Source organism: Leucoraja erinacea, chromosome 17 (genome assembly GCF_028641065.1).
Source record: "Leucoraja erinacea ecotype New England chromosome 17, Leri_hhj_1, whole genome shotgun sequence".
Taxonomy (NCBI): Eukaryota; Metazoa; Chordata; class Chondrichthyes; order Rajiformes; family Rajidae; genus Leucoraja; species Leucoraja erinaceus.
In genome coordinates this window covers 31,190,208-31,445,153 of record NC_073393.1, presented here as the reverse complement: position 1 = coordinate 31,445,153, position 254,946 = coordinate 31,190,208, and the positions used below count along the sequence as shown (strand labels likewise).

The 254,946-nt window shown below is 42.7% G+C and overlaps 2 protein-coding genes and 1 long non-coding RNA gene across 5 annotated transcripts; 2 read left to right on the top strand and 1 right to left on the bottom strand.

Moving 5' to 3' along the window:
* Positions 1-20,633: 20,633 nt before the first annotated feature.
* Positions 20,634-91,675, top strand: LOC129705506 (calcium-transporting ATPase type 2C member 2-like). The gene is given in 28 exon segments (XM_055649093.1): positions 20,634-21,750; positions 41,316-41,429; positions 45,437-45,553; positions 47,475-47,564; positions 50,897-50,932; positions 51,020-51,081; positions 52,448-52,556; positions 53,604-53,753; positions 55,820-55,888; positions 57,659-57,734; positions 58,669-58,735; positions 62,682-62,806; positions 63,523-63,620; positions 66,914-67,015; positions 68,255-68,344; positions 69,578-69,679; positions 69,771-69,919; positions 70,820-71,004; positions 74,227-74,324; positions 74,898-74,948; positions 75,232-75,398; positions 76,766-76,834; positions 76,939-77,055; positions 79,123-79,270; positions 81,121-81,216; positions 84,557-84,698; positions 88,439-88,571; positions 91,645-91,675. Coding segments are annotated over 28 exon segments (2,880 nt in total). The 5' UTR covers positions 20,634-21,663.
* Positions 90,648-136,885, bottom strand: meak7 (MTOR associated protein, eak-7 homolog). 3 transcript variants are annotated; one of them, XM_055648920.1, is made up of 9 exons: positions 135,199-136,885; positions 122,897-123,051; positions 121,706-121,902; positions 115,160-115,390; positions 112,837-112,981; positions 109,120-109,560; positions 105,538-105,656; positions 103,886-104,065; positions 90,648-92,282 (listed from the first exon to the last, which is right to left on the bottom strand). In XM_055648920.1, exons 3-9 carry the CDS (start codon positions 121,874-121,876, stop codon positions 92,163-92,165), a joined length of 1,407 nt encoding a protein of 468 aa, XP_055504895.1. In that variant the 5' UTR covers positions 121,877-121,902; positions 122,897-123,051; positions 135,199-136,885; the 3' UTR covers positions 90,648-92,162. The 3 variants fall into 3 exon arrangements, with proteins under 3 accessions (XP_055504895.1, XP_055504897.1, XP_055504896.1); XM_055648922.1 differs by having other exon boundaries at positions 136,142-136,885; XM_055648921.1 differs by lacking the exon at positions 135,199-136,885 and adding an exon at positions 126,145-126,232.
* Positions 136,886-236,401: 99,516 nt separating this feature from the next.
* LOC129705488 (uncharacterized) lies at positions 236,402-244,444 on the top strand. Its single transcript, XR_008724912.1, has 3 exons — positions 236,402-236,438; positions 242,903-243,088; positions 243,952-244,444. It is a non-coding gene; the product is annotated as an uncharacterized LOC129705488 (long non-coding RNA).
* The last annotated feature ends 10,502 nt before the right edge of the window (positions 244,445-254,946 follow it).

Below are 254,946 nucleotides of genomic sequence, written 5' to 3'. Positions count from 1 at the left end.
CAAGCCTGCACCGCCATTCAATACGATCATGGCTGATCATCCAACTCAGTATCCCGTACCTGCCTTCTCTCCATACCCCCTGATCCCCTTAGCCACAAGGGCCACATCTAACTCCCTCTTAAATATAGCCAATGAACTGGCCTCAACTACCCTCTGTGGCAGAGAGTTCCAGAGATTCACCACTCTCTGTGTGAAAAAAGTTCTTCTCATCTCGGTTTTAAAGGATTTCCCCCTTATCCTTAAGCTGTGACCCCCTTGTCCTGGACTTCCCTAACATCGGGAACAATCTTCCTGCATCTGGCCTGTCCAACCCCTTAAGAATTTTGTAAGTTTCTATAAGATCCCCTCTCAATCTCCTAAATTCTAGAGAGTATAAACCAAGTCTATCCAGTCTTTCTTCATAAGACAGTCCTGATATCCCAGGAATCAGTCTGGTGAACCGTCTCTGCACTCCCTCTATGGCAATAATGTCCTTCCTCAGATTTGGAGACCAAAACTGAACGCAATATTCCAGGTGTGGTCTCACCAAGACCCTGTACTACTGCAGTAGAACCTTCCTGCTCCTATACTCAAATCCTTTTGCAATGAAAGCTAACATACCATTCGCTTTCTTTACTGCCTGCTGCACCTGCATGCCTACCTTCAATGACTGGTGTACCATGACACCCAGGTCTCGCTGCATCTCCCCCTTTCCCAATCGGCCACCGTATTCGATAACAAGGATCAATGTACTTACAGGTTGTGCATTCTAACCAAAGAATGTGACCCAACTAAAGGTTGTCTATCTTTATCCTTTTGTCAATCCGTTTGTCCTCAGTGGGACTACTGCCAATCTTTTTTTCTCTACTTAATATCAAACGTGAAGTGACCTTTACTCCCATAATGCAGCAGGAAATAAATAGATTTCATTTATGTCACGTTTCATCTTTTATCCCTGGGCACTTTGTGTTGAATTGCATTGAAGTGCATTGACTGTTGAGTAACATGAGCATATGGGCTATGAACCAGGCAGTAAAATTGTAACACTTTGCGTAGTATACGTATCAATGTTCGTGAATATACCTTCATACTCAATAAATGAGCAAAGGTAAAGAGAGAACAATAGTAAGCTGGCTGCAAGAATGTTACTGTTCGAATCATTCACTACACTGCTCACTGAGAAGTTCCCACGTTGCTTGACAAATGACGCCTTTAAATTAATGTCAACATGTTCCCTAAATATGAGCAAATGGTGGAAGGTCTGCTGCCCAGAAATTATATTGTGCTGTACCTCCAAAATTCATTCTAATGGACCAAGGGGAATTGGTCGCTACTTAGTGCCACATTTTGTCCATTAAAAACTTCTTAATGGTGAACTTTTTTTTAAAATTTGCACCGTTCTATGTACCTATCTTTGTTGTGTCCAATACTAACTGTAATCTACGGTGTCTTTGGGAGCTGCAGAGGTAACAGCATTGCCACATACTGTACATTATCTTACACCGCCCTCCAACCAGCTCCCATCCCATCCATCCCAATCCTAAAAGCATATAAACAAGCTCCCAGAACTTACAGAGAGTGCTGGCGTTATCCTGAAATGTCCAACTTCCCTAAATTAGTTTAGTTTAGGTTAGAGACACAGTGCGGAAACAGGCCCACCGAGTCTGCACTGACCTACAATCCCCCACATTAACACTATCCTGCACACAATAGGGATATATGTTTAAATTTATACCTAGCCAATTAACCTACAAACCTGTGCATCTTTGGAGTGTGGGAGGAAACCAAAGATCTCGGAGAAAACCCATGCGGTCACAGGGAGAGTGTACAAACTCCATACAGACAGCATCCGTAGTCAGGATCGAACCCGACATACCAAACTTACAGTAAGTGACCAAATATTTAATCCATTATTTTTGAATACTACAATTATTCCAATTTTACTTATTCTAAATAAGATATCCTTCTAATCACTTTAAATTTATTGTGATTTAAAGACACGTAGAATAATCAATTTGACAGAAGAATCAATTTGCATTCGCTAATTGCTGGGGGAGGGATTAGAATCAAAATGTGATTAAGTTTAGTTTAGTTTTAGTATAGAGATACAGTGCGGAAATAGGTCCTTTGGCCTACAGAGTCTGCACTGACTAGCGATCCCCGCACATTAACACCATCCTACACACACTAGGGAAAATTTACATTTACTACTATGCCAATTAACATTCCCACCTGTACGTCTTTGGAGTGTGGGAGGAAACTGAAGATCTCAGAGAAAACCCACACGGTCACGGGGAGAACATACAAACTCCGTTCAGACAGCACCCGTAGTCAGGATCGAACCCGGGCCTCTGGCGCTGTAAGGCAGCAACTCTGTCGCTGCGCCACCATGGCTGTTCTCAATGGTTTTACCTCAAATGCACATGGATATACAGTATATTTGCAGGAAGTCAGTGGAATACTCCCGAACACACTCAGTACTAGTGACCAAAGATAAGTTTCTTCCCCATGGTAGCTACCTTGATATCCAGTATGTTTCAGTGGGAAACCGCCATTTCCTATGCGTATAAAGCATTACTAAAAAATAGTAGCCTGCAAACAATCCACAAATTGCTCTGACAATGAGCAATTCATTAGATAATTTGCTATTATGCTGTTCCATAATTATGCCTTTTGATTTCATATGTATAATCATTATGATATATTTTATTATTTTCTTAGCTTCTATGTTTATGATTATAATTACAGTAAAGATAATTTTGAAACCGCATCATGCAGGATTAAATTTTGTAAATTGAATTGTTTGATATTTATATTCACATGTAAGACTTGATTTCGTAACACATGACAGATGTGGTCACATTTATTGTGCAATTACCTGATTGTTCATCTCTTCCTGTTTTCATATTATTAATTTAAAAGACAAGACATCCTCAAATGAACAAAGCTACATCATTACTTGCCTGACAGCCAGCATTTCGGGCATTTTACAAGGTGCTAAATACACAGTGTCAATGATTCCAAAACTTTTTGTAAATGTACAAATGTGTTTTAATTTGTTGTCATTGGTACAAAGTGAAATATTACGATTCTCAATAAAAAAAAACATCGTCTGAAATAATGCAAATTGATTTAATTTCTGCTTTTACAAAAATGTGGTCTCAATTTTTTGTCAACAATGCATTGACTGGTTTGCTCATGACAAGGTTGGAATGTGCAGAGAATATTCACTCCATGATGGTCATAAGTGTTGGGGGGGGGGGGGGGGCGTGTTGGAGTTACTTTGATCCTCACCTTTGAGGGGTGAGGAGGGAGTTTGCATTTATTCTCAGTGAGACCCCATCCAGTCCAATCTACTTCTGCTTTAGTTGGGATAGGTTTAGGGATTCTGAATATTACATATATAATACTTAAATAAAGTCTGCTCTGTATATTTTAATGACCATCTAAATTTGGCATTTGTGAGCCGGTTTTTCCAGTAGTGGGCTGAAGGATGCCTGAAGCACTGAGTTCCTCGAGCACTTTATGTTTTGCTCAAGATTCCAGCATCAACAATTTCTTGTGTTGCCAAGTCTGAGGATGCCAGCAGCTAAAGGGAGGTGACTGGCCAGTTTGAGCATGCAAGTTGAAACAGGAATGATTCCCTTGGGAAAGTCAAATATTCTGCTGAGATCAGCCTTCTTCTCTACATCTATGCAATCATCTTCCTCCGTCACCTTCACACCTCTCATCTCCTTTCCTTCACTTCTGCTCTCTCATCTCTCCTCGCAATCATACTTCAGCCCCCCTTTGTGGCTGTTGCCTCCTCTTAAGGACTTCACTGCTGGCTTTACTTTCCAGCAGCCAAGGCTTGACTTAATTCCTGGTTAACAAACCAAACAAAAGAATATAAATTAAGAGCCATATTGGGTCTGGTGGTGTTTCTCCAGTGGAACGATAATTACATCGCCGAGGTTGATACTACAGAAAGGAATATGATTATGGCATCAATGCTCGAGTGAACAATTCATATCAGTCCGAGCCTACATTGCTGGGGCAGTACCTTGCTGTGTCAGGATAATAGGTTGATACAGTGTAGAAACAAGCCCTTTGGCCCAACTTGGCCATACTTGCCTCTGCTACACTAGTCCCACCTGTCTGCATTTGGTCCATATCCCTCCAAATCTGTCCTATCCATTTACCTGCCTAACTGTTTCTTAAATGTTGGGATAGTCCCTACCTCAACTACCTCCTCTGGCAGCTTGTTCCATACACCCACCACACTCAGATTCCTATTAAATGTTTTCACCTTAAACCTATGATTCTCGATTCGCCTATTCTGGGAAAGAGACTCTGTGCATCTACCCAATCTATTCCTTGAGATTTTATACACCTCAATTTGATCACACTCCGCATCTCACGCTCCAAGGAATAGAATCCCAGCCAGCCCAACCTCGCCCTACAGCCCAGGCAACATCCTTGTAAACCTTCTCTGTACCCTTTCCAACTTAACCACATATGTTCTATAACATAGTGCCCAGAACTGAACACTATACTCTAAATGCAGCCTCACCAACATCTTATGTAACTGCAACATGACCTCCTAACTTCTATACTCAATACTCTGACTGATGAAGGCCAATGTGCCAAATGCCTTTTTGACCACCCTATCTACCTTGTGATTCCACCTTCAAGGAACTATGCACCTGCACTCCTAAATCCCCTGCTCTACAACAATCCCCAGAGCCCTACTATTCTCTGTGTATATGGTAAATATAATTTTGCAACTTAATATTTAAGTTAGTGTTTACAGTTTAAATCTGGAACTGACAGTTAACAATAGACAAGTGCTTAAATCATTTGGTTGGCAATAAGGTGCCATGGTGTAAGGATCATTTTTGTTACATGTAATGAAAAATCAATATGTTCCCTCCCTGAACAAAGCAGCAGGATCACCTATTTGTTATTGATTTTATATTGCAATGAAAATGGTAGGAATTTTGCAATGTTTCTGCAAGGTAGAGATGGCATACTTAAATGAATTGATTTAACATGACTATGAGCTTTTAGAGATATAGAACAAATGAATGAACGATAAGCAAAAAAAGTAACAATGATCAAAGGAAGGTGGAGCCCACAATGGGCCATTGTTGGCTATGGGCTAGGTGATAATGAGTTATACAAACAATGAAACTCAACAGGCCGACAGTGAAACTAGTACAATGACTAGGGTATGGGAAGAACGGAGAGAGAGGGGATAGTGTGGATAGATGTTTGACAGTTAGCAGATTCATAGGTCTGAAATAGAGTCCCAGGCTGAAACATTGCCTATCCATGTTCCATGTTCTCCCCACACAAGTCACAGGGAGAATGTACAAACTCCGTACAGCCAACGCCCGTAGTCAGGATTGAACCCAGATCAATGGCGCTGTAAGGCAGCAACTCTACTGCTGCAGCACCGTGCCACCCTAAGTATACTGAATAATCTTTTCAGAACTACTTGTATTCACTGGAGTTTAGAAGGAAGAGGGGGGAGTTTGTAGAAACATATAAAATTATAAAAGAACTGGACAAGCTAGATGCAGGAAAAATGTTCCCAATGTTGGGTGAGTCCAGTACAAGGGGCTACAGTTTTAGAATAAAGGTGGTGACCATTTAAGACTGAGGTGAGAAAAAACGTTTTCACCCAGAGAGTTGTGAATTTGTGGAATTTCCTGCCACAGAGGGCAGTGGAGGCCAAATCGCCGGATGGATTTTAGAGAGAGTTATAGCCCTGTCCCACGGTACGAGTTCATTCCAAGAGCTCTCCCGAGTTTGCCTTGATTTGAACTCGGAGATTTACGGTAATGGCCACTCGTCGTCGGGGCTCTCGTGAACATTTTTCAACATATTGAAAAAATCTTCACGAGTCTTCCCTTGCTTACCTGCCGTTAGCGAATCTTCCCAAGTACTTGCCATTAGCGTTACGAGCTGCCAAGTGACGTCCCCGAGCTCCGACGTACCCACTGCGTTCATTCTCCGTGCTTACCACGAGTTTGATTTTTTTTAAACTCGGGAGAGCTCTTGGAATGAACTCGTACCATGGGACAGGGCTTTTAGATAGAGCTCTTGGAGCAAGTGGAATCAAGGGATATGAGGAGAGGGCAGGCACGGGTTATTGATTGGGGACGATCAGCCATAATCACAATAAATGGCTCGAAGGGCCGAATGGCCTCCTCCTGCACCTTGTTTCGATGTTACTAAATACTCTTTTATTTATTTGTAACCCAGCATCTGCGGTTCCTTTCTCCTTTTTCAGCAGAATCAGAGGTCATGTAATTCTATGATACAAGAGCTTTATAAAATAAATGGTATATAATATCTTGCAGGACCACAGGAGGACACACCAAGCTTTCCAGCTAATGAAAGAGGGGGCTGCGATGAGGTTATTTTATCACCAGCAAGCCACAAGCAGCTCGAGATAACCTAAATAAAAGACACAAATTGCACAAAGAGCAATTCAGCGGGTCAGACATCATCTCTGGAGAACATGGAAAAGTTTGAACACTTCTTCAGAGTTACTCCAGCAGTTTGTGTCTTTTTTTGTAAACCGGCACCTGCAGTTCCTTGTCTTTACATGTTACTGCTCAGGATAACCTGCAAACAAAGATCTTCTCACTCAGTCTTCCCACCAATCCTCCATCTCAACTTTGCTGAAGGTCGACTCACCTTTTATTATCAAACATCTGAGGAAGATGCATAAGAGTGTTTTAACCAGAGTAGGGAAAACAAGAGCTAGAGCACATGGGTTTAACGTGAGAGGGAAAAGCTTGAATAGGAACCTGAGGGGCAACTTTACACTCTTGGAGGATAATATGGAATGAACTGCCAAAGGAAATAGTTGAGGCAGGTACTATAACAACATTTAAAATACACTCTGCCCTGTCGATGCCAATAAAATGTGTGTACATGATCTAAAGTGCCCACAAAAGAAATGATCTTATCAGAATCATTAAATACACGATACACAAGTTATACCACTTACTGTAGGACACATGACTCACTACAGAGTCATACAGCTTGGTAGCAGAACCTTTGGGCCAACTTTCCCACACTGACCAAAATACCCCACCTATAGTAGTCCCACCTTGACACATTACCCTCTAAACCTATCCTATCTATGTACCTGTCCAAAAGTGTCTTCAAGGTATTAATAGTACCTGCCTCGACTACCTCCTCTGGCATCTTGTTCCATACACCCACCATGCTTTGTGTAAAAAAGTTACCCCTCAGCTTCCTATTAAATCTCTCCCCCCCTCACCTTAAACCTATGTCCTCTGGTTCTCGATTCCCCTTCTCTAGGCAAAAGACTACATTTATCCTATCCAATCCTCTTATGATCTTATACCTCTAAAATAGGCTTGGTGACCACTTCGCCCAACACCTCCGCTCAGTCCGTACTAACCAACCTGATCTCCTGGTTGCCCAGGGATTTATGACGTCTTTTGCATTGTTTCTGGTTGTTTGGATTATCTTTTACACTGCAATTCACTTTGACTGAAGATCAAAAACTCCCCCTCCCATTCTGCATCTGGCCTTTCTGACCTGGACCTCCTCCATTGCCAGTGTGGCTCAGCACAAATTGGAGGAACAACACCTCATATTTCGCTTGGGTAGTTTACACCCCAGCGGTATGAACATTGACTTCTAATTTCAGGCAGTCCTTGCTTTTTCCCTCCTTCCCTTCCCTTCCCTGCTCTTCCACATAGCCTACTGTCTCCGCCTCTTCCTTTCATTTACCCCCCCCCCCCCGCACCGCCCCCGACATCAGTCCAAAGAAGGGTCTTGACCAGAAACGGCACCTACTCCTTTTCGCCATTGATGCTGCCTCACCCGTTGAGTTTCTCCAGCATGGTTTGTATACTTATCTATATTACTAAAAGTCTGATCTTGACCACTTTTGGCCCACTGTGGTGCGATTTCCGAGAGAACGCCGCCACCTACGGCCGTCATTTTTGGACGCCTCACTCAGAGACACCATCCATCTCCCTGGACCAGAGGATTTTTCCCATCGATGAAAAATCAGAGAGATATTAATGTTTTAAAAAAAATCCCCATTCTCTCTGCTGCTCCTGCTAGCGGCAGGGGGAGGGACTATGAAACCCGGAAGTGTCGTGCCTCACTCAGTCTCTGCCAGACCCAGGAAGCAAGAGGGTCTCGGCTGTCTGAGCTGCGAATAACACTGAATGCATATCTACTCCACGGTGAGTCCCCTCGATGCGGCTGTAAATTGGCTGCAGCCCAATTGTTTGCCTCGCCTTTTTAAAAAAGTTTGTGTTTGCAAATCCATTGCAACAGTTAGCTGCCAGCCCAAGAATCCATTCGGCAGACAATGTTTATACTAGCCCTCTGGAAACTAGTACCTTCAGCCCGCAACACCCCCCCCCCCCCCCCCCCCCGGCAATCAATATTGGAATTGGTGGAGAGGCGGAATATTGCGTTGGTGACCAGCCCTCCCGTGTAATGCTGGGACCCAACGAGTCCCATTTAATTTAGTACCTGTATAAGATCATCCTCAGTCCCTTGCGCTTCATGGAATAAAGCCCTAGCCTGCTCATCCTCGCAGCAGGGCCTGGTATCATCCTCGTTAATCTTTTCTGTACCCTTTCCAGCTTAATAAAATCTTTCCTATAACAAGGTGACCAAAATTGAACACAACCTGGTCAGTGGGGGCGCTGCAAGCCGGCGCCCTGTCAGCAGCGTGTCCGCGTTTTCCTACTTTTTTTGTTTTTTTAGGATGTTTTAATGTATGTTTTTAATGTTCCTCTGTGCGTTTTGTGTGGGGGGGGGTGGTGTGGGGGGTGGGGTGGTGGGGGGGGGGGGGTGGGGGGTGTGTGTGGGGGGTGGTGTGGGGGGGGTGGGGGGGGGTGGGGGGGGGGTGGGGGTGTGGGGGGTGTGGGTGGGGGGGGGGGTTGTGGGGGGGGGTGGTGTGGGGGGTGGGGTGTGTGTGGGGGGGGGGGGTGGGGGGGGGGTTGTGTGGTCGCATCTTCTAAGGAGAGGCGTGTTTTTCCAGGGTGCCTCCCCCGTGGCCTAACAACAAGGATCGGCGCGGCCTTTCCCGGGGACGCGCCTGGGGCTTGAGCGGCGGGCGCAGCGCGCACTCTCGGCGTGGAGCGGGTGAGCCCTCGCTGGGGCTCGCCGGAGGGCCTCTGCTTCCTTCCATGAAGCCAATATTCTATCCATTCTGCTATCTCACCTTCAATCCTATGCGATCTAACCTTCCAGAACAGTCAACTTGAATGCCTTGCTGAAATCCATATATACAACGTCTGCAGTTCTGCCCTGATCAACCTTTTTGGTCACATCTTAAAAAACAGTAAGTTTTGAGTGATATGATCTCCCACGCACAAAATCATGCTGACTATCCCTAATCACTCCCTGTCCATCTAAATGCATTTATATCTTATGTTTGAGGTAGGAGACCCTTTATCATCAAGTTTCAGAGAACATGCTACAGTACAGTGAGTATTCCGTAATGAGAAAGGAATAATTAAAAATCTTATAGATGAACCCTGAGGGAACAACTGCCATGAAATGACAGAATTCTTCACTGAACCAGAAACAAGTGTAATTGTGAAAGTTGCAGAACAACTTACCTCGTATTTCCAATAAATCAGGATGACTCATGAACAGAGACAGTGCATTTATTTGCTTGCAATCTTTAATCAAACTCTTTAATCAAACTGCTCCTTGAATCATCTCATTTTCTTATTCCACACCGATCATTAAATTCAAAATAACTTCTCCACATTCTGATGGTCTCCTGGTTAATAGTTACATCTCCATTTACTTCGTATTTTGGCAGAGCACAATGTGGTTCTTTTTGTAAATACCATGCAGTAAACTGCTTGTAATGTCTTGCACAATCTTCCACTCAGAATTACTGCTGAGCACACAAAAAGACCCATTGAACTTCCCAGCCTTTTTTTCAAAACGGACTTTTTATGGCCATTATCTTGAGGTGTGCTTTTCCCTTTTAGTTTTTATTCCTGTTGTTTAATCACCAGAAGACACAATCACCTTGATCTGTTTATAGACACTTATTCAGGGATGCCTTTTTATACTTTACATCTTTTTCTTTTAAATTTATAATGTGTTTTTGCAAAACTGGATAAAGTAGTTACTCTCCCTTGCTATGTTTCGTATCTCAAGATTAGATTTTTGGTTGCGTATTGAACTATTTATTATTTCACTTATGCCAATATTGTTCATTTGCACAGAGAGGACAGTGATGGTCTTTGAGTGCATAGACAGTCAGGTGGCATAGGTGGATTTGCAGTTGATATATTTTCTGCAATGAAGTATTAATGTATAACATTACCATTACCGAGTCTCTCACCATCAACCGACTAGAGGTACCATTGATCCCAAACTCAACTAGATCAGCCACATAAATACCATGGCTACAAGAGCAAATGAGAGACTAGGTATCCAACTGTGACTCACTTACCTCCCAGCATCACAAAGCCTTTCCACCATATTTAAGACACAAGGCAGGTACGTCATGGAAAACTCTTCAATTACCTGGCTGTGCAAATCTAACAACCTCAACAATATCAAGGATAAAACAGCCATTTTCCTCGACAACCAATCCACCAACGTAAATACTGATTTTCCACACCACTGGTGCAAAGTGGATGTACTATATATCATCTAGAAAATGCTCTACAGTTACCCGCCTAGTCTGCTCTGACCTCCCAAACTCATGACTGCCATCAAGAAGGATAAAACAACAATGGCCCTCCTGGACCCTTATCTCTATATTACTAAAAGTCTGATCTTGACCGCTTTTGGCTCGTTATGATGTGATTTCCGAGAGAACATCGCCACCTACGGCTATAATATTTGGCCACCACGCTCAGAGCCCCCATCCGCCTTCCGAGACTGGAGTATTTTTCCCATCGATGAAAAATCAGAGATATATTGATGTTTTAAAAAAATCCCCATTCTCTCTGCTGGCGGCAGGGGGGATGGACTATAAAACCCGGAAATGTAGTCCCTCACTCAGTCTCTGCCAGACCCAGGAAGCGAGAGGGTCACGGCTCTCTGAGCTGCGAATAACACTGAACGCACGTTTACTCCACGGTGAGTCCCCTCGATTCGGCAGTAAGGTGGCTGCTGCCCAATTGTTTGCCTTGCATTTTTAACAGGTTTGTGTTCACAAATGAATTTTAGTTGTCAGGTGGCTGCTGCCCAATTGTTTGCCTCGCCATTTTAACGAGTTTGTGTTCACAAAATGAATTTTGGTTGGAGGGTGGCAGCTACCCAATTGTTTCCCTCTCCTTTTAAACAAGTTTGTGTTCACACAATGAATTTTGGTTGTCGGGTGGTTGCTGCCCAATTATTTGCCTCGCCTTTTTAATGGGTTTGTGTTCACAAAATGAATTTTGGTTGTCGGGTGGCTGTGCCCAATTGTTTGCCTTGGCTTGGCTTTTAAAATCGTTACAACAGTTGGCTGCCAGCTCAAGAGTCCAATCGGCCCACAATGTCTATACTAGCCCTCTGGAAACCAGTACCTTTGGCCCGCAACGCCCGTACTAGCGCAACAGAAAGCCCCCCCCCCCCACTGGCGAGCAATATTGGAATTGATGGAGAGGTGGAATATTGCGTTGGTGACAAGCCCTCCCATGCGATGCTGGGACCCACTTAGTCTAGTATCTTTTATATTTTCCCTTATATATTTGGAAATATATTGTTGTTCATTAATTGTAGCTGGTTTCAAATGCTGGAGCTCCCTCTCCATGTTAGCAGGGTTGGTCAAGAAATCAGTTAAGTAAGCTAATAGGATTCCAATCATTTTGATTAGAGGCATCGGTGCTTTTACATAGAAACTGACAGGTGTTTGGACACACTGCCAGGGGAGGTGGTAGAAGTAGACATGATACAGGTGCACAACCTTTTATCCGAAGATCCAAATAACGAAAACCTCCGAATAGCGACATTTTTTCAGTCCTTGAAAAAAGGTCCTTGAAAACGTTCACGGAGGGCGGCCCGCAGAGGTGACAGGGGAACCTCCGGTCGGTCCTCGAAGAAAGGGGAACTAAATCCCCATCCATAAAAGAGAAGGTGAGGGTATATTGCGCGGGAGGGTTAATAATTGACAATATGCTGCTGTCTGCCCGCTGAGTTAAAAAAATTCCCACGGTAGACTCACGATACACAGTGTATCGTGAGTCTTGCGTGGGAACTTTTTTAACTCAGCGGGCAGGCAGCAGCAAATTGTCGCTCCCTTCAGTGTCACCCCACCTACACCCCTCTGCTTCCCGGCCATGTGTGTGACCCCTTCCCTCCCCTCTCCAGCTCCCCGCCCATTGCACCAGCGTGGGGGCTTTGCACTGTCTTCACGTCGGCAATGCCAGTCACCGGAGACGTCAGGACCAACGGGACACCGACCCCCAGGCCCACTGCAAGCACGGAGATCCCAGAGACCCACAGCCAGCAGCAGCCCAGCCCCGTTCCAACTCCAGAGGAAAACTGCGAACTAGCGGGAGACATCGAGACCACCAGGAGCCGCTCCCCGATGCGCCGCTACGGCGACAAGTGGCAGTTCGCCCACAGCCCGAGCTGTGCCCCCTCATTGGGACACCGACCCCCAGGCCCACTGCAAGCACGGAGATCCCAGATCAGCAACTCCAGCGCAGGCCTGCTCCAACTACAGAGGGGCAGAAACTGATGGTACGCAAGGTGCGTCTTGTTCTTGAGGTCGCGCAGCTCGGGCTGTGGGCGAACTGCCACTTGTCGCCGTAGCGGCCCATCGGGGGGTGGGGGGGAGGGGGGGGGGGGGGGTATTGTGCTGTTTGATCGCCCCCTGCTATCCCAGGGACAGGGAAACAGGACGTTCACCGAGGGCGGCCCGCAGAGGTGACAGCGGAACCTCCGGTCGGTCCTCGACGAAAGGGGAACTAAATCCCCATTCATAAAAGAGAAGGTGAGGGTACATTGACCGGGAGAGTACGAATCCCAAGACAAAGTTGAGTGAGCGTTCACCGAGGGTGGCCCGCAGAGGTGACAGTGGAACCTCAGGTCGGTCCTGGAAGAAAGGGGAACTAAATCCCCCTCCATAAAAGAGAAGGTGAGGGTATATTGCGCGGGAGGGTTAATAATTGACAATATGCTGCTGTCTGCCCGCTGAGTTAAAAAAATTCCCACGGTAGACTCACGATACACGGTGTATCGTGAGTCTTGCGTGGGAACTTTTTTATCTCAGCGGGCAGGGAGCTGCAGATTGTCGCTCCCTTCAGTTTCACCCCACGTACACCCCTCTGCTTCCCGGCCATGTGTGTGACCCCTTCCCTCCCCTCTCCAGCTCCCCGCCCATTGCACCGGCGTGGGGGCTTTGCACTGTCTTCACGTCGGCAATGCCAGTCACCGGAGACGTCAGGACCAACGGGACACCGGCCCCCAGGCCCACTGCAAGCACGGAGATCCCAGAGACCCACAGCCAGCAGCATCCCAGCCCCGTTCCAACTCCAGAGGAAAACTGCAAACTAGCGGGAGACATCGGGACCACCAGAAGCCGTTCCCCGATGGGCCGCTACGGCGACAAGTGGCAGTTCGCCCACAGCCCGAGCTGTGCCCCCTCATCGGGACACCGACCCCCAGGCCCACTGCAAGCACGGAGATCCCAGATCAGCAACTCCAGTCCAGCCCCGCTCCAACTCCAGAGGGGCAGCTGCTGCTGGTGCGCAAGGTGCGTCTTGTTCTCGGGCTGTGGGCGAACTGCCACTTGTCGCCGTAGCGGCCCATCGGGGAGCGGATTCCTCTGGAGTTGGGGGTGGGGGGGAGGGGGAGGGGGGTATTGTGCTGTTTGATCGCCCCCTGCTATCCCAGGGACAGGGAGACAGGACGTTCACCGAGGGCGGCCCGCAGAGGTGACAGCGGAACCTCCGGTCGGTCCTCGACGAAAGGGGAACTAAATCCCCATTCATAAAAGAGAAGGTGAGGGTACATTGACCGGGAGAGTAGGAATCCCAAGACAAAGTTGAGTGAGCGTTCACCGAGGGTGGCCCGCAGAGGTGACAGCGGAACCTCGGATCGGTCCTGGAAGAAAGGGGAACTAAAAAGAGAAGTGGAGGGTATATTGCGCGGGAGGGTATATCGCCTACCTGGAAGAAACCAGACATTTTTTCCAGGATGTCGTCTGCACACCAAAGCTCACGTTTGGCGTCTCTGCTGCACACGGATATAAGAGTGTGAAAATGTCGCCTTAGGCCGCCTTAGGGCATGAAGCCCCGCTAGGGTGACATGAGTGCGGGAGGTGATTCAATGCTGCGGTCACATTTACAAATTCAGGAATTCATTCAACACACTGCATTTCATACAGACATTTATTCTGCAAGAAAAAAACTACACTGAAGACTCAAACTCGCGACCGAGGAACTGCCGGGATCAAGGCGCAAACTCGCGACCTTGCGGATATGAGCCAGGCACTCTACCACTGAGCCAGCCATTAAAATCTACGCAAAAAAATTTCCATTCCGAAGACCGACAAATTCCAAATTACGAAAAGTGTCTGGTCCCAAGGCTGTCGGATAAAAGGTTGTGCACCTGTATTAAGATTTAAGTGGCATTCAGAGAGACACACAAACAGATAGGGAATAGAAGGATATGGACCATGTGCAGGTAGATGGGATTAAATTGGCATCATGGTCAGAGAAGAAGACAAGATGGCTTGGTGGTTGTGTTCCTGTGTCAAACTGTTCCACATTCTATGTTTTAAATTGCTGGTCAGACCATTACTGCAATATTTTGTTCATTTCTGGCCACCACATTACAGATGGAAGTAAAGCTCTTAGAAAGTGGAAAGCAAAGAAAACTCAGGGATTGAAGAATTTTGGTTATGTAGATCGATCAGAAAAGGATGAAATTAAATTCTTCAACACCACAAAGAGCTGCTGAGAAACCAAATAAAGTGAAACTGTTCCCACTGGCAGAATAGTTGGTTCCAATTATTACAGATTTAAGGTAGTTGGATAAAGAGCCAAAGGTAACTTGTGGAAAATGTTCTAAGCCTGGAAAGGATTGTCTGAAAGAGTAAATGAAACATAGAAAAGTTCAGCACAGACCCTTCAATCCATGATGCTTACTAAAACGACACATTTGGCTGTCCACAATCTATGTCTAAATGCCTCCTAAAGATTGCTATTGTACTTTCTTCCTACACATCCCGTGACAGTGCATATCAGGCATTTATCACTCCCTGTGTAAAAATAACTTGCCTTTACACTATGCCATCACCTTAAAGATATGCCTTATAATATTTGACATTTCCACTGATGGATGAAAATTTTGACCATCTATCCTTTCCATGCCTCTCATAGTTTTACATGCTTCTGTTAGGGCACCTCTCAGCCTCTGATGTTCCAGATTAAACAATCCAAAATTCTGGAGTAAACAGATTCAATGTGGCCTTTGAAAAGCAATTGGATTAAAAATTTGAATTAAATAAAATTGTGAACAATGGGAATGGAACTAGGTGATGGGCGGGATTTCTCTTATGAACTTTGGTCATTGCAGTCTTCGGGGAGGAAGCGGCCACTTCAGTCCAAGCCGCTGAAGAATGTTCACCGACGCCGATGATCCAGTTTCGCAGCAAGAGGACCTGAAAACACCGGGTTGGCTGAGGAGGCCAGATATAGGCCCCGACCTCGGGTGGACTATGAGGGGGAGAACTGGATATTTTTAGTGCCTTCCCTCACAGTGAATTCTGCTGTGGGGGGACGTTTCATGTTGATTTCTATAGTGTACTGTTCTGTGTCTTTTTTCTTTTTCTCTTTTTTGTTTTGTATGGATTTATTGCAAATGAACTGTTCAATTAATTTAATCAATCCCTGTAAAGCACTTTGGTTCAAATACTGGTTTTGTTGAAAAGTGCTATATAAATAAACATTATTATTATTATTATTATTATTATTATTATAACAGTTGAAAACGACTTGATGAGCTAAATAGCCTCCTTCTGTGCTATTAGAATACCATTAACCATCAGGAACCATAATTTTTATTGTGTATCACTCACTAACTAAATGTAAGATCATGGGAATGCCCTGTACATGCGTTGCAGTTAATCACAGCTGATGAGGAAATTCACATCTCTAATATTGAGAGGAACTTCTATTCTCTATCCCCATTTACCTGCTGCTACAAAGTCAACATTTTAATTGATGCACTTCTCTACTGCAGTAAAAGTCTCTCAAAGGTCTTCAGAGGAGAATTATCAAACAAAGAAATGCGATGAGAGCAGCTGGCCAAATATTGTAGTCAAAGCAATCCATCGTACATAATATTGAATTACTTGAAAAATAGATAGAGGCAGATTGGTTACGGGAAGGAACTCCAGAGCTAAGGACCTTGGCAGTAGATGGTACATTCACCATCGATTGAGCAATGAGATGTGGAGATAAGCAAGAAGCTAGAATTACAGAAGCAGCTGGAGATGATTAAGAGCTAGGGAGAGATAAGGTTATTGATTTATTATTATTATTATTGTGTGGCGAGATATGTTAAAAACCTTAGGTACACAAACAAGCTGGAGAAACTCAGCGGGTGCAGCAGCATCTATGGAGCGAAGGAAATAGGCAACGTTTCGGGCCGAAACCCTTCTTCAGACTGATCGGGGGCGGGGGTGGGCGGGGACAAGAAAGGACAAAGGAGGAGGAGCCCGAAGGCTGGGGGATGGGAGGAGACAGCAGGGGGACTGAGGAAGGGGAGGAGAAGGAGACAGCAAGGACTAACAAAATTGGGAGAATTCGATGTTCATGCCCCCAGGATGCAGACTCCCCAAACGGAATATGAGGTGCTGTTCCTCCAATTTCCGGTGCTGCTCGCTGTGGCCATGGAGGAGACCCAGGACAGAGAGGTCGGAGACGGAGTGGGAGGGGGAGTTGAAGTGCTGAGCCACCGGGAGGTCAGCTTGGTTATTGCGGACCGAGCGGAGGTGTTCGGCGAAACGATCGCCCAACCTCCGCTTGGTCTCACCGATATAGATCTGCTGACATCTAGAGCAGCGGACGCAATAGATGAGGTTGGAAGAGATGCAGGTAAACCTCTGTCGCACCTGGAACGATTGCTTGGGTCCTTGAACGGAGTCGAGGGGAGAGGTAAAGGGACAAGTGTTGCATCTCCATCCCCTACTCCCAATTCCTCCGTCTACGCCGCATCTGCTCCATGGATGAGGCGTTCCACACCAGGACATCTGAAATGTCCTCATTATTCAGGGAACGGGGGTTCCCCTCCTCCACCATAAATGAAGCTCGCACCAGGGTCTCTTCCATACCCCGCGACACTGCTCTCTCTCCCCATCGCCCCACTTGCAACAAGGGCCGAGTCCCCCTAGTCCTCACCTTTCACCCCACCAGCCATCACATACAAAAAGTAATCCTTCGTCAGTTTCGCCACCTGCAACGTGACCCCACCACTCGCCACATCTTCCCATCCCCCCCATATCTGCCTTCCGCAAAGACCGCTCCCTCCATAACTCCCTTGTCAATTCTTCCCTTCCCTCTCGTACCACCCCCTCCTCGGGCACTTTCCCTTGCAACCGCAAGAGATGCAGTTTCTCCAGCTTTTTTGTGTACCTTCGATTCTCCAGCATCTGCAGTTCCTTCTTAAATATATGTTAAAAACCTTGTTTTGCATGCTCTCCAGACAAATCATACCATGCATCAGGTAGCACAAAAGAGAAAACAGAATGTAGTGTAACTGCTGCAAATTAAACAACAGCCCAAGTGTCAGAACAAGGATGATTGGAAGGTATGGAATTCATAATTAGCATAGGAGACATCCATTCAAGATTTAGGAACAAGAAACTGCAGGTGCTGGTGGATACCAAAGATAGATATGAAGTGTTGGAGTAATTCAGCAGGTCAGGCAGCATCTCTGGGGGGAAAGGACAGGTGACGTTTTGGTCCGGGACCCTTCATCAGATTGAAAGTAGGGAGTGAAGAGCTGGAGGCCAGAAAAGACCGTGACAAATCAAGGCAGGCCACAAATGACCTCAGGCAGGGCAATACCTAGTAAGCACATAGTTGGCAAAGGAAGGGGTGATCTCAAGAGGGAATAGCATGTAAATCTGAAGGCAACCAAACCAAACGCCTTCTTTTCCACTCTATGCATCTGTGTCACTACTTTGAGCGAACTAAAGATTTGCACCAACAGTCTCTCTGTACATTAAGGCTCCTAATCTCCCTGCCAATTATCCTACATGCCCTACCAGAATTTGACTTCAACAATAAAAACTGGAAAAACCTCTCCCTAGATGTCAAGTCTGCTTCAGTACTGTATCCTTAATTGGGGTCTAACTGGACCAGGAGCAAGGGGTGACTCAGCAGGCCAGGTGGCATTTCAGAAGAACATGGACAGCTGATGTTTCAGGTTGGGACTCTTCAGCAAGCTATGAATTTGCATCCACTCTGCACATCAAAGCCCCTAAGCTCCCTGCCATCTATCTATCTATCTTATCTATATTACTAAAAGTCTGTTCTTGACCGGTTTTGGCCATCTGTGCTGCGATTTCCAAGAGAACGCCGCCACCTATGGCTGTCATTTTGGCCACCTTGCTCAGAGCCCCCCTCCGCTGTATGTGTGCCGAGGATTTTTCCTGTCGATGAAAAATGACATAGATATTAATGTTTTTACAAAATTCCCCATTCTCCCCGCTGCCCCCGCTGGAGGCAGGGGAAGGGACTATAAAACCAGGAAGTGGTGTGCCTCAATTAGTCTCTGCAAGCTGGAGCTCTGTCAGTTAGTCTCTGTTACTCTGAATGACACTGAACAAATGGCTACAGCAATGTGAGTACCCTTCATTTAGTTTGAAAATGAAAATATAGTTAGTTTGAAGTAAAAAAGCACTGCCTGCAAATGGTTGTTTGGGTTGAATTAAAAAGGCTCCCTCTCTCCCTCTCTCCCTCTCTCCCTCTCTCCTTCTCTCCTTCTCTCCTTCTCTCCTTTTCTCTCTCCCTCCCTCTCCTCCCCCTTGAAGTTGAAAGGCACTGCACATGGTGGCTTGGGTGCTTTGGCTTGAAGTTGAAAGGCATTACTTACTGCAAATTGTGGTGTGGGTGCATTGGCTTGAGGTTGAAAGGCACTACTTACTGCAAATGGTGGCATGAAGTTGAAAGGCACTACTTACTGCAAATGGTGTCTTGGGTGCTTTGGCTTGAAGTTGAAAGGCACTACTTACTGCAAATGGTGTCTTGTGTGCTTTGGCTTGAAGTTGAAAGGCATTACTTACTGCAAATTGTGGTGTGGGTGCATTGGCTTGAGGTTGAAAGGCACTACTTACTGCAAATGGTGGCATGAAGTTGAAAGGCACTACTTACTGCAAATGGTGGCTTGGTTGCTTTGGCTTGAAGTTGAATGGCACTATTTACTGCAAATGGTGGCTTGGGAGCTTTGACAAAGTTGAAAGGCACTACTTACTGCAAATGGTGGCTTGGGTTCTTTGGCTTGAAGTTGAAAGGCACTACCTACTGCAAATTGTGGCGTGGGTGCATTGGCTTGAAGTTGAAAGGTACTACTTACTGCAAATGGTGGCATGAAGTTGAAAGGCACTACTTACTGCAAATGGTGGCTTGGGTGCTTTGGCTTGAAGTTGAAAGTCACTACTTACTGCAAATGGTGGCTTGGTTGCTTTGGCTTGAAGTTGAATGGCACTATTTACTGCAAATGGTGGCTTGGGTGCTTTGGCTTGAAGTTGAAAGGCACCACTTACTGCAAATGGTGGCTTGGGTGCTTTGGCTTGTAGTTGAAAGGCACTGCAAATTGTGGCTTGGGTGCTTTGGCTTGAAGTTGAAAGGCACTACCTACTGCAAATGGCGGCTTGGGTGCGTTGGCTTGAAGTTAAAAGGCACTACTGCAAATGCACTTACATCCTGTTTGCACTGTATATTGATTTTAGATAAAACACTACCACTTACGGCTGTCATTTTTGGCCATCTTACTCAGTCCCCCTCCGCTGAGCAGGTGCAGATAATTCTTCCCATCAATGAAAAATAAAAGTGTTATTAGTGTTTAAAAAATGTTGAGAATCTGTCTCCTGTCAATCACGCCATGAATGCCACCTTTTCCGGTGGGAGGGGGAGGGGTTATAAAACCCGAAAGTATGGGTGTGGCTCAGTCTCTGCATGATGGGTGAGGGAGAGGTCACAACTCTGTCTGAGCTGTGAATCATCTGAACACACTGAATGTCTACTGAACTGTGAGTTTGGTGTTTTGTGTGGTTTTATGGTGGTTTCACCCTGCATGAACTGGTATGAAGCTGCATTTGAATTTGGTGGCCTTGCACCATGCGTGAAGTGGAATGAAACTGCACTTGAATTTGTCGGCCTTGGATCCTGCTTGAAATGGTATGGAACTGCACTTGAATTCGGTGGCCTTGCACCCTGCTTGAAGTGGTTGGAAACTGCACTTGAATTCGGTGGCCTTGCACCCTGCTTGAAAAGTAATTTCAAGGAATAGTCATGAGTCAACTGCCAGCCCACCAGCCATGAGTGAGCTGCCAGCAGATCAGGCTTGAGGTACTGAGCTGCCACCCCAAGAACCCATACAAACATTCTAGAAAGCCCCCCCCCCCCCCCCCCCCCCCCCCCATCCCCCATCCCCCACCACTGGCCACCAATATTGGAATTGGTGGAGTGGTGGAACATTGCGTCGGGGGACCAGCCCTCCCGTGTGAACATGGGACCCACTTAGTCTAGTTCATTCTATATCTTCTACTAGAATTTAACCCATCTGGTCCAGAGCCGAAATGTCACCTATCCATTTTCTCCAGAGATGCTCCCTGAACCGCTGAGTTACTCTGGCACCTGGTGCCTCTTTTTTAAACCCAGCTTCTTGTTTGTAATGAAAAAATGCTTTAGAACTTCCTGCTGTCTATTTAGACTTGCAGAACCACTTTTACCGGTTGGTGAAAGAAGATTGAACTTAATTTGCATCAATTAAAGTTACGCTCAATGCTTCTTTCTCTATTAAAAGGCTGAAAACGTTTGTTCGATATTTGCAGGTGATAAAAAATATCTCCCATGAAAGGAGAAAGTATAGGTTAGGCTCAGCAGGTTAGGCACAGTCCTAAAAGACAAAATTTCCTGGGTCAATGATTGGAAAGGGTTAGACGTAAACCGGTTTCAAGGTGCAGAGAACGGGAGGGGTGGAGAGAAAGCAAACCGATCGAAGAGGCCGAATGACAGATAGATACATCCACCCTTTCTCAACATGTAATCCCTCCTGCCATCCCATGCCTTCTGTCCGTTCGCCCCTTCCTCATTACCCTGCACCTTATATCACTAACCTTCCCATGGACGTAACATTAACTACAGTTTTATTTCCACCGAAGCCGGCAGTCTCGTTGAGTATCTCATCCATCTATTAACTTAGGTTTCTACTTGCTATACACATTTCACGTGAGATAATCCTAAACCACAACTTTATTGAAGAGAAACACTTCGCCGAATATGCGCTTGGCAGTGATTTAGTTACCTGAACCCCAGGGGAGGGTGGAGCTGAGAAACTTACAGCAGGAAGCTCCCTCAATTATTTAAAAGCAGGACTTTCCCTTCCCGGTGCAAGTCACCCCAACCTTCCAGCGGTTGAACTTGCGACGTTATCTCCCGGTCAGTACTCTCCTCCTCCCTTGGTTAAATTAATGTTGATCAAGAGAGAAATGTCACGATGGCACGAAGAGCATTTCTCAGCCTCTTCCAGAAAGTTTCTCTCGTCTTCGCCCGGAGGAAATACCAGCAAGTCTTGGAGGGCGAGGTGAGGCTTTGTACTTTATGTCTTTGGGACTGAGCGAAGCAACTGGGTAATTGTCCCCACAGACTCTCCTGTCAATGTAATCTCTCTGTCCTGTCAATGTCCCTCTGCGCGTTTCACTCTTCCAACCAGTGCAAACACCCTTTCATCAAGTTTAAGTTCGTATTTATTGTGGATGCGACGCTGTAATTTATGAGCAGGTTGAATCCTTGCACTTTACCTACATCCTGAAGATGGGTCTCGACACTCAACGTCACCTATTCCTTCTATTGAGAGATGCTGCCTGTCCCGCTGAGTTACTACAGCATTTTGTGTCTAACTTCGGTGTAAACCGGCATCTGCAATTCCTTCCTACACCTGAAGTCCGAAGTTATACTCTTTTAATTTGAATTTACAACAAAAAGTTTGAGAAAGTTTTGAATGGTGAATAATAAGTTTACAAGGTCATAAGACATAAGGTGGAATTAGATCATTCGGCCCATTCAATCATGGCTGACCTATCTTTCTTTCTCAACCTGCCTTCTCCCCGTAATCTTCGACTCTCTTACCAATCAAGTGCCTGTCAATCTCTGTCTTAAAGGTACCCAATGATTTGTCCTCCACAGCAGTCTGTGGCAGCCAATTCCACAGATTCACCACCCTCTGTCTCAAGAAATTCCTCCTCATCTCCTCTCTAAAGGTACCCCCTTACTCTGAGGCTGTGGCCTCTGGTCCTAGATTTTCCCATTGGCAGAAACATCCTCTCCTCATTCACTCTATCCCGACTTTTCATGATACTGTAAGTTTCTGAGATTCCCCCCAACCCCTCCCCTCATCCTTCTAAACTGCAGTGAGTACAGGCCCAGAGGCGTCAAACACTCATCATACATTAACCCAATCATCCCTGAGATAATTTTGAGAAACCTTCCCTGGATTTTCTCCAAAGTCATCACATCCCTCCTGAGATATGGAGCCTTTAGTGGTGTTAGCTTGTTAAGACAATTGCAACCTAAGTATTGTGATAATGTGTTTAACGAAGATAACTAGTTTCTAACTTATTTTTCTGTGTTATGTTTATGGTTCTTTATGCATCTTATCATTCTTTTATTTCCAAGCTATCACAGCACCACTGGTTTATTTCCAACACTCATTAATAGGATATGTGGAACCAGAGGACGGGAAGGTGGGCAGAAGGGAACAGGGGAGGGAGAAGAATAAGTAAAATGGGGGGATAGACACAAAATACTGGAGTAACTCAGCGGGACAGGCAGCTTCTTTGAGGAGAAGGAATGTGTGACATTTCGGGTCGAGACCCTTCTTCAGACTCAGTGGCCTAAAGAGCCTACAGACCAAGCATAGACCAAACAGCCGCCACCAAGCACGGGCTCTATTTGCAAGGGGCAGCTGAAGTTGACAAATGTAGCTATTTTGACTCCCATTCCCATCCCCGATTGCAAAAATTAGACCAGGCAAGAAAGTGGAAGAACAGCACCTCGTATTCCACTTGGGGAACCTACGACTCAAAGGCATGAATACTCTCCAATTTTAGTTAACTCTTTCCACTCCCTCCCCTCCTCCCCCAAATACACTCCTCATTCCTTTCCAGTTCCCATCCCCCCCTCCTTTCTCATCACCCATCCTTATCTGTTTCCCTGTTCCCATCCACCCACCGTCTCTGTTTCTATCTTTCATTCCCCATCTTACTTTCTTATCAATAGTGGAGAACGTACAAACTCCATACAGACAGTACCCGTAATCGGGATCGACCACGGGTCTCTGGCGCTGCAAATGCTGTAAGGCTGCAACTCTACTACTGCGCCACTGTGCCGCACAAATTGGTGCAGCTCTGCATAGAATTAACTTACAAATATTAATGCATTTTCCCCTGATCAAGTCAAGTCAAGAGAGTTTATTGTCATGTGTCCCAGATATGACAATGACATTCTTGCTTACTGCAGCATAACAGAATATTGTAAGCATAAATACAGAACAGTTCAGTGTGTCTATATAGCATAGACCATATATATTCATATTAATAAACAGATAAAGTGCATTAGGTTTAGTTCAGAGTTTGTTTGATGGTGAGTTTAGTAGTCTGATGGCCGTGGGGGAAAAACTGTTCCTGAACCTGGATGTACCAGATTTCAGGCTCCTGTACCTTCTACCTGATGGCAGCGGGGAGATGAGTGTGTGGCCAGGATGGTGTGGGTCCTTGATGATGCTGCCAGCACTTTTTGAGGCAGCGACTGCGATAGATCCCTTCGATGGTTGGGAAGTCAGAGCCGATGATGGACTGGTCACAACTTTCTGCATTCTTTTCCGCTCCTGGACGCTCAAGTTGCCGAACCAAGCCACGATGCAACCAGTCAGTACGCTCTCTTACTGTGCACCTGTAGAAGTTCGAGAGAGTCCTCTTTGACATACCGACTCTCCGTATAGTCTTCTCAGGAAGTAGAGGCGCTGATGTGCTTTCTTTATAATTGCATCAGTGTTCTGGGATCAGGAAAGATTTTTGGAAATACAATGAATCCTTCACAGATACAATGAATCCTCCAAAATAAAATGCCCTTTTGATGTAGGCACTGGTCCCATATCATGTCAAATGAAGGATTGTCTCTACTTCCAATAATTACAACCTTTTACATTCTGCCTGACAATCATTCCGTTTGTACCTGTGCTTCATAACTTGTCACAATTTGTCTGAGAATATGCAATATGTTTACACGTCATATGCATTAGTCTTTAAAGTACTGAATGGTAATTTAAAGTGCATGGTAAATTTATGCGCCCGAAAGCAAAGTCATTCAGTCAGTACAAAGAGTATGCTTACAGAAAGTCTAAATTCTTATGAGAACATTAAACAATTTATACACAATCAAATTCCCTATCTTAGACAATCAGTTCTCGACTTAAGTATCGAGTCCCAGTAATCTCTAATCTGCCTAATGTACAGCAAAATGAAGTACATAGCCAGCCATAAAGTAAGCAGTAAATGCTGCAAACATTCAGCAGGTCAGGCAGAATCTATGGAAAAAGAAACAAAACAATGTTTTGAGTCCAGAAACCTTTATCAGAACTCTTTTAGAAGGGAAGACGTGAAGTGCTGGAGTAACTCAATGGGTCGGGCAGCATCTGTGGAGAACGTGGATAGGTAACATTTGGGTCAGGACTCTTCTTCTGAGCGGGAGGAGAGATTTTGCAGTGGAGCAATGAAATGCAGAAACAAGGACTAGCAGATGCAGAAAGAAGGAGAATTTCTTCAAAGTAGCACACCATGTGGAGATTGAGGAGGAAAACCTTTTCAAAGTAGGCTACCTTGAGGAGTCTAAAGAAGGGTCTTAACTGAAACATCACCTATCCATGTTCTCCAGAAATGCTGTCTGACCCATCACTTTGAGTTTTCTCTTCTAAAAGAGTTCTGATAAAGGTTCCTGGACCCAAAACATGAATAGTTTCTTTTTCCATAGATTCGTTTATCTTAACCCAGCATCTGCAGTTCCTTGTTTCTACTCTGCTCAAGAACACTTTGATGTTTTTATTTTTTTATTTGTCTCGTCAGCCAGTCTAGTTATATTTCCATGGCCTTCCTAGATGTTCAGCTAGTATGAAACACACTATATCTAGAAAAAAGAACAAATCCTATATACTTAATTGAAGGTGTAATTGAGTAATGTGTTCTCAAAATATTATGGGGAAAAATATAATAAGCTAACACATACCATGTATGCTTTATAATCTTACTTTGGAATCCTAACTCTCAAACTTCGAATCAATGTTGAGGCATAAAAAGAAGATGGCTTTAAACAATGCAGGCCTTCACCTTAGGATGAGTATATATATATTTTTTAATTTAATTTTATTTTTTTTATTAGAAGTACGGTAAATTACAATCCTACACAACACGTATATCTTAATACATTTTTTGTACCGCTTCATTTTTTTTGAGCTTTAAGAAAAAGGTAGAAGTAAGGAAAGTAAAGAAAGTGCGCGAGAGTCGTGAAGTGCAAGAGTGTTGGGAAAAGAAAGCCCCTTAGAAAAGAAGTTAGAGAAGGAAGTAAAGTGAGAAAATAGATCCTAGAAAAGAAAGAAAGAGAAAATAGGAACAATCGCTCTATTATAACATTAAACTCCGCAGAAAGGGGACTACCAACCAAGTCTGTTTTTGTTGTTTTACCTCCCGTTACCAGGTCCTGATACCACTTATTTATTTATTTGTTTATTTAAATTACTATTGCACCTCATATTTGTAATAGGTCCAGAAACATAGACTTAGGATGAATATTAATACTGCTTTTAGTTTTCAAGTACAAATTCCTTCATCTTATAACTAAGTTATTACATGTGTGAAACATTATTTGCAATGATGCATTCCTTGCCCTAAGGATTAAATGAAGTTGCTTCTGAAAACTTGGTGCTACATGAGTATTGCATCCATTACCTTGGATGAGGAAGGTGGTTTGATGTGTGAAGGTGTTGGGAAACTGGTTATGGAGTACTTTATGCGCTTTAAATAGTTAACAGTTTTATTAATGAATACGCCACATCATCAATTACTGCTTTACAATTTAACAAGAAGGAGCTTGGAGAGAGGTTTATGCAATTATGCTGACCAATTAGAAAAAGAATGTCTGGTAACAAAATAGAATAATCTCCATTCAAAAAATGTTGCCGCAACAATGGATTTTGCCTGCGATTCTCAAAGTAATTCTGTTAGACTCGGGACTCCAATATTCTCAAAGTGGTCAGTTTTGTGACCATAATCTGGCAGCCATTTCCCAGTTAATTTCCTGCAGGATTTCCCAGTGAGGTTGAGGTTAGCTCTGCTGACAGATTATGTACAAGATTGGATCTGATAATGTTAATCTTGGCCAAATTGGAGAGGCTAGGACTTTAAAATGGAGTAAAAGCTTCAGGGCTGCTGGGAGATTAGATCAATTTGGAATTGCTCTCTGCAGAGCTGGGACAAGCTGCAGAGTGGCGCCAGTGTGTCTGGAGCCTAGATACAAGTTGCAAGAAAAGAATAAGAACATCTGCAGATGCTGTCAATTAGGTGCAAAATGCATAGAATGGATTGGATGGCTGCAAACCAGACATACACCTTGTAAATAATTGTAAATAATGTTGCAGAGTTCTACTTTGCCAAGTGTTGATTGGATGAGGTATTGAGCCTTGTCTGGGTTTCTTGCAGATTAGGGCAAATGTTTCAAAGTTGGCTTCCTTGAGAAGTCTGGTGTGAATACAATGTATTGAGCTGCTGTGTTATTGGGTTAGGGAAATGTCTGCTATGTATGGGGTTAATCGATATCTGTAATCATTAAGAGACCACCCCCATGTGGTTCGGCCCCTCGTGGTCCCGGGGCATATAAAATTGAATTGAATTTCCTTTATTGTCATTCAGACCTTTCAGTCTAATATCCGCTAATATCCGCAGAAAGTCCGCTACCAGGAGGTCCGGCATTGATCTTTTGGGAGAGCGCTTGGGACTTTCTGGAGTGTCTCTGTCTGAGCGAGGCCTAGAGGGCTTGATCAGGCAGATACGAGGATCGATCCCGCGGTGGGATAGGTACAGTAGTTGAACTGTAATTGCGCTTTGTTAAAATAAAGATTAGTTCAAGTGCTTGATTCAGTGTTTTTACTGAAACTAGACAGGGGGGGGAGGGGAGCTTAGATACGAGCAATTTACAATATAAGGTCAACAAGTGTATTTATTTCAATGGCAATTGTAGGCTGCACAGAAGACAAGGGTAAGTGGCATTTGCTTTAGTTATTCCCACTTTGTTTCTTGACTTTAATTATTAAAATTAATTATTACAAATGTTCAATCTTTTCAGCTTTTTAGTTCTGCTTGAATAATTTTAAAACGTTTTCTAATGTTAGAGCAAGGTGTTTTCATTTGGCAACTGCTGCAGTAGAAAGTTCCAATCATAACAAATAGTAAGATTAAACGAGAACTTACCAGTTCGAAGTTTGATCTGTATTTTATGAGGAGTTACGATGAGGGATTACGTGAAGAGCCCACCTCAGCACGCATGCGCGGCATACTTCAAAGCAGCGGTGTGGAATCACAGATAGACACAGTTATTTGAAGTAAACATAGTAAAGACAAGGAGACATCAGTTTGCTAGTTTGATCTATATAATGAGGGTGGGAGCGGAGAGCACATAATCCCTCATCGTAACTCCTCATAAAATACAGATCAAACTTCGAACTGGTAAGTTCTCGTTTAATCTTACTATTTTACTTCGGAGTCACGTGAGTGACTACGTGAAGACTTCAAAGCTCTGTGATTTCAAACCGTGTAACAGTTCATACTTCACTCGCTGCCGAAGTCATTCGAGGGAGGAAGTATGTTATCGTAATCAACCATGAATCTGTTTGTAAAACAATAATGGTGTTATTAACAACAACAAGATCAATTGCTCCCCCGGGCTTATATTATATATTTTTTGCAGATTCTTTTTCTGCAAACGATACAGGTTCCGTCAGTGGTTTGTTAAAAAACATTTGGAACGTATACTCCCTGGACCAACCTGCAGTAGCCAGGATGAGGTCCATAGGATCTTCCATTCTCTTAGTCACTGACGTGGGAGCCGTCCTGGTGGAATAAGACTTATACACGTCAGTATTTTCTCCAGCAACTCCCAGTACCTGCTTGAGCCACTAGAGATAGTTTAGCTCATCACCCGACCAAGAGGTTTATTGTGGCTGGCCCATGAGGCTTTTTCCTCTCCCTCGGTATTCCTTATTGTGTCGATGTAGATCTCTGAGTGGGTCATGACACATAAAATGTGGTTCAGGTGGGTATGCCCGGAATTTCATGACTGGACCTGATGTTCCTGGTCTGTTCTGTTTGGCCAACCCTTGAATGGGAATGTGACACTATCTGGTGTCATAACCATGTTGTCCCATCGCAGTAGATGGGAGAACTGGCTCTTTGTGTTGATGTAAGGTCACCAGCATGTCCATCTTCAGGGTAGGCTGTTCCAGGGTGAGTGACCTGGCTGGTGATCATCCCCTAAGGTACATCAGGGTTTCACTGACATCCCAATTTGGGTGTACCTATTTCTGGGGAATGGACTGAATATACCTCTCCTGTATCTGATCACCAGTGAGCGGTACCCAAGTTGAGTAGGCTGACAGAACATTTCCTTCATTGTGGTGAAGACCTGCCAGGAGCTCCAGTACAGTTTTGTTGTAGTTGAATGTGTAATTCCTGTTTTGGAAAAACAGTGTCCCATTTCTTGATGCTCCTCAGGTATGTTCCTTAGGATATGCGACGGAATGCTGTCATCAGGTTGATAGTTCTGCTGATCCAAACACAGCAGTGGTCTTCCCAATTTTGCAATTCTTTTAATGACCATATCGAGGATCACTGGGAACCATGCCTGTGGACTTGGTCCACTGTAATTTGCGTAGTACCCGACTGATGAAGCCGTAGTACCTATTGAAGAGGTAGAAGGAAAGGAGAATTTAGAGATTAGATTTCCCCCACCCTTCAATACGTGGGAATGTCTCCATAGCCGCTGCCTTGAAATTGGTTTCATGTGACGTAAGTTAATACGTGGTGATTTGATTGGATATAAGGAATCGATATCTGGTGTCCATATTGCTTAGTAATACAGGTTTAATTGTATGTTTACAGTATTTAGCTCACCTGATAGGTGAGGTTACTGATGGTCAAATATGTTTGACGACATACGGTTACCAATTGTTAATAAATTGTCACCTAATATCGATGTTCCCTGCCCAAGTGGTTTGGTATATGCCACCACTGTGATGTTGTTAACTTATAAATGAACATGCAAATTTGGTGGGTTACTGAGCAAATGCTTCACTAGAATTAAGTGAGTTAATATATAACACGTTTAAGTCAATTTGCATAGGCACTAAGTATTACAAGCTCAGTAACACATCAGGACACATGTTACTCAAAACAGGTGGAAGAGTACAACCATAATCCTTCCTGCCGATAATTCCATGATAACACTCCAGATTAATCCATTTGCCCCCATATCACAGGTATGGATATAGTTTTGAACACTAGTATCTCAGCTCATAGGAAAGGTACAATGTTCAGTGGCTGGTAATGCTGCTACTATCCCAATACTTTGCCACGTAGTTGATTGGTGGTTAATGTTACCATAACTGATAGTCTAATGAATACCAGATGACAAAGTTGTGGATTGTCACGTAATATCTGGATATATGGCAATGCACGCTAAATAAGTAAGTAGCTAATGCAGCTAACGCTGTATCCCAGGATAGTGTGTCGTTAATATATAGACATGCCATGACGGATGTTTCTTAAGTGTCAGGGCTGGTTGATACTGGATAGCTTTGACTTAAATGCCGCAATGCTCATCATGGTTACTCCATCCAGGTAATTGCGGTATCCGAAACTTATATGAGAAGGTACTGAATAGTATGCATCTTCAAGGTTGATGTCTACCATAAAGTATCCTTGGTCCCATGGTAGTAGTTACAAATCCCATGAATGGGTATACCTGGTGAATACTCAAGTGGTTTATCAATGATGGTGCGACATTCACCATCGCGGGAGGGTAGACCCCTTGGGGTGCTTGCTAAATTGGTGGCAAGATATTGTATATAACTACCAAAGTGATAGCTTCCTAACCAGGTGTGATTCACCCACCCCTTGTTAGTACAACCCTTCACCTTTATGTGGTGGTAGGAACCATACTTATCTGTCTTTATTGCTGTTTTCTTTGGTTTCTGGTTCCTTATTCTTGTAGGGATGATGTTTGTTGGGGGTGGCACATTTTCCCTGGGGCCTGCTCTGGGCCGTGGCCTAAAATCCTACGGGTTTGGCATGCAGGCCCCGAGCTTTCACCAGTACCTTGGGGTAGACGCCGCTGGTGGACGCGGAGAGGTACTGCTGTCTGGTATTCTGTGTGGTGCTCATTCCAGACTCTGCCCTCTTGTGCCGAATAGTTTGAACACTTCGTCCAGTTTTTTAGGACTGGTTTGGTAAATGCCAGGTAGCAGGTTCTGTGCTTGTGAGGTCAGCATTCTCATAATCATGTTAATTTCTTAGATTGAGGGCAGGTTTGTGACTTCACTAGAGAAGTTATGGGGTATACCGTTGAACATTAGGGTCAGGTGTTTTGCCATACTACCCTGCCCTTCTGGAATGAGCAGGTGGACATGATAGCCGACGTCAGGTATCAAATGCATTTTTAAAAACATTTAGGTTAAATGCGCTGCTCAATGTATCCCCACAATAATGGCGGGCACTTTGAGTAAATGCAATTTAGGGGTGGCGTGATAAAACCAACGCCTCATGGCTACCTGTCTTGGAGAGGTTTTTTGGAAAAGACAGGTAGTAGGCTGGCCATCAGTTGAAACTGAAGCCATTTCGCTCGTGGTGAAACCACGTAGCGGCCACACCCAGCAGCTCTTCCTGTTCCTGTACCTCATGCGTACTCCCGTTGTTGTTCAGCCAGTGCCCCTCTTCTTGACCAGCCCAGCTCTGGTCGCCAAAGCTGTCCTTATATGAGGAAGAAGCAATGGCCAGTGCATGAGGCACTGTGGAGGGAGTGCCTGAACTCCCTCTGCGAAACTGCTCCCCATAAGCAAGTCTCGCTGGAGCTTATGCTCCACGAGCCGCTCCATGTGGCTCAGGCGGCTGTCTCTGTCCTAAGCGGGCGGTGAGACATCCCCGTCCAACGAATCGGATACCACCGGCCGGATTGTTGACATCCAGTCCGCTGCTCAGGCGCTAGTGGAACTGGGCTCGGCTCGGTGTCGGGGATGGCGGAGCGCCGGGTTGGCGGTCCTACCGCCCTCTGTCCCCCTGTGATGAGATGCCTGTCTGCTGGAGCCGAGCTGGGGACAGGTTTCTTGGAGAGTCTTGTTCTGTTCCTTCTTCTTGGCTGTTGGAACAAGCAAAGAACTCTCCTTTGCCAGTTAAACCGACCTCAGAGCAGACTTACCTGATGGTCCATTCTTTAGCGGGAGCGCCTGACTCCCGTGTTTTCTGGACTGGAACCCGGCACAGCTCCCTGTCTGTGGACCGCAGCGTGTGCCGTCCTGGTGGCATCTTTCCCCCCTTCCGCGAACGGAACACTCCTTCCCCGGAGTCCAACGGGGGCCGCTTGCGTCCGGGCTGGCATCGGTGCAGCTCCCTGTCCGTGGACCGCAGCGCGTGCGGTTCTGATGGCGCTCACCCTCTTCCGTGAAACGGAAAATACTCCTTACCCGGAGTCAATGGGGGCCGCTTGCGTCTGGACTGGTACCGGCGCAGCTCTCTGTCCGTGGACCGCAGCGTGTGCGGTCCTGGTGGCGTCTCTCCCCCTTCCGTGGAACGGAACACTCCTTCCCCGGAGTCCAACGAGGGCCGCTTCTTCTGCTGCTTTGCTCCTCCTGGAGCAACAAACAGACACGAGTCGCTGTTGACCTGAAGGTAAGACTTACCTAGCTTCCTTTCAGGGTTGTAGCGGGAGAGCCTAACTCCCGCCTGCCGCTGTTGCCTGCTGAAACGTAATGCCGCGCATGCGTGCTGAGGCGGGCTCTTCACGTAGTCACTCACGTGACTCCGAAGTAAAATTGTGAGTTCAAAGGCACATTTACATATCTCCAATCCTAAAATGAATGATGTGACATTTGCTCATTTGGTGCTTCTTTGGGTTTTTCAAGAACTTGGGACATTTGCATGAGAATAATCGGAGATGTGGCTAGGGTTTTATTGCTTTGTGCAATATTTTACAGATATTAGAATATATATTCTACAAAGTTAATATAGCAATCCCAATTAGACAGTGCAGTGGGACAGTAGTTAGTGATGATGCCTCACAGCTCCTGTGACCTGGATTCAATCCTCTGTGGATTTTCCATGTTCTCGTTGTGATAACTGATAATTAAGTGGACACATGGGACTGATGGGAATGATGGAGAGCCAGTAGATACTCAATGGATTGTGTGGCTTTCTATGTCATAAGAAAATATGAGAAAAGAGTGAGGCCCAGTGCAAATTGGAGGACCAGCACCTCATATTTCGCTTGGGCAGCCTGCACCTCAGCAGTATGAATATTGACTTCTGTAACTTCAATTAACCCTTGCTTTCCCCCTCTCTCTCCATCCCTCCCACTTCCCGGTTTTCCGACCAGTCTGACTGTCCCCGATTACATTTTATCTCTGTTTGCTTTGTTGTCACCTTCTCCTAGCTAACAATGATCTATTCTACATTTCCCTTGAACTCAAACTCTTTTGATTTCACACACTTTACCCGTCCTTATCTCTGCATCTCCCTCTCCCCTGACTCTCAGTTTGAAGAAGGGTCTCAACCCGAAATGTCACCCATTCCTTCTATCCAGAGATGCTGCCTGTCTCGCTGAGTTGTTCCACAATTTTGTTCCAGAATGGTGTAAACCTGCAGGTCCTTCCTAAACATGAGAACATGGGGTTTGTATTTGAAAAGCAAAAAACTGCAAATTCTGGAGTTCTGAAATAAAAGCAATAAATACTGAGAATACTCAAACATCAAGCAACATTTTGTACAGAGAGGAACAGTCAATTGGCCAGTTCTGATACAAAATAGATCGGGGAGGTTATTAGGAATTGTTAAATCCTTTGAGACTACCGGGCTCGATATCAACAGATGAGATGTTGTTCTTCAGGCTTGTATTGACTGCTGATACTATTCTAATGAAGTGCCACAGGCATTCAAGAGCATCTGTGTTTCCATGTCAGTATGATCAAGCCATTTGGCCTAAACATTAAATTCAGTAATTTCAGATAATCAGGCTTGTCAGTTTGTATATGAACTGCCCATCATCAAATTCTAATGTTATCTCAATTTTTCAGTCAGGATCAAAATACAGGAGCTTGAAAGCCTGGATGCTCAGACTCAAGTACAGCTTCTCCCCACTGTTATCAGACTCCTGAATCAATCAACTGCTTCACATCCAGTTTCCAGAAATGCTGCCACATATTCTTGCTCTTACCCTTACCTCAGTCGGCGAATCTGCTATTGTATTTTAATTTTTTTTTGCATACTTGTGTAGGAAGGAACTGCACATAGACACACAATGCTGGAGTAACTCAGCAGGACAGGCAGCATCTCTGGAGAGAAGGAATGGGTGACGTTTCCAGTCAAGACCCTGCTTCAGACAGGGGAGTGGGAGGCTAGAGATATGGAAGGGTAAAGTGTGAAAACGACAGATCGGAGCAGGCGATGATAAGGAAGTGTAGAATGGTACTTTCTTGTTGGCTGACTCGGAGAAAGTAGTCCATTTATTGAGGTATCTGATGTAATATAAACTTGTGATGCCTTGGATCAGTAGGATGATTGAGATCAATGCAGGTCAGGGATGAATTATCCCTAGGTTAATATCCATGAAACAAGCATGTTCAGTTGGCTTTCAGTCATCAGTGCCTTTCTCCCAGTAACTGGACCAAGAGGGGTTAATGGTTGTACATTGCTCAGCAAAGTTCACAAATAAAAAATGCAAACCTGCAGCAGACACCAGATGACACATAGGTTAGCACAATCGCATGCAAGTAACATTTAAGCTACATAAGGAGTATTGTATACAGTTTTGGTTGCTCTGCTGTAGGAAGGGTGACATAAAGCTGGACAAAGCGCAGAAAAGTTGTACAAGGTTGTTGCCACAACCCAAGTTCCTAGTGCTACAGAGAGAGATTGGGGAAGCTGGGACTTTATTATTTGGAATGCAGGAGACAAAAGGCTAATCTTATAAAGGTGGATAAAACCATGAGGAGAATTGATAGGGTGAATGCACACTTTTTCCCGGTATAGGGGAATCAAAAACCAGGGGATGTAGGTTTAAGATGAAAGGGGTATGATTTAATAGGAACCTGCGAGACAGTGTTTTCACTTCGAGGGTTGTGGATATATGGAACAAGATGCCAGAGGAGGGTCTAGCCTTGTTCTCTGTATTTACTCAGCTCAAACTACATCCACTCATTTGGGATTGTCTCAGTAAAATAATTTCATTCCATATCCTATTTCAAATATTGCCAAAGCATCATGGAACTACATTAGAGTTCATGATCTATAGTTCCTTGTGCTTAGATTAGTTTAGAGATACAGCAGGGAAACAGGCCCTTCAGCAACATAGCAACCTTTCATTGCAACATAGTGTAGCCAACACATTGGTGCTTTTCTTACCCATTGCAGGTTTGTAAATAAATGTAATTCATTCATTGATTAGGGTAAAGCAATCACTCAACCCGAATATCATATGGATAGAGATGGAGGGATAACTCTACTGGGGTAACTTTTCAGACTTATGATCAACAGCCCGAATATCAACAGAAACTGGACTTTGGATCCTGATGTAATATGTGGAATACACCACTGAATTCTATTACTTGCAAACCTTCAGAACCATTTATTTGCGCACTGTTGCATAGACCCGCCTGCTGATGGAACTCCCTTTGACATTTCCAGACCTGTTTCCCTGCTGTATCTCTAAAGTAATCTAAGCACAAGGAACTATAGATCATGAAATCTAATGTAGTTCCATGACGTTTGCCAATATTTGAAAATATGATTCACTCTAGGATATGGAATGAAATTATTTTACTGAGACAATCCCAATGGTTTACCATATAAGCAAAATGTTTAACATTGATATAGATTTCAGAATTTGGATAGGAGCACATATTTTTTTTAAAGGCTTTTTATTGTGTGGGGTGGATCCAAAGTTCAGATTTCAAAAAAGATTAGTGTCTCACAGAAAGTTAAATACATTCTGATTTATAATAGGAATACAGGCCAAATGAGTGGATGTAGATTGAGCTGAGTAAATACAGAGAACAAGGCTGGACAGCCACAGCACAGTTGAAGGTTTGATTTTGTTGTATCGCAAAGGAATATTCGTCAACATCAATAAGGGTGAGGTAAGATCTGTGGTTTGGCAAAATCACCGTGGCAAAGCTGTTAGATCCAAGGCCTCACATCGCCAGAGATACGGGTTCAATTCTGACCTCTGGTTGCTGTCTGTGTAGAGGTCGCACGTTCTCCCTGTGACCACGTCTGCATCTTCTGAGTGTTCCGGTTTCCACCCACATCCCAACGATGTGCTGGTTTGTAGGTTAATTAGCCTCTGTAAATAACCTCTGGTATGTAGGGAAAGTGGGATAACATAGAGCTAGTGTTAACCAGTGATTAATGATCAGTGTGGATTTACTGGACCGAAGGGCGTGTTTCCCTACTGCTTCTCCAATCTAAACTAAACACAGGAACTGTAGATCCTGGAATCTAATGTAGAGCGCTCAGTACTAGAGTAACTCAGCAAGTCTGGAAACATCTCTGTAGGAGGCTCCCAACCCTAAACGTCATCTACCCGTGAACACGAGGGATACTGCCTGACCCACTGAGCTACTTGTGAGCGGCTGCTAACCAGCAGCCGTCCGTTTTAACTCACTTTTTTTTCGACTTTTAGTAAGTCCTGTCCTTTGTCAGTTGGAGAATGGACTTTTTAATGTGGGGGAATGGAGGTAATTATACTTCTAGGTCCCTACCTGGTCGGTGAGGCAGCTTTTTCTCCGGGCTGCCCCGTCGACCCGTCCTTGTGGCCTACCAGAGGGCGTGGAGCGCCGTTTCCTGGCGGGGACCGCCCAGCACCTCGGCTTCGGTGGTGGCACAGCGCTGGAGCGCTATCGCGGAGCGGGCGATGCCTTGCCTGGGTTGCCGCGCTGGATCAACGCGCTGGAGCTCCGGTGAGCTGTGACCGCTGAGATCAACACCTCCGGGCTGCGGATCTGCAGAGCGGGCGGTGCCGACTCTAACATCGGGAGCCTGGGAGCTCCAAACCGGAGCGGCTTTGTCGGCTTTGGAAGCCGCGGTCCCCAGCTAGGAAGCGGCCGTTCCAGGTGGCCCAGCCGCTGAGAGGACTCTCCCGACTCCGGGGCAACACCACCCGGTGAGAACGGCCAGGAACATTCGCCTCCATAGAGGCAATTGCGGTGGCCTCAATAGGCCTGACTTTGGGTGAACTGGGGATGGGGACTGGACATTGTGCCTTCCCCCTCAGTGGTATCCATTGTGGGGGGATGATTTTTTTTGTCTGTAAGTAAACATGTTAGTCTGTGTCCAAGATGGCTGTGGGAAGAGAGAGTGAGGAAGCCATAGTCAGGACAAAGGATAGTCAGGAAGGGCGCGCTTTAGCTGCCGCTGCTCTCTCTTCACATTGTGCTTTTGATTTTTGTTATCTTTGGATTGAATTCTGTTTTTAATTTGTGTTTCTGTGATGTCTTTATTATTTATTTTATTCCGATTATATGTTTTATTATTCTTGTTAATCTCTGTAAGGTGTCCTTGAGATGTCTGAAAGCCGCCCAAAAATAAAATGTATTATTATTATTTATTTACTTCAGTACTTTGTATTCTACAAGCATTTCACATCTTTTAATTACATTGTGTTTCCTGGTTAAAAAATGTCAAATTTGTGATTCTTGTCAGCGAAAAGAAGATACTGCAAAAATTTGCAGATACCAGAAATAAAGCCACATAATGAGGAAAGTAAGAGGATTTAAAACTAAATATGGGAAGGGCTTGGTAAAGATATGCTAAAGCAGCGACTGGGATAGAGATAGAGGTATTAACATGGTGAAGGATCTGTGCCAAGAAGGGATGGAGTCAAGGTGTGCCAATAGATATGATGAGAGGTTACTAAAATAATTAGTCAATAATTGATCAGTTTAGGAATGCATGTAGACACACAAATGAAATGAGCACATTAAGAGAGATAAATAAGTAGGATTTGACAGCCATTATGAAGATGTAGCTGTAGGCGATGGATTGAGGGCATAGAAACAGCCGGAACTTGGCAAAGGTAGAGTGAATGAACTTGGTAAACTTCCTCAAAGTTATATATAAATGATGATAACAATATTCAAAAGTTCATATGGTCATGATTAAAATTGCTAACTGTACAATAATTTTTTAAACCTCGATATAGAAAAAAAGTTCTTACTTTGTACCTAGAAACAATGATTTACTATTGAAGCACAGCGTTGCATTGAGATGGCTCCTTGCAGCACAAGACCCAGCTGATGAGATGGGTTCCAGGTGGAAGACAGCACCCAGGGACAGCTGGAAGACGCAGCATTGCCAAGGGAAGGCACCTGTCAACTTCAATGTAGCAGCAGATATGTCCTAATGCCAAGTATCCTGAGATGCTTCCTCAAAGTATTTTACTTTCTTCCATGAGAAACAGCAAAATCATTGCAGCATTCCAGACTCGATATTGAATTCTCCAAATTAAGGTCTCTCAACATTTCTTTCTTTTTGTCTGTCTCAGAACTAGGTCAGGTCGGGGGGAGTTCCCCCCCGCCCCGGGTACCATGTAATCCCGATCTACCTGCTCCATGGTTGGATAGTCAGTGACTAAACCGTCTCCCCCACCTGCTTTGCCAGGTGAGGAGGGGGCTGTGGACCCCCAGCAGGACCAAAAACAAGACCTGTCAAAGGGCGGATGAGCTCTTAGCTAGCCAACAGCCATCCACACTTCAGTAGAATCAATCAATCAATCAATCAATCAGTTTTATTCGTCACATTGCACATAAATTGCAAGTGAAATGAATTTGTCAGCAGCGGTACAATGATAAAGAACACACAAAAACACAATAAAAATTGAACACAAACATCCACCACAGCATTCATCACTGTGGTGGAAGGCACAAAAATTGGCCGGTCCTTCTCCATTTTCCCCCGTGGTCGGGACCTCAACCCTCCGCAGCCGTCACTGCGGGCGTCCAGATGTGCAGACAAGGTAAAAGGTCCAGGTAAATCCTGAATCGGTGCCTCCCCGCCGGAGACCGCGGCTTCAGGTTGGTGTAGGCCGCAGGCCGGCTGTCGGATATTCAAAGTTCGCGCCGCAGCCAGAAGCACCGCAGACTGCAGGGCCGGCAGTCAAAGCTCCCCTAGAAGTTGCGATCACTGTGGTAAATAGCATTGAAAGGAATGATGATAGAGCGCACACACACCAAAATCCTAAACTTCCAGTGGCGGAAGTCCAAAGGAACTGGAGGACAGAGATGTGTGGTGCGTACGTCATCATTTCCATTGGAAACCAGCACCACTGTGTCGTTAAAGGGGCTGTCCCACTTGGGCGACTTAATCTGCGAGTTTAAAAGATTGTCTTCAACCTTCAAACTCGCAGCATGGTCGCCACGAGGTCCTAGGAGGTCCTATGAGGTCGCTGGAACTCTCCTACATGCTCGAGGGAAGTTCCCGAATACTCGTGGCATCAGCTAGGTCGCAGAAAATTTCAGCACGTTGAAAATTTTTCCGCGAGTAAAATTTGGTCGCCATGGTTCTTTTTAACTCGTAATGCAGTGGGGTGGGGTCGCTATTTAGTTTCAGGCACTCAAGGGCAGCCATAGGCAGTCTCCTTCGCAGACCGGGCATTTTGATTGGCTCATTGAAGTTTTCAGGACCAAGGAAGACCTACCGGTAGGTTAAATGCCCGCTGAACTTTATTATACTTCTGCAAAAATGTCTTCCACTCCTTCTCTCCCCCCCCCACTTCACCCCCCCCCCACACTTCTGTTCCCCCCCCCCCCCCCCACCCCCCCACCTTCTCCCCACCTTTCTCCCCTAACCTTTCCCCCACTTCTCCCCCCCATTTCTCCTTCTCCCCCCCCCTTCTCCCCCCCCTTCTCCGCCCCCCCTTTTCTCCTTCTCCCCCTTCTCCGCCCCCCCCCTTCTCCCCCCCCCCTTCTCCGCCCCCCCCTCCGCCCCTCCTCCGCCCCCCCCTTCTCCGCCCCCCCTTCTCCGCCCCCCCCTCTCGCTCCCCCCCCCCCCTTCTCCGCCGCCCCCCCTTCTCCCCCCCCCCTTCTCCGCCCCCCCTTCTCTCGCCCCCCCTTCTCCCCCCCCCTTCTCCCCCCCCTTCTCCTCCCCCCCCCCCTTCTCCCCCCCCTTCCTCTCCCCCCCCCCTTCCCCCCCCCCCCCCCCCCCCCCCCCCCCCCCCCCCCCCCCCCCCCCTTTTCCCCCCCCCCCCCCCCCCCCCCCCCCCCCCCCCCCCCCCCCCCCCCCCCCCCTGCGGCCCCCCCCCCCCCCCCCCCCTCCCCCCCCCCCCCCCCCCCCCCCCCCCCCCGTGCTCTCTAAATGACTTACCATTACTGTGCAGCCATTTACCTTCCTCTTCATCGCGGGTGTGAATTTCAGACAGTGCTCCCCCCGCTTTCCCTGGCCCCCGCCTTCGCGATGTGTGTGTGTGTGTGTATGGGCGGTCGGTCGATCCAGCTTGCGGTTTGGTCGATCCAGCTCGCGGTTTCAACGCAGATGGTCGATCCAGTTCGAGGCTTTCCAGGCGAATGCCCTCGAGCTTGAAGGTCGAAGACACTCTTCTTAACTCGCGGATTAGGTCACCCAAGTGATGATGATGAGAACTAGCCATTTTTGCATGACCTACTTTTTGCTCAATTTTTCTTCTTTGCTATTATCCTTGCTATTATCACCACACAATGGTGACAAAAGACATAATGTGCCTCCAACTGCTTCATTAACCCATTTGGTTTCACTCTATCAGAGATATCTCTTTGCTCTGCGCATTCCTCTCCAACCTTCTCTGCCCATAAAAACGTCTTCATTTTCTCTCCTTCCTCTCCTGTCAGATCTGAAATGTTACCTTTGTCTCCTTGCGTATATGTTACCTGTTTCCAGTACTTCGTGTTATCATTTCAGATTACCAGCATCTGCAGTTTTTCTTTATTTTCAGCAAAATTCCTCTTTCCTTTGATATGGGTCACATGCAAAGAAACATATACATTTCAATTCAATGCTGATTTTGACTGGTGTTGCCATTGTATTCGGGCTGCATATTTACAAAACGGTAACATGAGCCAAAGAACAGTTCATCATTTATGCTACATTTATGGGGGCATATTCTAGCAGAGTAACTAACATGCTAGTATTTTTTCTTTGAAAGTGATCTTGAATGTTAAGGATATATAACGGAATTCACAATCTATCTTGTTGTGGCCTTGAACATTTTTATCTGTACTTTCTTTGCAGTTGAAACACTATATTATGTGCTTCATGTCCTTTTTCTTTTTGCACTACCTGTTTTGCTCATGTAAGCTATGATTATACTCGTGTATGGTATGATCTGTGTGGACAGTACAGTGGTGCAGTGGTAGAGTTGCTGCCGTACAGCTTCAGAGACCTGGGTTTGATCCTGACCTTGGGTAGTGTCTGTACAGAGTTTGTACAGTTATACATTCTCCCTGTGACTGCGTGGGTTTTCTCCAGGTGCTCTGGTTTCCTCCCACATTCCACAGGCATACAGGTTTATGTTAATTGGCTTCTGTAAATTGGCCCTAGTGTGTAGGAGAGAACTAATGTACAGGTGATGACTGGTCGGTGTAGACTCAGTGGGTCAAAGAGCATTTTTCTATGGTTTATCTCTAAACTTAACCAAAGCACACAAACAAAGCAAAGCAAACCAAACAGCATATTCCACCCTATCTCAATATGTGACAATAATGAACCAATACCAATTTTCAGTTAATTATTAGAAATGGGACATAAATTGTGCAAATTGCAGATTTAATCTCAACCATTTCAGCATTCAAAGCATTGTTTTCTCTATCTGTAGACAGACACAGAGCTCCAAGAAGTAGAAGTTAACACCAAAAAAGAACCAATTCTTTCAGTGTCTTCTAAGGAAGCCAGCACAAGACAATTGGATGATTTAATAAGTGACCTTCAGGTAAGAATGAATGGTTGTCATCAATTTTCATGGGAATTATATTTGTACTTTTGAGTGAGGTGTTTGTGGACAGATATTTTCATTACATTGAAATGGATGTTTGAAATTTCTGTTTGCTTCCTGGCAAAATGTTGATCAATAATTAGCTCAAATTATTCAGCAACTCAATAATTGCAATTTGAAATTGCTGAAATGAAATGTATATTTAGATTGCTTGGATTTTATTGGTGTTAGGCATCAAATTTGATTTATGTGTACCCAGCTCAAATGGAACCTTAGCAGCCAGCTTTTGTGTTATGAAGGCAGTCCATTGGCTATATTTAAGAGGGAGTTAGATGTGGCCCTTGTGGCTAAAGGGATCAGGGGTTATGGAGAGAAAGCAGGTACAGGATACTGAGTTGGATGATCAGCCATGATCATATTGAATGGCGGTGTTTCTATGTAAGAGATAGATCAGCGATGATTAAATGGTTGAATAGACTTGATGGGCTGAATGGCCTATTTCTTTATTCTATTACCTGTGAAAATGTAGGCTATTTAGGACTAAGATGAGGAGATAGTTATGCAAATTATGGTAAATCATTGGAATTGCTTATCTTGGACTATTGAGAAGCCTTAGCCAATAAGTTCAGTCAAAAGTAAGATTGATCAATTTCTGGGTATCATGTGAATCGATTAATATGAGTAGTGCGAGGGAATTATGCTGAGATAGAAGTTGAACCATGATCTTGTTGAAATCTGCAGCAGACTTAAAATATTAGATTGCCTTCTCTTTCTTGTGTCTTATAAAGCCCATCTTTCAGTTGAGAACCTGTTCAGTTCAATGCCCTATCAACTAATTTACATATCCTGGGTAGCGTTGATAACATTTGCATTTTTGATTAGATATCCTATATTTAGAAATTCCCTGCTTGTGCAATGCCATCTAGTACATATAGTACAACTATCCCCACCTGGAAATATCAAATCCTGAACAGGTACAGCGAGTACAATCCGAGTCTATCCAGTCTTTCTTCATATGAAAGTCCTGACATCCCAGGAGTCAGTCTGGTGAACCTTCTCTGTACTCCCTCTATGGCACAAATGTCTTTCCTCAGATTTGGAGACCAAAACTGTATGCAATACTCCAGGTGTGGTCTCACCAAGACCCTGTACAATTGCAGTAGAACCTCCCTGCTCCTATACTCAAATCCTTTTGCTATGAATGCTAACATACCATTCGCTTTCTTCACTGCCTGCTGCACCTGCATGCCTACTTTCAATGACTGGTGTACCATGACCGCGAGGTCTCGTTGCATCTCCCCTTTTCCTAATCGGCCACCATTTAGATAATAGTCTACTTTCCTGTTTATGCCACCAAAGTGGATAACCTCACATTTATCCACATTATACTGCATCTGCCATGCATTTGCCCACTCCCCCAACCTATCCAAGTCACCTTGCAGCCTCCTAGCATCCTCCTCACAGCTAAAACTGCCCCCCAGCTTTGTGTCATCCGCAAACTTGGAGATGTTGCATTCAATTCCCTCGACCAAATCATTAATATATATTGTAAATAGCTGGGGTCCCAGCACTGAGCCTTCCGGTACCCCACTAGTCACTGCCCGCCATTCTGAAAAGGACCCGTTTACTTCTATTCTTTGCTACTGTTTGCCAGCCAGTTCTCTATCCACGTCAATACTGAACCCCCAAAACCGTGTGCTTTAAGTTTGTATATTAATCTCTTATGTGGGAACTTGTCGAACCCCATTCTCATGCCTTCTCCCCATAATCTATAACACCTGTACTAAATAAGCATCTATTTAACTCTGCCTTGAAAATATCCACTGACTTGGCCTCCACAGCCATCTGTGGCAGAGAACTCCACAGATTCACCACCCTCTGACTAAAGACATTTCTCCTCATCTCCTTCCTAAAAGAACGTCCTTTAATTCTGAGGCTACAACCTCAAGTCCTAGACTCTGCCACTAGTGGAAACATCCTCTCCACATCCACTCTATCCAAGCCTTTCACTATTCTGTATGTTTCAATGAGGTCCCCCCTCATTCTTCTAAACTCCAGAGAGTGCAGGCCCAGTGCCGACAAACACTCATCATCGGTTGACCTACTCATTCCTGGGATCATTCTTGTTAACCTCCTCTGGACCCTCTCAAGAGCCAGCACATCCTTCCTCAGATATGGTGCCTAAAATTGCTCACAATATTCCAAATGCGACCTTATCAGTACCTTATAGAGCCTCAGCATTGCATGTCTGTTTTTGTACACTATATCAGCGCCTTTGAAATAAATTGAGTTCTTTCTTTATATCGATTCGACGCAGATTAACTTGTTCAGCTGCACCATCCTGCACCAACACTCACAGGTCCCTTTGCTCCTCTGATTTTTGGATTCTCTCCCCATTTAGAAAATAGTCTACACCTTTATTGCTACTACCAAAATGCATAACTCCACACTTTGCTACACCATATTCCATCCGCAAATTCTCTGCCCACTCTCCCAACCTGTCCAAGTTCTTCTGCAGAGTCCCTGATTTCTCTACACTATCTGCCCTTCCATCTATTTTCATATCATCCGCAAACTTGGCCACAAAGCCTTCAATCCCCTCATCCAAATCATTAATATATGTGAAGAGTAGCGACCCCAGCACTGACTCCTGCTAATCTCCGCTAGTCACTGGCAGCCAACTATAACCCCCCCCCCTTATTGCTGATCTTTGTCTTCTGCTATCCAGCCAACCTGCTATCCTGCTATCTGCCCTTTGATACCATGGGCTCTCATCTTCATTAGCAGTCTCACGTGTGGTACCTTATCAAAGGCTTTCTGAAAATCTTAGTAAACAAAATCTATGTCTGTCCTGCTATTTACTTATTCGAAGAATTCCAGCAAATTAGTCAAACAAGACCTCCCCTTCACAAAGCAATGCTGACTTTAGCTTATTTTATCGTGAACTTCTAAGTACGCCGTATCCTCATCCTTTATAATGAGCTCTCAAATCTTACAAACCACGTCAGACCAACCAGCCTATAGTTCCCACTATTCTGCTTTGCTCCCTTCTTGTGCAGTGGGGTAATATTTTAATTCAGTGACTGTAACCATCAGGTTCTAGAGCCACAAACATTATGTTTTAAAAAAATATAGTTAAGCTGAACATGTTAATGCTGGTTAACAAATACTTTTTAACACATTAAGATGAATGTTGGTGGCCAATTCCTAGTCTGCTGGAGGATCCTGAACAGAGCCAACACTGTCACCTGGTCTATTCATTCAAAACCAAGGCAGCTATGCCTAAAGAAGGAATTAGGGTCCACAACATGCACTGTGGTGATTTGACTCGGCTACAACACCAGCTATCAAAATTGCAACCTCTACACAAAAAAGGGCAAGGTCAGTAATACTGGGGATCATCACCAGGAATAGGTTTTCCAAGTCGCCCACCATCCGGATTTGGAAATAAATGATTGCCGCCGAGTCTAATTCCTGTGGCCCTTTCCTGAAGTGCACTGTGGTTGTACCTACAATTGTACCTGGTTTGGTCTATTGAGTACAGTTTCCTCCTACTCCCCAAAGGTGGACTGGTTAATGGGTTACTTTGTTGCTGTAAATTACTCCTAGTGTAGGTCCCTGGTGGAAACACTAGGTAGAGAGATGCAAGGGTGATGCTCATGAACATATGCAAGAAAATAAGTTACAAGGAAATAAATGGGGAAATGCGATTGCGCTGAGAACTTGCAGAGATTTTATGGACCAATTAATGTCCTAAGTCAAGATCAAATAATATGAAACTACAAATTTCCAAACATTAATGCTCCGTTATTCTACACCACGCAGCAATGGAGATACCATATAAAAAGGTAAATTTAAAACATTGAAAATTGCCTCTGAGAATGTTTTGCATTGATCGAATGAACTTGGAATGATGCATTTGTGCCGCTTTTGTTAAACTTGGTCATCTTGTTTTTCGGAGGGATAGCTATCAATGATTTTTTAATATATGTGCTTGGTGCCAGGCTGATTTGGAAAATGGCCTCACGGATGGTCAGGTGCTTGAACGTCGCCAGCAGTTTGGATGGAATGATTTTGAAGTGGATAAGCCAGAACCAATTTGGAAGAAGTACCTTGGCCAGGTATTGCCTCCTGTTCATTTGACAAAACAAGCTTGAAAATAAAGATGCTGCTTGACCTTCAGTATAATTTTGATGTTGGGTTAATTATGATTTTTATTCTTCAATTTTGTGAGCGCAGGATGTGGATTTTATAAGCTGTAATTGTATCATCTCCTACAGCTTCCTCTGGCATTTCATTTCAGATACAGACTACCTTCTGAGTGGAAAAAGTTGCTCCTGAGAGCCCACTTAAATCTCTCCCCTCTCGACGTTAACCTATGCCCTATAGTTTTAGAATCCTCTACTCTGGGGGAAAAAACGACTGTGACCATTCACCTTATCCATGCATCTTTTTCAAATTTGATGACATATTTTGTTTCTCTGGCACAACTGATGTGTTGGTCATCAAAGTGTTTGCCACAAGATAAAGAAAATGACCATATTACCTTTAAACATAACCTCTTGCAGTTGCATCAATTTAATCTGAACACATGGAAACTTAAAATTCTGCAATTTGTTCCAAACTGCTTTTTTTATAAAGATTTATGAATACTCTGATTTAAAATTGTTGTACTTCTGGAGGCAATATTGCTGATCCCATTCAAGGATGAATCAAAATGGTTCCATTCTGTAAACTTTTTGCTATGCAAATTGGAAGAGCTTTTAATGTGAGTAAAATATTGGCTTTCATGACAATTTTCTGTCGATTAAAATAATCTGTGCTAAGATGTGTGAGTACTCAAGCAAGCACAGGCACAAAGGAATTGGAAATTATCAGTTACTCACATTGATTCTATGTTGTTGAATGTTTAACTAAGATCTTAATCCATTCTTGTATAACCTTGGTCCTTTATGTACCATGTATTTTCCTGTATTATGACATGTTTTGCTTCTCTGGCACAATTGATGCATTGTTCATTAAGGTGTTTGTCACGAGATAAAGCGAATGATCATATCGCTTTTCAACTTTTTATCAGGCTAATGATGTTTAAACATGAGCTCTTACATTTCATCCAAATGCATGGAAAATTAAAATGCTGGAACTTGTTCAGAACTGCCAGATGTTCAGTAATTACCCAGATGTGCACCATGATTGGAATCCAGTGGTGGAGCACAAACTTACCAATTTCTTCATGAACTGAATGTGGCATCTACCAACTAAACCTGGGCTTTGTTAGAGCTGGCACAAGGTTCTTGGAATGAATAGGATCAGCTGCCAGACAGAACACAGAGAATAAGCTATGTTGCCTTAATTATATTTGCTTCAATATTTTAAATTGTCAGTCTTTTATATAATTCATATGTCCTAATTTTTTTTTTTAAGCATTTGATAGTTTTGAGAGTTTCAAAATTATTTCAATTGAATCAAATGGAGCAGCATGGTGGCGCAGGGTAGAGTTGCTGCCTTACAGCACCAGAGACCCGGGTTTGACCTGTACGGACTTTGTACATTCTCCCTGAGACCGCATGGACCACATTCCAGATATGTACAGGATTGTAGGTTAACTGGCTTTGGTAAACACTGTAAATTGTCAATAGTTTGTACGATAGTGCTAGTGTACGGGGATCACTGGTCGGCGGAGACTCGGTTGCCGAAGGGCCTGTTTCCACGCTGTAAATCTCTCTCAGCTCTAAATTCTAAATACACACACAATGGACAATTTACAATTATACAAAGCCAATTAACCTACAAACCCTTACATATCTGGTGTGGGAGGAAACCAGAGATCCTGGGGAAAACCTACGCAGGTCACGGGCGAAAGTACAAGCTCTGTACAGACAGCACCTGTAGTCAGAATCGAACTCTGGTCTCTGGTGCTGTAAGACAGCAACGCTGTGCCACCGTGCCGCCCTGTGATAAATTGTAATAAGCTGTAATAAGTTGAAATGTTAATATGTTTATAAGTATATTTATTCCTCATTTTTTTTCTTTCAACCTCAGTTCAAGGATCCCCTGATTCTGCTGCTTTTGGCTTCTGCGGTTATTAGTGTTATCACTAACGAGTTTGAAGATGCAGTGAGCATAACAGTGGTACATAAAATTACGTGTGTCATTCAATTGTCAGTAATTAAACAGTAATTGTTAATAATTAATAATAATACTTCTATAACGTTTTATGGGGTGGGGGAATCAGCTGAAATAATTTTAATTGAATTTTTGGTCATTGGTGACACCCATTAGCAGATACTGGGAACTTGTTGATCTCATAATTGAATGTCAAGACTAATTGGTTAGATTCTCTCTTGCTGGAGATGATCATTGCCTCTGTTGCATGTATGTTATCTGGAGAATTATCAGTGCAAACCTGAATGTTATTTAGATCTTTCCACTGCAGCTGTGGATTTGTATCGTTTGCTGAAAAGTTGCAAATGATACTGGTCATTTTTTTCCACCCATTTATTTTCAAAAGGGGAAATGTATTCATTAAAGCAAACAGGAGATGCTGGATATGTTTTATTTATTTACTTGAAGCTACTTCCAAAAAGGGTAAAAGTCCTCAATATTTGCTGGAGGAACCAAGGAAATACAGATGCTGGTTTACGCAAATGACTCAAAGTGCTGGAGTAACTCAGTGGGGCAGGCAGTAACTGGAGAAAATGGATAGGTCACGTAATGGTGAAGAGATATTTTGCTTAGTTAATTTTGTTGTAAATTTTAGCCTGGTCCTGGGAGCTCAGAGTGGATTTCTCATAAAATAAGGATGAAATATGATCTCTGAATTTAAAAGCAAAATGCTGCTCAAGAAAGATCTTTCAAAATCTCTGAAAATTCAAGGGTAGGAGATTAGCTAAAGGGCATTGATTATTAAAAAATGGGCAAAGGGTGAGGGAAATGCATAGACGTGTTAATTTTTAATAAAGAGTGAGACATTCTTCAATGAATAATTGCAGGTTACAAGAAATAATTAAATGGAATGGAATGCTCTTTAAATGTGGTTGCACCAAATTACATGCCTTTATATAAAATAAAATTTCCAGGATGTGCATACTGTAAGCAAAGCCAGCATTTATTGTCCATTATTAAGTGCTCGTGAGAAGAATTTGTGTTGAATGCTGCCATGAACCATCACTATTGAAGACTCACACAGTGCTATCAGAGAAGGAGATGAGGACTTAGACCCAGGGCAATGACAGTGAAGGAATAAAGATATATTTCCAAGTTTATTTCCACACTTCCTGAGGTCATAAGTTCATAAGTTATAGGAGCAGAATTAAGCCATTCGGCCCATCAACTTTATTCCGCCATTCAATCATGGCTGATCTATCTTTCCCTCTCAACCGCATTCTCCTGCCTTTTCCCCATGACCCTAACACCTGTGATAATCAAGGATCTATCAATTTCCATCTTAAAGATATCCATTGACTTGGCCTCCACAGTTTAAGAAACATTTAGACAGGTACATGGATAGTATCGGTTTGGTGGGATATAAGCCAAACGCAGGCAGGTGGGATTAATGTAGATGGGACATGTTGGCTGGTGTGGGCAAGTTGGGCCAATGGGCCTGTTTGCACACTGTATAACTCTATGACTCTATTCCGTTTCTCCAGAGATGCTGCCTGGCCCGCTGAGTTATTCCAGCATTTTGTTTCTATTAATTACCATATCAGGATGGTCTGACACTTTGGGAAGACATTATTTGATGGTCTTCTCATGCACTTATTGCCCTTATTTGTCTTGGAGGAAAAGGCCATGGGCTTAGGTGGTGCTGTCAGAATAGACTGAGGGAGTAGCCATAGTGAGATACAGCATGGAAATTGGCCCTGTTGGATCAACACTGGCTGTCACCCACTGATTTACACTAATCCTACAATAATAACATTTTTTTATTTGCCACACATTCTCATCAACTCGCCCAAGATTGTACCACTCATGTGCGTACCAAGAGCAATTAATAGTGGACAAATGGTGGGAAGACAGCACCCATGGCTGGGCAGTGTTTGCCAATTTTTGCAATTTTCTTTGTTCCTGAGTATTCGAGTTGCTGCTCCTGGCCGTGATGCAACCAGTCAATATGTTCTCAACTGTTCACCTGTAGACCACACTGAATTTCTTGAGACAACATTGGGTCAAATGCTGTCTTGATGTCAAGGATGGTCTCTGTTACTTTGTCTCTGGAATTCAGCTCATTGCTCCATGTTTGGACCATGACGTGATGGGTTCTGGAGTAAAGTGGTTGTGGTAACTCCAAACTGGGCATTAGTGAGTTGGTACATGACAGAATTGTCAATGAACCTTCCATCACTTTGCTGATGATGGAGAGCAGACTGACTAGGCAGCAATTAGCATGTTTGGATTTGCCTTGCTTTTGGTGAACAGGATATAGCTGGACTATTTTCCGCCACATTGGGCAAGTTCCAATGTTGTATCTATATTGGAACAAATTGGCCAGAAGCACAATAGTTCTGGAGAACATGTCTTCAGTATGACAGCTGTAATGGTGTCTGGCACCACAGCCTTTACAGTCTTCAATGCTCTCAACTGTTTTATAATGAGACTCGAAGTGTGTTAAATTGATTGGAGACTGGATGTGAATTCTGAGATATCGAAATGGTTCCACAGATTCACCACCCTCCGACTATAGAAATTCCTCCTCGTCTCCTTCCTAAAGGAGCATTCTTTAATTCTGAGGCTATGACCTTTGGTTTTAGACTCTCTCACCAGTGGAAACATCCTCCCCACATCGACTGTATCCAGGCCTTTCACTATTCGGTAACTCACAATGAGGTCCTTCCCTCATCATTCTAAACTCCAGCGAGTACAGGCCCAGTGCCGTCAAACACTCAACATATGGTAAACTACACATTCTTGGGATCATTCGTGTAAACCTCTGGAACCTCTCCAGTGCCAGCTCATCATTCCTCAGATATAGGACCCAAAATTGCTTACAACACTCCAAATGCAGCCTGACCAGTGTCTTACAAATCCTCAGCATTACATCCCTGTTCTTGTATTCTAGTCCTCTTAAAATAAATGGTAGCATGGGAAGATTGAGGCACAGGTCTGTTGGTGAAACTGCAAAAGACCCATAGAACTTAAAGAGAACTTGACTGTAGACAATTCCCAATTCACATTCCATGGCCTCAAAGACAATTAAGCAGCCATTGCAAATATGTATATATATTTAAAGTAAATCACCTACAACTGGTTTACAAAAATGGCCTAATATGTGGAAGAATTTCTGGAACAGAATTTTTCTGATTCAATTTGAGCTATTTGAATGGGAATGAGTGAGGTTTAGAAAGTTCTTAGGATATCTCTTGTGCCCTGGTCAAAGCATGGTTACACATAAAGAAGTTTCCTTTGTGAAATGATGTATGTATTTAAATTTACTCCCAATAATTTTATAATTTTCATCTTTGCAGGCTATAGTAATTGTGGTCACGGTTGCCTTTGTGCAGGTAAATTATTTGTTTAGTAGCAATCTGTGCAAAATTAATGACATAGCATCCAGAAGTGTAGTCTAAAAACATATTTGTTTTTTCCAGGAGTACCATTCTGAAAAGTCTGTACAAGAGCTGGGCAAACTAATCCCTCCAGAATGTAACTGGTAAGTGCCGCCTTAAGAAATCTAGCACAAGAAACATTGCAAAGAAAAGGAATTTAGGGCATCGACCTGAAACGTCACCCATTCCTTCTCTCCAGGGATGCTGCCTGTCCCGCTGAGTTACTCCAGCTTTTTGTGTCTATCAAAGGAATTCCTTAGTTTAGTTTAGTGTAGAGATACAGTGTGGAAACAGGCCCTTTGGCCCACTGACTCCACGCTGATCACTGATCACCCGTATACTAGTTCCATGACCCACACACCAAGGGCAATTTACAGAAGACAATTAACCTACAAACCTGTCTTTATGTGGGTGGAAACAGAGCACCCGGGGAAAACCCATGCAGCCATTAGGAGAGCGCACAAACTCTGCACGGACAGCACCCGTAGTCATGATCGCACCCAGGTCTCTGGCGCTGTGAGGCAGCAGCTCTACCACCGCACCGCTGTGCCGCCCTTAGGAGGAGATGACAAACTTCTGGAGGAATCCAACTGGTCAGGCAGCAACTGTTCAAGTAGAGGAATGGTCAATGTTTCCGGTCGAGACCCTGCATCAGGCCTAAGAGTGTAGAGAGGAAGTGACCAGTAAAGTTGAGGGGAAGGGGAGGTGAAGCACAGGTTGGCAGATGATGGGTGGAACAAGGTGAGGAGAGAGATGAGCGGCAGGTGGGGGTGGGAGGAGGTGGGGTGAAGGTGTTACACAGTGATCGGTGGGTGATAGATAGAGACAGATAAGGAGAGAGAGGAAAAGAGTGAATGGAGTTAGGGGTAGAATAGAGGTAGAGTCACAAGCTGCAAGGGGATAAATGGAGACTCAAGAAACTGAGGATACTAGAAACTGATAAGTAAGGAAGGTGTTAAGGAGAAGCAGATAAAGGAAGGGCGATGTGTAGATGGAACTAGTTGGAGGAACAGATAAGAGACTCCATAGGCATGAGGCGTGGGTGATGAGCTGGAAACTGGTTGGGGGAGGGGAACAAAACAAGTGATAAGGCCCTTGGGGATGTCATGTTTGGACAAATGATCCACCTTGGTGTGAGAACCAGGATTGATCAGAAGGAAAGAGAAAGAAATACAAGGGGTGCTAGAAAATTAATTGCTCACATCATTGTAGACTGCCCTGGTGGAATGTGAAAGCTCCTCGCACTCTGTTACTGTAATTTCTAATCCACAGCAGGAAATCCATTTGTGGATGTTAACGGGATGTACTGTGCAACGATGGATTGCAGCCAGTGCAAGGGAATAAATAAATAAACAATAAATTTCCAAAATATAAGAAAGAGCAATGAAAGGAGTAAAAAATAAATGTTAACAGTGGTGTATCTGAAAAGAGTAGCCGATAACATTGGTGTGGCTGTTCTCTCATTTGTAGTATCCGTGGTGGAAAAGTGGAACACCTGCCAGCGAGGGAACTTGTGCTGGGTGACACCGTGTGCATTTCCATTGGAGATCGAGTACCTGCAGATATCAGACTGTTTGAGGTTTGTTGCATTTGGAGTTAAGAACGTAAGAAAATATGATAGGATTTGCCACCCACCGCATACTTCCACCAATTGGTTAGGTAATAGCTGATGTTTTTGTATTCAGAACAAATGTCAATTAATCATTCCCTATCTACTACGCATATTCTTACAGCAAATATCATTTCTTTTATTTGCTTTGTTTTACAGTTTTTACTTAAGACAAAGGTTAAAAAAAAGATTGATTTCCTCTTGGCTGCCAGATCAGAGTAATGGGTCTGTTGAACAGAGTTTACAATATGTAATAAAGAGGCTGTATCGCAACAAGGAGTTCTGATGGAAATTAAAAAATTAAGATTTGCCCACCTTTTAAAATTTATTATACACTCGCATGACTTTATTTCTTTGCTACTAATAAGGTGGCACAATCATGCAGCAATAGAGCTGCTGATTTACAATGCCAGAGACTCTGGTTTGATCCTGACTACGGGTGCTGTCTGTACGGAGTTTGTACATTCTCCCTGTGATTGAATTCCTCCTCCACTCTCAAGATGTGCAAGTTCGCAGGTTGTTGGGCTTCAGTTTATAAAAAATTGTAAATTGTCCCTGGTGTGCAGGATAGTGTCAGTGTATGGGGTAATCGCTGGACGGCACAGACTCAGTGGGCTGAAGGGCTTGTTTCCGCAGTGTATCTCGAAAGTTTAAAGTCTAAATATGTACTTCAGCAAATGCCATCAACTGAACATCATGGAGAATAGTCTTAATAGATATAAGTGACTATTTTAATACAAGAATTGAACAAAGCAGTGAGTCATGACACTCATTCATTTGTAGTGCTCTGGCATATATAAAATGCTTTATATTTGTTTGCCGAAGCTCAAATACATTTACAGTAAATTCACTTTGGTAAAAACCTAATTCAAAGTTACATATTTGCTCTTTGACTGATGGTTTCAAATTGCTAGATATTTATTTCAATATCGAGCAACCACCCGGCAGTTTTTGTAAGTATTGCATTTTGTTTCCAACTGTATGTTAAACCTAATTGGTTTATTGTCTGTAAACTAGGCTGTTGATTTATTGATCGATGAGTCAAGTTACACTGGTGAATCCGAGGCCAGTAATAAGAGTACTGCATGTTTGCCAGAATCTGGAGATACAACTTCTTTTCAAAACATTGCATTTATGGGAACCCTAGTGCAATATGGGAATGGAAAGGTACCTTCTTCATTTAATTACTATTTTAAAGAGCCGATAAACAGATTTACACAAGCAGCCTTAAGCTGCATCATGATATTACACTGGTGAACAATTCGTAACCTACAGGAACAGATGGAAAAAAACATTCTTCCAGTTTTTCGCTTGCAGCTTGTTCTTGTTTTTATGTTGAGGTAGTATGGAGAGTTGCTCTCTCAGCTCTCTATTGCACTCAGACGAGACACCAGAAAGGCAAAATACCAATTTGTTAATGCTATGGGCTCCTATATATCGGCGAGACCAAGCGCAGACTGGGAGATGATTTCGCTGAACACCTTGGCCTATGCGATCTCCAGGTGCGAAACATTTCAACTCCCCTTTACATTCCCACACTGACTTTTCTGTCCTGGGCCTCCTCCACTGTCAGAATAAGGCCAAACGCAAACAGGAGGAACAGCAGCTCATATTTTGCTTGTGCAGCTTACAACCCAGTGGTATGAATATTAATTTCTCTAATTTTAAGTAATCTTTGCATTCTCCCTCTCCATCAGTCCCCGACACTCGTCGTCCTGCTAGTTTCAGTTTGTATCCCTTTCTTATCACCTCTTCCACAGCCACAATGGACCATTGTGAGCTCCGCCTTTCTTGAGTCATCAGTGCTGGCTGTTTGTTCTGTACCTTTTCTAGTTTCCCTCTCCCCCCGACTCTCAGTCTGAAGAAGGGGGTCGACCCGAAACATCACCTATTCCCTTTCTCCAGAGATGCTGCCTGATCCGCTGAGTTACTCCAGAATGTTATGTCTTATCTTTGGTGTAAACCAGCATCTGCTGTCCCTTCCCAACAATTTGTTAAGGCGGAATGTTCATTCTATGCACCTTCTTTAGGCTACATGTGGAAATACACCTTTAGCACAAATAAATCTGCCACAATATTGCTGGTGTTGAATTCAGCCACGTCTTTGAACCACAGGAATGACAGGCCTATACAGTTTAGTTTTAGTATTTTCTCCCCCAATAAAGATTTCCCATAGTATGAAGTGTACGCGTTATGTGCCAACCTTGTAGATCGATAGAAAAAATAAGGTTGTTCCACTCTTATATTAGTTTCAAAACATTGACTTCTCTAATTTCAGGTAGTCCTTACTTCCTCCTCCCCTTCTCAGCTCTCCCTCAGCCCACTGGCTCCACCTCTTCCTTTCTTCTTCCTGCCCCCCCTCACAGGGGGCAGGAAGAAGGGGTTCGACCCGAAACGTTGCCTATTTCCTTCGCTCCATACTTGCTGCCTCACCCGCTGAGTTTCTCCAGCATTTTTGTCTACCTTCGATTTTCCAGCATCTGTAGTTCCTTCTTAAACATTCTGTTTTTATTGATGACGTCCTTCAAATAAAAAGCATAAAAAGACAAGCTGCAAGCAAACAATGACAGTGCTATAAATAAATAAATGACCTAGAGGCTGGGATTATATGTTGATTTTTCTAAGAAAATAAGGTTAAAATGACGTTATTGTCATTTATTTGCTTTCTCTTATCCATACTATTACAGTGACTATCATAAGCCTCTTGTTTTCTTGATCCCAAAACTCACTTGTTTTGTTGGTTATGGTTATGGTTACGCAGCAAAAAAATTACATGCTGACCTTAAAGGTCAGATATACATCTTAAGTTAATATATTCATCTGCTGTTTGTCTCCATTACATTAAATCAAAAGAAGGTAGCCTGATTGCATTGTGAGATTGTCCCATTGATTGGCATGGATGTGTTTTGAGTGTTATATTCTCCACCTTGCACTTTGCAGAGGCCAGGTAATAGTTCTGTGTTAACTGTGAATTACAAGGCAGAACCCAAAAAACAGTATATTGTGATGAAATCAATAGGCCAGAATATTTCCAGCATTCATAGCAATATATAAACACAAATTATTTCTCTGAACGTTCTCCTTGGTAGAAGCAACCCATCTCCTGTAAGATATCAAGACATAAGGAACTGCAGATGCTGGTTTACAAGATAAATGCAAAGTGCTGGAGTACTGTCACAATATATTGTGTGCGTCTACATTTATTTGTAATGTTGTACTTTCATTGTATCCAGGGCATTGTGATTGCAACTGGTGAAAACTCTGAGTTTGGAGAAGTTTTTAAAATGATGCAAACTGAGAAGGTATGATTGGCTTGTTTATTGCTCAGCATCTTTTTGTATTTAGCTATTATTTTAAAAAGAGGTAGTACATGTTGATTTTTTTAATTTACCTCTCACACTGGGGCATATTGCTGCAAGACTGTTGCCCCAGAGCCTCTGGATGTTGCTGTTTCTTCCAGCAAGAACCTGGGTATATATAATATTCTGCTGGAAGCCACATGTGGCAGAGGGTGATGCAGGAGCTCTCTCAGTGTAGACACCCTTTGCCTGTGAGCAGCCTCTTTCAGAGCTGATTCAAGAGTCAAGAGTGTTTTATTGTCATGTGTACCAAAATAGAACAATGGAATTCTTCATTCGTAATTGGTAATTCGTAACTGTCACTGTATGTCATGTTGTTACATGTGGGCGGAGCACCAAGGCAAATTCCATGTATGTGAATACTTGGCCAATAAACTTACTTACTTAATTGCTGCAGCAGCAGCAGCAGCAGCAGCACAACAGGTTTGTGAATGCAGTGCTCGATAGCGTGTGCGAATGCCGGTTTATACCGAAGATAGACACAAAATGCTGGAGTAACTCAACGGATCAGGCAGCATCTCTGGAGAGAAAGGATAGGTGACGTTTCTGGTCAGAACTCCTCTTCAGATTCAGTCTGTCTGAAGAAGGGTTCATAAGTTCATAGGTTCTTCGAGCAGAATTAGGTAATTCGTCCCATCCAGTCTACTCTGCTATTCAATCATGGCTGATCTGTATTTCCCTAACAACCCCATTCTCCTGCCTACTCCCCATTACCCTGACACCCCTATTAAACAAGATACCATCTTTGGAGCTGAAACATCACCCGTCCTTTTTTCTCCAGAGATGCTGCCTGGCCTGTTGAATGACTCCAGCACTTTGTGTCTATCTGTCTGTACTCTATAGAGTTCTTGTTATTTCTTTTGACATTTAGTGTCCTTAAATGCTAACACACGTTGAAGTCAATTTAAACATTGACTCGAACATATATGGTTAATGAAAAATTAACTACTTTACCAATAAGTAGTTAATTTCTGGAGAAGTAAAGTGGCCAGGTTACCCATCAGGAATTTAAGGTGGCCATTTCTCACTACCATCCAGCTACTTAAGCACTTTCTATTTAAACCCATCTCAGATGATACAACCAGCTGGATAGTATCACCCAATAGATTTTTGGACCTCACAGAAGGCAACAAGTTACATTTGCATTTGCATTTGAAAACTGCTTTTCACTGATGACTATGTTACAATTCTGCATTTCAAGCCTGAACCTGTTCACTGCCAAGTTTGTTTTTTTCTATTGGCCATGACCCGAGTATACTTGGGGGGTGGGGGCACTGAACAGGTTAAATGCTACATTTCTCTGCAAGTTTTTGGTTTGCCCCGCTGATGTCCCCTGATTTTGCACTTCCTGATTTCTATATGAATACTCTAATGTACCTTATGATGTAATGTAGTTGACTATTGATACTGTTGTTATATTATCCTCATCAATAAAATACATTTTGCCCTGTTTCTGGCTGTGCCAAATCTGGTTGGTATATATTTGATGGTGACATTCCTCACAACTAACTTTCTCAACAAAATGAAGGGAATGGGAAGACTACATTTTCACATTAAAGTTAAGTAGAGTTAAGGTTGTATGAAGAAAATCAATCCAATTACTATGGCTTATAGCATATTTGTTATGGAATGAAACCATGTGAAAACTTAAAAATTGTAAACAATGCCAAGTGTTTATACTTGTTAATTATTATTTCCCCCTCACTTGTCTAGGCTCCAAAGACCCCCTTACAAAAAAGCATGAATAAGTTAGGGAAGCAATTATCGCTGTTTTCATTTTCAATAATAGGTAAGTTGTATTAAAAACCTTTCTTTTCTTTTAGTCCCATAAACATAATGCATGTGTTGGCAGGTCTCCTTCCACTCAGCTTACAACGAACCATTATATATTTTCTTAACATCGTCTGCTTTGATCTGCCGTTTTCACACCTTACCCTTCCATATCTCCAGACTCCCTCCCCCCTGACTTTGTCTGAGGAAGGGTGTCGACCTGAAACCTCACGCATTCCTTCTCTCCAGAGATGCTGTCTGTCCCATTGAGTTACTCCAGCATTTTGTGTCTATCTTCAACATAATGTATGTGTTTATTTTAAATTTTAATCAGAAATAACTAATTACATTATTCAGTCAAGCAGATTTGTGGCATCTTAATTTGTCAACATTAACTCGCTATAAATGAGGAGAATGCCAGTTTCTCATCTGAGGCATTGCCTTTCATAAATAAAAATTGTGAGCCCACTGAAATTACACGTTTACCTTGTGCAAGGTCCTTCCCTATTGATTAGAGGGAGATTATGTCAGAGAGGTTATGGGGAAAAGGCAGGAGAATGGGGTTAGGTGGGAGAGATAGATCAGCCATGATTGAATGGTGGAGTAGAATTGATGGGCCAAATGGCCTAATTCTACTCCTATCACTTATGACATGATTTGACATATGTTTGGCTATTTATGAAAATATCCAAATCATAATCCGATTTGGTTGTAGAATCCTAGATGCAAAATGTGGGTGCAGATTGACTGTGCCTGCCCTGCCTAATTAACCCAATATTTGAAAGGAATAAGTGGCAGTGTTTTAAAGGTCTGTAGTATTCAAGTGTAAAACTGCTTGGGGAACAGTTGTTATTTTGGCCCTAGAATATACAGCGATGTGGAAGACGTGCCTCAAATATCTTCATTAATGATTCTTGCATTTTTCAATACAACTGTCAAATTGTCCCCTTCAGGTTTAATGATGCTGATTGGTTGGTTACAAGGGAAGAGTCTCCTTGGCATGTTTACGATAGGAGTTAGGTAAGAATATAAAGAATATAAACATTTTGCTTCTTAACGTGATGTACCAAAAAAACAGTGTCGTAGTCATACACTGCGGAAACAGGCCCTTTGGCCCAACTTTCCCACATTGACCAACATGCCACATCTACATAGTCCCACCTGCCTGCATTTGACCCATATCGCTCTAAACCTATCCTTTCCATGTACCTATTTAAATGCCTCTTAAACATTGCGGTAGTGCCAGCATCAACATTCGAGGATGTAACGAGTAGAGTGGATAAGGGAGAACCAGTGGATGTGTTATATCTGGACTTTCAGAAGGCTTTCGACAAGGTTCCACATAGATTCAATTTTAATTGTCAGAGATTAGTATACAAACTTAAAGCACACGGTATTGGGAGTTCAGTATTGATGTGGATAGAGAACTGGCTGGCAGACAGGAAGCAAAGAGTAGGAGTAAACGGGTCCTTTTCACAATGGCAGGCAGTGACTAGTGGGGTACCGCAAGGCTCAGTGCTGGGACCCCAGCTATTTACGATATATATTAATGATTTGGACGAGGGAATTGAATGCAACATCTCCAAATTTGCAGATGACACAAAGCTGGGGGGCAGCGTTAGCTGTGTGGAGGATGCTAGGAGGCTGCAAGGTGACTTGGATAGGCTGGGTGAGTGGGTAAATGCATGGCAGATGCAGTATAATGTGGATAAATGTGAGGTTATCCACTTTGGAGGTAAAAACAGGAAAATAGACTATTATCTGAATGGTGGCTGATTAGGAAAGGGGAAGATGCAACGGGACCTGGGTGTCATGGTACACCAGTCATTAAAAGTAGGCATGCAGATGCAGCAGGTAGTGAAGAAGGCGAATGGTATGTTAGCATTCATAGCAAAAGGATTTGAGTATAGGAGCAGGGAGGTTCTACTGCAGTTGTACAGGGTCTTGGTGAGACCACACCTGGAGTATTGCGTACAGTTTTGGTCTTCTAATCTGAGGAAGGACATTCTTGCCATAGAGGGAATACAGAGAGGGTTCACCAGACTGATTCCTGGGATGTCAGGACTTTCATATGAAGAAAGACTGGATAGACTCGGTTTGTACTCACTAGAATTTAGTAGATTGAGGGGAGATCTTATAGAAACTTACAAAATTCTTAAGGGGTTGGACAGGCTAGATGCAGGAAGATTGTTCCCGATATTGGGGAAGTCCAGAACAAGGGGTCACAGCTTAAGGATAAGGGGGAAATCTTTTAGGACCGAGATAAGGAAAACATTTTTCACACAGAGAGTGGTGAATCTCTGGAATTCTCTGCCACAGAAGGTAGTTGTGTCCAGTTCATTGGCTATATTTAAGAGGGAGTTAGATGTGGCCATTGTGGCTAAAGGGATCAGGGGGTATGGAGAGAAGGCAGGTACAGGATACTGAGTTGGATGATCAGCCATGATCATATTGAATGGTGGTGCAGGCTCGAAGGGCCGAATGGCCTACTCCTGCACCTATTTTCTATGTTTCTGTGTTTCTAACTACCTCCTCCGACAGCTCGTTCCATACACGCACCGCCCATTATGTTAAAAAAAAAAGTTAACCCTGAGGTCCCTATTTAATCTTTCCCCCTTCACCATAAACCTATGTACTCTGGTTCTTGATTTCCCCTACTCTTGGCAAAAGACTTTGTGCATTCACCCGATCTATTCCTCTCATGATTTTGTACAGAGTGACATTTGTGTTGGGTTTTATGACCTGGAAATTGTTATGCACGAGGGAAAGTTCATTAAACTGGTGATCAAAGTATAAACTGTGCATGGGCTCCTCACTACAATATATTTGATTACATACAAAACAAAGGCCTTGGGTGTTGAAGCATTACCTTGTCACATTAGCGAGTACAAAGAATTTTCATCCACTGACTCCCCAATGAACTCAGGCGGATAGAGGCCCAAGAGGCGACAGATGCTCTAAAATGTAGCAAAGAAAGGAGAGCTTCTGGAGGAACACAGCGGATCACACAGCTGCTGTGGAGGGAAATGTTTTTGGTCAAGATCCATCATTTAGACTGATGTTTTGGATTAAGCCCCTTCATCTGGACAGAATGATGTCTAGGCACAGAGTCTTGACCTGAACTCGGGTAGATGTTGGGTTGGGGTGGCAGCAGTGCGAGCAATGAAATGGAGGGAGGCCTAGGGTCGGGGGTTAGGAGAAGCTGAGCTTCCATGGGGAAGTAGAGGTTGGAATTAGGCCAGAACAGGGAGAGGGATGCAACTGACAATTTACAAAGCAGACTTGGCTTCAATCCGCATGGAGTCATGAGTGCACCGGGGTCCAGCTCTCAAGGAACATCCATAGCAAGGGGGAGGGGACGTGGTTGGGATCATGAGTAAGGAATAGGCAGAGAACTTCAAGGGACAAATCTGGAGCTGCATTCAAGCTTTAGATCCAGCAACCTCAGACTTGGTATTGCAGGTCTCGTTGAAAGTTAGCACTGTGGCTAAGCCTGCAACTGAATGAGTGAACCACGAGCCTCCATGCTGGCAGGCCTGGAGTTGAGACTGGAACTCAGGTGAGGTGCTGGCTCAGACCTGTTGGTTGGCGTAGAAGGGACGAGATTCGGCGGAGTCACTGGTGGAGGCCCGCGGGGGGGGGGGGGGGGGGGGGCTGGGCGGCTGGGCAGGAATAAAGTTTCACTCTCAGTCTGAAGAAGGGTCTTCACCCGAACCGTCACTTTTTTTTTCTTCAGTGACACTGCCTGATCCGTCGAGTTACTCCAGCATTTTGTGCTCAGTTGCAATTGCATCTTGCATAATAAACAATTATTAATCATCTGGCTAAGCACTTGTCTGTGGTCATTCCTAGCATGGAAACGACAGGCCACACTAATTAGTAAATGGTCATTGCAGCCTTTTCTATAAGAACACCTATTATTTCCCTCCTAGCGAAGAAGATAATTGGTCAATTGTATGGTATTTCTAAGCAATTGTGAATACCACAGGTTGAAAGAAAATGGCTTTATCAAGTTACCTGATCTTCATCCCATTGATTCCCAAAATAACATTTTTGGTAAAGTCCAAGAGAAAGAACTGCCAATGGATGTGCAATATCTTAGAAACTCTAAGTTCAATGTTTCCCAAAAGTCAATGGTCACTATTCCACATTTCTACCAGTTGAAATAACATCAGAGCTGAGAAACGCATGGCATACAGTATGGCTGTAATCATTGACAGAGCCAAAATAAGGGGAATGCAGACCCAACCATATCTATGCAAGGATCACAATGTGATTTAGTTGTTGGCTTGCACAATTATATACATTCCTTAATATAGAGAGTAAGAGTTCCAGATTATAGACATTTCTTTAAATGGTCATGTCGGAAAATGATTGATTGTTGCTCATCATTGCATACCGGATAACATCCTTTTATGCAGTGTGCTTCAATTTTGTTGATCAGCTTGTAATGTACCACCTTATCTGGAGCAAACTAACTTTGTCCATGGTTCCCACATCACATTACTGTCTAATAACCCCCAACAGCTCCCTCTGTGCCCAAGCTATGTTTAGTTTAGTTTAGTTTAGAGATACACCGTGGAAACAGGCCCTTTGGCCCACCGAGTTCGCACCGACCAGCAATCCCCACATATTAACACTATCCTACACTAGGGACAGTTTTTACATTTATACCAAGCCAATTAACTTACAAACCTGCACGTCTTTGGAGTGTTGGACAAAACCAACATTTTTTCTGAGAAAACCCACACAGGTCATGGGGAGAACATACATACTCCGTACAGACAGCACCCATAGCCAGGATCGAACCATGTCTCTGGCGCTGTAAGCGATGTAAGGCAGGACACTAATGCAGCGCCACCATGCTGCACAATCATAGATTGCAGCTGTTATCTCATAGAGATATGTATTCTGAGGCCAGATAGGATCAGTCCTGACTGTAACACAGTTCTTTGTTCTTTGATAGCCTGGCTGTTGCGGCTATTCCAGAAGGCCTACCAATCGTTGTCACGGTAACATTAGCTCTAGGTGTGATTCGAATGTCGAAAAAGAGAGTCATAGTAAAGAAACTTCCTGTGGTGGAAACGCTGGGTAAGTCAACAACTTACTTGGTAACTTTAACTTTTTGAAGTTAACATTGTGATTTATTTTATCTTTGGATAACTTGGACTTTGTTACTTGCTTCCAGAAAAAAATTGCCGAGATGTATCAGTATGTGGAAGAGTCAATTTGTTAAAAAATATATATTGTATATTTAACAAAAGCTGTCTAATTATGTCTACATTTGCTCTGCATAGAGTTATTTTTAGTCATAAAATCAGACAACGTGGAAAACAGGCCCTTCGGCACAACTTGACAATGCTGACCAACAAGCCGCAATTGCACTAGTCGCACCTGCCTGCATTTGGTCCATATCCTTCTAAACATTTCCTATACATTTATCCGTTCAAAAGTATTTTAAATGTTATGATAGTACCTGCCTCATCTACCTTCTCTGGCTGCTTGTTGCATATACCCACCCCCTTTGCGTTTTATATTAAAAAAAAACTGTCCCTCAGGTTTGTATTAAATATTCCCCCCCCCCCCCCGCCTTAAACCTATATTGTCTAATTCTCGATTACACTATTCTGGGTAAAATGACAATACTTTTACTCTATCTATTTCTTGAAAAACACTCCGAACTGCCATGGTATTTGAAGTACCCTGTCTTGAGATCTTAATTTACAAGTTAATTCTTGAGTACTTTTGGGGAGAATTAAGTACTGTTCCTAAAGCAGGTAATTATTAAGCTTGCTGTTTATTTATAGGTTGCTGTAATGTCATCTGCTCCGATAAGACTGGCACCCTTACAGCCAATCAGATGACTGTAACACGCTTACTTGCATCAGATGGCACGCAGGCAGAGGTTGGTATTAAAGTACCTTAAAAACTAACTTAAGAATTTAGCCTTGAGAGATACAGTGTGGAAACAAGCCCTTCGGCCCACAGAGCCTGCTCTGACCAAAGATCACCCACTTCACTAGCACTATCCTACACACTAGGGACAATATACAACTTTTACCGAAACCAAACCTACAAATCTGTATGCCTTTGGACGTGTGGGAGGAAACTGAAACACCAGGAGAAAACCTACACAGTGACAGGGAGAACGTATACTCTCCGTACAGACTGAACCCGAAGTCAAGATCGGACACGGGTCTCAGGCACCATAATGCTCAATTGCTGCACAACTGCGCCGCCATAACTATCAAGAAAGTTACTAAATTTACCAAGAGAAGAAAACATGCCATGGGGAAATGCTCCAGATCTCGCTCACCCAGTCCCTCATGCCTGTACTTGCATTTTTTGGAAGCAGCAAATTGAATTTCTAAATTTTTATCTGAATGGCAAAGGAACTGCTTAAACTATGCACTTTGGACACAACTGCCCACAGAGGTTTCATAGGTTTCTTATCCTGGACCTCCATTCTCCTGGCCTCTGGTTAAAGATATACCTTCTGCAAGAAATTACATGAAATAGAAGCAAGAGTGGATCATGTAATCTTTCATTCCTGCAAATGAATTCATTAATGTTCAGAGGCAGGGAACGGATGTGAGTGGGATAAAATAGAACTAGTGTGAATGGTACCCATGAACTGGTTGGGCCGAAAGGCTTGTTTCCATGCTGTCGAGGGTCAAGAGTGAAGTATTTGATTGTCATATGTCCCAAACAGAACAATTACATTCTTACTTGCAACCACACAACAGAATATGAAAATAATATAAGCAAAATTAAAGTTCTGCATATATAATAGACCCACACATGCACACACAACAAACAATAATAGTGCAAAAAGACAAAACCAATGCCCCCCAAGTCTATAGTTCAGAGCTTATTGAATGATTATTTAGAGGTTGTTATGTTTAATAGCTTGATGGCTGTAAGGAAGCAGCTGTTCCTTAACCTGGACATTACAGTTTTCAGGATCCTATATATTGGTTCACGATGGCTGGAGTGAAATGAACTAAATTAAACTAAAAAATATATCTTTTATCTCAGTGCCACTTCCTGCATTAACCCTACATTCCTTAATTCCTTGAATAGCCAAACGTTTGTCAATCTCTATACTAAATATACGTTGTGATTGAGCCTCCGCACCCCTTTTGGGTAGAACATTTCAATGATTCAGTACCCGCTGAAAGAAAATATTATTTTCATGCTTGACCCAATTGCCAACCAATTACTTTGAGAATGACCCCAGCTTTTAGCTGAAACTCCAGCCAAGGGAAAGGACATCTGTACATTTACCAAGCCCCATGAGTACATTTACCAAGCCCCATTAAAAACATAAAATGCTAAACCATTCATCAGGTCAGGCAGCAAATGTGGAAAGAGAAATGGAGTTAATGTTTAGTTTAATTTTGCGATACGGAGCGGAAGCAGGCCCTTCGGCCCACCGAGTATGTATCGACCAGCAATCCCCGCACATTAACACTATCCTACACATGCTGGAGACAATTTACACATACACCCAGCCAATTAACCTACAAACCTGTACGTCTTTGGAGTATGGGAGAAAAATGAAGATCTCGTAGAAAACCCATGTAGTCGTGGGGAGAACGTACAAACTCTGTACAGCAGCCCCCGTAGTCATGATCAAACCCGGGTCTCCAGCGCTGCCAGCACTGTAAGGCAACATCTTTACCGCTGAGTCACTGTGCCGCCTCTAAGATTCCCATAAGCATATGAAGTTTCAGTGAGATCACCTCGCACTTATCTAAACAGCCAAACGGACTGGATATACACAACCTAATAGAATCCCCCTATCCTAGGAATCAATTTGGTGAACCTTCATTTTACCTCCTCTGTAATATGTGCATCATTCTTCTGGCAGGGAGACTAAACCACAATGCAAATTTTCAGAGCTCTGTGTTATTGTTGTAGGATATCACTTCTCTTGAATCTAGGGCATAGAGTTTCATCAACCAGCCAGACGTAAGAATTCTCACAGAGGCATGCAGACTACAAAGTTGAGAGTAATACCCACGCATTGTGTCAGTACTCAGAATTTTAGGCATGGAATAAGCACGTCACTGTTATACATGGCTTGTTAAGTTCTATCAATAGTCCATGAATTTCCAGGCATGGCAATGAAAATTACATTTAATGCAACGCCTTTAATTTGAAAGATACTTTAAATCTAATGTTTTTGGCTGTTAGTTGAGGTAGAAAGTAGGTAATTTGTCTACCTTCATGTTGTAACAGATGGTTAGGCACGTTCCTTTAGCAAGGGGTGCAGGTGTCCAATCTACAGAACAGCATAGCAACACTTACACGGACTTTACCATTTTAATTTTAAATGCATACGTGTGGGGAGGACAGAAGTTATGCTTACTCGTACTCAAAAATAAATGCCCAAAGCTAACAGCCTCACTTATTTGAAGACAGAGATATACAGCTCATAGATGATAGCTTTACCCAATTAAAAAGTGAGGTACAGATGAAAATATTTAACACGCTCCAGAAGCACTATTTGGCATTAAAAATACTTTAGACTTCGGAGATACAGTGTGGAAACAGGCCCTTTGACCCACCGAGTGTGCACTGACTAGCAATCGTCCCAAATGCTGACACTATCCTACACACTAGGTAACATTTACAGAAGCCAATTAACCTACAAACCTGTACGTCTTTGAAGTGTGGGAGGAAACCAGAGCATCCCGAGAAAACGCACGTGCTCACAGGAAGAATGTACAAACTCTGTACATACAGCACCCATAGTCAGGATCAAACCTGGATCTTTGGTGCTTTAAGGCAGCAACACTGTTCCAAAGTACTTGTACTAAAAGATGTGCAAAATTAAAATGTAGCGAATATTACTTTAATTTCATATTTCTCTTACTTTGACATAAGCGATAGTAATTCTAAGACTACAAGTAAATGTTGCCCCCAAATATATGCTATTCAATATCAATAAAATTATGATAATGTGTTTCGGGAAAGATCTTGCGATTAGTAACATTCTTACAAAAATGCATGATATGCATATTATAATTTGAAATACAAACTAGCTGGAGTATTTTTAATATCGATAAATAATGCCAAAATTGACCAGCGGCTCTGAGGTTAAGTGTTTCCAAATAATGCCTGATTACTTGCATAGTTACATTATGGGTGGTGAATGTTTTTAAGCAAAATATTATCTTTGTTTTTTTATAGGTAACTGGCACAGGATACAATGGAAAGGGTGATGTTCATTTGTTACCCAGTGGAGAACTCATAAAGGCATTCTCCAATGTGTCAATAGGAAAACTGGTTGAGGTGAGTAGTTTAAAAATGCGTTATTTGGTTCTCTCTGTCACTGGCAACACTGATCTTTATAGTCCGCTTTGAGCTGTTTTTGAGAAGGCAGAGGTACCAAAAATGGCATTGAAGTGCCAAAGATTTTCCCATGTGAGGGGTGGTTATTGTAGTCTCCTTTCTAAAGTTCAGATTTAGCATCCATGTCCCACCCAGGCTGTACTGAAGCCTTGAGCCAAATCAGGACCCAGAGTTAGAAGCTGGGCTACTGGGGAATAAGTGCATTATGCCAGCAATTTCATCAATATGCATTGGGAAGACGGATGAAGTTGTAACTAGCAGGTTGAATTTTTCCTATTTCAATAGAGTACACATTTAAGAAACTTCTCATCTTATTGTGATTATATTATTGAAATATGCTCAATACAATTTTACCCATTACCCAGAAGCATGATTTCAGATGGCAGCTACCATGGCAGCTGGAAAATGTATGTGCATGAAATTAAACAAATGGGGAATAAAGAGTTACCATCAGTAATGTGGTCATGAAATATTGTCATAAATATCAATCTGGCTCAATAATATTGCCAAGTGAAAGGAATTTGCTCTCCTCTCTTGGTCTGGCATGTATGTGGCTCCAACCCTATTAATATGGTTGGTTCTGAAATGCTCTCGGTCTATGGGCAATGATGGATTGGAAGTATGCCTGCATTCTGTAAACTAAGAAAAAAAGTCTCATGAATCAGTTCTGGAGCAAACATAGTGAGCAATCTGTGGGCAGAGTACAGGGCACACAAATGTTTCTCAATGACACCTGATCTGCATTGATTTGTAGGAAGACTCGCTTAATTGTGGGGTTTCGGGATGACAGCAGAGAGGTTCATCTTCTTAGTTTTTGGGAGACATGCAGCACAGAGACAGGCCTGCTGACCTTCCAAATCCACTCTAACTATCAAGCACCTATTTACACAAATTCTGCGCCAATCCCACATTATTCTTCCCACATTTTCATCAAATCCCATCCCCCCCTCAATCCTAATTAATCTACCAACCTGAGATGTGGGAGGAAGCCAGAGCGCACAGTGGAAGCCCATTTAGTCAAAGGAAGAATGTGTAAACTCCACACAGCCAGCAAATAGATCACTGGAGCTGTGAGGCAGCAGCTCTACTAGTTGCGCCACTGTGATTGTATGTGTTTCCACATTTACAGTGAATTAAAGCATATTAACATGACTCATGTTCGATATATGTTTATCTTAGGCTGGATATTTATGCAATAATGCTACAATTAATGAAGACACCTTGATAGGACAGCCAACAGAAGGAGCCTTAATTGCACTTGCAATGAAGGTACAGTGAAGCGATTTTAATTTTCATATTCTATATGGATCAAAACAACAACTCCAGGTCAGAACATGTGGTAAATGATCAGGGTATCTTAAAAGAGCAGAACATTGGAGGAGAAAAGGGACAGACATTTGCCAAAACATAATTGTTTACAATCGCGGTGCTTTGATGAAAATTCTACTGAAGAGATGACTACTGTCTGCTCAGGTGAATGGTCACAAACCCAATTGCTTTAATCCCCATTAGAAAGATAATTAAAATGTTACAAGTTTTGGACCCTCCTCCCAAGGTTTTAGGAAAGTAAAAAGGTGGTGGAAGCCAATAACTAATCTGCTTTCGGATGCTCGCAGCTTTTAAGGGAGCAATTTGCGATCCATATTAGTAAATTGGATTCAACAATACAATACAATACAGTCATACAAACAAGAAGAAGAACCAAGACACAACACAATTTACATGAACATCCATCACAGTGAATCTCCTCCTCACTGTGATGGAAGGCAAAGACTTATCTCTCCCCTGCACTCCTTGTTCTCCTCCCGATGTCAGTCAAAGCCACCGGCGGGCGATGGTAAATAAGTCCCGCGGCAATTATAAAGCCGCGCCGGGTGATGCAAGGCCGCGCTCCGGGTCTTGGTGTTGGAGCCCCCAGCATGCGCTAACAAATCCTGCGGCCATTTAAAGCCGCGCCGGGCGATGTAAGGCCCCGCTCCAGGTCATCCTCAACTCTGCAACTCGGGCAGGAGAAATCGCCGTTGTGGAAGCCCCGAAAAGCGGTCTCCCAGCAGGGACCCGCGGGCTCCCGGTGTCACCGTCCACCGGGCCGGCGGCTGGAGCCCCCGAATCTCCTGGGTCGGGTCGCGCAGGTTTACTAATGACACAAAGCTAGTCGGACGTGTGGGTATGAAGAGGACACTGAGAAAACTTCAAGAGGATATAGGAAGGCTGGGACATGACACTTGAAATTTAATGTGGAAATATCCACTTTGGTAGGAAACGATGGTGTAATATTTCCTTAAATAGCAATAGATTGGATGATGGTCAGAGAAATGTGATTTATGGTTTGTCAGCGTACAAACAAGTAAGGCAGGAAGCGCTAAAAGATTATTGCTAACACCATGTTTTCTTGCTGATTTTTTTAATGGTGTAGTGTATCATTTTTATTCAAGTGTAGATCTTAAATGAAATCACTTTGTTAAAATCATTGAATAATGTTTGTTTTAAATTATATTAAAGATGGACCTTGATCAGGCTGAGCAGAACTATATAAGGAAGAAGGAATATCCATTTAGTTCAGAAAAGAAATGGATGGCTGTTAAATGTGTCCATAAAAGTCAGGTAGGAGCTATTTTGGTCATAAAATTGAAATATATATACGTTTTAAAGCACAATACCTGGTCAATATTAACAGTTTTAATGTGATTTTAAGGAAATTGAAGAAATTTACTTCATGAAAGGTGCATACGAGGCAGTTATTCAGTATTGTAGCAAGTATAACAACAGTGGCATGCCAGTACCGCTCACACCTCAACAGCGGGCGTTGTACGTCCAACAACAAGCAAAACTGGGAGAAGAAGGGCCTACGTGGTAAGATCCCTTATTCTGCTAAATATTTTCATCCAAAAGTGCATAATTATTTATTTCTAATTCTAGTGCATTGAGTATCAAGATATAAATTCCAGTTATTTTCTATAGTGTATTGTTCCAATTTATTAGTTCTTCATTAAAAAATCTTTTGTTCTAAGATTATAGGTTGATCTTTTAATTATGGATTGTGTCCTGCGTTCTTCATTATAAAAAATATAGTGGTTTAGAGGAAGTAAAATGCTGAGTAATATTGAATCTGATGTTTACTTTTAGGTTATATGTATCTGTGGGCTGATTTAGGATTTGGAAAATGGGCTATGGCAGATGGGTTGATAAATCTTCATTGCAAAACTGTTATGGATTGTGTCCTGTCTGAGTTTATATGGCAAAATATCTGGGACAGTAACTATATAATCCCAATCCAACACCTGGCATAAATATAGTGGTCCAGGATTCCTTACAGATTCCTTTGCTATTCTTAGAGGAAGTAAAATGCTGAGTAATGAGGGAAATAATTGAATCTGTGATATTTACTTTTAGGTTTATTATTTTCACACATACTGTGAGTGCCCTTGCAGCAGTGCTTGTGGGTTAAATAAAGCTGGAAGTTGCCCATCCACAAACCCAATTAGCTTCCCTCTATGTACAATCTATCTCCCCTGAGTCCTCGTAGAAGAACGACTCCATTTTAGATTTGACTATTAGATTTAACAATTAGCTCTTTCATTAGTGGTGCAAATCCATTCCCTGCATATGTTATTGATTGAAGTTCTGAAAAATTATTTGTCACAACTTGGATGGTTTAATTCGTATAATAGAGAAAGATTTTCTTTTTATGCCCCATGGTGTAGAATATATCAGGAAAAGGTCAGTTTTGTTATTAATTACCAGTTTGCTCTTTCCAGTGCTGACTCTAGCTGTTGGATGTGAATTGGGCGAACTTACCTTCTTAGGATTCATTGGTATAATTGACCCACCAAGGACTGAAGTCAAAGCAGCGATTCAAATGCTTCAGAATTCTGGAATTGCTATAAAGATGGTCACTGGAGACTCCATGGCAACAGCCATTTCAATAGGTATGTTGAAATTTGGCATCCCAGAATTGTTCTTGACCTACACATGTTTCAGTGGATTTTTTTTTTTTTTGCCTTTAGGTTTAATGCAGTTCTTTAGTTTAATTTAGCATGGAAGCAGTCCCTTTGTCCCACTGTGTCCGCGCTGACCATCGATCACCCATTCGCACTAGTTCTATGCTATCCCACTTTCGTATGCATTCCCTACACACGATAGGCAGTTTACGGAGGCCAATAACCAACAAACCCGCGTGTCTTTGGGATGTAGGAAGAATCTGAAGCACCTGGAAGAAACCAACGCTGTCACAGGGAGAAAGATGCAAACTCCACACAGACAGCACCCGAGGTCAGGACCGAGCATGGTTCTCTGGCGCTGTAAGGCAGCAGCTGTACCACTGTGCCACCCTATTTAAGCTTGTGCTGGTTTAACACATGGCAGAATTCAAAATGTATTTTAAAATTCCCATCATATGTCCATTATAATTTACAAAACTCTGGGTAAATTGAATTTAATGCCACAAATTGAAAATTGAATGTTTGAAGGAACGAAGAATTGAAAGGGAAGTAGTTGTGGCATCGCATGCTCTTTAGCAGGGATTTTATGTGTGACTCTCACCATTGCCCCAATGGTTGATACTGCATTTTGCTTGCTGCCGTGAATCTCTTTATATTAATTTATGTGATGTAAGTGTTGAAGACAGGATCGGCACGATACCAATCCCTAAATACCCTTTAGAGAATGATAATGAGTTGTCTCCTTGTGCCACTTGGTGGAAGTAATTTCAAATAGTCTGCTTGAATAGTGAATTCCATTATGTGGAATCGATGACTTGAATAATCAACAATATTTATTCAGGTCGGATGCTGTGTGACTTGAAAGTAACTTGTTAGAGATCTCCTTGCCTTTTCTCTGCTTGTTCTTCATGGTGGTTTTGTTGAAGAAACTTTGTTGGATTGCTGCATTGGATTTTGTAGATCATGCTGTCATAATGGACCCATGGTGTATGGAATGCATGTTTAGAGTGTAAGACAGAGCATCAATCAAGTTGCATACTTTGTCCTGGAGAATTCAAAGGACATTGAAGATGTATCAGTCCAACGTGTATTCTGCTTGCTAGATACAAAGCGCTGTAGTAACTCAACGGTTCAGAGGGCATCTCAGGAGAAAAACGATGGGTGAAACTTCGGGTCAGAACCCTACTTAGACGGTCTGAAGAAGGGTCCTGACCTGAAGCGTCACCCATCCTTTTGCTTCGGAGATACTGCCTGACGCTCTGAGTTACTACAGTCCTTTGTGTCTATCTTTGGTATGAAGCAGCATCTGCAGTTTTTTGTTTCTACTGTTATGCTTGCTTTTCATTAAGAAATGTAATTACCGAAATGAAAGGACCTTCAGTGTATGGCTGGTTTATAAAGGGAAGATTGCTTCTTTTAACACAAACACAGCTGTTACCAAATTTAAAATGCAAGGATTTGTTGTATCTCAATTTCTCTTCTTTCAGTGTGTAGTAAACCTCTGTACAATCAACAAAGTCTTATTTTCTGCTTTGCGTACCAATGCACGAAATGAACCATGCAGTTACTAAATGTTCTTGGAATGTGCTGCTTTAGGTCTGCTTTAATAATAAATGAGTAATAATATTTTTAAATTAATATCGAGTAGCATTTGGGTAATACAATTGATGCTCACAATTATTCTTCATGGGCTATTGAAACTACAACGTAACTGGGAAATTTAACATTGAGATCTGAGTTAGCAGACCTTCATTCTTTTTTTTATTCGTTTCTGTTTGCATGGTTAGAAAATTGATTGGTGCAGTTTTCAGTGAAGAAAGTTATCTAAGATTATAGAAGGATCTAGATGAACTGGCAAGAGTGCCAAGGAATGGCAGATGGAGTTTAACAAGGGCAAGTGCAATGTGCGGGGTAGAGTTACATAGCTCCCTGGTGACACAGATAGATAGGGTGGTGAAGAAGGCATTTGGCAGGCATGCCTTCTTCAGTCGGGCAATTGAATACAGGAGTTGTGACGTTATGTTGCAACTGTACAAGTCATTGGTGAGACCACATCTGGAATATTGTGCGCAGTTCTGGTTGCCCAGCTGTAGGGAGGATCTCATTAAGCATGAAATGGTGCAGTATAAATCCCCAAGGATGTTACCAAGACTGTAGAGTTTCAGTAATGAGGAGATGCTAACACATTTTGGACACATTTTGTCCCTGGTGTGTAGGAATCAGAGATATAACCTTATAGGGATAGATAAAATTATTTGGACGAGGGGTGGTGATGGGGTGGAGAGTACGTAGATAAGGTGAACGGTCATTATCGTTGTTGCAGGCACGTTCCGGCGGGTGCTGACGATGACTGCCATGGTGTACTGCTCCTTGCTGTTTTGTACGTGTTTGTTCGTTTGTGTCGTCTGTGAAATTCCACAAAGATCACTTTCATGAGAGAGGTACTCATTAACATCAGGCATACGTTACCTCCAAACCGTTCCGGATTTCTCCCACTCGCTGGAAACTATGATGTTTTGTTCTTAATGTTTGAATGTTTTGTGTTTTATTCTTAATTGTTTACTGTATGTCATGTTGTGTGCGAGCGGAGCACCAAGGCAAATTCCTTGTATGTGTGCATACTTGGCCAATAAAGTTATTCATTCATTCATTCATAGTTGGGTTCTCTCAACCTAGTGGGCATAGATTTAATGTGCAAGGGGAATTATTTTGAAGAGATTCGAGGGGCAACTTTTCCTTACAGAATGTGATGGGTATATGGAATGACCCGCAGAGGAATATTGGCCAAATGGTAATAATTCAATAGATCTTAGTCAGCATGGACATGTTGGACCAAAGAGCCTGTTTCCGTACTTTAAATTAATCCGTACTTTAATCCAATCTTCTGTGAGATAGAGTATTAGTGGACATGACTTTGAGCTTCCTATGACTTTCTGACCAAAGATTATTGACCAAGACAATTAATTTTGCTTTTCTCTCCATAGATCTTGCCTAACCTTTCACTACACCCAACATTGTTTTGTGTTTAATCTTAGATTTTATTAGTTATTTGGTAATGTTTGTATCTTTGTGGTACTATCACAAAATTAGTTTGGGATAGAAAACTGCAAAAAAAAAAGTAATTTTAACAATGATATATAAATGAAATTGTTCATGAGGTGACATATGACCCAAAGTAACAATCTTTTCCAATTGCATATGCTCTTACAGGGAGAAGTATAGGAATTTATAATGATGATATGGAGGTCATGTCTGGCGAGCAGTTGGATCAAATGAATAATGAGGACCTTTCTCATCTGGTCATGAAGGTATGATGCCAACTCAAAATGTGAACAAAATGTCATTTCTATAAAATAATTTAAAGTCACTTCCATTAAAAGAAGTATTCTTCTTTTAATAAACATCAAAAATTTGAATAAGCATAATTGGGATTTTTTCCAACATGTAAAAAACATGTAAAAAGATGTAATTTTAGTGGTTTAGCCTCCAGGAAAGTAATAGTTGCTTGGCAGTAAAGAAAGAGAAACAAAATACTGAAGTAACTCAGCGGGTCAGGCAGCATCTCTGGAGAATCTGGGTAGGTTTGTCCAGATATGCTGCAGTTACTCCAGCATTTGGTGTCTATCTTTGGTATAAACCACCATTTGCAGTTCTTTTTTAATACCATTTCTCTGGCTTGTTTTCAGTTAATGTAACCACATGGGGCTAACACTGGAACCTCATCACACCGCAGCCATATCCTTGTGGTTTTATTACAAATCTAAAAATAGAACAAAGCTGTAGAATTGTATTTTGCTGTGATTATCTACTGTATATACTAACATTTGTTGCTATTCCCCTACCTCTTGCACTTTGCGCATTGTTTTTGGTTTCCCTTTCAGGTGGCTATTTTCTTCAGGACAAGTCCAAAACACAAGCAGAACATTGTAAAGGTACAATATCTTATTAATTTACACAATAAACGCCTCATTTTTTTTGCTCTATCTATATACATTTATCAATTCTTTCAAATGACACAAACCCGTTGTAATGATAATTGAAATTCCTTCCAATAGAAACCATTTCAGATACTCAAAATTTAATCTGGGCTTTGAGTTTGGAGTTATTTGACTATTTATGTCAAATAAATCAATAGATTTAGTTTCAATTTAATACGTCCGTTGTCCATTGACTAAAATGTGCAAATATATTGCATCTTTCCTTGTTGCTGCCCAGGCTCTGCAGAGCAATAATGCAGTTGTGGGGATGATGGGGGATGGTGTGAATGATGCAGTTGCTCTCAAGTCTGCTGACATTGGAATTGCCATGAGAGGAACAGGAAGTGACGTCAGTAAAGAAGCAGCAGGCATGATCCTAGTGGATGATGACTTTTCATCCATTTTGTGAGTATCATGTGGCTCTGTTTAACAACTTTGGGGTTGCATAGAGGCACAGTGGCAGAGTTGATGCCTTACAGCTCAAGAGACCACGAGCTCAGTCCTGATTACAGGTGCTGTCTGCATGTTCTCCCTGTGACTGCGTGGGTTTTCTCCGTTTGTTCTGGTATCCTCCCACACTCCAAAGAAGTACAGGTTTGTAAGTTAATCGGCTTCTGTAAATGGCAAATTGTCCCTAGTGTGTAGGATGGTGCTTGTATACGAGGTGATCGCTGTTGGGTGAAGGGCCTGTTTTCACAATGTATCTCTAAAGTAAAGTCTCCATTTTGCTTGAAATGTTAGCAATAGCACATAAACTATCAATAAAGTTTGGACATTGTACAGTGTTGCGGATGGCACAAAGGTACAGCTGGTGGAGTTGCTGCCTTACAGTATCAGAGACCCCAACTCGATCCTGACCTCGGGTGCTGTTTGTGTGGAGTTCACACGTTTTCCCTGTGACCGCGTGGGTTTCCTCCGGGAGCTCCGGTGTTCTCCCACATCCCAAAGACACGCAAGTTTTAGATTAATTGGCCTCTGAAAATTGCCTCTTATGTGTAGGGAATGAACACGAATGTGAGATAACATAGAACTAGTGTGAATGGGTGATTGATGGTCAGCATGGACTTGGTGGGCTGAAGGGTCTGTTGCTGCATCTCTAAACTAAACCAAACTAAACTTAATCGGTATTTATTTTGTCGGTGCAGAGTAAACTTTCTCTTGAAATTAGATTCCCGTTAAATTGAACTGTAACATTCTGTCCAGGTTAAAAAATGAATGTGCTATTTTTACGATACGATACAATACAATACGATAGAACTTTATTTATCCCAGAAGGGAAATGTATCTGCCAATAGCCATAAAACATAAAATACATGACACATGAAATTAAAGTGACGAGTGGAAAAAATTGGGGATGTGCAAAGATTGGGGTGGGGGGAGGGAGTGGGGAGTCAGTCTACCCCATGACAGAAGGGAGAGGAGTTGTACAGTTTGATAGCCACAGGGAAGAAGGATCTCGTGTGGCGTTCTGTATAGCATCTTGGTGGAACCAGTCTGTTGCTGAAGATACTCCTCAGGTTGACCAGCGTGTCATGGAGGGAATGAGCTGTATTGTCCAGGATGCTCCGCAGTTTGAGGTGTTCATCTCCTCCTAAAGTCCCCTCCTAAAGTGATATAGTTGTCTGGGCTTACTACTGTCTTCGTTAAGCCTGAACCCAGCCATAAATAACTGTCTTAAAATGTGAAAGAAGGGGAGAAAACATAAGTAAATACTAAAACTTGTATAATAATTTCCATGAAATGGAGTAACCTGCCAAGCCATTATTTTACAGGTCTGCAGTGGAGGAAGGCAAAGGAATCTTTTACAACATTAAAAATTTTGTGTGGTTTCAACTGAGTACGTGAGTATCAATTGACTGTTTAATGAAAGGACATTAATTGTCACTACACATTACACACTTGTTACAGAGGTCGCTAACGTAAATACTTTGATTTAAATACGCAGGAGTATTTCAGCATTGAGTTTGATTGTTCTGTCGACGGTATTTAACATGCCAAATCCACTAAATGCAATGCAGATTTTGTGGATCAACATCATTATGGATGGCCCTCCAGCTCAAAGGTACCATTCAATGTTAATCATCCCTGTTTCATGCTGAGGGCATGATTTATTCCTCTGGGGTTTTTGAGCTAGAGTAATTTGATTATTTATGTCTGAAGGGAAAATTATATTAATGATTTTTTTCATAATTAAACCTTTAATTCTTTTCACACTTAATTTATAACTTTGGTTTAATTTCTGCATCTACATTCACACGGAATGACACATTTATGAATGCGTATATTGTGTGGTCTAATGAAATCATGTACATCAGTTGAGTTCAATGCTTTTAAATTTACTTTTGCTGGGTTTGGTTCAATAACCAAGCATTAAAAAGCATATCAATGAAGTAATCCAGTCCTATTGTGTAGTGTATCCTCTTCGCATCCCTTTCTTAATTAATCGTCGCTGTATTCCAAAACAATGCTGAATTTCCCAGCCAGGAAACATATCCTCACGGCATCTCCCCTATCAAACCCTTTCCGAATGCTATAGGTCTCATTGGGAATACCACTTGTTTGTGCTGAACTCCATACAGTGTGGGCCAAATCTGCTCAATATTTCCTCATAATATTCTATACCAACTCCAGTGGGGGGGGGAAGGAATCATGTAAATTGCTACGAGATGAACAAGCATAAGGTGAGCTTGACTCCACCAGAATAATTCCACTTAGAATTAAAAACACATATGAGATGCTGCAGGTGATGGCATACTTCAAATACCAGCATAGAGACCATGATACATAAAATGTAGACCTACCTATTTCTGTTCAACTCATCGAGTCCATGCCAGCTCTTAGAGCAATCGCACAATCCTTTCCCATTCTTATTTCCCTGTCAACTATTCTCTCTTACATGTGACTTTAGTTAAGTTTAGTAATGCAGCGTGGAAACGGGCCCTTGGTCCCACCAATTCCACGCTGACCATTGATCACCCATACACTAGTTCTATCCTACACACCAGCGAGAATTTACAGAAGCCAATTGACCTACAAGCCCGCACGTCTTCGTAATGTGGGAGGAAACCTGGAGAAAACCCACGCAGTCACAGGAAGAACGTACAAACTCTGTACCGACAGCATCTGTAGTCGGCATTGAATCCCAGTCTCTGGCACTGTAAGGCAGCAAATCTGCCTCACTGTGCCGCCCTTTACACCCATCTGATTCTCATACGATCTGCCTGCACAAAAGGGGCAATTTAGCACAGGCACATGTCTTTGGGATCTGGAAAGGAACCAAAACACTCGGGTGAAACTCATGTGATCAAAGTGAAAATCCGCAAAGACATTGTTGCAGCTGAGTGTTGAACTTAGGTCACTGAGCTATGAGGCAACGTTTTTGCCTTCAGCTCCAAAGTACTCGAATGGACTTCGCTGAATTTAGCGGCTGTGTTAAATGAAATAACGGCCAATACATCACCAGAAGACTGTGCATCTAAATGGCATGGATTACAGTGGTCTATAACGAGGTACAGCAACTGATGTAATATAAGTCTGTCAGATAGACTGCACAGCTGTGCTGCAGGGAGAATAGCAGCCTCATAGTGCTTGCAGCCTGGGTTCAATCCTGAACTCTGGCACTATCTGTGTATATATTGAAAATAATATTCATTTCCACCAATAAATTAGTAATTCTGATAGATTAGAGAGCAGATGACACAGTGGTGCAGCTGATGGTGCTGTCACCTCACAGTGCTAAGGCCCGGGTTTGATCTGTGCTGTCTGTTGTACGTTCTCCCTGTGGCAACATGGATTTTCTCTGGGTGCACAGTTCTCCTCCCACAACCCGAAGATGTGCAGGTTTGTAGGTTAATTGGCCTCTGTAAATCCCTCCTACTGTGTAGGGAGTGGATGCAAAAGGGGGATAACATAGAACTAGTATGAATGGGTGATCGATGATTGGCTTGGAATTGGTGGGCCGAATGGTCTGTTTCCATGCTGAATAATAAACAATCGGAGTCGAAATTAAATAAATAAATTTTATATTTTGTTCCAGATTCCATATCTGCAGTCTCTTGTGTCTCTCTATAGGTTAATACTGCTGGATATATATTTGGATAATAATGTATTTCTGTTTTTCTTGCAACAGCTTGGGTGTTGAACCAGTTGACAAAGATGTAATTAAACTGCCTCCAAGAAATATCAAAGATTCTATTCTGAGTAAAGGCCTACTTATTAAAATATTATTCTCAGCAGTTATAATTATGAGTGGGACCCTTTTTGTTTATTGGAAAGAGGTATGTACAATGGCAAATCCCATAACGATGACCTACTTTAATTCTCAATTACACAGTTCTTGTTCTTGCCTATCCTGTCCAATCAATGTTCTGCAAAGTGTACTCTGTTCATGATTATTTTAAGAAATGTTCACCAACATGTAAATTGAAAAATGAGTAAAACAAATAGGAAAGTCGTTCAGAATGAGATTTGTTGAAGAGTGTAATGCTACCATAAAATGTTCCCAATGATTTTGCCAAATGTGACAAGTTCTCAGCTATCGAAACATAGAATATAGGCGCAGGAGGAGGCCATTCTGCCCTTCGAGCCAGCACCGCCATTCATTGTGATCATGGCTGATCGTCCCCAATCAATAACCCGTGCCTGCCTTCTCCCCATATCCCTTTATTCCACTAGCCCCTAGAGCTCTATCTAACTCTCTCTTAAATCCATCCAGTGATTTGGCCTCCACTGCCCTCTGTGGCAGGGAATTCCACAATTTCACAACTCCCTGGGTGAAAATGTTTTTAGGATGAGGCATTTGTAGGATTTGAATCTTTTTCTCTTAATTTGATGAACAAGAAAAAGTACAAGGGTTCTTGAAACAGATGGCTCAATTATACGTTTTTTGTTCAAGGTTTGTGGGTGTATTAAAATCAAGAAGGTAGAAACAAAAAACAAATCAATAAAATTGCCAATATCATCAATGTGCTGTTGGGACTCAAAAGACATCAATGGTAATTCACTTCTGATTGACCAAACATAAAGAAAAGGGTGTGCATCTTTCTGTTTGCAGAGAATGTCACAAAAAAATGTTGTGCAGTTAGGCGGTATCCTCCTTCCTCCCAGTCCTGTTTCCCCACCGCCTCCCTCCACCTGTCCTGCTGCATGGCAAAGCTAGGGAATTGGTACATGGGAAGGTGAGTGAGGATCAGGTTGGTGGTGAGGGGTCTGTGGAAGAGACGAGCATTCACATGGTTACCAGGAGAAACATTCTACTCCATAGGCTCCTCAAAAAGTGCCTCTAAAAACAACCCCTCAAGAGGTTTTTGGAGCAGATGCAATTGTGTCTTTAAAAGTTTGCTTGCGTTTTGGCTTCTTTTAATACCTGTTTTTGATTAAACATGGCACAGTTAGTAAAGTTGCTGCATCACAGCACCAGAGACTCGGGTTCATTCTTGACCTTGATGCTGTCGATGTGGAGTTTGTGCGTTCCTCTGGGGATCACATGGGTTTCCTCCCGGGTATTCCAGTTTCCTCCCACATCTCAAAGATGTGTGGATTGGAAGGTTAATTGGCCACTGTAAATTGCAACTAACGTGTAGGTGAGTAGTAGAAACAGGGAGAGTTGATCAGAATATGAGAATTGTTTTTGATTAATGCAGGATTAGTGTAAACGGGTGATTGATACCTGGCTCAGACAAGGGAGGTTGAAGCGTCTGTTTCTGTACTGTACTGTCCATTCATAGCAGTGGCAAATGATTAAAAGTGTAGTAAAGAACTGCAGATGCTGGTTTAAATCAAAGGTAGACACAAAATGCTGGAGGAACTCAGACTGAAGAAGGGTCTCGACCCGAAACATCACCCACTCCTTCTTTCCAGAGATCCTGCCTGTCCCGCTGAGTTACTCCAGCATTTTGTGTCTACCTGCAAATCATTAAAATGTATTTTGTGCTTGTTTTAATGTTTCACTAATGTTAATATTCTGAGGGAGATCCAGACCACTGATTGCTTTTATTTCAGTCTTAAATATATTGAAATCTCTTTAAGATTTCAGAGACTGTGTAACTGAAAGATTGAGATAAGTGGTCGTTTTGAATATTTTATTTTGTTTATGGTTTTGTGACTTTTATCACTTTATTCAAAATAGCTTCCTGAAGGGAAGAGTTCTACAAGGACCACAACCATGACATTTACCTGCTTTGTCTTCTTTGATATGTTCAACGCTTTGAGTTGTCGCTCCCAGGTAATATGTGATACTAATTTATATTAGAATTGATTTGCAAACATTGTGTCTATTTTAAGTGGGAGCACTTAATTTGTATCCCATTCCCCTGTGGGAAGGCACGAGCAGCTCAGGACAGCCCCTCCTGAACTCATTGAAGCAGATTTATCCGCTAGCTTGGGTGTATGGAAGCATGAGGGAGCATGAGGGACATTTCTGCGATGCATCAGAAACGCCCAGGTGCAGGAAGGTTCTAATTTTCACCCAAGAAACAGCTAACAATGGCCTGTTTCCTTTATCATTGCTACTTGTTTGCATAATCGTTCATTCATTGTTTGTTATCTCTCTGCATCATCATCTATATCTTGTTTCCCATTCCCCTGGCTAGTCTGAAGAAGGGTCTCGACCCATTCCTTCTCTCCAGAGATGCTGCCTGTCCCGCTGAGTTACTCCAGGTTTTTGTGTCTATTAACACAGTTGGTCTGGTTGAGTTTCTGGTCAATGGAAAACGTGGCACTGGTAATGCCATTGAAATGCCATGGGTATGTGGTTAGACTCCCATATAATGGTGAAAATGGCTATTGACTGGCATTTGAGTGGCACAAATGTTACTTGGCACTTATCACCTTATATGGCCGTATGGTCGACTGTTGTCTAAGTTATGTTGTCTGAAGGTTTGAACTGCTTTCTTGGTATGGTTGTGAATGGAATTGCGTAAGTTACTCTGATCATATGATGGAAGAAAGGTCATTGATAAAGAACCATCACTTTCATCTACCTCTGTGCGAGCAATGACTCCAACCACTGGATAGTTTCTTCATTCAGCCCATTGACTTCAGTTTTAGCAGGACTCCTCGGTGCTACACCTGGGTCAATTTCTGCCTTGTTGTCAAGAAGAATCAATCTCACTTCACTTCTCAAATTCTGCTTTATTTTGCCATATTTGTACGAAGATGATAACGAGGTGGAAACAACTAGTCCATGTAAGAATCTGAAGATGGGTCCTTACCCGAATCTTCGGCTGTCCATTCCCTCCACAGATGCTGCCTGACATGCTGAGTTCCTCCAGCACTTTGTGTTTTAGTCCACGCAAAACCCACCTGGTCATTGTTGAGCAGATTATTGCTGCCAGTTGATAGCGCTGTTGATGGCACCTTTCATCACTTTTCTGATGACTGAAAATAGGGCTGCATAGTGAATTGCTGGATTAGATAGACCCTGGTTTTTATTGACAGGTCATCACTGAGCAATTTTTCATATTTTGGAGGAAATAACAGTGATACAATTGCATTGGAACCATTGACAAGTGTGTGACTCATTTTGGAGTAAAAGTCTTTAATACTGCCCTGAGATGTTGACTGGGCCTTTGGTCTTTTCTGTATTTGGAGCTGTCAGCCACATTTGGATCTCACCTGCCTTGAATCAAATTCATTTTTGACAGTCACTATTACAGAAACTAATCTAAGTGATGGATCTTCCACTTCCACAGTACTTGCTTCAGCCTTGATCTCGGCAGCATATGCTGGGTGTATTGTCTTGAACGCCCCTCTTCATGTTAGCTGCAAATCATCACCACCTTCAGAGGTGATATGGCAAGATTGCAAAGCATAGATCTGATGTGCAGGTTGTGAGCTCTGACTGTGGTTTTATCCTATAGCATACATGTAATCTTGCGATGCGGCTGTGAGCAGATTGGAATTTCATGTTAACATACTCGTGGAGCAGCTCAGGACAGGCTGTCCTGAACTCTTCATTGAAGCAGATTTATCCCTTGGTTTGAGTGTATGGGAGAATGAGAGACATTGTCTCCATAATGGCCGTGCAGTGGAGTTTTCTGTGATGCATCTGCAACAGGCAGATTGATGACAAGTTTGAGTAGCTTTATCCCTTACGTTTGATTGATCTCCACCTACTGCCGTCTTCAGGAGAAGGCTGTGATGGTGCTACCAAGCAACTTCTGCTGGTGGATATTGATGTCTCCTAAGGTTTGTCCTTTGCCTCTGCCAATTTCAGTGCTGCTTCTAAATGGAGGATCATGATCCACAACCTGAGAGTTGGTGGTAATCACTAGAAGTTGGACTGATGCCTTGAGTCTTAATGGAGTTGATGGCTGGGATTCCAGCCCTACTGCATCCTATCTGTATACTCCTGCACCATATCCCAAAATATAAAAGGCTGATTGGGGGAGTACTTCACAGTTGGAGGTGCCAACTTTCAGATGGCACATTAAACTGAGCTCCCATTTGCTTCATCAGGTGAGCATAAAGGTTCAATGGGCTGAGCCAAGCTGGCCAAGCCCAGTAGTGTTAGTGGGAATTTCTGCCATTCATCTGTTCTCGGGTATGTAACTCGCAGATTTGTAAGGGCCTACGCCACAGGTGAATGATACTTTATTGTCATAGTGCTATTCTTTGTTCTGCATGCCCAAGATATGCAGAGTTGCCACATAAAGGACACTGATAAAGTTACAAAGTATTCCATTGTAACACAAAGTATTCCTTAGTTCATGGCAGCCCCCCACCCTTGCAGGGTCCCACTTTGTTCTCTTGCGGCCCACCCGACATAGCACCCACGCGGTCCCGTCCGACCTCCGGTACTCACCGCCGACCCATCCACGACTGCCGACCCCTTCCTTGTCAGCCAGCGCCCGTGACCTACTCCACCATCGTACCCCCTCCACCACTGGCCCAACCTCTACCTGAGAGACAGAGGGCTGCTTGTCTGTCACTTTGCTCCATCACTGAACCCTAGAGTCCACCAATTGAACCAATTGAACTAGAATGCAACTGTATTACACTGTGAGAATGTGCCTCCAATTTGAATGCAACCAGAATTGGCAAATAAATGGTCAGTGTCCCCACCTATCTAATGGAGATTAGGAAGGCAAAGGTAAATTAAACGTGTCTTAATGTTTTTAATAGCTTCTTCATTGTTGATGCATTTCGCTACATATCTATTTTACTTTTAAATATTTTTTAATGAAAACTTTTAAATATGTTTTAATTATTCAAATCAATTATTTAAATGAATTTCAGAGGCTCTACCCCTAGTTTTGCCTTTCTTACCAGTCATAATCACAATGCTATTTGTGGAATCTATTAGTGTGACATTGTCTGCCACATCTCTCGGATTACAACAGCAACTGTACTGCAAAAATACTTTATTCAATGAAAAGTGCTTTGTGTCTCTCTGAAAAGGATGTGAAACATCCTGATGTAAATGCAAGTCTTTTATACCCCCCCCCCACCCCCCCAAAGTCATGACATCCTTACAAAGCCAAAGTTTAGAAGTCAATACAAAATATAACTGGCTCTAAGCCATGTGTTAACTTAATCTCTCCCTGTTTTGTTTTCCTTCCTAGACCAAATCAATATTCAAAATAGGCCTATTCCGTAACCGTGTGTTTGTTTACACTGTGCTTGGCTCACTTCTTGGACAAATGGCAGTCATCTATTTCCCGCCTCTCCAAAGAGTTTTCAAAACAGAGGGTCTCGGAGCACTTGGTATGTAACTAGGAGGTTTTTTGTGTCAACTTATTTTCACCGGCATTGAAAAAGATTCTGTTACCATAAAATTAGTTGGCAATTTTCATAGCTTATTTTAGTAGTGATGACAGCACTTCAAAGGTTCTTTCCCACAATATATAGAATACATTTTACTCCTTGCTGGAATGTTTGAATATTTTTATGAACAAAAAAATACAGCAACAGTATGATTATTGGATATGAGGATATGAATAGGGACCTCGCAGCTCCGCCCTTGCTCCACCTCCTCAAAGTTGCAACATAGACAGTCCTCCTAGTCCTTACTTTCCACCCCATCAGCCGTCGCAATACAACATATAATCCTCCAAAATTTCATCCACCTCCAACAGGATCCCACCACTAGCCATTTTCCCATCTCCACCCCTTTCCGCCTTCCGCAGAGACCACTCCCCCCGCAACTCGCTGGTAAACTCAAACCCTTCCCATCCGAACCACCCCCTTCCCAGTTACCTTCCCCTGCAACCGCCAAAGATCCAACACCTGTCGCTATACCTCCTCCGTCGACTCTGTCCAGGGACCCCCACAGTCCTTTCAGGTTAGGCAGAGGTTCACTTGCACCTCCTTCAACCTCATCTACTGTATCCACTGTTCAAGATGTGGACTCTTATACATCAGCGAGACCAAACGCAGACTGGGCGATCGTTTCGCGGAACACCTTCGCTCAGCCCGTGTGAACCAACCTGATCACCCGGTTGCTGGACACTTTAATTCTCCTTCCCATTCCTACACGGATCTTTCCTCAGAGTGAGGCCAAATGCAAATTGGAGGAACAACATCTCATATTTCGCATGGGCCGCTTGAGCCCAGCGGTATGAATATTGATTTCTCTCAATTCAGGTAGTCCCAACATTCTCTCTCTATCCCTCCCACCCAAGTCGCACTAGCTTCCTAATTTCACCCTACAAACAGCCTTTATCATCGTTACTTTTTTGCATATCTTTCATTCATTGTTCTTTCTCTCTCCATATCACCATCTATATCTCTCGTTTCTGTTATCCCTAACCAGTCTGAAGAAGGTTCTCGATCCGAAACGTCACCAATTCCTTCTCTCCAGAAATGCTGCCTGTCCCGCTGAGTTACTCCAGCTTTTTGTGTCTATCTTCGGTTTAAACCAGCATCTGTAATTCCTTCTTACACGAGGATATGAATGTTGGGTAGACATTAGACCATAGTTTTATTGAATAGTGAAGAAAGATTGAGGGGCACCTTGGTCCACTCATGGAAGAAGATGACACTGTAAATCTAATTATGTTAGTTAAAAGAAAATCTTTCTATTATATTTGAAGGTTTTCAACATCTATAATATCATATCATCATATCATATATCTATTAAAACTGTGTGTGGGTGGGTCATTTTGCATGTGAAATGTATCTCCTCAAAAACCAGATGCTGAAACGGGGACATTTTTACATATTTCAGTAAAGATTTTCATGTTGTGCAATTTGACCTTTCATTTAGTGGAGGGGGAGGGAGTAAATTTTAAAATCAAACTGCTGCATGAGTCACAGTGCCACCTCACAGATGTTCAATCACAATGGATCTCATTTACATTTGATATCACAATGGGACAGGGGTGGGAGATCTCTCCCCCTCCCTCCCTCCCTTCCATCCCTGTGCCTTTCCCCCACTCCCCCCCTTCTCTCTCTCTCTCCCTCCTTCTCTCTCTCTCCCTCCCTCTCTCTCTCCCCCTCTCTCTCTCTCCCTCTCTCTCTCCTCTCTCTCTCTCCCCTTCTCTCTCTCCCCTTCTCTCTCTCTCTCTCTCTCCCTCTCTCTCCCCCTCTCTCTCTCTCTCTCTCCTCCTCCCTCTATCTCTCTCTCTCTCCCCATCTCTCTTTCTCACTCCCTTTCTCTCTCTCCCCCTCCTCTCTCCCCCCCTCCCTGTCCTCTCCCCCCTTCCCCCCCACCCCTCTCCTCACACTTCCCCCTCTTCCCTCAATTTCCCCCACCCCCCTCTAGCCCTCTTACCCCCCCCATCCCCCCAACACCCCTCTTCCCCCTATCCCTGTCTCCTCCTTCACCTTCTCTCCCTTCCCCCTCCCCTCTCCCCATCTCCCTCTCCCCTCCTCCCCCCCCTTCCCCCCTAACTCACCCCCCACCCTCTCCTCCTCCTCCCCCTCCCTCCCTCTGTCTCTTGCCCTTCCGTCTCTGCCCCTCTCACGCGGAGATTTTTACAATTTCGGTAGGGATTTATCTTATGAGTTCAGAAATCCACTCCTCGGTCAATTATTCCCCCAGATTTTGAATAAAATTGTTCTCAAAACTCAATTTTTTAAATATAAACGCCGCTCACCAGCTGCTGATGTCACAATGCCTACATGCCCACAAATCCAGGCCCACCTGCACCGCCGCTGTGGATTAAAGGCGCAGAAAGATGGGGCAGCGACTCCTCATGCGCTGAACTTCTCATAAGTTCTGCAGATCCGTTCCGCTAATGCTGAACTTTCTCCTCACAGCCGGCGCAGCTCGCGAAGTCCTGCCTGCGCGCCCCTCCCATCCCCTGCACGCTCATTCCAGCTGTGAGTTTCCAGAGAGTCAGAAGCCAGTGCTTCTTTGCTGTCAATGCTCGTTCCTGGGCGAACGCGTCTTGCCTTAGTGGCTTAAAAGTGCTGTTGTCAGCTGGCAGTTATCAACGGCTGCGGGCATCGCGAGGCCGAGTTACGTCCCACCCCACCCCACCCCCCAACGCGCGCTGGCATTTGGCTCTCTGACTCATTCTCGAATGAGCAAGTTCTGCAGATCCGGAGGACAGGCGGGATCCTGGGGAGGTGAAGAGGGGGAGTGGGGGGTTGAGGGAGAGGAGGGAGTAGGGAGGGAGAGGGGGGAGGTGAGGAGGGAGAGTGTGGGAATAGAGGGAGAGGAGTGGGGGTGATAGGGAGTGGGGAATAGATGGACTGCCCCCACCCCTCTCCCTCCCCACCCTTCCCCATCTCTTCCCCCCTCTCTCCCCTCCCCTACCCCATCTCCCTCTTGCCCTCCCACCCCCCCTCCCCTACCCCCTTCCCTCCCCCCATCCCCTCCCCACCCTCCCTCCCTCCCCCTCCCCTCTCCCCACCTCTCCCCCACTTCCCTTCCCCTATCAGCCCCTCTCTCTCCTCCCATTTCTCTCACCCCTCCTCCAACACCCACCAACCCTCCCTCTCCTCCTCCCTCTCCCTTTGTCTGCCCCTTTCTCTTTGTCTCTCCCCATTCTCTCTCTGCTCTCACTCTCTACCCACCCCCCCCTCCCTCCCTATCTAGACGCGCCTGCGAGTTGGGGGCTATGCCTCAGTGGATAGGGCGGTTTTGGGGTAAAAGGACCAAATTAATATTAATATAATACCAAGGGAGGTAATTAAGCGTGTATGATGCCGCATGCCGCCTCCACCCCCCCAACCACGTTGGGGGAACAGACCCAACGGGTCTACACTTGGTCTAGTACCAACTAAAATTCTGATGGGACAGCATAATTATCAGTTTATTTATTCTCTCCTGTCACAATTGGTTTATGTAAACAGTATTTTAGACTAAAATTGGTTAGAAAGTAGGAATAGCAATACTTTGTCACGTGTGACTAGACACAGTGAGATTCTTTGCTTGCATACACAATGTATACAAATAGCAGCCACCCACGGCACTGACAAAGTTACAAAGCATGAATCGACTGAGCAATTCCTTTATTATTTGGAAATTAATCCAATCGCCTTCTAATCCATTACAGACTTGATGTTCCTGGTTGCCTTGGCCTCTTCGGTTTTCTTTGCATTGGAGCTATGGAAGTTAATTGAAAGAATATGGCTGTCAGCTACTGCAAGGAAAAATAGTTCAAATTTCGAGGTGCATCCATGTTAATTGCAATGTAAATATACAGTGAAGGATTGTAAACTTCCATATTGTGAAATGCAATGCTGATTGACCTGAAGGTCTTTTCTGTGATACAGTGAAATTGCACTTGGGGAAACCGCTTTAATTTCCAGAATGCACTGATGCCCAAAAACACCAATATCCCATAGTTCAATTTAACGAATCTGCAAATCTTCACTACAAAGTAGCAAGATAAAAAGATTTGGTCTCTGCATAGTCGAAGCCTCAGCTAGGTCACGGCATTTTTTTACAATGTTAAAGGCCTGTGAGTTAAAAAAGGCCGCCATGGATAAAAATTGCTACTTTTTTTACTCGTAGGTTTAGCCGTAGTAGGTCATGTTAGTCGTAGGTAATCGAGGGTAGTCGAAGATAGTCGAAGGGAGGTCGAAGAAAGTTATCTTCACTCTCCACGATTCGGTGTCCAATTTTCTCGAAGTTAGTCGTAGCTAGTCGAAGCTGGTCTTCAACATAGTCGAAGGAGGTCTTCAACATGTCATTTTTTTCAAACTCTTCTAAACTCGCCAATTAGATCGCTCAAGTGGGATAGCCCCTTTAGTTAATTCGCATTCTATTCATTTTACAAGGAGAACTAAAAGTAGAGGTATAATTTCTCCCCCCCCCCCACCACTCTCTGCCCCACCACTCCATTTACCAGTTAGAATAGAATACCTTTATCGTCATTCAAACAAAGTTTTGAACAAAATTTTGTTCCCTGCAGTCATAACTGCAAAATAAAGGTAACACACAATTGACAGAGTTCCACACAAACATCCATCACAGTGAATCTCCAAACACCTCCTCACTGTGATGGAAGGCAAAAGTCTTCTCTTCCCTGTTCTGTTCTTCTCCTACGGTCAGGCAGTCAAACTGCTGCGCCGAGGCGATCGAGGCTCTTGATGTTAAAGCCCCCGGCAGGTGATGGTAAGTCCCGCTGCCGATTAAGCCACACCGGGCGATGTTCCCGTTGCAGGAGCTCCCAAAAATCAGTCTCCTACCAGGGACCCGCGAGCTCCCGATTTTACCATCCACAGGGCCAGCGGCCGAAGTTTCCGAAGTCGGGTCGCAGCCACAGTGCCACCACAGCCTCCGAGTCAGCCAGCTCCGTGATGGTAAGTAAGTCCACAAACTCTACGACTGGAGCCCTCAGGTCGATTCCGGTTGGAGGCCGCCAGCTCCACGATGTTAGGCCCCAGCGAAACGGAGACACGACAACGAAAAGGTCGCGTCTCCGATCCAGGAAGAGATTAAAAGGTTCCACCCCCCCACGTATACACAAGTAAAAATAAACCAAAAACATACTCCTAACAAGACAAAAAAAAAAAAAAAAATACAGACGGACTGCAGGCGAGCCGCAGCCACAAGTCGCCGCCAACTGAACTTTTTTTCCCTCCGAGCTATTTGGGAAAATCGGTTTAAATTGATAGTAATCTACTAATTGAACTTGATCAGTTTTAATAAATGAAATTCAAGGAATTAGTAATGAGCCAAAAAGTAAAGATATAGAAATACATTTTCATGCAAATTTAAACAGTGAGAACTGTATTTGAAAGAATGTACGGATTGCCTTAAAATAATTGTGAATATTTTGAATATGTGGAAAATGTATCAAAGGTGTTTGAGTTTACATGTAATGGCTGTGTGAATATGCTTTGTCACAAAATACATAAAACATGAATATTAAACTCACCAATTGGTTTGTTTCTCTCTGACATTTTTGCATCCCATTTCTGTTTTCCATTTTCTTCTGCAATTCTGCATGGATGTTGCTAGGAGTTAACCCATAGTCCATGGTCATTAGTCTATCTATTCTAATTGGAGCCAGCTCAGATAATCCAGGCATAAATATGAATTGAAAGCAAGTGGAGAATTATATATCTGTGCAATTTACATGGGCTGGGCTAATTTAATGAGAAATGAAATATTCTGCAAATCTATATCTTCCACTGCTTCCCCTTAGTTTTTTTTGGTTTTTTTTTTTAATTGGTGAGATTGCTCAGTGTTGATGTGCTTGCATGCAAGTCACTGAAACACATTGTGCAGGTGCAACAAGATATTAGGACAACCAATGGTATATTTGCCTTTATTTCCAGAGGATTTCAATACAAGAATAAAGAACTCTTAATGCAATGGCTATAGCCCTGGTGAGAACATGACTGGAGGATTGTTGTACTCTTTTGGTTTCTTACATAAAAGGTAGTACAAAGATTCACTAGACTGGTTCCTGGGTTTAACGAGGAGAGATTAAATAAACAAGGTCCACATTGTCTGGAGTGTAGACTCATGAGCGGAGATCTCATTGAAACTTACAAACTCACTGCAGGACAGGGTGGAGGAAGAATAACTGTTTCCCTGGCTGAGAGTCAGAACCATGGGGTCAGAGTTTCAGAATCAGGGACAGGCTGTTTTTGACCGAGACAAGGAGAATTCTCTTTTCCAGAGGACTGTGAAGATCACAGTCAATCATTGAATTAATTCAAAGAGTTTTCTGGATGTTAATGAATATGGGAGGGAGTACTATGCAAGAAAATGGCACTTGGGTGGAAGATCAGCCATGATCTTGATAATGTTTCAAAGGGCCACATGGCTTACTCCAGCTCCTATCTTTTATATTCTTAGGTAATGCCTCACCCATGGATCGTCTGAATCGGCTCCCGAGCTTCCTCATGGTGCACATCATACTGACACCTGCAAAGCTGGGGTTCAGTAAATATTCATAAGCTACTTCAAAGAGTGGTACAAACTTTTCCATCAAAGATAGATGAAGCTTCCTAATTAAAATCACAGAATTAACCTCTACCATCTTCAAAATATCAAACCTGTGTTGCAGAAAGTGCCTTATTTTAATAGTGCAAGATGGATGCTTCATTTCTGCACACCAATATAGTCTCTTAAAACATACTGAAGTTTGCTTAGATATTTCTCATGGCAACGCCCATTAAGGCATTATAGTTTGTTTTGCATCAGTATTACATACTGTATGTTTTGCAGTTACTAATGTTTTGTGCAATATAAATCACAATACTAGGTAATTAAATGACCAAAATCCTTTTGTTGAAAATGCAGGTTAGATTTAGAAGAGAAATACAAAATCTGAAACAGAGTTCACTGAACTGTATCCTCCCATCCAAGGCAAACATTAATTTGGTACAAATTATTTTCAAACATTTGACTCCAAATGACACCAAATTCAATTCATATTTGCTCAATACTACATGATAGATACAATGGACTGAGGTAGGCATAATAAATAGTGACATTTCTTCCCCTAATTACCTACGTAATCCTTTCCTCATATGCTTTCTTCCACAAACCTGCTATGTCCATAACAGAACAATTAGTCATTTGATTGACGTTGCCTTGTGTGATAGCCAGCCCAGGAATCAATTGACAATGCTCTATTGCCCCTATACTTATGTTGCAAGATCAAGCACACCTTTGAATATGCTTTGTTTGATTATTATTTCACGTGGAAGTGCAGAAGATTCTATCTTCGTCAACCGGCTAATTTAGGATTTCTCCCGTTTTTAAGGAATAATGGTGGCATTGTGTTACATTTTGTTTTTTACTTTTTATAAATCTCTTCATTCTTCTGCTTCTTCTTCAGCGGGTTCCCGCAGTCCGTCACTCACCCTCGTTTTTCCAATCATTTCTAGCAAGGCCTGTGCTTCCGGGTCAGCGTCAAGGACACTCTTGGTCTTGGACTAGAAGCAAAAAGAAGCAATTACTCTACAATTAAACTCTTATAATTAGCCAAAAGCCATTCTAAAATTGGGTAACTTAAAAAAAACTGGCGGGAAAACATGCCAGGAATAAAAATCTACTTGCTTATGAATAACTTTTACTTTAAAACGATGTAGGGTAGTATAGGTATACTGTGTTGAATGCAGATGACAGATGGATAACAAAACACAGTTGATAGTGGATTAGTCTATTACACGGTATTCCAAAACTGAAACTTTAAAAATCACCTACGAAAGAGAAAAATAAAGTCAAGGCCTAATTTTGCATAATCAAAAAAAAAAAAAAAAAATTAATGCTTTTTTTAAATCGTTATGTTTTTTTTTCCATGTTTCAGAATTGAGAATACAGGCACCTTGCATTTTGTGTGGTGGTTACATTCTTGAAAAGCAGCTTTAATTCAAGAGTGTAAATTAAACATATACATGTCTATGGAGTCAGGTGTAAAATTGAGGGTGTTATTCAAAAATACATGCTTAAATCAAACTTTAATATTAAATGAATAAGCGCGTTATTCCAAAACACGTGTAAAATGCGAGGTTCCTGTATTTGATGCACCTGCAGCGATTTAATTGTAACAATATTAGTTCCATAACGTCAATGAAGCTTGGACACACAGGATTTCTGCACGGGTGCAGGAGGCAGCCCCAGTGCAGCCGTCGATGCAGCAGATAAAGAGCTAGGGCATGGTGCCAGGTTACGTTTGGAACAAAGAATGTTTAATGTAACCAGTGGAAAATGTTCAATGAAACGAATGTAAAAGGGAGGGATGGGTGCTCCCCATTCACCAGTCGAGCTATTCTGTTTCCCTCTGAGGCACTCAAAGCACGAACTGTAAATACACAGGTTGTAAGCAAAGAACTCAGGAAATCAATTGGTAACTATGAGGAGCTCGCAAACAATCCAAGAGTCGGGGCAGATTTAATAACAATTCCAATGGCCCAATCGGTCAGGTTCAATAACCTTTTCAAGTGAATACCATTCGTAAAATGATTAGAATTCTTTTTTTTTCCCCTCAAAATAAATTCCTGTGTCAAATCTTCAGCCTCCTGCGTACTTTGCTTCTTGTTTTTCTAAAAGTGAACGTACTCACACCTTCCATCAAGAACCAGAAATACTAGTATGCTCCATAAAAACAGTCAGACAGTGGTCATTAAGGCACGTTACCTTACCCTTCTTGGACACTCGCATATTACTGATGTCCTTTCAAAGCAGGTGGAAACGTCGAACATTAGTCATGGAAGATTTAAGATGTCCGCAACAGAATCTGTACGTCACACAACATGACATGAAGTGTGTAGGAAGGAACTGCAGATGCTGGTTTAAACCGAAGATAGACACAAAAAGCTGGAGTAACTCAGTGGGACAGGCAGCATCTCTGGAGAGAAGGAATGGGTGATGTTTCAGGTCAAGCCCTTCTTCAGACTAGAGTCGGGGGGAAAGAGAAATAGACCGGTATAGACAGTCTGTACAGGGACATACAGTGTCCTCCATAATGTTTGAGACAAAGACCCAACTTGAGATTTGTAATAGGAAAAAAAATCACATGTGGTTAAAGTGCACATTGTCAGATTTTAATAAAGGCCATTTTTATACATTTTGGTTTTGCCATGTAGAAATTACAGCAGTGTTTATACATAGTCCCCCCATTTCAGGGCACCATAATGTTTAGGACACAGCAATGTCATGTAAATGAAAGTAGTCTTGTTTAGTTTTTTTTGCATATCCTTTGCATGCAATGACTGCATGAAGTCTGCAATTCATGGACATCACCAGTTGCTGGGTGTCTTCTCTGGTGATGCTCTGTATTGCAGCCATCTTTAGCTTGTGCTTGTTTTGGGGGCTAGTCCCCTTCAGTTTTCTCATCAGCACATAAAAGGCATGCTCAATTGGGTTCAGATCAGATGATTGAATTGGCCCTCAAGAATTTACCATTTTTTAGCTTTGAAAAACTCCTTTGTTACTTTAGCAGTATGTTTGGGATCATGGTCTTGCTGTAGAATGAACCGCTGGCCAAAGAGTTTTGAGGCATTTGTTTGAACTTGAGCACATAGGATATGTCTATACACTTCAGAATTCATTATGCTACTACCATCAGCAGTTGTATCATCAATGAAGATAAGTGAGCCATACATGCCCAGGCCATAACACTCCACCACCGTGTTTCACAGATAAGGTGGTATGCTTTGGATCTTGGGCAGTCCCTTCTCTCCTCTATACTTTGCTCTTGCCATCACTCTGATATAAGTTAATCTTCGTCTCATCTGTCCACTAGACCTTTTTCCAGAACTGTGGTTGCTCTTTAAGTACTTCTTGGCAAACTGTAACCTGGTCATCCTATTTTTGCAGTTAACCAGTGGTTTGCATCTTGCAGCGTAGCCTCTATATTTCTGTTCATGAAGTCTTCTGCAGGCAGTGATCATTGACAAATCCACACCTGGCTCCTGAAGAGTATTTCTGATCCGTCGGACAGGTGTTTGGGGATTTTTCTTTATTATAGAGAGAATTCTCTTTCAACAGCTGTGGAGGTCTTCCTTGGCCTGCCGATCCCTTTGCGATTAGTTGATTTTGGTAAACCGAAGTTTTGGCTGATGTCTCTATCAGTTTTATTCTTGTTTCTCAGTCTCATAATGGCTTCTTTGACTTTAATTGGCACAACTTTGATCCTCATGTTGATAAACAGTAATAAAAGTTTCCAAAGGTGATGGAAAGACTGGAGGAAACACTAGGTGCTGAGAGCTCTCCGAAACCTGCATTAAGAAGGAATTTAAACACACCTGAGCTATTACAAATACCTGTGAAGCCATGTGTCTCAAACATTAAGGTGCCCTGAAATGGGGGGGGGGGGGGGGGGGGGGGGGAGACTATGCATTGCTGTAATTTCTACATGGTGAAACCAAAATGTATAAAAATACCTTTTAATAAAATCGGACAATGTGCACTTAAACCACATATGATTTTTTTTATATTACAAATCTCAAATTGTGGAGTACAGAGGCAAATAAACAAATGATGGGTCTTTGGCCCAAACATTATCGAGGGCACTGTAGAACAAATGAATGAAAGATATGTAAAAAAAGAAACAATGATAAAAGAAACAGGTCAAGTGTTCTGTGCAGACAGGTCAGTGGAAGGGGTTCAGCTGTTCAGCACACCTAATGCACAGTCCATGTATCACAAGTTTAGTTTACTTTTAGTTAGTTTAGTTTAGAGATACCATGTGGAAACAAGCCCCTCGCCCCATCGCGTCCACGCCAACCTACAATCACCCATACACTAGTTGTGTCCAACATACTGGAGCCAATTTACAGGAGCCAATTAACCTACAAACCTTTAGAATGTGGAATGAAACCGGGCCACCCGGGGAAAACTCACAGACACAGAGAAAAGGTACAAATTACGTACTGACAGTACTTGTAGTCAGGATCAAACCTGGCTCACTGGCACTGTAAGGCAGCAACTCTATCGCTACATCACTGTACTGCCAAGCATAGAGTAAGGTAGGTATGACAATAGCACAATACTGCTTTGTCTTTAGACTGATTCCTTTTCATTCCCACACCTCAGTTTCCAATCTCTTTTACTGTCCTGATATGAACTTCATCAATGTTGAACTGATGTTGATAGTGTTCTGCCAAGGCATGGGAACTTGTCCATGACTGAACCCCTCTGACCATTCACAAGGATGGTGGTTTTGGTAGAGGGTTTTGTGCAATCTGTGCCAATTGTGAGGCCAAACTGCAATTCTACACCAGCCTGCACCAAACACCCCACTAACAAACATCTTTGTAAATTTTAACAAATACATTCCTGGGCAAGGAGATTACAGAGAGCATTACTTTTGAAGTAACATGGGTAATGCCACTGTGGTAATGGGGGATTTCAATATGCAGGTAGACTGGGAAAATCAGGTTGGTTCAGGACCTCAAGAAAGAGAGTTTGTAGAGTGCCTCCGAGATGTATTCTTAGAGCAGCTTGTAATGGAGCCGACCAGAGAAAAGGCAATTCTGGATTTAGTGTTGTCCAATTAACCAAATTTGATAAGAGAACTCGCGGTAAAGGAACCGCTTGGAGGTAGAGATCATAATATGATTAGTTTTAATCTGCAATTTGAGAAGGAGAAGGTTAAATCGGAAGTGGCAGTGATGCAGCTGAACAAAGGGGATTATGAAGTCATGAGAGAGGAGCTGGTCAAGTTAGACTGGAAAGGGATCCTAGCAGGAATGACGGTGGAACAGCAATGGCAGGAATTTCTGGGCATAATCCGGAAGATGCAGGATCATTTCATTCCAAAAAGGAAGAAAGATTCTAAGGGGTGTAGGAGGCAACCGTGGCTGACAAGAGAAGTTAGGGATAGAATAAAACTAAAAGAAAAGATGTATAACACAGCAAAGAGTAGCCAGAAGCCAGAGGATTGGGAAACTTTCATAGGACAACAGAAGGAAACAAAACGGGCAATACGGGCTGAAAAGATGAAGTACGAAGGGAAGCTGGCCAAGAATATAAAGAAGGACAGTAAAAGCTTCTTTAGATATGTTAAGGGAAAAAGAGTAGCAAAGTCAAATGTGGGTCCCTTGAAGGCCGACCTGGGTGAAATTATTATGGGGAACAAGAAAATGGCAGAAGAGTTGAACAGGTACTTCGGGTCTGTCTTCACTAAGGAAGACACAAACAATCTCCCAGAAGTACTGGAGGAGATAGGATCTAAGGGGGGGTCGAGGAACTGAAATAAATTTTCATTAGGCGAGGAAATAGTATTGGGTAGGCTAATGGGACTGAAGGATGATAAATCCCCGAAGCCTGATGGACTGTATCCCAGGGTCCTCAGGGAAGTGGCTCTAGAAATAGTGGACGCACTGGTGATCATTTTCCAATGTTCAATAGATTCAGGATCAGTTCCTGTGGATAGGAGGATAGCTAATGTTATCCCACTTTTCAAGAAAAGGAGTGAGAGAGAAAACAGGGAATTACAGACCAGTTCACCTGACTTCGGTGGTGGGAAAGATGCTTGAGTCAATTATTAAAGAGGTAATAATGGGGCATTTGGATACCAATAAAAGGATTAGTCCAAGTCGGCATGGATTTATGAAAGGAAAATTATGCCTGACTAATCTGGAATTTTTTGAGGATGTGACAAGTAAAATGGATTGATGGGGAGCACAGGAGGCTGGTGACTAAAATTAGAGCACATGGTATTGGGGTTAGGGTGTTGACGTGGACTGAAAATTGGTTGGCAGACAGGAAGCAAAGAGTAGGAGTGAACGGGTCCTTTTCAGAATGGCAGGCAGTGGCGAGTGGAGTGCCGCAAAGCTCGGTGTTGGGGCCGCAACTGTTTACCATATATATTAATGATTTGGAAGAGGGAATTAGGAGCAACGCTAGTAAGTTTGTGGATGACACAAAGCTGGGTGGCTGTGTGTACTGTGAAGAGGATGTTAGGAGGTTACAGGGTGACCTGGACAGGTTGAGTGAGTGGGCAGATGCGTGGCAGATGCAGTATAATTTAGAGAAATATGAGGTTATCCACTTTGGCGGCAAAAACAAGGGGGCAGATTAGTATTTCAATGGAGTTAGGTTAGGTAAGGGGGAGGTACAGCGAGACCTGGGTGTCCTTGTACACCGGTCACTGAAAGTTGGCGTGCAGGTACAGCAGGCAGTGAAGAAAGCTAATGGAATGTTGGCCTTCATAACAAGAGGATTTCAGTATAGGAGTAAAGAGGTTCTTCTGCCGTTGTAGAGGGCTCTGGTAAGACCACATCTGGAGTATTGCGTACAGTTTTGGTCTCCTAATTTGAGGAAGGACATCCTTGTGATTGAGGCAGTGCAGCGTAGGTTCACGAGATTGATCCCTGGGATGGCGGGACTGTCATTTGAGGAAAGATTGAAAAGACTGGGCTTGTATTCACTGGAGTTTAGAAGGATGAGGGATGATCTTATAGAAACATATAAAATTAGAAAAGGACTAGACAAGCTAGATGCAGAAAAATGTTCCCAATGTTGGGCGAGTCCAGAACCAGGGGCCCCAGTCATAGAATAAAGGGCAGGCCATTTAAGACTGAGGTGAGAAAAAACTTTTTCACCCAGAGAGTTGTGAATTTGTGGAATTCCCTGCCACAGAGGGCAGTGGAGGCCAAATCAAATCAGATAGAGCTCTAGGGGCTAGTGCAATCAAGGGATATGGGGAGAAGGCAGGCACGGGTTATTGATTGGGGACGATCAGCCATGATCTCAATGAATGGCGGTGCTGGCTCGAAGGGCCGAATGGCCTCCTCCTGCCCCTATTTTCTATGTTTCTATGAATCGATAACGTAATTAAAATGACAATTTTCCAAACACCTATTTTTCTGCCCCCATGAGGTTTCAGTGAACAGATTTGACTAATTCCACACTCTTGCATGCAATTAAGGGTTAGTTAGCCTTGAGCTATGTGCAAAGCTCTCAGATATTTGGTCTTTAACCACTGTCAGGTATTCACCCTTGAAATCCAGATTCAAATCTTTGCGCTAATATAAAGCTCTCAAGTACATTCCATTCTTAAAATTTTAAGAGCAGAAAAGATTGTGCTTAATAATGCCGCATAACTCTTTGAGGAATGAAAAAAATCTAGGATTGGCATTGAAAATTAGGGAAGGGTCGATGATGGATAAGTGCCTAGCAATTGAGGTCACGCTCTTTTGATGCATTACACTGGTGTCACCATTAATCACAACACAAATTTCCAAATTAGCAAAAAGGCCAGTTAAAAAAAGTTGTCTTGGTTGCCCTGAATGGTGAGCAAAACAAAACTTAGCCTGCACTGTTCCTGACCGCAGCTGCCTACAGAACATGCTACTATTGCAACTGATCGCTGGCAATTGCATAAGCACACATACCTCAACAGCCACGGTACAACAGTGTGAAAGGCTGCCATGGGGAAGAAATAAAACTAAGGGGGCAATCCACAGGAGGTTGACCCCATTCTAAACATTATTTTTTTTAAAGAATTTCGGCTGACTTTTCAATTCTAATGTTAGCCATTGCAAAAATGGGGCTACAAAATAAAGTGTTGTTGGATCCCAGCGGGTAAGGTAGTATTTGGGGATGGAATGGACAGGCGACGTTTCGGGTCAGGATCTTTCTTCAGATGTTGTGTGAAGAACATTGATGTGGCAGGACAAACACTGTAATTGATAATTCATTCTCCAAATGCCACAGTTCCATTTTGTTTAAATGAGTTAATTTAAATTTCCCAAACACCTATTTTTCTGCACCCATGAGGTTTCAGTGAACAGATTTGACTAATTCCACACTCTTGCATGCAATTAAGGGTTAATTAGTCTTGTGCCATGTGCCAAGTTCTCTCAGATATTTGGTCTATAACCACCGTCAGGTATGCACTCTTGAAATCCAGATTCAAATCTTTGCGCTAATATAATATAATTACAGCACTCATAGATTTGTCCCAAAAGCTCCTGTTTCTGCTGGCTGTAGAGGAATGTGTTACCGTCACTAGGCAATGGCAACGGCACTAAAATAACCCAAATCATCACCTATCCATGTGTTCCAGCAATGCTGCCTGACCTGCTGAGTTACTCCTGCAATTTTGTACTTTTGAGTTTAATTGTAATCCATACTGGCAACAGAACAATGAACCACCAGGTGGCGCCAGCAATGGCTGCCTCACCAACTGTTTGTCTGTCCCTTCCTTCTTTGTTGTCTGTTTGTATATGTTAAATGTATGTTTTTAGTGTTCTTTGGCTTGGTTTATGTGGGGGGTGGTGGGTTTGGGGGAAACTTTTTCTAATCTATTACCTTCACGGAGATGCAATTTTTTTTGTATCGTACCTCCAACCACACTGTGGCCTAACATCGAGGAGTTGGCGGCCTTTGCTGGAGACTGACTTCGGGAGTTCCACCACGGGAGCCTGTGGACTTACCATCACAGAGCCCACGATCCCTTTGCCAGGGATCGGCCTCTGAGATCTACCACAGATGCTTGCGGACTTTAACATTGTGGAGCTCACGGTCTCTGGTCAGAGACTGACTTCGGGAGCTCCAAGCTGCAGGAGCATCAACTGCCCCGGTCACGGAAGCTTCGACCGCGCCGACTGTGGATGGTTCGACTGCCCCGACCGCAGGAGAATAAAGAGGAAGAAGATTGGACTTTATTGCCTTCCATCATAGAGAGGAATCTGCTGTGGTGGATGTTTATGTTAACTTTTATGTAGTTGTGTGTCTTGTTGCTTTTTTTTTTCGTATGGCTGTATGGTAATTCGAATTGGTACATTAATTGTTACATGACAATAAACTGACCTTAAAACCTTGAAATTCTTACCAGCTGCTGCTTAATGGGCCCGTTAATGCAATATCAAATATAAATATGTAATAATCAATATTATAAATTAATCAAGATTGCACTTGGTAACCATAATCGTGCCATTTTGAAGTCTGTAGTGCAACCAAAGACAGTCTCCAGAAGATCATAGTTGCTGAAGTAGAGGTTCGGGTTGTGCAATATTTTAGGAGTGCCAAGGGTAATTTACCAATCAACCAGGAAATAATTGTTGTTGTAATCTAACATGCACAAAATAGCTTTTATACAAATGGATGCAAATTCTAGCAAATAATGTTCTGATACAAACTCTGAAAACAATTCTGGTACAGCAAGTCAAGCTCCTGCCTCAGCGACAGAGACCCGGGTTCAGTCCTCATCTCCGGTGCTGTCTGCATAGATTTTGCACCTATACTCTGTGACTGCATGGGTTTCCTCTGGGTGCTCCGGTTTTCTCCCACATCCCAAATACATGCAGATTCATGGGTTAAATTGGCCTCTGTAAATTCCCTCCAGTGTGTAGGGAGTGGATACGAAAGTGGGATAATATAGAACTAGCGTGAACAGTCCACGTGGACTCAGTGGGCTGATGTTTTCATGCTATATCTTTCGATCAATTCAAATAGAAACTTTGACCATGAAATGTGCAAGTATGTTCTGCTTGGAAAAACATGGAACAAAGATAAACTCGGCAACAAACAAAAAAAATAAAAAGATTTCTGCAACTCTCACTGAATGGATGAGCTATGATTAATTTGAGGAGCAGATATCTTCAAAACCACCAGCTCTAGAAATTTAGATTTGAGAAACAGGTGTCCAAGTTCAAATTTTGCAGGGTCAGATTTTGCAGTCAATGAGGAGCCAACAGCGCACTCTGTTGACCTTTGAAAAAACTGCATGCTCGCCTTCAGTGATCAATCTGGCACGAATTTAGACAAAATGTTGCAAGGTTCTTCCATGGAACATGGTGAAGTGCAAGTATAAATAAAATACACACAGTGAGACTGTCAAAATCAATCCTGCCCACATAATCAGGTTAAAGGAGCCAAGGAACACAGAGTGCTGGAGTACTTCACGGGGTCAGACAGCATCTCTGGATAACATGGATGGGCGACATTTTTGATTGAGACTTCTTCAGATGGATTGGGAAGGGGATACAGAGAGAAAGCTGGATGGGGGGGGGGGGGGGGGGGGGGGGGGGGGGGGTCAGCACAAAGCCTGGAAGATAATAGGCCAACACAGGTGAGGAGGATTATTTGATAAGTAGATGTTTGGAAAGGCAGAGGTGAAAACAACAGAAGGTCTGAAACAAAAGCATTGAAGAATTGTAAATTATTAAGCTAGAGGAAGGAATGTAAATGGAAGGGGATGGGAAAGGGAGAAATAAGGAGCTGAGGTTGAACCCAAGGATCATTAAGCCTTTAAAAGCTGGGTGCCCCCAGCACTTTTTGGCTTCAGAGTTGTCTGGCAAGTTCCATTTGCAAGGACTGGGTAACTATCCCAAGACTGAACCCAGTCACCGAACTGCATTGACCTCAGAGATTAGCTGCTTGTGTTGCTAGCACCCGTTTCTGTTCCTCTGTGTTCAGACACACATCTGCAGAAACCCTGAAATAGCTGTCAAGTCGGTAGACCAATGATGGCAAACATGAATGTTTACCAATATCTCCATTGAAGAGTGTGGGCAAACTATTGGCAAACACCCAATGCACAAAAAATACCAAGCACCATCCTGCCTTCCAATAACACTTCCAATTACACCTCCACACTTGGTATTTGTCTGATGACAAGAAAACGTATTCATTCTGGAAACAGAGAAAGACTTCAACGGCAACACATCAGTAACATTCCCAAAGTACACCACTAAACCATTTAATTCATAACCTAATTTCTAGCCTGCACCTGTACATTGTGGACAACTCGATGGTAATCATGTATAATCTTTCTGCTGGCTGGATAGTAAAAAGCTTTTCACTGTACATCGGTACACGTGACAATAAACTACACTAAACTATTGGCATTCAAACAGGAAGTAAACATAGTTGACCTTTGCATGCCATAATTAAAAGAAGAAAGGTCCCGACCCAAAACATCACCTATCCATGTTCTCCAGGAATGCTGCCTGATCCGATATGCTGAGTTACTCCAGCATTTTGCCTTTTTTTCTAATTGAAAGGCATCTTCAATTCAAAATCTCACCATTTCAATACTTTGGACCCAGAAAGTAAATACTTGGGTGCTAAAACATTTGATGTTGCTGGTATCAAATCAAATACGTTATTATTGATGGTGTACCAATGACATGACTTTTTTTTTAAGATCTAAAGTGAATTATTCAAAAAATATTTTGAATCCAAAATTAGATCAATTGCAAAGCTGTGGATTACTGAATTAATACAAACTTAAGATCCTGATCAAAATATAAGAGGGAGGTGAACAGAGGATTTCTGAAGGAGAAGCAAATGCAGCTGTAATTTTCATTGTTATAATTTTGTTCTTCTTTCCCCGAAGAAGATCGGTATTTTGACTGACGATTTGTATAGTGTGCATGGTTAGGGACTATTCAGTAGTTATGGAATGAATGGTCAATGGTTATTTTTATCCGTAAGAGTATAAATCTCACGTACTTAGTTCAGGGAGATTCTGTTGAGAGGGTCTCCAAGAAAATACCTGCTTGACTTAATGAATAAAGATATTTTGTATCCATCAGCTGCTGGTCTTCAGTGACTCACTCACAGTCACAACATATACCAGGATAGTAAAGACTTTAGACTTTAGAGATACAGCACGGAAACAGGCCCTTCGGCCCACCAAGTCCACGCCGACCAGCAATCACCCCGTACATTAGCGTTATCCTGCGCACTAGGGACAATTTTCAATTTTGCCAACGCCAATCAACCTAGAAACCTTAGTCTTTGGAATGTGGGAGGAAACTGAAGCACCCAGTTAAAACCCACACGGTCACAGGGAGAACGTAAAAACTCCGTACAGATGGCACCCATAGTCAGGATCAAACCTGGGTTTCTGGCGCAGTAAAGCTGCAACTCCATCACTGCTCCACTAGGACCAAAGGGACCAAATGTTGGTTGATTCTTTGCCTCCTTGCTGCCATCTTCTAATCTTCAATCTTTTGGGTGCAGCGAAAGGCTAGTTTTAAAAATTGCTTCCGTAGAGGGCATCGACAATAGAAACCAACATGACATCCATTACCAAGGTATAAAGTTTTCTTTAAATAAAAATAAATTTGTAACCTACCAGTTCACTCTCTGTGAAATTCCCCACCAACCAAACCTCCATAGTTTCAATGGTAAAATGTTCCCGGGCAGACAACTGAGGACTATTGTAAGTTGTACATCGTGGCTTTGCTTTGCTGTGGCCTGAACCATAGTTACTGTCAATCCACAATCCGAAGTAATTGTGCTGCCCACCCATGCCCTGTAACAGCACAGATGAATGGAATTTATGATTACCTTAATTTTATACATTAAAATTGATGTCACATGTTGCAACCAGAACATTTTAAATGTACTGTTTTAAGTCACTTGTAATTTTTCATAAACAGATGCTGAGTCTAATCATGCAATGGTTCCAAGAAGGGTCTCGACCCAAAACGCCACTCTTTCCTTCTCTCCAGAGATGCTGCCTGTCCCGCTGAATTACTCCAGCATTTTGTGTCTATCAATCATTCCACTCAGTTTTGTTTAGTTTAGAGATACAGCGCGGAAACAGGCCCTTCGACCCACCTAGTCCGCACCGATCAGCGATCCTCGTACACCAGCACCATCCTACACACTAGGAGCAATTTACAACCAAACTCAATTAACCTACAAACCTGTTGGTCTTTGGAAACCTGAGCACCCAGAGAAAACTCATGTCTATATCTCTCCCTCTGGCTTTATATTTCACTTCTTATCTCTCCTTATATGACACGCTTCTAAAATCTAGAGGAAGGAATTGCACATACTGGAGTCCTGAGCAAAAACACAATGTGCTGGAGGAGCTCAGCCTGTTAGGCAGCATTTGTGGAAGGAATGGACAGGAGACATTTTGGGTTCGGACTCTTCAAAATCTAGAGATTGGTGTAGCACTAAGGGAGTCTCGGAGATGGTATTTTTCCAAATGAAGCATTTTCTGAGGTTTTGTTTACACTCTCAGATGGATATTACAGACAAAATTTTAGTTGTAATCTATTTCAAAATTAGTTGTGATTTTAAAAGCCGAGATGCTTTGAACTGGCTTAGGACAGTAAATTACTCAAGTAATTACAGAACACATTTACTCCCCCACACTAATTTAAAGAGTCCAGGACTTTAAAATCACATCTAATTGTCACAATAGATCACTGCTAAACTTGATAAAAGTTGCTTTTTGGCTTTTAGACTTTCAAAAAAACATATGCATTTTGGCTACAGGATTAAGGCAATATGCAAATACTGAGAAAAACAAGAATTATCCAAAATGTACAGATGTACTTGAAAAGGTTAGAGAGATTTTAATTGTTGACCTACGATGGACATGTTGGGAGATGACAGCAAACATATTATTATCACAATGTGTAGGAAGGAACTGCAGATGCTGGTTTAAACCGAAGATAAACTCAGCAGGATAGGCAGCATCTCTGGGGAGAAGGAATGGATGACGTTTCGGGTTGAGACCCTTTGACCCGAAACGACACCCATTCCTTCCCTCCAGAGAAGCTGCCTGTCCCACTAAGCTACCTCAGCATTTTGTGTCTATATTATCACATCCATCTAAACTGTCCCAAAAGGTCAAGGTTAACAGATCAAGATCATACATCAAGTTGATATCTGAATAGTCTTCAACAATGCATTTCAATTCAAGATGGCTTACACATTACATTTTAGTTAATTAATTCCATAGTTAAGTTAGGCGGGCACAATACTTACAAGTCCATTTGGCATGGTTTGTTGGTCCTGGTTTAGATACATGTAGTGGTCGTTGTAACCTGTATACGTGAAGACCCCCAGATTTGGACTAAGAGTAAATAAAAAGCATGTGCTATTCCCTGCAAAATATGCCAAAAATGCAAAATAAATGCTTATGTTAATGAAAAAGAACAATTTTACATTTATACAACAGCTCGTCGCAACTTCACGGTGACCCAATGTGGTTATTGTTGATGCATCACTTCTTGCATGTTGTCCTGGAGGGAAACACAACAATAATCTGCACACATCAGGAATCCAAAACCAGCTAATGATTAATTGGCTGGATAACCTGCTTGTGATAATGCAGCCATGGAGGTACGTTGGAAGGACACCAGAAGAAATGCATGCTCTTCAAATATCAGTGCAGGACTTTCTGACTACTCGCAACAGTACTGCACTGAGGCATCAACTGGGTTGCGGCCTCAAGTCATGAACTGGGCAATTAACATGTTTTTTTATTCAGCTAACATTAATAAAAAAGTTTAATTATGAGTTTAGTTTAAATTTAGTTTATTATCACGCGAATTATGAAGTACAGTGAAAAGCTTGATGTTGCGTGCTATCCAGTCTGTGGAACAATTATACATGATTACAATCGAGCCATCCACAGTGTACAGACACGGGATGGTAAGAAATGCTGCTTCGAGGTTTAAAAAAATAGCACGATTGTAATGAGTGATTGCAGATATGCTTCTGGGACCAGCGCGCAGAGTGTTGCCCGGCCTGGGCACCATCTTGATTGAAACATTCTTATCATTCAAAAAAAAACATGGATTAAAAGTCTAAATAATCAGTTTATTTTGAGGAAGATTCAAGCTATGCTTGAGATAACCCAAGGTGATTATTTTTGCATGTCTGGCAAATTGGAACTTGCTGATATTTGAACCTAGTTCCGCTTCCGGCTGGTCTTAATTTTAACTCTCAAAGATAGCAGAGACCCTAGACCTTGTGAGCTGCTCACTAAATTCAAACCTCACAGGAGATGGGCTTACTGTATAGTTAACTAAACTGAATGGGCCAACAGGTAAAATTCACCGCTCCAAAATGTCATTGCCAATGACAGCGGTACTGTGTACAGCTTGAACACAACTTACTTCTTAGCCTGCAAAGTTGTGTCTCTGATAAAGGAGGAATAATGGTGCGGGGGGGGGGGGGGGGGGAGGGGGAGGGAAGAGTTAATTTACCTCATATCAGAAATGTTTAGGAGGTCTAATATAATTTTGCATTGCTCATTTCTTTATTAGGTCTGCCAAAAGGGAAGAACATGAAGAAATGAAAAGAAAAAAAGAGGAATGAATAGGTTAAGCAATGATGAGCGTTTGTCGGCACTGGGTCTGTACTCGCTAGAGTTTAGAAGAATGAGGGGGAACCTCATTGAAACATACAAATTAGTGAAAGGCTTGGATAGAATGGATGTGGAGAGGATGTTTCCAGTAGTGGGAGAGTCTAGGACTAGTCGTTATAGCTTCCGAGTTAAAGGACTTTCGTTTAGGAAGGAGATGAGGTGAAATTTCTTTAGTCGGTGACGAATCTGTGGACCATCTGTGGAATTCTTTGCCACAGAAGGCTGTGGAGGCCGTCAGTGAATATTTAAGGCAGAAATAAATAGATTCTTGATTAGTACGGGTGTCAGAGGTTGTGGTGAGAAGGCAGGAGAATGGGGTTAGGAGGAAGAGATAGAATGGCAGAGTAGACTTGATGGGCTGAATGGTCTAATTCTACCCCTATTCCTTAGGACAAACAAATCCATGAGAGTTAACAACTCTTGAAGAATGTCCATAGACTGGAGAGAAAAACTTCGATCTTCTGATTGTGGTAAAATTATTTCCATATAATGGTCTTATCAAAATATTTTTGCTTAAAGTTACCAGGTTCAATGGCTGCACCCAGATTGCTTTCTATAACATGGTAGTGAAATGAAACTTTTAAAGGCATCCAGAAAAGAGGACTTTTAAATGCACATTTGTGTACAACTATTGTTGTACAAGCATTCATCGCAGCAGTCGTTTGACGCTCTACACTAAGTATGAAGCTGATGCTGAATGCTTGCTCTTTAGAATGATCGGAAAGTCCCTGGTGGTCTTCTACAATCAGTTTTCATCCATGCAGCCTTTTGAGAAAAATAGCCATTGAAATTTATTCCTAAAAAAAACCCTCTTTCAGTAGCCACTGAAGACCTTCCCCCCCCCCCCCCCCCACTTGCTGCTTATTAAGTAACATGAGCTAGGAATTCTTGTCTGGCATTGTAATGGGTGGTTTTCAATGTGAACCTTCAAATGATATCCTAAATTGATGCCATGGTAACAGCCATAGTTCTGATTTGGTGATTGTCTGATCGTGCAGGAATGTGGCACAAACCCCCTGGAGAAATAGAGCACTAATGCATAGATCTCATGGTATTAAATGTTGACCACACCAATGATACCCATCTCCTGGAAATAAATTAAATTTAGTTGGAGTTTAGTTTCGAGATACAGCGTGGAAACAGCCCGCCACACTAACACTATCCTACACACACTAGTGTTAGTGTGCGATCCCCGCACACTAAAACTATCCTACACACACAATGGACAATTTACACTTATACCATGCCAATTAACCTACAAACCCGTACATCTTTGGAGTGTGGGACGAAACCGAAGATCTCGGAAAAACCCACGCGGTCAGGGGGAGAACGTCCAAACGCTGTACAGACAGCACCCACTGTCGGGATCGAACCCGGGTCTGGCACTGTAAGGATAAGGTGGCAAATCTACTGCTATGCCACCGTGACACCCTAATTTGAAGTTAATGTTTAGTTTATTGTCGCATATACTGAGGTACAGTGAAAAGCTTTTGGTGCGTGCTAACCAGTCAGTGAAAAGACAATACATGATTACAATCGAGCCATTTACTGTGTACTGATACATGATGAAGGGATTTTTTTGCTGGACGGAATGATTGATTGATTGAAAGATTCAGCATGGAAATAGGCTCTTCAGCCCTACGAGTCCATGCTAGCCATCAATCACCCGTTCACACCAGTTCTATGTTATCGCACATTTGTATCCACGAGCTACATACAAGCAATTTAATAGTATCCAATTAACCTAAAATTCCACACATCTTTGGGATGTGACAGGAAACCAGAGCACCCGGAGGAAACCCATGCAGTCACAGGGAGAACGTACAAACTCCACACAGGCAGCACTCAAGGCTAGGATCAAACCCAGGTCTACCACTGTTCCGTCCTTGAAAATGAAAACGTGTTCAGGGGATTTCAACTACTGCAATGTTAAAACCTTCTCCAAGCAAACTTAAAGTAATTATTGATAGAAGGTACTGCTGTTCTGTTGACCAAACATTTAGATATAGAAGAGTTTGCACATCTAATCACACATGCCCAGGCATGAAAACTGGGAGGTCCAGTCAGCCAATGTCAGCTATTTACTGCAGGAACAGGCATCAACCCAGGAACATAATTTGCAGCATTAAATTAATATAAGAAAAAGCTAAAAGCAGCCCCCCTGATTAAACATCACATCGGCAATGATATTTTACCTTGGAACTGTGGCTTTAGCTCCCAACTGCACGAGGCAAATCCTCCAAAGACGTATCCAAATGTATCCTTTACGATCAACAACGTTGGTCCTTTCTGAAGAATCTGATGGGAAAAACGAGAGAAACTTTCTCCGTGGAATTGGGAGGAGAACACCAGCTTCCACTGGCTTTGGTTCTCTGAAGGCAAGTTGGATTTGAGATAAAGAACAGAAGGGATGTCCAAAACAGTATACATCCCAGAAAATTTTATGCCCACACACAGTGGCAGCACCAGATTTGAACTGAAGATTTCGCCTTGGCCCTCTGATTTCGCAAGATGAAGACCCATAGCGACCAGTGCATGCAGCAAACTTGGGATCTGGGGGACTCTGTACACCCAGTCCTTAAGGGCAGTCTTGTTTATTTCCACAGAATGTAAATGCTCTGCAGGCAGATCTTCACCTGTCATCAATGGAAGAGAAAAAAAACGTTAAAAATCATTGATCACCAAATCAGAGTCACCATCCAAACCATTAGTCTTCAATATAAAAATCAGGTCCACCAACCGTCTGTGCATTGGAGCCTTTCCTGATAGCCATGAATTCTGGAAAGGTCACTACAATTCTCCATTGAGGTGCCAGGACATACAGAGTCATACAGCGGGGAAACAGGTCTTTCGGCCCAACTTGCCCGCACTGACGAACATGTTCCATCTACACCAGTCCGACCTGCCTGCATTTGTCCCATATCCCTCTAAACCTGTCCTATCCATGCACTTAAATGTTGCAATAGTTCCTTAACTACTTCCTCTGGCAGCTTGCTCCATACACCCACCACTCTTTGTGTGAAAAAGTTACCCCTCAGAATCCTACTAAATCTTTTCCCCTGCACCTTAAATCTATGTCCTCTGGTTCTCGATTCACCAACTCTGGGCAAGAGACTCTGTACATCTACCTGATCTATTCCTCTCATGAGTTTTATACACTTCTATTAGATCACCCCTCATCCTCCTGCGCTCCAAGGAACAGATCTCAGCCTGCTCAACCTCTCCCTATAGCTCAGACCCTCAAGTCCTGGCAACATTCTCCTCGTAAAATGAAAAAAATCACGTTCAATTTTTCTCTGAGGCTCTTCTCATTAGAACGGAGCAGGCCGAGAAAAAAAAGTGTGAGAAAATGTTTAATGTCCTAAATGGGTTTGATTAAGTATACACAGATATAGTTTGTTTCACGATAGGAAGAATCAATAAACAAAGCAGTCAGATTTAAAGGTGATTGGCAAAGGAACGAGGGACCCAATGAGGAAATTAAAACAGAAAAATGAAAGAAATACTCTGCAAGTCAGGCGGTATATGCGGAAATGGAAAGAAAACCGATGATGTCAGGATGGGCCTCTGAACTAAGAGATTAATTTTGTTTTCTCTTTTCACTGATGCTGTCTGACTTGGGCGGGTTCTTCCAGCGTTTTCATTTTTGTTTCAAATTTTCAGCAACTCCCTTTTTTTTCAGATTATGAGGAAGCATTTGTTTTAAGTAGTGAGCTGCTACCGGATATGCAATGTCTGAAAAAAGTGGTGAGAGCAGATTTGGCCAAATCTTTCAAAAGGAAGTTAAGTAAATATTTGATGTGATATAAAAAGGGGAGGAACAAAGGAGAAAAAGTGGAAGAACCGGAATAACTCTACAAAAAATGTCAGTGCAAGAATGAAAGAATAAATGGCTTCTCCTGATCTGCATCAATGAATGATTTTATGCTACACATTCAGGGTGCAACACCAGTCTCAGGGGAGAGATAGAGACAGATAAATTAATCACAATGCATGCTTTTCATCCTGCCTGCATTTGTCCCATATCCCTCTAAACCCGTCCTATCCATGCACTTAAATGTTGCAATAGTTCCTGCCTTAACTACTTCCTCTGGCAGCTTGCTCCATACACCCACCACTCTTTGGTTAGATAATTATTTGAAAAGTCACTGTTACTACTTCTAATGGGCCTGTCCCACTTAGGCGATTTTTTGGGCGACTACATGTTGAAAATTTATCGGCGACAGTGGCGACAATTTTTGCTGTCGTAGGTTGACGTAGGTGCTGTGTAGGTTGTCGCCAGGTGTCGTAGGTGAATTCCATTCAATCTAGTCCCTGGCCGTCACCTAAAGAGTCGCCTAAGTGGGACAAGCCCATAAGGGTTTTTAAAGATCAAAATGACCTTGGAGTGATTAAGATGCCACTGTTGTTTATCAGAAAAGGTATTGTGTACCTAATCCTCCAGCATTTTATTTCACTTTACTCGTTTACTTGCACTACAACTGATGCACAAATTGCAGTGTTTTACTTGGCTTCTGTATTAAACAAATCATTGGAACCAAATAGAAGCATCACGTTTCTCTAAAGCAACAGAAATGTCACCCAGAAAATGTTAGTCTGTTCATAATCTGAAAGTAGAAGTTTCCCTTGACCCAAAACATTAGCTCTAGTTCTCTCCTCACAGGGGCTTCCAGTTCTTACTGTATATTTCCAACAGGTTTTGTGGTGAAACCTGTTGGGGGAGTCCAGAACCAGGGGCCACTGTTTAAGAATAAGGGGTAAGCCATTTAGAATGGAGATGAGGAAAACCTTTTTCACACAGAGAGTTGTGAGTCCGTGGAATTCTCTGCCTCAGAGGAGGCTGGTTCTCTGGATACTTTCAAGAGGGAGTTAGATATAGCTCTTAAAGATAGCAGAGTCAGGGGGTATGGGGAGAAGGCAGGAACGAGGTACTGATTGTGCATGATCAGCCATGATCACATTGAATGCCAGTGCTGGCTCGAAGGGCCAAATGGCCTACTGCACCTATTGCCTATTAGAGGCAATCTTAGAGGAGATATAAGTTTAAAGATCAGCTTGGGATTTCTCCAGCAGGTCAGTGGGTACATTGCCACCGAGTAGCAGGTCCTTGGTTCAATTATTAACCTGTGCTATGTAATTGTCCTCTTTAAAATAATAACATAATGATAAAATGTCCTGAGCCCTTGCTGCAACATTGCTTCAAGAAATAACAACCCTAATTTAGAAAAGATAATATTTTTCTATCAACCAATAATCTAAACATTTGCTCAAATGCTGGTATGATTGAATATTTTCTGCAATGTTTCGGTTAAAATTACCACGGACATCATTAAAATGTCCAAACATCTGTGAAGGACACTAAGATAAAGGAGTTTTTTTATAATGAACTCTACTTTATTGCAGGTCTGGGCTAGCTGTTCAAATGAAACAGTTAATACCAATCTCAACAGTTCAATTCCTTACCACTGACAAGCCAACCGAACAGCAAATTATCCTATTTCAATCACACCCCTGCCCCCATTATCTATCCCATGACCCCCTTCCTTCATAAACACATCTCCCACCAGTATCTCCTTCTTTCCCTTCAATCCTTATCCTTCCCACTCATTTTACATTTTCACTCCTCTTCTCTCATCTGACATTGTTTCATTTTCACCTCTAATCTTTGTCACTTATTCCACCCATCAACCACCCTTCTCCTCTATCCACCCATCAATTGCAGGCTTTGTTCTGCACCCACCTCTTTTTTCCAGTTTTCTCCCCTACTCCAATCAGTCTTAAGACGTGTCCAGACCTGAAATGCCACCTGTTCATTCCCTCCACAGATGCTCCCTGACCCACTGAGTTCCTCCCGGACTGTCTTTTGTTTGAGATTCCAGCATCTGCAACTTCCTGTCTCCATAGTTCAATACCTTTAATCTTCAACTCAGACATCAGATAGGCAGTCAAACGCGTTGTCCCCAAAATACAATCTGCAGTTTTCTCTACATTCCAACCCCTCAGCATCTTCTCTTGCCGTAATAAGTGGATCACTGATATGATCATATCTTCTGTGAACTGCAAGTGAGATAAGTTACATTAGTTTATTGTTATATACCAGTAGAGTACAATGAAATTCCCTGTTCACGTGAAGCTCACAGTGTAAACAGTATGTACACAGTAATGATAAATATAACAATGTGTGTAAAACAGCAGAATTATGTAAAATTGCAGTGGAATGTTCTAATGCAAAAGAAGATTCAAGTCCATTAATGGAATAGGCAAATTACATTGACTTAAGAGTTAGAGTACGTGACAGCACCTCGGGAATGGGTTATCAAAGAGGTGATTCATTCAGGAGTCCGATAGCAGTGGGGAAGAAACCGTTCTAATGTCTTGACATCTGAGCATTCAAGCTCGTGTATCTTATCCCAGAAGGTAGAAGAGAAGAGGGAACCACCAGAGTGACCGGCATTCGGATAATACTTTCAACGCACTGTGAAGATGGACTGGATGGGAGGATGTGACAAGCCTGCGATGGACTGGGCTGTGTTCACCGTTCTTTACAGATTCAGGCGGTCAAAAGCTGGGCAGTTGCCAAACCAGGCTGAGATGCATACCATCAGATCACTTTCTTTAATGCATCTGTAGAAGTTCAAGGGAATCCTTGTGGACAAGCCTGACCTTCTTAAACACCCAAGAAAGTACATGCATTGATGAGCTTTCTTGACCACTGCATCAGTGTGAAGGGACCAGGTTAGGTTGCTGATGACATGGGTGTCTAAGAACATCCAGCTCTTGACCTTCTTCATAGCAGCTCCATTGAAAGGTACATGGTTGTATTCACCCTCTCACTTCCTTAGATCAACAACCAACTCCTTATGATATCATGGGCTAAATCATTGACCTGACACCATGGAGCTGCATCTCAATATTCCACTTGGGGAGCTAACAACTTAATGGTATGAACATTGCATTCTCCAATTTTAAATAACCCCCCCCCCCCACACAAATCATCCTTTCCCCACCCCCATCTCCCATGCCCTACCTAGACTTGCAGAAATTTCTCCCCTCCCCCTCCATTCCTTTCTCTGGATTCACAATTTGCAACCCTTCAATCCTTTTGTCTCACAGTCCCCACCGCCCGCCCCCGATCTATGACCTTTGTCTAACCATCTGCCTATCCCCCACCCCCCCCCCTCCCCACCCCTCCCACCTGTGTTCTCCATTACTTGTAATGCTTTTTCCTGCCCCTCCTCTCATCTAGCTTTAATCTCCCCCACTACAACCAGTCTGAGGAAGGGTCCTGACCCAAAATGTCCTATCGATGTTCTCCAGGGATGCTGCCTGGACTGCTGAGTTACTCCAGAGCCTTTTTTTTTGTAAACCAGCACCAGTTCCTTGTTTCTACATTTCTATCTATTTGATCTGGAATCAACTCATCAAAATTACTGAAGGTTTCAAATCGAAACAGTAACTCCATCTCTCTCCACAGATGCTACCCTACCCTACCCAGTAAACCTACCATGCACAGCATTTTGCTTCAGTACTTACCCAGACACAACTATTGTATTAATTCAATGAATGTTAATTCAGTTCCTACATTTTTCTGGCCTCATTTTACCCAAGATTTCTCCAAAAATTCAATAAATTTGTTCCCCTCCCACAGATGATATTCGACCTGCTAAGTTTCTCCAGAACACGTGGCAGCACAGTGGCACAGCGGTAGAGTTGCTGCCTTACAGCACCAGAGACCCTGGTTCGATCTGTATGGAGTTTGTGCGTTCTCCCCGTGATTTGCATAGGTTTTCCCTGGGAGCTCCGGTTTCCTCCAACACTCTAAGGATGTACAGGCTTGCAGGTTAATTGGCTTGGAATAAAAGTAAAAATTGTCACTAGTGTGTGTAGGATTGTGGAAGTGTGCACGGATTGCTGGTGGGTGCAGACTCGGTGGGTCGAAGGGCCTGTTTCCACGCTGTATCTCAAAACTAATCTAAACATTGTCTGTTGCTGGGGATTTCACAGTTTAAAAGCCGATTCCAAGATCATGTTGCTTTTGGTTAGACATTGGTCATGGGAGGTTATAATCAATACAAAGTTGAAAGGGAAACTCCACATCCCAAAAATGCAACTGCACATTCTAAAAAAAGTAAACATTTTGCAGAGCCTGTGGTTCAAAGGATTTCGAGCCAAATACACTTTGTAAAAGATAAACCACATCATTGCTGAGAATCGGGCCAACGCCAGCATCTTTACCTCTTTTACTTGCCTTCCTGTCACTGGGGCATCAGGATTAGTGGAAATCATCCTTTGAATGATGCAACTTCTTTCTTCACAAGTCCCTCGCATGGCATGAAAAAGAAAGCTAAGAAACTGTTTCTTGCTTATACAGTCGGTGACAGTCGATTTTTTTATTGGATCAGTGCCCCTCATTCCATTGTACATTCGGATCGTCATTCTACCTATTACCGCTCTATGAACGTATGCCTAGGGAAGAACAAAGGAACATCAGAGCCTGGTCCATCACAAGTACTAACCTCCTCACCATTTAAGGGATCTACGGGAGGTGCTGTCTCAAAAGAGCAGCCAGCATCAAACACCCACACCACCTTGGCCAAGAGTCAAGAGTGTTTTATTGTCATATGTCCCAGATAGGACAACCAAATTCTTGCTTGATGCAGCACAACAGAATATGTAAACATAGTACATAACGGAGAAAAAGTTTGGTGTGTGTATATATATTAATATCAACTCATTATATACATTCACACACATATCTATATAATAAAGTCCCATCTTGACGACTTCCTGTCTGCACTGTATATACATTTTAGAAAAAAACGCTTCCCTATATCGCTATGATTTTTTGCAATCTTTCACAGTCCTCCTCCGCTGAGCCAGTCCCGAGGATTTTTCAGATCGATGAAAAAAAAGTTATGAGTGTTTAAAAAATCTTGAGATCAGCTGATTGGTCCTCTCGCCTGTTAATCACCACAATGAAGATAACACCCCTTCAGGGGGAGGACAGGACTATAAAACCCCGGATGCGTGGACATGAGTCAGTCAATCTGAAGGATTGCGAGGGAGAGGCTACAACTCTGATTCTGCTGTGAGTCTACTGAACTATGAACTATGAGTCCACCCTTTATGTGCTTTATGTGATTATGTGCTTTATGTGGTTATGTGCTTTATATGGTTATGTGCTTTATGTGGTTATGTGCTTTATGTACTTGTATTTGCAATAAATGATTTATTAGCCAGCAATGCGCTTGCAATGAATTATAATTTGTTAACCCTTAATGTGTTTGCAATAAATTATTTGTTAGCCCTTAATGAAATGAAATGAGTTGTTTGGCCTGCCATGTGCTTGAAATTAAAATGGAAATGGAAATGAAATGAATTGTTTGGCCTGTTCTGTACTTTTGCTTTAACTTTGCTTTGCTTGAGCTCACCTGAAATGAAAGCAAATGGATTGTATTGTTGGCTGGCCCCACCTGCCCTGTGCTTGACTTGACTTTAAATGGATTGAGTTATCATGAAATGGATTGTTGGCCCTGCACTCACTGTGCTTGACCCACAACACCCATGCTAGCGCTCCAGAACCCCCCCACCACTGGCCACCAATATTGGAATTGGTGGAGAAGTGCAATATTGTGTTGGGGGACCAGCCCTCCCATGTGAACCTGGTACACAACGGGTCCCACTTTGTCTAATACTCAATAAATAAACAAAAATAGTGCAACAATAATAATAGTCTTTTGTAGTTCCGAGCTTATTTGTTCTCGTGTTTAAGAATATCACGTTCAAGAAGAGCCTCTTCCCAAAAAAGAATCCGGCTCTTAAACAATACACAACACTAAACTCTACTATGAACTATGGACTGTTTTTGGTTGCAGCAAGCACTTCTGGATTTCTTTTTTTTGCATGACTATTGGGGTTATTTAGTGTTCATTTTGTTTAATATATATTATCTACAGGTCTGTTAGTCTGCTGCAAGTAAGGATTTCATTGTTTCGTTGTTGTTACATACGACAATTAAATAGTTTTTACTTTTTGTACAACATGGGCACGGCACAATAGTTAGCAGAGCTGCTGCCTTATAACTCCAGGAACCTACGATCAATTTTCTCATCCAATGATGACATGTTTTCCCAGTGACCGTGAGAGTTTCCTCTGGGTGTTCCTGTTTCTTCCCACATCCCAAAATGTGGCAAGTGAATTGACTACTATAAATGATTATCATGCATCTGTACCAATTGGTGAGAGTTGTTGGGGACATGCCGAACTTCCTAAGCCATCTAAGGAAGTAGAGACATTGGTGTGCTTTTTGGCTATTGTTTCGATATGGCTGGTTCAATGAAAATTACTGGTGATATTTACTCCTACGAACTTGATGCTTTCAACTATCTCTACTTTGCCTCTGTCACAGCCATGAAACTAGTATTTGATTGGGAAAGAGGCTTAAAGTGTCCCAACTTCAATAAGATGACTATAATGTATTACATCCAAGCATTAACTCACTAGTAATTTACACCAGTTGTTATAATACTCAAGGAGAAGAAATTATTCTCACAATTCTCAGCAAAAAAAAAATGATATTGACTGCATCATCTATACTCCAATTCACATGAGATTCAGATTGTACCATGGTCATTGCAAAGAAACAGCAATTCTAATTTCTCGCAAGACATAAATCACTGTTCTCATTTGTAAGTTATGGATTTTAATTTGAATCAAATCTATAGTTGTGAAATGATTTAGATCCTACTAAAGAAGAACATCTCAATTTATAATCTCATTTGGAGGATCTCATTGAAACCTATGGAATAATGAAAGCCCAAGATGAATGTGGGAGAGGATGTTTCCTTTAGTGAAAGTCAAGAACTATAGACCAAAACCTCAGAATAAAAGGAATTAGACCATTAGAATGGAGATGAGGAGGAATTTTCTTTGGTCGGAGGGTGGTAATCTGTGGAATTCATTGCCACAGACGGCAGTGGAGGCCAAATCATTGGGTATTTTTAAAGTGGAGATTAATAGGTTCTTGATTAGTAAATGCATCGAAGGTTATGGGGAGAAGGCAGGAGAATGGGACTGAGGGGGGGAAATACATCAGCCATGATTGAATGGCAGAGCAGACTCAATGAGCCTAATTGCCTCATTCTGCTCCTATGTTTTATGGTCATAACATCTGAAACAATTCCAGGTAAAATTCAGTTACAATAGTATGATAATGAGGACAACAGATGGATTGGGCAGGAGATGTTCTGAACTGTATGGTTCAATCCAATTGGAAAAATCCCAAATCAAAGCTGGGACAGAGTCTGGTTAAAGAGACATCCAGAGATGAAACTGAAATCATTTTCTGTTTTTAATACATGCTCACATGAGGTTTGTAGAACCGAACTGGCCCTAACTTATAGTAGCAGCATCACACACTTATTTAATGTTGTCAAGCTCGAAAGGGTGCGGAGAAGATTTACCAGGACTCGAGGGCAAGAGCTATATGGAGAGTTGAGCAGGCTAGGACTCTATTCCATGGAGAGCAGAAAGATGAGGGGTGAACTTATAGAGGTGTACAAAATTTTGAGAGGAATAGATCGGTTAGAGGCACAGAGTCTCTTACCCACAGTAGGGGAATGGAGAACTAGAGGACATGTTCGTCCTTTTGAGTTTTTTTATTTTGTAGTGCGTCTAAATGTATGTTTTAGTGTGGGGGATGGTGGGGGGGGAGAATTAGGTGAAACCGTTTTTCAGAACTTACCTCAACGGAGATGCAACTTTTCTCTTTGTCGCATCCCCCCACCCACCCCCATCGCGGCCTAACAACTGGTTTGATGCGGCCTTTCTCGGAGACCGGCCCCGAGCTTCAATAGCAGGCGCGGCGGACTTACCATCGCGGAGCGGGGCAATCCCTTGCCGGGGATCACCAGAAGAAGTGCTCTGACCACCGGCCTGCTGACTATAACATCGTGAAACCGCGGTCTGCGAAGCTTCTAGCCGCGGGCGTGGCGTGGACTTTCCATCGCAGAGCGGGGCGGTCCCTTGCCGGGGATTGACAGAAGAAGTGCTCCGACAGCCGGCCTGTGGTCTATGACATCATGAAATCGGCCTCCGGTAAGTGGCCGATTTGGGAACTCCAAAGTGTGTGTTCCGATCCATCCCGCCGTTGGTGTTTCAATCAACCCGACAAGAGGGCTTGTGCATCGGGCTGTCTGTAGCGGCAACTATGGAGGGTTCATGGCCCTGACCACAGGTGAACAAAGGTGGGAGATTGAGTGAACGTTATTGCCTTCCATCACAGTGAAGAATGTTAATTCCACTGTGGTGGATGTTTATGTTAAATTCTATTGTGTATTTTTGATTGTATGGCTGCATGGTAACTCAAATTTGACTGTACCTTAATTGGTGCATGTGACAATAAATGTGAACTTGAAGCTATAGAGATGTACAAAATCTTGAAAGGAATAGATCGGTTAGAGGCACAGTCTCTTTCCCACAGTAGGGGAATCGAGAACAAGAGGACATAGTTCAGTTCAATTTAGTTTATTGTCATGTGTACCGAGGTACAGTTAAAAGCTTTATGTTGCCTGCTATCCAGTCAGCAGAAAGACAATACATGATTACAATCATTCCATTTACCGTGTATACATACAGGATAAGGGAATAATGTTTAGTGCTAGGTAAAGCCAGCAAGGTCCAGTTAAGGATAGTCCGAGGGACATCAGAAGTAGATAGTAATTCAGCACTGCTCTCTGGTTGTGGTAGGATGATTCAGTTGCCTGATAACAGCTGGGAAGAAACTATCCCTGAATCTGGAGGTGTGCATTTTCACATTTCTATAACTTTTGCCCGATGGGAGAGGGGAGAAGGGGGAGTGACCAGGGTGTTACCCATCCTTGATTATGCTGCTGGCCTTGCCGAGGTAGCTTGAGGTATAAAGGCCTAGGCCTTTAGATTTAAGGTGAGGGAAAGATGCAAGAAGAACCTGAGCGGTAACTCTTTATTTTACACACAAAGTGCGGTGGGTGTATGGACGATCGGCCAACGGAGGTAGTTGAGGCAGGTACTATCGCAACATTTAAGAAACATTTAGACAGGTACATGGATGGGACAGATGTAGAGAGATATGGGCCCAACGCAGGCAGGTGGGACCAGCATAGATGGGACATTGGTCAGTGTGGGCAAGCTGGGTCAAAGAGCCTGCTGAAATATCTCTTGAAATTGGGGATGAACATTTCTGCCCCAAACAAACAGAGAAAATGGGGAAACATTTGCTTTGTTAACATCTGCATGTGCAATTGGGGCACATTGTGAACTTTTACTCCAAATGAGTTATCAGAGCTGAAACAAAGTGCGAACATGAGGATTTCACCATGCTTACATCCCACTATTACAATTACTCTTGGGCTAAAGCCAGAAAGCGTGGAAAAAAAATGATACAATTTCACAAGATTGCACGAGACAAAAGGATAATGACCATGCTCTAACATGTAGAGTATACCGTTGCTAAGCCTTGTGCTTATTTTACAAGGTCCATTCCTATTGCCCAACTCTCGCAATAACAATAGTGCATACAATCAAAAGCTGCGCAAAAAACAAATAATCTACGATACTAGTGTTACAAAAATACAGCCACAACCTTGCTCTGGTGATCTATTAATGATGAAAAGCTTGTCTGGCCACAGCTAAGAGTTCCACTGATAATTTGCAGATACGATCTGGATTCCAGGGTATCCAGCTATAAACAGGGTTTTACAAACTTGATATGTTTTTTTCTAAAGTGTTTGAGGCTGAGGGGGGACCTGGTAGAAGCATAGAAAAATTATGAAAGCCATAGATAGGATAGACAGTCTGAACCTTTTTTTTTAGCTACGAGTAGAAATGTCAAGGACTAGAAAGCGTACCTTTAAGGTGTGAGGGATAAAATTTAAAGGAGGCGTGCAACACAAGTTTTTTTTATAAACACAGAGTGGCGGCTGCCTGGAACACACTGCCTGGGATAGTAGAGGCAGATACGATTGTGAGATTTCAGAGGCCTTTATCACCAGCTTCTCTTTCTCACCTCGTAAACAGCTAACAATGGCCTGTTTCCTTTATCATCATATCTTTCATTCATTTGTTCTATATCTCTCCACATCACTGTCTATATCTCTTGTTTCCCTTTTCCCCGACTCTCAGTCTAAAGAAGGGTCTTGGCCCAAAACGTCACCTATTCCTCTCCACAGATGCTGCCTGTCCTGATGAGTTACTCCAGCACTTATCTATCTTTCTTTTGATACATATGGATATGCAGGGAAATGGAGGAATATGGATTATATGTGATCAGAGAAGATTAGTTTAGTTGGCATCATGTTCAGGGCAGAGACTGTGGGCCAAAGGGGCTGTTCCTGTGCTGTACTATTCCATGTTTGTTAAAATTTCATGCAAGGCACTTCAGCAGCATATTGAGCTTTAGGGAAAAGAACATATTCTGAGTTCTATGCTGGAATGTTGAGGAAAAGCATAGTGCTGGAGTAACTCAGCGAGTCAGGCAGCATGGAATGGCAAATAACGTTTCGTGTCGGGACCCTTCCTCATACTTTAGACTTCAAGATTAAAGAAAGGCCCGACCTGAAACACCACCAGCCCATTCCCCCCTCAGATGCTGCCTAACAGCACATTCATGTTTTGTTAACAAATACAGACTTACTCTTTAGATGGATTCTCCATTAATACCTTTGAAAGTTCAGCAGAGAATCTCAGGACTAATTTATATGAATCATAATAAATATTGCTTCCTAGGCTCTTTTACACACCTACCTTTAGCATGGCCAGGGTAACCTGCTTCTTGGCAGCTTTCCCGCCCTTTGTTTCTTCAGGGGTATCGGATCCAGAAATAGTGTCAAAAATAATGCTCAGAAAAGTCCGCTCTTCATCTGAGAATTGATTTCGCCAGGCTGCCTGAAATGAATGACTATCGGAATTCCCCATCTTCCCTCACAGGTAACCACCGGCTCCTAAAAGATCAATAAATTACATAGAGAAAAGATGAGGCAGTCCATTTTCTAAGCCAGCCTGTGTGCAGAACATGCAAGGTGAATCAATCTCCTGGAAACAAACCCTGCTCAAACGTTGTTGTCACTGTTATTTTTGTGAAACGTGAAACTATTTATCTGAAGGCACTGACTCGATCACTGCACCATTTCACCGGGCACATGATGGAAGACATACAGTGCCCTCCATAATGTTTGGGACAAAGACCCATCATTTATTTATTTGCCTCTGTACTCCACAATTTGAGATTTGTATTAGAAAAAAAAATCACATGTGGTTAAAGTACACATTGATCAGATTTTATTAAAGGCATTTTTTTACATTTTGGTTTCACCATGTAAAAATTACAGCAGTGTTTATAGAGATATAGAACAAATGAATGAAAGATATGCAAAAACAAGTAATGATGATAAAGGAAACGGGTGACTGGTGCAACTTGGGTGGGGGAGAGATGTAGAGAGAGAATGCAGGGGCCCATCCAAGTCACACCAGGATTTCGTTCTCACCTCGTAAACAGCTCTAACAATGGCCTGTTTCCTTTATTATTGTTACTTTTTTTGCATATGTCATTCATTTGTTCTATATCTCTCTACATCATTGTCTATATCACTCATTTCCCTTTCCCCCGACTAGTCTGAAGAAGGGTCTCGACCTGAAATGTCACCCATTCCTTCTCTCCGGAGTTGCTGCTTTCCCGCTGAGTTACTCCAGCATTTTGTGTCTACCTTTGGTTTAAACCAGCATCAGCAGTTCCTTCCTCCACATACCATTAACCTATGGATAACCAGTCATGAACAATTATCAGATAACTGAAATGGAGAAATCAGTTTGAATGCCAAATATTTGCTATTTTCTGATGAAACAAAACACTTTTTTTTTTTTGCTGGATACAAAAAACAAACTCTTGCAATTCTACTGCAGGCCAGGGTAGAAAACAGAAAAAAATAATGTCCTTACTTGAAATTAAAAGCTTTCAATCAACTCCCAGATTCTGATTGATGTGCTGTATGTTTCTTCAACATGTTCTGTCTGATTCAGTAGTCCGTTATCCTTTCAGGTTCCAATTGTTATTTTCAGTTAAATGGAACCATCAGTATCGGAAGGAATTACACCTGCAGAGTGGGTAGAAACAAGAACAATCACACACAAGATCTATGATGACAAAGCAGAACCATCTCTGACAAGACTCTACTTAGCCTAAACTAAACTCTACTAAAGCTTGCAGATGCTGGAATCTGGAGCCAAATAACAAACTGCTGGAGCATCTCAGTGGGTCAGGCAAATAGTTGTGAAGGGAAGGTACACAAAAAAGCTGAAGGGAAATGGGCAGTCAACAATTTGTTCCATGACACTTCCTCTAGATTGAAAGAGCACAGAGAGAGCCAGTGTAAAGAGTTGAGGAGAGTGCAGGAAGAGCTGGCGCTCGATAGGTGGTTCAAGGTGAGGAAAGATTGGTGGATGGAGTGAATTGGGAGAAGGGAGGGGTGAGTCACAGTGGGGGGGAGACTCCCAGTTTCCCTGTACAATGGGGGGGGGGGGGGGGGGGGGGGGGAGAGAATCTCTGAAAGAGCACATCTCTAATTCCCTGGAGTAGAAGGCATCATCCCAAGAAAAGATGCAGTGGAGGCGGAAAAACAGAGAGAAAGGGATAGCACCCATACAAGAGACAGGATGGGAGGAGGTGCAGTCCAGGTAGTCGGTGGGTTTGAGTTAAATGTCGCTTTGGTAATCGGTAGGTTGGAGCTAAATGTCAGTGGATAGTTTGTCTCCTGAGATGGAGACAGAAAGATCAAGAAAGGAGAGAGAGTTGTCACATACAGTCCAAGTGATTACGAGGGCAGGGTGGAGGTTAATGCCAAAGTTGATGGAATTGATGAGTTCCGCATTGGCCCTGTTCTCCAAGATGTGCAGTTTTAATGGAATGAAATGAAATCATGAGAAAATATATATTTTTTAACATTGCCAGTTTTGAACGACACTAGCATTGCCTGTACTCACCACCCTCTGTAGTCTGTGGCTCGCTGGATCGTTTCAGATTGGGGCTCTTTGAGTAGTAATACGTGGGCTAGATTAGGTAATGATAACACATTTCCTTCCCCTACAAATATTTATAAAGTGTCTTTTTATTTTAAAGTCATCCACTAGTTGTAGGAGCCATTTATGCTCGTCATTATATTATAGTCATGTCTAGATATTTCTAGTTCTTATCTGCATGTACGCTGGTAGGTGGGGTTTGATACGTAGAGGGGTGTGTTTACATCTCTAGAGGCTAGCGCAGACTCAGAGATTTAGAGTTTAGTTTGCCTCGAGGGATGTCGAGGACAACAGTTTTTACCACAAATACGTTCATGTTCACGAGACATCACACGGAAGAAACAGTGAGAACAAAAAGTTATGAATTATTTCTTTGTTTTGTATTTCTTCAATAAAAGACCAATTAATCAAGAAACAACGATTTGAAGATTTGTTTTTGCTATCGACGGGTGCGTAAACTATATCTCCACCACGTACCCGAGTAGTAATGGCTATCAAAGTTGGACATTGAGTAAGTTTTAAAAAAAAAACTGCCATTACACTAGTTTTGTGAACAATGTTACTGATAATACCAGTAATAAACTTGGAATAAAAAGTCATTAAGTTCTCCAATGCCATGATCAGTCATCTAGGTCTCTGTTCACTAGTTCATTAATTTAACCACTATGCTAATGAAGTAGTCCAATGCTTAAATAAGCTGATAATTTTCATCTTTTTGTTGTACAAAATCCAGCTGAGTTCTCAACAGAATACTGTGGAAATAATTTAAAAATGCAAAAATGTTCAAAATGTATAAACTTTTTGAAAGCCTGACAAGTCTTTAACTTGTACTTTGTAAAATGTAAGCCAAAACTGTGCATGTTTCCTTCTTGCATGCTCAGCCAGATTCATGGATCCTGGTGAACTGATACCAGATAGGAACCAACATTGGAAAATGGGCAGACTCACGCCATGGACAATGTCAGATTTATGGGTCCTTTTCATCCCAATCCATGGGACATTTTATACAGCTTGAATGGGATAACTATTGTTAAAATTGTGACACCCCAGTCAGTGAGGGGTGAACTTGTATCTCCCCATCACCCCACTCTAACCTCTTTCATTAACACAAGTAATAAGTATTTGGTCCACATTTTAATTTCCTTTCACACTAAATTAACAAAATATATTCCACGCAAAATGCTGAATAAACAGGTATTTTAAAAAAAGGGGGTATGGTAGGAATATGGAACGATTGTGGAGAGATGGTACTTAAATACATAAAACAGAATGGACAAGGGGTAATGGGGATAAAGGACAACATTGAATTGGAAGGATGGACCGAGTAACAGCAGATGGATTGTAATCCTGGTAAGAATGCATGTTGAGAGGAATAATATGGCTAGGCCACATACAATGGTTAGTAGGGCCCTAGGAAGCATTGAGAGTCCGAGAGACCTTATTAAAGTATCCCTTAAGGTGGCAGCACGGGTAGGCTAGTTGAAAAAGATGAACTTAATATTTGCATTCATTCGCAAAACCACGTTACATAGGAACAAGGATGTTATGTTACAACTATATAAAACATAGGTTACACTGGGACTGAAATACTATACACTTCAGTTTGCAATACTATCAGAAGGAAATTAATGTAAAGGAAGGGAGCGGAGATTCACCAGGATGTTGATTGGAATTAAATATTTCTGTTTTGAAGAGAGACTGGATAAGGTAAGATTGTCTTCCTTGGGGCAAAGTAGGCTGAGGGAGGGGTGGACCATACGAAGAGATACAAAGTTATGAGTAGCAGAGATAAGGAAGATAGCAAGGAATTTTCCTCCTCTCTAAATCCAGGATTAAGTTTACAGCGAGTGGTGGAAGGTTTAGAGGGGATCTGAGAAAGATTTTTTTTATTCACCCAGAGAAGGCTGGAATCTGGAATGCACTGAGGTGGAGGCAGAGACTCTCACAACATTGAAGAAATTCTAGACTATCACTTGAATCACCGTGACAGAGAGGACAATAGGCCCAATGCTGGTAAGCAGGAATAGCATAGATAGGTACTAAATGGGTGGCATACACATGCTTCTGTACTGTAGACTAAAAACTAAAAAAAACAAAAAACATTTGGCTAGTCTTAAGCCTCCAGTTCAGGAAGGGAAACGGTGCCCATCTTTAAATGCCCATGCATCTACCTTCTGATACATGACCTTCTTCCTACTCCCACAGTAAGCGACCTTTTGCGAGGTGTTCTTCAGGACGCAAATCGGCGTCCTTAAAGTGTCTTCAATCACAACCATGGTAGTTATCACTTTCAAACTGTGCCCCCTTCATTGGAAAGATCTTCACTGCTTCTCTTTAGGTCATAATCACTAGATTGTGGAACACTGTTGCCATGGGAACCAAAACCAAAAGCCTGGATGCTAACAATAGTTGTTGTGATTTTCCGGCGTTCATTGAAGTTGGCAGCGTCATTGATTATCACAAGAAAAACAAGAAACAGTATTCTGGCTGTGTGTATTGCAAAACAGTATGCCTGAAGTAATAATTAGAGGTCACCTCGAGTATAAAATTACAGCCTAATCCAAACTCAACTGGCCCATAACCAATCTAAACCTGATCTGAGCCTGGAAACTTAGTTGCTGCCCATACACAACCATGATCATAAGTTTAACAAACTCAAATGTGCTATTCAGATGCATTAATAGAAAGCAAATTATCCTGACTTGTATAAACTACTGAGCGGGGCAGATGTGACATGGCTTGACCCAAACCAAGCATACAACAGAATATACACAGACCCAATCCTGATAACCTTTTTCCCAGGATGGAAAAATCAAAACTTAAGACTAGAGCTAGCAGAGTTGCGTCATAATGCCAGAGACCTGGGTTCAATCCTGACCTCAGGTGCTGTCTGTGTGTGAAGTTTGCACATTCTTCCTGTGACCATGTGGATTTCCTCCATCTGCGCCTGTTCCCACCCACATCTCAAAGTCGGCAGATTTGTAGGTTAATTCAGATTCAGATTCAGATTCAATTTAATTGTCATTGTCAGTGTACAGTACAGAGACAACGAAATGCATTAATTGGCTGCTGTACAATTACCCCTGGAGTGTAGGGAGTGGATGAGAAAGCGGGATAACATAGAACAAATGTGAACATCGAGCTGCTTTGTTCACATTTTAAATTTAATACAAATCAGCATTCTTACCCATTAGAATTGGAACAGATTATCTTGTGTTAAAAGCTCATTCAAATGATGCATTGAAGTTCTTCAGTCTTGCTTTGAATAATTTGCCCTGGATTATCATAGTTCTTCTACTTGCTTAATAATATTGTTTATTGCTTCAATCATTTTTAATTTATTTTAAACCATAAAGCAAACAGATATTTTGTTTGTTCCAAATTATTGGAGTAACTGAACAATATACACATTTTATCTGCAACTAGCTGGTCCACGTGTTGAAGTACTAGATTTTGGTGACAGGTTAAAATACATACTCTTTTCAATAACCAGATTTATTTTCAATGAACAGATTTTCCTTAAAAAAAACATAAAATATTAATATATAAAAATATATTAATCCAGGCATCATGTTCGGCGGATATTGGCTTGTTCCTAGGCTGACTTGTTCCATGTTCTAGAGAGCATGGCTTTAAGGTGAGAGGGGTGAAATTTAAAGGGTATACGTTTTTCTTTATACAGATGATGGCGAGTGCCTGAAACATGCTGCCGGGGGTGGTAGTGGAGGCAGATATGATAGTGACATTTCAGAAACTTTGGAATAAGCACATGGATAAGCAAGGAATGGAAGGACATGGATTATGCGCGAGCAGATAAGATTTGGTCTTGCCATTACATTTGGCACAGAGATTGTGGGACAAAGGGCCTGTTCTCGTGCTGTACTGTTCTATGTTCAAACCCTCAGATACGGTGCGATCTTGTCATCGGGTTCATAAGATCATAAGTGGTGGCAGTACAATTAGGCCATTCGGCCCATCAAGTCTACTTTGTCTTTCAATTATGCCTTATCTATCTCTCCCTCCAAACCCCATTCTCCAGCTTTCTCCCCGTAACCTCTGACACCCATACTAATCAATAACATTGTAATAATGTTTTTTAGAAGGAACGGCAGATGCTGGAAAATCGAAGGTACACATAAATGCTGGAGAAACTCAGCGGGTGCAGCAGCATCGATGGAGCGAAGGAAATAGGCAACGTTTCGGGCCAAAACAATTCTTCAGACTGATGGGGGCGGGGGGGGGCGGGGAGAAGAAAGGAAAAAGGAGGAAGAGGAGCCCGAGGGCTGAGGGATGGGAGGAGACAGCAAGGGCTAACAAAATTGGGAGAATTCAATGTTCATGCCCGCAGGATGCAGACTCCCCAAGCGGACTATGAGATGCTGTTCCTCCAATTTCCCGTGTTGCTCGCTCTGGCCATGGAGGAGACCCAGGACAGAGAGGTCGGATGGGGAACGGGAGGGGGAGTTGAAGTGCTGAGCCATCGGGAGGTCAGGTTGGTTATTGCTGACCGAGCGGAGGTGTTCGGCGAAACGATCGCCAAGCCTCCGCTTGGTCTCACCGATGTAGACCAGCTGACATCTAGAGCAGCTGATGCAGTAGATGAGGTTGGAGGAGATACAAGTGAACGTCTGTCACACCTGGAACGACTGCTTGGGTCCTTGAATGGAGTCAAGGGGGAAGGTAAAGGGACAAGTGTTGCATCTCTTGGGGTTGCAACGGAAAGTGCCCGGGGAGGGGGTGGTACGGGAGGGAAGGGAAGAATTGACAAGGGAGTTGCGGAGGGAGCGGTCTTTGCGGAAGGCAGGCATGCGGGGAGATGGGAAGGTGTGGCGAGTGGTGGGGTCACGTTGGAGGTGGCGAAACTGATGGAGGATTACTTGTTGGATGTGATGGCTGGTGGGGTGAAAGATGAGGACTAGGGGGGACTCTGCCCTTGTTGCGAGTGGGAGGGATGGGGAGAGAGAGCAGTGTTGTGGGGTATGGAAGAGACCCTGGTGCGAGCCTCATCTATGGTGGAGGAGGGGAACCCCCGTTCCCTGAAGAATGAGGACATTTCAGATGTCCTGGTGTATATCAACAGAAAGTGCCCGGGGAGGGGGTGGCACGGGAGGGAAGGGAAGAATTGACAATGGAGTTACGGAGGGAGTGGTTATCAACGGAAAGTACCCGGGGAGGGTATCAACTGAAAGTGCCTGGGGATTGTAATAATATTTGGTCTAAATCAGAATTACAGATATTGTGCTCTCTCCACAGGTCCTGGTGACTTGCTGCTTGTTCCATTCCTTACTTGATTAAGCAGGTATTTATTTCACCACCTGTATTTTAAATATGTAGGAAGGAACTGTAGATGCTGGTTTACACCAAAGATAGACACAATATGCTGAAGTAACAGCAGAACAGGCAATATCTCTGGAGAGAAGGAATGGGTGATGTATCGGGTCGAGACCCATCTTCAGACTGTTTTGATATGTCTAAATATTTATTCATTTATTTATTTAGATTGATTTTTATTAGAAGCAATTGTACAAGGATAAGGCGATCGGCATAACAGTTATACAATTATTGTACAACTTCATTTTTAACCTTAACCTAACTTTAATTTAAAAAAAGAAAAAAGAAAAAAAAGGAAAACAAAGAAAGAAGAAAGAAAAGAATGAGGAAAAAATAAATAAAATACAAAAGGGCAGTAAAAGACCCCTAAGCTACCAAAGCAGTGCAGAAGAAAAGAAAAGAGATTAGACAAGAAAAGATGGAGATATACCTCCCCCCCCACCTTCACCCATCCCTGGCGTCTGATATAAATTTAAATTTGTGTTTAACCATTCTATTGTGGCAGAAATTCAGTAAAAGGTAACCATGTCTTAAGAAATTGATCCGTTTTTTTCCGCCAAGACAAGCCTAATGTTTTCCAAATGTAGTGTCTCGGACATATCTGTAATCCACATCTTCACTGTAGGGACTGTTGTCTGTTTCCAAAATATGAGTATTAAATTTTTTGCCGTTATTAGGCCTTAATTGAGGAAACGTCTTTGAAATATCGGTAGCTTAGAGCAGGCCTCTGACATGCCTAATGCGATCAGTTTTATGTCTGGTTCCAATTTAATTTTAAGTATTTTGGAGAAGGTATCAAATATTCCCTTCCAGAAGTTTTGTAACTTTATACAGGAAGCGAAAGAATGGGTTGTAGTCGCTTCTTGGAGACGACATTTATAACAAATAGGAGGGACGTTTGGGAAGATCTTGTTCAATTTGGTCTTTGAATAGTAGAGTCTGTGCAGTTTTTAAATTGTATCAGGGAGTGCCTAACATTAAGGGAGCAGTAATGTATGTATAGAAGGCTTTCCCCCCAGCTATCCTTTGAGAATAATAAACCCAATTCATCTTCCCATGCTCGCCTAAGCATTTCAGAAGATGGGATGTGTGCAGTTAAAAGGGTATTGTAAATGTAGGATATTAACTTACTTGTATCCGCCAGTCTATTCATGCATTCGTCTATCTGGGCCCAATAGAATGATAGTCTTGTGTATGTGTTTTCACAGTCTCGGATTTGAAAATATCTAAAAAAAATTACTTGCTTTCAAATGATATTTCTCCTGTAATTCTTGAAACAAGAGGAAAATTCCCTTCTCGTAAAGTTCAAGTTCAAGTGAGTTTATTGTCATGTGTCCCTGTATAGGACAATGAAAGATCTCCCCGCGTTTTAATTCCTGAGTTTTTCCATTGTGCAAACGCCTTATCTAAAGTAGACTGTTTAAACGGGTTTCTGCACTGTATCTCTAAACTAAACTATGTGGTGCCCTTGGGGAAAGTGTGGGATCAAGCCACCATTCAAAGTAAACATTTAACTTCCAATCCAGCTGTGAGGATACTAATTTGCTATGTTGTGAAATATACAGCAAACTCTTAACCAGAGGCTAATAGGACATGGTTGCATCAGCCACTTATTACACAAAAGGAGTGTGCAGAGTTTCACAACACACTTGAAGAGCAACCCTTGTTAAAATGTGCACCAGTCTGTTGTCAAGACAAACTCAATGGCAACACAAGTGGCCACAGATGCTATAATCTGGAGCAACGATAAACTGCTGTGAGGAACTCAATGTAAAGTTCTATCCATTGAAGGAAAGGGATGGTCAGCCATTCAGCTCAATGCTGCATCTCCACCCAAAACACTGACCAGCGTTTTGCCTTCTCAGATGCCGGTTGACAAACCTAATGGTGACATTGCCAAAGATCCTATAGCAGAGCTCTGCTATAGGATCTTTGGACATTACTGTATTAATCTCCCTTTGATTTGGATGAGGCAAATGTACTATTTATAAGTTCACAGACAATATGGAGCTGGGTGCGATTGTAGACACAAAATGCTGGAATAACTCAGTGGGACAAGCAGAATCTCTGATTGGAAGGAACGGGTGACGTTTCGGGTCGAGACCCTTCTTCAGACTCGACCTTAAACGTCACCCATTCTTTCTATCCAGAGATGCTGCCTGTTTCGCTGAGTTACCCCGCATTTTGTGCCTGTCTTCGGTGTAAACCAGCATCTGCAGTTCCTTCATATACATTTGGGTGCGATTGTGTGTGGTGAGGATGAAGCAAATAGCCTCAAGGCAAATACAGTATAGCATAGACTAATGCGTTCAGACCCAGAACTTCATACGTTGACTCTTGAAGGCAAGTTGCTATCAAAGGTATTGACGCCAAAGGCATCTATAGATATGTGAAGTGGAAAAGATTAGTGAAGACAAATGTAGTTCCCTACAGTCAGAAACAGGTGAATTATAATGGGAAACAAGGAAATGGTAGACCAGTTAAACAAGTACTTTGGGTCTGTCTTCACTAAACAATCTCCCGGAAATACTAGGGGACCGAGGATTTAATGTGAGGGAGGAACTGAAAGGAATCCACATTAGTCAGGAAATGGTGTTGGGTAAACTGTTAAGACTGAAGGCAGATAAATCCCCAGGGACTGATGGTCTGCATCCCAGAGTATACAAGGCACTAGAAATTGTGGATGCATTGGAGATAATTTTCCAATGTTCTATAGACTCTGGATCAGATCCTGTGGACTAGAGGGTAGCTAATGTAACCCCACTTTTTAAGAGAGGGAGAGAGAAAACAGGGAATTATAGACCAGTTAGCCTGACATCAGTCGTGGGGAAGATGCTCAAGTCGATTATTAAAGATGTAATAGCAGCATATTCGGTTAAAGTCAGCATGGATTTATGCTTGACTAATCTTCTGGAAATTTTTGAGGATGTAACAAGTAGAATGGATGAGGGAGAGCCAGTGGATATGGTGTATCTGGACTTTCAAAAAGCCTCTGACAAGGTCCCACACAAGAGATTAGTGTGCAAAATTAGAGCACATGGCATTGTATGTAGGGTATTGACATGGATAGAGAACTGGTTGGCAGACAAGAACCAAAGTGTAAGAATTAATGGGACTTTTTCAGAATGGCAGGCAGTGACTTGTAGGGTGCCGCAAGGCTCAGTGCTAGGACCCCAGTTATTTACAATATATATTAACGATTTGGATAAGAGAATTAAATGTAACATCTCCAAGTTTGCGGATGACAAAAAGCTGGGCGAGTGAGTGAGGATGTTATGAGGCTGCAAAGTGACTTGGATTGGTTGGGTGAGTGGGCAGATGCATGGCAGCTGCAGTACAATCAGGCTAAATGTGAAGTTATCCACTTTGGTGGCAAGAACAGGAAGGCAAATTATTATCTGAATGGTGTCAGATTAGAAAAAAGGGAGGTTCAATGAGACCTGGGTGTGCTTGTATATCAGTAACTGAAAGTAAGCAAGCAGGTACAGCAGGCTGTGAAGAAAGCTAGTTGGCCATTATAGTGAGGGGATTTGAGTTTAGGAAAAAGGAGGTCCTACTGTAGTTGTACAGGGCCCTGGTGAACCCGCAGCTGGAGTACTGTGTGCAGTTTTGGTCTAATTTGTGGAACGACATTCTTGCTATTGAGGGAGTGCAACGTAGGTTCACCAGGTTAATTCCCAGGATGGCGGGGCTGACATATGATGAAAGAATGGATCGACTGGGCTTATATTCACTGGAATTTAGAAGGATGAGAGGGATCTTATAGAAACATATAAAATTCTTAAGGGATTGGACAGGGTGGATGCAGGAAAAATGTTCCTGATGTTGGGGAAGTCCAGAACCAGTGGTCACAATTTAAAAATAAGTGGTAGGCCATTTAGGATGGAAATGAGGAAAAACATTTTCACCCAGAGAGTTGTGAACCTGTGCAATTCTCTGCCACAGAAGGCAGTGGAGGCCAATTCACTGGATGTTATATGTGGAGAAAGCAGGAATGGAGTACTGATTTTGGATGATCAGCCATGATCATATTGAATGGCAGGGCTGGCTCGAAGGGTCGAATGGACTACTCCTGCACCTATTTTCTATGTTTCTACGCAAAGCATTGCCTCAAGAAGAGAACATCTATTGCAAAGGATCCCCACCATCCAGGTCATGTCTTCTTCTCACTGCTGCCATCAGGCAAGATGTACAGAAGCCTGAAGTCCCATACTGCCAAGTTCAGGAACAGTTAATGTCTTCAGACCCAGTTTGTTTTGGGTTGCGGCTCGTCTTCAGTCCCAGTCTGAAGAAGAGACATGACCCAGAACATCGCTTGTCCATTCCCTCCCCAGACGCTGCCAGAGCTGTTGAATTCCTCCAACACCTTGTGTTTGATCATGATTCCAGCATCTGCAGTTTCTCCAGAGAGTTTATCCACTTTGGCAAGGGAAATAGAAAGGCAAATCACTTCATAAATGGTATCAGATGGCAAAATGCTGATACAGTATCCTCATGCACCAGCCCCTCAGAAAAGACATACACACGCAGACAAGGCACTGGCCTTCATGTCAAGTTGAGTACAGGAGCAAGGAACTATCTAATGGAGACACATAGTCATGGGCTACAGGGCAAGTCACTTAAGACTGAAATGGGAAGACATTTATTCACTCAGTGCCAGGCAAATGTATAGACTTTAGCACCACAGGTGGCAGTGGTGAAATTACTGGAATCTGTAGAGAGAGATTCTGGCAGAGAGATTCCTGTGAACAAAGACAGCAAAGGCTATGAGGAAATATTATTAAGATAGGTCAGCTGGGATTGCATTGAATGGTGGGGCAGACCTGAAAGTCCAACTGGCCTACACCTGCAACTGTTTTTAGTTATATTGTATCTTTTTAGTAAAATATTGGGGTGGAAGATTGCAACCTTCACGTGGTCCGCCCTGTTTCGACTAATGCAATCAACTTGACGTGCACAAACGGAAGATCAAATAGAACAAGTTGTCCAACAACTTTAGGCTGTGCGCGCCACACGAAAGAAGAAGAGTAAAATATTAGCATGTACTTCACTGCTGCATTTTTAGGACACATTTCACCACTTCATCAGAATTTATTAGGACATGTAATGAACATCTTGTTCAGTAGATGGTTACAATGTAGGTCTAGATGGAGTGATTGAGACAGAACTGGAGAGGTTTAGGGATAGAGTTCCAGAGCTTCTGGCCTTACAGATCCTGACTATGGATGCTGTTCGTACGTTCTCCCTATGACCGCTTGGGTTTTCTCCGGGTGCTCTGGTTTCCTCCCACACTCCAAAGATGTGCAGGTTTTTAGGTTAATTGGCTTTGGTAAAATTGTTAATTGTCCCTAGTATATAGGATACTTCTAGTGTACGGGGTGATCGCTGGTCGGCACGGACTCGGTGGCCCGAGAGGCCTGTTTCTCTATCAGTAAAGTCTGAAAGTCTAACGGCAAGTTGCCGTCGAAAGTATGTACATGAGGCACTGCCTCAAGAAGGCAACATCTATCATCACAGATTCCCACCAAACAGACCATGCCCTCTTCTTACTGCTACCATCAGGCAAGAAATACAGAAGCCCGAAGTCCCCCACTACCAGGTTCAGGAACAACTACTTTCCTATAACCATCAGGTTCTTGAACCAACCTGCACAACTCTAACCATAGATAAACACAAAATGCTGGAGTAACTCAGCAGGACAGGCAACATCTCTGGAAAGAAAGAATGGGTGATGTTTCCTTCAGAAGGGTGACCCTTCTTCAGACTGAGAGTCTGAGGAGAAGGAGACGAGATATGGAAGAGTATCTGGACTCTGCCCTGCTACAGTCCTGCATAATCTCCTTTCTGTTTTGGTTTTGTAAGAATTTTGTAAGCTTAACAGCCGCAGGACTTACCATCGCCTGCCGGGGGCTTTAACATCGTGAGCCCCGCTCGCCTCGACGTTGTAGTTGGACTGCTGGACCGCGGGAGAAGAACAAAGGGAAGAGATTAGACTTTTGCCTTCCATCACAGTGAGGAGGGGTTGTAGATTCACTGTGATGGATGTTTGTGTAAATTGTGTTAACGGTGGGTCTTGGTTTTTTTTGTAATGTTATTACAGTAGAAATGCAATTTTGCTCAAACCAAGCTATTTGAATGACAATAAAAAGTCATTCATTCATTCTTGTTTTGCACAGTTTTCTGTCTTTTGGAATTTTATGTGGAAATTACAGATAATTTAGTTTTCTGCCTGTGAGATTACTGCAAGCAAGAGTTTCACTGTACTTGTGTCTCGCCTAGTTGGTGCATACGATAATAAACTTGAAGTTTACATTTACAATACACTCCGAGAGTTGCAGTATAGGGGCAGGTATACAAGGTTGGGAAGGGGAGGGAAGAATAAGGTTATCAACTGACCTGAAGGGGTGGAAGATTGCAACCTTCACATGGTCCGCCCTGTTTTGACTAATGCAATCAACTAGACTTGCACAAACAGAAGATCAAATAGAACAAGTTGTCCTACAACTTTAAGCTGTGCATGCCACACGAAAGAAGAAGAAGAAGAACTGACCTGAACACAAAGTGTTCCCTGCTAGTTCAGAAGCTGATGGGTGAATGGGACTTGGTGTAGGATTTTGGAGAAATTCGGATTCACAGACTATGGAGGTAGTAGCATTGTACAAAACAGAAGTAAGTCTTTTATATCAATTGGAAAACGCGACAGAAAAAAACCAATGCATGCAATCAACGTATAAGTTCCAGCAAGGACGGACATTACTACAACTCAACACTCCTTAACGCTACACGAAACACACTTAGAAACACACGCAGCTCTTTCGCCTGAGAGACGTTCCTTACAGTCAATGAAGGAAGGAGGTTTCAGGATACAGTCGTCTCTTCACAACGCTGTTGACTTGGGATCCTGGGAGCAATATTCACGAACACGTCGCTGCAAGCCGACTACAAACTGCAGCGGAAGTAAAAATGATTCACGTCGAAAGCAACCAATGCAACGGAGGGAAGGCGGTTTTAATTCCTCTTGAAAGCCGAGCCTTTCCGTCTGAAGCCAAGGGGCTGGACGTGGGGATAGTTGTTCTCCGCTGCTCTTGTCCCGGCCCGCAGCGCTCGGGAAATGAAGCCGCACACTGAGGAGAGTGAGTGCCTATTACAAGAAGACGCGCCGCTGACCCATCTTCACCAAGCTGTCTCCATGCGGCCGATGATTCATAGGATCATAGATGCCAGGATCAGAATTAGACCATCCGGCCTATCAAGTTGCTCTGCCATCCAATCGTGGCTGACCTATCTTTCCCTCTCAACATTCTCCTGCCTTCTCCCCATAACCCCTGACACCTGTACGGTGTACCAATCAATAGTCTGTTCATCTCTGCCTGAATGGTTGCAGTATCTACACCTTCTCAGCAAGATAGTAGTTCAGGCTACTGAACCACCCTACCAACTACTGAGCAGCACTACTGTTTATCTCATTGGAAACCCTCGGACTATCTTTGATCGGGCTCCTCCCCATATCCATTGATTCTACTAGCCCCTAGAGCTCTATCTAACTCTCTCTTAAATCCATCCAGTGACTTGGCCTCCACTGCCCTCTGTGGCAGGGAATTCCACAAATTCACAACTCTGGGTGAAAAAGTGTTTTCTCATCTCAGCCTTAAATGGTCTCCCCTTTATTCTAAGACTGCCCCCCTGGTTCTGGACTCGCCCAACATTGGGAACATTTTTCCTGCATCTAGCTTGTCCAGTCCTTTTATCACTTTATATGTTTCTATAGGAATCCCCCTCATCCTTCTAAACTCCAGTGAATACAAGCCTAGTCTTTTCAATCTTACCTCATATGACAGTCCCACCATCCCAGGGATCAATCTCGTGCACCTATGCTGCACTGCATCAATCACAAGGATGTCCTTCCTCAAATTAGGAGACCACAACTGTACATAATGCTACAGATGTGATCTCACCAGAGCCCTATAAAACTGCAGAATTACCTCTTTACTCCTATACTGAAATCCTCTTGTTATGAAGACCAACATTCCATTAGCTTTCTTCACCACCTGCTGTACCTGCATGCCAACTTTCAGTGACTGGTGTACAAGGACACCTAGGTCTCGCTGCACCTCCCCCTTACCTAACCTAACCCCATTGAGATAATAATCTGCCCCCTTGTTTTTTCCGCAAAAGTGGATAATCTCACATTTACCTATATTATACTGCATCTGCCACGCATCTGCCCACTCACTCAACCTGTCCAGGTCACCCTGCAACCTCCTAACATCCTCTTCACAGTTCACACTGCCACCCAGCTTTGTGTCATCCGCAAACATGCTAGTGTTGCTCCTAATTCCATCTTCCAAATCATTAATACAGTAAACAGTTGCGGCCCCAACACCGAGCTTTGCGGCATTCCACTCTCCACTGCCTGCCATTCTGAAAAGGACCCGTTCACTCCTACTCTTTGCTCCCTGTTTGCCAATCAATTTTCTATCTATGTCAACACCCTACCCCCAATACCATGTGCTCTAATTTTAGTCACCAGTCTCCCGTGCGGGGCCTTATCAAAGGCTTTCTGAAAGTCTAGATGCACTACATCCACTGGCACCCCTTCATCCATTTTACTTGTCACATCTTCAAACAATTCCAGAAGATTAGTCAAGCATGATTTCCCTTTCATAAATCCATGTTGACGTGGACTAATCCTTTTACTGCTATCCAAATGCCCCATTATTATCTATTTAATAATTGACTCCAGCAATAAACTAAACTGAACAAAGTTTTTCTTTACAAAATTAAATGTATTTAATTTCTTATAATAATATTTACACAACAAACAATAACAAGACACCCACCACTATAATACAAAATTCCCAAGTATTTATTTTACTATTAAACGTCAAATTACTATATTACAATCCTGATCCAGGATATAGTCAATCCCATGCGGTGCCCAGCGGTCCTGGAACCGCTCCATGGTGCCCGTGGACACTGCATGTTCTTTGTCAAAGGACATCCAGGCATGGACATGACCCTGGAAAAGTGACTGGAGGTCGGCACGAGCAGAGCCCTCGTCTGCCTGGCTCCGTGACCCATGAATGGCCAACATTTCAAATAATCCGTGTAAATTGTCAGGAATGTGACTGCAGTCTGAAGAAGGGTCTCGACCCGAAACGTCACCCATTCTTTCTCTCCAGACATGTTGCCTGTCCCACTGAGTTGCTCCAGCATTTTGTGTCTATCTGCAGTTTATACAACCTTTGAATCCCTTTGCACAGAATGTGGTACATTGGTGTTGCTGCCTTACAGCGCCAGAGACCCGGATCTTGTATTCTTGTATGTATTGTATTCAAATTTTATTGTCGTTGCCTCACTTTGAGACAACGAAATGAATTTCCCGTACAGCAGTATCGTTAAAAAAAAAAAAATCACAAGAAAAATAATAAAAATAAATAATAAATAAATAATAAAACATATTAAACATAGTCATTCCCGACTATGGGTGCTGGCTGTACAGAGTTTGTACGTTCTCCCTGTCACCACATAGGTTTTCTCCAGGTGCTCCAGTTCACTCCCACTTTCCAAAAGACGTGCCGGTTTGAAGATTATTTAGCTTCTGTAAATTGTTCCTAGTGTGTAGGATAGAACTAGCGTATGGATGATCGCTGGTCAGCACGGACTCAGTGGGCCAAAAGGCCTGTTTCCACGCTGTATCACTAAACTAAATTAACCTAAACTAAACTAAGTTAAAGTACTCCTAGATTTACAACCTTCTGAGTAGTTCAGTACTAGGTGACGGACGACTTCCTGAGTTTATGTCCTATTCTAGATTCATCAACCTCTCAGTATCTACCTTGGCAACATTCTTCAGAACCTTACATGTTTCTGAGTTCTTGAAAAACATGGACCAACTGACTTGATTTCTGCTTCTTAATGCAGGAACTAATCTAGTGTAACCATACGGCACTGTTTCCAAGACAAATGCATTTTCCCTCAGAGAAAGAGAAAGCAAAATGCACACAAATACTCCAACGCAGCAAGGTTTCCTGAATATTGTGCACCAAGCCACTCTCACTAAATGTTAACATGCCATTTACCATCAGAATTGCTTGCTGCACCTGTAAATTTATGTTATGCTGCACACTCTGATCCCTCTGTACACCATCATTTTGCAAACTTATTTGTTCAGTGGTTAAGAACAAAGCCCAGTCTAACATTAATTACTCTCTGGGTAATTAAGTTTAAATTTTGGAATTGGTATAGAAGCAGTTTTGAAATAAAAACACCAATTTATGTTAAGCCAGAAAGCACAGGCAAAACATTGGATAGTCTGCCCCCTCAAATTTACATGATCCACAGCGGCAGGGTGGTGCAGTGGTGGAGTTGCTGCTTTACAGTGCCAGAGACCTGGGTTCGATCCTGACCAGGGATGCTGTCTGTGCGGAGTTTGTAGGTTCACCCTGTGACCGCGTGGCTTTCCTCCGGGTACTCCAGTTTAGAGTTATACAGCGTGGAAACTGGCCCTTCGGCCAAACTTGCCCGCACCGACCAACATGTCCCATCTACGCTAGTCCCACCTGCGTGTGTTTGGCCCGTATCCCTCTAAACCTGTCCTATCCATGTACCTGTCTAAATGTTTCTGAAAACGTTGCGATAGTACTTGCCTCAACTACCTCCTATGACAGCTTGTTCCATACACACACCACCCTTTGTGTACAAAGGTTACCCCTCAGGTTCCTATCAAATCTTTCTCTCCTCACTTTAAACTATTGCCTCTGGTTCTCGATTCCCTTACTCTGGGCAAGAGACTGTACGTTAACCTGATTTTCTCCTCTCATGATTCTATGCACCTCTATAAAATCACCCCTCATCTTCAAGGAATGAAGGAGTCCTAGCCTGTTCAACCTCTCCCTATAGCCCAGACCCACAAATCCTAGCAACATCCTCGTAAATCTTCTCCGCACCCTTCCCAGCTTGGAGTTTCTTCCCACATTCCAAAGACGTACAGGTTTGTAGGCTGATTGGCTTCAGTAAAAATTGTAAAATGTTCCTAATGTGCAGGATTGGGCTGGTGTACGGGGGGGTGATCGCTGGTTGGCATGGACTCGGTGGGCCGAAATGCCTGTTTCCCCATTCTATCTCAAAAGATCATTCAATGAAGTGAAAAGATCATTTAATTAAGTGAGAACATCTGCTTTCCACACTGAACAGAATGTCCAGATGTCTTTAAGAATCACCCGAACTATAACCGCTCTGGTGGGACCACAACCAGGGTATAAAGGGATAATGAAGTGAAGAAGGATAAAACATTATTGTTAATGGGAAGGAAATAGGTTGGAATTTCAGTGGAAAGTAAAGTTCTGCAGTATTTATTTTGGCAGAATTAGTATAATCAGGCAAAAAATGGCTAGATATTTATAATGTCTGTTAATTTTCCAAGTTATGATGCTTTCCCTTATTATTTTTCTTCATTCCTAACTCTCTAGAAGTCACTTAGCCTTCAGGATATAGCTCCAGTAGCTAAATGTATCATCTTACCCAAACGACCATTCATTATTCATTGTGCAAGAGTAGGCTGGCGCAGAGAGGCAAGAAGATAAAACAGGCAAGTTTGAACTTATTATCAGCTGACATCGCAAACATCAATTTAGCACTCAGGGAAAGACACGCTGCCTAACTAATATTTCATCAAAATTAACAGCTTGCATTTACATATATTGTTAATAAAATGTCTCCAGGACTTTAGCCTACCTTTAGCACAAAAATACTTTGCTGGAATTACAGACTGATAGTGATGTACTCATGGTAACACAACATCTTGTTAAATTGAAGACATACTAAAAATGCAAATACCAAATCTTGAACAAAACATTAAATGTTGGAGTAACTCAGCGGGTCTGGCAGCATTTGTGAAGGGAATGGATAGGTGGCATTTCAAGTTGGGGCCCTTCTTCAAACTGATGTAGAATGGGGTGGGGTAGAAAGCTGGAAAAGAGAGATGTGGGTGTGACAAAGCCTCCTTTCCCTCCATAGATACTGCCTGACCCACAGTTACTCCAGCAACTAGTAATCTAAATTGATCAGGCTGAAGCTGAAGATGAACCATTGGGTAATGCGCTATTCTGCCATAGTTGCCCCAATCCAGATAAAATTTCAGATATCTGAAATGATCCTTATGTAGTGGGTACTAAAGTTTGTTTCTGCTGAACTGACAAGATGTAAAGAGAGGGAAAGAAATAGATGAACTGACGTGAATTAGAATCAATCAAATGCAGAAAGTGAGTCAACAAGAAAGCGGGTAAAAGGCGGAATTGAAGGGAAGCAAAATAGACATAAAGAAAAAAGTTTAAAGAAAACGGGCATATAACGGAAGAGTTGGGCCGAAGGGCCTGTTCCCATGCTGTTTTATTCCAGCTCAACTATCCAGTATTTTAAAATAATCTATTAAAACTCCGATACTCCAGCATCTGATTGTTTGTAAATCCCAATGAACCAGCATCCGACTCACTCATTAGTCCGGAATGGGAGCTGGTGATCCGGAGTGCAATGAGGAGTATGGATGGAGCTCAGTGTCCGGAATGTACCTGGGATCAAGGTCCACACCATGGATTTGCACATGTAGCTGGGATTGGGGTCCAGAACAGAAGGATCAGGAAGGACCAGCAGGTTTGGATTTGCTTCATGTGTCCTGCTTCTTCTAAACTCACTGGGTTGACTGGAAAGCCTATTATACCATTGTGTAGGGAAAATAAAAGTATGCTTGAGTATTAATAAAAGTAACTTTTCCAGAAAATTGGCTTGCAGGCACTACCAGAGCTCTAAGCGTGCTGGATTATCAGAGTTTTACTGGAATTACCATATCTTATCGACCTTTCTTACTAAGAACATAGAACAGTACAGCACAAGACGAGGTTCTTTGGCCCACAATGTCTGTGCTGAATGTGATGCCAAAACTAATTCTTATTTAGCCACACATAATCCATTGCCTTCTATTCCCCACGTATCCATATGCATTTCCAAAAGTATTTTAAATGCCACAAACGTATCTGCTTCCACCACTATCCTCGGCAGTGTGTTCCAGTCACTCACCACCCTCTGTGTAAAAAGACTTTCCCACACATCTCCTTTATACTTCGTCCCTGTCACTGCCCCTGCCCATCTCACCGTGTCTGGCATGGTGGCGCAGTGTTGGAGTTGCTGCCTTACTGCACTTTCAATGCCAGAGGTGTGGGTTCGATCCCGACTACAGATGCTGGCTGTACGGAATTTGTGCGTTCTCCCCGTGACCGCGTGGGTTTTCTCCAACATCTTCGGTTTCCTCCCACACACCAAAGACGTACAGGTTTGTATGTTAATTGGCTTGGTATGAATGTAAATTGTCCCTAGTGTGTGTAGGGTGGTATTAATGTGCGGGGGTCGCTGGTTAGTGCAGATTTGGTGGACCAAAAGGCCTGTTTCCGCTAATCTTTAAACTAGTATTTGTTTCTTTGATCCTGGGGAAAAGATTCTGACCGTCAATATGTATACCTCTCATAATTTTTATACTTCTATCAGGTTTCCCTGCAATCTCAGGAGTTGCAGAGAAAGCAATCCAAGTATGTCCAACCTCTCCCAATAGCTAATGCTTCCTAATCCAGGCATTATTCTGGTAATGTTTAAAAAGGAACTGCAGATGCTGGAAAATCGAAGGTAGACAAAAGTGCTGGAGAAACTCAGCGGGTGAGGCAGCATCTATGAAGCAAAGGAAATAGACCAAGTTTTCAGGCCGAAACCCGTTCTTCAGACTTCTGGTAATTTCGTGTTTCCAATTCTTTATCCACATGGTGGCAGCATTGTGTGTTTGAAAGGTTCCACAAGGCACTGAAAGTTACTGAATATCTCTGGCAGGAACAGCAGACATTCAGACCTCTGGACACTCATACAAGATCTGATATGTCCTAAAATATATATCTTGCACATCCTCCCACATTTCACCAGAATGCAGAGTTCAGAACATGAATTACTCGTGATTCCCATCCATTAGAAATTCAGCCACGAAGATGAAATTGCAGAGATTTCCAGAGATTTAATGTCAGGTATTTCTTGATGGTGCTCGTTCACATATCATGCAGGTGACCCAAGCATGGCCCAGGGTTAGGTCAACCTGACAAGTTGTTGAATACTATGTTGGGTTGAGAAAGTAATTGTTTTCAATAAAGTTCTCTCCTCTCTTTGTCCCTTATTTGTTAACCCTGTACATATCCTTAGTACACATTTCATCTTCCCTCTGTCTCTCTGTGTCTGTCTCTCTCTGTCACTCCCTTTCTCTCCATGTCTCTCACTGTTTCTTTCTCTCTCCGTCTATCAGTTTCTCTCTGTCTCTTCTCTCTCTCTCTCTCTCTCTGTTTCTCCCTGTCTCTCTTTTTATCTCTCTCTTTATCTCTCACCCTCTCCCCTCCCCCTTCTCTCTCCCTCTCCCTCCACCTAACTATCATGTGACCAGCTACTCATAATGAAAGACACCACTACTGAGTAACTAAAACTTCTCACTCATAGGATCACAGGTTTGCACCGCGTTGCTGACTGCCAGCCAAATATACTCAGTGTTTGGATTACTTTATCTGTCTGAATTAACTGCCTTGGCTATGCAGAGAGGGAGGAGGAGCTACTCATTGTTGTCAGAGTGGGGGAGGCAGATGGAAGGAAAATTGACATCATCTAACTCGGTACCACTAAAGAAAAACAGATGGTGAAACTATCAGTGCAGTTCCTGATAAGATCCCTGGGACGTCAGTTGTCTGCTAGAAGGCAGAATTAAGAGTGTAAGATTCACAGAGATTGATGGTGTGGTTGTAATTATTTGTGTTTAATGCATTTTGGGCAAAGTCTTGTACCCGTAGTTAGTCCTTTTTCGTTTGATTGACTGTATTTGCAGTTCTAGCCAAAACAGTTAGAATTCATTGTCCATCTGTGATTGCTCCTGACTTCAGGGTCTTTCGACAGCAGTGAAATCTCAATCAAATTGTCATGAGTCTAGCCAAACTAGGCAAGGATGACAGATTCTGTAGGAAGGACCTGCTGATGCTGGTTTAAACTGAAAATAGACACAAAATGCTGGAGTAACTCAACGGGACAGGCAAACATCTCTGGAGAGAAGGAATGGGTGATGTTTCAGGTCAAACCCCGTCTTCAAGTGACAGATTTCCTTCCCCAAAGAATGTTAGTGAACCAGATAGGTTTCCAATGTAAAACCGTGATTCTTGGTCATCGTTAACAAAATGTATATTCCCCAGAGCTAAGGAATTTCCTGATATAATTCACCCTGATTATTGCTCCAGTAAATGCCAGGTAACTGGTTAAAAAAAAATATTTCCAGCCATACAAAATTATTCTAGGAATGAGAAAAGATAAAGTAGGCCCATCCTGTATGATCCAGACATTGACCTGAAGTTGAACAGATGTCTCTTCATATCCCCAAGGAGTTGAAACTAGTTCATGTCATTCCTTGATCATTTCAGCTAAAACTATCTTGATACTGTTAATGGGCTGTCATGGAAGATCTCTCTTGACCACAAATGGGAGTTTTTTTTAAACCATAAATTTGTGAGTGTGCTGGTTTTGGTTTTCCACACTACAAGTATATGTTTAACTAATTCTGGCTGGGAATCAAAACTCTTGCAAATGGTCATAAGTGTAGACCAGAAAATGAAAATGTACAAGGGAGCTTCAAAAATCTGTTTTAGACTGAGTGTCATGGAGCTGTACAACACAGAAATGTGACTTTCAGTCCAACTCATCCATGGCAATCATGATACCGTTCTACAACTTGAAAAATAAACAGGCTATGATCCATGCTTACCTCCTTCAAAAAAACTCAATCCAATTTGTGAGATGGGATTTCCTCTGCACAAAAACACAGTGGCTTCATCTAATTAGGGACTTTCCAATTAAACATAAATTCTGTTCTTGTGAAAATGTTTTGTTAAAATTCCTTTCTACTGATTTAATGCTTGCCAGCCTATTGTATCTTGGCTTCTGCACAAAGGAAATAAAATTTTGTTTGTCACATATAAGAGAAAAGGATTAAGTCGCCACATTTGAACGTGATGAGTTATTTGGGATCAAATTAATTTCAAGTAAGACCAGTTACCTAGTTCACAGAAGATTTGAGTTTGAGTTTTGGACACGCTAAGAGGCAGGAAACATGTTCCCGATGTTGGGGGGAGTCCAGAACCAGGGGCCACAGTTTAAGAATAAGGAGTAAGCCATTTAGAACGGATACGAGGAAACACTTTTCTCACAGAGAGTGGCGAGTCTGTGGAATTCTCTGCCTCAGAGGGCGGTGGAGGCAGGTTCTCTGGCTGTTTTCAAGAGAGAGCTAGATAGGGCTCTTAAAGATAGCCGAGTCAGGGGATATGGGGAGAAGGCAGGAACGAGTTACTGATTGGGAATGATCAGCCGTGATCACATTGAATGGCGGTGCTGGCTCAAAGGGCCAAATGGCCTACTCCTGCACCTATTGTCTATTGTGTTTAATTTATTGTCATGTGTGCCGAGGGACAGTGAAAAGCTTTTGTTGCGTGCTAACCAGTCAGTGGAAAGACAATACATGATTACAATCGAGCCATCCACAGTGTACAGATATAGGATAAAGTGAATAACGTTTAGTGCAAGATAAAACCAGTAAAGTCCAACCAAAGATTGTCCGAAAGAAATGCAAGACATGCATGCGTGCATTTCTATGTGTACACACGATGTTCAGTCAAAAGTTGGTTTTCACTTTAATTCCAGCCACAGGTTACCTGATGGTTTTGTGTATTTAGTTGGTGAGTGGTTTTGTTCACTTTAATGGAATGACTTTCAGAAGTGGAGCCCAAACCACTGGTGGACCATACATTTCACATTGCATTACCACCAGGAAATGAATAGCTAAACAAAGTAACTTAACTAAGATAGACTCAAAATGCTGGAGTAACTCAGTGGGACAAGCAGCATCACTATAAAGAAAGAATAAGTAACGTTTCAGGTCTTGACACGAAACCTCACCCATTTCTTCTCGCCTGAAATGCTGCCTGTCCTGCTGAGTTAATCCAGCACTTTGTGTCTATATTCAGTTTAAATCACCATCTGCAGTTCCTTCCTACACATTACGAATTTTTAATTAAGTTATTAAAAAGAAGTTGGCAGGGCTTTTCACCCAGTTATTCAGTGTTGAACCTCAATGCATAAACATTGCATTTGCCGATTCTGATTTTAGATTTGTTATCCCATGTGAAGCAAACGCAAGCTATTTCGGTCGAAGTGGCAGAAATCATGACAATAGGAGCCGTGGTTGAAGGGTGGCAGTGAAATCATCTTCGAAGGGAACAAATCACAAATATTGATTTTGTAATCTATGAATATCTTATTTTGGAAAGGAACATAAATGCCAACATGGATTAGTTGGACATAGACTATTTCTATGAAGACAAGGAACTGCAAATGCTGTAAAATAATGAGCAAAACACAAAGTGCTAGACACAAGAACTAAATGGGTCCCGACTGAAATGTCCGACCTATCCATTCCATCCACAGATTCTGCCTCACCCTCTGAGTTATTCCAGCACTTTGTGTTTAGTCTATTTCTATCTTCTATGTAATTCTATGTAAAGGAATTGATGGGAGGCCATTGGTTTTGAAACATGGTGTGGCATGAGAAGTTAGAACATACTGGCCAACATTGTTTGATCTGGTGAAGCAGGGGATGGGCTACCTTTGGAACTGCTACATTTATCTATTGAAGGATGTTAGCGGGGATCTCCTGGATTCCTGTGATGAATAACCAATGACGATTCCATGACAAATGTTATGCGTCTTGAAGGTGAACAGAGTTTGTAGTGTTCACAACTACATGTTCTCTTTGTTTATCATTGGGGGGGTAGAGCTTACATTGGGTATCAGTTTACATAATTTGTCTGAAATCAGCTTCTTCCCAACAACTATCAGAACACTACGAACTCCAACTTTACTCCGAACTACCACTAGGGACTTTGGCTTTGTTTTGTTTTGGGTTTATTTATTGGTCTTTTGTTTGTTTATTATGTTACCTATGCAGTAATTTGCTCATAACCATGTTGTGCTTCTGCAAGTAAGAATGGCATTGTTCCATTTCAGGGTAAATGAGAATAAAATACTATTGAGACTTGACCCTTGAAATTATAAATCTACTAAATTTTCTTATTAAAACTAAGTGGATCAGGAGATGTGCACACCCCCAGAATTTAACGTGATATAAGTTCTTGTCTGACCATGAGCAATTTATGTTACTGCTTGTATAATGAATGTAAAGGGACATGTAATCTATGTCATTAAGAGATTACTGCTATCTTAAAAAATGAATTATTTTTCATTTTATATTAGAATCGTAAGTACAAAGAATTTGTTCTTTATTTTTGTGGCTCCTGCAAATCTGTGGCGCCATTAGATATAAATGGAAGTAAATGGAGTTAATGTTTCAGCAAGGTGCCACTCTTTCATTGTTCATTTTAGTTTTTGTTTAGTGTGAAAACAGACCCTTCGGCCCACCAAATCCACACTGACCATCGATCACCCTTGGACTAGTTTTGTGTTATCCCACTTTTGTGTTCTACACACTAGGGGGCAATTTACAGAAGCCAATTAACCTACAAACATGCACCTCTTTGGAATGTGGGAGGAAACTGGAGCATCTGGAGACAACCCACGCGGTTTCAGGGAGACCATGCAAACTCCGCACAGACAGCACCCGTGGTTAGGATCGTACCCAGATCTCTGGTGCAGTGAGGCAACAATGTACCACTGCACCATTGTCCAGCCCTTAATTAGTAATTTTCTTCTTCCCCTTTTCACAGCTAGTTTCCTGCCCAATATTTTGCCATCTCTGAAGGACTTTGAGTCTATGTTTGGGTTGTGCAGCAGAACCTTATCTTTCTGATCCTCACTCTGAACACAGGCAGTGAATGAAACGGGGAATCTTAGCTGAGCATAAATCTCTCATCTGCTGTGAACACTTCCACACAATCTTCCAAAGGAGGTATTTGTGGATAGCGATCAACATGAGTACACCTCGCCAAATATCTTTACTAACTTTAAAAAATGAAGGCCAACTGGCTGAAATCAGTCAAATTCCTTTTGTGTTTCTCAGCTAAACATTGTCATTACAATGCCATGCAGCTGGAAGCTGAATATATATCACGGACAATACTTTTGATTAACCGTTACCTTTTTTTTATTCTGTCTGGTAACAATTAAATGACCTTTAATTGAATTGTTCACCATGATTCTGTGACCTGATTATTATAATGTTAACCTGCCTCTCCCTTTAAACCTGCTGTTCATCCACTCCCTTTGGGGAAATGGTCCAAATAGATCCTGATCTCAATTAGACACAAATTATTCTTGTTATTGGAAATTTCACCGGATTGGCAGCTGCGTGGCTTCTCTCCAGGTTATTGCAAGGTCCAAAAACAACAGGACAGAGCTCTAGGTCTTTCCTGTTTCTTTTTTTAAAGATTGTCCAGTCGCATTTCATTTGGTGTAACATCTTAATTAAGATGAGTGTTGTGAATAATGTCAAGAGAAGTTATAAATAAAAAATATGAGTAACTTTGGTATTTTAGTTGAATTTAGAGATACAGCATGGAAACAGGTCCTTTGGCCCACTTAGTCCTTGCCAACCAATGATCCCCACACACTAACACTATCCTACACACAAACTAGGGAAAATGTACAATTTTACCAAAGCCAATTAACCTACAAACCTGTACATATTTGGAGTGTGGGGGGAAACCGGAGAAAACCCACACAGGTCACGGGGAGAACGTACAAACTCCGTACAGACAGCACCCGTGGTCAGGATTGAACCCAGGTCTCTAGCGCAATAAGGCAACAACACTACTGCTGTGCCACCATGCAGAGGTGATTAAGAATAGCAAAATAAGGGAAAGTTTGAATATGATCCGCTGACTAATTTGAATTCATGCACATAAATATACTCTACAAATATCAGCAGAGCAAGGAACAAAATTTGAATACAAGGCACTACAGATGCCTGTTTACATAAAACAATGCAAAATGTTGAGGTAACTCAATGGGTCAGGCAACATTTCCGGAGAACATGCATGTTTCAGGTAGGTACCATTCCTCAGACTGATTGTAAGGGAGAGAGACAGGAAAAGCTGGAGTAACTCAGCGGGTCAGACAGCATCTCTGGAGAAGAGGGAGAGGTGACGTTTTGGGTCACGACCCTTCTTCAGACTGAGTGTCAGGGGAAAGGGAAATGAGGGAAAGGGAAAGGGAGGGCAGGACAAAGCCTGGCAGTTAATAGGTTGATATAGGAGAAGGCATTTTTAATAGGTAGATGGTGAACAAAGGCCAGAGATGAAAAGACAGAAGTGCCGATCTCCAGGCTGAATGAATCACCTGGAGACACAAGAAAGTGCAAATGGTGGAATCCTGAGCAAAAACACAGTGGGATTTTGCAGGTAAAGCAGCATCAGTGTAGGGAATGGATAGGTGTTGATTCAAGTCGGGACGCTTCTTCAGATTGATGAAGTGCTGGGAGAAAGCTGGGCAAGGGAGGTGGGGGTAGGGTTACTAACCTTTGTCACTATCTCCACCCATCTGCTAATCATCCCGTCCCCTCACCTGTGTCCACCTATCACTTTCCAGGCTTTGCCCCATCCCCAATCTCTTGTCAAGTTTACTGCCCCTTCTCCCATCAGTCTGAAGAAGGGTCCCAACCTGAAATGTGATCATCCACAGATGCCGCTTGACCCGTTGAGTTCCTCCAGCATTTTGTCTTTTGTTTTCTGCATCACCGATTGACCTAGGTATCTGCCTGAATAAAAGGCACCAGGGCCTTAGTTCACCTAACGTTTGATGACTAGATCTAATTGGAAGAGGACCTATTTTAACTTCCCAATTAATCTACGGTAATATGAATCACTGATTAAGCAGCCCACTTTGTCCTGAATGCTGCAAAAAACTAATTTCTGGAGGAACTCAGCAGGTCGGGCAACATTTGTGGAGGGGAATAGCAAGTCGACATTTCAGGTCAAGACCCTTCCTCCAGTACATTACTACAGCAGTTCGTCTTTGGGTTTTTTTTCTCACGGTTTCAGCATCTGCAGTCTGTTGTGTCTCCAGGGATTATAGGAGAATTCAGTGTTTTGTGTGGTAGATGGGGTGCCTTGATTTGCAGCTTCATTTGGCCTGAATGGTGCAAAAACAAACTGCTGGAGAAACTCAATTAGCCAGGCAGCATCTGTGTCCAATTCCTATCAAAGTGTCCAATTCCTATCAAAGCTCCCGGCTTGACAAACAATTCAAGTCTGTGTCCAAAAAAGATGTAAGCAACATTCAGAGGGATTGATAAGAGCCAGACAACATTTGTGCTGTAGAAAGTATCAAACAGTGGCCATTTACAACAAGCAAGAGTCTAACCACCAATAATTAATATTGAACTGCAGTACTTTCATTGAATCTGCCACACCAAAACTTGGACTAACTTTGCCCAGGAGCGATATTGGTCTTAAAAAAAAACACTTAAATACATGTTATATAAAAGTAGTTGAGAGGCTGGGGTATTCAACAGTGAGTGACTCACCTTCTGACTTATCAGAATCTTTCAACCTTCTCCAAAGGCATGGCAGGAATGTGATGGAGCATTCTCTGCTTGCCCAACTACAACACCAAAGAATCTAGACTCCAGCCAGTACTATGGTGACACAAAACACTGCAGATAGGGGAACATAGAGCAAAAAGAAACAAAGCCCCAGAGGAAAAGACAGGATTGGCAGCATCTGTGGAGGGAAATTAAATGTTGACATTTCGGGTCAACACCCTTTCTCTGGACTGGAGGAAGGGTTATGAACTGAAACATTGTCTGTCCATTTTATTTCACAGATGCTGCCTGGCTAATTGAGTTTCTCCAGCAGTTTGTTTTTGCACCATTCAGGCCAAATCAAGCTGCAAATCAAGGCACCCCCATCTACCACACAAAACATTTAATTATCCTATAATCCCGGGAGACACAACAGACTGCAGATGCTGAAATCGTGAGAAAAAAAAACAGTGCCAGAGGAACTCAATGGGTCAGGTAGCATCTGTGGAGGAAATGGAGAGATGAGACCAAATGCAGACTGGGCGATCGTTTCGCTGAACACTTACGCTCAATCTGCCTTGGCCTACCCGATCTCCCGGTTGCCACACATTTTAACTCCCCTTCCCATTCCAATATTGTCCTTTCTGTCCTGGGCATCCTCCACTGTCAGAGTGAGGCCACATCAAATTGGATGAATGGCACCTCATATTTTACACGGGCAGCTTATAACCCAGTGGTTTGAGCGTTGATTTCTCTAATTTCAAGTAACCCTTGCATTCCCTCCTTCCCCCCTCCCCCAACCTAGTTGTCCTACTAATTCCAATGATCGCATCTTTGTATCCATATACCATATAACCATATAACAATTATAGCATGGAAACAGGCCATCTCGACCCTTCTAGTCCGTGCCAAACACGTATTCTCCCCTAGTCCCATATACCTGCGTTCAGACCATAACCCTCCATTCCTTTCCCATCCATATAACTATCCAATTTATTTTTAAATGATAAAAACAAACCTGCCTCCACCACCTTCACTGGAAGCTCATTCCACACAGCCACCACTCTCTAAGTAAAGAAGTTCCCCCTCATGTTACCCCTAAACTTCTGTCCCTTAATTCTCAAGTCATGTCCCCTTGTTTGAATCTTCCCTACTCTCAGTGGGAAAAGCTTATCCACGTCAACTCTGTCTATCCCTCTCATCATTTTAAAAACCTCTATCAAGTCCCCCCTTAACCTTCTGCGCTCCAAAGAATAAAGCCCTAACTTGTTCAACCTTTCTCTGTAACTTAGTTGCTGAAACCCAGGCAACATTCTAGTAAATCTCCTCTGTACTCTCTCTATTTTGTTGACATCCTTCCTATAATTTGGCGACCAAAATTGTACACCATACTCCAAAATTGGCCTCACCAATGCCTTGTACAATTTTAACATTACATCCCTTTATTATCCCCTCTTCCCCAGCCAACAATAGAACCATTATGGGCTCCACCCTTCCTTGGTCACCTGTTACCTGCCCTGCTTCATTCTGGCCTTTTCTTACCTCCGGTTCCCTCCCCCCTACTTTCAGCCTGAAGAAGGGTCCCAACCCGAAACGTCACCCATCCTTTTTCTCCATAGGTCCAGCCTGACCGGCTGAGTTACTCCAGCACTTTCTGACCATCTTCGTAGAGATGACATTTTGGGTTGGGACCATTTTTCTGACCTCTCCACAATTGCAGCCTGGTGCATTGAACACCACCAGCACTCACTCTGGAAACAGGAAATGTTTATTTTGATTAATCTAAGCCAAATAACCTCTCCACAGAGATTAATAAATCTGATGGCCTTGGGGATGGATTTCTCACTGTAAGGAATTTGACCCACCCAGTTGCAATAAAAAATTATAATCTAAAACTAATGTTTACACAGGAAGTTCGGGATATTTCAAACGAAGCAAGCAAAATGATATGTTAACCATATGCCTTTATTTTTATTTTTTTGCATGACTTGGGCAAGTGACGGCAGAAAAGTGCATATTAAAGTTGAGGTCCTAAAGCCAGTTGTGTTCATCTGGGTCTGTTTTGTGGATTGCTTCAGTCCCTCTGTAAGTTGAAATTTCTGGCTTTGGGTTGCGATGCCACTGCATAATCGCACCTTTTTGTGAGTCTTTAATGCCCCATGTCCTTGATAATTTACACACGTGCATGAAAAACCTTTCAGATATACGTTGCTGACAAGAAATCCAGAAGTGTGATAGATGGGTCCTTGTGTTTTGTTTGATATCGGTGCTGAAGAACAGATTCTGCTTCATCGTTCAGTGAGATACAGCATGGAAAAAGGCCCTTCGGTGCACCGAGTCTATGCCGACCATTGATCATCATTCAAACTAGTTCTATGTTATCCCACTCTTGCATCCATTCTCTACACGCTAGGGGCAATTTACTGAGGCCAATTAACGTACAATCCCACATGTCTTTGGGATGTCGGAGGAAATTGGAGCACTCAGAAGAGACCACTACAGTAACAGGGAGAATGTGCAAACTCCGCAAATACGACACCCATGATCAGGATTGAACCCGGGTTTCTTGCACTGTGAGGCAGCAGTCCTACCAGCTGTGCCATCGTGCCTCCCACTTCCCAGCGTCTAATTGACAAAAGCTGAACTGTGCGTGTGTGATCAGAATTATTTCCTTGAATAAAACTTACATTTACCGACACGGCAATATCTTCATAGGACAAAAATGTGGGGTGAGCCATGATCTTATAATTGTGAAACGTGAACAAATCTTCCCAATTATGCAGGAAATGTAATAATGCCGAGAGCCAGCACAGTTGCATGGATTTTAGAGCACCACCATCAAAGGTGGCATTCATGAACTAAACAGGAGCACAGTACACTGTACTGATTTCCAGTGCCTGGGTCAGTCTTCAGAGGGTAGGATCATTACTTACTCAGCCTGCACCAGGTCGAATGGTCGTTGACCTGAAATATTCCCAGTTTCTCTCTCCACAGATGCTGCCCAACTTTCTGAGTACCTCCAACACTTTAATGTTTTCACATCAGATTTCCTGCATCCACATTATTTTGTATTTTATATTTTATATTCATCCTGGCTGCTATCTTTTTCTGGCCTTCACATCAAAGAAACGTGGGTGTTTTATCGCATTGCTTTCTTCCCAAAACAGTGCTGAGGTCAGCTGAGATAGAATAAGGAAGTGATTGCTAGAAAACAATAAGATTTGGAAGCATTTAGTGCTGAAGTATCTCAGCTGGTCAGGCAGTATCTCAGGATGACATAGATGACATTTTGAATCGGGATTCTTCTTCATACTACAAAAAGTCTTGAGTCTGAAGAAGGGTTTCCAACTGAAACATCATCTATCCACGTCCTCCGGAGATGCCATCAAACCCGCTAAATTATATCAGCACTTTGTGGGTTTTTTTTGTAAACCAGCATCTGCAGTTCCTTGTGTCTCTGGATTTGAAAGCATTCTTCCATAGAGTGCAGAATAATTTTAAGAACTTTTTCTATTGCCTCAAAAGGATTACCTTGTATGGCTAGTGCAACATCATCATTAAACATAGATTTATTTGAACTATCAACTTGCTTATTCAGTGCACAATGTACCCTAGCCAGTTCATGTGGCATACTAAGGCATTCAATTTAACTTAAATCCCGAGTTTTCCACTTTAGTGATTAGTAATTATTTTCTTGACCCATGCAGATGGGATGTCATTGCATTGGCAGTAGTGAAAGGTGGAACCAGCTGCCCAGACAAGAAACTGATCACAGTTTAATGAGGTGGATCTTTATGTATTGATTACAAAGAAAAGCACTTATCATCAGAAGATTGACCATTGGACGTCACCATCAGTCCTGGGCTGTCATTGCCAAAAGGTCAATAGGCATTACAAAATGCCCAAGACGGCAAAACACCATTAAAAGCAAAAGTGAATTGAAATAGACTGATGAAGTTCAGCAGCAATACTAAAAACAAAATGTCGATGCTTAACTTGGCTTCTTGGGCCATGGGCATGATCACTAAAGCTGGAACCATTTGTAGTTGCCAATTAAAAAATGAACCGATTTCTTGAAGTTGGCGTGACGATGGCATTGCTGACATTAGAACTCCGAATCTGGAATCCAGCATCAACCAATAATCACAATACATGCTCACGAGGGGTGGCATGGTGGCACAGTGGTAGAGTTGCTGCCTTACAGCGCCCGAGACCCAGGTTCGATCCTGACTACAGATGCTGTCTGTATGGAGTTTGTACATTCTCCCCGTGCCCACGTGGCTTTTCTCTGGTTGCTCTGATTTCCTCCCCTGTCCCAAAGACATGCAGGTTTGTAGGTTCATTGGTTTTGGTAAAATTGTATATTGTCCCTAGGGTGTAGGATAATGTTAGAATACTGAGTAAAGTGATCGCAGGTCGGCGTGGACTCAGGGGGCTGAAGGCCCTATTTTTGCGCTGTTTCTCTGAGGTCCAAAGTCTAATGGTCTAAAGTCAGAAACGGAATATGGCTTGGACTGCAAGATTTTGTCAGCACATTCCCACCTTCTGGGCACTTAGATGTGATTCAGGTCTTGGCAGTGAAGCCTACATCCTGTAAATCAGTAAAACAAAACTAATTCAGAAGGAACAAGTCACCTATGCTTCAAGGTAAAGTAAAACATTCTTGGCAGAGTACTACACAAGGTCACTGAATTGAGAAAGTTGTTAACTTTATCTAAAGAAGGAAACTTAACTGGCTACAGTTCGCAAAACAAATTAATTATTTTTTTATTTCATCATCACCGCCACATTCTTATGGAGCATCTTAAGACAAGTCCTTCTTTGTTAAATTCATAGTTTGTTATAGAGTCATAGGGCCATGGAGTGATAGAGTGTGGCCCCACAACCCAACTTGCCCTCGTCGACCAACATGCCCCCTCTACACTTGTCCCACCTGTCCTCTCAACCTATCCCATCCATGTACCTGTCCAAGTGTCTCTTATATGTTATGATAGTACCTGCCTTAACTAATCTTTTAAAATCAAAATAAACTTTACTCAGAGTGAAAATTAGATATATAAAACAGGAACTGTGCAAAAACCCACTCTGCTGGCGGGTCAACAAGGTTTGGGCAGACCAAAGAGTGTCTTTCACCAGACCTCCTCTGGCAGCTCATTCCATATACCCACCACCCTTTGTGCAAAAAAGTTATACCTCAGGTTCCTAGTAAATATTTTCCCCCTCACCTTAAACCAATGGTTGTTGAAGGACAGACTACATGAGCCAAGACATCAGATGCTTGAACATTCCAGACAATGCAACCCCTAGATCAGTTCATGCCTTATTTCCTGGGCCATGCAAATAGACAAAAAGAACTCCATAGTGATATACTGTACCTGAATACAAGGAAAATCAATCAAAGGAGATTCCTTAGATACATTTAACCCCTCATTCTGTGGATTGCTGTATTTAAGTAGATCATCATCTAGTGGATGTGTCAAGAACAAATGAGGCTTAGCCTTAGAATAGAAATAGGTCGTTTGAAAATTATGTTGCCATTTGTGATAAATGTCTCCTTCAGGAAGCAACCATAACCCACTCTTTTGCCTCCTGTATAAAATTACGTAATTTCTGGAGGGGAATTTTTGAAATTTTTTCTAAAATACTTTAAATAAAATTGGACCCGACACAGAATTGATTACTCTAGGTACGTCAGAAGCTTGTTCTGAGCTAACATTATTTCAAAGACGTTTCCTTAACTATGGCCTGATAACTGCAGAAAAACAAATACTTAAATTTTGGAAACACACATCAGTCCCTACTGTGAAGATGTGGATTACAAACATGTCCGAGACACTACATTTGGAAAATATAAGGCTTTTCTTGGCAGAAACACCATGTCAATTTTTCAAGACATGGACACCCTTTACCGAATTTTGCTTTTCTTTTTTTTTTCTTTTCTTCTCTCTTATATCTTTATTTACTCTTTGGCCACACTCCTTTGGGAGTCTAGGGGTCTTATCTTTTCACTTTTTCCCTCTCTTGCTCTTGCTCTTTCTCTTCTTTCCCCCCATTTTCAGGTTAAAAGGTTATAATTGAAGCTGTACAATAATTGCATAATTTTACATGCCTATTGTTTTATTCTTGTACAATTGCTTCTAATAAAAATAATAATTTAAAAAAAAAGACAATTATATATGTTGCCAGTTTGTGACAAGGGATAATCATTCATTTTCTGCTCACTATTCTCACTCATGGAGATTCAGTTTCACTAGAGACGGCCACTTTGATCTTGACCACAGCATCATTACCCTTGTCCAATTCCACTTACCTTTATTAGGCTCCACTTTTTCTCATTCTCTTAGTCTTCATCGTAAGAGGGATTCGTCTGGGTTTAGAGACACAAAGTCATTTTCAGTGTCGGACTCATCATTAACATTGTTTATTTTCCAAAGCTCTTAATTATAATTTAGGGGCACATCTAGTTATATTCCCTGCTTAAAGTAATCCCTGATACAGGGAAAGTAGAGTTTAATATTTGTCACCCTGTTAGGGTTAGGAGGTGAAGTGGAAAGTAGTTATTTGCACAAAAAATAATGGTATTGTGGGTTACCCACAAATCAAATAGGGATGGCAATAGAAAATTAAAAAAAAATAGATTAATAGATTTATGTTGGAAAAGGGTTGTCAGCAACACACATGTGGAAATTAGTGTCCTGTTTTCGGGTGATGTTGTGAAAGGGAAAATGTGGATGAGAATATGTCAATGTGGGGGAAGAGGGCACGGTGCGGGGGATACCGTCCTTCAGCCGCTTCCTGGTGAGGACGCGACTCGAATAATAGTCGCGTCCTCGCCCCCCCCCCCCCCTCCCCTCACAGCGGCCTACCTACCTGGATTGGCGCGGCCTTTCCTGCCGGGATCGACCGGAGCTCCAGCAGCGGCGGGACAGCGCTGAAACATCGCGGGGCGGGCGATGCCTTACCGGGGGTCGCCGTCTGGAGCCCGGAGTGCTGGACCTGCTGCACCAACATCCTGGAGCTGCGGTTTGCGGAGCTCCCAACACGGGCGGCGCTGATGGACAGCGCGGGGTCCTGTGACTCTGCCCAGCTCGGCCTGTGGACTCGGGAGCTGCAGACTCCGGCAGCGGGAGGCGGCTGATCAGAAGGTCCGGGCCGCTGAGGAGGAGGATGCTCACCGTCGGGGTTCGACGTCGGCGTTCCACCAGCCCGGCGTGAGGGCCTAAACATCGGGCCACCCGGGGCGGCGACTGCGGGTGCTCGGAAGGCCCCGACCACGGATGAACACGGAGGGGAGGCTGGCTGGACTATGGTGCCTTCCTCACCTTGGTGCCATTTATGTTATGTTGTGTCGTGGACTTTCTGTGTTTGTGCTTTTTTTAAATTTTTAATTCAATTTCAATTTTATTTTTAATATGTTTTATTATTTATTTATTATTTATTTTTATTATTTTTTTTGTGATTTTTTTTTATTTTTATGATACTGCCTGTAAGGCAAATTCATTTCGTTGTCTCAAATTGAGACAATGACAATAAATTTGAATACAATACAATACAATACAATACAATACGACAGAGATAGAATGTAGCCGGAGACAGTAATGCCCCTGTCCCACTTAGGAAACCTGAACGGAAACCTCTGGAGACTTTGTGCCCCACCCAAGGTTTCCGTGCGGTTCCCAGAGGTTCCCGAAGGTTTTTGTCAGTCTCCCTAATGATTGAAAGTGGTTTCCGCTTCTTCTATCTTCCGGCGATTATTTCAAAAAATTCAAAACCGGCCGCGACTAAAAATAGGTTGCCGTTTTAAAAATATGTAATTTTTTTAGTCGAAACCAGTTGCGATGCTAGTTGAAGGTGGTTGCCGGCGGTTGCAGGTAACCACCTGCAACCTGCAACCTGCAACCTCCGGCAACCATCTGCAACCTCTGGCAACCACCTGCAACCTCCGGCAACCACCTTCAACCAGCTTCGGATATGGGGGGAAAGCAGGAATTGGTACTGATTTTGGATGGGCAGCCGTGATCATGTTGGATGGTGGTGCTGTTCTGGCTGAATGGCCTACTCCTGCAACTATTTTCTATGTTTCTAATGTGAAGGATAGTGTTAGTGTATGGGGTGATCACTGGTCGGCGTGGACTTGGTGAGCCGAAGGACTTGTTTCTGCGCTGTATCACTAACGTTTACTCGATCAATAAGCAAATAGAAATCAAGGATTTTGTTTGTCAATTATTCACATCAGTGAAAATATTACACTTTGTGTTTGGTTAAATTAGAGAAAATTGTTGCTCATAATTTACTATTAGCTAGGAATATGCAGCTAACATTCAGCTAAATCACAAAAATACACCTTCCTGTTCAAATGTGAGGCCAGGATGTTGCAGAAGGGATCCTACAAGGCAGCGGTTAAAGATTAATTCATTTAAATCCCATCCACAAGGAATCCAGTGGATGAGGTAGAAAATGATTTTGGACCCAATGATACTTGCACTGATCTTCACTGCAACTTCCTGAGCTATATGTATCCATGCAAGAAAAGAAGAACCAAAATGGCTAATTTAGGCCGTAAACTATTTCACATTATTTCCCTTAGCATCTCAGTTTTTAAAAATAAAGAAATTATTGCCACTCTACAAATGTGTGTACCAATATTCAAAGGCCAAAGCTTCATGGCCCACACAGAAATTTGCTGTCACAACATGAACAGAAATAGGGTCAAATGGGCTATATTTAGTCTTAGTTTTATTTTTAATAAAAAAGAATTGGGGATTCAAAGACACCGGGAGAAAATAAAACCATTATGGACCTCTGGTGATGTAGATTCCAACCATTTTAAACAAGTTGCGGGATCTCCCATTACCCTTTGGCATGGTCAGCAATGATATATCAAAGATGGGTGTAATCCATCAATTACATCAAAATTCCACCCTGTTCCCAATTTGAACGACACAGCAACTATCCTTCTGGGAAACCTCAATGGAGATTTTCAGTTCTACTTTTCATTTCTGTGGAGCAATTCCCCCCCCCCCCCCCCCCCCCTAATTTTCTGTTTTCTTCTGGAACTCTGTTTAACTACAGTTGACTATTATTCATTTGTCAGTGAGCATTGATGCATTAGCCGGCCAAACAATTTCATAGTTGGAACTGATCCTAGCCTCTTTTTTGGATACCAAAATGCACACTTTGCAGTGGGAATTGCTTAACCGTCACGAGGGGCTTTACAAATCCCTCTGTCTAGCAGTTCTAAGGCTAATTGCTGTGTCTCACCAGTTGTGATCTTTCATTTCCAGTGGGATTATGATTGAGAACAGATGTTGGTTTAAGTCGCATTCTTGGACATTTAACATTAAAGGAGAAACCATAAGCCCAGTCTGGCCAAAGGTTAATGAGGAACTTGAGGATCAGGTGCATTCCATTCATGCTGACAGGATCATTTCTTCCAATAGAAGGCGTTGGTTCAACATGTTATCTTATATTGTTCAAGTCTATGACCTTAAGAGGCTAAAACGGGGTCATTTTACAACATTTGTGAAACATTCTGTGAAACACCAACATCATTAATTGTACTTTGATTTTATTTTGACAAAAGAAAATCAACGGAAAGGTATTCAAAAAAGGTTCTCTGGTTTGTGAATTGACTCAAAGAATATTGCATGCCATTCGGCCCACTGAGTCCAGTCAGACCATCGATCAGCTGTTCACGTTAGTTCTATGTTATCCTACTTTTGCAACCACTCCCTCCACACTAGGGACAATTTACAGAGGCCAATTAACCTACAAATCCGGGATGTGGGAGGAAACTGGACCACCTGGAAGTAACCCATGGGGGTCACATGGAGAACGCGCAAACACCACACAGGCACTCATGTCAGGATCGAACCCGGGTCCCTGGCCGTGTGAGGCAGCATTTCTACCATCTATGGCACTGTGGTGTGTCACATATAAGCTAACTTTGAGAATATCATAGACTGAGCCTTCTAATTTATCTATATAAGGATACATCATAGATTCACAGACAAATACTGCACGGACACAGTTCCTTTGGCCCAACTCATTCATGCCAAATAAAATGTCTGCCTAGTCTTAGTCACCTATGTTTGCCCCATATCCCTTTAAACCCTAACTGGCTGGCTTGAAGGGCCGTATGGCCTACTCCTGCACCTATTGTCTATCCAATTAGCTGTCAAGTCTTTAACATGTAGAAAGAAACTGCAGATGCTGGTTGAAACCAAAGATAGACACAAAAAGCTGGAGTAACTCAGCGGGTCAGGCAGCATCTCTGGAGAAAAGGAATGGGTGACGTTTTGGGTTGAGACCCTTCTTCAGACTCCGAGGAAAGTGAACCAAGAGATATAGACGGTGATGTAGAGAGATATAGAACAAATGAATGAAAGATATGCAAATAAGTTCCGCTGACAAAGGAAACAGCGCATTGTTGGCTGTGGGACAGGGGATAACAAGTTCTACAAACAATAAACTTCACCAGGTCGACAGTGAAACCAATACAATGGCTAGGGAGGGCCGGAGGAAGAGGGGACGCAAGGGCTACTTGAAGATAAAGAAATCATTATTCAAACCGCTAGGTTGTAAGCTGCCCAAGCAAAATATGAGGTGCCGAAATATGAAGCAGTGTGAGGTATTTTATATGTTGTTATTGTGTCCACGTCAATTAATTCATCTGGCCGCTTGTTACATGAACCCACTACCTTCGGTGAGAAAAAGTTGCCTATCTGATCCCTTTTAAATTTTCCCCTTCTCAGCTTGAGTCTCTGCCCTCTAGTTTTAATCGTTTCCACTCTCGGGAAAAACAGGGTAGAACTTAATATGCCCATCATGATTTTAGAAAACCTCTAAATGGTCACCCCCTCAGCCTCTTATGATCCATGGAAGAAAGTCCCAGCGTATCCAGTCTATCCTTGTAACTCAAGCCCTCAGATTATGACAATATCCTTGGTGGCCATTCCATTGGATATGAAATATGGAGATGGGGGAATGAAGGGAGCACCTGCAGTAGAACACAAAATGCTGGAGTAACTTAACGGGTCAGGCAGCCTCTCTGGAAGACATCGGTAAGCGATGATCTTGGGTCGGGACCTTCTTCAGACTGAATCTGAACAAGGGTTTCCAACCAATATGTCATCCATCCATGTTCTCCAGTTACTGAGTTACTCCAGCACTACATGTTTATCTTTGTAAACCAGCATTTGCAGTTCCTTGTGTGTCTGGAATTGAAACAATTCTTCCACAGTTCACAAAATGGTTTGAAGAACTTTTCTATTGCCTCAAAAGAATCACCTTGTATAACCGAAGATAGACACAAAATGCTGGAGTAACTCAACGGGACAGGCAGCATCTCTGGAGAGAAGGAATGGGTGACGTTTCGGGTCGAGACCCTTCAGACTGATGTCATGGGGGGGAGGGAAATACATAGATAAGGAAGTGTGAAGGTGTGAAAACAGAGCAAAGGGAATGAAGATCAAGGAAAATGTAGAATAGATGTTTAAGAAGGAACTGCCTTTGCTGGAAAATTGAAGGTAGACAAAAATGCTGGAGAAACTCAGCAGGTGAGGCAGCATCTATGGAGTGAAGGAAATAGGCAAAGTTTTGGGTTGAAACCCTTCTTCAGACAAATGTAGAATAGATCATTGTTAGCCGGGAAAAGGTAACAACAAAGCAAACAGAGATAAAATGTAGTCGGAAACAGTAAGACTGGTCAGAGAACTGGGAAGGGGGAGGGGTGGAGAGAGAGGGAAAGCAAGGATTATGAAGTTAGAGAAATCAGTGTTCATACCGCTGGGGTGTAAGCTGCCCAAGCAAAATATGAGGTACTGTTCCTCCAATTTGCGCTGGGCCTCACTCTGACAATGGAGGAGGCCCAGGACAGAAAGGTCAGTGTGGGGATGGGAGGGGGAGTTAAAGTGTCCAGCAACCAGGAGATCAGGTAGGTTTAGGCAGACTGAGCAGAGGTGTTTAGCAAAACAATCGCCGAGCCTGTGCTTGGTCTCGCCAATAAAAAGGAATCCACACCTGGAACAGTGGATACAGTATATGAGGTTGGAGGAAGTGCAAGTAAACCTCAGCCTCATCTGAAAAGACTGTCGGGGTCCTTGGACGGAGTTGAGGGGGGAGGTAAAGAGACAGCTGTTGTATCTCCTGCAGTAGCAGGGGAAAGTACCTGGGTAGGGGATGGTTTGGGTGGAAAACCATGTATGACGTTTTGAGTCAGGTCACTTCTTCAGGTAACCTGCAGAGTTGGTTATCTGCTGAAAGAGTGTCACAGCAGGAGGTCATGCTCAACTACATACACATGTAGTGCTGTATCCCAGCTGCACTGGTGCTTGCAAGGATTTTCCCTTCCCCCCCCCATCGCATCCTCCAAATGTTTCGAAATGTTTCATAAAATCAGCATGCTTACTCATACAATCTGCCATCCCATCAGCTTAAGGAGACTTCCATTCCAATTTTCATGCATAAGCCACCTCTGCTTCAAGAAATGACTGCAGATAACTTTAATCAGTGCTGCCTAGTTTGAACTGGCCAAAGCCACTTACAATAAACTGAGCCGCAGGCTTCCACACTATGCAATGAACAGTATGATTAGCTCTGGCCAGTCACTGCAAACATGTTAACTGAAGTCATGGCAACATTTTGTATGCACCCTGCATCAGGCTCAACCCTTAATCGTTCATCTCTGTGCCCGTTTTCTCACAGAATCCTACTGGCCCACTGAACCGTGAAAAATAATGTGACTGCAATTTAAAATTTATAGTTGTATACATGTCAGAGTCATGGTGATCTGAGATCTGAACTACAAATAAAGCACGTGTGATAGACACCTTATTCTTAAGCTGCAGGAGTTTTGATCGCGCCGTCGCGGGGGCTACGATCGCCGGCTGCAGGAGCTTCGATCGCCTCGACTGCGTATGATCGATTGCCCCAACCGCGGGAGAATAAAAAGGAAGCAGATTGGACTTTATTGGCTTCCATCACAGTGAGGAATGTTTGTTAACTTTTATGTAGTTGCGTGTCTTATTGCTTTTTTTTAGTATGGTTGTATGGCAATTCGAGTATTGCTGTACCTGAATTGGTATATGTGACCATAAACTGACCTTTGAACCTTTGAATATAGGCAAAATTCTATTTTTGGCCCTTACATTCCGCTTCACAGGTAGATGGGTTTCTTTCTCTCCTCCCCGGGGCCCCCCCCCCTCCCCCCCCCCCTATTCAAAATGCTTGTTAAAAAAGCAAAGAGCCCTTCTTGCAGGAAGCTCATTCAGGGAGGCACGGTGACGCAGCAGTAGAGCTACAGCCTTACAGCACCAGAGACCCAAGTTCGATCCTTAACAGTGCTGTCTGTACGGAGTTAGTACGTGCTCCCCATGACATGCGTGTGTTATCTCCAAGATCTTTGGTTTCCTCCCACACTCCAAAGACGTGCAGGTATGTAAGTTAATTGGCTTGCCATAATTGTAAATTGTCCCCAGTGTGTGTAGGATAGTGTTAATGTGCGAAGATCGCTGGTCGGTACGGACTCGGTGGGCCGAAGGGCCTGTTTTCGCGCTGTATTTCTAAACTAAACTAATCTAAAATTTGGGACTAATTATCTGGAAACATTTGATCTGCCAACTGATGTGAGTTTTGGTTCATGGCTGAGCTGAACACTTTTTTATTAGATAATGAGGAATGTCAAGGAAAATATAGGGAAATAGAATTAAGAGCCAATCCATTGGTCTGTCATTCTATATCAGAAGATTTTATAGAATAGCACACCAGGTCGAAGGGCTGAATGGCCTGCTTCTCCACCAATACTGCCAAGTAACCATGAGTCGCTTTTAAGTTCTTTCTACTTATTTGAGCAATGTGGAAAGTGAAGCTCTTTAGTGGAGCTCTTTAGATTTATCAGCACAGCACAATTTAAATTATTTCTTCACAAGTTGTAACAAAAAGTGATAAAAACCATTCATCAAGCAACAACACGTGACATGAAATGAACAGCTATCTTACTGGCAACGTTGAAGAGCCTGTTACAACCTGATTATGAAATCCTGAAATAAGAGATAGGCCGTGGAACAGAGAGCAGTATAGCACAGGAAAGGCCCTTCAGCCCACAATGTCTGTGCTGAACATAATGCCAAGATAAACTAATCTCACCTGCCTGCATGTCATTCATATCTCTCCAATCCATGCATAGCCATGTACCTATCCAAAAGCCTCATGTGCCACGATTGTAACTGTCTTTACTACCATCCCTGGCAGCTTTCCCCAGGCACCCCCAGCCTTTGTATAAAAAAAATTGCCCTGCACATAACCTTCAAAGTTTCATAAGTTCCTAAGTAATGGGATCAGAAATGGGCCATTTGGCAAGTCTACTCTACCATTCATCATGGCTGATATATCTTTCCCCCTCAATCCCATTCTCCTTTCTTCTCCCCATAACTCCTGACACTTTGCCACTTTGACCTTATAGCTAAGCCCTCTGGTCTTTGGTCATTTCCACCCTGAGGAAAAAAAGGTTCTGGCTGTCTACCCTATTTATGAAGCTCATAATTGTATAAACTTCTATCAAGTCTTCCCTCAGCTGCCTGGTTTCAACCTGGCAATCCAAGTTTTTGCAACATCTCCTCTATCAAGAGAAATGAGAAAATGTTTAGCTGAACAGCTTAGTCGATTGCTCTAGTTCCTGTTCAGGAATGTCAAAAGTTTAAATCCCAAGGACTACCTGTGACTCCCCTTGGCCTAGCCCCCTTGGCATATGTGTTTACTATTTCACTACATTTTACTACTTGCCCAGTTACAAGTACTTGGGAAATGAGTTGCAACAGATGAAGGAAATCGATGGTAATCACCTTGCCCATTGTGAACATGCATCTCAACAGACAGTCCGTCAATGTTGTGGTTGAAAGATCGTGCAGGTTATTGCACATAATGAGAGTTAAACTGAATCACTGAAAGTTAATCTGCAAGTATTGCTCGGAATTCAGACAGCAAACTATATTTTGGCAAGAGGACAAAAGTACAAGTGTAAAGAGGTACAAGTACATTGGAGTTTACCTGGACAGTAAACTGGACTGGTCCAGGAACGCTGAGGCACTGTATAAGAAGGGACGGAGCCATCTGTACTTTCTGAGGAGGTTCTGCTCTTTCAGCACCTGCAGTGAGATGCTGCAGATGTTCTACCAATTGGTCAGTGCCAACTTCTTCGCTGCCGTGTGCAGGGGTAGCAGGGCGAAGGCCGCGGACGCCAAACGAATTAACAAGCTCATCAGGAAGGCTGGGTCCGTCCTGGGGGTGGAGCTGGATTCACTGGTCTTGGGAGGGGAGGATGCTCCTCAAATTGCAGAGCATCTTGGACAATACAGCTCATCCCCTCCATGACACACTGGTCAACCTGAGGAGCACCTTCAGCAACAGGCTGGTTACACCAAGATGCAGCACAGAACGCCAAAGGAGATCCTTTTTCCCTGGAGCTTTCAAACTGTACAAGTCCTCTCCCTTCTGCCATGGGGTAGACTGACTGACACCCCCCACCTCCCCAATCTTTGCACATCCCAAAACCTTGACTTTCCACATCACTTTAAGTCAACTTTAATTTCATGTATCATGTATCTTGTTGTGTTTTATGACTGTTGGCCGACCAATTTCCCTCCGGGGATAAATAAAGTTCTATCATATCATATTATCCCTATTACACAGGGCCATGAAGAGACTGTAACTAAATTATGTAGAGATCCGGATTGTATAGAGACTTACCTACGCAAGAATATACGTGTTATATAGGGAATGTAACAAAGGTTCATAAGGTTTTTTTTTCTCTGGAATGGGGCATTAGGAGAGATTAAGCAGCCCTATTGAGTTTGGTACAATGAGAGATAGACACAGAATGCTGGAGTAACTCAGCGGGTCAGGCAGAATCTCCAGAAGAGAAGGAATAGGTGATGTTTCGGGTCGATACCCTTCTTCAGACTGAGAGGTAGAGTGAGAGATGATTTAATTGGAACACATACCATTTTCACAGGATTTTACAGATGGATGCAGGGATGATGTTTTCATTGGCTAGGGTCTCTTTAATCAGATATAGACATTCAAGACAAAGATGAGAAGAAATGTCTTCACCCAGAGGGGTAGTAAATCTTGGAATTCACTACCTTGAGGGTTCAGTCACTGAGTACATTCGAAACTAAGGCTGATCAATTTTTAGATCCTAGGAGAAAAAAAATGAAAGGAGGTTAGTGTTGAAAAATGGTGTTGAGGCAGACCAGCCGTTACGCTGTTGAATGGTTGAGCAGGCACGAGTGGGTGAATGTTCTTCTCCCTCCTATACAGTTAGCCTAGAGGCAGACCAGCGAGAGAGAGACAATAGAAAAAGATGGGACTAGTTAATAAAATCAACCAAGTTACGGTTGGGAAGGACAGGGAGACAGAATGCAACATGCACACTCACTCCAGATGTTGCTTTAGTCACAGTTTAGACACATAAGTGATATCAGTGAAGGTAGTAACTGTTATTGGTGCAGTTCTTCTATTGGTGGTTATAAGTGGGTCTAACAGCGTATCCCTACTGATGGCTCAGCTTCCATTGCTGGCTGAATTCAGCCGAAGCTGGTGGCAACACCTCCCATCCTACTGCCACTGAGCTGCTCCAATGGATTGCACAAGTAGTTCGAAAAGAAATAGTGATCTTCAACAAGCTTCCCAGCTCTCAAGATTAGACATTTGCCCAGTGAGTATATTCTGGGTTCAATGTGACAAAAACTCAGCAGCCCCAGGGCAAGTGAATGAGAGATCTGCCTTAATATTTGTGTTATCTGTCATTTATTAATAGCCCATACACTTTAAGAAAGTGTAATTAAACATTTTTACACAGTATTTTGCAGATATAAATAAAGTGTGCCAGTATAGATCACATTGTAAATGTTCAAGGCATTGCCAAAATTCCTTTGCATTATATACTTGTTTGAATTGAAAATGATGGTGAGCTATTCTATTAGTGTCTGAAGGTTGTGCTGTTTTAAGGTACAGTTTAGTTCAGTTTAGAGATATAGCACAGAAACAGGCCCTTCGGCCCACCGAGTCTGTGCCAACCAGCAATCCCCGTACACTAGCACTATCCTATGCACTAGGGACAATTTACAATGTGACAGCAGCCATTTAACCTACAATTCTCTAAGTCTTTGGAGTGTGAGGGGAAACCGGAGCAGCTGGAGAAAACCCACGCGGTCACGGGAAGACGTACAAAGTCTGTACAGACAACACCCGTAATCAGGATCGAACCTGGGTCTCTGGCGCTGTAAGGCAGCAACACTACCGCTGCGCTATCATCCCGCCCCAGGACACTGAGCATAAGAGGAACTTGGGGCACGAAGACCCGTGCTTTGTAGGTTGTTTACATGAAATAGCTGAGATCCAATATATTTTTCTCTGACACCACTAGAGGTTGCTGCTAAGTAGTGAGTCACTGCAGGGTTCATTTCTGCTGAGCATTTCTGCTTTTTCCACTGACGAATGAAGCAATTGCATTCCTTTTAAGGAAATCTAAGTCAGCTCAATCCTCTTATCATTGGTCTTTCATCACTCAAATGTGTCTCAGTTTCACACAGAAGTGATGTGACTCCTGCTGTTTGTTGTGCCATTGCTTCTGTTCTGAAATACATCAGTGCAGATGCATCTATGCATGTGTTTCCTTGGATATCTACTGGTGAGGGACCTGAGTGGGTGTTGCAATCAATACCCATCAGATACCGAGGTACATTGAAAAACTTTTGTGGCATGCTAACCAGTCAGCGGAAAGACAATCCATGATCACAATCGAGCCACCTGCAGCGTGCAGATACATGTTAAAGGGAATCATGTGAATAATGTTTAGTGCATGATAAAGCCAGTAAAGTCCGATCAAAGATAGTCCGAGGGTCTCCAATGAGGTAGTTAGAAGTTCAGGACTGCTCCCTAGTTGTTGGTAGGATGGTTCATTTGCCTGATAATAGCGGGGAAGAAACTGTCCCTGAATCTGGAGGTGTGCGTATATTGGTGTTGGTACTTTGGAGTTGAACTGTCAGGTTAATGCACTGTAGTATTGCTGAATATATATTCATATGTTCATAAGTTAAGGGAGTAGTATTTGGCCATTCAGCCCATTAAGCCTACTCCACCATCCAATTGTGGCTGATGTATCTTTCCCTCTCAACCCCATTCTCCTGCCTTCTCCTCATAACCCCTGACACACGTACTAATCAAGAATCTATCAATCACTGCCTTTAAAATATCCATTGATGGTCTCCACAGCCATCTGTAGTAATTAATTTCACAGATTCACCACCCTCCTACTAAAGAAATTCCTCCTTATCTCCTTTCTAAAGGTACATCCTTTTATTCTGAGGTTATGGCCTCTGTTCTAGACTCACCCACTAGTGTAAACTTCCTCTCTGATCAGGCCTTTCACTATTCAGTAAGTTTCAATGAGGTCCCCCTCATCCTTCTAAACTACAGAGAGTACAGGCCCAGTGCTGTCAAATGCTCATCATATGTTAACCCAATCATTCCTGGGATTGTTCTCGTAAACCTCCTCTGGACCCTCTCCAGAGCCAGCACATTCTTCCTCAGATAATGGGGCCAAAACAGCTCGTATTACTCCAAATGCGGTCTGACCAATGGCTTATAAAGCCTCAGCATTTCATCCCTGTTTTTATGTTGTATTCTTAATATTATAAAAATTCAGGACAGAATTTGTCCTTTCCTCAAGGTTTCTTCCGAGTGCTTGTCAGAGTTCATTTGCGGACATTCTTTTTTTGGAATACAGCATAATTGGGAAACTAAGTAGAAAGGCCATGGGTCCGACATCCCTGGAGAAGGGAGGAGGAGAGGGAAACAGGTCCCTTAACATCTATCCATTGTGTTCAGGAATCAATTCTCCTCTCTGAGCCTCAACAAAGAGCTGTGGCTCAGTAAGATCCTTCTTATTATGCTTCTTGCTCTTGTAAGCAATCACAGTACGCATTACCATGGGTCACTGATACCAGGGACATATGTACATGACTGCAGCAACAGATATTTGCAACGATTATGTTGCACTTTTGCATAGATTCAAAGGTGCTATTGAAAGCAAACTGGTTGTAATTAATTTATTCTGAGCAGGGTGCAGCAAGCCTTGGGATCATGAGAAGTTCATGACCCTCTCCATGATGCAGGCTGCCATCAACACATTATTTGCACACACTGAATGGTAACTGAGATGGATTCATACAGCCACTGTGTATGGAGATGTTCTACAGCTGGTAAAGGTTCCTGTCCTACATTGTCCAGTTGGTGTGCAACCATTGGAAGTGCGCAGTCTGTTCCGTGCCACCAGCCATTGAAAGACTGGAAGGAATTTAAGGAAGAAAAAGATAGGAGACAATATTAACATTCCCTTTCTAATGGGAATCTCCAAGCACCACTCCTCCAATTGCAATAGCAGAAATGACAGTCCCTAATCTCCATTTGCCAACTCATTCCCTTTCCTTTGTTATTATGATAGTTGGCACTCGGACGTAATATAAGATAGATATTGAGGGGAGATCTTATAGAAACTTACAAAATTCTTAAGGGGTTGGACAGGTTAGATGCAGGAAGATGGTTCCACATGTTGGGGAAGTCCAGAACAAGGGGTCACAGTTTAAGGATAAGGGGGAAGTCTTTTAGGACAGGAAAAACATTTTCACACATCTCTGGAATTCTTCCAAATCAAACTTATATACTTCGCTCCTATTCTGGAGACTGGATAGACTCGGCTTGTACTCGCTAGAATTTAGAAGATTGAGGGGAGATCTTATAGAAACTTACAACATTCTTAAGGGGATGGACAGGCTAGATGCAAGAAGATTGTTCCCGATGTTGGGGAAGTCCAGAACAAGGGGTCACAGTTTAAGGATAAGGGGGAAGTCTTTTAGGACCGAGATGAGAAAAACATTTTTCACACAGAGAGTGGGTGAATCTCTGGAATTCTCTGCCCCATAAGGTAGTTGAGGCCAGTTCATTGGCTATATTTAAGAGGGAGTTAGATGTGGCCCTTGTGGCTAAGGGGATCAGGGGGTATGGAGAGAAGGCAGGTACGGGATACTGAGTTGGATGATCAGCCATGATCATATTGAATGGCGGTGCAGGCTCGAAGGGCCGAATGGCCTACTCCTGCACCTGTTCCTATGTTTCTATTCAGTGCAAACCTATAGTTACAACATGGCAGATGGAAGTTCACTGACCCTCAGTGAAGGAACCTGTAGCTTACCTCAGAGAATAACCTTCAGCAGCTCCATGCGTAGATGGCTTGACTTCAGACGACATCATCTTGGCATGGACAGCGGCAGCTTGGCTATCAGTCACTGCATCAGAGGGCGGCAGTGGTAAAGTTGCTGCCTTATATAGCGCCAGAGACCCGTGATCGATCCTGAGTACGGGTGGCACATTTGTGATAGCATCGATTTGCTACCTCGCTGTTGGGACCTGGATTGAAGGGCTTCCAGCTGTATCTCTATGTCAACTTTCTGAGGGGCCCCTTGCCTTTCTTCTTCCTTGTAAACCACTACAGGAGACTTAAAATTAGACAAACCCAACCTATCCATTGTCTCCTTGTAAGTAAAGCCCTCTAAGTTTTGGTCTCCAAATCTGAGGAAGGACATTATTGCCATAGAGGGAGTGCAGAGAAGGTTCACCAGACTGATTCCTGGGATGTCAGGACTTTCATATGAAGAAAGACTGGATAGACTCGGCTTGTACTCGCTAGAATTTAGGAGATTGAGGGGGGATCTTATAGAAACTTACAAAATTCTTAAGGGGTTGGACAGGCTAGATGCAGGAAGATTGTTCCCCATGTTGGGGAAGTCCAGGACAAGGGGTCACAGCTTAAGGATAAGGGGGAAATCCTTTAAGACCGAGATGAGAAAAACATTTTTCACACAGAGAGTGGTGAATCTCTGGAACTCTCTGCCATAGAAGGTAGTTGAGGCCAGTTCATTGGCTATATTTAAGAGGGAGTTAGATGTGGCCCTTGTGGCTAAAGGGATCAGGGGGTATGGAAAGAAGGCAGGTGGGGGATACTGAGTTGGATGATCATATTGAATGGCGGTGCAGGCTCAAAGGGCCGAATGGCCTACTCCTGCACCTATTTTCTATGTATCTATGTATCTATACCACAGAACCTGGTGAATTTCTTCTGCATTCTTTCTAATATTTTCACATCCTTTCCATAGTGTGGTGGCCAGAACTGTGCACAATGTTTTCAGTGTGTCCTAATCAATGTCCTGTGCGGTAACTAGATGATATACAAACTCTTACACTCAATACTCCTTCCTATAAAAGAAAAAGCATGCTAAATGTCTTCTTCATTACCTTATCTATCTGCCACGCCACGTTCAAACATAGGGTCGCCCAGGATCTCTGTACATCAGCACTTCCAAAATCCCTGCTGTTTACTATATATGTCCGGCTAGTAACTTAAAATGCATTATTTCACATTTGTCTGGACTAAATTCCATTTGCCATTCCTCCAGCCAAATTTCCAGCTGATCTATGTCCCTTTGTATCCTTTGGCAACCATCCTCACTATCTACAACTCCACCCAATCATCCTGTCATCAGCAGCATTACATCAGACCACAGATATTCGCTTCCAATTCATTTAAATTTATATTCCAACACAGATCCCTGCATTACACCATTGGTTACGGAATTTCAGTCATTAAAAACTTCATTGTCGTCTGCCTCCAATGTCTAAGCCAATTTTGAATCTAGTTTTTGCCAACACGCCTTGGACCCTTATGTTCCCTAGATTTCTGACCACCTTTTCATGCAGGACTTTGTCAGAAGCCTCACTGAATTCTAAGTGTACCATGTCTAACACCTTCCCTTTATCAATTTTAGACTTTAGCCTTTTGAGATACAGGGCAGAAACATGCCCCTCGACCGATCAAGTCCATGTTGACCAGTGACCATCCCATACACTAAAGTCATCCTACACACTAGTGACAATTTATAATTTTACCAAAGCCAATTAACTTACAAACCTGTACGCCTTTGGAGTGTTGGAGGAAACAGGAGCACCGGGAGAAAACCTAATGGTATCATTAGTTCGGATCAAACCCAGGACTAGAAACATAGAAACATATAAAATAGGTGCAGGAGCAGGCCATTCGGCCCTTCGAGCCAGCACTGCCATTCATTGTGATCATGGCTGATCATCCCCTATCAATAACCCGTGCCTGCCTTCTCTCCATATCCCTTGACTCTACTAGCCCCTAGAGCTCTATCTAACTCTCTCTTAAATGCATCCAGCGACTTGCCTCCACTGCCCTGTGTGGCAGGGAATGCCATAAATTCACAACTCTCTGGGTGAAAAAACTTTTTCTCACCTCAGTCTTAATGACCTCCCCTTTATTCTAAGACTGTGGCCCCTGGTTCTGGACTCGCCCAACATTGGGAACATTTTTCCTGCATCTAGGTTGTCCAGTCCTTTTATAATAGTATATGTCTCTATAGGATACCCACTCATCCTTCTAAACTCAAGTGAATACAAGCCTAGTCTTTTCAATCTGTCCTCATATGACAGTCCCGCCATCCCAGGGATCAATCTCGTGAACCTACGCTGCTCTGCCTCAATCACAAGGATGTCCTTCCTCAAATTAGGAGACCAAAACTGTACACAATACTCTAGATGTGGTCTCACCAGAGCCCTATACAACTGTAGATGAACCTCTTTACTCCTATACTGAAATCCTCTTGTTATGAAACAAGTTGTTATGACTCTGATGCTGTAAGGCAGCATCTCTATCGCTTCGCCATTGTGCCACCTTTTTAAAAAACAAAACTATATTTACATGGCTCCTTTTACACAATGCATTGATCCCTACAAGACTGAGGCCAGGCACCAACTCTCGGACACCTCCTCCTACTTATCCTTGGACCATGACCCCACAGACGAGCACCAAGCAATTATCTCAAACACTATCACTGGCTTCATCACTTCCGGCTCCCTGCTCTCCCAAGCCTCCAACTTCATAGTTCCCCAGCCCCGCACGGCCCGATTTTATCTTCTCCCCAAAATCCACTAACCTGACTGTCCTGGCAGACCCATTGTTTCTGCTTATTCGTGTCCCACCGGACTTATTTCCACATACCTCAACTCCATCCTATCCCCCCCTGGTTAAATCCCTCCCCACCTACGTCCAAGATACCTCACACGCTCTTCGTCTCCTCCATAACTTCCGTTTTCTAGGCCCCCATTCCCTCATCTTCACCATGGATGTCCAGTCACTCCACACATCCATCCCCCACCAGGAGGGTCTTAAAGCTTTCAGTTTCTTCCTCGACCGCAGAACCAACCAATCCCAATCTACTGATACACTCCTCTGCCTAGCAGAGCTGGTCCTTATCCTCAACAACTTTTCGTTTGACTCCTTCCATTTCCTCCAAATACAAGGCTTAGCTATGGGCATGCGCATGGGCCCCAGCTATGCCTGCCTCTTTGTAGGGTACGTCAAACAATTCGTGTTCGAGGCGTCCCATGGCCCTATCCCCGAATTCTACCTCCACTACATCGACGACTGCATTGCTGCTACCTCCTGCACCCATGCAGAACTCACTGACTTCATCCATTTCACCACTAATTTCCATTCGGCACTCAAATTCACCTGGACCATTTCCGACATCTCCCTACCGTTTCTGGACCTCACTATCTCCATCGCAGGTAAAAGACTATTGACCGACATCTACTATAAACCCACTGACTTCCATGGCTATCTGGACCACACTTCTTCACACCCTGCTTCCTCACATCTTCCCATCTCCTCCCCTTTCGGCTTTCCGCAGAGACTGCTCCCTCCGTAATTCCATGGTCAATTCGTCCCTTCCCACCCAAATTACCCCCTCCCATGGTACTTTCCCTTGCAACCACAGGAAATGCTACACTTGTCGCATTACCTACCCCCTTGACTCCATCCAAGGACCTAAACAGTCCTTCCAGGTGCGTCAGAGGTTCACCTGCACCTCCTCCAACCTCATCTATTGCATCCGCTGTTCTAGGTGTCAGCTGATCTACATCGGTAAGACCAAGCGTATGCTTGGCAATCGCTTTGCCCAACATCTCCGCTCAGTTTGCAATAACCAACCTGATCTCCCGGTGGCTCAGCCCTTCAACTCTCCCTCCCATTCTGAATCTGACCTTTCTGTCCTGGGCCTCCTCCATGGCCAGAGTGAGTCCCACCATAAATTGGAGGAGCAGCTCCTCATATTTCGCTTGGGTGCTTTACATGGACCTCCAATTTCAGGTAGTCCTTGCTTTCTCCCTCTTTCCCCTCCCCTTCCCAGCTCTCCCACAGCCCACTGTCTCCGCCTCTTCCTTTCTTCTTCCCGCCCCTCCCTCCCCCTTCCCCACATCAGTCTGAAGCAGGGACTCGACCCGAAACGTCACATATTCCTTCGCTCCATAGATGCTGCCTCACCCGCTGAGTTTCTCCAGCATTTATGCCCACCTTTGAAACCATTGATATACTTTTGAAAATAATTTACAAAGTAGCCTCCTCAAAAAACTCATTTGTCAGATTTGTGAGGCAGGATTTTCCATTAAAAAAACACACTGACTCCTCCTATTGAGTCCCAATCTTTCCAACTCATCGTAAATCCTATCTTTTAATTGAGCATAGTCATCCACCTTTACCTGAGGCTTTCTCATCCAATATTCATCAGTAACAGGACTTGTGCACAATCTTGCCTTCGGAGCACGTTGGTACCTCCATTTCTGTACTCTTTTCTATAACATCATTTTGTATTGATTTTCAAAATGACATTCCACCGTTCATTCCACTGAAACAGCTCCAACCAAAGCTCCAAAGTATATGATCCATTTCATTTCTTCTATTCTCTCTGAAGTCTTTGCCAGATTCTCAAATTCAGCACAAACTTCAATACAGCTGCTTATTGTCAGGTATCTCTTGTAATAATTCGTCTACCTGACCTCATTGAGCACCATAATCTGCCAAAGAGCACCATTTTATTTCTCATCCAAAAAGTCTCCTTTGATGTGTGGGAAGGAACTGCAGATGCTGGATATTACAGTGTAATAGCATTGGCAGACGACAGCCAGCTCTACCTTGGCACCATTTCTTTCAACACTCCAGTCCATCAATTTTGTCAGACTTCTCAACACGTCTTGAAGTAACCACTATTTCATTGACTGTAAAGCCACTTGGCCGAAAACTGTGGACCAGATCCCACATTGCCCACCTCCACCCAGTCTTCACATCTGGAGCTGAAATCTGCATCCATACTACAATCCATTCAACAATCTTTCTACAGACGGCTATCCTTCACCCTCCTCTGAACTACCAAAATGGTGTGAGATAATATTTTGGAATAACAGCTATGAGGCCATAGATATACTTATACATCTTTGGCACATGTTATAATTCCATAAGACGTTGGTGTGGCCATATTTAGTGTATTGTGTTCAGTTTTGGTCGCCATGTTGTAGGAAAGATGTTGTCAAACTAGAAAGGGTTTCAGAGAGGCTTTACCAGGATGTTGCCAAGACTTGAGGGACTGAGCTACAGGGAGAGGTTGAGCAGGCTAGGGCTTTATTCCTTGGAGTGCAGGAGATGGAGATGTGATCTTTATAGAGGTGTACAAAATCATGAGACAAATAGACTCGATAAACACACAGTCTTTTGCCTGGAGTAGGGGAATCAAAATTCAGAGGACATAGGTTTAAATTGAGGGAGGGAAAGATTGAATGGGTAGCGGAGGGGTGACTATTTTTCACAAAGGGTAGTGGGTGTATGAAACAGGATGCCGGAAGGAGTAGTTGAGGCCAGTACAATTGCAAAGTTTATGAAACATTTAGATAGGTACATGGATAGGTTAGGTTTAGTGCATGGGTTCCCAACCTTTTTCATCCCGTTTACCCCTGACAACTTTAATAGCGCATAACAATGTTATTTCACGTATTTATGAACAACTAATGATGAACAGATACTGGTATACCAGAACCAAACAAAGTCAGTCAATGAAAAAAATATGTACAAATCCAGAATCAATAAAATTGATTCCAAAAAAAGATTTTTCAGAAAAAAAGCGAAAAAAGCAGGCCATAGATATACTTATACATCTTTGGCACATGTTACAATTCCATAAGACGTTGGTGAGGCCATATTTAGTGCATTGTGTTCAGTTTTGGTCGCCATGTTGTAGGAAGGATGTTGTCAAACTAGTAAGGGTTTCAGAGAGGCTTTACCAGGATGTTGCCAAGACTTGAGGGACTGAGCTACAGGGAGAGGTTGAGCAGGCTAGGGCTTAATTCCTTGGAGTGCAGGAGATGGAGATGTGATCTTTATAGAGGTGTACAAAATCATGAGACAAATAGATTTGATAAACACACAGTCTTTTGCCTGGAGTAGGGGAATCAAAATTCAGAGGACATAGGTTTAAATTGAGGGAGGGAAAGATTGAATGGGTAGCAGAGGGTTGACTATTTTTCACAAAGGGTAGTGGGTGTATGAAACAGGATGCCGGAAGGAGTAGTTGAGGCCAGTACAATTGCAAAGTTTATGAAACATTTAGCTAGGTACATGGATAGGTTAGGTTTTCGTCCCGTTTACCCCTGACAACTTTAATAGCGCATAACAATGTTATTTCACGTATTTATGAACAACTAATGATGAACAGATACTGGTATACCAGAACCAAACACAGTCAGTCAATGAAAAAAATATGTACAAATCCAGAATCAATAAAATTGATTCCAGGTTTGGAATCCTTGATTCAGAGTGATATGGGCCAAAAGCAGACAGGTGAGATTAGTGTTGGTCAAGTTGGGCCGTAAGGCCTGTTTCCATGCTCTATGAAGCTATGACTCTTTCCACCTAGCCAACTCCAGCGCCAGTTTTAAGATACCCTTGAAAACATCTGTAATATGTTTCAAATCTCCATTAGTTTGGCATGCATCTCACTTTGTATTTGCATTGGATATAAAAGTTTATAGAAATACAATCTTTTTACTTTGTTTCTTCAGCAGAAAATATATTATCGCCAGGTTTGAGTCCTCGGCTATTTTGCGACAAGAAACATACCATATATATGGACTGAAAACCTGCTTGCAGGGAAGTGTAGAAGATTGTTTTCCCAGTATGGAGTGCTAGTCCGCATACTCTGTTGATAGCGTAATAACCTATATTATAATTTGATGACGTTCCATGCCAGAAGTGAAGTCCTGTAAAGTTTGTTCTTGGCAATACCTCCAATATTGTTGCTGCTGGAATGGTCTAAGATCTTTATCTGTCTGTCTAAGGAAAATGCAAACAGTTACTTTCAAGTCTATGCAAATAGATAGATCGTTCCAAATAGATTTTGGCAATAGAAAATGGTCATAAATGGTGATGGTGGTTGAGAAAAGAAAAACGAATAGGTGCTAGTATTACCTGAAAATGAAGAATTCAATGTTTGTACCATTAGGTTGTAGACCTCTTAACAAATATAAGGTGCTGGTCTTCCAATTTACATACGGCATTGTGGTATTATTGCCATCCCTTCACAATAGTCTTTTGGATGTGCCATGAATGTTAATAGGGCACGGTCAACAAAGCAAAACTAAAACTGATGGAGGAACTCAGCGGGTCAAAGGGGAGGTAGTTGGTACAAAGAGGTGAGGAGGTGGGGTGTACTAACTCTCCTTCATGCTCGAGAGTGGTCTCCGCGTACTCGAGGCCTCAGCTAGGTCGAGGCATTTTTCTCTATATGTTATAAAATGCCCGCAAGTAAATAAAGGTCGCCATGGAAAAAATAGATACTTTTTTTACTCGTAGGTTTACTTGTAGTAGGTTGTAGTAGGTCAGCATGTTAGTCGTAGGTAATCGAGGGTAGTCGAAGGTAGTCGAAGGTAGTCGTCATCATAGTCGAAAGGAGGTCGAAGGGAGGTCGAAGGAGATCAAAGGAGGTCGCCTTCACTCTCCGCTATTCGATGTCCAATTTTCCCGAAGTTAGTCGTAGCTAGTCGAAGCTGGTCGAAGCTGGTCTTCAACATAGTCCAAGGAGGTCTTCAACATGTCATTTTTTCAAACTCTTCTGAACTCGCCAATTAGGTCGCCCAAGTGGGACAGCCTCTTAACTCTGCGATTCTGATTGCCTGCCCAAAGCAAAGTCTCAGTTGAATTTTTTTACAACTTTACAAATGCACAGGTTATCCACCATTCTAAGCAAAAGGAAATGGGATCAGAAATAAGGTTATCGACAATGTATGGCATGCAATTGCACTGCACCGCACAAGCTGGTAGGATGTGGGTTTGCACATCAGCACGCATTGAGGTGCTGCTCATGACTATGCTTTCACCAGACAGATTCTGAGAATCTTAGTTGAATTCTAATGAAATGTGATAGGAAATTAGAAATTGGATTATTTGACATGGATTGTACTTGCATAACATTTTGAAACTTGATACAGGCTTTCCTCCAAAGCAAGGGATATTAGAAATGTGCACTAGAAAACCAGTCATACTTTTGCAGTTTCTTGCAATGCCAAAGTGTTTTAGAAATAACTAGTTAGAGATGAAATGATTGGATTATTCCACTATCAATTAAGTTTTCTGATCACACTACTGTTAATGTTCTGGGCATAATTGAAGTCTAACTATCCTACTCACTGCATCTGCTGGGAAAGTTCTCCTGTTTTCATAGGTGGAAGTTTGAATGGTTTCTATTTCCTCTGACATTTAAATAGACACTGGTACCAGATCAAATAATCTTACTTACTAAAGGAAGGGATAAATAAAAGGCAACACAGTGGTGCCGCTGATTGAGCTGCTGCCTGATAGCAGAGAGCCAGGTTCGATCCTGACCTCATATATTGTTTATGTGGAGTTTGCATATTCTACCCATTAGTGCGTGGGTTTCCTCCGAGTTCTCCGGTTTCTTCCCACATCCCAAACACGTGCGGAGTTGTAAGTCAATTAGCCCCTGTTAAATTGCCCCCATAAGCCCGGAGTCAAGTCAAGTCAAGTCAAGTTTATTTGTCACATACACATACGAGATGTGCAGTGAAATGAAAGTGGCAATGCTCGCGGAACAACAAAACAACCAAACAAATTATAAACACAATCATAACACACATATTATTTTACATAATAAATAATAGAAGGAAAAACGTTCTGTAAAGTTAGTCCCTGGTGAGAAAGGCGTTTACAGTCCGAATTGCCTCTGGGAAGAAACTCCTTCTCAACCTCTCCGTTCTCACTGCATGGCAACGGAGGCGTTTGCCTGACCGTAGCGGCTGGAACAGTCCGTTGCAGGGGTGGAAGAGGTCTCTCATGATTTTGTTTGCTCTGGATTTGCACCTCCTGTTGTATAGTTCCTGCAGGGGGGTGAGTGAAGTTCCCATAGTGCGTTCGGCCGAACGCACTACTCTCTGCAGAGCCTTCTTGTCCTTGGCAGAGCAATTCCCGAACCAGATGGTAATGTTCCCGGACAAGATGCTTTCCACCGCCGCTGTGTAGAAGCACTGTAGGATCCTCGTAGACACTCTGAATTTCCTCAATTGCCTGAGGTGGTAAAGGCGCTGCCTTGCCTTACTCACCAGTGCTGAGGCGTGTGATGACCATGTCATATCCTCAGAGATGTGGACTCCCAGATATTTAAAACAGTTCACCCTATCCACAGGATCCCCATTTATACTCAATGGAGTATAAATCGTTTTTTTGATGTTCAAGAGGAGGCTGTTCTCCTGGCACCAGAGTGCTAGATCAGCCACCTCCTCCCGGTAGGCCCTCTCATCATTGTCTGAGATCAGGCCCACCACCACAGTGTCATCAGCAAACTTAATTATTGAATTGGAGCTTGAAGTGGATGAGAAATTAGAATAACATAAAACTAGTGTGGACGGGTGATCGATGGTCGGAGTGAACTCGATGGGGCAGAAGGTTCTGTTTCCATGCTGTATCTTTAAAATTAAAACAACTCCAACTAACCAATCATTCATTTCTTCTGAGTAGATTCATGATCATGTCTCCAAATATTTGATTGATGCTGTGTTAGGGGTAATAATGCTGTATATAAAGCACACGCAGTAGAAAGCTTAAATTTCATCCTGACTGAAGGTGAACATAAGCACAAGTCAAAAAAGTGTTAAAAAAGCTCAATGATTTTGAAAGCCAATAATCACAAGGAGCCCAGAGTCTTTTTAAAAAAAAGTCTTGATACAGATAAAGGATACTCTTGCTATAACCTAAACTTATAGAGATATTAGAACAGTTCTTGTTTAACAAAAGTTTATCATTTATACTACACCTGCCTAGAATTTCATCGCCATCAATAACATGATAAAGTCACAATAGTGTATTGTATTCTGCTTGAATTCAGAGGCAAAGCACAAAGTGTTAATAAAATCCAGGGACAATATTCCAAGAAACCATTCCCTACAATGCCGAGCCCATTAACACTGTACTGAAATGGCATTCAAGAATATCTGTTGTAATCCAAAAATGAGGGTTAAACCCATAAATTCATAAATTCACAGACACAGGAGCAGAATTAGGTCATTCGGCCCATTGAGTCTACTCTGCCATTTGATCATGGCTGATCTATTTTTCCCCCTCAACCCTATTCTCCTGTCTTCTCCCCATAACCCTTAACATGGTTACTAATCAAGAACCTCTCAATCTCTGCTTTAAAAATACCCAATGACTTGGTCTTCTCCGCCATCTGTGGCAATGAATTCCACTGATTCACAACCCTCTGGCTGAAGAAATCCTCCTTATCCCCATCCCAAAGGTATGTCCTGTTATTCTTAGGCTGTGCCCTCTGGCCCTAGAATCTCCCACTACTGGAAACATCCACTCCACTCTATCTGGGCCTTTCACAATTTGGTAGGTTTCAATGAGATAAGTAACATCTTACCGATAAGCATCTATCAACAGGGTCATTTTGCACATGGAATAAATTTTGTTCATGGACTGATACCAATACTCAAAATTTCAAGCAACGATTCCCTAACCCAGTGGGACAGTGGTGCAGTGGTAGAGTTGCTGCCTTACAGCACCAGAGATCTGGGTTCGATCCTAACCTCGGATGTTGTCTGGACATAGTTTGTACGTTCTCCCCATGACAGTGTTGGTTTTCTCCAGGTGCTCCAGTTTCTTCCCACATTGAAAAGATATGCAGATTTGTAGGTGAATTGGCTTCTGTAAATTGTTCGTAGTGTGTAGGACTAGTGTACAGGTGATCGCTGGTCAGCATGGGCTCGTTGGGCAAAAGGGCTTGTTTTCATGCCGTATCTCTAAACAGCTAAAGCAAACTAAACCAAACTAAACTAAACTGAACCTAATATCACTACACTGAAGCGGAAGCCGAGATTATCTGTGGTAATCCAAAAATAGGGTTTTAATCTATAACTATTGTTTCACAGGTAAGAATCTAACAACCGAGTCATTTAGCACAACAAGAACATGTAATCCATTTTGTTCATAATTCTACTACTGCTGAAGAATTTCACTTTAAATAAGGCTTCCTTCACTGTGCATCTGCCCTTTGGCCTCTTTTTAAATGTGAACCCTGACAGTAAAGGTTGACGGGTTGTTCTTCTAGTTGACAGCTTTTCCAGGGATAAATACTCTGCAGACTATGATTGGTGAATAACACTGGAGGAAAACACAAGGAACTGCAGATGCTGGAATCTTGAGCAAAACTCAAAATACTGGAGAAACTCAGCATCTGCGGAGGGAATGGACAGATGATGTTTCAGGTCAGGACCCTTCTTCAGTTGGAGGAGTCCTGCATGTGTTCATTTTCCTCCCGCACTGTCCAGTGTATGTGAACCTTCCTAGCTGCTGCTCCAGCTAATGGAAGACCATTTCCATGAAAGTTGAAACTTGAGTTTAAAACCTAAATGGTTTGCCTTTCGAATGGCTTAAAGATGTTGATCAATCTGGCAGTACACACACGTTATCCACTTACTCTCCCAGGAAATGCCTTGGAGAATATGCTGAATCCCAAAGTTAAGAATCCTAGAGTCCAGTAGGCATCTCTCATTTAACCTCAATTGTTCTGCACTGTCAACAGTGCAATGGAATGTTCCTCACTTAAACCAAATACCCCGACAGAGAGAGTTCAGGGGATAATATAATTACTAATACTACCTCATAACAACCTGGTTGCCTAGGCGACAGATTTTTCTCAATGTCTGCTATTCAATCTACGCAGTTATTCTCTAATGTCGAATATTTTCTATCTACTTGGTCTATAAATTATAATGTTTGAATTCTTCAGTGACTACTGTTGCCAAGTCCATTTGGTTACATTCCTGGAGATGGTACATCATTTTTTCAAATGCACACCCTCTACAAACCCACTGCTGTTTGCCTGAAATTGCTGCCAACTGCAAAGGGAACAAATATTTTAAAAAAAAAGTGAGAACAAATATTTTGATGATTGATGAGATAATTCTTGACTGTGACTCAGGTCCATCCCCTATCCGCCAAGTTCAATTATCAGTTTTTTGAGTCTGAAGAAGAATCCCGACCGGAAACGTCACTTATCCATGTCTTGCAGAGATGCTGCCGGACCCAGTGAATGACTCCAACACTTGGTGTTGTTTTGTTTTTAAAACCAACATTTGCAGTTCTTTGTGTCTCCATCAGTTTTAGATGTTTTAAATGATGCAATTTAATAAATATGCATTAAAGAATGCTCCAGATTGGTCGATTGTAATTTTATCGCATCACACTGATCATGCTACAATTTAAAGGTAGATTAAAAGAGAAAAAGAGTTTAGAGTTCTGTATGCAATTGAATGTAAGACAGTGTTCCAACTTGAAATATCAGCTATCCATGTTCTCCAGAGATACTGCCTGACCCCCTGAGCTACTCCAGCACCTTGTGTCTTGAGACTTTAGAGATACAGCGTGGAACAGGCCATTCGGCCCACTGAGTCCGTGGTGACCAGTGATCTCCTAGACAATCCTAGGGCAATTTACAGAAGCCAATTAACTGACAAACCTGTACGTCTTTGAAGAGTGGGAGGAAACTAGAAAACCCGGAGAAAACCCACGCAGTCACAAGACGAATGTGAAAACTCTGTACAGACAGCATTCGTGGTCAGGGTCGAACCTGGGTCTCTCGCGCTGTCGGACAGCAACTTTACCAATGCGCCACTGTGCCGCCCTCACTTTGCTGCCTTTTTAAGAGTTTCAGTTGTCTTTTGAGCATTTTAACTACATGTTTTAATAAAGATCTTGAAGCTAATTGAACAGTGTGTTTCATATTTAGAATCCATTGTGATGCATTGAACCTGAGCTTTGCACTCTGAATTTGCATGGAAGCAAAGTGGCCTTTACCTTATTAGGAGTAAATATTTCAGCTATCACGTCTGATCACAGGACTGAAGTGTATCTGAGATTCATTCACCCCTACTTCAACAATCTGTGGTTAGCTCTACCAGAGTCTCTAGACATGTTGCCACCTACGTGCCGTGCCATCCTCAATACTGATGACCATATATGGTCAAAGAAATCCACGCTCCCAGCTAATCAGCCACTTGCTAACCCCGCGGTACCTAAATACAGTCGAGAATGAGGAAGGGCTCAGAGATATGCTGCGGGTTTTATTTGCAGAATCATCGCAGGCATTGAAAAAATACACAGAAGCAAGGCATTGTTCAAAGTATGTAGAGCATATGAGTCCTTAGACACAAGATAATTGTGCAACTGTCTCAGTACTGCTACAGTTTATATGCAAATCAGATTGCCATCAACTCTTACTGAATAGACATCGTGTCAGCCTAATGCTTTGCAGCCTAACACTTTTCTACTGCTTTACGATTTTTTTTAAAATAAATTAAATTCAAAGCTCATTCAAAGTACTAGTCAATCAATCTTTTCCAAGTGTTCAAGAAGGAACTGCAGATGCTGGAAGATCGAAGGTACACAAAAATGCTGGAGAAACTCAGCGGGTGCAGCAGCATCTATGGAGCTGTTTTCCAAGTGTTTTTTACCCTCAGATGACAGTAATTTGACCTCATTCACAGGTTGCGGTTCACATGAGGAAAATGTAACTGCTAAATGTATCAATGAAGGTCCTATTGCCTGTACATCAAAAACACTGTGTAAACATATTTAATCTTTAAACCAGTCTTCATAGATAGGGATTAATTGGTTTTTACCAGGCATCTGAGTTACACCCGAAAACTAAACTAAACTAAAAAACAGGCAAAATCCAGATTGATTTCTCCCCCAAAACACTTATAAATAATCAGCGATAAAAACAGAAGATGGCGGAAACACTCAGCAGGTCAGGCAGCATCTGTGGAAAAAGAGCAGAATTAATGCTTCAGATCCAAGGTTCTTTATCTCGACCTAATAGTTTACTCTTATTAACTCTTCGACACTTTGGCGGAACTGAGAAAAAAGTTGCAGAGAAACTGTGAGAAACTGTGATGAGGGTGTGGGAAAGGCAGAGGGAATACCTCGGATAGAGTAAAGTCAAGGTTGCCATTGGAAATAAATTGTTACTAGACTAAGTGGGACCCGTTGGGTCCCAGTCACACGGGAGGCCTGGTCCCCCAACTCAACCCATTCCCCAACGCAATATTCCATCATTCACCTGTTCCCCCAATGCAACCCATTCCAAAGACGTTCCAAACATGTAAGGGCGGTCACGGTGGCGCAGCGGTAGAGTGCTGCCTTACAGCGAATGCAGCGCCAGAGACCTGGGTTCGATCCCGTCTACGAGCATTGTCTGTATGGAGTTTGTACGTTCTACCCGTGACCTGCATGGGTTTTCTCCGAGATCTTTGGTTTTCTCCCACACTCCAAAGACGTACAGGTTTGTAGTTTAATTGGCTTGGTGAATGTAAAAATGTTTCCTAGTGGGTGTAGGATAGTGTTAATGTGCGGAGATCGCTAATCGGCACGGACCCGGTGGGCCGAAGGGCCTGTTTCCGTGCTGTGTCTCTGAACTAAAACAGGAGCACCCAGCGAAAGCCCATACAATCACACGGAGAATGTACAAAATCCATACATGCCCCTCCCATAGTCAGGATCGAACCCGGATCTATGGTGCTGTAAGGCATCAGCTCTACCTCTGAGCCACTCTGCCACCCCAGGTTCTTCAATTCTGTTAACTCTGTTTCTCTTTCAACAAATACTGCCCAAACTGCTCAATCCTCTGTCATTTTCAGTTTTTATCTCAGATGTATAGCTTCTGAAGCTTTTTCGATCACACAAAATAGCACTGTTCATTGGGTTATTTTCAAATATGGTAATCTGAGGGTGTCCATTTTGCACCAGAAAGAAAATAAAGTCCTAATTGAGCTAAAGTTAGCTGAAAGTTGGGAAGTCTGTGTGTCTATAATGCATGGTCTATAGTCTGTCATAACTGTCAGGAAGTGTGGTTTTGTTGCTGTCGTCATCTCAAGATACAGTGTCTATGTAAAACAGGCTGTAGTGACCTGATGAATACCATAATGCACATTGAGGCATTACACGGTTGGAAATTTGAAACAAAAACAGAATCACACAGTAGATCAGGCAGTAACTGTGGCGAGACGAACAGACTCATGGTCTAAAAACTATAAGTGTCTCTGAAACAGACTAGGAGTCCGGTTAAGGACAGCATTTCTGTACCACCTTGGGATGGATGGAAGACTAAACGTGGCCTTAATGCTCAGTTATTCAAGTCGCATTTCAAATACATCCCTTGATGGATGTCATGAATTTCCCCATTTTAATTGTGTAGCATAAATGCCCCCACTTATCTTTCCTAGAGAACGTAACATTTTTTTTCCCTTATGGAAATTATGTTGACATGTTCTTTAATGATTGTTAAAACATGCATGTGGAACATTGTCTCAGTGCTACCTTAGTACATGTACCAACATGTTAGCACGCTCCTCTCTTAAGTTAGCCAGTGTTCTGGAAAAGAAAATGAAGTCCCATTCCAATCCCTACAAAGTTACTTACTGCCTGCACCATATCTTCACCTGTGACTTCCATCCCTTTACCTGCCATCCATCTTTCTGATATTTCTTACAGGGTCTGATGGACATGGATCCTTCTACCATTCAAAGGAACATTGAAGCTTCCATAAGCAAACAAAAAGGTGAGTTGATTGGTTTAGCTGCTACTTTCCATGATTTGTCAACGTTAATTAGATGCGAGCAGGCAGTTTGTTGATTTTCTTCCGTTGACCGAGGCTAGGAAAGTTGACAGGATGGAACATTTTTCTATTTTCGGATTCCATCGTCATCACAGAACACTACTCGTGCATCTATAAGAATGAGGATGCAGAAGATCTCTCGCTGTACTCTCTCTCTCAACATCGAGGATCGACGCAGTCCATGAACACCACGCCCAATCAAAGTCATGGCCTGAACAGAAATGCAGAGTCTGGGTTAAATCATGGACTGGGTGAAATCATTGCTCTGACTGAGAACCAGCTCCTCAAATTTAATTTTTAGCAAGTGATCTCTCAGTTTTCCCCTAAACTGCATAACATTGGCTGCAAATTAATCTTGGCAAGATTTTTTGGCTTCTTGAATATTTCTGCAGAAAAAGCATGAAAAACAAGCAACATACAAGCCAACAGCAAGTTTGCATGATGCAGTGATGCATTCAGAGATATTGAAACTCATTTTATAAAATGTTGCAATATTACCTTATCTTGCAGGTTTAGTGTTGGTACTACTATTAGGTTATAATTGTCACGTATACTTAGATACAGTGAAAAATTTTGTTTGGGCGTCAACTAGTTAAATCATGCAATACAATTTGAATGAGTACAATCAATCTATACACAAGAACAACAGGTGGTGGCAACATATAAACAAAGCAGAGTGCAGATAACAAGGGGTCAAGGACAGCATGAGGTAGATTGGGTCTACATCCTTAGTTAATGAGAGGTTCATTCAATAGCCTGATAACAGTGGGGTGAAAGCTGTTCCAGAATCCGCTGGTGAATGCATTCAATACGTTGATTTGAAAATTAAAAATAAAATTTCCATTGTCCTTAATAACCTCTGCCTTTAAATGTCTCTTGGTTAGAATAACAACTTCCAAAGATTTCTTTGTTTATCTTATATTGCTAACATCTTGTTAGTGTAACTGCTGGGAGCCCCTGATTGGAAGGCCAAGCTTCACCTGATACTATCTCCAGGGATTTCTGATGATCTTTCAGGTGTTGCAAAGTCTCTCCTGGGCATTTTCTGACTTGAATAGCTGCACAAAATTCCATGTTGTTGATCAACCAGCCACACAAACTAATCCCATACTATATTTTTGGATTGTTGGCTGACTTCCTGTTATGTTACTCAGACGGAATGGAAGTATATAAGCATTGTATTGCAAAAGAGTGTTGTTACATTCGAGAGAATCAGTGGGATGCATGGATGTAAAATGCCAAAAGTTAAATTTGCAGATCCTAAATATACGGAGTAAAATATAATTTGCCTTTAATTTCTATATTGCTTAATAATAATATATTGCAGAGAGTTGAGAACACAACACAGTCCATCACACAAACCCTTTCATGTTGCCTCATGTTGCCTTGATTATATTGCCAACATAATCAAGGGCCACTCACACCCCACTCACTTTTGATAATGGAAATTACTGGCCTAGGAGGTGCGACTGCCATAGAAGGCAGTGGAGGCCAATTCACTGGATGTTTTCAAGAGAGAGGTAGATTTAGCTCTTTGGGATATGGGGAAAAGCTGGAACAGGGGTACTGATTTTGGATGATCAGCCATGATCATATTGAATGACGGTGCTGGCTCGAAGGGCCAAATGGCCTACTTCTGCACCTATTTTCTAGTTTCTATGACTGAATTTGAAAGTTTAATAAAGGTAATTAATTTTAAATATGAAGAAAGATAAAATGAATCAACAAGTGGTAGCAAATAGAACATAGAATAGTACAACACAGGAGCAGGTCCTTCGGCCCACAATATCTGCCCTGAAGAGAAAATGCTGTTGGCTCCTTCCATTATCGCTCTGTGCATCTGCCACAGGCTGCATTCAATTCTCTCACTCACCTGGTGATGTACAATAATGGTCGACCAGACATATTATTTAACCAAGAGGAACGTTTTTCTTAAAACATCTCTTCTCAGGGCTCAGATAAAACAAGCCCACGACACTAATGCCTCTCCTGATTGTCCTTAATCCCCTGTGGTCACTCCTTTACCCTCATGTAATGCCCATATTCGAGTGGAATGCTGACGAAGTTGGTGTTGTGGTGCAGGATAAGTGGTGGTGATGGTGGAAGAGGGAAATGGAAAGCCAACAGAGGTCTAAAATCCTCTTTGTATTGTCCCAAACAGTCATTCTGCATTTATCAGCGAACATCATCACCTCTGATGATATGATTGAACGAAGGTCATTAGTGAAGCAGCAGAAGATGGTTGAGCTCAGGTAAAGCAGCAGGTTAAAAATTACTTCTTGTACTTGTGTCATAATCCACAAATAATATTCAAATAAAAGCAGAAAGCTACTTTCAGCAGGTGCCGTTTAATGCTACCTTGTCCAGCATCCATATATTGAGCTACTGAAATAGATATAAAACACATTTTAAATAATGGAAAAAAACATTCACACTTTATTCCAAATCAAAAATATTATGTCAAAGAAAATAATAAAGAAATGTTCTTGCAGGTTTCATACACATTCAATGCTCAGAAAAATTATAACTATTGATGGATGGATGTGCAAATATGGAAGCAATGGACACATTTATGCCCCAAAGATAATTATGGTTTTTCATTAGAGTAAATTAATGCATGGGAAGAATTTTTAATGTTTTTCTTTCTGAAAAAACTGCACACATCCATGGAAATGTTGCTTCTGAGGTTACGAGATGTGATAGATCTGAGGGAAAAGAAAGAATGCTGTTTGAGTGTTGGCTCCCTTGGGGAAAACATACTTTCAAAACAGTGAAGTTCTAATCTGTAGCAGATGAATTTTGTATGATACAGTTGCGGGGGTTTAACACTCCATGAAAAATATTCAAGGCAAAATGAGGAGAGATATTTCACATCAGGCATTGATACCCATAAATGTGAACAAAATTGATCTTCACCAATTTTCAACAACTCTACATATAGTCTTCCGGAGGTGTTGCAGCCTTGATGCCCCCCCCAGAAGGCTCATCAGTCGATAGGACTGGGACCTTGCCCATAGGCTTGTTTGCCAATGGGACCAGGAACCCCCCCCCCCCCCCGAAGGCTCATCGGGGTCTTCTCAAAGGATTGTCGGTCGGCGGGACTGAGGGGGAGCTTGAGACATCGGATGCAAGGAGCAAGGGGCGGTAGGAGGGGGAACCGGGGTAATGCCTCCAGCGCCTTAAGGTTGGCTGCAGGAGATACCCTCAGGACACAATGATGGCCAGGTGAGGAGAGGAGAGGGACGTCGTGTCACGTGGGCCGACCGGACTTTGGATTTTAAATTGGCACCTAAAATGGCCGTGCCAGCATGTGTAATACCAGGGCTGCCAACATTGGGTGAGAGTTGAGAGTGAGAAATTGTGAGGGAGTGTAGCGACCGAGGGGGGGAGGGTGTGGGAGGGGGTGTTCACCCTCCCATAGTAGGCTCTGGAGGCGGCACTCACCCGGTCCGCTCCTGGCTCCGGGCTGGAGTTAAAACTCCATGGGGTGTGGACAGAGCGGTCGATGGACATAGAGCCGCCGGAGGTGAGGGTGGGAGGTGTGTGCTGTGCCTCAGGGAGGAAGGGGGAGAGGGGTTGGTGCTGGTAGTTTAATAGCCCTGCTTTAAACCAATCTCCTCTAGTGCTTGAATCACATATCCTGGGAAAAAGACTATGCATTCACCTAAAGACCGATATTCCCCTCATGGTTTTTACTCACCTCTAAAACAATTTTTGCTTTATTTTGAACTTTCAGCAACCGCAGATATTTGAGCGTGAGAAATTTTGTGATCAGCGTGAGAGCATGAGAATTTTGTGAAATGCGTGAGTCTCACGCTCAATGCGTGAGAGTTGGCAGTCCTGCTAATAATGCAAACATGTTATGTAAGTTCCAATTGTTTGGACAAAAATCACTTATTACGCCTTTATAACAGTTAAGTTATTTTAAGACCATTTCAGAAATGATGGCACTCAACAAACAATCAACTAACAAATTAAAGCAAACTAAAAAGAAATGACATGTTCCCTTTCCTGACTCGACCTCATAAGTATGTTAACGCTGTTAACAGAGCAATGGGATATTAATCTCAAGAATCAAAATGGGGGAAAGTGCGGGAAATTTTGCTTAAATGGTCATTCTAAGCCCATTCAGATCTTCATAGAGTCAGAGTTATACAACATGTACGTGGCTGGCCCAATTTGTCCATAATGATCAAGTTAGCATTCTGTGTGCCCAGGGGCTGGCTGCCGTTCCCAGATCAGCTCGCGTCCCAGGGACTGGCTGCCGTTCTCAGTTCGGCTCGCCTGCCCCGACCCTGCGAAAATGAATTGAAAAAAAACGTGTTTTTTCGGGTTACGAGCCGCATTCAGCCCGTGTGCCGTAGGTTGCCGAACCCTGTCCTAGATGTTTGGCCTCATTGTGGTCCTCCCCATGTTTTACAACCGATTCACCTGGTTAGTTCTATCTCCGGCTGCTTCATGTTGTCGGCGGCTGCACATCCAACCAAGAAAGAAGAGAAGAGCAGAGATGCGACGACACTCACAGCCGCCAACTGACGTGCTTCCCCAGACCGCACAGATCGTTTTGATATGGCGCAAAAAGACAAACTGTGCAGGGACTGAAAACAGCGTGAGAATTCTGTCATCAGCGTGAGAATTGGCTGAAATGCGTGATTCTCACGCTCAAAGCGTGAGAGTTGGCAGCCCTGTCTAAGGCCAGGATGTGACAACAGATGCACAGGGAGACACATACACAAAGGAAGACACACACACACACACAGGGAGACACACACACACACACACACACACACACACACACACACACACACACACACACACACACACACAGGGAGACAGACACACACACAGGGAGACAGACACACACACACACAGGGAGACAGATACACACACACACACAGGAAGACAGACACACACACACACACAGGAAGACAAACAGACACACACACACAGGGAGACAGACACACACACACACACAGGGAGACACAGACACACAGACACACACACACACACATCAGAAAAGGGTCTCAAGATCCACCAGGGCAGGGAAAAGTGCCTGGGAGAGCTTGGTGTGGGACCTCGCATTGACCATTACCGTCTAAGAGGTAGGCCAAATCAGTCGAGGTAGGCCAAATCAGTCGAGTGAAGCCCAATGGCAGGTTAACCACCGCAGTCCACAGGGTATCAGCACCCCAGGCGAAGCTCAACCAAGTACTGTCCCACCAACGGACACGAGTGCAGAACCCAAACAGCCACAGTCAGCGGTAGAGAGGAAGATGGAAGGAAAAAAGCAGAATGGAGCAGCCACTGGCTGTGGCTGAAGAGAAAATATGCTGTCTGAGCTGCCACGTGACCATCTAGAGGCTAACCATAAGACACACACCCAGGGCTGATCACCCTGCGGTGGGCCTGCCGCGACTGAGGGTGTCTTGTGATAAAGGGCCGAAACACCCAGTGATGTTCAGGTACACAACTGAAGATGTGTCTGATTGGTAGCAAAATCACCTAGTGGTCACCCCCAAGAATACCGGGTGTCAGTTGAGGTGAAGAACCTTAGGGGTTGTAACATCCAGTCCTACTGATCAATATCAACAATTCTAATTAGAAAGCAAAATTTACATTTTAAACTTTAATTGTGGAAGTAATGTGCAGTTGCATACTTCCCCTTCCTATGAAGTTACTTCCTTAATTAAGTGTCTTTAAACAGTTTCATTGGCACACAAAAATACAATGCAGAAAGTGTTCTGGAAAGCCATGACTTATATCTTTAGCATTGGTGCAACCATAATTAAGGCCAGCATGAATTTCTGGGGATGTTTAGTTATTCAATTAACTATGTTTTAAAGTGTTTTTTTTTGCAATGACTACTTGACGCCTTCTGACATTATACTGCCATACAACTAATGTAGCCATGCACCACTTCCTCGTCTAATCACCACATCCTCCCCTCCGTTCAAGAAGTTATTGTTCCCTGTGAGTTCAAGCAGTTCCTGTAGCACATCGGCAGCTACTTCTTGAAGTATTTTGCCTTAAAAATGCCCACAGTTGAAAGAAGAAAGAAAATAGTATCTCCACGTCAAAGGAAAATGATTCGTGCAACAAATTTTCTAGGCCATTGTGTTATGATTCAGCACAGTGTAAAACCACAGAAGCTAATCGTTGCTGTTCTAACCATCACACTTCCCTCTCTAACACGGTTGAAAATATTGATTAGTTTAATATTTGCACGATTTGAGATACACAAAATAACTGCACTATCAAAGAATGCTTTGAATCTATGCACTTCAATGAAATTAAATGTGTAGAAATATTTTGGTTAGTAAGAAGACTGTAATATAAGGTCAAGCATTCCTTCTTCTGCTAATTCCCAGCAATGAGCCCAACCTCGAAACCAATTGTTGAACTGAATTCTTCATCACTTTGACACCTAATATGGTATTATTACAAATGTAGAAACAATGAACTGCAGATGCTGGTCGATACACAAAAGGACACAAAGTGCTGGAATAACACAACAGGTCAGTCAGGCAGCATTCCGGGGAAAATGGATAAGTGATGCTTCGGATCGAGAAGAAGTGTCCCAACCTTAAGGATAAGGGGTAAGCTATTTAGAACGGAGATGAGGAAACACTTTTTCAGACAGAAAGCTGTGAGTCTGTGGAATTCTCTGCCTCAGAGAGCGGTGGAGGCTGGTTCTCTGGATACTTTCAAGAGAGAGCTAGATAGGGCTCTTAAAGATAGCTATCTTTAAGATAGGGCTCTTAAAGATAGCGGAGTCAGGGGATATGGGGAGAAGGCAGGAACAGGGTACTGATTCTGGATGATCAGCCATGGTCACATTGAATGGTGTTGCTGGCGCGAAGGGCCGAATGGCCTACTCCTGCACCTATTGTCTATTGTCACCTATCCATTTTCTCCAGGGATGCTGCCTAACCAGCTGACCAGCACTTTGTGTCCTGATGGTAATGTTAGACCAGCAATATTCACCTTTAATAAAAAATTAACATGATACCTGTGAGGTGGTACCAGCATTATATGCAAAATAAATCTCATAATGTAATGGTCAACTGCATATGTGACAATTTAACTTTTCATTGATCCATTGAGTATCATTTGTTTACTGACATGAAATTATTATTTCAGAGTAGGTCAAAACTTGAAAAAAAGCTGCATTAGCCCAAGGAATTTTATTCTAACTTTTGGAAAAAAATAAAATTGCAATGCATCAACAGGACTAAATTATCCTTAATAGCCCATATTTTAATGATGTGTGACGCAAAAAGCCACACAAAGATCTTTAGAATAAGTCCACTCTTGGTGTTGTCTGTTATTCAGCCACAATTTCTGCATTCATTGTGTTAGGTCTAATCTACAACATTATTTGTTCGTTTAGTTCTGGATCTTCTCTACTATTACCAATAGTGGTGGTCATTAACAACTCAAGAGTCATATGTCCCAGATAGACCAATTAAATTCTTACTTGCAACAGCACAACAATATATGTAAGTATAGTACACTGTGAAGAATATGATAAACTAGAAAAAAAAGTTCAGTGTGTACGATACGATGAAACTTTATTCATCCCCGGAGGGAAGTTGGTCTGCCTATTAAATTGTAAATTGGTATATACACACATATACACATATAACAATCATATATTTATACACTAGACTAAGTGGGACCCGTTGGGTCCCATGTACACATGGGAGGGCTGGTCCCCCAACACAATATTCTACCTCTCCATCAATTCCAATATTGGTGGCCAGTCGGGGGATGGGGGGGCTTTCTGGAGTGCTAGTATGGGTGTTGGTGGCCAAAGGGACTGGTTTCCAGAGGGCTGATATGGACATTGCCACTCAGGCCTGGTGGGCTGGCAGCTCAGTCACTCAGACCTGGTGGGCTGGCAGCTCAGCCACTCAGGCCTGGTGGGCTGGCAGCTCAGTCACTCAGGCCTGGTGGGCTGGCAGCTCAGTCACTCAGGCCTGGTGGGCTGGTAGCCCAGAAACTGCCAGAAATTCTGCCCAAAACAGGTGAGTGACTTTGTGAGAGAGAAGGGGGAGAGGATCGAAAATCAATTTTAGACATTTTTCATATTTTTCTGCAGATCACAGCAACGAAGGAGGAAAATCTATCCTGGCCTGGATCTCACAGGGAGCCAATGATGGGAGGGAGAAAAATACTGGGGTGAGGTTTAATACTTGCAGGGGGGATACTTACTGATGGGCCGAAAGGACTCCTCCCAAGCTAGTACAGCCCTGATGGGCCAAAGGGACTCTTTAAAATAAATCTCAGTAAAAGGCACTTTTTTCTGGACTTTTCCTGGCCTGGCATGGACATTTTGGGCCAAAATGTTCCTCATGGGCTAATACTGGGAAAAGGGGACTGGTTTCTCAGCTAATAGGGGCCTTGTGGGCCAAATTTAGTGGTTTCAGGCAGACAAAACAACTCATTTCATTTAATTTCCATTTCCATTTCAAGCACAGGGCAGGCCAAACAACTCATTGCATTGTCATTTAATTTCCATTTTGCATTGCAGTTTCAAGCACAGGACAGGCCAAACAACTCATTGCATTTTCATTAAGGGCTAACAAATAATTTATTGCATGTACACTGCAGACTCACAGTTCAGTTGATTCACAACTTAGAATCACAGTTGTGGCCTCTCCCTCGCAATCTTCAAGAGTGACTGACTCACGTCCAGGCATTCTGGGTTTTATAGTCCTGACCTCCCCCCCCCCCCCAAGCGGAAGGGGCGTTACCTTCATCATGGTGATTGCCAGGCGAGAGGACCAATCTGCTGATCTCAAGATTTTTTAAACATTTATAAACGTTTTATTTTTCATCAATCGGAAAAAACCCTTGGGGCCGCCGCAGCGGAGGAGGAATGGGAGTAAGATGGCCAAAAATCATAGCGAAAGAGGATAGTGTTTTTTCTAAAATCAAATAACAGCGCAGCCAGGAAGTGGTCAATCTGAGACTTTTAGTTATATAGATATAGACACACACACACACACACACACACACACACATATGTACACATAAAAATCAAACAAACAATAATAGTGCAATAATAATTCTGGGGCAGATCAAATTCACCCTTTGGCTTCAAAGCATTGATCTCAGCCCAGCCTCAAAAATCTACTAGTGGCTTCAGTAAATCTACAAATGGTTCAGCGTGGAAGCATGCCGGACCCTTTGGCTCAACGTGTCCGCACCGACCAGTGATCTCCGCACATTAACACTATCCTACACACACTAGGGACAATTTACAATTATACCAAGCCAATCAACCTACAAACCTGTGTGTCTTTGGAGTAGGGGAGGAAACCGGAGCATCCGGAGGAAATCCACGTAATCCACAGGTAGAACATACAAACTCTGTACAGCCAAAACCTGTAGTTAGGATCGAACCCGGGTCCCTTGAGCTGTCAGGCAGCAACTCTACCGCTGCGCCACCGTGCCATCCTAGTATGTCCCAAATCAAGCCATCCTCTGCCCCTCCCAGGCTGAAATGTTATTTGCAATTATCTAGAGATGCTCTCAGACCTATAGACCCATTACGGCCATTTCTGTTATAAAGCAGAGCTCCCTTATCTCACCAGCCTCAAAGCCTGTACTTTTATTTGTGTAGAACAAGTCCTTAGAAGATTAAAAAATGTATGGCTTTTAATTTTTTTATAAAGAGAGATCCTATTTTCTGATATATATTTCTGGACACATCTCTGGCAATATCTCAAGAGTTTATTAACACGATGTGTTGCTGCTGCTGCCAATTGTTAGCTCATAAGGAGGACGAATGATATCAGTGACTGCTAAACTGTGCTCAGTAAAATGACTAAGACCATGCAACTGTGTTAAATATGTAGGTTTCATGTTCAATAAGTAGAGAAAGCAATGGTAACTTTGCCACTGAAAGTCAGTACTAGGAATTTTTGTGAGAAATTACGAACGAGGAACTGGCTACGGAAGAAATAGCTGAGGCAGCATGTGGTCCTGGCAGCCATGGATTCTGTTTGACCATTTAGTATCCTGAGGAATGTGTCTCCTTGTTGCCGAGCAGTGTAAGAAGGAAATGTCTAGTTTATACATGAGCAATTGCCTTCCTTGGCATGATATTTCCTTGGATCCATCATTATGAGATCCAGTATGTTTCATCAGGAAGACAATTATTTCAGTGTAAACTTTCTCTCTCTCCTAAAATCTTATTTATATTAATAATAATAATAATAATAATAATAATAATAATAATAATAATATATTTTATTGTCATTGCACGTCAGTGCAACGAGATTTAGTATGCAGCTCCAACCGATGAAAAAGAAAAGTAAAATAAATAAATAAGCTGTGTGTCGTGACCATCCGAGGGAGACAGTCCAGGGGGGGGTGGGGGGCACTCAGCAGGGCCGGTTCAGAGCCGCTATAGCTCTTGGAATAAAGCTGTTTCTGAGTCTGGAGGTTCGGGCGTAGAAGGCCTTGTAACGTCTGCTGGAGGGAAGTAGTTCAAACAGTCCGTTACAGGGGTGTGATGAGTCTTTATGGATGCTGACGGCCTTCCTGAGGCACCGTGTGTGGTAGATGCCCTCCAAGGCTGGTAGCTGTGTCCCAATGATCCTCTGCGCTCTGTGGACGACGCGCTGAAGAGCTCTCCTCTCCGGCTCCGTGCAGCTGAGATACCACACAGAGATGCCGTACGTTAATATGCTCTCTGTGGTGCAGCGGTAGAACGTTGTCAGCAGCTGTTGGGGCAGACCAGTCTTTTTTAATGTCCTCAGGAAGAACAGTCGTACTGACAAGAACATTTCCAGCTAAATGTGTTTTTAAAGATAGCCTGCATATTATTGCTCACTCTTGATAAGCAATCATATGTTTCCAACTCAAGTAATGAAAAAAAGGCTCACTTTCTTGACGTTAATTTTGTGTTCATGTATCCTAGATTTGAATTCACTTTTTAAGTTAATTAGGTACCTTGAATCTACATTATCCATTCATTTCTACATTTTAATTACTCATTTTCATCCCCTCACAATCTTCTTTTAGTGTTTTGTTTTGGATTTTTCTTTTCATTTATCGAAATCCTTTAGATCTGCATAAAGCATCAGCCTACAAAACTGTGAAGAATCTTTCACAAAATACTGGAGTAACTCAGCAGGTCAGGCAGCATCCCCGGAGAACATAGATAGGTGATGTTTCGGATTGGGACCCTTCTTCCAAAGAAGTTTGGGTTGGGATGGAACCCTTCCTCTTCCATAGAACATCACCTATCCATGTTCTCCAAGGATGCTGTCTGAACCAATGAGTCACTCCAGCATTTTGTGTGTTTTTTTCCTGTAAACCAGCATCTGCAGTTACTTGTTTCGACAAGAATCTTTCACGTGTAGCCTTGCCATGATCTGTATAGTGTTAGAATTATTTGCGGTGACCACTTGCCAAACATACTTGGCACACAACTTTAGAATTAATTAAGAATTAGAATCACAATTAAAGGGTGCTCTTTTAGAAAGGAGGTGAGGAGGAACTTATTTAGTCAGAGGGAAGTTAATCTGTGGAACTCATTGCCCCAAAGGGCTGTGGTGGCCAAGTCAGTGGATATATTTAAGGCAGAGATAGACAAATTCTTGATTAGAACGGGTGGCAAGGGTTATGGGGAGAAGGCAGGAAAATGGGATTAGGAGGCAGAGATCAGCCATGATTGAATAGCGGTGTAGATTCGATGGGCTGAATGGCCTAATTCTACTCCTACAACTTGTGAACAACTTAATGTCTGATTAGGTATTCGTTTACCTTTGAACAAAAGGAAACTGCAACTTGCTGTAAATATAGACATAGTTTGCTTGCTTAGCATGTTAGACAGAAAATGGTTAATGTTCAAAGAATTATCAAACAAGTTATTTCAACACATTGCTGTAGACTCTTTTCATGATGAGGCTTGAAATGAATGCAGATTCCAAACAAGAATGAGGAACAGATGCAGTGTACATGTTTCCCCGTGTATGTGAGAGCTTGTCGCGACTTCAGTGTGTGGAAAGAATGTGCTTTTGCCTTTGAGATTTGGATGACTAATTTCTACAGAATCTGATTTCACACCATTGATGGGGAGATATTAGCAATCAACATTTTTTTTCACAGTTCAGGAGAATTAATCTTTCTTCAAAAGACTTTCGTGAAGTGCATGAAACTCTCGGCGGGTAAAAAGTATAACTAAAAAGAGAAAGTATAGTTAAAGTTTCAGCTTGCAAAGAACTGGAAAACAGTTGTCTGCTGAAGGAAAACAAAAACAGTAATTCTACCTACCCAGCCATTGTATTTAACAACTTTCTGTCAGTTAAATTAAGTGCCAGCCGATAACAGAGGGAGGAGCCGGCAGGGCAGGGGGCGCCGAGATCGAAGAGGGGACACTGCAGAGAACCATCGGGTATGAACGAGGGCCCAGTGGGGGAGGGAAGGTGGTAAGGGTGGCCTTCCGCCATATACAGCAGGCAGCCAATCAGTAGGACTGTCCGGTGAACTTTTGTAACTTTGTCTGAGCCAGCCTCAAGGCAACACTGTCCAGGTGAGGTCTGATTGTGCCAGGTTGTATGCAAAACAAAGCATTTTATTGTATCTAGGCAGTTCATTGAATCAATGAATCATTACTGCAACTCCTGCCTTATTAATGGACATGAAGTATTAGGAATATATTTATTATTATTATCTTTTTGGTAAGTAATGGAAAGGTTCTTTATTCGCTACCAGAATTAAAAGGCTGCATTTTAGCTCTGCAGTGTTTGTTCTTCCAACATTATCAATGCAAAAGTAACTCCCCTCAGTCCAGCAAAGTGCTTGAGCATCTGCATTGTGAGTCACGCCAGTCATCAGGTTGGTGACGACGTCAGTGTGAGAGCATTATGTAGTCAGGCACAATATTATGTGGTCGGTGTACAATGCTGATCTGATCTCACTGCTGCCAAGGTATTGCCATTGTTAACATTTCTCTTGCCCGTGCATAGTTGGATGCATGCTCGCCAATTCACTCCAGCGTGACCAGCACCATTTACAGGAATCAGTGACTACAGTAGGTCAGCTGCAGACCGATTCCCACGGTTGCATCACTTTCATAAGGTATTTTTGAAAATTATTGAAATCTACAGGAAGGGTTGTGGCAGTTTCTGAAACATTTTGCCTTGACTTCTGCAAACCAGTTGCTGCCAAAGAAAAGCACATTAATATTGGATTATTTTGCAACATGATGGGAGGATGGTCGAGGCCATGTAGAGCAAGGCTAGTTACGAGAAGGAGGATGAAGCTCTTGTAAGATGCACCTCCACTCACAGTGTCCAAGGAGCAAATTTCCCAACTCACTCACAGCACGAGAGTATCTAACGAGAAAGTGGAATTACTCAAGGATAAAGGATGCAATTTATGTTGGGAGCCAGAGGCTGTCAGTGAGACAACGGCATTTATGAAGGAGAGGGACATGGAGGGGAGTTAGATCAGTGTGGGGTATACTAATATGCAAGGGCAATTTGAGATCAATGAGTAGGTGGTGCAGTGTCTTGTGAAGAGCATTAAGGTGGATCAATCCCCAGGGTCTGATGGAATCTATCATTCAGAAAGGCAAGAGAGGAGATTGCGGTAGCCTTGACAAAGGTTCAAAAGGCAAGGTCTTAGAGGACAGGATAGTAGTTCATGTTGTCCCTTTGTTTAAGAAGGGAAGTAGAGATAAACCAGGGAATGATATGCTGATAAAACTCTCATCAGTGTTAGGGAAACATGAAGAGGTTTTTTCAGGATAAGATTTACTTACATTTGGAAGAGAATGGGAGAATTAGGGACAGTCAGCATGGCCAAATGGAAGGAATTTAGTTTAATTCCCGTAAATTAATGGCCATTTAAATCATCTTGCAAGTGGGATTTTGTGGGACACGATCGATTGGAACGTTGCATTCGCGGTGAATTTAAACCCCATATTGGCAGGAAAAACACTGCTGGTTCGTATATGGGGCCTAAATTTCCAGCGAGTTGTGAATTTGTGGGATTCTCTGCCTCAGAAGGCAGTGGAGGCCAATTCACTGGATGCATTCAAAAGAGAGTTAAATAGAGCTCTTAGGGCTAGAGGAATCAAGGGGTATGGGGAGAAGGCAGGAATGGGGTACTGATTGTGGATGATCAATCATGATCACATTGAATGACAGTGTTGGGTCGAAGGGCTGAATGGCCTACTCCTGCACCTATTTTCTATGTTGAATGTCCGAGATGGGAATGATCTCTTGCTGAGAACAAGGACTAGTTTGCCAGGGGTTACCTAGGTCAATGTGGACATGATCTTTTATGCGCTGGCTCCTTGAAGGCTGAGATAACAAACCTGAAACATCCCCCAGTTTGGAATCTGCAGTTGGATAACAAGTCACCGACGTACTGAATTCCATAAGTGCTTACTATATTTCACCTCTCTCATCAGAGAGCAGTAGATGGGGTGTGGACATGACTGTGCTTAGAGCAGGATATTTGATGGTGCGGGATCAATCTGCAGGCATCTCGAGTCACTCAGGGAGACAAAAATGCTGGAGAAACTCAGCGGGTGAGGCAGCATCTATGGAGCGAAGGAATAGGTAACTTTTCGGGTCGAGACCCTTACCACTCAGGGAAATGCTTTAACTGAAATGAGGCTTAAGTGCCTCAATAACCAACTGGTATATCAGCAGGGCATCAGACTATGTCCTGGCAGCAATCGCCTTGTTTTGATTCATGGGGGGTGTCACAGAATAATGCAGCTTAGAAACAGGAATTTTGGACCATCAAGTACTTACAGCAGTTCGTTATGTCACCTCCACTTCAACCACCATGACTAGCATTGACTCTACATGCAGGAAGAAGCATGCATACAACAAACCCCATGCTGTCGTACAAAATATGATATAGGCTACTAGGATGTTACTGCTACTAAGTTAATTAAGTTACTAAGTTACAAACTTAGTCACTAGTTACTCCTAATGACTAACTAGTCACTAGGATGACTATTTAGGCTGTATGGATCCCTGCAGTGCACAGCGGAGAAAGGTCTTTGGTTTTGTAGTGATTTGCTAAATGCTGCATGACTCAGCGTGATGTGTCATCTGCCAGCCACCGCACAGAGAGAGGTTGCGGGTGGGTGGAACAAGAGGAAGTGAGCAGATAAGTGAGAAATGCATTTTCAGGCCAAGCCGTCCATGACAAACATTGTGGGCTGGGTGGTAGATCAGTGATTAACTTACTGGACATTCGGGACCTTTGATCCAGGGATGAGAGTGTAAATCAAAATATTGCTTCTGGGAAAACTAAATTCAGTGTGGAATTTTAAGAAAATTGCTCTCCCTCGCCAAAGAAGAGCTTCGTCTGTAGGTTAATTGGTTTCTGTAAGTTGTCCCTAGTGTGTAGGATAGAACCAGTGTGCGAGTCCATTATCCCTGCTTGGTGTGGCCAAAATATAATTCCAAATTTAACACTGTTTTTGACTCCATTGCAGGCACTTACGTTTCTTTAGTTCTGGGTCCATTGCAGATGCATAGTAATTGCCGATAATATCAGCAATGTCTAGGTCCTGTAAAAGAATAAATAAAACAATAAACACTACCTCAATACCCCCATTTAACAACAGTCGCTAAAGTTACCCTGTGTCTACTGTCGACCACAATCACATCCACTTGACTGAAATCCCAAAATAAAAACCAAGGCAAAATAAACATTCCGAACAAATTGTATAAATCAAAGCACGTGGCGTAGCGGTAGAGCTACTGCCTTACAGTGCCAGAAACTCGGGTTCTACCCTGACTACGGGTGCTTATCGGTACGGAGTTTGTACATTCTCCCTGTGGCCTGCGTGGGTTTTCTCAGAGATCTTCGGTTTCCTCCCACACTCCAACGACATACAGGTTTATAAATTAATTGGCTTGGTATAAAATGTAAAATTGTCCCTACTGTGTGTAGGGTAGTGTTGATGTGCAGGGATCGCTGGTCAGTGGGGACTCTGTGGGCCAAAGGCCCTATTTCTGCATTATATCTCAAAACTAAACTAAATACCACTCAAGCACCGTGTATCATTCACAGTCACTATCCCATTTCATTCCACCATAGGTAATCATGCACAGAGCTTTTCGAATGGTTCTGCCTGGCTGGTGGAAAGTTGCGGACTTGCAGAGGAGGAAGTTGATCACACAGCCACCACCCTCCAGAACTACATCTCAAATCTGCAGATGCTGGAAATCTGAAACAAAAACAGAAAACTCCAGAAACACTTAGCAGGTCGTTTTCGTTCCTCTTACTGCAGGGGTGTTTCCAGCAGTTTCTGTTTTTGTTTCTAGCAGCTTAGTTTAGTTTGGTTTAGAGATTCAGTGTGGGAACAGGCCCCTCAGCTCACTGAGTCTGTGCCGGTCTGAGATCACCCGTACACTATAGCAATGTACATAATTTTGAGATTTTTAAAATCAAGTCTGCAATTTATCCCATCAGATAAAGCACAAAAAGAAGTTTAATTTGACACCTAATTCACTTTCATATCTTCAGTATTAAAAAGGTTATGACCATTTTCATACTTGGAAATTAGCATCTTGTTCCCTATTGCTTTTCCATTGACTTAACCCAAAAGCTGTGATCAAGGACAGTCAAAACCCCATAACATTCTTAAAAATTAAGAGAACTGAATGAAATGTTCAGTTATTATAAATTGAAGCATTCTAAAACAAATATGATACAATCTTACTTGGATGACCTGAAATTAAAGCATATAATTAGTTAGTTACCTAATTGTAGTTAATTACAAAATTCAATTACTAGAGCTAAACATCTATCATAGAAACATAGAAAAGAAATTAGGTGCAGAAGTAGGCCATTCGGCCCTAAATAGCCTAAGTGCACCGCCATTTAATATGATCATTCACACAAGAATTCACAATAGAAAAGGTTAACATTTTTAAATAGCCTAAGTGTCCAAATAACATTCATAGGCCAAATGGAAGGAATTTGTGTTTAATTCCCGTAATTAATGGCCATTTAAATCATCTTGCGAGTGGGGTTTTGTGGAACGCGATCGGTTGGAACGTTGCGGTTTACGGTGAATTTAAACCCCATATTTGCAGGTAAAACACTGCCGGTTCGTATGGGGCCTAAATCACCTTTTCGCAACATGAAATTTTGATTAAAGGCATCCTAAGAAGCACGTTTATATGTAAAAATAAACGGCTTACCTTGCTTTGTCCCGTACGTGAGATCCGTCCCGTTGTCGGCATTGACGGCTTTAGAAGTCGCTTTTTAGTTTACTCCTGCTATTAAATTATCCAGCAATGTTTTTAAAAAACTTGATAAAACGCAAGTCGGATCGATTATTCTTCAGCAGCTGCACAGCCTGACAAAGATCGACTTCAACAGGCTGGAGAAAACGACATATTAAACCCACCCCCCTCTCAAAGGTGCTAAAGTCGCGCACACGGCCAGTGGCAGAACTGCAGCGCAGCTGAAGGTAAGTTTTGTAACATACCTATACTCTAGCACTATCCTACACACTAGGGGCAATTTACAATTTTACCTAAGCCAATTAACTTACAAACCTGCACGTCTTTAGAAGGTGGGAGGAAACCGGAGCACTCGGAGAAAACCCACACATCACAGGGAGAACATAAAAACTGTGTACAAACAGCACCCAAGGTCAGGATTGAACCTGGGTCTCTGGCACTATAAGGCAGCAAGTCTATTGCTGTGCTACCGACCCATTCACCAGGTCCAGGCCTGGAATGCTTGGCTTTGGGTTGCACCTTCTCAACATAAACAACAGTAGCTGACCTCCCGGTGGCTCAGCACTTCAACTCCCCCTCCCACTCCGTCTCCGACCTCTCTGTCCTGGGTCTCCTCCATGGCCACAGCGAGCAGCACCGGAAATTGGAGGAACAGCACCTCATATTCCGTTTGGGGAGTCTGCAGCCCGGGGGCATGAACATCGAATTCTCCCAATTTTGTTAGTCCTTGCTGTCTCCTCCCCCTCCTCAACCCCCTTGCTGTCTCCTCCCATCCCCCAGCCTTCGGGCTCCTCCTGCTTTTCCCTTTCTTGTCCCCACCCACCCCCGCCCCCGATCAGTCTGAAGAAGGGTTTCGGCCCGAAACGTTGCCTATTTCCTTCGCTCCATAGATGCTGCTGCACCCGCTGAGTTTCTCCAGCTTTTTTGTGTAACCAGTATTCCTTTCCTGGTGGCTGACAGAATGGCAGTAGTGGGCTCACACATAGAGTGGTCCTCAGGGAGAAGAGTGCAACGTGAGACCACAGCCACTCCCTCATAACAGCATCTTGGCAATCCTGGTAACTGCGAGTCAAACTTTTTTTCTAAAGAGAGTTAGATAGAGCTCCTAGGGGCTAGCAGAATCAAGGGTGTATGAGGAGAAGGCAGGAATGGGGCACTAATTATGGCTGATCAGCCATGATCACATTGAATGGCGGTGCTGGCACGAAGGGCCGAATGGCCTACTCCTATTGTCTATGTATCTATGTATCTATGCAGAACTGCTGTGATATTAGCAAGCTAATTAAACTCTGGTATGCAGAACCATAACAGTGAGATGCACCATGGCAACAAGCTGAATATCTTCAGTCTTTGTGTCCATCTCCGCTCCAAACTATGTTGTTTTAATATCTGTGCTAATGGTCTCATAAGATCATAAGTGATGGTACACAAAAATGCTGGAGAAACTCAGCGGGTTTCATAAGTGATGTCATAAGTGATAGCAGCAGAATTAGGCTATTTGGCCCATCAAGTCAACTCCGCCAATTAATCATGGCTGATCTATCTCTCCATCCTAACCCCAATTTCCTGCCTTCTCCCCATTGCCTCGGGCACCCGCCGCACTAATCAAAAATCTATCTATCTCTGCCTTAAAAATATCCACTGATTTGGCCTCTACAGCCTTCTGTGGCAAAGAATTCCAAAGATTTACCACCCTCTGATAGGTCTGCCCTATGAAATTTAGCGAGAGAGCTTCTCACTCACCTCCCGCTGTCTAGCATGGTTGCAGCTATATGAAAGAGCTAAAGCAAATGGGAGTGAAGAAATGGGAAGGAAGAACTGCAGGCATATATCATGTGGGCTGAGGAGTAAATTGAGAGTGAAAAGAGTATTAAATATATGAATATTTGTATTGAGGTCAATGAATATTCATTGTATATGAAAAGAGTATTAAATATATTAACATTGGCTCATGGGGTTGAGGTGGCCTGGGTTGCTTATGTTCCTTGGTAATATTATATTCCTTGTGCTTGTTTGGGGGGCATGATTTAACATGCATCAAAAATACTTGTTTGTGTAATCATCTGAGTGAAGACTCAAAACAATAGGACTTGTCACAGCACAGTCACATCCTATGTGTATCCATATTGATAGCTACAAGAAGCGAGTTTGTACGAAGTGGAAGTATCTCAAGATGACTTGGATATAAAATCCAAATTGCTGGTGGAACTCAGCGAGCGAAGCAGCATCTGTGGAGGCAAAAGCATGGTCAACGTTTTAATCAAGACCCTTTGGAGGCACTTTGTCTCAGATCTGGAGGTTTCTGAAGGCCGATATCCAACAAAAATACATGACCAAAAGAACGGAAAATATGCAGTAAGAGGGAAGGTGTTCCAACAATGTATTGAATGCATGCATTCTTATAGACAATAGACAATAGGTGCAGGAGTAGGCCATTCGGCCCTTTGAGCCAACACCGCCATTCAATGTGATCATGGCTGATCATTCCCAATCAGTTCCTGCCTTCTCCCCATATCCCCTGACTCCGCTATCTTTAAGATCCCTATCTAGCTCTCTCTTGAAAGTATCCAGAGAACCGGCGGTGGAGGCCTTCATTCCTTTATTCTTCATTCCTAACTAAACAATCCCTGGCCCAAACACCACAACATGGAGAGCCAAGAGTGAAGAAGGCAGTAAAGCAGTCAACCCCCATTGTGAAGAGCGCTTTGAAGTCTTCATTAACAAAGACTTTGTCTTTGATTAAATATCTTTGATTCCAACCCACAACACCACATCCACTACAATCTTGGAACAATGCCAGCTCAGCGACAGGTCGTCCAACAGTTAGACAAATAACAAGGCCTCTGCAGCAAACAAAATCTCAGCTAAAGTGCTAAAGCAGAACAAAGAAGTACTTCTGCTGTGAATTCATGACCTCATCTCCCCTCATCTGGGAAGATGAGAGCATGCCTGGGACTTCAGAAATCCTGTAATCGTGACTGTCTTGAAGAAAGAAGATATTTGATTATGGTCATTATGGAGAGGTCTTCCTGTTGTTTGCCACTGAGATAATCATCTCCACCACCTCAACTGCCTCCTCCGAGTGCCTGCTGATCTTCTCAAAGAGGTATAATAAAAATGTTTTTCATCAGGAGATGCATTGAACAGTAATCTCTCCATGCCATCAATCTAAGAACGATATCAATTTCTCAAAAGCCATCAACTCCATCAATCATGTTGCAGTGAGAGGATCTTTCCCAAATTTTAGAATCAATGGAAATTCTTTAGTCAGATCTGTGAATGATTTCAACCAGCAGATCCATCACAAACCCAACCCCGCTGTGGCCAACCATCAACGTTATGCTCTTACTCCAAATTTCTTCTCAGTTCTCCTTTCTACAATATTGAACCTCACCAACACATTTCCTGACTTTGGGGAGCTGCAGGACAAAAGATAAACTGTTTAAGCTTTGAGAGCTCCAGCCCAGAACCAAGGTCACTCCAATCTCAGTCATCAAATTTCAGTCTGCAGAAACTGAGCTAAAAGTAATCATTGCTCATTCGCTGAAGCATATGAAAAGATGGACCTTCCTCTGAAGATAGATACAAAATGCTGGAGTAACTCAGTAGGTCAGGCAGTATCTCTGGAGAAAAGGAATAGGTGATGTTTCAGGCTGGAATCCTTCCTCGGACCTTCCTCAGACCTTCCTCTGAATATCCAGAAGACAGAGTGCGTCTATCAATCTGCTCCCCATTCAGTTCCAGCACCGTTCCCTCAGCGATACACTAGAAAATATAACTCAGTTCCCATTTCTCGGGAATCATCTCACAGCAAAGGCCGAATCTGATGACAAAATCTACCAACATCTTGCAAAGCTTCAGCCATCTGAGGAAAAAGTACCAAGATATCAAATTTGTCTCCAGGTTCATGGTTTGACAAACAACAATGATCCCTACATCACATTGCACTCTGGAGCTATGGGTGAACAATGGAAGACATAGACAGGTGCCACCAATGCCATCTCCACAAAATCCTCCAACTCCATTTGCAGAATAGATAAATCAATACCAGTGTTGGACAGCTTACAACCTAATGGTAATCCAGTGCCAGAGTGAAGCCACACACAAACTGGAACAACACCTCATATTCCCCTTGAGTAGTTAACAAAAAGGATGGATGTGTTTTGAGTCTTCAGACTGAAAGGGGGTGGGGGGTGACCTCAGGCAGGCATGGTAGGTCCATTGTTGGCTAGGGAAGATGTGATCTCAAGAGGAAAGCAATCAGAGAACTGCAAAACTGATAACTAGGGGGTGGGGGAAGGGGGGAGGGGGGAGGGAGGTGGGGGGGGGGGGGGGGGGGGGAGAGGGCAGGGGGGAGTTCCTCCACTAACTTCATCCATTGCATGGGGTGTTCCCGATGTGGGCACTGTACATTGGCGAGACCAAACATAGACTCTGAAACTGTTTTGTCCTCCACATCTTTCCTTCCAGCTTTCTTCCCCCAACCCCTTCGCTCAGTTTGATGGAGGGTCGTGACCCGAAACATTTCCTATCCATGTTTTCCAGAGATGCTGCCTTACCCGCTGAGTTACTCCAGTATTTTGTGTATATATCTTTGGTATAAACCAGCATCTTTGTGGAGGAAGGAACTGCAAATGATGGTTTATACCAAAAATAGACACAAAATGCTGGAGTATCTCAGCGGGTAAGGCAGCATCTCTGGAGGAAAGGAATTGGCAGACTCTGAAGGGTTCCGACCCGAATGACTGGCTTAGAAGAAGAAGAAAGTTACCACCTTGAAGTTGAATAATTAAATAGTCTTAATTATGAAAATAACTAAATACTTCAATTTTCAGATCAGCTATGTTCAAACTGGGGCAATTATATATTTTTTCCAAATTGAATGGCAGTGCTATTCATCTGCCAAAGCTAATTTTATACAACATACTTGATTAAGAAATAACAGTAAATGTCCTATTTTCGCTATTAATTTTACTTTTTATTGGTCTTCCTTCACCGAATCTCTGACTCAGTGATCTTTATTAAAGTGACGACATTTGAACAAAGAAAATTCTTTGGCATTTTCAATGGTTTATCAACTCATTTGTAAGTAGATTCATAAATATATGCTAATAATGCTCCTTGAATGATGTTAAATAATATTAAATACCCATGTCTTCACCTCAAATAGCAGCATTTCAGGAAGCCAATTCAAAGCTACGTTACCATTGTTAATTTATCTACATTGGGCGTTTAGAAAGATGTTAACTTTGCATCCTGTCACAAGTTGTCAATGATAATATGCATCGACATTGAAAGATGTAATTAATGTCTAACATTTAGTCTCAAATTACAGGGCCCGTTCGCAAATCACATAACATTTTTATCATCTACATGAAACAATTCATTTGTGCTTTTATGCACAGGCATTGCGGGATTGTAAATTCTGAGCCAAGGACTGTAACTATTGTTTATTTATTTTAGTAGATCGGTACAAAGGAAGACATACTCTTTACATCAGCCTCTGTAATAGGTCCAGCATGCTGAATCGTGGCAGCAAAGTAATTAAGTATCTTCTGATCTAAGACTTAAAACACTCAACCATGATAGATTATCAAATTGGAATTGATTTTAACAATTTGTGCACTTTAACAATATTCAATTAGGTATGGTCATCTGGCCAGATGGTAGATGTCCCCTTTATCAACGTAACCAGAGGCTTCTGTCTGCAAACAAGAATATCATCGGCAATATTGGCATCAGTCATGTAGAACAAGGTCATTGGGGCCACTTCATCATTTCTCCAGTATATAACACAGTAGTTGGATTTGCCAATGCTGGAAGCACTCTGGTTTAAGATCAGACAAAGAGCAATAAACATAATACCTGGGAAGAAATCCTGTCCGAGTCAAATTCCATCTTTTCACTGTGAAACATCTTAGTCTAGGTTCATCCACCATCTTTGTTGACAGCAATGCTACCTGTAGCTACATTACTGACATTGTCCCATGCCTCACATGAACAATAACTTGGCTGTAATTATTTCTCCTCCTGTGTGCATCATATCCCAACATGCTGTGATAGTTCTTTCCTCCATACGGACTTGGTGCCTTTCCTCTATCTTTACCATTGCCTTATTTTCCTGTTTTTCTACCTTGCCCAACATAGCTTCCTTCATCTACCTACCCCCCCTGAACCCTGAACCCTACTTGATCCCAAATATGCTCCGAAACCTTCTTGAACTTAATGCCATACCTAATAATGACTTACAGAATTTCGAACAACATCACGGTTCTTGCGTTCCCTTGAAGTTTTAGGATGATCCATCATTTTATGCCTAAGATCAATGGAGGGATATACCCATGATGATAAACCTGTAGTAATATAACAGCATTGATATGTTAGTGGTACTTATATGCATAGGTTCAAAAACAGTTTTTTGTTAAATTGTAGCTATCTTTTACAACTTCTCCCCACTAAATTCACTAACTACAGATATGATTTTGAATAAATCAGTTTTGTTAGATTGTGCTTTTATAGGTTGCTTTACTTCATTTAATGCCTTTACAAAATGTAATTTAGTCTTGTATTTAGTGCCTTGTGTTAAGGTTTAAGAATCCAAAACGCAAAATAATTGACCATTTTTTGGAAGGAGCTACATATTGGTAAATCAACTATTTACATGCGCATTGCACATTTATTTCTACTTTTTCATGCAAATAACAAGGGAAAGTAAACTTGACCTCTATGAGTTGTATTTATTGCTGCATTCCACTTCCAATATTGACTGTCAAATTATTTCAGGAATATGATACTTGTGCCATGAAATGATAGAAACCATCTGCACAGCAAACTTGAAATAAATTTTGGTATTTCACTCATCTGCTGTTTTTTCAGATACGATCGTCAGCAAGTAATCTAAATGGTATATCTGTGCAAGGCTCCACACAGATCTGACCCCTCCTAACTCTCCCTAAGGCCATGACCTATTCTAGTCATTCCTCTCCCTTAACTGTCAGTAGTTCTGTTCTGGGAAAGATTATTTCCACACGAACCATTGGCCTGGAAATTTGATGGTACCTAGCCTTTTCCTAACATAATAGGCAGGCACCAAAGCATTCAACAATCACATGCTGGTGAAGAACAGAAAATGAGACTCAAATGGAAACCTGAATCAATCATTATCTATCTATCTATCTATCTATCTATCTATCTATCTATCTATCTATCTATCTATCTATCTATCTATCCATCTATCTATCTATCCATCTATCCATCTATCCATCTATCTATCTATCTATCTATCTATCTATCTATCTATCTATCTATCCTAAAACTCATGTTGTTTTTGTCTGTCTGTCTGTCTGTCTGTCTGTCTGTCTGTCAGTGAGATTCTGAAATTACACCAAAACAGTACACAATAGCACTACAGTTTTTGGACCGCCTTACTCCTGTGGTATGGTGTATCAAGTTTCGTTCAGATTGATGGTATAATTTACAAGTTATTCACATTTTAAACTTTACAAAATCCAGTTTGTGAAAAACCACTTGAACTTGCACTGGCAGTTAGCAGCTATGATGTCCAAATGGGATCTGATTTACATAAACTGCCCGACAGCAGTGTTCCACCCCACAATTACACCACAATGGGATCTTGTTTACATTTTAAAAAACAGCAGCTTCCACCTCACAATGATGTCAAGGGGGTAGGGAGAGGAGAGGGGTTATTGGAGGGAGTGACTGAGGGTAGGGGAAAGGAGGGGGAGGGAGAGGTGAGGAAGAGAGTGGGGATAGGGAAATGAAGAGGGAGGATCAAGAGGAGGGGGTGGGAGTGCTGGGGAATGAGGGGAAATGAGCCGCTTCTGCGCAGTTGGGGGCTACGGGTAAGTGGTGGAATATTGCATTGGGGGAACGGGTTGCAATGGGGGCACATTTTAAACTTTACACAACCCCACTTTGACAAAATTCACTTGCATGCACCGACAGTTAGCAGCTTATGATGTCACAATGGGATCCCGAATCTCATTGAAATAAAAGATTGCTCATGTCAAAATAATCCTGTTACAATGTTAACAAAGGCGGGACTCCCAGTGCAAATAAGAGATGTGTTACATTGTTGTAAGGAGAAGGAGGGAGTGGGGGAGGGGAGGAGGAGATGATTGTTGTTTGCTATTATTTAAATAGGTAGAGGGAGGAAAAGGAGAGGGGTTATGGAGGGAGGGAGTAACTGAGGGTAGGGGAAAGGAGAGGGAGGGAGAGGTGAGGAAGGGAGTTGGGGAAGGAAGGAGAGGGGAAAGAAGGGAGGGTGAAAAGGAGAGGGAGGGAGTGCTGGGGATGAGGGTAAATGAGCCGTGCCTGCACAGTTGGGGGCTATGGGTGAGTAGTGCAATATTGTATTGGGGGAATGGGTTGCTTTGGGAGAACGGATGAGTGGTCGAATATTGCGTTTGGGGGAAGGGGCCCAACGGGTCCCACTTGGTCACAATACAATACAATATAATACAATACAATTTATTTGTTGTCATTTGAACCCAGAGGTTCAAACAAAATTTGGTTTCTACAGTCATACAAACAAGAAGAAGAACCAAGACACAACACAATTTACACGAACATCCATCACAGTGAATCTCCTCCTCACTGTGATGGAAGGCAAAGTCTTATCTCTCCCCTGCACTCCTCCCGATGTCAGAGTCAAAGCCCAGGGCGGGCGATGGTAAATAAGTCCCGCGGCAATTATAAAGCCGTGCCGGGTGATGCAAGGCCGCGCTCCGGGTCTTGGTGTTGGAGCCCCCGGCGTGCGCTAACAAGTCCTGCGCCCATTTAAAGCCGCGTCGGGCAATGATGTAAGGCCCCGCTCCAGGTCATCCTCAACCCCGCAACTCGGGCGGGAGAAGTCGCCGTTGCGGAAGCTCCGAAAAGCAGGGACCGCGGGCTCCCGGTGTCACCGTCCACCAGCCCGGCGGCTGGAGCGTCCGAATCTCCGGGGATGGGCCACAGCAGCGCGCCACCACCGCTCCTCCAGCTCCGAACTCGGCCAGCTCCACAACAGTTCCGCGACTGGAGCCCCAGGTCGTTCCGGTCGGATGCCGCTCCACGGTGCTTGGCCCCAACGACAACGGAGACCCGACAGGGAAAAGGTCGGGTTCTCCATGCAGGGGAAAGATGTTTAAAGTTTCCCCCCCCCCCCCCCACCCACACACCCACACACAAACCCGGTTTAAAAAAAAAAAAAAAACTACATACAAACGAGACAAAAAATAAAAAAACGACGGACGGGCTGCAGAGGCCGCTGCGACGCGAGTCGCGCCGCCCACCCGAATGGTCTAGTATATTACTGAAACTTTCATCTTTTTTCTATATGTCAGTCTCTGTGAATTCCAGAAATTATGGCAAAACGGTACAAGATGGCGTTACAATATTTGGATCACCTTACTCACCTTTGTCCTGTGATGTGATGTATAAAATTTTGTTTAGATTGATGGCATATTTTACAAGTTATTCACATTTTTAACTTTACAAATTCCAGTTTGAGAAAAATCACTTGCACTGGCAGTTAGCAGTTATGATGTCACAATGGGATATAATTTACACAAACTGCCCAACAGCAGTGTTCCACCCCACAATGACATCACAATGAGATTTCATTTACATTAAAAAAACCCAGTAGCTTCCACCCAACAATGACGGTCAAGGGGGGTAGGGAGGGGAGAGGGGTTATTGAGCGAGGGAGGGAGTGACTGATGGTTGGGGAAAGGAGAGGGAGGGAGAGGTGATGGAGGGAGTGAGGGAGGGGAGGAGGAGAAGAGGGGAAAGATGAGGGAGGGTGAAGAGGATGGGAATGGAATGCTGGGGGATGAGGGGAAATGAGCCGCGCCTGTGCAGTTGGGGGCTACGGGTGAGTGGTGGAATATTGCATTGGGGGAAGTGGTTGCATTGGGGGAACGGGTGAGTGGTGGAATATTGTGTTGGAGGAACAGGGCCCAACTGGTCCCACTTGGTCTAGTAACCTATAAAATCTAAGTTTGGGTTCTATTACCACAGTCTAAGGTCCCAAGAGAAGTCAATGGATGAAAGAGCCAGTCAACCTTCTCCATTCAATAGTCATTGCTAAATTTATATTATAGTTACAAACCCATCTAAGATAGTGAATCTCTGGGATTGTCTGCTCAAGAGGATGGTCATCGCCGGATCATTAGGTAAGTTTAAATTGGAGCCAGATACATATATGAAAGATCCAAGGAATTGCAAGTCACGGGAACCGGCACAAAAGAGGTGTTGAGATTGCATAGATCCGCCAAGATTGAATGATCAGGCAGGCTTGCATTGCCTGATGACCAATTCCTGCGGACCAGTTTATTGTGTTCTAGTGTTCATGGAGCCAGTACTAAAATAATAAGACTTTAGAGATACAGTGCGGAAATAGGCCGATAGGCCCACCAATTCCACGCCAACCAGTGATAATCCCGTACAATTTAATTTTTTTCCCTAAGCCAATTAACCTACAAACCTGCACGTCTTTGGAGTGTGGGAGGAAACGGGAGCACCCGGAAAAACCCCACGCTGTCACTGGGTGAACGTACAAACTCTGTACAGACAGCACCCGTAGTCAGGAATGAACCCGTATCTCTGGCGCTGTAAGCAGCAACTCAACTGCTGTGGCGCTGCGCCGCACTTTACAGGTGTATAGTTCCCCGTAAGTGGCAGTTCAGACGTACAAGGTGGTTTAGTTTAGGTTAGAAATACAGCGCGGAAACAGGCCCTTCAGGTCACTGATCCGCACTGACCAGCAATCCATGCATATTAACACTATCCTACACACGCTAGGGACAATTTTTACATTTACCAAGCCAATTAACCAACATACCTGTACGCCTTTCGAGTGTGTGAGGAAACCAAAGATCGCAGAGAAAATCTAGGCAGGTCACGGGGAGAACGTACAAACTCCGCGCAGACAACACCCGTAGTCGGGATTGAACCCGGGTTTCCGGCGCTGCATTCGCTGTAAGGCAACAACCATACCGATGCGTCACCGTGCCACCCTAATGAAGGCACTTAACTCATTTGCTTTTATTGGGAAGGGCATCAATTCCCAGCCCCGCACATCCGTTTTTTTCCTTCTCCCCAAAATTGACAAACACAACTGCCCTGGCAGACCAATTGTTTCTGCCTGCTCCTGTCCCACGGGAATCATTTCCACGTACCTCAACTCCATCCTATCCCCCCCCTGGTCCAATCTCTCCCGATCTATGTCCAAGATACCTCGCATGCACTTCATCTCTTCAATGACTTCCGCTTTCCGAGCCCCCACTCCCTCATCTTGACTATCAACACTCAGTCACTCAACACGTCCCCCACAAGGAATGCCTTAAAGCCTTCCAATTCTTCCTCGACCGCAAAACAATCTAATTTCCCTCTACTAGCACTCTACTAGCGGAGCTGGCCCTCACCCTGAACAACTTCCCCTTCGACTCCTCCCACTTCTTCCAAGTCCAAGGCTTTGCCATGGGTACCCGCATGGGCCCCAGCTATGCCTGCCCCTTTGTAGGGAAGTTAAACAATCCCTGTTCAGGGCAAACGGCCCTATCCCCAAACTCTATCCCCGTTACATTGATGACTGCATCGGTGCTACCTCCTGCACCCATGCAGAACTCATGGACTTCAACTTCACCACCAATTTTCATCCTGCACTCAAATTTACTTGGACCATCTCTGACACCTCCCTCCCATTTTCTGATCCCACAGTCTCCATCACAAAAAATAGACTATTGACTGACGTCTATTACAATTCCACTGACTCCAACAACTATCTCGACTACACTTCTTTCCACCCTGCTTCTTGCAAAGACTCTATCCCCCTACTCCCAATTCCTCCATCTACGCCGCATCTGCACCCAAGATGAGGTGTTCCATACTAGAACATCCAAGATGTCCTCATAGATTAGGGAACAGGGGCTCCCATCTCCCATCATAGATGAAGCCCTCACTAATGTCTCCTTGGTACCCCGCAGCTCCGCCCTTGCTCCCCCTTCCCCTAGTCGCAACAGAGACAGAGTCCCCCTCGTCCTTACCTTCCACCCTATCAGCCGTCGCATACAACACATAACCCTCCGAAATTTCCGCCACCTCCAATGGGACCACTAGCCACGTGTTCCCATCTGCACCCCTTTCCGTCTTCCACAGAGACTATTCCCTCCGCAACTCACTGGTTAACTCATTCCTTCCCACCCAATCCACCCCCTCCCCAGGTACCTTCCCCTGCAACTACAAAAGATGCAACACCTGCCACTATACCTCCTCTGTCGACACTGTCCAGCGATCCCCAACAGTCCTTTCAGGTTAGGCAGAAGTTCATTTGCACCTCCTCCAACCTCATCTACTGTATCCGTTGTTCAAGATGTGGACTCATATATCGGCAAGCCCAAACGCAGACTGGGCGATCGTTTCACGGAACACCTTCGCTCAGCCCGCATGAACCAACCTGATCTCCCGGATGCTGGACACTTTAATTCTCCTTCCTATTCCTACGCAGACCTTTCTGTCCTCGGTCTCATCCATTATCAGAGTGAGGCTAAACGCAAATTGGAGGGACAGCATCTCTTATTTTGCTTGGGCAGCTTACAGCCAGTGGTGTGAATTTTGATTTCTCTCACTTCAGGTAGCCCCGGCATTCCCTCTCTCGTTATCCCTCCCCCACCCAAGTCACACTAGCTTCTCATTTTCACCCTACAAACAGCTAACAATGGCCTGTTTCCTTTATCATTGTTACTTTTTTGCATACCTTTCATTCATTGTTCTTTATCTCTGGAGAAAATGAATGGGCAAATGTTCGGGTCAAGACCCTTAGTCAGACCACTATCCTATTCCTCATTCAAGGTGAAACATTTCAACAGAGAAAGCATTCTTAGATTCATTGCAAAAACACATTTCATTTTGCACTACCCACAGTTGTCCCAACTTGTTCTTCTCCATGAACAGCTGCATTCAACTGTTTATAACAAGGTATGTGCATCTCATTATGTTTTTTTTGGTTGTCCTTCCACTAACTGACCCTATCAGAAGAAGACCAGGAAATGTTAATCAGCAAAGAAAAGATAAGTCTCAGATGACCCACTTGTGTTAGAGCTAATGTGTAATGGCTCGTTTTCACGGGGCGACTTGACGCAAGATGTAGCCAGAGTGGAGTGGCCGTGGTCTAGCACGATATCACACGATATAACGGGGGTAGAGTAAAGAGTTCCCACGGTACTCGGCAATTCTGTCATTTGTGCGAGTGACTTGTCCGTCTCCCGATCTTTCCCGTTAATCGTGAATGAACATCGTGGACTGTAGTGTAGTTAATCACGTGGCACAAATGATGTTACTTTGTTGTCATACACTATATTCGTTTTTTTCACCCGAGCTCTTTAATGAGCTGAAGAATAATCTGTGTTTTTTTAGACAAATGTTGTTTGGTGTGATGCACCTTCTCTCAATATGTGCAAGAAGTCGTCTTTTTATTTTGTCAAATATGAATAAACACTGTATCTCACATTGACCGTGATGATTGTGTTATTTTATGATCTACTGAGAGGTGAAACTTTCAGTCTGAAGAAGGCTCTCGACCCGAAACGCCACCCGTTCCTTCTCTCCAGAGATGCTGCCTGTCCCGCTGAGTTGCTCCAAGTAACTGGTGTCTATCTTCAAAGGACTGACCAGGACTGCCTCTCTCTCTCTCTCTATCTCTCTCTCTCTCCTCTCTCTCTCTCTCTCTCCTCTCTCTCTCTCCTCTCTCACACAGGCATGAATGGATGAACGGCCAGGCACCATCTACGGGGGGAAATGGCCAGGCGACCCATTCTTCAGGCTGCCTTCTGTCTCTCCCCCCCCCCCTCACCCCAACTCCCACCCACACACGCGAATGCTGGAGAAACTCAGCGGGTGCAGCGGGGCCGAAACGTTGTCTATTTCCTTCGTTCCATGGATGCTGCGGCACCCGCGGAGTTTCTCCAGCATTCGCGTGTGTGGGTGGGAGTTGGGGGGGGGGGAGAGAGACATAAGGCAGCCTGAAGAATGGGTCGCCTGTCCATTTCCCTCCGTAAATGCTGCCTGGCCCGCGGAGTTCCTCCATTCATGGCTGTGTGAGAGGGAGGGAGGGAGAGAGAGAGAGAGAGAGAGAGAGAGAGAGAGGCACACACAAGGTGGATGCGAAATCTTACCTGCCTGTTTCAGTGACAGACACGCACCGCCAGTAAATGAAGTCACCCCCATCTGTCTCCCCCTCCTCTCCCTCGACTCCCCCACCTTTCCCTCCCAACTCCAGTCCCGTCCCGACCCCCTGGGAAACTGAAGGTTTCCCGCTGTAATTAAAGAGTTCCCACGGTAGACTGTAAAACTGGGACCCTGGTTCTGGACTACCCCAACATCGGGAACATTCTTCCTCCATCTAGCCTGTACAATCCCGTAGATACGATTAGACAGGTATCTAGTTATTTAATTCATTTAATGATTTCTATCGCCCAGCCTCTCATCTTTCAATCGGGTTCGGCCAGGAAGGAACTGCAGATGCTGGATTAAAACGAAGATAGACACAACATGTAGCTCAGCGGGACAAGCAGCATATCAGAAGGGTCTCGACCCGAAATGTCACCCATTCCTTCTCCCCAAAGATGCTGCCTGCCGTCGAACTCATTATCTTTAAACCGGCATCTGCTGTTCCTTCCGAAACATACACAAGAAATAAGCAACTTTTCGGGCCGAAACGTTGCCTATTTCCTTCGTTCCATAGATGCTGCTGCACCCGCTGAGTTTCTCCAGCATTTGTGTGTGTGGGTGGGAGTTGGGGGGGTAGAGAGATAAGGCAGCCTGAGGAAAGGCTCGCCTGTCAATTTCCCTCCGTAGATGCTGCCTGGCCCGCGGAGTTCCTCCAGTTAGAAACTGCTTTCAGACAAAAAGAGACACACTGACATTAATGAAATGCTTGTTAGCTAGTTTTATTAGATTTGTATGTAAATAGCAAACTGGCTGGATTCACTCTATCCAACTTCCGGGTTCACCGTTCGCAGGAGTTCCCACGGTGACCGCAAGAGTTACTACGGATATCGCACGGGACACTTCGTTCATAAAATGTTGCAATGCTCAACCACAAGTGCACAAGTCACTCTTGGACAAATTCAAACATGTTTGAATTTTCTCCCGAGTACCCAAGGTACACGATTACCTGCCGTTAGCGCCACGGTGGTCCACGAATGCCATACTGTTACTGCACGAGGTTCCCACGATGTCAAACTCTGGTTACCTCTTGCGTCAAGTCGCACCGTGAAAAGGGGGTTTAACTTTGATCTTCCACAGCATTCATGATATCTACATTATATCAGCACAAACCAATGGAGACCAAATCCATGTGATGAAATGAATTGCAGAATACTGGTATATACTGAAGATAGACACAAAGTGCTGGAGTAACTCTGTGGGCCAGGCAGCATTCTGGAGAAAAAGGATGGGTGACATTTCAGGTCGGGACCCTTCTTCAGATGTTACCCATCCATTTTCTCCAGAGATGCTGCCTGACCCGCTTAGTGTCACCAGCACTTTATATTGATCTTCAAGAGCAAATCCTTAATGACCAAACAAAATGTAAAACATTTCCAGTGTGTGATTGCGGTCAGATTCATGGAGGATATATCAATTATGTTCCTAATATTGAAATGTGATATGGAGTCACAAGAGACTGCAGATGTAGGAATCTTGAAGAGGAATTCAATGGGTTAGGCAGCATCTGTGGGGAGAAATGGACAAACAACTTTTCGATAAGGAGCATCTGATGAGGTATTCCATCCCAAAATATCATCTGTCCGTTTCCCTCCAAAGATGTTACCTGACCTGTTAGTTCTGCCAGCAGTTCATTTTTTTACTTATCACGCTAATATACTCCATTGCTTTGATGCACTAATCTACTAACTAAATATACTAACTAACCAAACACTAACCAACTAACTAAATATATTTTTAGTATTATCCATACAAAAGGAATATAATATGCTCTCGGTAATATAGCCAATAGCTCACTAATGTTAACGTTATTTTTTTATGTAAATCCTCTTTCTAATTTCTTTGGAGCACAAAGATTATAAGGTCATAAGTAATAGAAGCAGAATTAGGCCATTCGAGTCTATTCTGCCATTCAATCATGGCTGATCTATCTCTCCCTCCTAACCCCATCCTGCCTTCTCCCCTTAACTCCTGTCACCCGTACTAATCAATAATCTATCTATCCCTGCCTTACACATATCCATTGACTTGGCCTCCACAGCCAAGTTCCCACCAAAACCTCTACCATATTACGGACATCTAAAGTGTTTCTGAATTATTTGCCCATCTGATGCTGAAAGCTTTTCCCTGATGCATTTGGATTCTTAGAGTTCACTTTTAACCTTTGTACTGATAGAATGAACCAGCTAGCTTGGGCTATCAATGGTGAATGGACTGCCAAGGTTTTATTGATCTAACTACATTTAGATCAAACCAATCAGCACCGGACACCAAAATGGACTTTTTAATGCCGATTACCTGGTTAATATTGGCCAATATTGTGCTGCACCAGTCAGCAACTTGTTCCATTTGAGGGGATCATATTCATGCAGGAGATAATTTTCAGTGCAGGAAAGTACCCAGAAGATGTGATGCCTTATAATTGTCCGGTCTAGGCGTATGCTATCGAGTGAGTCCTTTCAGTTTATTTTTTTAGTTTAGTTCAGAGATACAGAGTGGAAACAAGTCCTTCGTTCCACTGAGTCCAAACCAACCAGCAATCACCCGTACACTAGTTCTATCCTACAAAATAGGGAACATTTACAGAAGTCAATTAATCTACAACCCTGTACATTGAAACATGGAAGCATTAACTAAAAAATAAATTTAAAATATTGAAAATAAAATTAAAGTTAAATTAAATATTTGGGACTAATTTCGATTCTTTGTTGACCAATTAATGGTGACAGCCAGAGATTGGGAACAAGTGCCTTGAACCATTCATGATTATTAACAACCCTTATTTATGACAGATATGTTATAGTCTAAATATTTAATAAAGTTCGTCACCGACAAACAGCAATAATTCCTATCTCTGCGCATCGTGACTCACTATTGCTTGGCAGTAAGTAAAAGCACATATCTGGACTGAATTGCATCTTCCTTCTGCAGAGACCCTTTCTCAGCGATTCGTGAATACATCAGATTCTGAATACATCTTGCTTTCTAACAAAATTTCAATCATGAAATAAACAGCATCCCCAGCAAGTCGAGTCTTTACTGGCATTTGTATTATTTCTTAAGTGTACATTTTGCAGCATATTGAATAATTGAGTAATGTTGTCTGCAGAACGGTTTTATCACTTACTGAGACCTGTTAACTAAATTCCTGACCTTTCATGCCCAAATAAGATTGTTCATGGCCATTAGCAATTTATCCTGGACACACTAGGGTAATTCAGGGCGTAAAATGAAATGTTTGCCTTTAGAATTGCTGCCATCCTCTTAAATCATGGAATAATTGATGGAGTTTACAGTGAAGAGAAACAGCAATGATTAATTACAAAACCACTGAGACATGTTCAGCTTCAGAAATGCAAGGATATGAATTGGAGCTTTGAAACAAATGCAACCATGCCAGATAATAAAACGTCACTTTGTTCAAAAGCTAATGACGACAGAAATTGTGATATTTTATGTATTTGTGTTTTATTTTAATATATTATTTGATGCAGAGTAACTTTTCTTTAAAACGCTAACATATTGATGGAATAAACTGTTATTGCACTTCACCTAATGTATTTTGGATGGGGCATCTGCCCTGGTGGAAGGATGAAAATAATCCCACATGGTGGTTTTACAATAGACCAAAGGAATTCTCCAGCTCTGCTGGCTAACATTTATCTCTCAACCCACATCATCAAAAAATTGTGTTTTACTGCGCTCTCATTGTAACTGCAATGTTTTCGACATTACTACAGTGGCAACGATTCAATAATTCCTCATTCAGTGTGAAGCTACTTTGGCTGCCCTGAAGTTGCGAGACTACAAGAATGCAGGGGCAGTGGCAGTGTTGCTGCCCTACAGCGCCAAAGACCCGGTTTCGATCCTGAATATGAATGCTGACTTTATCATTCAGGCATTCTCCCTGTGACCACGTGGGTTTTCTCCGGGTACTCCGCTTTCCTCCCACATTCCAAAGAAATACAGATTTGTAGATTAATTGGCTTTGGTGAGTTGTGAAATTGTCCCTAGTATGTGTAGGTCAGTGAATGGGTGATCGCTGGTCAGTGCGGACTCGGTGGGCCGAAGTACCCGTTTCCCTGTTATATCTCTAGAGTCTATAGTCTAAAGTCTAAAATCCAAGTCCTTACTTCCCTTTTGTTAATGCTTTGTTATTAAGTGAAAATTAAAAAAATGTGAGCCGAGGTGTAGATTGGATCTGTCATCTCATGTGCTGCAATTGGTATCAGGACTCCTGGGTAAAAGGAAGTGGGAAGAGAGCCAAGTTTTCCTTCTCCCGATTACGGTTTATCGACTGCTGTCAGAGCATGTGCATTTACAGGTGAGGACAGAAGTAGACCCAGCTGTGGGGACTCCACCCTTGTAGTCAAGGCATTCTGTTGAACTCGGGCAACCCAAAGGAAGGAAATTGAAAAGCAGCCGCCAGATGTGGATTTACACTGTATGAGTCACTGCAGAGGCAGGAAGTTTTAAGGAAAGAGTTAAGCAGAAATTAGACAATAATATACCGTTCATTTCAGAGACTCTCCTATATAACACAAGAATGCATCTTGTTGGAGATTTAAACTGATCTGTACAAGATGGAATCTAAGAACTGAGCATATAAAAATAAATATCTACAAAAAACTGTGATCTCAAATTTCTCTGTTAATCATAAATGGGACGGCTGTCTGAATATCTTAAGAGCACACAACTTTTACTTGAGTAGTTATTAATTTTCAGTTGAGATTCAGAAAGCGGTTTTTCAACAGCCCAATTAATGGGCAAAAAGCCTGTCAGTAGTCTTATTTTCCACTAAAGTTACAACGCCCTGCCTGCCTCAGTAGTTATCCTGCAATTGAAAATAGACACAAAAAGCTGGAGTAAGCTGGAGCAGGACAGGCAGCATCTCTGCAGAGAAGGAATGGGTGATATTTTGGGTTGAGGCCCTTCCACAGCCTGAGTTACTCCAGCTTTCTGTATCCACCTTCAGTTTAAACCAGCATCTGCAGTTCCTTTCCCCATCTGGACATGCACATCTGTTTGGTGCCAAAGCGTAGATCAATGCAACTATACTTTAGAAGCTTTTGATAAATGGCATATCAAGTCAAGTTGAGTTTATTGTCGCATGCAATAAAAATCGTCCTTGCAGCTGCATCACAGTTCTGTAGACTGTGAGTTTCCAATCTGAAGAAAGGTTCTGACCTGAAACGTCACCTATTCCCTTTCTCCAGAGATGCTGCCTGACCCAGGCCGGCACGGTGGCACAACGGAAGAGTTGCTGCCGTACAGCGCCAGAGACCCGGGTTCGACCTTGAATATGGGTGCTGTCTATATGGAGTTTGTACTTTCTCTTGTGACCGCGTTGGTTTTACCCAAGTGCTTCGGTTTCCTCCCACATTCCTAAGATGCACGTTTGTAAGTTAATTGGTTTTGATAAAGATTGTAATTGTAATTGTCCGTAGTATGTAGGATAGTCCTAGTGTGCGGGGAATGTTCGTTGGCGTGGATTTTGTGGGCTGAAGTGCCTGTTTCCATCCTGTATTTCTAAACTAAAATTGGTCAAATCTTTCTCTCTCTTTCCCCCTCTCTCTCTCCCCCCTCTCTCCCCCCCTCCCTCTCTCCCTCTCCCGCTCCTTCTCCTCTCTCTCCCCCCCCTCTCTCTCTCCCCCCCCTCTCTCTCTCTCTCTCTCTCTCTCTCTCTCCCCACCTCTCTCTCGCCTCTCCCCCCCTCTCTCTCTCTATCCCCCCCTCTCTCTCTCCCTCTCTCTCTCTCTCCCCCTCTCTCTCTCCCCGTCTCTCCTGTTAATACCATGAATTATAATGATAGCATTGCAGATGTTTTGAGTTCTGCAGTACCATTGTGTACAATTCAATTGATTCATGCTTCTACCCATCATTTTCGAAGACGATTTTGTCCGATGCAGACTCAAAGTTTTCCTCGCCAGGAAAGCAGAGGTAATTCAGTGTCCATTGAAAGGAAAATAGTCAAAAAAGGTAATTGATGGTTGAGGAAAGACTTACTTGCATGCTTCATATGGTGTTCTTTGCCATGGCCTGCAGCCTACATATGACATTGAGCTGCTAATTGCCTGAATTACGTTCTCTCTCACTGTCCAAGGAGACACAGCTGGTATATTGGCCACCACAAACACTTTCATTTGGAGATTTAACTGCTAATTTACTTTGATTTATTGGTTGTGAAGTGCAATTAAGAGCATTATTACTGGCAAAACATAGGTATTAAATTAGATATTTGGGTAATTCCATTGTGGGCTAAATTTCACGTGGTTATTTATTGGATGGAAATCTGGAATGGTAAATAACATGTTAATAAGGTCATAAAGAATAGGAGTAGAATTAGGCCATTTGGCCCATTAATAGTGTGCTGATCATTCTAGTTCATCTTACTGATATGTTTATTCAATGTTCCAACTTCATCTTAAACCAGGTGAAGACGAGCAAAGAATGGGATTTTAAAATCATGTTCAATTATAAACGTCATTGGGGTATTTAAAGGGAAGTTGCTACTTAAGGAGAAAAATACCTTCGAACCTTAACAAAATAGTTCACCTCTGAAAATGACCTTTGATCAATTTGTAAGGGGAACGGCACCAGGCAAAAAGATAACAGCGTTTCCATTCTAATGTATTGTTCACTTACAAATCGCAAAGTAAAACCTGCTCAAGGAGCTTCAAATTAAGGAAAGGAGACTGAGGCTTATCAAGATATATCAAGGCAAACAACCAAACATTTAGTTAAAAGATAGGTTTATGGTGTCTTAAAGGGGGGGGCGGCAGATCGAGAGGCAGAAAGGTTTGGGGAAATAATTCCAGAGCTTGGGCGTGGCAGCTGATGGCATGGCTGTCAGTGAAGATGTGGTTACATTCAGTCATTCAGTGATCCACAGGAGTCCAGAATTGAGGGATTGCAGATATCTGCAGGATTAAATGGCTGGAAAAGATGACAAAATTAGATAAGGAAGCCTTAAAAGGGCTGAGTAATCAATGAGGAGTTCTGGTAAAGAGCAGTGATGGAGCCGAGTGTGTCTGACTCTTTGTGGACCACCCCACCTTAGGTGGTCATGTATTGTCTTTCCCCTGACTGGATAGGGCACAACACAAGCTTTTCACTGTACCTCGGTGCACGTAACTATAAACTAAATTAAGCTGAGGTGGACCCTACTTGGGTGGAGTAGATGTGGGTAGGTTTATCATTGTCTGTCATTTCCCACCTCCAAAATATTAGGTAGCCATCAGAAGTGAATTAGTTTAGAGATATAGCGTGGAAACAAGCCCTTTGGCCACAGAGTCTGTGCCAACCAGCAATTACCCATACACTAGTTCTATCCTACAAACAAGCCATTTAACCTACAAACCTGCTCGTCTTTGGAATGTGAGAGGAAAAGGGAGCACACTGTGAAAACCCAGGTGGTCACAGGAAGAACGTGCAGATTCAACACAAACACCCATAGTCAGGATCGAACCTGCTGTGAAACATCAACTTAACTACTGCACCACTGTGCTTCCCTTTGATAGCAATCAGACGTGAAATATCTTGTTCAGGTTTCAAAGCGTTTGGCTTTTAAGACCACCTGCCAAATGCACTATGCGAATAAAGTGCCTGAAATATAAAATCAAAGCTGAAGAAACGTTCCCTGCTAATTGACTATATTGTTTGCTGTTGTCCAGATAAGCCTCAGACTGCAGCAGTTGGTGTAACTCTGTTCTTGCAGTACCAGCTGAATTAGATTCCACTTACATGTTGTTGTTGGCTTAGTGCCAGTTAACCATGATGGCCCTAGACTGAAGAAGGGTCTTGACCCAAAACGTCACCGATTCCTTCTCTCCAGAGATGCTGCCTGTCCCGCTGAGTTACTCCAGTATTGAGTATAGTAGTTGGGAGGTCATTTTGCAGTTGTATAAGACATTGGTGAGACTGCATTTAGAGTATTGTGTTCAGTTCTGGGCACCATGTTATAGGAGAGATATTGTCATGCTTGAAAGGGTTCAGAGAAGATTTACGAGGATGTTGCCAGGACTAGAGGGTCTGAGCTATAGGGAGACGTTGAGTGGGCTGGGTCTCTATTCCTTGGAGCGAAGGAGGAAGAGGGGTGATCTTATAGAGGTGTATAAAATCATGAGAGGAATAAACCGGGTAGATTCACAGAATCTTGCCCAGAGTAGGGGAATCGAGGACCACAGGACATAAGTTTAAGGTGAAGGGGAAAAAGATTTAATAGGAATCTGAGAGGTAACTTTCACACAAAGGGTGGTGGGTGTATGGAACAAGCTGCCAGAGGCTGGGACTATCCCAACGTTTAAGAAACAGTTAGATGGGTACATGGATAAGACAGGTTTGGAGGGATATGGACCAAACACAGGCAGGTGGGACTAGTGTAGCCAGGACATGTTGGGCGATGTGGGCAAGTTGGGCCAAAGGGCCTGTTTCCACACTGTATTTCTCTGTGCCTCTATGACTCTATGGCTCCAGCTTTTTGTGTCTATGGCCATGTCACATATCCATTGTCCATGGGAATAGACAGGAACCTGAGTGGACCCATTGTACATCATCTACCAAACCAAGTGACAAATTATTTGTCTTTTCTTATTGAAGTGTTGCTCATATGTCAGACTGAGAGTCTGAAGAAGGGCCTCGACCTGAAATGTCACCTATTCCTATCCCTGCCACATTTTGTGTCTATCCTCGGTGTAAATCTACATCTGCCGTTCCTTCCTACACATAACCGTAATCTACTTTAATTTTAATAATTTTTAGACATTAGATTTTATTCATAGAAATTATTATTAGTCATTCTAAATTATTATATTAATATGCCGGCAGGTATGGTGTATTAACAGTTGTACGTCAGGGCTAAGAATAATTTTATGCTTAAGGTCCTAACAGGACCAGGATGTCATGCCCTCTTTATGTCATTCATTCTTTGTTTAAAAAAAGTCTTGTTGGCATATTGACAAGTTTTAAGGGCAGCAGAGTACAGCCTGTCCCTGACCCAACCATGCAAGGAGGTTGCTCAGTGACATTTGGCTATAAATGATTTTATACTTCAATGCTGGGACTAGTAATGCCATTATATCTTTGCAACAGAAGAAGAGCCCATCAGTTTGCATTCATTCTGCTTGAGAAGATTGGAAGATACAGCCTGCCCTCGTTATTACGAACCACTTTATAACGGATTTCAGTCACAGCGGATGGAGTGCCCACAGCAATCAGACACTAGTTTTAACTCGGGTTGCTAGTTACACTGCGGGAGTCATCGAAATTGACAAGCAATTGCTTCGATTGACAATTAGTCATAGAGTGATACAGCATGGAAACAGGTCCCTTGGCCCAACTTGCACATGCCGATCATCATGCCCCATCTACACTAGTCACACCTGTCTGCTTTTGGCCCATATCCCTCTCAACCTATCCTATTCATGTACATGTCTAAATGTTTCGTAAACATTGCGATAGTCCCTGTCTCAACTACCTCCTCTGGCAACTTCTTCCATACATCCACACCATTAGTGTAAAAAAGTTACCCCTCAGATTCCCATTAATTCTTTCCCCCCTCACCTTAAAACTATGTTCTCAGGTTTCTTGATTCCCCTACTCTGGGCAAAAGACTGTGCGTTTACCCAGTCTATTCCTCCCATGATTTTGTACACCTATATAAGGTCCTCCCTCATCCTCCTGCGCTCCAAGGAATAGAGTCCCAGCCCACTCAACCTCTCCCTATAGCTCAGTTCCTCAACTCCTGGCAACATCCTGGTAAATCTTCTCTGAACCTTTTGAAGCGACATTATCTTTTCTATAACATAGTGACCAAAACCGTATCAATACGCTAAATGTGGTCTCACCAATATCTTGTATAACTGCAAAATGACCTCCCAACTTCTATACTCATAAACACTCAATTCTATACTTGTGCAATGATACTCTATTAAACAGCCATTAGTATTTTTAACTTTCAGTAACAAGAATACCTTTTTAGCTGTTGAAAAGAACTTTGTATTTGCAAACTACTCATTTACTCACGGTGTGACAACAAGATGATTGGAGTGAATCCCTTACTCAGTTATTGTGGACAAACGGCAGCAACAGACACCATTTCCTCCCCAAACCCACCTCCCCATGGTGTGTTATAACAAGGGTCATGTCAAGATGAAGATATTGATTCATTCTTGATCTATAGTTTCTTCATTTGCTGTAGCAGTTTGCATGTGAGTTGGGAAAAAACAATCAATGGATTACATTGAACTAGCTATTCAAATTCCATTTAAACATGGCTTCACTTTGATGTCACCATCCTATCTTTTGAGCAGGTCTAAAGCATCTCACACGCAATGAATTGCTTCACAATGCTGCTGAAATACAGAGAAATAATCCAAAATGCAGCATGGAATGAATGACCAGTTAGACACAATTAAGAATAATAGAATGACACAGCACAGAAGGAGGCTGCTCAACATAGTACACCGGTCGGTACTGGGTCATTGAAAGAAGCATCCCATTAATAACATGTCCCTGTTCTTTCCTCATTGCCTTTCAAATCTGCCTTAGAAATAATTCTATCTCTAATTCCCTGATGAAATCAACCCCACTTCTCCTTCCACCGAGGTTTGTGACAATGCTTTATAGAGCATAAAAACGCTCTTCTTTTTGGATGGAGTTCTTTATCCTATTACTTTTGGTAACTGATCATTCTGCCACTGTAATCTATTTCCATTCGATAGACACAAAAAGCTGTAGTAACTCAGCGGGACAGGCAGCATCTCTGTAGAGAAGGAATGGGTAACGCTTCGGGTCGAGACCCTCTTCAGACCTAATCAGAAACTGTTTCCATTTATGCTCTTGACTAATTTGAACAACCTTATTAAAGCTTAGCTTAACCTCCTCGCCTTAACTTAAGTTCTTTTTACCTTTTCTGCTTTCCATGTGACCTTTACCATGTTAATAACCTTCGCTAAAAAGCAGCCCGTCTTCCTAAAGTGTAGTGCCTTATGCCGGGGTAGTACTTCTGAAAGTGCTCCCGTGACAACAGATCTGGGAAAGGGTTGAGAAGAAGCTTCTATTTGCAGAGGATGTCTTTCTGACTTAATTCTAATTTCCAGCCAGGAGCAATTACTCCTTTTATGAGGAAGGTAAGATAGGAGAGGGAGTATTGATCGGTTAACAGGTAGAAAACAAAATGCAGTTATAAATAGGTTAGGCTGTGACTAGAGGGTTATTGGGGATCAGCACTTAGGACCCTGTAGTTCCAGATCAATATGAATGATTTCATTGGGGAAATCAAATGTAGCATTTCTAAATTTGCTGATGGCATACAACTAATTTGGACTGGGAGCAGTGATGAAGATGCAAAGAGGTGTCAAAGGAGATGGGATAACTAAGTAAGCGGGCAACAAAGAGTGATGTGCATTACAACTTGACAAATATGCAGTTGTCCCACTTTGGTGGGGAGAGAAAATAAATAATCAGTATGCTTTAAACATTGGAAAAGTGGTGATGTTCAAAGGGGTGTGGGGCATGTGTGTGCCTGAATCATTGAAAGCAAACATGCATGGAGAGCAGGGAATTAGGAAGACTTGTTATGTGTTTCTTGCTGGACTTCTACAGATGACTTACCACGTGTGTACTGAGTCTCGATAAAGCACTCCTTATATAAAGTAAACTATAGAGGGACTGTGGAAAAGGCTCACCAGATTAGTCATCTAGTACCAAAGCATTAAAATAATACTCTATCATCTAAAAAAACTTTTGACATTGAATTAGAAGACAAGCCATGATTTAGATAAATACAGAACAGTTTTGAAGCGAGTACTCCTGCAAAGGAAAGACACAAAATGAACACGAATAGGCGACGTTTCAGGTCCGAACCCATACTAATCTTGCCTTTATGCGGCATCAATGGCATTTTTAAAATACTTTTAAATTCCACGTCTGAGAGAGGAAGATATATTTCATATAACCAATGTATTTAAGTTACCTTTTATTCTGTTAAGTAAATGGCATTATATGTGGTTGCTGTACTAAGTAGGGGGACAGTTTCCAGAAATTGAAAAGCTTTATTTTATCAACAGTTTTAAAAATTAGACATCTAAAGAAAAGTATTTAAAAAAATGTTTTAGCACTATTTAATTATTGAGTTTATTTATTTGTATTTAATTCATGTTATGCTAATGAAACTGTTTCTGAAATTGGAAACATTTTGTGACTGTATATTAACGTGTCAGTGATATAAACTCAAACTTTCTAAAAATTGGCTGGGCAAATAGCTCAAGAATTTCGACACACTTATTGGCAATCTGACGGTTAAATGTTTCCCAAAGATTCTTGATCCTGAAAGCTGCATTTTCTTGACAGTTGAGAACGGCAGACTGCATTCACTTTGACTAAATATGTGGCTCATTTATTTTTGAAGGAGGGATACTTGAAATAAAACAAATAGGAAAAAGCTAATGCATCACGAGTGATATTTCAATGTAATTGCCACTGTCGTAGCTGTACCTCCATAACGGGGACCAACAAACTGCACTAACCCAGCCTGCCATCCACTTGTACATCAATTCAAGTCATTAACAATTGGAAATTGCTCCCTAATGCAAACACCTCAGCCATGTCGAAGACTCTGTTAACATGGAAGCGGTGCTGGAATCAGAGCATACAAACAAAGTAAAAGCTCCTCTAACATGCAGGAGCAGGTCAGGTAGCAGCAGGTTGCTGGAACTTGTCAAATGTATTTGTTTGATTAGCTACAGTTCCCAGAATTGTGCAAACAATCGTAGACCTGAGGATGAAAGCGTTACATCATTTTGATTTGTGATTTGTATTAAATTTGCGGAGAAAAAGGTTAGCATATGCTTTCACTTTACAACCAAAAGGAGTTCTTTTCCAATTTAATCAGCATAGTTCAGACGGGGTCTGGCCAGAACTTTGCACAAATGAACCAACATTTCCTCACTTTTGCATTTCTATTTGCTTGAGATCAAGGGAATGCACTGAACTACAGCAGAGGGGTGTCAGCTTGCGGAAGCATGAGGTTATCTGCCCTGGATCCAACAAAAACAATTTGGAATATGTTCTTAACAAAGGGATTTGTGGAACAGCAAAAGCATTTATTTCCCCATCTGGCCAATCACTAAAACACAGGAAAACCTGGCCTTTATCACAGAGGGGCGAGAATACACAACGAGGAAAAGATGCTTCAGCTGAATAGAGTTAAGGGCCGATCACGTCTGATATATGGCAGTAATTTCAGGCCATGTCTCCTGTCGAGCATACATTGGCCTTGGAGAGGGCAGAGTATGACATTTTGAGCCCGGCAGCATTAAATTATCAGGGCATATTACATAAAATTGTTTTTTATTCACAGAAATTTGCGTGGTTGAAGCAAAATTAATGGGGAGTTTAAATAGTAAAGAATTTTAATAGCCAGACTGCAGAAAAATAATTTATTCTGCTCGTGAATCTAAACCGAATGAGCATAATCTTAAAAACAGAGCTAAAGAGTGAAACCAGGAATAATTTTCTTTGCACAATGCCGAGAATACATTTGTAACCGTCTTCCTTGAAAGGCTGTGAATGGGTCAGTTGGAATTTCTAAAAAAACAGGATTAGTGGATTTTTGTTTTGTGTTGGGTGTGCATGAAGAAGCCACTTCTGTGTCTTAATTGGTTTGCTTCCTGCTTTTTGTGGCTACCTCATTGAGGGCCTGAAATTCCAGGATTATTACGGGCAGCTGGGAGTGAGTTCTGGATGCGGAGTGAGGCCAAACACAAACTGCAGGAACGGCACCTCATATTCCACTCGGGTAGCTTACAACACAGCCGTTTGAACATTGAATTCTCCAGTTTTAAATAACTAACCCACAAACAGCCCCCTTCCCCTTCTCGTAGAACACCCCTTCTTTCTTCCCCTCCCCACACCCTTTCCCTGAACCCTGGCTGGCCTTGCACGTTTCTCACTTCCCACTTCCCTCCCTCTCCCCCTCCTCCCCTCCCCCCCCTCCCCCCCCCCCCCATCCCCATCCCCCACCTCCACCACCACCCTTGGGTTTCAGATTTTGTATATCTTCATTCTTTCGGGCTCACACCTGTCTTTTTATCTCTGGCTATCTGCTTATCAGAAAACCCTCTCCCCTGTGCTCACCTATTGCCTGCTCTGTCCTGCACTTCCTCTTTTCCAGCCTTCTGCCCCCCCCCCCCCCCCCCCCACATACACACATACACACAGAATGAAGAAGGGTCCTGACCCTTAACGTCAACAATTTGTGTTCTCCAGGGATACTGCCTGCCCCGCTGAGTTACTACGGCATTTTGTGTATTTAGTTTAGTTTTGAGATAAAGCACAGAAACAAGGCCCTTCGGTCCACCGAATGTGCACCGACTAGTGATCCCTGCACACTAGAGAAAATTTACATTGATACCAAGCCAATTAACCTACAAACCTGTATGTCTTTGGAGTGTGGGAGAAGATCTTGGAGAAAACCTACGCAGGTTACGGGCAGAACGTACAAACTCCATACAGACAGTACTCGTAATCAGATCGAACCTGGGTCTCTGGCGTTTTAAGGCAGAAGCTCAACCGCTATGCCCCCGTGCCGCCCTTTGGTATTTCGTAGGCATAAACCAACATCTGCAATTCCTTGTTGTTACATTTCCAAGGGCTTGATCACTTCACCTGACCACAGATTCAGAGAGCAGCCCAGAATAGAAACGGGACCTTCAGCCCACCAAGTCCACGCCAAACATTACCCATCCATAACCCCCTTCCCTTGATTTCTGGCCAAGCTGGGGAATGAGGTGGCATTAATAACTCGGTTGGGGTGGAAGATTGCAACCTTCACATGGTCAACCCTGTTTTTTGACAAAGGCAATCAACCTGGAGTGCACAATCAAATAAGATCAAATAGTATAGAACAAGTTGGCCTACAACTTTAGGCTGTGCACACCATGCGCAAGATGAAGAATAACTCGGTTTCAAAATGAAATCCAAAATTAAAATAACTTTTTAATCTCAAAGTTAAAGATTCAGAGACAATTTCTTCCTTGCTGTATCAGGGAACTGAACCATTGTATCACCAACTGGACAGCGGTCCTGACCTAACATTTACCTCATTGGAGACCCTCGGACTATCTTTACTCAGACTTTACTGGATGTTAGCTTGCACCAGACCATCTGTACATCCTGTATCTGTACACTGTGGATGGCTTAATCATGTATTCCACTGCCTGCATAGCACGCAACAAAAATGCTTTTCACTGTAACATGGTACACGTGACAATAAACTAAACTAAACTAACCTAACCTAAACTAAACTAAATTGTGCTCCACTCTCCAGAGTGGACTTAGGACCTTGTCCATAACATGTTCCACCCCACTTCCTCATTCCGCACTCTGCCTGCTGTAAATTCCCTCTTGTATGTGGTTGAGTGTTAGAATCTGAGCCTTTTGCTGGGAATGTGGGATCCAACCACACCTGCTGATCCCGAGTTAGTTGTACTGCAGTCCATAAAAGAATATGCTCTGCTGAGGAAACAAAACTGAAAAGATACTTCAATTAAAACCTTGACTACAGGAAGAGGAAATGTATAAACTGACAAAGCATTAAATAAATGGTCGCTCACAACTACTAATTGAGCTACTTCCCTCTAGTTTTATTAATAATGTTTCCTTCCTAATAGGTCTGCACATTGGCGTAAAAAGTCACCGGCCGTCTGAATCCCTCCCCTCCATGAAAAGTCGCTGCCTTTCATAATAGCTCCATCCAAGACCAAAAGAAATTGCAGAGAATTGTAGACGCAGCCCAGATCATCACACAAACCAACCTCCCTTCCATTGACTCTATCTACACTTCATGCTGCCTTGGAAAGGCCACCAGCATATTATAGACAATAGACAATAGGTGCAGGAGTAGGCCATTCAGCCCTACAAGCCAGCACCACCATTCAATGTGTTCATGGCTGATCATCCACAATCTGTCTGTTAACCCACTACCATCCACTTATTTACGCCTTGCCCTTGTGTCCTGATGTTCTCGTGCTCCTTCACAGAAAGACAGCAGAATTTACCTTTAATAATGTATAGCAGTATTTGAGGGTATTGTCAGAAACACTCAAGTGTTTTTATTTCAAAAATAAACTTAATTCAATTTGTTTTAAATATACACAAAACAAAAACTGTGCAAAAACTCCTCATACATTCTCAGTGTCTATACATTTAATACAGTAATACCCAGTATTGTTCACACCTATATTTACACAAATATATGTGGCCCCCTGCGGTGGTATCCTTTCTCTTGTTGGAGGTACCGGACTCTACTCCTCCACATCCAGGGACAGTTTCTTCCTAGTTGTTATCAGGCAAATGAACCATCCTACCAACAACTAAAGAGCAGTGTTGAGCAGTCTCATTGGAGACCCTCGGACTATCTTTGATTGGACTTTACTGGATTTTGTCTTGCACTAAACGTTATTCACATTGTTCCCTTTATCGTGTATCTGTACACTGTGGATGGCTCGATTGTAATCATGCATAGTCTTTCCGCTGACTGATTAGCATGCAGCAAAAGCCTTTTTGCTGTACTTTGGTACACATGGCAATAAACTAAACTAAACTAAACTAAGTCTAGCAGCAGAAGGACCATAGACTGTGGTCCCCCCCAACAGAGCCTTGGCGTTGGCTGCACCGAGCAACACAAAGTCCCTCATTATGTACACCTGCAGTCTGGAATGAACCATGAGCAGCTCGGGATGAACCATGACATGGACTCTTGCATCACTCTCCACACCCTCTTCACAAATCCACACTCTGCAACAAGGTGGGCAATCATCTCCTCTCCATTGCAGATGTCCCAAGGGCAGTGTGACTAGGTGTAAGACTCTATCAGTTCATGAAAGATCGGACTGGGAGAGGCCCTCTCACCACAAGTGGCATCAACACACTTCCTCATCAACACACTTCCTCATCAACAGACCAATGTGTTCGAATTGGCAGCAACACTTCTTCCTCGATCACCATCAGCACAGTTGCACCACAAGGCTGGGTGCTCAACTCCTGCTCCACTCACTCTATACTCACAGACATAATCCAAACTCCGTCCTCAAGTTCGTCGACAACGCCACTGTTCTTGGACGAATTACAGATGGTGATGAGTCAGAGTAAAGAAAGGAGATCAATTTACTGACCAAATGGTGCCAGCACAACAATCTGGCTCTTAATGTCAGGAAGACGAAGGAACTAATTGTGGACTTTCGAAGAGGAAGGATGAGGACTCAAAAAACGTCTCTATGATGTGGAGAGGGTCTAAAGCTTCAAATTCCTGGGAGTGCACATCTGTGAATATCTTTCCTGAACCCAGCACACTGATGCAGTTATAAAAAAAAAACATCAACGCGTCTACTTCCTGAGAAGATTAAAGAGATTCGGTGTGTCAGAAAGTATTGCCTTGAACTTCTACGGTAGAGAGTATATTGACTGGTTGCATTAAGGCCTAGATTGGCAACTTGAACGCCCAGGAACGAAGAAGGCTGCAAAAAGTGGTGAACGCTGCCCAGTCCATCTTGGGTTCTGACCTCCCCATCATCGAAGGGATTTACACGAGTCGCTGCCCCAAAATGGCAGCTGGCATCATCAGAGACCCACACCACCCTGGCCACACACTTACAGTATTTCACGACTGTCATCGGGAAGATATAGGAGCCTGAAAATTGTAACATCCATGTCCAGGAACAGCTTCTTGCCTACAACATCAGGCTATTAAACACTGCAATGTTCTAATAATCTCTGCAGTACATAGACTTGGGGGCATTGGTTTTGACTTTTGCATTATTATTGTTTGTTTTTATGTTTTATGTGTATGTAAGTATGTATGTATATACTAAACTTATTTTCATTTATTATATTGTTTACAGAGTACAATGTTTACATATTCTGTTGTGCTGCTGCAGGTAAGAATTTCATTGTTCTGTTTGAGACATATGAGGTAAAACATGGTTACACAGAAAAGCTTGAAACTCAGCGGTTTGCAGCACATATGGAGCGAAGAAAATAGGCACGTTCGGGCCGAAACCCTTCTTGACTGATCTCTGGGTGGGGACTCCGGAAGGCTGGAGGGTGGGAGGAGACAGCAGGGGAGCTGAGGAAGGGGAGGAGACAGCAAGGACTAACAGAATTGGGAGAAGTCGATGTTCATGCCCCCGGGGTGCAGACTCCCCAAACGGAATATGAGGTGCTGTTCCTCCAATTTCCGGTGCTGCTCGCTGTGGATGGAGGAGACCCAGGACAGGTCAGAGGCGGAGTGGGAGGGGGGAGTTGAGCCCTGACCCCGGGAGGTCAGCTAGGTTATTGCGGACCGAGCGGAGGTGTTCGGCGCGAACGATCGCCCAACGCTTGGCACCGATATAGATCTGCTGACATCTAGATACGCAATAGATGAGGTTGGAAGAGATGCAGGTAAACCTCTGTCGCACCTGGAACGATTGCTTGGGTCCCTGAAAGGAGTTGAGGGGGGAGGTAAAGGGACAAGTGTTGCATCTGCTGCGGCCGCAAGGGAAAGTGCCCGGGGAGGGGGTGGACCGAGAGGGAAGGGAAGAATTGACAAGGGAGTTATGGAGGGAGCGGTCTTTGCGGAAGGCAGATATGGGGGGAGATGGGAAGATGTGGCCAGTAGTGGGGTCACGTTGGAGGTGGCGAAACTGACGGAGGATTATTTTTTGTATGTGATGGCTGGTGGGGTGAAAGGTGAGGACTAGGGGGACTCGGCCCTTGTTGCGAGTGCGGGGATGGGGAGAGAGAGCAGTGTTGCGGGGTATGGAATAAAACACTCTTGACTCTTGACTCAAGTTGGATTGTCAGAGCACAACGTGACAGAATGAACACGTATTAGTTTATCCTAATATCCTTGTGGGCTTGGAGGGACAGTCCTATCCCACAATGCCCCCTGAGCCCTACCCCACACCCGTCCCCGCATCACCAGCACTTCCTGTCATACCAGAGTCATTCCCATGACTCTCTGCAGCATCCTCTAGCTGTTGGGAGGCTGTCACTTAATGCTTCCCAGCATGTTCCCACAAATGCAAAGACATTTGAACTGTCTGTAAGGGGTTTGTACGTTCTCCCCGTGACCGCTTGGATTTCCCCCGGGTGCTCCGGTTTCCTCCCACACTCCAAAGGCGTACAGGTTTGTAGGTTAATTAGCTTTGGTAAAAATTGTAAACTATCCCTCGTGTGTAGGATAGTGTTAGTGTATGGAGATCACCAGCCGACATGGACTCGGTGGGCCGAATGGCCTGTTTCCTCGCCAATCTCTAAACCGACTTAAACATGAGAACTAGGGCTTCCAGCTGATGTAAATAAGTGGCACGTCTGCCTGATCTACACACTGTGTACTTTGTGCGCTGAATAAATAACCTGCCACATATTCTCGCAGTTGAATGCATCTCCTTATGTTTTCTGCATGTTGCCTGTAATGACCACAGTTAGAAAGATGGAATATCTGCATGCACACTACAGGAATTACAATCTATAAGACCTGCTACCTTGTGATTCATTCCCTATACTGCACTTTCATCCTCTTCTTGGGTAAAATTAACACTCCTGTAACTATCTGTGTCTTGATTTCTTTATTCAAAACAGTTCTGTGTACCCTAAAGAGTTAAATCAGTTTTAAATATATTCCGGCCAAATCAGGCTCAGTGGTGTGTTCAGCAGAGGCAACGTAAGCCCAGTCTGGGTGATTCAATGAAAACTTGACCTCATGTTCTGGCTCTTGCCTTGTACTGCTTTAGCAACAACAAAGGATGAGGCACGGCAGGGGGAGGGGAGTGCAGTGAGCACAGAACAGGGCAAAAAAACCTCTTGAAAGATGATTAACTCACTCCGCACAGAAATAATGCCAGCACTGGGATTCTAAGTGAAAGCTGCATTGAACACTGAAGCCACTTTGTCACTGAACAGCAAACCATGGCAGCAATGCTGACTCAGTGTGAAACATAGGTTCCCTTCACAGTAGCACAGGCTCCCAAGTCTGAAGAAGGGTCCCGTCCTGAAATATCACCTATCAATTTTTTTCCAGAGATGCGGCTTGGCGCACTGGGTTACTCTCGAACTTTGTGTCTTTTTCCCCCCCCAAGAAATAAGGTTCAGCAATGACAGAATGTATCACTGCCCTGTTCACTATTACTATCAGCAAAGTCTTCACTTCTCGCTGCCTAGCCCTGGACCATTAAATATAGTAAACCCACGGGACTCCATTTTAAGCTGAAAAGTGCTCGGATTTGGCTCATACTCTTTCGTCTGAAGGTCTTGACCCAAAAGTCGCCTATCCTTCGCTCCATAGATGCTGCCTCACCCGCTGAGTTTCTCCAGCTTTTTTATCTACCTAGGATTTGGCTCAGGTCAGTGGTGTTAATATTGAGAGGGAAGTGGTAATGTTTAAAATCCTGAGTCCCAGCCCAACGTATCTCAGCCAGCCTAATGCCAGGATAAGGGAAAGGAAACCAAAATCCAGTCAGAGAAGGCGGACTGGCCATTGAAAGCTGCTGCTTGTTGAGGAAGGCAGGCGTGAACAGCTTTGGGAAAGAGCTATGGTAAGTACCTTTACAGTGAGCTGTCCATCAGCTGCCGCCACATATGCACTGACAATGCATTTGACTAAATCTTCATGAAAGGCATCAAGTGATTGCACTGGAAAGATAGTTCTATGGCCTCCACACATGAAAATTGGCCATGGCCACTAGAATGAAGTTCTAAAACGGGCTGTGAGTTGAAGGAAATGTTGGAGGAGATACTCATGCACAAATGAACACGGTAGAGTTTCACATTTAGTGACCGCATCTTCCTCTGAACCAAAGTGGGTGGGTTGGCTGTCAACAAGATTTTCAAATCAAAACATAAGTAATAACCAAGTTGGCCAAGAATTTAGAATTAAGCACAAGAACAGGGCCTTCATCCTGCAATGTCCATGCCGAACAGAATGCCAAGATAAACTAATCTCGTCAGCCCACATATGATCCATATCCCCCCGTTCCCTGCATATCCATGTGCTTATCCATCAGCCTATGAAATGCCTCTTTCGTTTTTGCTCCATCATCAACACTGGAAGCGCATTCCAGGTCCCCACCACCCTGTGTGTAGAATATTTCTGCACACATTTCCTTTAAACTTTGGTCATCTCACTTTAAAGTTTGTCTTTGACATTTCCAATATGGGAATATGGTTCTGACTGTCGGCCTTATCCATGCCTCTCTTAATTGCATATACTTTATTTTTCGGCAAATAGGCCAAGAAAGTTTTAAACATGAAAAATGTGATTAGAGTAATAAAACCATTAAAATGCTGATAAGAATAAACTTTTTACTATCAAAACATTTTTGTTGTGGTAACAGTTAAACATCAAGACAATGATATCTATATAACTAAAAGTATCATCTTGACCACTTCCTGTCTGCGCTGTATATTGATTTTAGTAAAATCGCTACCATATATCGCTATGATTTTTTGGCCATCCTACTCACAGTCCTCCTTCGCCGAGGCAGCCCCGAGGATTTTTCCAATCGATTAAAAATAAAAATGTTATGAATGTTTAAAAAATCTTGTGATCAGCTGATTGGTCATCTTGCCTGTCAATCACCATGATGAAGGTAACATCCCTTCCGGTGGGGGGGGGGCAGGACTATAAAACCCTGGATGCCTGGACATGAGTCAGTCAATCTGGAAGATCACGAGGGAGAGACCACAACTCTGATTCTGCTGTGAGTCTACTGAACTGTGAGTCTAATCTTTATGTGATTTATGGGGTTATGTGCTTTTTGTGCTTTATGCGGTTAACCCTTCATGTGCTTGCAATATATGATTTGTTAGCCAGCAATGTGCTTGCAATGAATGATGATTTGTTAACCCTTAATGTGCTTGCAATAAATGATTTGTTAGCCAGTAATGTGCTTGCAATGAATGAACATTTGTTAACCCTTAATGTGTTTGCAATTAAATGATTTGTTAGCCAGCAATGTGCTTGCAATGAATGATGATTTGTTAACCCTTAATTTCATTGCAATAAATTATTTGGTAGCCCTTAATGAAATAAAATGAGTTGTTTGGCCTGTCCTGTGCTTGAAATTGAACTGGAAATGGAAATTAAATGAAATAAGTTGTTTGGCCTGCCCTGTGCTTTTGCTTTTGCTTTGCCTTTGCTTTGCTTTGCTTGAGCTCACCTGAAATGAAAGCAAATGGATTGTATTGTTGGCTGGCCCTGCCTGCCCTGTGCTTTTGCTTTGCCTTTGTCTTTGCTTTGCTTGACCTCACCTGAAATGAAAGCAAATGGATTGTATTGTTGGCTGGCCCCACCTGCCCTGTGCTTGACTTGACTTGACATTAAATGGATTGTTGGCCCTGCACTCACTGTACTTGACTTGACCCACAACACCCATGCTAGCGCTCCAGAACACCAGTATTGCCATGGGGGACCAGCCATCCCGTGTGAACTTGGGACCCGATGGGTCCCACTTAGTCTAGTTTCTTTATAATTGTGGACTAGTTAACTCCTGGACCCATTCTAGATTAGAACGGGTGTCAAAGATTATGGGGAGAAGGCATGGAAATGGGATGAGGCACAGATCAGCCATGATTGAATGGTGGAGTAGACTTGATGGGCAGAATGGCCTAATTCTACACCTATAATTTGTGAATGTGATAAATAGGATAAAAGAGGTGCAATCAAAGTAGGCAGGGGAGGATGAGCAAGATCTATTGTGTGCAGACAGACATGGAGAGCCATCCAGTATTTTTTATAACATTAAGTATAATTTAACTGTGTTTTAGTGACACAAGGAATGGCAGGTGCAGGTTTACAAAAATAACCCAAAGTTGTTGGTGTCAGAAGAAGGGTCCTGATCCAAAACATCACCTATCCATGTCCTCCAGAGATATGCCTGATCCACTGAGCCATCTAGCACTTTGTATTTGGTTTTAACTATAGTTTTGTGAACTATTAAAGTTGTACTGAGGCCGACACAAGAGGGACAAAGTAGTATGATTTAAGTACATACACAAGGTCACAAGTACCAGAGACTTGGAAAGGGTGGCTCATTTTCTGCCACAGTATTTACAGGATACGGTGAATTTTACAGTAGAGACATGTACCTTTGCCTCAGAATGCAACTGCAGTGGTGTTGTGAAAGATTTCCCAGTGATTTTTTTGACTGCTGAAGAAATGGTTAGCTCATATATAATAAATAATGGAGATGATAAAACTATCAAGACATTTTCAGGAAAGCAAAGAAAAGTCCTTGTAATCTAGGAGGATAAAAATGCTGATAGGATGAAAGGATATTAATTGCAGTGAACTTTAGTCATCCAGGCCTTTCATCTGAAGTAATAGTTTCGGGGAAATGATCTTGAATCAGTATCACAGAGTAAACTGAATCTATATGAGAGCAATTCCAGTAAACTGTTCAATAATGGATGAGCGCATTTATGAAAATTCTTTAACATGAAGGGATCAATAACAAAAGTTGGCTATGACTATACTCAATGTTTCAATAGTACTAGTGCCAATTCAGCCATTTACCTGGTTTTATATTGATTTATCCTTTTAACTGTAGTCAATAGAACATCACAATCCATACAAAACAATCATCACAACCGAAGATAGACACAAAAAGCTGGAGTAACTCAGCAGGACAGGCAGCATCTATGGAGAGAAGGAATGGGTGATGTTTCAGGTGGAGACCCTCCCGCTGAGTTCCTACAGCTTTTTGTGCCTATCTTCGGTTTGAACCAGCAACTGCAGTCCCTTCTTAAACAATGGTCAGCCCATTTGACTTGAATTGCACCTATAAAGTGAAAACATAATTTCCTACTTTAGCTTTTCAGATTGCTAAAACTTGCTATTGTTGTTTCTGGTCACAATGTATTTATATTGTTAGAATTCAGAGCTTTCAAAGTACTTATACATTACAATAGTTATAGTCTCTGTCTAACATTCTTAACATAATCAGTTTTAACAAACTTGTTCTGGTGGGAATATGAACATCAAAAGGCTATTAATAGGCCCAAAATGTACAAATTAACAATGAGCATCGATAATGAGGCAAAATAAATTAGCTCTTCCACTTCATTACAACTATGAGAAGATAGACACAAAATGCTGGAATAACTCAGCGCAACAAACAGCGGCTGAATAAAATGAATTCCTTCTATCCAGAGATGCTGCCTGTCCCGCAGAGTTAATCCTGCATTTTGTGTCTTTCTTTGGTGTAAACCAGCATCTGCAGTTCTTTCCTACACTAATCTATGAGAAACCACTTATCCACCATTCACACAACCTCATGTTCCCTACCATTGTCAATCTGGCATTCTGAGATGATTTTAAAAATGCTATTTATGGTTTTCCAAATGGATCGGCATCTTTTAGGGGTCAAGGAAAGAGCGTTCACGTCATGGCCCTGTTTCCATCAATCTTTCTACCACCACGCACAAGAAGCGCAAAAAGCGCAAGACGCCATTGTATGCAGATGTCGAGAAGTGTGTTCAGCTCTGGCTGAACAATTTCTAATCTAGTCATGTGGACAATAAGAAGAAGCATATTTTTAGTACAACGGTAAGTGTCAACATATATAAATGGTATATATAAATATTACAGATAGATAGATAGATATTAGATAGATATTAGATAGATAGATAGATATTAGATAGATAGATATAGATAGATAGATAGATATTAGATAGATAGATAGATATAGATAGATAGATAGATAGATAGATAGATAGATAGATAGATAGATAGATAGATAGATAGATAGATGGATAGATAGATAGATAGATAGATATAGATAGATAGATAGAGATAGATAGATAGATATTAGATAGATAGATATTAGATAGATAGATAGATAGATATTAGATTAGATAGATAGATAGATATTAGACAGATAGATAGATATTAGATAGATAGATAGATATTAGATAGATAGATAGATATTAGATAGATAGATAGATATTAGATAGATAGATAGATAGATATAGATAGATAGATAGATATTAGATAGATAGATATTATAGAGATATAGATATTAGATAGATATATTATAGAGATATAGATATAGATATAGATATAGATATAGATATATATATATATATGTAAATGGTTCATCTATATAAATGGAACATCTATATAAATGGCACTTCAGCAATCTCTTCCAATGATGAGTCACGCTGACTATCGTGCACAGTAGGTAATGTGTAGATCTCGAATTGACTAACTAACCAAGTGCAATTTCATTAGTTAATTGGTTGCAATGACTTTTTTTGTGGCTTCACATTTTAACGCCGACACTGTAAAATAAGGTGTTTTTTTCACTCTGAATTTGAATTAAAGAAATTAAGGTGGTTAAATTTAAATACTTTTTTACACCAGGGAGAATTGACAACAGAAAAACTAATTAGTTGATATAATTTCTCCAGATACCTTACAGAGAATGATTGTGTTTAAAAAAAACTGCAAGAGATATTTCAGTCTTGCCATCACTCCGAAAACGGCTTGAAAGTGTCCATGAATAATTAAAACAGGGTCGAGTAGGTCAAGAAAAACTGACTTAACTTCAAGAACATAATGCAGCTCAACATTTATTTTATGGTGAAGAGGTTGCTAAACAGCCTTGAGATGCTGTTTCTGTTTCTATGCCTGATCTCTACTCTAAACATTGAAACAACGTGTTTTTTTAACTCTTCTTTTTGCTATTGTCCCATATTTATTAAAGGGACATATACAGCAGGTGGGGCAATGTTTATTTTATAACAATAATGTAAACAAGACTTCTTAATCTGTATATTTATTTTACTAAAATTATTCTGGTGGTAGCTTTTTAATATATTTTATAATTATGCTTCACAGCTTCTACTTAATTTTATTGACCTGTAAATCACGAAACACTTCAGTTATATTGTAACTTGATTATTTTGTTATGATTTTATCTTATTGAATAAATTCATTCTTGTCTATGTTGCCATCTATTCTTCGTGTTATTATCCTTCCAGTTACCCCATGAAGCAAGATAATGTTAACCAAAACTGTGAATGACATTCTCTGTTGTGCTACTGTGGCTGATTTTCCCTTCCCAGTCTCCAGTGTCCACATGCACTCTGTCTTCATGATGACACTTCTGTGGGAAAGATAAACAGGCAGGGGCTCTTTTCTCGACAAGAAAGCTAAGGATGAGCTAATATTGAGCTTTAAACTTACGAATGTGATTAACATTGTAACCAAAGAGATGTTTCCTATTATAGGGAGTCCAAAATAAGACACTACGATTACAAGGCAGTCGCCAATAGATTCAGTCCGATATTCAGGAAAATGTTTTTTGGTCAGAGAGTGATGAGAATGTGGAACTTGTTGTACAGGCAGAGATAAAGATGAACATTGTAAGGTATTTAAGGAACCACTGGATAAGTACAGGAGAAATAAATGGAGCTGTTTCCACAAAGTTGCTCTCTGATCAATACTGTATGTTCCTTATTCCCCATTTTAACATTTCTGGAGAATAACCCGAAGTAAACTGTGATGAGGCTATTGTGGAGCATACGGAAGAAAATGCCTGTATTTCACAGGTTAAGGATAAGGGGGAAATCTTTTAGGACCAAGATGAGAAAAACATTTTTCACACAGAGAGTGGTGAATCTCTGGAATTCTCTGCCACAGAAGGTAGCTGAGGCCAGTTCATTAGCTATATTTAAGAGGGAGTTAGATGTGGCCCTTGTGGCTAAAAGGATCAGTGGGTATGGAGAGAAAGCAGGTACAGGATACTGAGTTGGATGATCAGCCATGATCATATTGAATGGCGGTGCAGGCTCGAAGGGCTGAATGACCTACTCCTGCACCTAATTTCTATGTTTCTCTAACATCTTTTGCAGACCATTCTAGTTGTTCCAAATGCAATTGTGAGTATAGTGCCAGTTGTCATGTAGAAAATGCAGCAGGCAGTTTGTAAACAACAACATGAAAAGGAACAGAGTTTTTAATAAAGACAGAAACAAAAAGAAACTGCAGATGCTAAGCATCCTAAGTAAATCACAAAGTGCAGGAGGAACTCAATGGGTCATGTAGCATCTGGGGAAGGAATGGACAGGTGACGTTCTGTTCAAGACCCTTCTTCAGACTGATTAGAAACTTTTTGGGTTGGGACCCCTTCAGAGTTTTTAATTATGTTGATGGAGGTTTAGATATTGGCAAGGATTCTCAGGATAATTGCACTCCTCAGCATTGAGCATTAACTGTAGAAAGCATTTTATCGGGATGCATCACAGAATGATTTGGGAACAGATCCAACCAAGACCGCAAGTAATTGCAGAGAATTGTGGACGCAGCCTAGACCATAACACAGACCAACCTCCCTTCAATTTACTCTATCTTTACACTTCACGATGCCTCTGCAAGGCCACCAACATAATCAAAGGCGAGTCTCACCCCATCGCTCCCTCTTCTCCCTTCTCCCTTCTCCCATCACTCAATAAGTACAGAAGTGTGAAAACGCATACCTAAAGATTCAGGGACAGTTTCTTCCCAGCTATTATCAGGCAACTGTACTATCCCATCGCCAACTAGGGAGTGGTCCTGACCTACCCTCTACCTCATTGGAGACAATCAAACTATTTTTAATCAGACTTTAGTGGATTTTAGCTTGCACTAAACGTTATTCCCTTTATCATTTATCTGTATACTGTCGATGGCTTGAGTGTAATCATGTATAGTCTTTCCGCTAATTGGTTAGCATGCAACAAAAGCTTTCACTGTTGCTCGGTGCAGGTGGCAATGAACTAATTAATTTACATTTTGCCATCCAGTCAACTTGAAAGTGAGAATGTGACCTACTTATGTCATGTATTCACAAGCTGATAAACATTTGGCGTGAACGAGATGGGTCCAAAGGTCTATTCCTACGTGTTGTAAAATTAATTGTGATAAGGGAATTATGTGGTTGGCCACTGCTAATTTTGGATGGCCTTTATCATGCAACCACTCTGCCCCCCCCCCCCCCCCCCCTCCATCATCTCCCCTCCCCCCCCACACCCCCCCCCCCCCCCCCCCCCTGCAATATTCCAGCAGGGAAATATCGTGCCCCCCCTCGCCTGTCATTTTTACACACACATGAACTGGGAGGCTGGCCAGAACTTTGCCCCTTAGTTCCATAGTACTATTTGGAATACTGATGTTGCAGCTTACAGTGTACAATGGGAAGTGTTTAGCAGCATCAGATCAACATGCTCCATGCGCTCATTTCATGAGGGAGGCATTTTGTGGCAAGCAACCCTGTTCACACAGACATGCCTCCCTTCCGATTAAACTGAGGGTCCTTGTGTTATATGAAAGAAGAGAGTGCCAGAGGGATGGTGAAAGCATTAAAAAAAAAAGCCTTTCACCCTCATTGACATTCTGCACCGAACACAGGAATCTGAAAGTCCTTTTCGATGGGATTAGTGTGTGTGCCATTGTTGGCGGGATTGCATCATCCATGTCCTGGACTATCCCCAAAATTAATGGCCTCCACACTTTCTACAAACTCTCAATCTTACATAAGAATCAAGTTATTGTCATACTGTATGTCCCAAACAGAACAACAAAATCCTTATTTGCAGCAGCACAACAGAACATGTGAACATAATACTCTGTAAACAATATAATAAACTTAAAAGGGTGTGTGTGTGTGTGTGTGTGTGTGTGTGTGTGTGTGTGTGTGTGTGTGTGTGTGTGTGTGTGTGTGTGTGTGTGTGTGTGTAGTGTGTGTCAGTGTGTGTGTGTGTGTGTGTGTGTGTGTGTGTGTGTGTGTTATGTATTATATATATATGTATATATTATATGTATTTATATATATATATTAATATATATATATATATATATATATATATGAACACATAATATATAAATATATGTGTGTGTTCACACACATGTAAAACAAACGATATAGTGCAAAAAGACAACACTAATGCCCCTAAGTCTTTGTAGTTCAGAGCATATTTGAAACCTGTAATGTTTAATAGTCTAATGGTTGTTGGGAGGAAGCTGTTCCTGAACCTGGACATTGCAGTTTTCAGGCTCCTATGTCTTCTTCCTGATGGCAGGGGTGAAATGAGTGAATGGGTCCAGTAATAGTCCACTGATTGTGAATCTCTATTTTGTTTTATGCTGTGTTGTAGGTTTAAAGTGAGGAACACAATACTTTCTAATTTGTGTAGTCACAATCAGAATAGGATCAGGTCTGAAGTACTTTTCATTGAATAAATCTCCCATATGCTCTCCTCCTTCAGTTTCTGAACAGGGCCAAAGAGACACAAAGTGCTGGAGTAACTCATTGGGTCAGGCAGCATCTCTGGAGAAGATGGATATGTGACATCTTGGGTCAGAACAATTCTTCAGACTTTTGTCCTCTGTGAAAACCAGCATCTGCAGTTCCTTGTTTCCACATCTGAACAGGACCACTCCATTTTCCCACTCCCACTATCAGAACCTCTGCATTTTACACATCTGTTTACTCTCTGGCCTCTCAAGATTCTCCACAATGCCAATTCAGGCTGGACCAATGCCAGAGAAATGATGTCATTTTAAAGGCTGGATTAGTTTTCAGCTGAGCAATGTTCATGTTTCAACTGGAAGGACCTTTGAATTAATTAATCTATTCCAGAAATATTGACCTTGGTGTTTATACGGGAGTGAATAAGGGACCATGTTTGGAGTGACCTGGAAATCTGAATTAAACAGCTGGTGCTCAATAATTATTTCAATTCCATCTCCCACACGCGAGCTAGTCAGGTTGATGGGACAGCCAGCAACCGGGAAGGAAGATCGAGGTAGAAGCTGCAGTCAGGCACCTTTGTGAACTGTTCCCAGTAATCAAAAAAGAACACTTCCATCATTTTTCTTTTTGAGTTTGGTTTCTTTCTTTAAACAGCTTATTCGCAAGAAAGCTGACAAGAACTGGATCATTTGCAAGACTTCATCCAAACAGGAAGAAATTAAAGAGGGTGACCATAAAAAGAGCTTGCACAATACAAACTTTCACCACCTCCACTACTATATGCATTTATATGTGGATCTTAAACACAGCAGAGCATCTCAAAGTCCTGCATGATGAGGAAGTGAGGGATTGAATGGATCAAAAACATGAGCAAATGGAAGTGAAAGAGAGAAACAGAGAAAACAAACTAAAAGCAGGACCATAGGGAAGAGTTTCGAGATGCAGGAAGCAGGTGGCAAAATGGAGAAAAGCTAGTGATGAGAATTCTTGAAGGCAAGAAAAGTGGCAAGATGATCAAATGCACAGAATAGACAAACCTTCCATACAAGGAGTCCTGTGACTTATTTTATTCAGTGACGGGATGTGAAATGGCTGACAAGACAATAGTTCATCTCGAATTGCCCATTGATTATGGCTTTCTCAGCTATTTTAAAGAACAATTGACATCAACTTTAATGCAAAGGGTCTGAAGTCACGCATAGGATCTACTAGGACTAGATGGCAGATTTCCTCTCCAGAAGGATACTAGTTACCTTGCTGCAATTTCCCCCACATTCTTGTACATTAATCATCCACATTTCTGATATTAGGTGTTTGTACCAGATTTATATAATTACTTGAATTATTATTTGCCAGCTGCCCTGTCAGGGGACACCAGTTTAGTTTAGCTTGGTTTAGTTTAGTTTAGCGATACAGCATAGAAACAGGGCCTTCGGCCAACCGAGTCCACGCCGACCAACGGTCACCCGAACACTAGTTCTATCCTACACACTAGGGACAATTTACAGAAGCTAATTAACCTCCAAACCTGCTTGTCTTTGGAATATGGGCGGAAATTGGAGCACATGGAGAAAACCCACATGGTCACAGGAAGAACATGCAAACTCCGCACAGGCAGCATCTGCAGTCAGGATCGAACTTGGGTCTCGGATGCTGTAAGCAGCAAACTTACTGCTGTGCCACTGTGCCGCCCATATGTGCACTGTGGCAGAGCAATGCACAGAAATGAAGGGCTATTCCATAAAATTTCATGTTTGAAGCTTCAGATATGAGAGTACCATTAAGAACTTGCAAGCACCAAAAGTGGACACCCCACAACAGTCATTAATCGTTTAATGTCACCAACCTTTCCTGCTGCATCAACCATGATCGCTTAGTGATATATGATCATCTGCAATGAAGGTAGGTGGTTCTTCAGCAGTTTTATGCGTTAAGCTTATTGAAGATGTAGCCTGCAAAATAGAAGTTCAAGTTCAAGAGTTCAAGAGAGTTTATTGTCATGTGTCCCTGACAATGAAATTCTTGCTTTGCTTCAGCACAGCAGAACATAGTAGGCATGAACACAGAATAGATCAGTGTGTCCATATACCATTATATAAATATATACACACATGAATAAATAAACTGATAAAGTGCAAATAAACAGATAATGGGCTGGAGAACAAGGATAGGTGATATTTCAGGCCGGGGCTTTGGAAAGCAGGGCCCAGAACATCACATTAATTGCAGGAGGTTTGACTGTTGGCCTTTAAATGCATGATTGTGGGGAAGTAACTATTCCTGAACCTGGTCATTGCTGTCTTCAGGTTCGGTTCAGTTCAGTTCCTGAATTCAGCGCGGGAGATGAGTGTGTGGCCCACGCTGATGGTGTGGGTCCTTGATGATGCTGCCAGCCTTTTTGAGACAGCAACTGTGATAGATCCCCTCGATGGAAGGTAGGTCAGAGTCAATGATGGACTGGGCAGTGTTTACTACTTTTTGTAGCCTTTTGTAGTCAGGATCGAACCCGGGTCTCTGCCGCTGTAAGGCAACAACTACGCCACAATGCCCTGCCTCTGGGTAAATTAGAACTGATATTTTTTACATCAGTCAAAGTTCAAAATCATCTTGCAGATCAATTTGTGTAGACATCATTTGAGCTATTTTACACTGGACAAATAGAAATTCTGTTGAAAACCCGAGGAGTTGAATAACCCAGTGGTTCCTACAAGATACCAAGAAATGTGTGCTCTACCACTGTTTTCTTTGGAGTTGTGCAGACAAAATTTAAAGCCAAGGAGATATCACATGGATTCATTTTAGTTGTTTAGATTGGGTAAACACCCAAATGAATCACAGGAAAAGAGACAGAACACAAAGCTCTTGGGCTAAAATGGCAGATTTTGCCAAATTACTTGATCTCAACCAGATGGCAATTCACCCTCGTGCTTCTCATTTAGAGAAAATAAATAGTGATGTCACCTACAACATATGATTCTCCAGTGACCACTGTGAACATTATATAACTTACAGTGACATTTTCAGTCATGGAATCATAGAGCATAGAAACAGGCCCTTTGGCCAAACATGCCCAGGCCGACCAATAAGACCCATCTACACCACTCCTACTTTCCCGCACTTAGCCGATAACCCTCTAGACCTATCCTATCCATGTACCTGTCCAAAGGTCTATTAAATGTTATGATAGGTCTCCCTCGACTACCTCCTCCTGCAGGTCGTTCCATATATCCACCACCCTTTGTGTAAAAAAGTTACTCCTCATGTTCACATTCAATTTTTCCCCCCTCACCTTTTTTTGTATTTATGTACAGGATGTGGGTATTGTTAGTTAGACCAACACTCACTGGCATCATTAACTGACCTCCAGAGAGTGGTAGTGATCTATCACCTTCAACTGTTGCAGTCCTTCTGGTGAATGTACTCCCACAATGCTAATGGCGGGGAATTACAGGATGAAGGAATGCTCAAGTCAAATCAAGTTGAATTCATTGTTATGTACACAAGTATACTGAGGATCTTGCTTGCAGTAACAGCACAGGCACATACATCCAATCATACAAAAATTGATAATGCATAATTTAAGCATCAATTACACATGCAATTTCTGTGCAAAAAATAATACAAGACAGTAATGCAAAACACAATTAGAAAATAAAATGGTCCATGATAATGCAGGAGGTAGATTGTAATGTTCTGTTGTGAGGCAGGATTAACATTGGGCAGATTGGCCCAATAACCTGGTAGATCTGCAGATGCTGGTTTACCAAGGAAAGCCACAAAATGCTGGAGGAACTCAGCGGGTCAGGCAAGATATAGAAAGATCTTAGAAGGTTACAAATTCAAGTCAATCTCCTTTGCTGACCGGGCATTTTCATTGGCTCATTGGGGGAAAAAAACATAAGCACGAGTTTTCAGAACCAAGGAAAACCGACCGGTAATGTTAAATGCCCGCTAAACTTCACAGCTGTGTATCTCTGGATTCTTAACAGTTGTCTGGCTTCTTAAAAGTGTTTCGACTCCTTCTCCCCCCCCCCCCCCCCCCCCCCCCCCCCCCCCCCCCCCCCCCCCCCCCCTCCACTCTTTTAAAGGACTTACCGTACACTGTGCTAGCCGTCTTTAACCTTCCTGTTCATCATGGTGTATGTCAGTATCACCTTTGATTTGCACCGTGTGAATTTCAGACAGCGCTCCCCCGCTTTCCCTGGCCCCGCCTTTGCAATGTGTTTGTGTTTGTGTGTGTGTGTGTGTGTGTTCCACTCTGACGGTCGCCATTCCAGTTCACGGTTTTTCAGGCGAGTGCCTCGAGCTTGAAGGTCGCAGGCAGTCCGCTGAAACGTTGCCTAACTAAAACTACCAACGGCTGCCTCGACTACCTACAATGACATGGCAACCCCACTACCACTGCACCTATGACTGCATGTTGAAAAATTTGCTGTGACCATACTGAGGCCGCATGAATCATCACGACCATGAAGGAGGCTCACCAGCGAACATGTGACGACCATGTGGTGAGCGCAGAGTCTCCTGCACTTGCCTAAAAAGTTGCCCGTGGGCCTTTAGGCTGAGCTTTGACACTTGAAATTCACCCACAATGGCAGAGTAAAAGTAAAACCATCATTATAAAGGTGAAGATATCTTCTTATTTTAGTTATTTTTCTTCTTTTTTTCTTTTTCTTTCTCTACCTCTCAGGCTTTCCCTATATCTGTCAAGATATGTTGTTCAATGGTCAAAGAACACGACTTTGGTGGAGTGCGGTCCCATTTTGCAATGCACAGTTTCTGCATCCATGTTGGTAGAACAGTTGCTTGTCCAACAATCTAGCAATGTATGCAATATAAACTATCATATGTAAAATCCCATTAATTGCATTTAGCCAGTAACATTCAAAACAACATTTAATTTACCACGTACTCAATAGCCTGTTTCCTAATGTGCTACTGTACGATTTATTGTTCCATTTCAGGACCTGCAAAATTAAAGTGACACTAATAAAATTTCTAAAAGGTCAGAAAACAAACTATTGTAACTTGGGTACTGTGTCTTGTCAAAATATTTGTGTCTTGTTTATGAGAATGTCTTCATAAATATGAATTAGTTGTTTAACATGAATTTAACTTTAATTTAAGTACGGGGGGGGGGGGTGGTGGGTTTATTGGATTGTGTGCTGTCTTTTGTATTTGTCATTTGCTGAAGTAACACAAAGTTTCTGGTTTAATATACTTACAATAATTAAAGATTAATTGACGGTCATTTTAAATTTATCTCTGATGAATACTGATGGTGACTATTCACACTGCTTTTTGAAGGTGAATAAGATGACAAAAACATTTGTTAAAATACGGATAATTTCCTTGATAATCTGAATGTTGTTCCATTTGTAAATTGACCTCTTCTGTAAGCAGCCTCCATGCGACAGGAAAGAATAACGTTATTAATCAGTGAATACTGGTAATTTTCTTTTTTTTTGTAAAATCAAAAGGACTAGTTCATGGGATCGGCCAAAGTCAGCATGGATTTATGGATCGGCCAAAGTCAGCATGGATTTATGAAGGGGAATCTTCTGGAATTGTTAAGAGGATGTAACAAGTAAAATGGATCAGGGGGGACCCAGTGGATGTAGTGTATCTGGACTTTCAAAAAGCCATTGACAAGGTCCCACACAAGAGATTAGTGCTGGGACCCCAGTAATTCACAATATATATTACAGATTTAGGCGAGGGAATTAAATATGACATTTCCAGGTTTGTGGATGACACAAAGCTGGGTGGCAGTGTGAGCTGCGAGGAGGATGCTATGAGTGCAGGATGACTTGGACAGGTTGGGTGAGTAGGCAGATGCATGGCAGATGCAATATAATGTGGATAAATGTGAGATTATCCATTTTGGTGGCAAGAACAGGAAGGCAGATTATTATTTGAATTACGTCAGATTAGGAAAAGGGGAGGTGCAACGAGACCTGGGTGTGCTTGTACATCAGTTACTGAAAGTAAGTATGCAGGTGCAGCAGGCAGTGAAGAAAGCTAATGGCATGTTGGCCTTCATTGTGAGAGGATTTGAGTTTAGGAGCAAGGAGGTCCTACTGCAGTTGTACAGGGCCCTGGTGAGACCGCACCTGAGTTATTGTGTGCAATTTTGGTCTCCTAATTTGAAGAAGGACATTATTGCTATTGAGGGAGTGCAGCGTAGGTTCACCAGGTTTGATTCCCGGGATGGGGGGACTGACAGATGATGAAAGAATAGGTCGACTCGGCCTGTATTCACTGGAATTTAGGATGAGAGGGGATCTTACAGAAACATATAGAATTCTTAAAGGATTGGACAGGCTAGATGCAGGAAAAATGTTCCCCATGTTGGAGGAGTCCAGAACCAGGGGTCATAGTTTAAGAATAAGGGGTAGGCCATTTACGACTGAGATGAGGAAGAACATTTTCACCCAGAGAATTGTGAATCTGGGGAATTCTGCCACAGTAGAGGCCGATTCACTGGATGTTTTCCAGAGATAGTTAGATTTAGCTCTTAGGGCGAAAGGAATCAAGGGATATGGGTGAAAAGCAGGAACGGGGTACTGATTTTAAATGATCAGCCATGATCATATTGAATGGTGTTGCTGGCTCAAAGGGCCGAATGGCCTACTCCTGCACCTATTTTTCTATGTTTCTATGTTTCTATGGATGAGAGTCATACAGCATAGAAACAGGCATTCCAGCCCAATTCCTCCATGCTGACCAAGAAGTTAGTCCCATTTGCCCACATTTAGACCATATCCCTCTAAACCTTTCCTATCCATGTACCTGTCCAAGTATCAGTTAAATGTTGTTACAGTATCTGCCTCAACTACCTCCTCTGGCAGTTCATTCCATAAACCCACCAGGTAAATGAAAAGTTGCCCCTCAGGTGTGTGTATATAAAATCTTGTCCCTCTCACGTCACACATATGTCCTCTTGTTTTTGATTCACTTACCCTGGGTAAAAGACTGCACCACCCTCTTTATTCCCCTCATGTACCCCCAAGTATAGATTGCATCAGACTGGCCTATAGTCACCAAAGTTTAGAAATAAATTAAAGGTAATGTCATCTAAACATTTGAGATTTTGAAAATAATTAATAAGGTAAATGCTAAAAAACAGTTTTCTTTAGCAATAAAGTGCAGAGTTGGGGACTTTCCAAGA

What these genes read in the sequence shown, in the direction of transcription:
- meak7 (XM_055648920.1), bottom strand. Translation starts at nt 121,876, where the DNA reads ATGGGGAATTCCGATAGTCATTCATTTCAGGCAGCCTGGCGAAATCAA. An exon ending in TTACCCTGGCCATGCTAAAG is followed by an intron (nt 115,391 to 121,705) that starts GTAGGTGTGTAA and finishes GTTCTTCCCTAG; the next exon opens with GCATACGTTCATAGAGCGGT. An exon ending in GTCTGAGTTGAAGATTAAAG is followed by an intron (nt 109,561 to 112,836) that starts GTATTGAACTAT and finishes CATTGATGACAG; the next exon opens with GTGAAGATCTGCCTGCAGAG.